This window comes from Bos indicus x Bos taurus, chromosome 16 (assembly GCF_003369695.1).
Source record: "Bos indicus x Bos taurus breed Angus x Brahman F1 hybrid chromosome 16, Bos_hybrid_MaternalHap_v2.0, whole genome shotgun sequence".
Taxonomy (NCBI): domain Eukaryota; kingdom Metazoa; phylum Chordata; class Mammalia; order Artiodactyla; family Bovidae; genus Bos; species Bos indicus x Bos taurus.
The window spans coordinates 39,521,721-39,810,078 of record NC_040091.1 but is presented as its reverse complement, the minus strand read 5'-3'; the positions used below and the strand labels follow the sequence as shown (position 1 = coordinate 39,810,078).

The 288,358-nt window shown below is 39.7% G+C and overlaps 1 long non-coding RNA gene, 1 other non-coding gene and 1 pseudogene across 2 annotated transcripts; 2 read left to right on the top strand and 1 right to left on the bottom strand.

Moving 5' to 3' along the window:
- Positions 1-67,533: 67,533 nt before the first annotated feature.
- On the bottom strand, positions 67,534-282,213 carry LOC113906546. Its single transcript, XR_003514914.1, has 3 exons — positions 281,908-282,213; positions 182,831-183,135; positions 67,534-67,671 (listed from the first exon to the last, which is right to left on the bottom strand). It is a non-coding gene; the product is annotated as an uncharacterized LOC113906546 (long non-coding RNA).
- On the top strand, positions 195,908-195,980 carry TRNAC-ACA. The gene has a single exon. It is a non-coding gene; the product is annotated as a tRNA-Cys (tRNA).
- On the top strand, positions 199,941-201,191 carry LOC113906545 (annotated as a pseudogene).
- Positions 282,214-288,358: the final 6,145 nt, after the last annotated feature.

Here is a 288,358-nt window from a genome sequence, read left to right as displayed (position 1 = left end):
TTTTTTTTCCTCTAATTTTATTTTTAAAACTTTACATAATTGTATTAGTTTTGCCAAATATCAAAATGAGTCCGCCACAGGTATACATGTGTTCCCCATCCCGAACCCTCCTCCCTCCTCCCTCCCCATACCATCCCTCTGGGCCGTCCCAGTGCACCAGCCCCAAGCATCCAGCATCATGCATCGAACCTGGACTGGCAACTCGTTTCTTACATGATATTTTACATGTTTCATTGCCATTCTCCCAAATCTTCCCACCCTCTCCCTCTCCCACAGAGTCCATAAGACTGTTCTATACATCAGTGTCTCTTTTGCTGTCTCGTACACCGGGTTATTGTTACCATCTTTCTAAATTCCATATATATGCGTTAGTATACTGTATTTATGTTTTTCCTTCTGGCTTACTTCACTCTGTATAATAGGCTCCAGTTTCATCCACCTCATTAGAACTGATTCAAATGTATTCTTTTTAATGGCTGAGTAATACTCCATTGTGTATATGTACCACAGCTTTCTTAACCATTCATCTGCTGATGGACATCTAGGTTGCTTCCATGTCTTGGCTATTATAAACAGTGCTGCGATGAACATTGGGGTACACGTGTCTCTTTCCCTTCTGGTTTTCTCAGTGTGTATGCCCAGCAGTGGGGTTGCTGGATCATAAGGCAGTTCTATTTCCAGTTTTTTAAGGAATCTCCACACTGTCCTCCATAGTGGCTGTACTAGTTTGTATTCCCACCAACAGTGTAAGAGGGTTCCCTTTTCTCCACACCCTCTCCAGCATTTATTATTTGTAGACTTTTGGATCGCAGCCATTCTGACTGGTGTGAAATGGTACCTCATAGTGGTTTTGATTTGCATTTCTCTGATAATGAGTGATGTTGAGCATCTTTTCATGTGTTTGTTAGCCATCTGTATGTCTTTTTTGGAGAAATGTCTATTTAGTTCTTTGGCCCATTTTTTGATTGGGTCGTTTATTTTTCTGGAGTTGAGCTGTAGGAGTTGCTTGTATATTTTTGAGATTAGTTGTTTGTCGGTTGCTTCACTTGCTATTATTTTCTCCCATTCTGAAGGCTGTCTTTTCACCTTGCTAATAGTTTCCTTTGATGTGCAGAAGCTTTTAAGGTTAATTAGGTCCCATTTGTTTATTTTTGCTTTTATTTCCAATATTCTGGGAGGTGGGTCATAGAGGATCCTGCTGTGATGTATGTCGGAGAGTGTTTTGCCTATGTTCTCCTCTAGGAGTTTTATAGTTTCTGGTCTTACGTTTAGATCTTTAATCCATTTTGAGTTTATTTTTGTGTATGGTGTTAGAAAGTGGTCCAGTTTCATTCTTTTACAAGTGGTTGACCAGATTTCCCAGCACCACTTGTTAAAGAGATTGTCTTTAATCCATTGTATATTCTTGCCTCCTTTGTCGAAGATAAGGTGTCCATATGTGCGTGGATTTATCTCTGGGCTTTCTATTTTATTCCATTGATCAATATTTCTGTCTTTGTGCCAGTACCATACTGTCTTGATAACTGTGGCTTTGTAGTAGAGCCTGAAGTCAGGTAGGTTGATTCCTCCAGTTCCATTCTTCTTTCTCAAGATCGCTTTGGCTATTCGAGGTTTTTTGTATTTCCATACAAATTGTGAAATTATTTGTTCTAGCTCTGTGAAGAATACTGTTGGTAGCTTGATAGGGATTGCGTTGAATCTATAAATTGCTTTGGGTAGTATACTCATTTTCACTATATTGATTCTTCCAATCCATGAACATGGTATATTTCTCCATCTATTAGTGTCCTCTTTGATTTCTTTCACCAGTGTTTTATAGTTTTCTATATACAGGTCTTTAGTTTCTTTAGGTAGATATATTCCTAAGTATTTTATTCTTTCCGTTGCAATGGTGAATGGAATTGTTTCCTTAATTTCTCTTTCTGTTTTCTCATTATTAGTGTATAGGAATGCAAGGGATTTCTGTGTGTTGATTTTATATCCTGCAATTTTACTGTAGTCATTGATTATTTCTAGTAATTTTCTGGTGGACTCTTTAGGGTTTTCTATGTAGAGGATCATGTCATCTGCAAATAGTGAGAGTTTTACTTCTTCTTTTCCAATTTGGATTCCTTTATTTCTTTTTCTGCTCTGATTGCTGTGGCCAAAACTTCCAAAACTATGTTGAATAGTAATGGTGAAAGTGGGCACCCTTGTCTTGTTCCTGACTTTAGAGGAAATGCTTTCAATTTTTCACCATTGAGGATAATTCAAGCCAACTTTTTCATACTCCTTTTTCAGTTTTATCAAGAGGCTGTTTAGTTCTTCACTTTCTGCCATAAGGGTGGTGTTATCTGCATATCTGAGGTTATTGATATTTCTCCCAGCAATCTTGATTCCAGCTTGTGCTTCATCCAGCCCAGCATTTCTCATGATATACTCTGCATATACATTAAATAAGCAGGGTGACAATATACAGACATACTCCTTTTCCTATTTGGAACCAGTCTGTTGTTCCATGTCCAGTTCTAACCTTTGCTTCCTGACCTGCATACAGATTTCTCAACAGGCAGGTCAGGTGGTCTGGTATTCCCAACTCTTTCAGAATTTTCCAGTTTATTGTGATCCACATAGTCAAAGGCTTTGGCATAGTCAATACAGCAAAAATAGATGTTTTTCTGGAACTCTCTTGCTTTTTTGATGATCCAGAAGATGTTGGCAATTTGATCTCTGGTTCCTCTGCCTTTCTTAAAACCAGCTTGAACATCTGGAAGTTCACGGTTCACGTACTGTCGAAGCCTGGCTTGGAGAATTTTGAGCGTTACTTTACTAGCGTGTGAGACAAGTGCAATTGTGTGGTAGTTTGAGGATTCTTTGGCATTTCCTTTCTTTGGAATTGGAATGAAAACTGACCTTTTCCAGTCCTGTGACCAATGGCTGCTGAGTTTTCCAAATTTGCTGGCATATTGAGTACAGCACTTTCACAGCATCATCTTTTAGGATTTGAAATAGCTCAACTGGAATTCCATCACCTCCACTAGCTTTGTTCATACTGATGCTTCCTAAGGCCAACTGGACTTCACATTACAGAATGTCTGGCTCTAGGTGAGTGATCACACCATTGGGATTATCTGGGTCATGAAGATCTTTTTTGCATAGTTCTTCTGTGTATTATTGCCACCTCTTCTTAATATCATCTGCTTATGTTATGTCCATACCATTTCTGACCTTTATTGAGCCCATCTTTGCATGAAATGTTCCCTTGGTATCTCTAATTTTCTTGAAGAGATCTCTAGTCTTTCCAATTCTGCTGTTTTCCTCTATTTCTTTGCATTGATCTCTGAGGAAGGCTTTTTATCTCTCCTTGCTATTCTTTGGAACTCTACATTCAGATGCTTACATCTTTCCTTTTCTCCTTTGCTTTTGGCTTCTTTTCTTTTCACAGCTATTTGTAAGGCCTCCTCAGATAGCCATTTTACTTCTTTGCATTTCTTTTTCTTGGGGATGGTCTTGATCCCTGTCTCCTGTACTATGTCACGAACCTCCGTCCATAGTTCATCAGGCACTCTGTCTATCAGATCTTGTCGCTTAAATCTATTTCTCACTCCCACTGTATAATTGTAAGGGATTTGATTTAGGTCATACTTGAATGGTCTAGTGGTTTTCCCTACTTTCTTCAATTTAAGTCTGAATTTGGCAATCACGAGTTCATGATCTGAGCCACAGTCAGCTCGCAGTCTTGTTTTTGCTAACTGTATAGAGCTTCTCCATCTTTGGCTGCAAAGGATATAATCAATCTATTTCGGTCTTGGCGATCTGGTGATGTTCATGTGTAGAGTCTTTTCTTGTGTTGTTGGAAGAGGGTGTTGGCTATGACCAGTGTGTTCTCTTGGCAAGCTCTTGTTAGCCTTTGCCCTGCTTCATTCTGTATTCCAAGGCCAAATTTGCCTGTTACTCCAGGTGTTTCTTGACTTCCTTTTTGCATTCCAGTCTCCTATAATAAAAAGGACATCTTTTTTGGGTGTTAGTTCTAAAAGGTACTGTAGGTCTTCATAGAAGCATTGAACTTCAGCTTCTTCAGCATTATTGGTTGGGGCATAGACTTGGATTACCGTGATATTGAATGGTTTGCCTTCGAAACGAACAGAGATCATTCTGTCCCTTTTGAGACTGCATCCTGGTACTGCATTTTGGACTTTTTTGTTGACTATAATGGCTACTCCATTTCTTCTAACGGATTCTTGCCCACAGTAGTAGATATAATGGTCATCTGAGTTAAATTCACCCATTCCAGTCCATTTCAGTTCACTGATTCCTAAAATGTCGACGTTTTCTCTTGTCATCTCCTGTTTGGCTACTTCCAATTTGCCTTGATTCATGGACCTAACATAACCTTGGACGTGGGGTATCTCCTCGTGGCTGCTGCTACTGACCTTGGACGTAGGGTATCTTCTCTCTGCCGCTCACCACTCCAGTGCTGCACAGCCGCCTGGTAATGTTCAGGGAAGGATAAGTAGATTTGCATGTCTTTTTTGAACAGATGGTTGTTTTTGTTTAGTTGCTAAGTTGTATCTGACTCTTTGCAACCCCATGGACTGAAGCCCACCAGGCTCCTCTGTCCATGGGATTTCCCAGAGAAGAATACTGGAGTGAGTTACCATTTCCTTCTCTAGGGAACCTTCCCAACCCAGGGATCAAACCTGGATTTCCTGCATTGGCAGGCGGATTCTCTACCACTGAACCACCAGGGAAGCCCTGAACAGATGGATCCAAAATTACAGAATACACAATTGAGCACAGAAATAGTTCGCGTTGATAGGGATGATGCTTCTGGTTGAGTCTCCATAACAGATACTGTTGGTGCTCTTCCCAGATTCCTTTCAGTCTTTTCTTGTGTTTCTATGCAGCCTTACCAGCTTTGTGTTCTCTTTCTTCTAGAGCCCATATATGAGATTCCCCTCAGTCCTCTAGCTACTAGAGCTGTTTTTCCTGTAAGGATAGAAAGCCAAAGTCCTGGGGAAGCAACCACTGTTAGCCCATGACTGCCCAGTGCAGGAGCAATGAAAGAACAACTCTCTTACATAACTCAGACCCCAGAGTTTCCCTTGGGATAAGACTAAGCTACTCTCTAGGGTACTTTGCCTAAAATTTTACCCTTGCTTGACTCCTTCCCCTCTCTCTATCCTATTTTCCCCAATCCCTTACTTAGAATGAAAAATCTAACCTAAGATAGCTTCTAATATGAGTAGATAAGAATCACCAGAAAAGGAGAAGTGCAGACAGTCATGCAACAGAGGCCAGTGTTAAAAATTATGTTGATACTTTGCTGTCCACCTGAAACTAACACAATATTGTTAATCAGCTATATTTCAATTTTAAAAGAAGGCATCTACATTTTAAAAACAATATGTTGCTGGGAGTTCAACATATGCAAAACTATATTGGAGTTTAAGAGATTAAAATAATATATAAGCTATACTAAATTTGGCAGCGAGTAGGTCATTGAAACACCTGAAGTGTGGTTTTCATGGATTAGAACAAATTGATGCTGGAGTATAGAGAGATCTGGAGAAAATTAGCCATTAGAAATGCATAATTTACAATCAGGAAAGCACACATTAATTTTGAGGGAAAGTATTTCATCCCTATATTTGTTCTTACATTTTAGTCACAAATATGCATTGAGCATCTGCAATATATACAAAGTACTCTACTAGGCAGTTGGAACTGGGTGGAATTAGCAAATCAGATAGAACTTTAGAGTTTATTGGGGAAGACATTAAAACTAATCACTTATACAAAAGAAATGGCCAAGTACTACTTGTGGTAAGGGCCTCAAGTAATGTTTGCAAAGATCTACAAGAGCATATAACAAGAATCAGGACTTAGGCTGAGGGGTCGTGAGTTAGCAACCTCAAGGTAGCAATATATAAGCTGAATCTTAAGTGTCAAAAAATTAATTGGGTGATGGAGGTGAAAGGTAGCATCATTCTACATCAAGGGGATAGCATAGGTAAAGCCCTCCAGGCAACAGAATAACTTTCTCCAATTTGAGAAAGATACCTAGTTTCTTCCAAACATCAGGAAAATTTCCAAAAGGACTCAATTTTTGGTGTTCTTTAAGGATTCCAAATTCTTTGATTTAAAGCATCCCTAAAGGAATATAGCTAATATTATATAATAACTATAAATGGAGTATAACCTTTAAAAATTGTGATTCACTATACTATATACCTGTAACTAATACAATATTGTACAATATTGTTACACCCGCCAAACCTCAATTTTAAAAATTAATTTTTCAAAAGTCCATAAAATACAAAATAATAAACAATCAAGTTTTCATCCTGGGTGATTGACATTTTAGGTTTGTGCAGTTCAGCATTTAGATAAATAACCATGAAAACACCATTTAATTTCAACTCAAAGTATTTTTGCTTTTTAGAAACACTGTGAGTACCAATTCCATTCAAGGAAGCAGAAATCCACCTCCCTTTGTTCCACTTTCCTGAGCAAAGTATCTCAGGAATGTTCTAAAATACTAGGTTGGCCGTTCAGCTTTCAAACCCTGTGGACTCAAATAATATCACTTTGAGTGTGGAGCACAGTAAGGATGTGAAAAAATGAAAACCTGCTTCCAGTTCATGAAGATTTTCAGAAAGAGAAGGAATAAATGTTCTTTATGGTAACAAAAAGGATATAGAGCCAGTCGTTCATTTAGATAGACTAAAATTGGAGTGGCATTTAAGAAGAACCCAATCCAGACTAACAATGTTAAATGAAGACATGTTATCGGATGGGTAAAAAGTCCTTAAGGGCAAGAATGGAATTCCCATGGGTATAAGAGTTATGACTTGACTAGTCTAAAAATTAATGGTGAATTTCCCTTCAGATTTTTCTCCATCAAAAGACTCATTGGTTGTGACTAAATTTCTTAATCCCTATTTCAGTTTTAATAAATAAATTTTCCCTAGCTGGAGATTAAATTATTCAAACTTGAAGGATTGGGAAGGAAAAGTAATGATCCTCAAGAATTCTTCTGAAAACCACAAAAAAGCATTTCAAAAATGAACTCAGAGAAACAATATTTATGTTTAACAATGGCCACAAAAGAATGCATTTCTTTTTAATTAGAGGGTTATATACTTTGGCCAATCTTTAACTTTCACTTCTTAAGAATATATGAAAAGATTTTTATAAGTTTAATTAAGTCTTAAAGGTTCACTAAAATAATTATATCAGCCCATAAAAATATTATCTCATTATATATTTTCTGGTTCAAGCTATTTTCTAGGGCTAGCATAATGTCACAGTTCAGCCAAAGTAGTCACCCTCCTTCCAAGAGGTAACCTATGACAAACATATGTATTAAATACGTTTGTACAACATATTACTTTCATAAAAGAACAATTTTCAATTCCATTTCAAATATTACTGCCCTTATCAGCCTTTTTTAGTTTGTGTTAATTTCTAAAACTCATATACTATCATACCACTGTCAGAATACTTGAGTGAAATATCTTTAGACAATTTTGTCTTCAGTGAATCACATGAAATTGAAATTGTCTCATATAATTGAGTCATTTTCTAAAGTGGCTGCCATCTCAAATACAATTGACAAAAAACCAATTCAGCTCCATTATCTAATTTAAAAAAAAGCTTAAACAGCAGAAAATGATTTGCTATTTGCACTGGGTTCAGTCTTCTGAAAAATTAGATGAATCATACAAAATATGAAATTACGAAAATCTTTGTCTCACAAACTATATTGCCACAGAATGAAAACATTGCCACATTTGGTTTTTAAAAAATTCTACAGCTGCTTTATGTATCTTGACACAATCAAAGACACAATGACTAACATTGTCACTGGAAGACACAAATTAATAAGTATTAGTCACTGGATCTTAAAACTGGCTAGTGTACATTCTGAAACCCATTTGAAACAAGAGAGGTTTATTTAATTTTACCACAGGAATTGTATTTAAACCTTTTGTAAGGTCAATGCTGCACCACAATTTCATCATGACATTTAATAGAAGAGAAACTAAATAACCTGATTTTGAGCTCAACACACTGGTGGTAGTGCATGGAATGTCCAGAAATTACTTCTTTCCTAATGTCAAACATATATTTTAGAGAAGACATCATTTGTTTGCTTTATAGTCCTACACGGCCAGTTCAAAATTTCAAAGCACTGTGAAAATACTTACTTGTATTTAAAAATTCATTTCAAATGACTTCTACATTCATGAATCTGAGGTGTGTGTGTGTTGGGGGGAGGGGGGTGGGTATGTGCACACTCAATTGTGTCAGACTTTTTGCGACTCCATGGACTGTAGCCTGGCAGGCTCCTCTGTCCATGGGATTTTTCAGACAAGAATACTGGAGTGGGTTGCCATTTCCTCCTTCAGGGGATCTTCCCGACCCAGGTATTGAACCTGAGTCTCCTGCCTTTGCCTCTTGCACTGGCAGGCAGATTCTTTATCACTAGAGCCACCTGGGAAGCTGTACATACCTTATAACACACACACACAATAAACAGATATAACTGAGTTGATAGTTCCAGATCTAGATATGAAATCTCATTCAAAATAAAATCCTTTCATTATTTTCTTTTCCCTAAGTTTATTGTGATCTAAGTTGATGCAATTGTGTAGAATGCTGTTACATGAGAATAGATAATTCAGAGTAAAAAAAAATGAACACTGAATTTTATTCAGATTCCATACTTAATTCATGTATTATTAAGTATTCAGGGTTTTTTTTTTACATCAGAAGTAGACTTTTAGAAAAATTCAGCACCACCAGAGCTTTGCTTTATCTATGAAAACTATGTTAAAGTAAAAAAACTAGAATCCCAACTGTCAACTTTCAGTCATTAACACAAATGAATCTACATATAATTAGCCTCTGCTTAAAATCTCAAGTCCTTTGATTTATGTATTGCACCCTCTTCTCAATACTGTGGTTCAATCAGAACTTCTAACAAATAGGAAAACTAAGTTTCATCTTTTTGATTCATATACCTTACTTTCTAAGGCTTTCTTGAGCAAGGATACAAATTTAAAAGTCTCCAAACCATGGAGAAGAGAACAAATATTTTAAAGACTTTCTAACAGAAACAATTCAAAAGAGTTAGCTCTTGATTGTCTAGTTTGTGGTGGGCAGGGTTCCCTTGCTTTTCCCCCACTCCTATAATAAATGACTGGGAAAATTCTGATGGAAGAGAGTACTGATAAATAGTCACAATAAGAAGTAAATATGACTTCAGAGTTTCATTGATTCATATTAAAGCATCCTCATTTTATATCTTATAGACCCTGAAAGAAAGTGAAAGTGAATTCACTCAGTCATGTCCAGCTCTTTGTGACCCCATGGACTGCAGACTACCAGGCTCCTCTGTCCATGGGATTTTCCAGGCAAGAGTACTGGAGTGGGTTGCCATTTCCTTCTCCAGGAGATCTTCCCAACCCAGGGATTGAACCCGGATCTCCCACACTGTAGGCAGACGCTTTACCATCTGAGCCACCAGGGAAGTCCATCTTATAGACACTAAAGCATCCTTAATGAACCCTACACTAATTTCAGAGATTCTGATATGCAAGTGTCATGTGCACACTAATAGCTCATTTAATTAGTAGAAGGGAATAACTTTTTATGTAGTTATAAACTCCTTGAAGAATCCAGTAACTGAGTGTTATTTGGGTAAGATAGTATAAAAATACAACTTGAGAGAAGGAAGGAGTAAGAGAGTTCTAGAGTGAAGAAAGCCAGGACTCATCAAGGCTACCTACAGGTAAGTTAAAGAGTCAGGGGTGCCTTGATGAAGAGGGTCCAAAGGGGAAGTAGAAAGTCACATCTGATTAAAAAAAAAAAAGAAAAAATGCTTCGAAGACAAAATGGAGATGATCTGACCTATTGACTTAATGGAATGAGGAAAGAAGAGGAGTGAGGGTGATTCCAGGGTTTTCAACTTAGATAATGGAGATAATGAGGAGACTAGAAACAGAGAAAGAGTGTAAGATGAGAAACAGGACTTTTAAGGTTTCTTTGGAGTGTAAGAATGGAGGAGAGTTTAGAAGAGTTCCAGTGAGACTAGAGGTATATCTGCAGGAGTAAGACAATGGACAGAGATTTCCAGTATGCCGTTAGAGGTGAGCTGTAGCTCAAAAGAAGGCGAGACAGGCTTTAAGGCAGTAGTCCCCAACCTTTTTGGCACCAATGACTAGTTTTGTGGAAGACAATTTTTCCATGGGCTGAAGCAGGGTAGGAGATGGTTTCAGGATGATTCAAGTGCATTACATTTATTGTACACTTTATTTCTATTATTATTACCTTAGTTCTACCTACGATCATAAAGATCCTGGAGGCTGGGGACTGCTGCTCTAAGGCATATAGGGGAGAGCTGAAAAGAGAATGTTTGGAAACACTCCATGAAAGAGTGAAGAGCAAGAAGAGAACAAAGTTGGAATTCTGATAAACAACAATCGAGAGGTGGAAAGAGAAGGTTGAGAGAGTGGATCAAGGAGACAGGAAGAGAATAAAAGGAAACAGAATCTATCTTAAAGCTGAAGGAGAACAGACTTTCAAGAAAGAAGAAGTGGTCAATATTGTTAAATACCATAACCAGATTCAAAGAATGAGGAAAGCAAAAAAAAAGGGCATTGGATTTGGGAAATAGGATTTTTCACTGTTGACCTTTGAGAAGGTTGGATCAAAAGAGGCAGAAGTCAAATTTGAGTGGGTAAAAATGTATGAAAGGTAAAGGAGCAGAAGAGGCAAGTAAGGCTTATTTTAATCAACTGGGTAGGAAAGAGAATAGTAGTGAAGAGGAGGAGAAAGTTGGGTGGTACAGAGTTTTTCAGAAAGGGGAAATAACAAACATCTTTGTGGGTTGAGTATTTGGAACTTACGTAAAGAGAGGGAAATAAATGGAGATGCAAGAATGAAGCTTACTGATAAAAGAAAAACTCTAAGGATGCAGGAGGAAATGGATCAAAAATATATGTAGAAGAATCACCTTAGTGATTCAGAAGAAATTTTTATTCCATTTCAGGAAAAGAAAAAGGTAGGTGAAGATCCAGGTTTGAACCAAGAACATTTTTACTTGATAGTGTTTCTTTTCTCAGTGAAATAGGAACCTGGGTCATTTGCTGAGGCTTTGTGTAGAGTGAAAACTTCCGGGTAGTCTCTAACGGGAATAGGAACAGAAGCTGCTGAGAAAGAATAAAGGAACTAAAATGATACACATGAACTTATTTACAAAACACACTCACATTGGTGGTGGTTGGGGGGAGTACAGGAAATAGATTGGGATTTGGGGATTGAAATGATACACTCTGCTATATTTGAAATAGATATCCAACAAAAACCTACTGTATAGCACAGGAAACTCTGTTCAATATTCTATAATAACTTAAATGGAGAAAGAATTAGAAAAAGAGTAGATACATGTATAACTGAATCACTTTGCTGTACACCTGAAGTTAACACAACATTATTAACTATAGTGAGTGTTAGTTGCTCAGCTGTGTCCAACTCTTTGTGACCCCGTGGACTATAGCCTGCTAAGCTCTTCATATCCATGGAATTCTCCAGGCAAGAATGCTGGAGAGGGTAGCCTTTCCCTTCTCCAGGAGGTCTTCTCCACCCAAGGATCAAACCCGTGTCTCCATGTCTCATGCATTGCAGGTGGATTCTTTACCACTGAGCCCCAGGGAAAGCCCAACCTTGAGCTGGGCCAATAACAAGTGGTGATAAAAGTGGGAAAACTCAGTTTCAAGTCATAATATATTATTTAAATTACATGGTGCGTGAAATTGCTTGTTGCATGCATTTTATGGTAAAAAGAGTGGTACAATTAGATGGCGTGGCTTTCAGTGGAGTAAAGGCTTTTGAACTAAGGGCACAGTCAAGAAGAATTTGTGAGTGAGCAAAGAAAGCAGACGGTTTCCCAGGCCCAAAAGAAGACACTATGATAGAATCTGTCCGAGATTCTAGATACTATGATAGTGCTTCTGTCCGAGGGGGTTTCAAAGGAAGTGGTATCATTGATAAGAGAGGTGAATAAATAAAGAATCTGGATTTTTAAAAAGTGGAAAAAGGGGAAATTTAAGTGTAGGTGTTACTGAAGAGATAAAAATATAGACTTACTGAGAGACTGGTGTTTGCACATAACATTAAAGCATAATACAAAAAAAAAACAACCTTCATACATAATTAAGTAGAAGCCTAGAAGATCAGAAACACATCGCACACTTTTCTTTTTTAATCATGGTATCTTCAAAGTCTGCACTGTAAGTACTTCAAAAGTATTTCATAAATGAATAAATAAAAACTGAAATATTCTGTCCATCTATAAAGGACATGAGGTTTAGCGTTATTTGACTACTTCTGGTTTGTACTGAGCCAACTGTACCTTCAGTGTCTCTTGTTACTTTTGGCTCAAATTTTATTCATAAAAGCCTGAGTTTAAGGGTGCAGCCTGAGACTACAGGTGTAAATAAAACCAATTAGATGTAAGGGGCTTGTATGCATGGCTTAGGCCTTTTCTTGAGCCAACCACACCCAGCTTAATAAAAATAGATTGAAGTGCTTTTTTTCCCCCCCTAAAATTCGATGGTTTTTAAAAAGATATTTAAAAGAGATGAATTCATTGGAGGTACTTTGGGAACCACCTTAGGAGACATGATAAGACTAAGAAGATGTAATTTCATGTCCCAGGCCCTACTGTCTAGTTTCAACCAGAGCACTGTTGCTTTTATCTATTTTATATTTGGGATTTTCACATTAAGGTTTACTTTTTTTTTTTTAAGTTGTTGTTGTGGAAGAACGCCATTTCTCTGGAAAGAGCACAGGGCTCACCAAGGGCATGGTTCCTACAAACTCGCTGATTGGGCAGGATGCCTCAGGAGTAAGGGTGAAGTAGGGGCAGAATGGTCCTTATACAGCAACCAACCCAGATTCAGATCAGATCAACACCTGATATTGGATTTCAGTGACGCCAGGTTTCAAATTTCTCAGGAACCTAACAGAAACAAACCTCTCTTGAGAATGACGACACTATCCTAGACCTCAAACAGGAAATTTGTCAAAGTCTAGCAGATAATAAAAATTAATCATACGTGTGGGGAGACGAGATAACACAGGTGAGAAACAACAGAAATAATGCTTCTAAATATGCTTCTAAATATGGTTGCCAAACACAACTTTAGAATAATTCTGCTTGTTATTTTCAGGGAGACAGAGGATGAGATGGCTGGATGGCATCACTGACTCGATGGACGTGAGTCTGAGTGAACTCCGGGAGTTGGTGATGGACAGGGAGGCCTGGTGTGCTGCGATACATGGGGTCGCAAAGAGTCAGACACGACTAAGCGACTGAACTGAACTGAATAGATACTATCAAAAATTTCAGCAGAGACTGGGGACTATTTTTTTAAGTAGCAAATTTAAAAAAGAGCTATTTAATTTGAGAACATTAATGACAACCCCCAAGTAAATCTCCCTGATGGTATCAGACAGCTAACAAGTAGAGAAGAATTATAAGACTAAGAGATGCTTATATGGACATTAGATTCATAACAAGTAGGGAAAAGTATTAATATATTGTTTTCAATAAATGATGTTGGAGCAATTAAACATCTATATGAAAAATGTGAAATGATCTTTATTTCACACAACATATTTCATTGATTCCATGTATATTCATGACCTGGGGGTGAAGAAAGAATTATTAAAGAGGTTACTGAAAGAACTGCTCAGAGAGAAAAAGCATAGTAGTAGAAAAAAGATGTAGAGAAGGAAAAGTTGAAGAAAAAGAGAAAAGGAAAGTTGATGGTATAAGTTTCCAGAAAGGATCGGAACAGATTATGAGGAGTTGACACTTGTAATTTTTCATACATCTTAAAAAATGACCTGATTAGTCCCAATGCTTCAGTGAAAGTGTTAGTCACTCAGTTATGTCCAATTCTTTGCAGACCCCCATGGACTGTAGCTCTCCAAGCTCCTCTGTAATGGGAGAGGAGAATCATGGGATTCTCCAGGCAAGAATAAGGGAGTGGGTAGCCATTCCCTTCTCCAGGGGATCTTCCCAACCCAAGGATGGAACCTGGGTCTCCTGCATTGCAGAAAGATTCTTTACTATCTAAGTCACCAAGGAAGCTTCAGTATATGAAGAGATTTGTATAGTACATAGTTTTAGCTGAGTCACATGGTTCTTTCTCTCTCTTGCCACTTACAAAAAAAAATCTTTTGACTATGTTTGGTAATCAATATCCTGACCCTAATCATGAATATCCTATTATGATTCTTTCTATTCTTGTATCACCTCTGTTGATAAGATGGAAAAGTATTCTATCTCTGGTTATATCCGGTTGAATCCTGAGGTAAAGAAAAGCAGTAAATACCTGCTCCTGAGAAGGTATATTTCTGAGAATGTATTAGAGATACACTGGTTGAGATGGAAGAGGTTGTATGTAAACTTTCAACTTTCAGATATTTCTGGCCTAAAATTCCACCATTATCAATTCAAGCTTTTGTAATAAACTCTGACTAGTCTCTCTTCAGGTTACCCACATCAGAAAGATAATCCTATAAATTCCTATCACAGTAGTATAAATTAACTTAGTAGAACACTCTCCTACATTATCCCTACAGAACAGAAGACTGAGCAACTATGGGAATGTCAGGAACTTGGGAGGAGAAAATGAGACTGAGAACAGAGTATAGAAAGGTGAGAGATGACAGCTATAATGCCTTTGTCTTTTCAGCTAGAGTAAAAGGATTAAAATCATTTTTAATAAAAGAGGGTCATGTATTCTCATACGTTTGCGCTCTTAAAAGTAAAAGCATGACAACTTTTTAAAAGGTAAAGCACAAAAGACTTAAACATTAGACATAATAGGAGAGAGCATAGACAAACAGTCTCTGACATAAACTGTACCAATGTTTTCTTAGGTCAGTCACCCAAAGCAATAGAAATAAAAGCAAAAATAAACAAATGAGACCTAATCAGACTTATAAGATTTTTCACAGCAAAGGAAAACAAAATGAAAAGACAGCCTACTGAAATGGAAGAAAACTTATGCAAATGATGCGACTGACAAGGGTTTAATTTCCAAAATATACAAACAGCTCAAACAACTCAACAGCAAAAAACAGAAAACTGAATTGAAAATGGAGGGAAGAACTAAATAGAGATTCCTCCAGAGAATACATACAGATGACCAACAGCCATATGAAAAGATGCCCAACATTGCTAATTATTAAAGAAATGCAAATCAAAACTACAATGAGGTACCACCTGACACCACTCAGAATGGCCATGAGTAAAAAGTCTATAGATAACAAATGGTAGAGAGGGTGTGGAGAAAAGAGAACCATCCTGCACTATTGGTGGGAATATAAGCTGCTGTAGCCACTATGGAAAACAATATGGAAATTCCTCAAAAAACTAAAAATAGAGTTACACGTGACCCAGCAATCCCACTCCTGGGCATCTATTCAGACAAAACCACAATTGAAAAGATACATGTCCCCCTATATTCATAGCAACACTATTCACAATACCCAAGACATAGAAATAACCTAAATGTCCACTGACTGACAGAGGGATGATCAAGAGATTTGGTACATGTTTATAGCGTACTACTCAGCCATAAAAAAGAATAAAATAATGCCATTTGCAACAACATGGATGCAACTAGAGATTATCATATACAGAAAAGCAAGTCAGAAAGAGAAAGCCAAATATCATATGCTATCACTTCTATGTGGAATATGACAAAAATGAAGTTACCTACAAAACAGAAGCAGACTCACAGACACAGAGAGCACACTTGGGGTTGCCGAGCGGGGAGGGACAGACTGGGAATTTGGGGTTAGGAGATGCAAACTATTACATATAGAATTAACAACAAGGTCCTACTGTATAGCACAGGAACCATATTCAACACCTGGTGATAAACCATATGGAAAAGAATATAGAAAATAATGTATATATGTGTATAACTGAATCATGTTGCTCTACAGCAGAAATTAACAAAACTTTGCAAATCAACTCTACTTCAGTTTGAAAAGTAAAGCATATATTTGCACAAAGAGATAAAGAAATTTAAGAGATTATACTGCATATAAATTCCCTAAGATCACACAACATGATAAAACACCCACCTCGTTAAGCAAAGACTTCAGAAATCCATTTTTTCTTCTTCTTTTTTTTTTTCATAAATCCTTTCTCTATGTACTGTTCTTGTTTCATAGTTTTGAGGAGCTCTATGCATAACTATACATGTGACAAAACTCATGTGGTGCTCAGAAAATTCCCAAAGGCAAAAGATTTCTGTCCTTTGATCTCCCAGTGTCTTGTCAGTCGTGCCCCAATGATCAAGGGAACTCACTCCTGGCAAGTCCAGCTTCAAGGGTGAAGAAGTGGACTTGACTTCTTAATGAGAGGAGCCACAAAGTCATACTGCAAAAAGGAGTGTATACAGGGATGAGAAGAATGTCACACCAGTTTTACAAAGTAATACATTTTATGGACATAAAGAAAGGCGTGGAAAGATACTGTTAAATTTGGCAGAGGACTGGCAAAGGAGACAGTGGTCTATTCACTTGTATTTGCTTGACTACTACATCAAGCATTCATTACCCTCATAAGTTATTTTTTTAAGTAGAAAATGTAATAAATATAAAAACCATGATGACTACATTCCTATCACCAAAAGTTTTATTTTATGGAAATCTTAATTCATGAGCAATCCAAAGAAGAGAAAATAAAGAAAACACCCAATAGAGTAATCTTGTAAATATTATAGCAGTACTGATGGAGACTGGATCAAGAAATGACTTGACCAAATGATCCACAACATTGTTTTGCAGTTTCACAGCTCACATATTGTTTTTCACTGGACACATCTAGGCTTCTAACAGAGTTTTACTTGCAAATGTCAAAGGCACCCTTCAGGAAATTTACATGCTCAGCCCGCTGCCTTTGCTTATAAAAATCTACTGCCTTTTCAGTTAGCACTGGCAGATGAAAGGACATTCTCTGATCTTTTTGCCAAGAACTAGTCATAAAACCTCTAATAGGCTCTAATTTAGTAATATGAAATGTACAGCCACAAGTATTTTTATGACTCAGAATTTGCCCAAGTGTCCTTTCTAGTTTTGCTGTTATTGAGCCTGAGAGAACTAAATAAAATAGTCTATAAAGATTTCTCAAGTCTCACTCTCTTTCTCTCTGCCTCTGTCTCTCACACTTTTCAAGTTAAGTATCCTTACATCCTGAATATTCATTGGAAGGATTGTGGCTGAAGCTGAAGCTTTAATACTTTAGTCACCTGATGTGAAGAGCCAGTTCATTGGAAAAGACTTTGATGCTGGGAAAGATTGAAGGCAAAAGGAAAAGGGAGAAACAAAGGATAAGACGGTTAGATAGCATCACTGACTCAGTGGACATGAATTTGCACAAACCCCAGGAGATAATGGAAGACAGAGGAGTCTGGCATGCTGTAGTCTATAGAGTGGCAAAGAGTCAGACATAACTTAGCAATTGAGCAACAACATCTCTACATCTCTGTCTCCACCAACGGAATCTGGAATATAAATAATACGATAGTATTTGACACACCCATATCTGTTCAGTTTTTGACACACCCATATCTGTTCTGCAGCTTGTGCAGACCCTATTTTGTTCACCTGAGTGCTTTATTGTGGTTGACCTTATTATTCTCCTTCAGGAAACAATCCACAGACCACAGCATCAAAATCTTTTATATAAAGCATGTAAGACAGTTTCCTCTGCATCACCCATTCAGGCCTGATTGGACCACTGCAGGAAATTGTGATGAAATTGTGATCAAGGAACATCTCTCCATACATGGATGTCCTCTTTGCCCAACAAGCAAGTAATCACATGATACAGGGACATCCAGAAGCCTAACACATCAGATAAGGGAATTAAGACTCCCATCATCACATCCAAGGTCTTTATGTCTACATTTCACTAGTCACTTTGGAAATCATAAATACATGAAAGTCACTTGACCTTGTATCAACATCTGGTAAAATGAGTGACTTCCCTGTATAGACTTTATGACTAAACTTTCTCCAAAAGACTTGCACTAAAACAAATTGGTTAAAATCACAAATTAGTTGAAAACAAAAACCTTTCCAGTCACTGTCTTAAAAAATATGTGACTTCTGCATATCATGAGACTGTTTTTCAATTTTTGAGGCTACAATTAATTTCAAGTCATTTCTTCAGAAAGTATTTGGTTAGAGAATCATTTTTCTTATACTTGTTTATGAATAATAGTTTATATTTTAGTATTTTTGTTTATTTTTCAAATCTCATAAAATTATCTTAAATTAATTGGTTAATATTTTCAGAAATTATAAAATAATATTTCTCTGTCTAAATAAAGTACCCAAAATAAATTGGTAAATATTTAAAGTGTCTAACCACTTGCTTGCATACAATTAATATTTAAGCAACCTACAATAATTTAAAAATTTTAAAAACACATTTAAAAAGCTATTTTGTCCACTTTCAGTGATATTTAACTACATTTTCCTGACTTTTTATAACATAAGGAACTGTGACAATTCTCTATAAAGAAAATTAAACTTCCAAAATGAACAAATGAATGCTTTTCTTTTCTTTTTGTCAAGTATTTTTAGAAAGAGCACTATGGTTTAGAATGTTGTTTTAAGAGTGGAATAAGAAATAAAGATACTGGAAATCTTTATAGATAATTTCTATTGATTTACATGCATGCATGGTCAGTTATGTCCAACTCTTTGTGGCCCTACGAACTACAGCCTGCTAGGTCCATGGAATTTTCCAGGCAAGAATATTGGAGTGCATTGCCATTTCCTCATCCAGTAGATCTTCCTGACCCAGGGATTGAACTGGATTTTCCTGCATTAGCAAGCAGATTCTGAGCCACCTGGGAAGCCCATTTTATTGATTTAATTTTCTAATAATTATAGACATTATTGTACTATTCACCCTAAATACTCAATACATGATGAGTGCTATCCCCATTTGTGAACAAATGATTTTTATAATGAAGTGGTAAGCATCACTGAATGAAAAGTTACCATGATTAGAAATATCAATTTTTGACCAATATCCTAATTTTAAATGCTGGGCTGGATGAGTTACAAGCTAGAATCAAGATTGCTGGGAGAAATATGAACAACCTCAGATGTGCAGATAGCACTCTAATGGCAGAAAGTGAAGAGGAACTACATAGCCTCTTGATGAGGGTGAAGGAGGAAAGTGTAAAAGCTGGCTTAAAACTCAATATTAAAAAAACTAAGATCATGGCATCTGGTTCCATCATTTCATGGCAAATAGAGAGAGGTTAAAAGTGGAAGCAGTGATGGGTTTTCTCTTCTTGGACTCTAGAATCACTGTGGATGGTGACTGCAGCCATGAAATTAGAAGACTCTTGCTTCTTGGAAGAAAGGCTATGGCAAACCTAGATAGTGTATTAAAAAGCAAAGACATCACTTTGCCAACAAAGGTCTGTCTAGTAAAAGCTATGGTCTTTCCAGTAGTCATGTATGGATGTGAGAGTTGAACCATAAAGAAGGCTGAGTGTCAAAGAATTGATGCTTTTGAATTGTGGTGCTGGAGAAGACTCTTGAGAGTCACTTGGACAGCAAGGAGATTAAACTAGTCAATCCTAAGGGAAATCAAACTGAATATTCATTGGAAGGACTGATGCTGAAGCTGAATCTCTAATACTTTGGTCACCTGATGTGAACAGCTGACTCTTCAAAAGATTGAAGGCAAAAGAAGAGGGTGACAGAGGATGAGATGGTTGGATGGCATCACCGATTCAATGGACATGAACTTGAATGAACTTCAGGAGATGGTGAGGGGCAGGGAGGCCAGACGTGCTGCAGTCTATGGAGTTGCAAAGAGTCGGACACAACTTAGCAACTGAACCACCACCACACGTTGATTTTAACAACTGTTCTCAACCAATTGATTTTCAGAAAAATCACCTACCTTCAATTTGCCCATATTTATACCTCCATTTAAAATTTTAAACACAGGTCATATTACAAACCTCAATGTGTTAGGAAACTATTTCTCACATTATTTGTGTAGTCTAGGTATTTACTGCATGAAAAAGACTTCATTGTCATCTAGACACAGGCCATATTAGCAATAATCTTTATGGATAGAGGAGCCTGGTGGGCTACAGTCCATGGGGTCACAAAGAGTCAGACATAACTGAGCAGCTACACATTTTTTCCCCTCAAAAGTCTAGTCATGATAACCCCTGAAACTTGAAGGTCTTTGTTTCCCTGGAATGTTAAAAGGCCATTTTGGGCACCAGTTGGTTTCATTCTCCTAGGGCTCTAGACTTTTAAAAGATATTTTTGTGGGTGTCTGCTAAAGATATTCCTCTTCCTTGCGCACAACAGACTCTCCTGGATTCTGCCTTGTAGCACAAAAAAGGATTATTTATTAGATGGATATGTGAAACTGGAGACACAGCCTTGCCCTGCTCAAGGCAGCACTCTGCTCAGTACAAGGGTAGGGATAGGCTGTAGAGTTCTCTGCTTTTGTGGGCAAATCTCATGCACTATCAGGGAAAAGTCTCCTCCTGGCCCAGACCCATCTCCACAGTTTCAGAAAACTCACTGTCATCTAGATAAGCAGGCAACTTCTCTGGGCTGCCTTCATCACCAGCACCACTACAGTAATTCTGAAAATGACAGTTATTGGTGTCTGTATATTGGGAATACCCTTGTTCCCAGAATCACAGTGCATGTTAGCACTAGTGGCCTCCACCTCCTCATTCTACCATCAAAAAGCCAAAGAGAGCAACAGCCTTGGGAAAGAAAGGTCAACCCAGATGCTGGGCCATTCAGGATTTCCCAGTAGACATTATAATGAGACTTCTGAGATTATGTTGTTTAGGTCTGGAATGTTAAGAAATGATGAGAGGATAGGATAACAGGTAACAGAGCTAGCTTGGCTGTCAGTAAACTGCCAGTTCTAACCCGAAAAATGTTCTTTTTCTTCCCTTGGACTAGGGGAAATCTATGCTTTTATTCCCATTTCTCCCTGATCTTCTAGGACCCAGTTCTACCATTTAAGATCCCATCCCATCTTGGTGTGGAATCCCCCCAAAGCATTCAAATAGTCATTAGCGGTAGTTTATTTGAAAGGTTGAAAGGGGAATGAAGAAGTGAGTCAGGGCAGCCATTAAAAAGAATGAAACAATGCCATCTGCAGCAACATGGATGAACTTAGAGAATGTCATACTGAGTAAAGTAAGTCAGAAGAGGTGAAATATCGTAAGACATCCCTTATGTGTGGGATCTAAAAGGAAATGATGCAAATGAACTTACAAAACAGAAACAGACTCATAGACTTTGAGAATGGGCTTATGGTTGCCAGGGGTGGGGGGAAGGTTGGGGTGAAGGGAGAGTTAGGGAGTTTGGGATGGACATGTGCACACGGCTATATTTAAAACAGATAACCCACGAGGACCTACTGTATAGCACACTCAACTCTGCTCAGTGTTATGTGACAGCCTGGATGGGAGAGGAGTTTGGGAGACAATGGATACATACATGTGTACGCCTGAGTTCCTTCACTGTTCACCTGAAACTATCACATTGTTTGTTAATCAGCTCTGTCCCAATACAAATAAAAAGTTAAAAAAAAGAAGTGAGTCAGGGAAGGGAAGGAAGCCAGTGAAGGGTGTGCTATCCCAGAGAGCACTGAAGTCAGTTCTGTGGGGAAACCCTGGGAAATGATATGGAACCTGTACCTCAGAGGAATCTTATCTGTGTGTCAAGGAAGAAGCTGATGAATTCCTTCAGCCAGATTCCTTCAGCCGTTGCTTTAGGGCTTCTCTGGTGGGGGCTGGGGTGGGGTCTGCAGGTGGGGAGGAGGGTTATGGGCATTCTTGCACTTCTGATCTGTCATGAGCTTGGGCGTAGCATGCTTCCAAGGCAACCTCCAGGCCAGGAGGTACAGATCCTAGATAGGAGCACACTGCAGGTGGGCATGGGGCTGGTCAGTGTCTGCCTTTCCCCACCTTTCTAACTGATAGAGAGAGAAAAAGAAGAGGGGGGAGGGAAAGAAAAGTTTAACAAAACAAAACAAGAAAAAAAAAAGAAGAAAGAAAAATAGAAAGAAGTGGAGGGTGGGGATTTTATTTATTTGGCAACTACTGTTACTTTGTGTGGGCTTTTCTGGCTGGTAAAGAATCCACCTGCCAATGCAGGAAACTCGTGTTTGATCCCTGGGCTGAAAGGTCCCCTGGAGAAGGAAATGGCAACCTTTCCTGCCTGGGAAATCACATGGACTGACAAGCCTTGTGGGCTACAGTCCATGGGGTTGCAAGAGTCAGACACGACTTAGCAACAATTTTATGTAAGGCACCTCATTCACTTCTCAAAGCAACCCCATGACAAAGGCATTTTATTATCCCCATTTTACAGATGAACCTACTGAATTTAAAGCAGTTAAGTAAAATCCTCCCAAATCACACAACTGGCAGGTTAAGGATGTGGAATTCAAAGTCAGGTCTTCCTTCCCTACTCAAAACCCTTTAGTAGTTTACTGTTACTTACATATAAAGTTTCTCCTTGATCTACTCCTGTAAGTTAATGGAATATGAAAACTTCTGGCCTGTAACACAGAACAGACGTCTGACCCTGGCTCTGCCAGTCATAGTACCACTGGGATGATGCTCCAGTCATTCTCTCTGGGTTTCACTTTCTTTGTCAGTAAATGAATGAACTAGACTAATTGATGGAAAGGAAATTAACCCTGAATATTCACTGGAAGAACTGATGCTGAAGCTGAAACTCCAATACTTTGGCCACCTGATGCAAAGAGCTGACTCAATGAAAAGACCCTAATGCTGGGAAAGATTGAGGGCAGGAGGAGAAGGGGGCAACAGAGAAAGAGATGATTGGGATGGCATCACCAACTTAATGGACATGGGTTTGAGCCAACTCTGGGAGAGAGTGAAGGACAGGGAAGCCTGGCATGCTGCAGCCCATGGGGTTGTGAAGAGTCAGACACGACTTAGGGACTGAGCAACAACAAAGGCACCGCCAGTCCTAACAGTTTAGGATTCTTTCCACTTTAACCTTTGGTTAATCTCCTATAACCAACTATATTCCAAACTACACTGAAAAAGCCTTCATTCCCTATAATACCTCATACTTTCCCAGGTTGTACCTGCCTAATCCTTCATGCCTAAATCCTCCACATCTTCCAAATGCTTTCTTTTCCAGAATGGCATATTTTATCCTTTGAATTAGAAACAATATCTCATTTATCTGGAGACTCCAAGTGTTTTCTTCATATCTTCCTTAAAATTTCAAATTGTATACCTTGTCCTGTCCTATATATGAAGTCTGTGAAGTTACTGCATGTAATTATGAAGCACCATGTACAGCATAGATTCTGGAGCCATATTGCCTGGCCTGTAGTCTTGACCCACCCCCCCCCCCCCACTTTCTAGCTATACAACATTGGGCAAAGTATTTCTGTGCCTCAGTTTCCTCCTCTGCGATATGGAAGAATAGTGCAGACTGTGAAGTTTAAATGAGTTAGTAGTAATGTATTTAAAACGCTTAGGGTAACTCCTGGCACATAATAACCCCTATGTGTGCATTTGCTATTTTATTAAAAATTATTGATTTTTTTTCCTTCTTAGTTTTTAGTACTTTAAGTATGCAGGTTATCTTTCTTGTGATCTTGTAAACCTTCTGAATGCAGAAATGTTTTCTTTTTCTTTGTATCTTTTTGACATAGGGTCTTATATATAGCAAAGACCCAATAAATAATTGATGAATGTATCTATGTGTATGTGCCATGTATTATTATGTTCATATCTGTATTTATCTTTCTTTGTTGCAACTCTTGTTGCAATAAAATTGTTATTGTTGCAATAAAATATTGTTCTAGTTGCAATAGACATTGTTTTCCTTCTGCATAAGTTCTATAGCAGGAACTGTCTTATCACTTGCTTCTTTGTATTATAACAATATGCTCATATTAAAGTCCTTTAAGTTTTTTCACTTTGTGGGGTTCATCATTTCCCACCAAAATGTAGAGCACATATTAGCTACTTAGCTGTGTAATTTGTGGAATGAATAAACAAAGAAATTTTGGACAAATAATACATGCTTCATAAATCTAGACACTGGCACTTCTTTCTCTAACCCACTACCAAGTATAAGACACTAAAATTTAAACCACATTCAACTGTATTCTCTACCCCAAACTATAGTGAAGAATAGACTTTCTTAGGTGTTCATTCAAAACAGAACTAAATCTCTATTATTCTTTTCTGCAAAACTTTCAAATGTCTACTTGACAGAATGTGTTACTCTGTGGGTAGAAACTTGGAAGGTCTGAGCCACTAGACAGACCCTGAGTGATTTCTTCAAAACAGTCTAGAATAACAATTGATGAGTCTTCAAATCAACATGAATTAGTTTCTTTACAGATAAAATAAACTAACTTTTCTAGGTATTAGTGATACTTTCCCATCACTGAGGGATAGTTTTCAAATTTCCCTTTATTGTTTTTAGCCAATTTGATTAATTGTATCTGCAATGCTGACTAAACAGAATGTCTTGGTCAGAATGAAGGAAATGAAATGAGTTTGAGAGTCAACAAGTTTATTTAATGTCTCATTTTCTTTTAAACCCATGACATTAAAGACATTGACAGGGCAATGTATCAGTTATCATGGGCAAAATAATCATGATACTATTTTTTTTCGTAATATTATTAATAAATATAATTTTCTTGAAGATAAACTATCTTATTGATCTCTAAGTCCCCTAATCCCTAGCACAGATGTAATAGATGTTATTATCTACTCAAATCCTTTCTCCTCTTCTCCCTTGCCCATAGAAACCCAATTATATTCAGGTACTACAATACAACCTGCTTTCAGAGATGTTAATCCTCTCCAGCAGCTGGGGAAGAGGGGTAAATCTTCATTAATCTTTGTAAACCTGTGGTGGTAATCGGAACCCTTTTATCAGTGATGTATTAATAATGGGTGTGTGCCAAAATTCTGGTTTATGAGAGCTGAGGGGAAGCTTTTTAACTTAGGGAGAGCTGTTTTTGTCCTTAAAAAGGAATGAAAGACAGATTCAATTTCTTTTCAGCCTGTGGCTCTCGCAACCTGCGTGTGAAACTTAGAACTATAATTGCCATCTTATGCCTTGAAAAGAATCAACCTAAGACAACAAGGAAAACTCTGAGGACTGAAGAACTAAAAGACTGCATAAATCTGCTTCCTGATGATACCTCTGGGTCATTAACTCAACCAACCATGAAATTTCCCTCCCTCTAGATTTCTTGTAAGAAAGAAATTTTTGAGCTGATTTTTCTGTTATTTGACCCAAAGCATCCTAACTGATAGAGTTGGGATATTTATATGATTTACTACCTAAAGGATTTATTATTCTTAATATTAGCATTGATTATACCTAATAATAATAAAATAATAATTCACAACCCTTATTTTATTCTGTAAAAAAACAGTATACCACGCACTTGTATAGAGGGTGACAGAGGATGAGATGGTTGGATGGCATCACCAGCTCAATGGACATGAACTTGAACAAACACCAGGAGACAGGGGAGGACAGGGAAGCCTGACGTGTTGCAGTCCATGGAGTCACAAAGAGTCCAACATGGCTTAGCGACTGAACAACAAGGCACTTGTATAAATTATTTTATCTAATACCAATATTTGATTGAAATAGTTGTTATTGCTCTCATTTTACATGTTAGAAAAGCAAAAGCAAAAAATATAGGAGGCTTAAAAAGGTTAAATAACTTGATATAATGTTCACAGCAAGTGAAAGCATATTCCAGGAAATATCTCACAGGAACTAGTGGCATAAACATAACCTCTGATCAAATACTGAATGAACAATAATCTATGAAGACCCAGAAGCAACTCCTAGGAAAATCATTCCCACCCTTGAATGTCTGGAAGACTGCACACATGCAAAAGGCCATGTCCTTTTAAGAGTAATTGGAGAGAAAAAAATCCAAGGTACTAGTTTCTGGTTGAATGTGGCGGCAAAAATGTAAACTTGAATCTTTATAGCAGCCTCCATACCTACACACATTCAATGGTAAAAAGAAAAAATCTAACTGGCCAAGTAGACTGAAGCACAATTTTTGACAAATAAGTGGTTTATGTTGAAGTAGGAGCAATCCTTAGGTATCTAAGCTAAAAGATTTTTTTTTAAATTAAGCAGGGATATGAGAGCTTTTTGACCACTGGGAAGGGAAGTAAACTGCAAAGACTTAATTCAGCTAAGTTGTTAAACAAATGACCAAACAAGCAATAACAAGATCAAGGCTCTGCGGATGGGGTAGAGTACAGTATTCAGAGTTGCTATATTATATTATTTCAAATGCATAGCTTTCAATTAAAAATTATAAGACATGGAAAGACACAGGGAACTGCAATCCATACACAGGAATAAAAGCAGGCAATAGAAATTGGCTTGAAGAGGCCCAGGTGGTAGACTCAGCAGATGATCACTTCAAAGCAGTCATCATAAATATCTTCAAAATTAAAAGAAACCACACCTAAGGAGTTGAAGAATGATAACAGTGTCTCATCAAATACAGGAAAACACACACACACACACACACACACACACAATAGAAACTATAAAAGAGATCGAATGAAAGTTCTGGAGTTAAAAAGTTTGATAAAATTAAAAACTCATTAGAAGGGATCAACAGTAAATATGAGCTGACCAAAGGAAGAGTTATCAAACTGAGAAGTAGATCAATAGAAATTATACATCCTGAATAACAAAGGTAAAGAAAAAAGAAAAAGTGAGGTCTCAGACAGATTTGGGACACCATTAAGGAAATTAACCATATGTATAATGAGAATATCAGAAAAGAAGAAAAAGGACAAAAAAAATGCTCAAAAAATAATGCCTCCCCCCACCATTTTTTTAATTTCTCAAATTTGAAAAAAAACAAAATGAAATATTCTACACATCCAAGAAGCACTATCAACTCCAAGTATCCTCAGTTCAGTTCAGTTCAGTTCTGTTCAGTCGCTCAGTCATGTCCAACTCTTTGCGATCCCATGAATCGCAGCACGCCAGGCCTCCCTGTCCATCACCAACTCCCAGAGTTCACTCAAACTCACGTCTATCGAGTCGGTGATGCCATCCAGCCATCTCATCCTCTGTCGTCCCCTTTTCCTCCTGCCCCCAATCCCTCCCAGCATCAGAGTCTTTTCCAATGAGTCAACTCTTCACATGAGGTGGCCAAAGTACTGGAGTTTCAGCTTTAGCATCATTCCTTCCAAAGAACACCCAGGGCTGATCTCCTGTGGAATAGACTGGTTGGATCTCCTTGCAGTCCAAGGCACTCTCAAGAGTCTTCTCCAACACCACAGTTCAAAACCATCAATTCTTTGGCGTTCAGATTTCTTCACAGTCCAACTCTCACATCCATACATGACCACTGGAAAAACCATAGCCTTGACTAGATGGACTTTTGTTGGCAAAGTAATGTCTCTGCTTTTAAATATGCTATCTAGGTTGGTCATATTTACATTCAATTGCATCACAATAGCATGTTAAAATCTAGAGATAAAGAGAAAGACTGGTAAGCAGTAAGAATAAAACAACTTCTTATGCAGACAGTAAAGAATCTGCCTATAATGTGGGAGACTTGGGTTCAATCCTTGGGTTGAGAAGATCCCCTGGAGAAGGGAATGGCTACCCACTCCAGTATTCTGGCCTGGAGAATTCCATGGACTGTTTAGTCCATAGAGTTGCAAAGAGTTGGACATGACTGAGTGACTTTCACTTCACTTATTACCCAGAAGAGAACTATAACATAGCATTGCTGACATCTCATCAGAAACAATAGAGGACAGATAGGCAGTAGGAAAGTGAAAGTGTTCAGTCATGTCCTTTGTGACCCCAGTGAGTAGCCTGCCATGCTCCTCTGTCCATAGGATTTCCCAGGCAAGAATATTAGAGTGGGTTGCCATTTCTTTCCCCAGGGATCTTCCCAACCCAGGAACTGAATCCAGATATTCTCAATTGTAGGCAAATTCTTTGTCATCTGAGCCACCAGGAAGGCCCAGGTAGTAGGAGAACATACAAAATTCTGAAAGCAAAAAATTCCTCAACTAAGAATTTCACATCATCAAGTAAAACTATCTTTCAAAAATAAAGGCAAAAACAAATAAATTCCTAGATTAAAGGAAAAAGTAAGATAATTTCAGCAATTTGCCAGCAAAACTGGTGAGAAATATTATAAAGAAATTCACAGGTCATACAGATGGCCAAAAAGCACATGAAAAGATGTTCAACATAGTTTTTCTAATTATTAGAAAACTCAGACTAAAACTACAGTGATGTATCATCTCACACTGGTCAGAAAGGCCATCATTAAAAAATCTGCAAATAATAAATGCTGGAGAGGGTGTAGACAAAAGGGAATCCTTCCACACTGTTGAGGGAATATAAATTGGTGCAGTCACTATGAAGAACAGTATGGAGGTTCCTTAAAAAACTAAAAACAGAGCTACAATATAATCCTACAATTCCACTCCCAGGCACATATCCAGAGAAAACTCTAACTTGAAAAGATACATGCACCAGCAATGTTCATTGCAGCTACTGAAAATAGCAAGACATGGAAGCAACCCAAGTGCCCATTGACACAAGAATAGATAAAGAAGATGTAGTATATACATACAATAAGATATTACTCAGCCATTAAAAAGAATGAAATAATGCCATCTGCAGCAACATGGATGAACCTAGAAATGATCATGCTAAGTGAAATAAGTCAGACGGAGAAAGATAAATCTCATCTAATATCACTTATTTGTGGAATCTAAAAAATAATGACACAAATTAACTTATATACAAAACAGAAACAGATCCACAGACATAGAATACAAACGTACAGCTGCCAGAGGGGATAGCAAGAGAGGGGAGAGGATAAGTTAGGAATTTGGGATTAGCCTATACATACTACTATATATAAAATAAACAACAAGGACCTACTAAATAGCACAGGAAACTATGCTCAGTATCTTGTAATAACCTATAATGGAAAGGGATATGAAAAAGCGCACGCACACACACACACACACACGTCACTTTGTTACACTTGAAACTAACACACATTGTAAATTAACTCTATTTAATTAAAAAATGAAGGAAAATAAAAATCGAAAGAAAAAAACCAACTATGTACTGCTACTAAGTCGCTTTAGTCGTGCCCAACTCTGTGTGACCCCATGACAGCAGCCCACAAGGCTCCGCCATACCTGGGATTCTCCAGGCAAGAACACTGGAGTGGGTTGCCATTTCCTTCTCCAATGCATGAAAGTGAACTCTCTCAGTTATGTCCGACTCTTAGTGACCCCATGGGCTGCAGCCCATGAGGCTCCTCTGTCCATGGGATTTTCCAGGCAAGAGTACTGGAGTGGGGTGCCATTGCCTTCTCTGATATACTATGTACAGGAAATACAATTTAGATCAAAGATACAGGTAGGTTGACAGTAAAAGGGTGGAAAGGTATCTAAAAAATGAACTTGAACAGTTTTACTAATTTCAGACTAAATAAATTTTAAAACAAAAAAATGTTACTAAAGATAATAAAGAAACTACAATGATGAAAAGGTCATTCCATCAGTAATATGTAACAACTATAAACATACATTGGAGAAAGAAATGGCAACCCACTCTAGTTTCCTTGCCTGGAGAATTCCATGCACAGAGGAGCCTGGAGGGCTACAGTTCATAGAGTTGGACATGACTTAGTGACTAAACAATAAACATACATTCTCCTAACAACTGAGGTCAGAAATACATGAAACAAATCTGAAAGAACTGATGGGAGAAACAGATAATTCAATAATAGGTGAAGAGTTCAAGACTCAGTTTAAATAACGGATATCACTAGGCAGAAGATCAATAGCAGAATAAGACTTGAACAAGACTATAAAACAAATAGCACTAACAGACATCTGTAAAACACTCCACCCAATGATAGCAGAAGACACATTCTTCTCCAGTACATATGGAACATTCTCCAGTATAGACCATAAAACAGATATCAATAAATTTAAAAGGACTGAAATTATACAAAGTATATTCTCAGACAAAAATTAAATTAAATTAGAAATTGATAACAAAGGGAAGTTGGGCAATTCACAAATATGTAAAAATAATTAAACCTCTTGAATAAATAAGTTAATACTAACAGATAAGATGAGAAAATATTTTCATGATTTAAACTGAAACATTGCATACCAAAACTTATGGAAGGCAGTTAAAGAAGGGCTCAGTGGGAAAATTAGAGCTGTAAATGTCTATTTTGAACACATAATAAAGATCTCAAAACTTTCGTGCTATACCTACTTTGAATACACCTACAATCTTTAACTTACTAGTAAGATTGAATTAGTAATTTTAAAACTTCTCATAAGGAAAACCCCAGGAGTTTGTAGTTTCATCAATAAATTTTACCATGTGAAAAGAAGGATTAATACCAATTCTTCCAGAAAACATAATTGGAGGGAACACCTCCCAACTTACTACATGAGACAATTATCTGATCCTTGAACAGGAAAAAAAATCACCATAAAAACAAAAACACCTCCTGCAGAAAAACTACAGGCCAGTATGCTCAGAAATACAGATGCAAAAAATCCTCAAAAGGTACAAGCAAACTTAATCCAACAATATTTTAAAAGGATCATGTTTCATAATTACATGAGAATTGTCTTTCTGGGATAATTAATAAATTCAAGGTTGGTTTAATGTAGAAAATCAATCAATGTAATATACCAGGCGTATCTATAGAGACGTAGACGTGCGCTTGCCTAGGCTCAGATCAGAGGATGGGGAGTGACTACTGAAAGGAAAAATATTTCCTTTGGGAAAGAGAAAAATACATTTAGACTGTGATGATCACATAACTCTCTGATTCTACCAAAAGAATTGTACATTTTAAACGGGTAAATGTTTTGATATGTGAATTATATTTTTATATAGATGTCAAAAAATAAGAAAAGAAAATGTAAATCATTAAATTGATCTTAAGAGTATATGTGTGCTCAGTTGTTCAGTTTTGTCTGACTCTGATGCCATGGACTATAGCCCACTAGGCTCCTCTGTCCATGGAATCTCCCAGGCAAGAATACTGAAGTGGGTTGCCATTTCCTACTCCAGGCAATCTTCTCAACGCAGGGATCAAGCCTGGGTCTCTTGCATCTCCTGTGTCAGCAGGTGGATTCTTTACTACTGCATCACCTGGGAAATCCTTGATCTTAAGTATTAGTTCATAAAAATCAATGCTAATTAGTTTCAAGCATATTTGTAAAATCTATTCTATACATTTATTTTCACTGCCACCTCTAAGGCCTAAAGTTAGTATCCAAAGACCTACAACTAAATAGTTTCTGCTAAGCTCTTCTGAATTTCACTTTAATTTACATAAATTCACCAAATATATGCTGAGCATGTATACTAGATATTCTGATAGGTACTGTAGTGGATAGACACATAAATGCTTAAAAATAATCATCAAAGCATCTATTCTGAAGTCAAATTATTTTGATTTAAAGTGCAAATTTCATTCAGGGTTAAAATGTTTTTAGAAGAGTATCTTGGAGTTTCAGATTAGATGATATTTTCATCTATAAGATGAACTTCATTTATTTATTTACATTTCTATATTGTAATTTACCTTTTTATTAAATTATGTCAGTTACCATATGCTTTATATTAACTAGGGATGGTAAGAAAATGTGAGATTGTTAGTTATTCAGAAGTCCTGGGCAATTTTTTTATTCTGCTATCATTTTTATTTTAGGAATTATTCAGTTCTTACTTGATCCTAGTCACTGAGGTATGTAGGAGTATGTTTATTTAATAGTCTCAAAATTATTTTTAGAGTGGAAATCATTCCTGCAACATAGCTAGTAAGTGATTTGGACCTCATTCTTCTGACTTCATTATTCTTTTAAACGCCTTCAGTACCAGAAAGCTGCCATTATATAGGAACCAGGCTCAGAGAAAGTCAGATGGAATTAAGTGTCTGAAGTTATTTCTGGGCCACTCTACCTAAGGAAGGAGAGTGGAAGAAGAGTTTACCATGGGGTAAAAATACCAATATCAAACTAAGGAAGAAAAGGACAAGCGGAGAGGCAGGGACCTATGCAACAAGAAATTTGGGCTGGAGCCAAGGGACCAGATTCTTATTTAGGGTCTGTCATTAAGTTCCTGTGTAATTTGAGTAAGCCATTCAAGCTCCCTAGGCCTCCATTGCCTCATCAATAAAATAAGAATATTGGTATAAATATCTCCAAGATATTTTCCAGCCCTTTTATTTTATGGCTCTTGGTTACCAACTGTCCAGACTGGCTGCCCTATTTTCTCCATGTGTTCAAGTAAACAGGTGAAACTCACTCAGCAGCTCAATTTTCTTGACGTGCTGTATGATCCTTAGACCATCTTAGATTTGCTACTTTAAATTTCATTATTTTAACACAGACTCATCAATTACTTTTTTAAAGTTGTCTTGCTTCTTTTTAACCAGCTCTTACTTTTAAAATGGCATTCTCTTTTATGTTTGAATGCTCTCTTTCTATGGTGCATGAGTATATTTTAAAATCTTTTCTCTCCAGGTTTCGGAGCAAAGGGAATATTACTTTACTCAGCCATAAAGAATAAAGAAACAACGTCATTTACAGCAACATAGATGGACCTAGAGATTATCACACTAAGCAAAGGAAGTCAAACAGAGGAAGACAATACCATATGACATCATTTATGTGGAATCTAAAATACAACATAAATGAACAGATTTATGAAACAGACTCACAACTCACTTGTGGTTGCCCCAAGACAATAGGCTTGTGGTTGCCAATATGGAGGGGTGTGGGAGGGGGAAGGACTGGGAGTTTGGCATTAGGAACTGCAAGCTATTATATATAGGATGAGCAACAAAGTTCTATTGCACAGAAGGGAACTAAATTGAATATTCTATGATAAATCATAATGGAAAAGAATATATATGTGTATAACTGAGTTGCTGTTGTACAGCAGAAATTAACACAACATTGTAAATCAACTATACTTCAATGAAATTAAAATCTTACTTCTCTGTCTTTGCATATTTGGAGTTTCATCAGTGATCACTTCAATTTTTATATTTTTCATAGACTACTTCAAAAGGTTAAACTTGGGTCAGTTTAAGAATGGTTCGTGGGCTGTTTATTGGATAAATTATCTACTTACACTGTCATGCAATGAAAAGATTGTGTAGTTTTTGCACAGGACCTTAGTTTAGTCTGGAAAATTCTTATTTGATGACTCTCTTGGGGGAGTGGTTATTGTCTATTGGATACATTCAACAGAAATGTATCCAATGTGACTGACTTGGTAATAGTTCTTCCTGAAATACAGTAGGAAAAATTGGAAGGAATTTAGGATGGTGAACATTTTTTGCCAAAACAAATACATAGAGGACTGAGAGTCACTCCTGTTAACTTTAGAGACATGAGTACAAGATAAAGGAGGTGGAGTTAGGAAGAAGCCAACTAGGGAGAAAATGAAATGCAGGCGAATCTAATCAGGCCGCTAGACAGGGCACCATGCCGAGAACAAATACTCTGAAAGAAATGCTCCTGACCTATTCCCTGAAGAATCTTTAGTATCTGGGCTTTACTGAGCCATATGCTGGTTAATTAAACTTAAAGTTCAGGAAGGTGGAATAGCTTTTATTTTTGCATTAATGATGTCATATGTACACATTAATTTCCTGAAAAAAAAATGTGGTACAAAATAAAATCAAAATATCACTAGGGCATTAACATGATACTACCAGGAAGACACTGAGTACTTAACTCAAAGCCTGGAAACTGTGTCGAATGGTCTCAATGCCTATTTTCAAATCTTTTCCTTGATCTTCTTCAATGGAAGAGCATCATGCTCAGTATCACTGACACAATGGTCTTGGACTTAATCATATATATATGTGTGTGTGTGTGTGTGTATCCCCTGGAGGAGGGCATGGCAACCCACTCCAGTATCTTGCCTGGAGAATCCCATGTACAGAGGAGCCTGGCAGGCTTTAGTAGGAAACGACTGAAGCGACTTAGCATGCACATAGCACACACACATGCACACATACACACTCTCACACATATATGTATATTAAACCTTTTCTAAGGAGATCAAGATTGCCAGGAGAAATATCAATAACCTCAGATATGCAGATGACACCACCCTTATGGCAGAAAGTGAAGAGGAACTAAAAAGCCTCTTGATGAAAGTGAAAGAGGAGAGTGAAAAAGTTGGCTTAAAGCTCAACATTCAGAAAACTAAGATCATGGCATCCGATCCCCTCACTTCATGGGAAATAGATGGGGAAACAGTGGAAACAGTGGCAGACTTTATTTTGTTGGGCTCCAAAATCACTGCAGATGGTGACTGCAGCCATGAAATTAAGACGCTTACTCCTTGGAAGGAAAGTTATGACCAACCTAGATAGCATATTCAAAAGTAGAGACATTACTTTGCCAACAAAGGTACGTCTAATCAAGGCTATGGTTTTTCCACTGGTCATGTATGGATGTGAGAGCTGGACTGTGAAGAAGGCTGAGCACCGAAGAATTGATGCTTTGGAACTGTGGTGTTGGAGAAGACTCTTGAGAGTCCCTTGGATTGCAAGGAGATCCAACCAGTCCATTCTGAAGGAGATCAGCCCTGGGATTTCTTTGGAAGGAATGATGCTTTTCAGGCCAAAGTACTGAAACTCCAGTACTTTGGCCACCTCATGCGAAGAGTTGACTCATTGGAAAAGACTCTGATGCTGGGAGGGATTGGGGGCAGGAGGAGAAGGGGACGACAGAGGATGAGATGGCTGGATGGCATCACTGACTCGATGGACATGAGTCTGAGTGAACTCCGGGAGTTGGTGATGGACAGGGAGGCCTGGCGTGCTGCGATGCAGGGGGTTGCAAAGAGTTGGACATGACTGAGTGACTGAACTGAACTGAAGGAGATCAAGACTGGTTTACAATCATTGAGGAGTGACTGACACACAAAAATAAATGGAAAGCAGACTAAGTGTGATCTTTCTGCTTAGCTAGAAAGGACTTTAAAAACATGTACGTATTAATGCATATATATGAAATCTAGAAAATGGTACTGATGAACTGATTTGCAGGGCAAGAATAGAGACACAGACAGAGAGAATGAGCTTGTGGACCCAGCAGTGGAAGGAGAGTGGGATGAACTAAAAGAGTAGAATTGAAATATATACATTCCTATGTGTAAAATAGCTAGCTAGCGGGAAGGTGCTGTATAGCACAGGCAGCTCAGCCAGGTGCTTTATGATGACCCAGAGGGGTGGGGTGAGGGGCGTGGGAGGGAGGCTCCAGAGGGAGGGGATATATGTATACTTACGGCTGACTAACGCTGTTGCGCAGCAGAAACCAACACAATATTGTAAAGCAATTATCCTCCAATTAAAATTTGGACTCTGTGGGAGAGGGAGAGGGTGGGGTGGTTTGGGAGAATGGCATTGAAATATGTATATTATCATATGTGAAACGAATCACCAGTCCAGGTTCGATGCATGATACAGGGTGCTCGGGGCTGGTGCACTGGGATGAACCCAGAGGGATGGCATGCGGAGGGAGGTGGGAGGGGGGTTCAGGATGGAGAACACATGTACACCCATGGCAGATTCATGTCAGTGTGTGGCAAAACCAATACAATATTGTAAAGTAATTAGCCTCCAATTAATATAAATAAATTTATATTAAAAAAGAAAAATATGAAAATAAATAAATAAAAATATGTAAAATTCTGAAATGGGTCAATTGTATATAATGGGAGCTTCTCTAGGATTCTTGGTTTCTATCTTATGGCCTCTTATTTTCCTGCCTGCTAGGGTCTATTTAATTATTTGAGTCATTCTGCCCTGTCTTCCCCCTCCTTGCTCTAAGACATTGAAGAAGATCAGATGACAGTTTGAAAAATCTGTGTGGGAGGAGGAAGGAATCTGACTTTGCTTTAGAAAGGCAGAAAATATTTTAACGTTAGCCCATTTTAAGTTAAAAACTCAGGGTGAAACTCCCTTCCCTTTAAAAAAAATTTTCACAACCACAGACAGCGTATGCCTCCACGGCCAGCTCATTAGGGCTTTCCTGGGAACAGTGTGAACCCCCACAGGAATATGTGTCCCTCTGAGAAGCTGCTCAGCATCTCTTCCCTTAGCACCTGGAGGCTTCCTACAAAGCTGAAAGGAAGCTAATGATTTTATGAGTGTAAGCCCACACCTCTGCTACCCTGGTTTTATTGATCTCCTCTGGGCTACACTGAAATCTCTTTTATTCCTGTACTTTTTACTTTGATTTTCTTAGATTCACAGTAGAAGTAACCACTCCCACTAAAGTCAATTCACCCTCTATTGACAGAAAATTGGTCAGTGGTGAGACAACAAAACAGAACTGAAAGTCGAAACTGTGGACAGACTCACTTTTCTGGAGATGAGTCTGCCTATTTGGGGTGACAGTGTGTTGTCAGTATTCTGTAACTGGCAAAGTCTCTTTCCTTCCCGGTATTTTGTCCCTGGGGGAGTGAAGAACAACTTGAAAACATGTAAAGACAACACGTGCTGGTGGAAAGGGTCAAGTGAAAAAGGGTTCAGGCAGAGAGCTAGTGAAGGAGAGATCTGACTTGATCCTGTCTCAAGAGCATTTAACACCAGAGATTTTTAAGGGCTGGCTCTGATGCTGAGAAATTCCTGCTGAGAAAGTATGAGAAGGGAAGGTTCAAAGTGTCTTTCTTTACCAGTTAGTCAGAGAAGACATCTTCCCCAAAAGGTGGCCCATTCTCACCACCCACTCCTCTCCCATGACCTGACCCTGTCTCAGCAATCTCCTTCATACATTCGGACATCTGACCATGGAGTGGTCACTGTCCCTTAGGTCCTCAGAGAGCTTGGGTCCTCTAAATCTCTGTTGTCTCAGCCCAAATGCCACCCTGGGGTAGAACCCTTCTTGACCACTCAGCTGAAGTTGCATCTCCCACCCTTGTCTGTGTCACTCTGTCCCATCACCCTGTTTTAGCATATTCATAGCACTTATCTTTTATGAAATGACCTTGTTCATTTTGTTTGTTCCCATGGATTTGTTTATTTGTCTCAATTTCCTGACCACAGTATAAGATCTAGAAAGGTAGGAACTGTATTTTTCTGATGCTCTGCTACATCCCCAGTGCCAGGGAAAGTACCTGGTACAAGATATTTGTGGAATAAATGAATTTGTGAGTGAATGAGAATCATCATAGGTAAGAAGATATTAACTATATTCAGAAGCAGGGAGTCTGTGCTCTCTGTTAGTTCTTTTATGTATCCTGCCCCCATGTTTCCATCAACACAGTAGGTAAAGATGCACATATCGAATCACACTTTTCAGGTCAGGGTGTGAAGTCAGGGTGACCAGGTGAAGACTTCACTATTTCACACATGCAGATACTTTTCTCTGAAACCAGTTTATCCAAGGAGGTAAGTACACAGACCCTGAAGTGCAATGCTGAGGTCACAGCCTGCCTACACAACTGGTTTAGTAGTGTGACCCCGGGCAAATTCACCTCCCTGTGCTTTATTTTCTTTGCTATAAGTGAAAATAGATAACTTCCCTAACTGGGTTGTTGTAAAGATTAAATGAGTTAATATAAGTAATGTACTTAGAATAGCATCTGGCTTGTCATAGCACCATAAGTATTTCTTATTAATTCTATTATAATTCTCACTTCATGTACTTGCCTCTAAGCCTTAGGAATTTGCAACACTTCTTGCGCCACAGTTTATGACAGTATGGAGAAGGCTGTGGACCATTTGTCATAAAAATGCTCGTAAAAACATAAAGTACACACTATTACAAAGGAAGTAAGTATATTGAAATATTTATCAATATTTTAAAACCTGTGATATTGAAATATACCTACTTTTTAAACGCATTAAATAATAAGATACACTGACAGGAATTAAAGCCACCTTAATTTCAAAGTAGTGAAAAAACAAATAATATTTCAAGATATTGACAGCAACAATGAATTCGATTAGTGAGAAAATCACAACTATTGGTAAAACTACTGTGGTTTGTTGTTATTACTAGCAATTGAAAGCTAAATTTCAGAGGTGAGAGAAAATGAAGATGCTAATTTTTTTCCCATTGTAGTTCAGACACTCTGATCATATCCATGGTTCACGTAATCCAAGATGAGAACCCCTGCTACTGATACTGTTTGCAACTTCTTTAACAGCTATCCCAGGGCAGTTTGGCAAAATATACATAATTTTTATAAATGCATTTTTAGAAATAGACATATATCCAATAGAAATGCTTATGCAGATCCATATGCAAGAACGCTTACTACAGTCTATCTGAAATGGTGAGAGACCAGAAACAACCCACATGTCTGTTGACAGGAATTTGTTAAAATAATTTCATTAATCTGTACACTACAGAATACAAGTTTTGTTTCTGTTGGTTTGTTAAGGAAGATGAAGCCTGAAAGTTGTTTCTGTGTATTGACAGAAAGGGCACTCATCACTGAAATCACAAAGTCACAAAACATATACAGTATTATCCATTCTTGTAAAAAAAAAAAAAACCCAGGTAATTGCATAGATATACCAATTAACAGTGGTTATGGGGGTGGGTGGTTGATTATGGGAAACTTTCACTTTCTACACATTTCGGTAATTAAACATTTCTGTTTTCCAATAAGCCTGTATCTTCAATTATCAAAACATGATGATGATTATTTTTGAAAAAAACAAACCCTGCTCTCCCAGATTTCCCGGCATCTAGAAGCTTATAATTTAGTAAATGGGTAAAGATCAAACATATTTATTATTATTTGCATGTCTGCAAGCAGGCAGCTCCATCTAACCCAAAGAGATAACCCCTTGGGGTTTTTCCCAGAATTCCTACATAAGAATGATGCTGTGGTTCTAAAGCCACGGCCTACAGGTTTTCTATTACTCAGACATGAACTAGCATTTAATCTCAAGAACTTTGAAATGTTTTGGGTCCACTGGGTCTTTTCTGCCAATGTTTCTGGTTTTGGGACCCCTCTGTCTACCCATTCTTAAGCTGCTCCTTGATGTAAACCAGATGCTTGTCCATTTCATGTTCTTTGTTCTATCTGCCACAAAACATTACTTTCACTGTCCTCAGCAAGTACCTAGTCCATTCTGGTGACTGGGTCTCATCCTTCTAGCTGTCCTCACCTGGCTGCACTGCATTCGAAGATCAGAGAAGAGAGCAAACGTCAGGTTAGGGAAGCTGTAGTGGGCACAGCAACTGTACAGCTCCATCAACATATACATATTTAAACATCACCCAGCAATGCCAAATCAATGGCAATGATTCGTTCTAAGAATCCATGCTTCTTTTAAAAGAGAAAGGGGAGGGGGCTTGCTGCTTCCTCTTCCTTTAATTTACAGATCTCATCATTTCTCAACTCATAGCAATCTAGCTCCTATCTCTACCATACTTCTAATGTCTCCAACAAGCTCCAAGCTTGTTTCTGCTCTTTCCTTCTTTGTTCTCGTGATATCTGATATTGCTGCTCACTGACACATCTGTGAAACTCTGTCTTCTTCATTTATAGGACACCATGCTTTTGATTTCCCTCCTTCTTCTTCATAGTTCCCTCTTTCCCACTCTTAAATACCAGGGCTACTCAGGGCTCTGTTAATGGCTACAGAACTATGGCCCATAAGTATCTTAAAACTCAACATGTCCAATCCTAACTTTAGCAGTTTTCTCCCCAAACCCTCTCTTCTTTATTCTCCAATATTTTTTCTTTTTTTTTAAATTTTATTTTATTTTTAAACTTTACAATATTGTATCGGTTTTGCCAAATATCGAAATGAATCTGCCACAGGTATACATGTGTTCCCCATCCTGAAACCTCCTCCCTCCTCCCTCCTCATACCATCCCTCTGGGTCATCCCAGTGCACCAGCCCCAAGCATCCAGTATCGTGCATCAAACCTGGACTGGCGACTCATGTCATACATGATATTATACATGTTTCAATGCCATTCTCCCAAATCTCCCCACCCTCTCCCTCTCCCACAGAGTCCATAAGACTGTTCTATACATCAGTGTCTCTTTTGCTGTCTTGTATCATTACCATCTTTCTAAATTCCATATATATGTGTTAGTATACTGTATTGGTATTTTTCTTTCTGGCTTACTTCACTCTGTGTAATAGGCTCCAGTTTCATCCACCTCATTAGAACTGATTCAAATATATTCTTTTTAATGGCTGAGTAATACTCCATTGTGTATATGTACCACAGCTTTCTTATCCATTCATCTGCTGATGGACATCTAGGTTGCTTCCATGTCCTGGCTATTATAAACAGTGCTGCGATGAACATTGGGGTACATGTGTCTCTCCCTCCTGGTTTCCTCGGTGTGTTTGCCCAGCAGTGGGATTGCTGGATCATAAGGCAGTTCTTTTTTTTTTTTTCTTTTTCTTTTTTTTCTAATTTTATTTTATTTTTAAACTTTACATAATTGTATTAGTTTTGCCAAATATCAAAATGAATCCGCCACAGGTATACATGTGTTCCCCATCCTGAACCCTCCTCCCTCCTCCCTCCCCACACCATCCCTCTGGGTTGTCCCAGTGCACTAGCCCCAAGCATCCAGTATCGTGCATCGCACCTGGACTGGCAACTCGTTTCTTACATGATATTTTACATGTTTCAATGCCATTCTCCCAAATCTTCCCACCCTCTCCCTCTCCCACAGAGTCCATAAGACTGTTCTATACATCAGTGTCTCTTTTGCTGTCTCGTACACCGGGTTATTGTTACCATCTTTCTAAATTCCATATATATGCGTTAGTATACTGTATTTATGTTTTTCCTTCTGGCTTACTTCACTCTGTATAATAGGCTCCAGTTTCATCCACCTCATTAGAACTGATTCAAATGTATTCTTTTTAATGGCTGAGTAATACTCCATTGTGTATATGTACCACGGCTTTCTGACCCATTCATCTGCTGATGGACATCTAGGTTGCTTCCATGTCCTGGCTATTATAAACAGTGCTACAATGAACATTGGGGTACACATGTCTCTTTCCCTTCTGGTTTCCTCAGTGTGTATGCCCAGCAGTGGGATTGCTGGGTCATAAGGCAGTTCTATTTCCAGTTTTTTAAGGACTCTCCACACTGTTCTCCATAGTGGCTGTACTAGTTTGCATTCCCACCAACAGTGTAAGAGGGTTCCCTTTTCTCCACACCCTCTCCAGCATTTATTATTTGTAGACTTTTGGATCACAGCCATTCTGACTGGCGTGAAATGGTACCTCATAGTGGTTTTGATTTGCATTTCTCTGATAATGAGTGATGTTGGGCATCTTTTCATGTGTTTGTTAGCCATCTGTATGTCTTCTTTGGAGAAATGTCTATTTAGTTCTTTGGCCCATTTTTTGATTGGGTCATCTATTTTTCTGGAATTGAGCTGCAGGAGTTGTTTGTATATTTTTGAGATTAGTTGTTTGTCAGTCGCTTCATTTGCTATTATTTTCTCCCATTCTGAAGGCTGCCTTTTCACCTTGCTAATAGTTTCCTTTGATGTGCAGAAGCTTTTAAGTTTAATTAGGTCCCATTTGTTTATTTTTGCTTTTATTTCCAATATTCTGGGAGGTGGGTCATAGAGGATCCTGCTGTGATGTATGTCAGAGAGTGTTTTGCCTATGTTCTCCTCTAGGAGTTTTATAGTTTCTGGTCTTACATTTAGATCTTTAATCCATTTTGAGTTTATTTTTGTGTATGGTGTTAGAAAGTGTTCTAGTTTCATTCTTTTACAAGTGGTTGACCAGTTTTCCCAGCACCACTTGTTAAAGAGATTGTCTTTTCTCCATTGTATATTCTTGCCTCCTTTGTCAAAGATAAGGTGTCCATAGATGCGTGGATTTATCTCTGGGCTTTCTATTTTGTTCCATTGATCAATATTTCTGTCTTTGTGCCAGTACCATACTGTCTTGATGATTGTGGCTTTGTAGTAGAGCCTGAGGTCAGGCAGGTTGATTCCTCCAGTTCCATTCTTCTTTCTCAAGATAGCTTTGGCTATTCGAGGTTTTAGAAAACCCTAAAGACTCCACCAGAAAATTGCTAGAACTAATCAATGATTATAGTAAAGTTGCAGGATATAAAATCAACACACAGAAATCCCTGCATTCTTATACACTAATAATGAGAAAACAGAAAGAGAAATTAAGGAAACAATTCCGTTTACCATTGCAATGGAAAGAATAAAATACTTAGGAATATATCTACCTAAAGAAACTAAAGACCTATATATAGAAAACTATAAAACACTGGTGAAAGAAATCAAAGAGGACACTAATAGATGGAGAAATATACCATGTTCATGGATTGGAAGAATCAATATAGTGAAAATGAGTATACTACCCAAAGCAATTTATAGACTCAATGCAATCCCTATCAAGCTACCAATGGTATTTTTCACAGAGCTAGAACAAATAATTTCACAATTTGTATTCTCCAATATTTTCTATTCCAATACATGACATCCTGCTTTTCTATGTGTTCACAGCCAAACACTAAGCATCCTAGTAGAATGCTCCCTCTCACTCAGCCTTACAAACCCAACCTCTCTTTTGACTCCATAGCTTTTACTGTCTTAAAAGTCTTCAATCCATCAATTTCACCCCATTTTAGCTTAATTCAGAGTCTCATTACTCTTCACCTGGGCAACTACAACACTCTCTCAACCAGACTTCTTACCTCTAATTTGGCTAGTGTCTATTTACAAATAACTACATGTGATCTTTCTCAAGTCCAAATATGATTATGCCACTTCCTACTTAAATTTTACAGATTCCCATTGCATTTATTGGATAGGCCAAAAAGTCCATTTGTGTTTTTCCATAAGATGGTATGGAAAACCTGAATGAACTTTTTTTTTTTTTAAGTAAATGCATGAATTTATGAAGAAATGCTTGATATCAAATATGTCCACATTATTTTATGTTTTTATTGCTGTATTTTCCAAAATAAAGATCATATTCTATCATGAAAAAAAAAGTTTTATTCTTAAAATGGAAGAGGACTTTTGGAAGAAGATAATGTATCGTCCTCTCCTGCCTTCACTTTTCATTAACCGACTTATTCATTTTCTAACAAATAAGGTATTTAGCATTCCAAGCACTAGAGATACACAAGAGAGGAAAAGAACTCTTTGACCCACCCAACAGTATTAAAGTAAAAAAAAAAATCTTCATGGACCAACTAAAGTCTTCCACAATTTAGTTTCTGCCTTCTTCTCTAGGCTCATTTCCTACCATACCCACTATAGACAGTCCAGTTCATTCACATGAAATAATTTGGTACATATCCCTTCTGAAAATGTGTCCCATGTCCACGAATTTATATATGAAAACCTCTCTACCTGAAGTACCCAATTTCTACACACCCCTCACCACCATTGTCACACAAATCCATACACACACCTCTAATACAAGTCTAGCTAATGTGGACCTATTTTTGCAAACCCATGTCATTGACCCATATAGCTTTCTTTTATCATTACCTCTACCTACCAGTCTCATTTAAATCTATCCTATGCTACCACTATCAAAGCACTGATTGTGCATGTGTGGTAAGTCACTTCATCATGTTCAACTCTTTGTGACCCTATGGACTGTACCAAGGCTCTTACATCTCCTGCATTTCCAGGCAGGTTCCTTACCACTAGTGCCAACTGGGAAGCCCCAAAGCACTGATTACTTGGCACTATATCTGTCATTAGGCCAGAAGCTTCTCAATCACAGAAATCTTGTCTTATCAGATTCAGTATCACCAGCAATCATTGGATACTCAACAAGTGTTTGTGGAATAAACAAATAGGTGATTTACTTTATGATACAAACTCCCATTCACTCCACTGCTCAGTCCCCACACTGAAAATCAGTTCATGTCACTCAGTTTCCTAGAAGCCTCTCCCATACCATTATGAGAATAAACTGCAAGTTCCTTAATGTAGAAACTAAGACTTCATAATCTAACTCCAAACTGCTTCTTCAGAATTATTTCCTACATATATTGCCTAGGGATCATTTGCTATAGCCCCAGTCTACTGCTTGTCTTTCCCTGAATTCTTACTTTCTCATGCTTTCAGACTTTGATCTATTAAAAGAGAATTCACAAATTTGTCTCATTTGGAAAATTTTTCTCAGGAAGAATTAATTTCAGGAGAATTAATTCACTCAATACAAAATATCTTTTTGTTATTTATCTATTTAATTTCCTCCCTTTAACTTATAATGCCCCCAGAGATGGAGAATTTGTCTCTTTTCTCTCTGCTTATCCTTTTCTATTCTTAACCCCAAGGCAGCAACTTGCACATAGTTGATAATCAATACACATTGGGTAAATCACATATATTCAACAGTAAAGTTTCATCTTATTTAAAAAATAAGTTTAAATTTTGAAGCCAATAATGCAAAATTGTGCCTAAAATCTGTGTTTTTCTTATTCTTGCAACTTCAGAAATAAAATCCTGGACACAGGCAACAAAAAAAGGACAAGAGGAATAGCATCAAACTAAAAAACTGCACAGCATAAGAAGCAATCACCAACATGAAAAGGCAAATTATAGAATGGGAGGAAATATTTGAAAACCATGTATCTGATAAAAGGTTAGTACTCAAAATATATAAGAAATTCTTACAACTGAAAGAAAAAAGCTGATTAAAAAATAGCCAAATGACTCGAATAGACCTTTCTTCAAAGAAGACATACAGTTGGCCAATAGGTAGATGAAAAGGTGCTCAGAATCACTAATTATCAGAGAAATGAAAATCAAAACCACAGTGAGACATTACCTTACAACTGTTACAATGGTTATTGTCAAAAATCAAAAGGTAACAAGTGTTGTTGAGAATGTGGGGAAAAGGGAACCCTTGTACACTGTTAGTGGGATTGTAAATTGATGCAGCTATCATGGAAAACAGTATGGAAGTTCCTTAATAAATTAAAAATAGAACTTCCAGAAGATCCAGCAATCTTGTTTCTGAGTGTATATCCAAAGAAATTGAAATCAGGATTTTGAAAAGATATCTGTGTTCTCATGTTCATTACATCATAATTCAAAATAGCAAAGATATGAAAGCAACTTAAGTATTCATCATTGAATAAATGGATAAGGAAAATTCTGGCATATACATACAATGGAATATTATTCAGCCTTTAAAACTGAAGGAAACCCTGCCATTTGGAACAGCATGGATGAATCTGGGAGATAGCATAATAAGTGAAATAAACCAGACACAGAATGACAAACAGTTACTAATGATCTCACCTTTATGAGGAATCTAAAATAGTCAAACTAAAAAATAAAAAGAAAAAAATATAGTCAAACTGATAAAAGCAGAGAGTTTCCAGGGGGGAAAAGGGAAGGGAGAATGGGGAGGATGAGTCAAAGGATACAGAGTTTCAGTTATGCAAGATAAATCCTAGAGACCTACTGTACAGCACAATGCCTACAGTAAACAATACCATATCATATTCTTAAAATTTTGCTAAGTAGATAGAACTTAGATTGAGTTCGTACCACAAATAAAAGATGGTGGATGGCAATAAACTTACAGAAGTAAGAGATACGTTTATGGCAATGGCTGAGGTGGTGGCTTCATTGCTGTATACTTATCTCCAAATTCACTAACTGCACAATTGATTATGTATAGCTTTTTGTACGTCAATCATACTTCAATAAAGTGGTTTTAAAAACTCTGAAAAATACAAATATCATTTATCCATTCACAGAAAAAAAAATCCTAAATATCATAACATTACTGCTAATTAAGAAACAGGTATATTAATAATTTAATAAAGAAGAATGAACATAATATGTGAAAGTAATAATAATATTCTATGAAGAAGCCATGCTTTCTGAGAAGGCAGTATCTGTTCAAGTAGATTGAGTATACATTCCCTTTACTTATTTTAAAAGAAATGGGGTATCCAAGGGATTATTCAAAGTTATTTCTAACAAAGCCTCCAGACTCTCAATGAGGTCAAGGTAGTCAGTAATATTAGACAAGACAAATCCCGATTTGAGGCATGCATGCATGCTAAGTTGCTTCAGTCATGTCCAACTCTTTGCCACCCATTAGACTGCAGCCCTTCAGGCTCCTCTGTCCGTGGGATTCTCCAGGAAAGAATACTGGAGTGGATTGTTATGCCCTAAGCCAGGGTATCTTCCCAATCCAGAGATTGAACCCACATGTCTTATGTCTCCTGCATTGGCAGGCAGTTTCTTTATTAGTAGTGTCACCTGGGGTGCCACCTGGTAAGCCCCCTATTTGAGGCAATCCCAGCGAATAATTTCTCTGTTAATACAAACAAAAGGGAAAACAAAGCTGGCATCTCTGGTTATCAGAACAACTTGGAGTTTGCACCCCTAAGAATGTACTTCTCTCCTCTCAGCCTGTCCTCAACTTCTTCCATTCCTCTCAGCAGCGCAGGGAAATTCCAATGTGTTCTTATGTCGTTGACCAAAGATGAACACATCAACTGTGGTAGAAGCTGCTGGTCCCTGGTGACTGTGTCAGAAACCCATGTATTTCTCCAAGTATTACTCAGCAAGCAATACCTTCAGTAAATAAATGGCTTCTGCCTCCCCTATGCCTCAGACAATAACAACACAAACGAATCTAGATGCAGCAGGAGGCTGGGGGTAGGTATGAGGTCAGGGTGGTTAAGGGGAGACAGAGAAAGAGTGATATCAAGGGAAGTCCCCTTTCTGACTCTGGGTGTGGTGTTTTTTTTTTTTTTTTTTTTTTTTTGTCTCTGAAGTATCAGTTACATCAAATCTAGCTTAGTGAGCTTAACCTTCTGTTAGACTCTGGGTGGAGGAGGGGCTACAAAAAATTTTCACAAACTTGTGGAGCAGTCTGTTACTACACATGGAAAACAATTGGAAAGTAAAAAAGGGCATTTTATAATCAAAGGTCAGTTATAATCAAATGATTCAGAATTCTTGTTTTGAGTAGTCAAGTTGAAGAGGTGCAAGAGCCAGAACTTATTTTTTTAATTTTAATTAATTTATTTTAATTGGAGGCTAATTACTTTACAATATTGTAGTGGTTTTTGCCATACACTGACATGAATCAGCCATGGGTGTACATGTGTTCCCCATCCTGAACCCCCTTCCCACCTCCCAAGAGCCAGAACTTATAAAGGAGGTTTTTCTGAACATGCAGCCTAAACTAATTTTGGAAATGTAAACTATTTTGACAGGCAGAGCATAGGCATCAACATATCATAAGGAGCTTGGAGAAATAAATTGGGACTTGCCCTTCTTACAAAAATCCTGGAAACTTGAAATCTCTTATTTAAGATTTTCAAAGGTCATTTTATTTTAGGCTTTAACTCAATTCTACTTCCCTTCACAATTATTTAAAAATCTTGGTACTAAATTTACTTTATGTTCAGTTGCTTTTCTATGTGGAGTCCAAGAATCTTGAAATAAGAAACAGTATTATCACGTGTAACATCAATAGCTGGTGGGAAGTTGCTGTATAACACAGGGAGCCCAGCCATGTGCTCTGTGATGACCTAGAGGGGTGGGATGGGGGGTGGAGTAGCAGGGAGGTTCCAGAGGGAGGGGACATAAATATACCTATGGCTGATTCATGTTATTGTATAGCAGAAACTAACACAACATTGTAAAGCAACCATCCTCCAATTAAAAATAAATTAAAATAAAAAGACAAATGCATAAAATAAGCCAAAAAAAGGAAAAGGAAAAAATCTCAGAAATGGTTCTCATCCCTTTTCCCCACCCCTCCTGAGCTGTACAGTTCGAAGGCAATAGGTAGGGCTGAGCAAGACAGGCACTGAAATGTGGGAGAGGAGAGGGAACATCTTGATCTAAGATGTGGGAGCCTATGAGTGATGGGTGGTGTCTGCATAAAAGCCATAGCCCAAGGAGGGTGAGGAGGGTGTCTGTGAAGAAGAGTGGCCTGGCATATGTTGGAGAGCCTAAAGGAAGTTAGTCAGGCTTCCAAAATGGTCCAATGAGAGTGAGAAGAGAACAAAGTATTCATCCTGGCAGGGGGCTGGCAGGAAGGTCATGATGTGGCAGAAGCACAGAAAGATGCAGAGAAGGTCAACAAAGAAAGGAGCATAGGGTGGGGGTATTAGAGCCCAAGAGGCAGATAAGGAGGATGTCTACACAGGAGGGCAGCTTGATATGGGTGGAAGAGTCTAAGTATGTGGATGAGAGTATCCATGTAGGTGCCCTGCATAAGTGTCTGTATCCAAGGGAGATGAAGGGGGCACCTCGTGTAAATATAACCTGAGCAAGATGAGGAGAGGAATCCTGTTGGAAACATTAGAGCCCATGAGGCACCAGGGAGCTTCAGCCTGAAGATGTAGTCAGCCCAGGATATCTGAACTCAGGTGATGTTAGACAGGGGTTCATGGCAGGATTAGGACAATGACAATAAGAGATTAGTTACAAACAAGGAGATTGATCAAATAAGAAGTATATGCTTTCTTGTTGTTGGAAAAGAGTTATAAATGTGGGAAGGAAGAAAACTAGAATGAACCATGTAGTGTTGGACTGTAACTGAAGGTACTGGCCAATTGGGCTTTTTTGTACATGTGTATATACATATACACACACAGAGATAAATATAGACAAAAATGGGTGTGCACACACAGATACATCTACATACATTCCTCACTAGGCTCTGTATATATGTGTGTATGTGTGTGTGTGTATGTATGTGTGTGTGTGTGTGTGTGTATATATATATATATATGTATGTATGTATTTTTTACTTCTGAAAAAAAAATATTCTCATTCCAGCTGAGCTATTTAAAATATTAAAAGATGACTGAAAACCAGAAGCAGGAGGCTTAAGTCCAAATCCTGAGAACACCAGAGAACTCCTGACTCCAGGGAACATTAATCGACAGGAGCTCATCAAACACCTCCATACCTACATTGAAACCAAGCACCAACCAAGGGCCAACAAGTTCCAGAGCAAGACATACCATGTAAATTCTCCAGCAACACAGGAACAGAGCCCTGAAATTCAATATACAGGCTGCCCAAAGTTACTCCAACCCACTGACATCTCATAACTCATTACTGGACACTTCATTGCACTCCAGAGAGAAAAAATCCAGCTCCACCCACCAGAACACCAACACAAGCTTCGCTAACCAAGAAACCTTGACAAGCTTCCCATACAACCTCACCCACAGCGAGGAAACTCCACAATAAAGAAAACTCCACAGACTGCCAGAATACAGAAAGGCCACCCCAAACTCAGCAATATAAACAAGATGAAGAGACAGAGGAATACCCAGCAGGTAAGCCTTTGACTGTGTGGATCACAATAAACTGTGGAAAATTCTGAAAGAAATGGGAATACCAGACCACCTGACCTGCCTCTTGAGAAATCTGTATGCAGGTCAGGAAGCAACAGTTAGAACTGGACATGGAACAACAGACTGGTTCCAAATAGGAAAAGGAGTACGTCAAGGCTGTATATTGTCACCCTACTTATTTAACTTATATGCAGAGTACATCATGAGAAACGCTGGACTGGAAGAAACACAAGCTGGAATCAAGATTGCCGAGAGAAATATCAATAACCTCAGATATGCAGATGACACCACCCTTATGGCAGAAAGTGAAGAGGAACTAAAAAGCCTCTTGATGAAAGTGAAAGAAGAGAGTGAAAAAGTTGGCTTAAAGCTCAACATTCAGAAAACGATCATGGCATCCGGTCCCATCACTTCATGGGAAATAGATGGGAAAACAGTGGAAACAGTGTCAGATTTTATTTTTCTGGGCTCCAAGTGCAGATGGTGACTGCAGCCATGAAATTAAAAGACACTTACTCCTTGGAAGGAAAGTTATGACCAACCTAGAGAGCATATTCAAAAGCAGAGACATTACTTTGCCAACAAAGGTCCATCTAGTCAAGGCTATGGTTTTTCCTGTGGTCATATATGCATGTGAGAGTTGGACTGTGAAGAAGGCTGAGCACTGAAGAATTGATGCTTTTGAACTGTGGTGTTGGAGAAGACTCTTGAGAGTCCCTTGGACTGCAAAGAGATCCAACCAGTCCATTCTGAAGGAGATCAGCCCTGGGATTTCTTTGGAGGGAATGATGCTGAAGCTGAAACTCCAATCCTTTGGCCACCTCATGCAAAGAGTTGACTCATTGGAAAAGACTCTGATGCTGGGAGGGGTTGGGGACAGGAGGAGAAGGGGACAACAGAGGATGAGATGGCTGGATGGTATCACTGACTCGATGGACGTGAGTCTGAGTGCACTCCGGGAGTTTGTGATGGACAAGGAGGCCTGGCGTGCTGCGATTCATGGGGTCACAAAGAGTCGGACACGACTGAGCAACTGAACTGAACTGAACTGAAAGGAACAGAATAAATGTCTACCAAACCAAACAAAAGAGGAAGAGATAGGGAATCTACCTGATAAAGAATTCTGAATAATGATATTGAAAATGATCCAAAAACTTGAAATCAAAATGGAATCACAGATAAATAGCCTGGAGACAAGGATTGAGAAGATGCAAGAAAGGTTTAACAAGGACCTAGAAGAAATAAAAAAGAGTCAATATATAATGAATAATGCAATAAATGAGATCAAAAACACTCTGGAGGCAACAAATAGAATAACAGAGGCAGAAGATAGGATTAGTGAAGTAGAAGATAGAATGGCAGAAATTAATGAATCAGAGAGGAAAAAAGAAAAATGAATTAAAAGAAATGAGGACAATCTCAGAGACCTCCAGGACAATTTTAAACGCCACAACATTCAAATCATAGGAATTCCAGAAGAAGAAGACAAAAAGAAAGATCATGAGAAAATACTTGAGGAGATAATAGTTGAAAACTTCCCTAAAATGGGGAAGGAAATAATCACCCAAGTCCAAGAAACCCAGAGAGTCTCAAACAGGATAAACCCAAGGCGAAACACCCCAAGACACATATTAATCAAATTAACAAAGATCAACCACAAAGACATGACTGAGCAACTGAACTAAACTGAACTGAAACACAAAGAACAAATATTAAAAGCATCAAGGGAAAACAACAAATAACACACAAGGGGATTTCCATAAGGATAACAGCTGATCTTTCAATAGAAACTCTTCAGGCCAGGAGGGAATGGCAAGACATACTTAAAGAGATGAAAGAAAATAACCTACAGCCCAGATTACTGTACTCAGCAAGGATCTCATTCAAATATGAAGGAGAAATCAAAAGCTTTACAGACAAGCAAAAGCTGAGAGAATTCAGCACCACCAAACCAGCTCTCCAACAAATGCTAAAGGATCTTCTCTAGAAAGGAAACACAAAAAAGGCATATAAACTCGAACCCAAAACAATAAAGTAAATGGCAACGGGATCATACTTATCAATAATTACCTTAAACATAAATGGGTTGAGTGCTTAAACCAAAAGACAAAGACTGGCTGAATGGTTATAAAAACAAGACCCCTATATATGTTGTCTACAAGAGATCCACCTCAAAACAGGGGACACATACAGACTGAAAGTGAAGGGCTGGAAAAAGATATTCCACGCAAATAGAGACCACAAGAAAGCAGGAGTAGCAATACTCATATCAGATAAAATAGACTTTAAAACAAAGGCTGTGAAAAGAGACAAAGAAGGACACTACATAATGATCAAAGGATCAATCCAAGAAGAAGATCTAACAATTATAAATATATATGCACCCAATACAGGAGCACTGCAATATGTAAGACAAATGCTAACAAGTATGAAAGGGGAAATTAACAATAACACAATAATAGTGGGAGACTTTAATACCCGACTCACACCTATGGATAGATCAACTAAACAGAAAATAAACAAGGAAACACAAACTTTAAATGATACAATAGACCAGTTAGACCTAATTGAGATCTATAGGACATTTCACCCCAAAATAATGAATTTCACTTTTTTCTCAAGAGCACACAGAAGCTTCTCCAGGATAGATCACACCCTAAGCCATAAATCTAGCCCTGGTAAATTCAAAAAAATTGAAATCATTCCAAGTATCTTTTCTGACCACAATGCAGTAAGATGAGATCTCAATTACAGGAGAAAAACTTAAAAATTCCAACATATGGAGGCTGAACAACACGCTACTGAATAACCCACAAATCACAGAAGAAATCAAAAAAGAAATTAAAATATGCATAGAAACAAATGAAAATGAAAACATAACAACCCCAAACCTGAGGGATACTGTAAAAGCAGTGCTAAGGGAAAGTTCATAGCAATACAGGCATACATCAAGAAACAAGAAAAATTCAAATAAATAATCTAACTCTACATCTAAAGCACAGAGAAGGCAATGGAACCTCACTCCAGTACTCTTGCCTGGGAAATCCCAGGGGCGGAGGAGCCTGGAAGGCTGCAGTCCATGGGGTCGCTAAGGGTCGGACACGACTGAGTGACTTCACTTTCACTTTCATGCATTGGAGAAGGAAATGGCAACCCACTCCAGTATTCTTGCCTGGAGAATCCCAGGGATGGGGAAAGCCTAGTGGGCTGCTGTCTATGGGGTCACACAGAGTCGGACACGACTGATGTGACTAGGCAGCAGCACACCTAAAGCAACTAGTAAAGGAAGAAATGAAGAACCCCGGGGTTAGCAGAAGGAAAGAAATCTTAAAAATTAGGGCAGAAATAAATGCAAAAGAAACAAAAGAGACCATAGCAAAAATCAACAAAGCCAAAAGTTGGTTCCTTGAAAGGATAAATAAAACTGACAAACCATTAGCAAGATTCATCAAGAAACAAAGGGAGAAAAATCAAATCAATAAAATTAGAAATGAAAATGGAGAGATCAGGACAACACAGAAACACAAAGGATCATAAGAGACTACTATCAGCAATTATATGCCAATAAAATGGACAACGTGGAAGAAATGGACAAATTCTTAGAAAAGTACAACTTTCCAAAACTGAACCAGGAAGAAATAAAATATCTTAATAGACCCATCTCAAGGACAGAAATTGAAACTGTAATCAGAAATCTTCCAGCAAACAAAAGCCCAGGTCCAGATGGCTTCACAGCTGAATTCTACCAAAAATTTAGAGAAGAGCTAACACCTATCCTACTCAAACTCTTCCAGAAAATTGCAGAGGAGGGTAAACTTCCAAACTCATTCTATGAGGCCACCATCACCCTAATACCAAAACCTGATAAAGATCCCCCACACGCAAAAAAGAAAACTACAGGCCAATATCACTGATGAACATAGATGCAAAAATCCTTAACAAAATTCTAGCAATTAGAATCCAACAACACATTAAAAAGATCATACACCATGACCAAGTTGGCTTTATCCCAGGGATGCAAGGATTCTTCAATATCCACAAATCAATCAATGTAATACACCACATTAACAAATTGAAAAATAAAAACCATATGATTATCTCAATAGATGCAGAGAAAGCCTTTGACAAAATTCAAATCCATTTATGATAAAAACTCTCCAGAAAGCAGGAATAGAAGGAACATACCTCAACATAATAAAAGCTATCTATGACAAACCCACAGCAAACATTATCCTCAATGGTGAAAAACTGAAAGCATTTCCCCTAAAGTCAGGAACAAGACAAGGGTGCCCACTCTCACCACTACTATTCAACATAGTTTTGGAAGTTTTGGCCACAGCAATCAGAGCAGAAAAAGAAATAAAAGGAATCCAAATTGGAAAAGAAGAAGTAAAACCCTCACTGTTTGCAGATGACATGATCCTTTACACAGAAAACCCTAAAGACTCCACCAGAAAATTACTAGAGCTAATCAATGAATATAGTAAAGTTGCAGGATATAAAATCAACACACAGAAATCCCTTGCATTCCTATACACTAATAATGAGAAAATAGAAAGAAACTAAGGAAACAATTCCATTCACCATTGCAACGAAAAGATTAAAATACTTAGGAATATATCTACCTAAAGAAACTAAAGACCTATATATAGAAAACTATAAAACACTGGTGAAAGAAATCAAAGAGGACACTAATAGATGGAGAAATATACCATGTTCATGGATGGGAAGAATCAATATAATGAAACTGAGTATACTACCCAAAGAAATCTATAGATTCAATGCAATCCCTATCAAGCTACCAATGGTATTTCTCACAGAGCTAGAACAAATAATTTCAAAATTTGTATGGAAATACAAAAAACCTGGAATAGCCAAAGCAATCCTGAGAAATAGAATGGAACTGGAGGAATCAACCTGCCTGACTTCAGGCTCTACTACAAAGCCACAGTCATCAAGACAGTATGGTACTGGCACAAAGACAGAAATATAGATCAATGGAACAAAATAGAAAGCCCAGAGATAAATCCATGCACCTATGGACATCTTATCTTTGACAAAGAAGGCAAGAATATACAATGGAGAAAAGACAATCTCTTTAACAAGTGGTGCTGGGAAAACTGGTCAACCACTTGCAAAAGAATGAACCTTGAACACGTTCTAACACCATACACCAAAATAAACCCAAAATGGATTAAAGATCTAAACATAAGACCAGAAACTATAAAACTGCTAGAGGAGAACATAGGCAAAACACTCTCTGACATAAATCACAGCAGAATCCTCTATGACCCACCTCCCAGAATATTGGAAACAAAAGCAAAAATAAACAAATGGGACCTAATTAAACTTAAAAGCTTCTGCACAACAAAAGAAACTATAAGCAAGGTGAAAAGACAGCCTTCAGAATGGGAGAAAATAATAACAAATGAAGCAACTGACAAACAACTAATCTCAAAAATATACAAGCAACTCCTGCAGCTCAATTCCAGAAAAATAAATGACCCAATCAAAAAAATGGGCCAAAGAACTAAATAGACATTTCTCCAAAGAAGACATACAGATGGCTAACAAACACATGAAAAGATGCTTAACATCACTCATTATCAGAGAAATGCAAATCAAAACCACTATGAAGTACCATTTCACGCCAGTCAGAATGGCTGCGATCCAAAAATCTACAAGCAATAAATGCTGGAGAGGGTGTGGAGAAAAAGGAACCCTGTTACACTGTTGGTGGGAATGCAAACTAGTATAGCCACTATGGAGAACAGTGTGGAGAGTCCTTAAAAAACTGGAAATAGAACTGCCTTATGACCCAGCAATCCCACTGCTGGGCATACACACCAAGGAAGCCAGAATTGAAAGAGACATGTGTACCCCAATGTTCCTCGTAGCAATGTTTATAATAGCCAGGACATGGAAGCAACCTAGATGTCCATCAGCAGATGAATGGATAAGAAAGCTGTGGTACATATACACAATGGAGTATTACTCAGCCATTAAAAAGAATACATTTGAATCAGTTCTAATGAGGTGGATGAAACTGGAGCCTATTATACAGAGTGAAGTAAGCCAGAAAGAAAAACACCAATACAGTATACTAACGCATATATATGGAATTTAGAAAGATGCTAACGACAACCCTGTATGTGAGACAGCAAAAGAGACACAGATGTATAGAACAGTCTTTTGGACTCTGTGGGAGAGGGAGAGGGTGGGGTGATTTGGGAGAATGGCATTGAAACATGTGTAATATCGTATAAGAAACGAATCGCCAGTCCAGGTTCAATGCAGGATACAGGATGCTTGGGGCTGGTGCACTGGGATGACCGAGAGGGATGGTATGGGGAGGGAGGTGGGAGTGGGGTTCAGGATGGGGAGCACGTGTACACCCATGGTGGATTCATGTTGATGTATGGCAAAACCAATACAATATTGTAAAGTAATTAACCTCCAATTAAAATAAATAAATGTAATAAAAAAATATTAAAAAGTGATGCTGTTTAAGTTCTGCTCTCAATATGTCAGCAAATTTGGAAAATTCACCAGTGGCCACAGGACTGGAAAAGATCAGTTTTCATTCCAATCCCAAAGAAAGGTAATGCCAAAGAATGTTCCAATTATCACACAATTGTGCTCATTTCACATGCTAGCAAGATTATGCTCAAAATACTTCAGGCTACACTTCAGCAGTATGTGAACTGAGAACTTCCAGATGTACAAGCTGGGTTTTGATGAGGCAGAAGAACCAGAGATCAAATTGCCAACATTCATTGGATCATGGAGAAAACAAGGGAATTCCAGGAAAACATCTACTTCTGCTTCATTGACTACACTAAAGCCTTTGACTTTGTGGATCACAACAAACTGTGAAAAATTCTTCAAGAGACAGGAATATCAGACCACATTACCTATCTCCTGAGAAATCTGTACATGGGTCAAGAAGCAACAGTTAAAACTGGACATGGAACAATGGACTGGTTCCAAACTGGTAAAGGAATATGTCAAAGCTGTATGTTGTCAGCCTGCTTATTTAACTTATATGCAGAGTTCCTCATGCAAGATGCTGGACTGGATTAATCAAAAGCTGGAATCAAGATTGCCAGGAGAAATGTCAACAACCCTACCCCAGCTATGGAATCAGTCATTTCTCTAAGGAGTTCTGGTCCCCTTTAGTAAAGAATGATATGGTTTTTCCAATAGTTATGTATGGATGTGAGAGTTGGACCATAAAGAAAATTGAACACCAAAGAATTGATGCTTTCCAAATTGTGGTGCTGGAGAGAACTCTTGACAGTCCCCTGGACTGCAAGGAGATCAAACCAGTCAATCCTAAAGGAAATCAACCAATTTTCATTGGAAGGAGTGTTGCTGAAGCTCCAATACTTTCATCACCTGATGCGAAGAGCCGACTCATTGGAAAAGATCCTGATGATGGGAAAGATTGATGGCAAAAAGATAAGGGGGCAGCAGAGGATAAGGTGGTTAGCTAGCATCACCAACTCAATGGACATGAATTCAAGCAAACTCCAGGAGATAGTGGAGAGAGAAGAGCCTGGCATGCTACAGTCAATGGAGTCAAAAAGAATCAGACATGACTTAACAACTGAACAAGCTTGGGGAATATCATCTTAATGAAATGATAAAACTAGAATCATTAGTAATGTGACAAATCAGTTACATGCTCTTTGACAAGATGCAATGAGAAGAATGCAGCATCACTTCTATGCTATGCCTGAGAGAAATAAAACTGGATACTCTCCAAAAAAAACACAAAAACAATTCTGTAATCCCTCAAAGTACCAAGATCCTGAAAGTCAAGAAAAGAAGACCAAAGATAGAGGCAAACTAAAGAGACACAACTAAACGCAGTGTGTAATTCTGAACTGGATCCTTTCCTTATAAAGACATCACTGGGACACTGACTGAAACCTCAGTGAAAGGATAAGATAGGATGGTATTAATAGCATATGTCAGTATTAGTTTCCTGATTTTGATGGTTGCTGTGGTTATACAGGGGAATATCCTCATTTGTTAAGAGTACAATCTAGCTTTAAAGTATGATAGGGGCATCCTGTCAAAACTTACTCTCAAATGTTTCAGAAAAAAATTGATTTGTTGTAACTTTTATGTAAGTTCAAGATAGAATCAACATTTTAAACTTCACACTACCATATATAAAATAGATTACTAATAAGGACCTACTGTATAGCACAGGAGGCTCTACTCAATATCCTGTAATGACCTATACAATGACCAAAGAATCTAGAGAAGAGTGAATATATGTATAACTGACTCACTTTGCTATACAGCAGAAACAAAGACTATATTGTAAACTAACTATAGTTCAATTAAAATTTTTACTAAAAGAAGGACATCAAAGAATTTTAATAATAAATGGTGAATTGGTTATACCACATGTTCTGGGCTGGTAAGGGTCCCCCTGAAAAAGGCAGATAGTGGAGTCTCTCCTGGGTGATGGAATAGGGAAGGGTACAGGACATGAGTGCAGCAAAGGTGGAGAGCTTGTCCCAGCACACCCTACCCAAGCCGGAGACTGAGGGAATGATGCATCTATGCATCCTCATAGCAGAGATGTCCTGATGAGTGTGCATGGCAGTGCTTTCTAGTTCTGAGTCATCAGGTAAAGTCAGCTTCCTCTGCTCTTCTCAGTATAAATGGTTTTTTAAGAATAAGCCCTTCCCCTCTAGAGTCCATTCCCATGTAGATGAGCCTCTAGAAGTTGGTAGGGGAAGGGAAACAACTCTGGGTTTGGAACGTTAAAACCTGGTTTGACCTTGGGCCCTTGGGGCATCCTCCTTTCCCACCTCACTGCTTGCTCTGAGCATCAGATGAGACAGTTATGAAAACTCCTTAGAAAGGGCTGTGGAAATGCTAGTATCACCATGGCTCCTCACTATCTGAGCTCACATGAGGAAAATTAAGAAGGTGAGGGGTTTTTTTTGTTTGTTTTTTGCCTCTGTTTTCCTTTTCTTTATTACTTGTCATCTTTTGAAACTACCTTTGATCCAGCATTCTCAGCAGCTCACTTATTACCCTGTTTTGACCCATTTGCATGTATCTTTTCTGTCTTTCTATCAAAATACTAATTGCTCAGCCAACACAGGAAATTGTGGATCTCAATCACACACATACTATGTGCTGAGCCAGTAGGAGCAATAAAAAAGATTACATGCACGCTCAGTTTCTAAGTTGAGTCCGACTCTTTGAGACCCCATGGATGTAGCCCACCAGGCTTTTCTGTCCATGGAATTGTCTAGGTAAGAATATTGGAGTGGGTTGCCATTTCCTACTTCAGAAATCTTCCTGACCCAGGGATCAAACCCATGTTTCTTGAGTCTCCTGCCTTGGCAAGCGGATTGTCTACCACTAGCAACACCTGGGAAGCCCAATGCTATGCTAAAATTATGAAGCTGTGGAGATGGGGTAGTTGCATGCAGCAAAAGACCTTATTCCTAGTAGAAAAGAAGGGTGAGGAAGAGAAGGGGGCACTGGAGAAAAAAAGCAGAAATCACTGAGTGTTTTATTACCCAAAAGACCTCAAATGTAAGACCTTAAATAATAATAATAAACTTTTAAAAGTAACCTTAAATAATTTAAAGCCTTAAATAATAATAAAAACTTAAATAAGCTGCCTGAGAGACAGCTTTGCCCATGGCAAAACCTATTCACATGTAAGGTGTGTGATATATTTACTGAAAGAACAGGCATCTGAGGTTTGGGTTAGCATGGAAGGAATAACATTGGTTTTATTGGTTTAACCAAGTGAACACTAATAACCACTCACTCATACACAAATATTCACAGAACTATCAAGCTGGGACTAACATGCAGGGTTTCAGGGACTATATCCAACTTCATCATGTTCATGATGTCAACTTGGTTTTGGATCAAAATGTTCAGGGTTAGTACTGTATGGCCTTGTTGCGTGTATCTGTGCTTAGTCGCTCAGTTGTGTCTGACTCTTACAACCCCATAGACTATAGCTGTAGCCTGCCAGGCTCCTCTGTCCATGGGATTCTCCAGGCAAGAATACTAGAGTGGGTTGCCATTTCCTTCCTCAGGGGATCTTCTCAACCCAGGAACTGAACCCTGGACTTTTGAATTGCAGGCAGATTCTTTACCAAATGAGCTATGAGGGAAGTCTTGTTACTCCTATATAAAAACACCTATTTAGAGCTATGTGAGTTTCCCACTGGGTGAAAGTGAAAAGAGCATTGAAGAGACTGATCAAGAATGCCCTTATGTGTTTGTTTTTCCCTTTCTCAGAGGAATAAATAGCAGTGTCTGGAAAGTCAGAGTGAAAAAGAGCATGACTAAGACCACCACCATAGCATGACTAGGAGGGAGGGAACACAGCTCCACCCATCATGACAAAATTGGATTAAAGATTTACTGAGCATGGTCCTGCCCTTCAGAACAAGACCCAGTTTTCCCCTCAGTCAGTCTCTCCTATCAGGAAGCTTCCATGAGCCTCTTATCCTTCTCAATCAGAGGGAAGACAGACTGAAATCCACAATCACAGATAACTAACCAATCTGATCATGTGGACCACAGCCTTGTCTAACTCAGTGAAACTATGAGCCATGCCCTGTAAGGCTACCCAAGATGGACGGGTCATGGTGGAGAGGTCTGACAAAATGTGGTCCACTGGAGAAGGGAATGGCAAACCACTTCAGTATTCTTGCCTTGAGAACCCCATGAACAGAATGAAAAGGCAAAAAGATAGGACACTGAAAGATGAACTCCCCAGGTTGGTAGGTGCCCAATATGCTACAGGAGATCAGTGGAGAAATAACTCCAGAAACAATGAAGAGATGGAGCCAAAGCAAAAACAATACCCTGTTCTGCCTGTGACTGGAGATGGAAGTAAAGTCCAATGCTGTAAGGAGCAATAATGCATAGGAACCTGGAATGTTAGGTCCATGAATCAAGGCATGTTGCTGCTGCTGCTAAGTTGCTTCAGTCGTGTCCAGCTCTGTTCGACCCCATAGACGGCAGCCCACCAGGCTCTGCCGTCCCTGGGACTCTCCAGGCAAGAACACTGGAGTGGGTTGCCATCAAGGCATGTTGGGAGTGGTCAAATAGGAGATGGCAAGAGTGAACGTTGACATTTTAGGAATCAGATAACTAAAATGGACTAGAATGGTTGAATTTAACTCAGATAACCATTATATCTACTACTGCAGGCAGGAATCCCTTAGAAGAAATGGAGTAGCCATCATGGTCAACAAAAGAGTCCAAAATGCATTACTTGGATGCAATCTCAAAAACGACAGAATGATCTCTGTTCGTTTCCAAGGCAAACCATTCAATATAACAGTAATCCAAGTCTATGCTCCAACCAGTAATGCTGAAGAAGCTGAAGTTGAATGGTTCTTTGAAGAGCTTTTAGAACTAACACCCAAAAAAGATGTCCTTTTCATTATAGGGGACTGGAATGCAAAAGTAGGAGTCAAAACACCTGGAGTAACAGGCAAATTTGGCCTTGGAATACAGAATGAAGCAGGGCAAAGGCTAATAGAATTTTGCCAAGAGAATGCACTGGTCATAGCGAACACCCTCTTCCAACAACACAAGAGAAGACTCTACACATGGACATCACCAGATGGTCAACACTGAAATCAGATTGATTATATTCTTTGCAGCCAAAGACGGAGAAGCTCTATACAGTCAGCAAAAACAAGACTGGGAGCTGACTGTGGCTCAGATCGTGAACTCCTTATTGCCAAATTCAGACTTAAATTGAAGAAAGTAGGGAAAACCACTAGACCATTCAGGCATGACCTAAATCAAATCCCTTATGATTATACAGTGGAAATGAGAAATAGATTTAAGGGACTAGATCTGATAGACAGAGTGCCTGATGAACTATGGATGGAGGTTTGTGACATTGTAGAGGAGACAGGGAGCAAGACCATCCCCAAGAAAAAGAAATGCAAAAAAGCAAAATGGCTGTCTGAGGAGGCCTTACAAATAGTTTTGAAAAGAAGAGAAGCTAAAAACAAAGGAGAAAAGGAAAGATATACCAATTTGAATGCAGAGTTCCAAAGAATAGCAAGGAGAAATAAGAAAGCCTATCTCAGTGATCAGTACAAAGACATAGAGGAAAACAATAGAATGGGAAAAACCAGGGATCTCTTCAAGGAAATTAGGAGAACCAAGGGAACATTTCATGCAAGGGTGGGCTCAATAAAGGACAGAAATGGTATGGACCTAACAGAAGCAGAAGATATTAAGAAGAGGTGGCAAGAATACACAAAAGAACTGTACAAAAAAGATCTTCACAACACAGATAGTCATAATGGTGTGATCACTCACCTAGAGCCAGACATCCTGGAATGTGAAGTAAAGAGGGCCTTAGGAAGCACCACTACAAACAAAGCTAGTAGAGGTGATGGAATTCCAGTTGAGCTATTTCAAATCCTGCAAGATCATGCTGTGAAAGCGCTGCACTCAATATGCCAGCAAATTTGGAAAACTCAGCAGTGGCCACAGGACTGGAAAAGGTCAATTTTCATTCCAATCCTAAAGAAAGGCAATGTCAAAGAATGCTCAAACTACCGCACAATTGTACTCATCTCACACGCTAAGAAAGTAATGCTCAAATTTCTCCAAGCCAGGCTTCAGCAACACGTGAACTGTGAACTTCCAGATGTTCAAGCTGGTTTTAGAAAAGGCAGGGGAACCAGAGATCAAATTGCAAACGTCTGCTGGATCATCGAAAAAGCAAGAGAGTTCCAGAAAAACATCTATTTTTGCTTTATTGACTATGCCAAAGCCTTTGACTGTGTGGATCACAATCAACTGTGGAAAATTCTGAAAGAGATGGGAATACCAGACTACCTGACCTGCCTCTTGAGAAACCTATATGCAGGTCAGAAAGCAACAGTTAGAACTGGACATGGAACAACAGACTGGTTCCAAATAGGAAAAGGAGTATGTCAAGGCTGTATATTGTCACCCTGCTTATTTAACTTATATGCAGAGTACATCATGAGAAACTCTGGGGTGGATGAAGCACAAACTGGAATCAAGATCGGCAGGAGAAAAATCAATAACCTCAGATATGCACATAACACCATCCTTAAGGCAGAAAGCGAAGAATTAAAGAGCCTCTTGATGAAAGTGAAAGTGGAGAGTGAAAAAGTTGGCTTAAAGCTCAACATTCAGAAAACTAAGATCATGGCATCTGGTCCCATCACTTCATGGAAAATAGATGTGGAAACAGTGGAAACAGTGTCAGACTTTATTTTTGGGGGCTCCAAAATCACTGAAGATGGTGACTGCAGCCATGAAATTAAGAGATGCTTACTCTTTGGCGGGAAAGTTATGACCAACCTAGACAGCATATTCAAAAGCAGAGACATTACTTTGCCAACAAAAGTCCATCTAGTCAAGGCCAAGGTTTTCCAGTAGTCATGTATAGATGTGAGAGTTGGACTACAAAGAAAGCTGAGCACTGAAAAATTGATTTTTCTGACCTGCGGTGTTGGAGAAGACTCTTGAGAGTCCCGTGGACTGCAAGGAGATCCAACCTGTTCATCCTAAAGGAGATCAGTCCTGAGTGTTCATTGGAAGGACTGATGTTGAAGCTGAAACTCCAATACTTTGGCCACCTGATGCAAAGAGCTGACTCAATTGAAAAGAACCTGATGCTGAGAAAGATTGAAGGTAGGAGGAGAAGGGAACAACAAAGGATGAGATGGTTGGATGGTATCACCAACTCAATGGACATGAGTTTGGGTAATCTCCGGGAGGTGGTGAGGGACAGGGAAGCCTGGCGTGCTGCAGTCCTTGGGGTTGCAAAGAGTGGGACACCACTGGGCAACTGAACTGACTGACTGACTGAAGATGACCACAGGACTTCTTTGGTGGTCCAGTGGATAAGAATCTGCCTGCCAATGCAGGGGACGTGGGTTTGATCCCTGGCCTGGGAAGATTTCACATGCTATGAACAGCTAAGCCTGTGTGCTGCAACTACGGACAACCGTATTATTATTAGAGACTGTGCTCTGCAACAAGAGAAGCATGTGCACTGCAAGTAGAAACCCCCCACCCACTGCAACTAGAGAAAACCCGTGCCCAGCAACAAAGACCCAGTGCAGCCAAAAATAAGTAAATAAAATACATTAAAAAAAAAAAAAAAAAAGACCAGCACAATATCTTCCTGGGACTTTCTTGCTCTTCATATTTGGCTAAGAATTTTACCATCTGAGCCATGATCCACCAACCCTTTCCTGGCAGCCCCCTGCCTCCCATAAAAGCCAGCTGTCTGCTCAGCTAAAAGCAGCCATGCTGAGGGCCTCTTTGCCAGTATCTGCGAAACCTTCACAATGTATTCTCTCCCTATTTGTAGGTTAAAGTGAAAAATCTCAGCACAGAGGATAGTCTTCATTTATATTTGGTTATTTAGACATAAGCAACGGTAGTAGTATTTTTTAATAACAATAATAAATATATTATGCAATTCTTATGTGCTAGATTCTATGCATTATCTTCTTTAATCCTTATAAAACCTAGAAGTTATCTAATATCATTCCCATTTTACAGATAAGAAACTGAGACTTGGAAGAATTATGCAACTTGCCCAAGTTACAGAGCTAATAAAAGGCAGAACTGAGTTTTATTTGGTTAAAATTAAAGCTCTCATTCTTAACCACTATTTTACTAAGCTAATTCTAACATATTTTATTCAAATATGCAATAATATTTGGAAGCAATAACTATTTTATTTCTATTTTTTAATTGGAGAAAAACTGCTTTACAATGCTGTACAACTGTAAATAATAAGTCTAAAATAATTTTGAAATCTAAAGTTAAAAAAAATCACAAAGTATCTTAAAATTATTGCAATGGAAGCAATAACTTTAAAATACTTTGTGATTTTTCTTAACTTTTGATTTCAAAATAATTTCAGATTTATTATTTTCCAGTTAAAAAGATAGCACAGAGAATTCTCATATACCCTTCATTCAGCTTCCCTTAATGTCATATTACATAAGCATATTACATTTATTGAAACCAGAAATTAGCATTGGTTCAAGACTGTTAACTAGAGACTTTATTCAGATTTCTCCAGTTGTTTTTTTTTTTAACTTGTTCCCATTTTTAGATCCAATTCATTTAGTCATTAGTCTATAACAGTTTTTCAGACTTTCCTCGTTTCTCATGACTGACACTGGTAGAGTATGCCTCAGGTATTTTGTAGAATATCCCTCTGTTGGAGTTTTTCTGAGGCTTTCTCATGACTATAATTTTTTTTTCTTATGAGGTTATGCATTTAGAAGATGAAGAATAGAACAAGGTGAAGTGACATTTTCATTGTATTATCAGCAATACACGATATCAAGGAGACTTTTTACTGGTGATGTTAACTTGACCACTTGGTAGGGTGGTATCTTCCAGGTTTCGTCATTGTAAAGTGATTATTTTTCTCAGCTCATATTCTATTCATTTGAAGCTTGTCACTAAGTTCAACCCATACTCAAACCTCCACTTCCTGGAGAAAAGGGTATCAAAAAATTTGTGGCCATATGTTAAAACCACCATGGCAATTCATATTTGGGGCAGTTACTTTGAAACTGCAAGTATTCTCTTTCTCCTTAAAGTTTTACCTGCTAATTTTAGTACCCATCAATAGACTCCGCCTGCACCAATAATTGCTCTGGTGTTGTAATGGTGATTTTGTATTTCTCTCATTATTTCTGCATTTATTTATTTATTTATTTTGTAACACATAACTTTATTTTTTTATTTTTTAAATTTTTATTTTATTTTTTAACTTTACAATATTGTATTGGTTTTGCCATATATCAACATGAATCTGCTATTTCTGCATTTATTATTTGCAATTCTTCTGTAAGGAAGATTTGTTCATTCTTCCTCAGTTATTTATTTATTCCATCATTTATATCAAGATACATAAATTAGATTTATATAAAATTAGTATACATAAACTGCATATTATAGGTTCTTAGGTATTTATTAATTCATTTAAACATGTTATCTAGAAATAATTTTAGATTTACAGAAAAGTTGCAAAAGAATTCCCATATATCCCTCACCCAGTTTCAATTTCCCCTAACACAACTAACTTAAATTACTATGGCATATTTACCAAAAGTAATAAACTAGTATTTGTATCACTATTAACTAAATTCCATACTCTATTTGGATTTTATCAGTTTTCTTGTTAATGTCTTTTGCTGTTCAAGGAGCCCATCTTGGATGCCATATTACATTTTATTGTCATTTTTCCTTTAGTCTTTCTTAGTCTGTGATGGTTCCTTTCTCCCTCATCCTTTTCAGGAAGATTATGTCATGTATCTGTATTTGTTTAACACAGTCTGTGTTCTATTCCAGGATCTCTTCAACATCCTACTTGATTTTTCAAAAATTTGCATAAAATGAAGTTTACTCTTTGTGATGCACACTACTAGAGGTTTTATCAAAAGCACAGAGTACCTTTATCTGCCACTGCAGTACCATACAGACTAGGTTCATCATCCTTAAAATTCCCTTCTGCTGTCCATCTGTAGTCATGCACGCATGCTAAGTTGCTTCAGTCATATCTGACTCTGTGCAACCCTGTGAACTCTAGCCTATCTGGTCACAGAAAACCTAAGAGCTTACTGCCAAATCTGGTGTCTTGTAGACTTTTTGCTTATGTTTTGTTTCTTAGACTTTTATAGTTTGATATCTTCTCTTTAGATTTATGATCCATTCCAAATTAAGTATTATGTATTGTGTGAGTTAAGGGTCAAGGTTACTTTTGCAGGAAAGTAAGAGTTGCTCAGTAGTGTCTAACACTTTGTGAGCCCATGGACTATATAGTCCATGGAATTCTCCAGGCCGGAATACTGGCGTGGGTAGCCTTTTTCTTCTCCAGGGGATCTTTCCAACCCAGGGATTGAACCCAAGTCTCCTGCATTGCAGGCAGATTCTTTACCAGCTGAACTCCCAGGAAAGCCCAATATTACTTTTGCATAAGGATAACCAATTGCTCTAGGACTGCTCGTTAAAAAGTTTATACTTTCCTTATTGAATGGGTTAATATCTTTTATTGAAAATCAGTTAACCCTATTAACCATCTGACTTCATTACTGTAGCTTTATGGTTATAGTTTTATAGCTATATAATTCTTAAAATCTGAGTACTGTAACTTTGTTCTTCATTTAAAAAATTGTCTTGGATATTCTGGGTCTCTTGCATTTACATGGAAATTTCAGAATCAGCTTTCAGTTTCAATTAAAAAAAAAACTTGATAAGATTTTGATTGTGATTACATTGAATCTACACATAGATTTTTGAGTAACTGATATCTTTAAAATATTGTATCTTTTGAATCATGAACATGATATATCTGTCTAGTCATTTATGTCTCTTTTAATTTCCCCAAGAACAAAATATTTCTTGAAGACAAAACAGTAAGAGTGATAAAGTCCACACAGCAAAGCTACAGGATTTAGTACTACCTAAGGCAGATTAATGTGGTGACAAGTAGCATTTTATATATTTCAGAATCCTCTCAGGAAAATGAAATTTAGTAACTGACATCATAATGATAACCTAAGGTTACCAAGTGAATATTAAATGCTATCCAGTATATTATTTAACACGGCAAAACAGTATATATTTTTAAAGAGATCTTTTAATTAATAGTGATAAAAATAAAGTGTGGTGCTTAAAGAAATAAGTTCCCATTAAATGGAAAATTTACTGAAAAAGAAATACTTCATTTCCAATAGCACCAAAAGACTGAAACATAAAGCATAAAGACTAAAACATAAAGGATAAATGACTCCCTTTATCTAGATATTTATAGAAGTAAAATAGGTAGGCCAGGTTTCTCCTTCTGCCTGGGTATCTCCCTGAGAGAGACACAAGGAGTTTTTCTTTCACTATATACTCAGGGCTTTGCAGGATGTTGTTTGATCTTGTTTGTGACTTCAAAAAGTGGCTGACAATGTGCGAGTGGCTCTAAGAATTTCCCACAAGAAATGCAATGTTTTCTCTTACCTAAAAATAAAGGAAGCCTTGGTTTTCTTGTAGATAGACTTCAGTTTCTTAGAGAAGAGATGAAAATTGTCAGGTTTATTTTCTTTTTCTCACAATACGAGGTAAACCTCCCTTGGCCTTACAGCTTTGGTAGTTGGAGACCTAATCAACACAGACAAGAGAGATTAAAGGAGAACAGTAAAAGAATTTTCATCATTTTACACAATTGCTTCATGAGTCATGCTTTTCTATGATTTGATGCTGAATACTCCCTCAGGATATTGGAGCCTAGTTAAATACTTGAAGTATTCCATTCAGTCAGGGATGAAAGGAACAAACATGGCCTCAAGACCTGTTTCACATTAAGTACTGCAGGTCCAGCCCCAGAAGAGTATTTGGAGAGAACTAGCAGTGGGAAAAAAGAAAATTGTTAATAATTCCTTCTAGCTCAAAAAATTATTATTTTTTCTGGAAGATTGTATTGGCTTATAATATTATCACTGAAAAGGCTGAATATGAGAAGAAGGAGAAATGTGGAAGATGAAAACTACCATTTAGTGTTGATAAAGACTTACTATTTTTTGAAAAACATCATTCTGAATCCTGGAAGTCACTGACCTTTCAATCAGTTCTCTATTCCTTGCTAGCACAGAAATAGTGTCTCTTGTGTCTCCTCCATTATAGGTAGATTCTTCACCTGCTGAGCCCTCAGGGAGGCCCAAAATCTCAATACAAGACATTTTTTTTCTGCCATGGTGATTTGGACCTATGCATATTTCTTATTACACTTTGCCCAGAAAAATGTAACAAACAGCTTTTTGTCAATATTAACAAAACATAACATTTTTCAATAATGAACATGATTCAGTCTTTTTGTAATTAATATATTTAATGTCGGATGGGGAGCAATTCATTTGGCATTATGTGAGGTGGGGATCTCTAAAATCAAGAGTACCTAAAATAAACTGTAGATCTTAAAAAGACTATCTTATTTAGTTACTGGGTGGGGGATAACCTCTTCCAATAACACAAGACACGACTCTACATATTGGCATTACCAAATGGTCAATACAAAATCAGACTGATTATATTCTTTGCAGCCAAAGATGGAGAAACTCTATACAATCAGCAAAAACAGGACCGGGAGCTGACTGTGGCTCAGATCATGAACTCCTTATTGCCAAATTCAGGTTTAAGTTGAAGAAAGTAGGAAAAATTAGTAGGCCATACAGGTATGACCTAAACCAAATCCTTATGATTATAAAGTGAAAATGACAAATAGATTGAAGGGATTAGGTTTGATAGACAGTGCCTGAAGAGCTATGGACACAGGTTTGTAATATTGTACAGGAGGTAGTGATCAAGACCACTCCAAGAAAAGAAATGCCGGAAGGTAAAAGTTGTCTGAGGAGGCCTTACAAATAGCTGAGAAAAGGAGAGAAGCAAGAGGCAAAGAAGAAAGGGAAAGATATACCCAAATGAATACAGAGTTCCAAAGAATAGCAAGGAGAAATAAGAAAGTCTTCAATGAAGGACAGAAATGTTAAGAAACTAACAGAAGCAGAGGAGATTAGGAGGAGGTGGCAAGAATACACAGAACTGTACAAAAAAAGGTTTAATGACCTGGATACCCATGATGGTGTGATCACTCATTTAGAGCCAGACATTCTGGAGTGTGAAGTCAAGTAGGTCTTGAAGTGAAGTCTCTCAGTCATGTCCAACTCTTTGCAACCCCATGGACTGTAATCTACCACGCTCCTCCATCCATGGGATTTTCTAGCCAAGAGTACTGGAGTGGGTTGCCATTTCCTTCTTCAGAGGATCTTCCTGACCCAGGGATCGAACCCAGGTCTCTCGCATTGTAGGCAAATGCTTTACCATCTGAGCCACCAGGGAAGTTCAAGTAGGTGTTAGGAAGCATTATTACCAACAAAGCTAGTGGAGGTGATGGAATTCCAGCTAAGCTACTCAAAATCCTTAAAGGTGATATTTTAAAGTGTTCCACTCAATATGGAACAAATTTGGAAATTTGGAAAATTTGGCAAATTTGGAAAATTCAGCTGTGGCCACAGGACTGGAAAAATGTCAGTTTTCATTCCAATCCCAAAGAAGAGCAATGCCAAAGAATGTTCAACATACAATTGCTTTCGTTTCATATGCTAGCAAGAGTATGCTCAAAATCCTTCAAGGTAGGCTTCAGCAGTACATGAACTGAGAACTTCCAGATGTACAAGCTGGATTTAGAAAAGGCAGAGGAACCAGAGATCAAATTGCCAATATCCCTTGGATCATAGAAAAAGCAAGGGAATTCCAGAAAAATATCTACTTTTGTGTTATTGACTATGCTAAAATCTTTGACTGTATGGATGACAAAAAACTGTGGAAAATTCTGAAAGAGATGGGAATACCAGACCACCTGACCTGCCTTCTGAGAAACCTGTATGTAGGTCAAGAAGAAATAGTTAGAACTGGACATGAAACAACAGACTGGTTCCAAATTGGGAAAGGAGTATGTCAAGGCTGTATATTGTTATCCTGCTTATCTAACTTATATGCACAGTATATCATGCAAAATGCCAGGCTGGATGAATCACAAGCTGGAATCAAGATTGCCAGGAGAAACATCAATAATTTCAGATATACAGATGACGCCACCCTTATGGCAGTAAGCAAAGAGGACCTAAAGTGCCTCTTGAGGAAGGTGAAAGAAGAGAGTGAGTAAACTGGCTTAAAACTCAATACTCAAAAACTAAGATTGTGGCATCTGGTCCCATAACTTCATGGCAAATAAATGGGGAAAAAATGGAAACAGTGACAGGTCTTCTTTTCTTGGGCTCCAAAAACAGAGCAGCCATGAAATTAAAAGATGCTTGCTTCATGGAATAAAGCTATTACAAACCTAGACATCATATTAAAAAGCAGAGACATCACTTTGTTGACAAAGGTCCCTGTAGTCAAAGCTATGGTTTTTCCAGTGGTCATGTACAGATATGAGAATAAAAAGGCTGAACACTAAAGAACTGATGTTTTCAAACCATGGTGCTGGAGAAGCTTTTGAGAGTCCCTTGGACTGCAAGGAAATCAAACCAATCAATCCTAAAGGAAATCAACCCTGAATATTCATAGGAAGGACTGATGATGAAGTTGAAGCTCCAATACTTTGGTCACTTGATGGGAAGAGCTGACTATTTGAAAAGACCCTAATGCTGGGAAAGGTTGACGGGCAGGAAAAGAAGGGGTGACAGAGGACGAGATGGTTGGATGGCATCTTTAACTCAATGACCATGAGTTTGAGCAAACTCTGGGATATAGTGAAGGACAAGGAACCCTGGCAGGCTGCAGTCCTTGGGGTTGCTAAGAGTCGGACTGAGCTAATGAACAACAGCAAAAATACCCAATAGATGCTATTTAAAGTTACTCTAATATATCACAATCATAAAAAGCCTATGACATTTGTTTTGGTTTGTTTGTTACAGTCATGTCTCTACCCCTACACAGCCATTACTTTATTCTATGATCATTGCAGGTAGAACTAGTGTCTCTGCCTTTCTTTTTTTTCTTGTAGCCATGGAGTTCTGTTTCTAAAATACATCTTTTATTATGTCATGTGCTGCAAAGGCACAGGAGGGCCAAGAGGAACTACTCCCCGAGGGCAGCGGTGAGGAGATACGCATATCAATAACCTCAGATATGTAGATGACACCACCCTTACGGCAGAAAGTGAAGAGGAACTAAAGAGCTTCTTGATGAAAGTGAAAGAGGAGAGTGAAAAAGTTGGCTTAAAGCTCAACATTCAGAAAACTAAGATTATGGCATCTAGTCCCATCATTTCATGGGAAATAGATGGGGAAACAGTGGAAACAGTGGCAGAGTTTATTTTTTTAGGCTCCAAAATCACTGTAGATGGCGACTGCAGCCATGAAATTAAAAGACGCTTCCTCCTTGGAAGGAAAATTATGACCAACCTAGATAGCATATTGAAAAGCAGAGACATTACTGAACTGTGGTATTGGAGAAGACTCTTGAGAGTCCCTTGGACTGCAAGGAGATCCAACCAATCCATTCTAAAGGAGATCAGCCCTGGGTGTTCTTTGGAAGGAATGATGCTAAAGCTGAAACTCCAGTCCTTTGGCCACCTCATGTGAAGAGTTGACTCATTGGAAAAGACTCTGATGCTGGGAGGGATTGAGAGCAGGAGGAGAAGGGGACAACAGAGGATGAGATGGCTGGATGGCATCACCGACTCGATGGACGTGAGTCTGAGTGAACTCCGGGAGTTGGTGATGGACAGGGAGGCCTGGCGTGCTGCGATTCATGGGGTCACAAAGAGTCAGACACGACTGAGCAACCGAACTGAACTGATGTCATGTTCTAAGTTACTTCAGTCATGTCCAACTCTGTGATCCCATGGACTATAGCCCACCAAGCTCGTCTCTCCATGGGATTCTCCATGCAAGAATACTGGAATGGGTTGCTATGCCCTCCTTTTATTATGTCATAGATCTGCTCAAAAACACATAGTGCGTCAAGGAAGAGGAATTGTTTAAGATGAGTCTCAAAGAATAATCCAGAGAATAGCAGACTGGCAGGTCAGGAAATGGGCATTCCTGAAAAGCACCCTACATTACGATACCAAATGGCTTGCTACTTTCAGGAGCTTCTAAGTAACTGGCTGTGTCTGAGGCACATGTGTTAGGAGGGATGGAAAGAAGGCTGTGCAGTTAACCAAGGATCAAATCACAATGAGTCTGGTGAATCATGGCAAGAATTTTTGACTTTATCATGTGGTATAGGGGTCGCAAAGAGTCGGACACGACTGAGTGACTGAACTGATATGGTAGTTTAAGCAGGAAATTAATATGATGTGGTTTTCCTTCTAGAATATATTTCTAGCACTTTCTGTTCCATATAATCATTTAAAGCATAGCCATTCCCTTCTCCAGGGGATCTTCCTGACCTGGGGATCAAACCTGGGTCTCCTGCATTGCAGGAAGATTTTTTACTGTCTGAGCTACCAGAGAAGCCCCTAAAGGCTTCCAGGTGACCTATATTACTTATTATGGAAAACCACATAAACAAAGCACCTGTGCCCCACCTTGCAACTCATCCATTATACCCACCACACACTTCAAAATTCTCCAAAAGATTTCCAGGATTCTTTGCCCCATTTGGTTCTATGGTCCATCCTCGGAGTCTCACCATTCATTTCTGCCTTACATTAATGACATTGATTTAGACTTTCTACCCTCTGGACATAATATTTATATTCATGAGTTAGCATGATATATTGCAATTTGGGGTAAGAAGCTATTCCTTACACACCACCACTCTGCTCCACCTTGGCTTCTTGAACATAGCTTTTCCCTTTGACTTATCTGACTGGAATAGGAACCAAATAACAGTAGTAGAAAGCTCGAGGTTAAAAGCAGGTTAGAAAGCAGACAAGAAAGACAATGGTGGAAATATTGCAATGACTATGGATAAGATGAACTAAGAGAAGGAATGTATGAAGGAGTGTGAAGAAAGTCAAATAAGAACAACTTTATGGGGATAAGGAGCAGAAGAATGACTTCCAGATGACTAAGTGCTCACATGCATGCAGATAAAACAGGAAGCAGATTTTATGAGAAAGACTATGATCCTGGTTATGATCTGTTGAGTCTATAGTGCCTAACAGAAATTTTGATGGAGAAATCCATGGGCAGCAGGACATTTAGATTTGGAACTCAGGAGCATCTACACCGGAGACAGTGATTTGGATGCAGTGAAGGAAATAGGCAGGAATGAGGTCACCCAGAGAAAGTGTTCACTGTGAGAAGAGGATGAAAGATGAAACCCTGTGGGACAAACGTATATAATGAACAAGTAAAAACAACAATATCTGGGGGAAAAACAAGTAGGAGTGTCCAGAGAGATAGAAATTAGACCCAGAGAGAGTTCCTTAGCTGTCTTCCAGTTAAATAGATTTGGTGTTTAGAAGTGTTTTGGTGACCTTGGAGACAGCAGTTTCAGGGAAGTGATTGTAATACATTATTTTTACTGGAAAAGAAAGAGCTGAGGAACTGTTTACAGAAAATATGGGTAACTTTAAAAAACTTGATAACCAATGAAAAGAATGAGATAAAACCTTAACTGGTTTCAGAGACTTTGTTCCTTTGTTTTGCCTTTTTTTTCAAGCTGGATTTAGAAAAGGCAGAGGAACCAGAGGTCAAATTGCCACATCTGTTGGGTTATAGAAAAAGCAAGAGAATTCCAGAAAAAACATCTACTTCTGCTTCACTGACTACACTAAAGCATTTGACTGTGTGGATCACACACTCTGTGCAAAATTCTTCAAGAGATGAGACTACCAGACCACCTTACTTGCCTCCTGAGACACCTGTATGCAGGTCAAGAAGCAACAGTTAGAACCAGACATGAAACAACAGACTGGTTCTAAATTGAGAAAGGAGTATGTCAAGGCTATATATTGTCACCTTGGTTATTTAACTTATATGGAGAAATGCCAGGCTGGACGAATCACAGCTGGAATCAAGATTGTCAGGAGAAATATCAATAACCTCAGATATGCAGATGACACCACCCTTATGGCAGAAAGTGAGAGGAACTAAAGATCCTCTTGATGAAGGTGAAAGAAGAGAGTGGAAAAAGCTGGCTTAAAATTCAACATTCAAAAAAAACAAAGATAACGGCATCCAGTCCCATTACTTCAAGGCAAATAGATGGAGAAACAATGGAAACAGTGACATATTTCATTTTCTTGGGCTCCAAAATCACTGCAGATAGTGACTTCAGCCATGAAATTAAAAGATGCTTGCTCCTTGGAAGAAAAGTTATTACCAACCTGCTGCTGCTAAGTCGCTTCAGTCGTGTACGACTCTGTGTGACACCATAGACAGCAGCCCACCAGGCTCCCCCGCCCCTGGGATTCTCCAGACAAGAACACTGGAGTGGGTTGCCATTTCCTTCTCCAATGCATGAAAGTGAAAAGTGAAAGTGAAGTCGCTCAGTCGTGTCCGACTCTTCGCAACCCCATGGACTGCAGCCTACCAGGCTCCTCCGTCCGTGGGATTTTCCAGGCAAGAGTACTGGAGTGGGGTGCCATTGCCTTCTCCGTTTACCAACCTAGACAGCATATTAAAAAGCAGAGACATTACTTAGCCAACAAAGGTCTGTATAGTCAAAACTATGGTTTTCCCAATAGTCATGTATAGATATGAGTTAGACCATAAAGAAAACTGAGCAATGAAGAACTGATGCTTTGAACTCTGGAGTTGGAGAAGACTCTTGAGAGTCCCTTGGACAGGAAGGAGAACAACCAGTCAATCCTAAAGGAAATCAGTCCTGAATATTCACTAGAAGGACTGATGCTAAAGCTGAAATTCCAATACTTTGGCCACCTGATATGAAGAACTGACTCATTTGAAAAGACCCTGATGCTGGGAGAGATTGAAGGCAGGAGGAAAAGGGGATGACAGAGGATGAGATGGTTGGATGGCATCACCAACTCGATGGACATGAGTTTGAGCAAGCTCCAGGAGCTGATGATGGACAGGGAAGCTGGGCATGCTGCAGTCCATGGGGTCAACAAAGAGTCAGACATGACTGAGTGACTGAACCAAACTGAACCTATGCATTAGCAGACGGATTCTCCACCACTGAGCCACCAGGGTAGACCAAGACTCCAAACGAGGCTAGAGAATATTGTATATGGATGGTACCACCATATCCTATGAAATAGAATGGAAATAGGGAAAGAATGCTACTGATAGTAAGCTTCTAGATATAGAAGTGAGAAACTGAGGAGATTAGTATTTGTGCACTTTGATTTTGCCTTTGATTTAGGGGACCTGTTCAGCTATGGAAAGTGAGAATAAATGTTTTAAGTGTGGTGAACAACTGGGATTGTGCTTAAGAATCATCTGGAGGGTTTATTCAAAAGCACATTGCTGAACCCTATTCCCAGAATTTCTGTTTTAATAGACCTAGAGTAAAGCCAAGAAATTTGCTTTTCTAGTCAATTTCCAGGTTTGGGGACCATTCTTTCAGAATCATTACTCTGGAAGCTCTGTAATGAGAATTTGATAGAGATGAATTTGTTGAATAAAGAGGAATATGCAGCCTCCATAAGACAGGATGGACAAGAAGGAAACAGAGGTTAAATAGAGAATTGCATTTTTCTGTTTGTTTGTTTCAATAAAGGGAATAAGGGAATTCATTAAAGTAACTGAGGGCTAGAAGAAACTAGTCTCATCACTTGGAGTTCCAGACATTCTAGGAATCAGAGAACTAAACTGGACTGGAATGGGTGAATTTAACTCAGATGACCATTATATCTACTACTGTGGGCAGGAATCCCTTAGAAGAAATGGAGTAGCCATCATGGTCAACAAAAGAGTCTGAAATGCAGTACTTGGATACAATCTCAAAAATGACAAAATGATCTCTGTTCATTTCCAAGGCAAACCATTCAGTATCACAGTAATCCAAGTCTATGCCCCAACGAGTAATGCTGAAAAAGCTGAAGTTGAATGGTTCTGTGAAGACCTACAAGAGCTTTTAGAACTAACACCCAAAAAAGATGTCCTTTTCATTATAGGGGACTGGAATGCAAAAATAGGAAGTCAAGAAACATTTGGGGTAACAGGCAAATTTTGCCTTTGAATATGGAATGAAGCAGGGCAAAGGCTAATAGAGTTTTGTCAAGAGAATGCACTGGTCATAGCCAACACCCTCTTCCAACAACACAAGAGAAGACTCTACACATGGACATCACCAGATGGCCAATACCGGAATCAGATTAATTATATTCTTTGCAACCAAAGATGGAGAAGCTCTATACAGTTAGCAAAAACAAGACTGGGAGCTGACTGTGGCTCAGATCATGAACTGCTTATTGCCAAATTCAGACTGAAATTGAAGAAAGTAGGGAAAACCACTAGACCATTCAGGTATGACCTAAATCAAATTCCTTATGATTACACAGTAGAAGTGAGAAATAGATTTAAGGGACTAGATCTGATAGACAGGGTGCCGGATAAACTAGGGATGGAGGTTCATGACATTGTACAAGGAGACAGGGATCAAGACCATCCCCATGGAAAAGAAATGCAAAAAAGCAAAATGGCTGTCTGGGGAGGGCTTACAAATAGCTGTGAAAACAAGAGAAGCAAAATGCAAAGGAGAAAAGAAAACATAAGCATCTGAATGCAGAGCTCCAAAGAATAGCAAGGAGAGATAAGAAAGCCTTCCTCAGCGATCAATCCAAAGAAACAGAGGAAAACAACAGAATGGGAAAGACTAGAGATCTCTTCAAGAAAATTAGAGATACCAAGGGAACATTTCATGCAAAGATGGGCTCGATAAAGGACAGAAATGGTATGGACCTAACAGAAGCAGAAGATATTAAGAAGAGGTGGCAAGAATACACAGAAGAACTGTACAAAAAAGATCTTCACGACCCAGATAATCACGATGATGTGATCACTGACCTAGAGCCAGACATCCTGGAATGTGAAGTCAACTGGGCCTTAGAAAGCATAACTATGAACAAAGCTAGTGGAGGTGATGGAATTCCAGTTGAACTATATCAAGTCCTGGAAGATGATGCTGTGAAAGTGCTGCACTCAATATGCTAGCAAATTTGGAAAACTAAGCAGTGGCCACCGTATTGGAAAAGGTCAGTTTTCATTCCAATCCCAAAGAAAGGCAATGCCAAAGAATGCTCAAACTACCACACAATTGCACTCATCTCACACGCTAACAAAGTAATGCTCAAAATTCTCCAAGCCAGGCTTCAACAATACATGAATCGTGAACTTCCATATGTTCAAGCTGGTTTTAGAAAAGGCAGAGGAACCAGAGATCAAATTGCCAACATCTGCTGGATCATGGAAAAAGGAAGAGAGTTCCAGAAAAACATCTATTTCTGCTTTATTGACTATGCCAAAGCCTTTGACTGTGTGGATCACAGTCAAAGGAAAACTGTGGAAAATTCTGAAAGAGATGGGAATACCAGACCACCTGACCTGCCTCTTGAGAAACCTGTATGCAGGTCAGGAAGCAACAGTTAGAACTGGACATGGAACAACAGATTGGTTCCAAATAGGAAACGGAGTATATCAAGGCTGTATATTGTCACCCTGCTTATTTAACTTACATGCAGAGTACATCATGAGAAACACTGGGCTGGAAGAAGCACAAGCTGGAATCAAGATTGGCAGGAGAAATATCAATAACCTCAGATATGCAGCTGACACCACCCTTATGGCAGAAAGTGAAGAGGAACTAAAAAGCCTCTTGATAAAAGTGAAAGAGGAGAGTGAACAAGTTGGCTTAAAGCTCAACATTCAGAAAACTAAGATCATGGCATCTGGTCCCCTCACTTCATGGGAAATAGATGGGGAAACAGTGGAAACAGTGTCAGACTTTATTTTTCTGGGCTCCAAAATCACTACAGATGGTGATTGCAGCCATGAAATTAAAAGACACTTACTCCTTGGAAGGAAAGTTATGACCAACCTAGAGAGCATATTCAAAAGCAGAGACATTACTTTGCCAACAAAGGTCTGTCTAGTCAAGGCTATGGTTTTTCCAGTGGTCATGTATAGATGTGAGAGTTGGACTGTGAAGAAAGCTGAGCACCGAAGAATTGATGCTTTTGAACTGTGGTGTTGGAGAAGACTCTTGAGAGTCCCTTGGACTGCAAGGAGATCCAACCAGTCCATTCTGAAGGACATCAGCCCTGGGATTTCTTTGGAAGGAATGATGCTAAAGCTGAAACTCCAGTACTTTGGCCACCTCGTGTGAAGAGTTGACTCATTGGAAAAGACTCTGATGTTAGGAGGGACTGGGGGCAGGAGGAGAAGGGGACGACAGAGGATGAGATGGCTGGATGGCATCACCGTTCTATGGACATGAGTCTGGGTGAAGTCCGGGAGTTGGTGATGGACAGGGAGTCCTGGTGTATTGCAATTCATGGAGTCGCAAAGAGTTTGGACACTACGGAGTGACTGAACTGAAAACTGAAAGGAAGTGGTGAAATAGTTTGGAGGAAAGTCAGGTAAGAGTTGGCTGAGGCTCTAGGGAAAATGCATAGGCCTTAAGAAAAATAAATCTGAGAAGCTTTAAGTTAAGGAAAAAAATGAAGGAATTGCATAGGTTGTGAAGCCCTGTGTTAGCAAAGGCTCAGATGCAAATAGTGCGAAGTAAACCTGCAGCTGGGCCACCACCTGTCAACTTTGTTGCTGTTGAAAGTCTAATGAAGTCTTTCCACAGTGAAACCACTGAGATATGGGGAGCGTCCTGAACTTCTCTGTCTATGTGGTTGATCAGCTCATAATCTCTTTATTGGAACATTAGGAAAGCAGAAGATGGGAACTCCTAGGGGAATTTTCTCCTGATTCAGCAATGGCCAAGGGTGTTGGCCTTTAGTGACATAGTCCCATGTGTAACATGAAGATTTGGGCAGATATCTAGAGATGGCCAGCTTGTCTGGAGAGTACCTGGGTTTTAGATATTAACTAACCTGCAGCCATGAAATTAAAAGACGCTTACTCCTTGGAAGGAAAGCTATGACCAACCTAGATAGCCTATTCAAAAGCAGAGACATTACTTTGCCAACAAAGGTCCATCTAGTCAAGGCTATGATTTTTCCTGTGGTCATGTATGTATGTGAGAGTTGGACTGTGAAGAAGGCTGAGCACTGAAGAACTGATGCTTTTGAACTGTGGTGTTGGAGAAGACTCTTGAGAGTCCCTTGGACTTCAAGGAGATCCAACCAGTCCATTCTGAAGGAGATCAGCCCTGGGATTTCTTTGGAAGGAATGATGCTAAAGCTGAAACTCCAGTACTTTGGGCACCTCATGGGAATAATTGACTCATTGGAAAAGACTCTGATGCTGGGAGGGATTGGGGGCAGGAGGAGAAGGGGACAACAGAGAATGAGATGGCTGGATGGCATCACTGACTTGATGGACGTGAGTCTGAGTGAACTCTGGGAGTTGGTGATGGACAGGGAGGCCTGGCGTGCTGCGATTTATGGGGTCGCGAAGAGTTGGACACTACTGAGTGACTGAACTGAACTGAACTGAACCTGTACAAAAATGCAAGTTCTTTAAAAATGTAAAATACTGTTGAATATTGATAGTTTCTCAATGCTGCCTGTGAAGTATACGAACATTTCAAGTTTTGTCACTGATAACATTGGAGATCTTATTTTTTTAATTTTTTCAAGCAGAACAAAAAATTTATTCAAAGTCACACAATAACTATATTAGGTAGGGATTAGTGTATCTTCATTTTATAGATATGGAAGTTGAGGGTTAGTCACACAGCTAGTAAATATTAGAGTCAAAATTTGGAAACAGACATTCTAGCTTCAGCTAGAGTGGTGGGCCACGCTTAGTCACTCAGTTGTGTCTGACTCTTTGCGACCCCATGGACTGTAGCTCGCCAGGCTCCTCTGTCCATGGGAATTCTCCAGGCAAGAATACTGGAGTGGGTAGCCATGTCCTCCTCCAGGGGAATCTTCCCAACCCAGGGATAGAACCCAGGTCTTCTGCATTTCAGGCAGATTCTTTATCGTCTGAACTACCAGGGAAACCCCAAAATTATCCCTCCTCCAGGGAATCTTCCCAACCCCGGAATCAAACCCGGGTCCTGCATTGCAGGCAATTTCTTTATCAGCTGAACTACCAGGGAAGCCCTCTAGCTTCAGAGCCCATGCTTTTAACCACTATTCCATGTATTGCCTCCACAGATGGATCATAATTTACTGAACCATCTCTCCTTTTACTGAATAATAAGTTTTTTCAACTTTCAGTGTCAGAATGAACATCGTGTACACATATCCTTGACACAGACAACTATATCCATATGATACATTCCTAAAAGTGAAAGGTCTGTTTTTTTAATATCCAATGCCATGCAAAATTAGAGAAACAACAAATCAGAAATTAATAAACCTATTTAACATGACCTAGAGCAAGGCATCCAGAGAAGGCAATGGCACCCCACTCCAGTACTCTTGCCTGGAAAATCCCATAGATGGGGGAACCTGGTAGGCTGCAGTCCATGGGGTCGCGAAGAGTCGAACACGACTGAGCGACTTCACTTTCACTTTTCACTTTCATGCACTGGAGGAGGAAATGGCAACCCACTCCAGTGTTCTTGCCTGGAGCATCCCATGGACGGGGGAGCCTGGTGGGCTGCTGTCTCTGGGGTCGCACAGAGTCGGACACGACTGAAGTGACTTAGCAGCAGCAGCAGAGCAAGGCATCAGGGCCAGAGAGGAGAGAGCTCCATATGTATTTTTTTTAAATGAACTTGGATATGCAAATTAGCAGTAGGTCTGTGTTCCCAGCTCCTACTTCTACCTCACAAATTTAGACTCTGTTTTTCTGGTATTACCTTGAGGTTAGAACAAGAGTATAAAAAAAAATTGGAGGAAACATGATAGAACCTCCCAGACCTCTGGGTGCTTGCCAGAGTTCTCCTCCAGCTCCTCTCACCCTAAGCAGCTTCTTCGTTCTTACAGAAGACAGAGCAGCTTCCTCCTCTAGTACCCCAAGAGAAATGAGAAGGGAGGTCCCAAGAAAACCCCCAGTTGGTTTGGAAGACTGTATTTAGGAAAGGGAAACAGGTGTATAAATCCCTGACTGGATGCTCACAGAATGGCAGAATTAATGATGCTGCAATCAAATTTTGAGGCAAGCTTGTCATAATCTCATGTTCCTAAAGATATGTGCCTTCATTTTGCCTTGAAATACCTGATTGTGAGAGGCTTGCCATGGTAACCTGAGCTAGTGAGGTAATAGGGAGCAATGGAAATGTGATGGTTAATTTTATGCCAATTTGCCTAGTCACAAGATGCCCAGATAATTGATTAAATGTTATTTCTAGGTGTGTGAGGGAGGGTGGGCTTCCAGAAGAGATTAGCATTAGAATAACTAGGCTGAGTAAAGTCCATTGTGTTTTCCAGTGTGAGTGGGCATCATTAGATCTGATGAGGGCCTGAAAAGAATAAAAAGGCAGAAAAAGGAGACTTTGTGCTCTCTGACTACTTGAGTTTTGGCATTGGTCATCTCCTGCCCTTATACTGGGACTTACATCATTGGTATGCCTGTTCTCAAGCCTTCAGACTTTCACTAGAACTATACACCAGCTTTCCTGGTGTATAGTTCAGCTTGCAAATGGCAGATTGTGGGATTTCTCAGTCTTTATAACTATATGAGTCAATTACTCACAATAAACCTCTTGAGATAGATAAGATGTATACTGTTAACTTTTTCCCCAGCCTTCCGCAAAGGGATATATGGCTTTTTACCAGAGTTACTGTGCACTGGAGAAAAGGAAATAGTCAGACCTTTCATGGAATACTGGACACTGACTCTGAACTAACACAAATTCCAGGAGACCCAAAACATCACTGTGGTCCACCAGGCAGAGCAGAGGCTTATAAAGTTTAGGTAAAGAGGTGGAGTTTTAGCTCAGATCCATCTCAGAGAGGGAGTGGTGGGACACCAAACCTATTCTGTGGCTATTTCTTCTTTTTTTTTCCATGTGGCACGTAGGATCTTAGTTCCCTGATCAAGGATTGAACCTGTACCCACTACATGGAAGCATGGAGTCTTAACCACTGAACTGCCAGGGAAGTCCCTTCTGTGGCTGTCTCTCTATTTCAAGAATACATGCTCAGCAGTTGGTAGAATCTCCTTAGTGCCCTGACTTGTAGAGTGAGGGCTATAATCATAGGAAAGGCAAAGTGGAAGCCACTAGAACTGCCTCTTGCTAGGAAAATAGTAAACCAAAGTTACTATCACACTGCTGGAGGGATTGCAAAGATTAGTGTCACCACGAAGGACTTGAGGGATGCAGAAGCAGTGTGTCCCAGTACATCCCCACTCAATTCTCCTGTGTGGCCCGTGCCCACCAGGCTCCTCTGTCCATGGGATTTCCCAGGCAAGAATACTGGAGTGGGTTGCCATTTCCTTCTTCAGGGGATCTCCCCAGCCCAGGGACTGAACCTGTGTATCCTGCATTGGCAGGAGGTTTCTTTATCACTGAGCCATCAGGGAAGACTTTCTTTTTAGTACAGTCATTTAATTTGAAAAGGATTATAATTTCTGTTTCCTCCATTACTACTTAAGATGTGGCTGAGTTTTATTTATTAAGATGGGCAAACAATACTGGGTTTCTGACCTAAAAGTAATCCTTAGTGGCTCATGGCTCCAACCACTGAGTTTGAGGCTTTTCCCTCTGACCTTGAGGCTCTGCCTTTGGGGTTTCCTTCCTTTTTCATGAAGTATATGTGTTTGAAGATAAATACTTTCATCAACCTACTTCTCTCCTGTAGAATTTTGGAAGGTCAACTATCATTTTATTCTCTATCTATTCATTTAAGTCCAAGTGGACAGTGTTTCTGTTGGTAGAAAACCTTCTAGAAACTTGTGGGTCTCCTTTGTATGTAAGGGGATTTACTCCATGAAACAACAGACCGCTCCATGGATCTTCCCTAGATAATGTTATTTTTAGTTTTGGCTTCTGCTGAGGTGGCTGAGGGGCTTCATGAGTCACGCATCTAATTTCTTCAGTGACCCCTGTATGACTGAATACAGTGGTATTTGATTCCTTTCAAGGCAATAACAAAAGATTGTCTAGCCACACCCTTCGCTTTCTCATCAGAGTGTTTTCCTGGCAGTGACTCTTCTAACTTTAGCATATTTGTAAGTTTGGACAGACTGAGGATTTCCCAAATCATCGAGCCTTATTCTCTTCTTAATTAACAGTTCTTCCCTTAATTTATCTCTATCCTCACCCATTTTACTGTAAAGAAGAAGAAGAAGAAAACATGCTGTACCTTCAACACTGCTTGGAAATCTCCTCAGCTAAATTTCCAAGTTCATCACTTACAAGTTCTGCTTCCCACATAACCAGAAGGACACAATTCAGCTAAGTTTTCTGTTAGTATATAACAAGGAGCCTTTTTTTTCACACTTTCAATAGCCTGTTCCTCATTTTCACCTGAGCCCTCACCAGTAGCTTTTGTAATATGCATATTTCTAAAAAGTCTGCTCATGATGATTAAGGTATTCTCCAAGACAATATGTTTTGTTTTGTTTTACCACATTCCTCACTTCTGAGTTCTCACTAGCAGTCATTAACATGAAATGGCAACCCACTCTAGTATTCTTGGCTGGGAAATTCTATGGACAGAGGAGCCTGGAAGGCTACAGCACATTGGGTCCCAAAAGAGTTGGATACAACTTAGCAACTAAACAACAAGTTTCTAGGAAGCCATCTATTATGTTTCTCAAAATTCTTCCAGCCTCTGCAATTGCCCAATATCAAAGCCACTTCCAGTTATAAAGGTTTACTACAACAGGATTTTGGTTTTGGCACCAAAATCTATATTAGTTTATTACTGCTATAACAACTTATCACAAATTTAATGACTTAAATTTATTTTCTTACTCTTGTGTAGGTCAGAAGTTTCATGGGGTAAAGTCAAAGTGTCAGTAGGTCTGCTTTCTTTCTGAAGGCTCTAGAGGAGACTATATTTCCTTGCCTTTTCCAGCTTCTAGAGGCTGCCTGTATTCTTTGCTCATGATTCCTTCTTCCATCTTCAAAGTCAATAGCAGTACCTTAAAGTCTCTCTCACTCTGACACTTCTGACTCTGTCTTTTAAGGAGCCTTGTGATTACATTTGGAGAAGGCACTGGCACCCCACTCCAGTACTCTTGCCTGGAGAATCCCATGGATGGAGGAGCCTGGTGGGCTGCAGTCCATGGGGTCGCTAAGAGTCGGACATGACTGAGCCACTTCACTTTCACTTTTCACTTTCCTACATTGGAGAAGGAAATGGTAACCCACTCCAGTGTTCTTGCCTGGAGAATCCCAGGGATGGGGGAGCCTGGTGGGCTGCCGTCTATGGTGTCACACAGAGTTGGACACGACTGAAGTGACTTAGCAGCAGTAGCAGCAGCAGTGATTACATTGGTACTATCAGGATAATTTCCCATCTCAATATCCTTAACTTAATCACATTTACAAAGTTACAGTTGCCATCTAAGATAACATGTTCACAGGTTCTCAGATCAGATCAGATCAGTAGCTCAGTCGTGTCTGACTCTTTGCAACCCCATGAATCGCAGCACGTCAGGCCTCCCTGTCCATCACAAACTCCCAGAGTTCACTCAGACTCACGTCCATAGAGTCTGTGATGCCATCCAGCCATCTCATTCTCTGTCGTCCCCTTCTCCTCCTGCCCTCAATCCCTCCCAGCATCAGTCTTTTCCAATGAGTCAACTCTTCGCATGAGGTGCCCAAAGTACTGGAGTTTCAGCTTTAGCATCATTCCTTCCAAAGAAATCCCAGGGCTGATCTCCTTTAAAATGGACTGGTTGGATCTCCCTACAGTCCAAAGGACTCTCAAGAGTCTTCTCCAACACCACAGTTCAAAAGCATCAATTCTTTGGTGCTCAGCTTTCTTCACAGTCCAACTCTCACAGGTTCTAGGGAGCCATTATTTTCCTTAACACAAGATGGAAGCTTAGATTATTTATTTGAGATTTTTTAGTATTTTTGGTGTATTTATTTAGTACTATAAATTTTTCTCTCAGAACTGTTTTAATTGTGTCCTAAAAATGTTAATATGGTGCTATTTATGTTTCAATCACATTAGTGTACTTTTTTAAAGTTTCTTTTGAGATTTGCTTTTGACCCATGGGTTATCTAGAAACGTGATGTTTATTTGACAAGTGTTTGAAGACTTTCCTTTTATCTCTCTGTAAGTGATTTCTTGTGATCAGAGAACATATTTTGTATGATTTAAATTTTTAAAAATTTATTGAGATTTGTTTTCTGGCTCATGATATGGTCTATCTTGGTATATATTTCTTGGGTAATTTGTACTGAATGTATGTTGAGTAAATTGTTCTACACATGCCAATTATAACTGCTTGTTGATGGTATTGAATTCTATACCTTTGCTGATTTTCTGCTTAGTTGTCATACAAATTTTTGAGAAAAGAATGTTAAAGTTTCCAACATGTTAGTCTGGATTTGTTATTTCTTCTTCCAGTTCTGTCAGTATTTGCTACACATATTTTGCAACTCTGTTATTTGGCACATATATATTTAGTGCCAATATTTTGGCAAGACACAAGATTTTATGTCTTACTGATGGATTGACTCTTTAATTACATACATTTTCTCTGGTAATTTTCTCTTCTTAGAGTCTAATGTATCCGATATTAACATAGCCACTCCTGCTTTCTTTTAATATGTGCAAGAAGTTTTTACTTTTAACTTGCTTATATCAATATATCTAAATTTCCTATATTTGAGTTTCTAATAGACAATATATAGTCAGATTATAATTTTTAATACACTCTGGGAATCACTTACTTTTAATCAATGCATGTAGATCATTTACATTTAAAATAATTGTGTATATTTAGGGCTTCACATCTGCCAGTTTGATTTTTCTGCTTTCCTCTCTGTTTTTCATTTCTCTGGTCTCCTTTTCTTATCTCCATGCAGTTTGCTTCAGAATTTTTTACATTTCCATTTTGATTGTCTATACAGTATTTTATTGTATCTTTATGTATAACTCTTTAGTAGTTGCTCTAGATATTACATTATATATGCATAATTTATTATAGCCCACTGGTGTGGTCATTTACTAGTTTGAATAAATGGCAGAAATGTTGTGTTAGAGTTCTCCAGAGAAATTAGACCAATAGGATATATAGATGTAGAGATAGACATATAAGAGGAGATTTATTATAGAAATTGGCTTACGCAGTTATGAAAGCCAAGAAGTTTTGCAATCTGCTGTGTGCAAGCTTGGGAACCAGGAAAGATGGTCAGTATTAATCTGAAGGTTTGAGAAACAGGGGGCTTACTGGTAAAAGACTTGGAGACCAAAAGCCCTAGACCCAGAGGCTCCAATGTCCACTGGTAGGCAAGGAGAGATGTTTCAGCTTAAAGAAGAAAATCTGCCCTTCCTTCACTCTTTTGTTCCATTCAAATCCTCAGACGTTTGGATACTTGACCACGTCGGTAAGAGTGGCTCTTTCTATTCAGTCTACTAAATCAAATGCTAATCTTTGCCAGAAATACCTCACATACCTCACAGGCATAGCCAGAAATAATGTTTTACCAGCTATCTGAGCATAACCCAGCCCAGGCAAATTGATACATGAAATTAACTCTCACAATTCTTATTTCCCTTTATCTTCCTTTATCCACTCTAGCTTATAGTCATAAACATTTTCTCTCCATACGTTTAAAACCAATTAAAACATGTTATATTTTGGCTTCAATTTTCAAATATAATTTACAAAACTCAAGAGAAGAATGAATGTCTAATGTATTACCCATTTTTTTTCTTACTGTGTTTTCTTTCTTTGTGATATTCCAAGATTCCTTTTTGTGTTGTTTCTTTTGTTTAGAAAACTTCATTTGGCCTTTCTTTTTTCTTTTCTTGAAGTTTATAAAATAATCTTAACAAATTTTTTTTCTAGCTATACTAAAGTACAATTGACAAATATAATTGGAACACAGTTAAAGTGTACAATGTAATAATCTGCTATATATTAACAGTCATGTCCAACTCTTTGTAACTCATGGACTGTAGCCTGCCAGGCTCCTCTGTCCATGGAATTTCCCAGGCAAGAATACTAGAGTGGGTTGCCATTTCCTTCTTCAGCAGATCTTCCTGACCCAGGGATCAAACCCATGTCTCCTGCAAGCTTCCTACATTGCAGGCAGTTTCTTTACTGCTGAGTTATCAGGAAGCCCATATATTAACAAATATATAACAAATTGTATATACTGTGAAATGTTTTCCTAGGCTTTCTTGTACAATAGATCTACTGGAAAGAAATTCTCTTAGTTTTCCTTCATCTAAGAATATATTAATTATCTTCTAATTCCTGAAGAATATTTTCACTAGATATAGGATAACAGGTTGATAGTAGTTTCCTATCACCATTTGAAAAATGTATCACTTCTAGCTTATATGGTTTCTGATGAGAACCTGTCATCATTCAAACTGTTCTTCCTCAAAAGCTAAGATGTTGCTTCTTTCTTCTTGCTTTAAAACTTTTTCTTTGTCTTTAGTTTTCATAAAACTTCCCATGTGGCTCAATTAATAAAGAATCTGCCTGCAATGTGGGAGGCCTGGGTTCTGTTCCTGGATTGAGAAGATTCCCTGGAGAAGGGAACAGCTACCCACTCCAGTTTTCTGGCATGAGAATTTCCATGGGAGTCATAGAGTCGGACATGACCGAGCAAGTTTAATTTAGTTTTCATAAGCTATACTATAATGTGTATTGATGTGAAGTTTTAGAGAGTTCATGCTGTTTGGTGCCCCCTTAAGTTCTTGAATCTATAATCTTTCTTCTCCTAGGACTCTAACGATAACATGAATGTTATATATTTTGTTATAGCCCTACACGTATGTAAGGTTTTGCTTGATTGTTTCTTTTTTGTTGTTTTTTTTTTTTTCAGCTTTTTTCTTTTTTTCCAGATTTGGGTGATTTCTACTGTTTTATCCTCAAATTCACTGATTCTTTCCTCTGTTCCTTACATTATGTTATTGAACTCATCCATTGAGTTTTCTTATTTTGGCTATTGCATTTTAAATTCTAAAGTTTCCATTTGGTTCTTATGTTTTCTAATTCTTTTTTGAACACTTTTTTCTTTTTTTTTTGCTAAAGCTCTTTTTTTTTTTTCATTTGGTTAAGCGTGTTTATAACTGCTCATTGAAGCATTTTTATGATGGTTGTTTTAAAATTTTTGTCAGATAATTCTAATATCTCTGTCATCTCAGTGTTTGTATCTATTGATTTTTTTTCATTCAGTTAGATGTCTTCCTGGTTCTTGATATAATGAGGGATTATTGATAAACATGGCCATTTGGGTACTTGCTGCTGCTAAGTCACTTCAGTCATGTCCGACTCTGTGCGACCCCATAGACGTCAGCCCACCAGGCTCTCCTGCCCCTGGGATTCTCCAGGCAAGAACACTGGAGTGGGTTGCCATTTCCTTCTCCAATGCATGAAAGTGAAAAAGTGAAAGTGAAGTTGCTCAGTCGTGTCCGACTCTTAGCAACCCCATGGACTGCAGCCCACCAGGCTCCTCCATCCATGGGATTTTCCAGCAAGAGTACTGGAGTGGGGTGCCATTGCCTTCTCCACAAATTGGGTACTTATAAGACTCCAAATTATATTTAAACTGGTGTAGCTTGCTTCCATTGATACTGGGAAGAGGAATATACCACCTTAACATTGCCAGGTGGGTATATTAATAAAAGTTCATGTGCTTCACATGGCCTCTGTTGACACCCAACCAGGGAACTCCTCATTACTGAAGGGAGGACTAGGAGTCCTGCTCTGTAGGGGCTTCCACGGATATTTCCCTGGCCAGAAGAGGTAAAGTACCTAATGACAGCTTTTCTTGTGGCCTCTACTGACACCATAGAGGAGAATGTAGCCTTACTTCTGCTTAGTAAAGACAAAAAGTCTTGGCTCCCTACTCAGTATTCCTACTATGCCTACTATTCAACCTCCCTACTGCACTTAAGGAATCCCTACTATACCTACTACTCAGTCTCCTTACCCCCATTCCCCAGGGAGAGGAAGGTGTGGGAGGATGATGTGATGATAGTGGTGATAAGGGAAACTTGTTACAGCCTGGTGAGGGTTTCAGTCTAATCTCCCCACTCAGCATTTTTGTTTTGTTTTTTTTTTTTTGCTTTGGGGAAGGCCACAGTTTTTTCCGTGATATTTGGCTAGAGTAGAGTAGTCATTATACCAAAGTTTTCTATATCACTAGGTGTCCCATTTTATTCCTTTGGCTAAAGATAGAAGGCTTTTTTTGGGTCTTTTTTTGTCTGTGCCCCTTTTTATTTCCAGTTTATTGCCTTCAATTTCAAATCTGGGATATATAAGATAAACAGAAACCTCTGGAAACTTACCACTGTGACCTTCCACAGTCCTGAAATTTCTACTAATCTGTCCTCATTTCTCTTTCAAATCTTTCTTATGTTTTATTTATATATACTCCCCATGGGTTTTAGTTATACTTATAGGAAAGATAAGGGGAAATTACATCTACTCCATCTTCTCAGAAATGGAATTGCTAATAAGTAATTTTAGAGTTATTAAAAGAAACACTCCCCCCTCCAGATTAAACTTTTACTACATGGAAAGTACTATAGATGTTCTTTCATTAGTACAATTTAAATTACTGAATTTTATCAAAATTTAAAAATTTTCTCTGTGAAGAGCACTTGATAAGTGAATGAAAAGATAATCCACAGTCTAGAACAGATCACTGCATGAAAAAATAATATATGAATGAAAATGTCTCCATAGAAAATTACTCCAGCTAAAAATGAAAACAATATGATATAACTAGAACATCAACATTTTACAACCTTCAGTATACTAGTGAATCTAAGTAGCTGACTATTAACAGCTGCTAACCCAGGAAGAGAGTAAAAACAAAGGTTAGTTTCCTCCTGATGAAAGAATATATAACATTATCTCTAATCTTGCGAAACTGAACAAACCTGAGTTTTATCAAACCTCTGGATCCAACTACCAAATTCAGAAAATACAAAACAAGAGAAAATGTTGAAATACATTAGTGTGTAATCAGCAAAATCTAGTCTATAGGAAACTCTGCAAGTCAATGGCCCAAATTCTCCAACAAATACACTTTAAGAAAAAGAGAAACAGAAGATAAATCTTTAGATTAAAAGAGATTTAAATGGCATGTGAACAAGTTTTTAATAGCAAAATTAAACTAGAATATCTAGGGATGCACACTTCCATGATAAAACTATAAACACACACATACACTTTTTAAAAGGCATATCAAAAGGACAAATATAGATGAGAGAAGAAGACCAAAATTTTGAAGCTGAAAATTAGATGAGTGAACCTTAATCTGTGGTAAACAAGAAGCTTAACCTTAAACCAGCAGTGGGCGTATACTTTGCTTTCTCTTCAGATTGTATAAATCTTTCGCCTTTTAAACCAAAACTGGTTCAGAAATTGGTGATTTTAGCTATCCCTAAAATGATGAATGAGGACAGGGCTGGAAGTAAGGGACTGGATGAAAAAAATCTGTTTAAGAAGCAACAAAGTCCAGGTACTCTCTGCACATAGATGGGAGCTAGCTCCTTACCTCTGCTTGAAGAAAAGTAGATGTTTATTCTCGATAAAAAGTTTTGCAGAAGAGATGGATGATGGATAATAGGCACCCCTGAGGGTTCTGTTTTAACTCAGATTGAGTAACGGTCTACATCTTAAATGGTGAATCCCCATCCTGGTTTCCCATTCATCTCCCAGATGCTAGCAACCAGGCTTATATGCTCTAGGCATAAGAGGAAAAGATTCTTAACTGAATATTCAACCCAATCCTATAAAAAAGACCTAGAAATACTGACAAGTTGGTGGGTCCCCCAAACACAACCAGGTCAAGTCATCATGAAATGAAGCCCAATGGTCAACAAATCCCACTAAACTCCATAAAGCTTCTGGTCAATTTTCTAGTTTACCATCCAAATGTAAGCAGACATGCAAGAATTATCAGATATTTAAGGAAAGCCTTCAACCTTCAGAACAGACATCAGACAATTTGGAAGAAATCCAGCTTGAATCATCACTAATATTCTCTGATATATAAAAGAAAATATTATAAACAAAAATATGAAAAATTTCTAATATGAAAGCATAATGGGGGAAGAGAGCTCTTGGATATTGAAAACAATAGCAGAATAAAAAGTACAATAGAAAGTTTACAGGATAAATTAAGAAAATAGGAGAGAAAAGTTTAGAGTTGGGAGAATTGTAAAAAAAAAAAAAAAAAAAAAAAGCCTGAAATCTGATTAGCTTGAATTCTCTTGCAGGTAAGATAAGAAAAGAGCAGGGAGTGAGTATTATCAAAGAAATAATTCAATAAAATTTCCCAGAAAGTTACATTTTCAATTTGACCGTTCCTACCAACTACTCATCAAATATTTCAGAGGAAACACTCTAAATTAAGATGGATCACCATGAAGTTTCAAACTCTGGCCATAGAAAGAATACTCTAAAACCATCCAAGGAAAAGAAAACCAAGGTCACATACAGTAATTAGACATTAAAACAACATTGCATTTCTCAACAACAAAGCTGAAAGCTAGAAGATAATGGATCAGTCATTCCAAGTTTTTGAGGGACGATGATTTGTGACCTGAAATTTTAAACCCAGTACAAATAAAATTTTTAAGAATAGTACTAGCTATTGTAACAAATAAACTTTCAAATTTCAGAGGTTTAATGCAATAAAAGTTTACTTCTTATTTACTTACAAAGCAGTATGTATTCCTGTATGGAAAAATGGCCTTCTGCTTATTGATTCAGAAAAGCATCTTCTAAAATTTTATGATTTTTCTGTCTTCATGGACTTTGCAGTCCTCTGCCTTCAGATTTGGAGAAGGCAATAGCAACCCCCTCCAGTTCTCTTGCCGGGAGAATCCCATGGACGGAGGAGCCTGGTAGGCTGCAGTCCATGGAGTCGCTAAGCGTCGGACATGACTGAGCGTCTTCACTTTCACTTTTCACTTTCATGCATTGGAGGAGGAAATGGCAACCCACTCCAGTGTTCTTGCCTGGAGAATCCCAGGGACGGGGGAGCCTGGTGGGCTGCCGTCTATGGGGTCGCACAGAGTTGGACACGACTGAAGCAACTTAGCAGCAGCAGCAGCCACCTTCAGATTAAGGATGAAAAGGAGAGTAAAGAAGGGGATGGAAGAGACAGACTTATTCAGCTCATTGACCTAGAAGTGATTCATACCCCTTTTCTTCACCTACTACAGGTGTAAACTAGTCATCTACCAACTCCTAGATGATGGGAGTCAAGAAAATCTAGTTTCTGGGTAGCCAAGAATTTCTACCAACAGCTCTTTACAATGAAAGGAAGAGCACAGATTTCTTGTGGACAGCCAGCCATTTTTCCCACACCTGTCAAAATATTAGTTGAACACAAAAGAATGAAAATAATTGCTTAGACACGTGAGGTTTCAAATAACTTTTTTTCTGTATACTCTTTATCAAGAAGCTCCTTGCAGATATACTCCACCAGAATAAGGAAATGAAGACACGAATGGCAATCAGGGATTTAATGCAGAAGAGAGGTGAGGAAAATCCCTGGGGTAATAGGAAAGGGAGATCCCAAGGTGGCAGGTGTGCAGTAGGCCTAGAAAAACAAGTGCAGATTTGGGCAGCCATTCAGAAATCTCCAGAAAGAGATTTCCAAGAAGATAAAAATATTAGAACATCTGGTGGTTTAAAATTGTGGGGAGGATTTATATTTATGGGGGAGAATCTAAGAAAACCAAACAAACACACCAGAGAAAGACAATTGTTAACTTCAGGGAAAACAGAAACCAAAAAGTTGTACAAGAAAAGAGATATATTTAATTGTAGTTTCCTACATGGAGTGGTGTAAGCAGAAATACATTTGATCTTTGTCCCTGGTTCCCGGTACAGAGCTTCCTGAGAATTTCCTCAGTGATAGGAGTATCCCTTGTTATTCATAATAATCCATTTTTAAATATACCTGAGTTTATCCTAATGAGGTGACTATTGGTGGGACTCTAGAAAGCTTCAGAATGGGGACTGGTAGCCAGAGGATCCAACCATTTGATTAGAAGGCTAGAATTTTCAGCTCAACCTCCCAACCTCCAGGAAGTGGGGAGGGGCTAGAGGTTGCATTGAATCACCAACGGCCAATGAATTAATCATTAGTGCGTAAATAATAAAACTTTCATAAAAATCCCTAAACAACAGGGTTTGGAAAGCTCTGGGTTGATGCACACATTGAGATGCCAGAAGGGTGGTGTTCCCAGAGTGGGCATGGAAGCTCTGCTCCTCCACCCTCCTGACAAGTGTTAGTTGCTCAGATGTGTCTGACTCTTTGTGACCCTGTGGACTGTAGCTCACCCACTTCCTCGGTCCATGGGATTCTCCAGACAATAAAACTGGAGTGGGTAGCCATTCCCTTCTCCAGGGGATTTTGCACTGTGTATTTCTGCCATTTGTTTGTTCCTAAGTGCTATCCTTTAAAATAATCTAGTAAGGGGAAGGAAACAACCATCCTAAGTTCTGTGAATTATGCTAGCAATTACTAAGTCTGAGGAGGACGCTGTTGAAACCCTGGATTTGTAGCCAAGTTGGACAGAAGTAGAGGTAACTTGAGGAACCTAATACTTGAGACTAATGTCTGAAGTGAGGTCTGTAGTCTGTGGAATCCACCCTAACTCCAGGAATTGGTGTCAAGTTTGGCTGATGTAAGGAAGGGGAGAACACCAGACACAGTCGGGCTTTGAATAGTGTTCAAACAATTATAATAACATAAACTGAACACTGATCTTACCAAAGTTACAATATAATTATAAAAATACAATTAGGATTCAAAAATAATTGAAAGAGAATTTGTGTGTGTGTGTTTGATGGTGTTGGAGTGGAGCCTCAGTAAGAAAGCAATAAATCCTTATCTTCCATGATGGAAAGTCAATAGATAATTCCTGAAACTGAAACAAATGAGATATAATCATATATTAATGCTTTTAGAATTGTGAAGGAAATGCAAAAGGAATAGCCTGCAAAATGCAGGAATGGGGTTAGATACAGGAGGCAGTGGCAGAACCTACTTTATTTTATAAGCAGCTTTCTAGAATGTTTAGTTCTTTTAAATCATGTATATGAGTAACTTTGATTAACATGAAAATAAATTTATTTTTGAAAACAGTAGCACCCTACAGATATCCAGAAAGGAGAATGGATTGAAATCATAGGAGATGGAAATCAGAGGGACTAGTTAAAAGCCTATAGCAGCAGTTCAGGAAAAGGGATAATCTGTACCAAATGAATGCAGTTTCAGTGGGAATAGAGGAATGAGGACAAATACAACATGGTCAGCAATCAATTAGGGAGGAAACAAAAGTAAGAGAGGAACATGTCATAACTGCAACATTTTTGTCTTTTATAATTGCATCTATGGAAGTGCCATTCTTAGAGAGAAGAAGTATGGGAGGAAGAACAAATTAAGAAGAAAGAAAATGAGATTAGTTTGGATGTCATGGATATGAGAAGCTGACTTCTAGGGCCCAGTAGAGAGATTATAGGTATGGATCTATGTTTGCCAAGAGCAGATTATCAGTGGTAAGTAATTAAAGCCAAGGTTGACACAGTAAAGATCAGCCAAGAGAGAGCTAACAGAGCAAAAAGAAAGTCAACAGCTCAACTCTGGTGAAAGCCAACATTCAAAAGCAAAGAAAGAAGAGACACTGCAAAAGAGAAGGAAAACAGACAGATGTGCAGATGCCAAAATACAGGGATGTCTCAGACTCCAGGAGAAGGAAGATTGCCAACCTGAGAGGAATCGGAAATGGCAGTGTGAAAGAGAAGTGGTCAAAACAAACATTAAAGAGTCTGTTATATTTGGCAGAAGTGGTTTAAAGATAACAGGAAGCTAAGAGTAACATTTTGTGGAAGAGAGCAACTGGGAAGAGAAGGCAAGAGAAGCAGTAGAACCCACATGGGGAAAAGGATCCAAGGAGGGTGGTTTGTGTGTTTACCTAATGTCTTTTTTTTTCTGATCACAAAAGTCAAATATGCTTTACAAAAAAAATTTGGAATATTATTCAGCCATGATAAATGAGGCTATCCTGCCATTTGCAACAACATGGATAGGCCTTAAGTTCATTATAAGTGAGATAAGGAAAACAGAGAAAGACAAGTGCCATATGATATCACTTTTATGTGGAATCTTACAAAACCCAGACTCATTAAAAACAGAAAGTAAATGGTGGTTACCAGGGAATGGGGGCAAGGGGACAAAATGTATGTTGTTTAAGGCTATAAACTTGCAACAAACAATACATAAGCCACAGAGATCTAATGCACAGTATAATCAATATAGACAACAACAGTATACTATAACTATGTAATGTGATGACGTCACTACAATGGTAATCATATCACAATGTACAAATGTATCAAAGCAACACATTGTACATCTTAAATTTATATGATGTTATATGTTAAATTTATTCAAAAAGAAAAAATTTGGAAATAAATGCAGAGATCATATTTTGATATACAAATTATCTATATATTTTTCACTTCCACTCCTTGTTAACAATGTTTTTTTTCTTCATTTATACTAAAAGGCAACATACACATTTTCTCAAGAGAAGGAAAATGCTTTGGAAATAGAGAAAATTACTTAGGGTTTTAAAACCAAAGTACCTAATATTTTGAGATTCAAAAACATTTTGCCTTACAGAATTCCATGCATCTACCTTGTGTCATAACTAAAAAGATTTGGGAAAATATGTGATATATAAGAATCAGTTTTTCCCAGCCCCATCACAAATCAGCCTCCAGACTTAGAAAAAGGGAAGGGAAAGTTGAAGAACTTCCGTATTGATGTATCCCTGGTGCCGGCTCTAGTTCAGAATTGAGGGAGGGGGTCATGCTTGAAAATCCAGGTGAGTGTGAGAGACTCCAGAGAAGAAGAAACGTGTGCCTGGTTTTCTACGTGTGATTTGAAAAAATGGCAGGATTTTTGGAGTTTTCTGAACCTAGCTTGCTTGGGAGCAGTGGCAGAGGACTAGCTACATGGACGACTGGGATTTACACAACTTATCAAATTTCTTATGCTCTGGATGGCATAGGAACACCCAAGAAGGCCATAGAGTTAGCCGAGAGAAAACCAAACTCAGAGAGGCCTTGCAGCAAGAGAGCAGAGCGCTGAGCTGTGTGAACTGACATCTGAAGCCAGATAGGAGTTGACTTCGACCTTCTGCCAGTACAGACAGATGATGGCAGAGAGCTAGCTCATTGGTTCCCAGAATCACAGCCTTGGCCTGCCAAATATACCCACAACTTAGTCATAGATCCGGAAACTCTGAATAAATTTCTACCTCCCCATTCAACTGAGGGTTTGAAATAGAACTTACACTTATTTGCAGAAAAACTAAAGAAAATTTTTTTTTCTTCCCTCTTATTATGGACCGAGACTTATGCCCATTAGCCATTAAAAAAAAAAAAAAAGAAAATGAAAATAAACGTCATAAATGTCAGCACTGAGAGATATCCATCATTAACATTTTGGTGTATTTCTATATTGTCTTTTATAAATTTATCTGTGTAAATATGTATTTGCAACTTGGGATTAAATCTGCTATATAGTTGTGCATACTGCTTCTGAAAATTGTTAAATATCATAAAGATATATTCTAACTTTTAAATATTTTAGAAAATGATTTTTAAGAGTGTTACAGATTTCATTATATGGTAAATATGTGATTTTTTTTCTAGGATCACTTTGTGATTTCTTGTTCTAGATGATAAAGCAAGAAGAATATGTGTTAAGTTCACTGATGAACTATGGGGAACTATGATAAGACCACAGTAGCAGTAACTGTGCCTGTTAGACTGCTAGAGTTTTACTGCCTATGCTATTAAGCAAGATAATTTTTAAAGTTTTTTTTTTTTTTTTATATGGACCCTTTTTAAAAGTCTATTGAATTTGTTACAATAGTACTTCCGATAATGGGGGGTTTGGGGACTTTCTTTTTTTTGGTCACAAGGCATGTGTAATCTTAGCTCCCTGACCAGTGATCAAGCCCACACTCCCTGCACTGGAAGGTAAAGTCTTAGACACTGGACCACCAGGCAAGTCCCCTTAAATGAGATAACGGAATGAATAATCATTAGATTCTTTATCATAATGAGTATGTAGATCAAGATAAAAAAATGATAAAAGCACCTCTTATTTTAATATAACAGTGTCTGGGGAGATGGGCGCAGGGAGAGGAGATGCTGCTGGTCATAAGGTTGGACTGCTAAGGTACATATCCTTCTTATTCTGCATGCAGATATGCATGAACTCTTTGATATTCTTGGGAATCTGATTTTTAATGGAGACTAAACAGGAAAGGTCACTAATACCAATGTGATATCAGTCATATCCACCCCAAAAGTTAATAACTCAAACCAGGAAACCCTCCTGCTTAGAACTAAGGAATGGGTATTTAAAAAGGTGGACTTTTGGGGCTATTTCTTCCTTCTCTGTTTTGCCACACCCATGTAGAACTCTTCCTTTTCTTACCAGCCTGTGTTCAATTTGAGATGGGCTCATGCAGATGGAAAGGGTAGACATTTGTTCATCTTTTCCTTCATGTCTCACAAAGAATATTCTCATTTTTCTTTGGAGAATTCAGCCCTCCCCATTCTTAGTCATACTACTTAGATAAGACTGACCTCAGTCTGGCTCCAGATGTGGGCCCTAAAATTAGCCTAAGCCAATCAGCACTCGTTGGAAAAGATCATGATGCTGGGAAAGATTGAGGACAGGAAGAGAAGGGGGCAACAGAGGATGAGATGGTTGGATGGCATCACCAACTCAATGGACATGGGTTTGAGTAAACTCTGGGAGATAATGAAGGACAGTAAACTTGGCATGCTGCAATCCATGGGCTCTCGGAGTCAGACATGACTGAGTGACCGAACAATAACAAAATCAGTATTTAATTTCCTTAAGCCAAGAAATTAATTTATAATTTATGAAGTAGTTACCAGAAATAGGTTCTCCGTTGGTCTCCGGTTGGGTAGTGTGAAGATGTGAAATTTGCACCATGGGTATGCAGGATGGGGAACCAGCATGATTTTTGAGAATAAAGCTGACACCACAGAGGGCAGAACAGGAAAACAGAAAGAAACAAATTCTGTGGAGACAAATTGAGCTACTGTGTCAGGCCTTAGCTGAAATTAATCTCAGTTTTAATGTTTTTCATTATGTGAACAATATCTTTAAATTTTTAAACATATTTAAGTTAGATTTTGTCCCAAAACAATGGAATAATACCTAACATCAACAATTTAGGAAGGATTTGAATGAGCCATTTTCATCTGACTTTACTTTTCTAGCTGACTGAGAATCTCCTTAAATATAGATGACTATCATTTATTAAATACATCACACAGTGGAATTTAGATTTGGAAAGAGACACAATTTTTTAAATAGTAAATTTTCCAATCCCCTCCACTAAGTTATATGTATAGGTAGAGAAAAGTTGGTAGCTAAAAGAATCAATATTTTATGAATGTTTACATATTATCAAATTACCTTCCAGGAAGGTGGCCCCCACAGCCATTTATGAGCAGGAGTTTCAATTCAGTGAGAGTGAGCTGGTTATGGTTTTAGCTGTAGTTGTTGCTAAATGCTGGAGAGATATGAACATGTTTGTAGGCTTTAAAGATTTAACTCACAGAGGAGAGGTTGAAAATGCATAATGGGGATGATGTGACTGTTGAATAAAAGATCCAAGTCCTAGAGGAGAAGAGGGAATTTAGAGTATAGCACCAAAATTACCATTAGGCAAATTTTTAGACAGATACCTCCTCCTCAGAGTAGGAGAAGTTAAAGATGTAGAAATGGAGGAAGAGTTAGTAGGAATGGAGTAAAGGATGTAATTTAATTCATTATATCTACTACTGTGTGCAAGAATCCCTTAGAGAAACGGAGTAGCCCTCACAGTCAACAAAAGAGTCTGAAATGCAATACTTGGGTGCAATCTCAAAAATGACAGAATGATCTCAATTTGTTTCCAAGGCAAATCATTTAACATCACAGTAATCCAAGTCTATGCCCCAACCACTTATGTTGAAGAAGCTGAAGTTGAATGGTTCTATGAAGAACTACAAGATCTTCTAGAACACCAAAAAAAAAAAGAGAGAGAGAGAGATCCTTTTTATCATAGGGGATTAGAACACCAAAGTAAAAAGTCAAGAGATACGTGGAGTAACAGGCAAGTTTGGCCTTGGAGTACAAAATGAAGCAGGGGGCAGGCTAACAGAGTTTTTCCAGGAAAACACACTGGTCATAGCAAACACCCTCTTCCAACCGGAGTTGGTGATGGACAGGGAGGCCTGGCGTGCTGCAATTCATGGGGTCGCAAAGAGTCGGACACGACTGAGGGACTGAACTGAACTGAACTGAATGAAGTTTCAAAGTGAAGGGATAAAAAAATTGAATAAATCTCAAATTATTACTTGACTGCAGCTACGAAATTAAAAGATGCTTGCTCCTTGGAAGAAAAGCTAGGACCAACCTAGACAGCATATTAAAAAGTAGAGACATTACTTTACCAACAGAGGTCTGTCTAGTCAAAGCTATGGTTTCTCCAGTAGTCATGTATGGATGCGACAGTTGGACTATAAAGAAAGCTGAGAATTGAAGAATTGATGCTTTTGAACTGTGGTGTTGGAAAAGACTCTTGAGAGTCCCTTGGACTGCAAGGAGATCCAACCAGTTCATCCTAAAGGAAATCAGTCCTGAATATTCATTGGAAGGACTGATGCTGAAGCTGAAACTCCAATACTTTGGCCACCTGATGTGAAGAACCAACTCATTGGAAAAGACCCTGATTATGGGAAACATTGAAGGCAGGAGAAGAAGGGGACAACAGAGGATGAGATGATTGGATGGCATCACCGACAAGATGGACATGAGTTTGAATAGGCTCCAGGAGTTGGTGATGGATGGGGAAGCCAGGCGTGCTGCAGTCCATGGGGTTGCAAAGAGCCAGACATGACTGAGCAACTGACTAAACTGATAGACAAGGATATCTGCTCTAAATAAGAATAATGAGTGAGGGTTAAGAAGTTTAAATGAAAAATATATGAAATAAAATCCTCTAGAGCAATACAAAGAAAGAGGGGATCAAGTGCACATAAAAGGATTGCTATGCCACACTCAGTTCAGTCCGAAGAGCAAGAGTTGTGATATTTCTCCAGCTTAATGAAATAGCCCAGAGGAAAGTGAGAAAAAGTGTGTTGGATAGACCCAATGTCAAGGAATTTGGGGAAATAATGGAAGAAGGACAGGGTAATTAGGATGATGAGTTTTCTGGCAAGAGAGCACTGAAGTGATGCATCCTGGTGTCTGGGTCAAGTAGACAGGAGATAGAATTTAAGAACAGGTATTCATAAGGGCCTGAATGCTGGAGTCTCTATAAGTTTAGAGACATGGAATGAAAGGGGAAGTGGTAAACAACAAAGGAAAGAAAATCCAGAGCTACAAAAAAGTGCAGGGAGCAGCCAGGGGCAGATCCAGAAAGAAACAAAGTCATAGAAAAAGAATCAAGGAGAAAGGAAGTGCCAGAAGTCAAAGGAAAAGAATGGTTAACAGTTTGAAGAGTGAAAATGGAACCCTGGATTTGGCAATATGGTTGTTAGTAATTGAAGGAACGGCACTTTCAGCAACACGAGCGAGTAGCAGTCAGATCAACAAGGGTTCAGTGAACAGGAACAATCAGTGGAACAAGTAGTTTAAGAATGTTCCTGGTGAAAAGTGAAAGAATGAAAGTGTCAAAATTGAAAGGTGAAATGGCAACCCACTCCAGTATTCTTCCCTGGAGAATCCCATGGACAGAGAAGCCTGGAGAGCTACAGTCCATGGGGTCACAATAGAGTCCGACATGACTTAGAGACTAAACAACAACACAGAGACTCTATCAAGGGCGGGGCAGAAACTGAGTCTGGTAGGAAGATTCTAGTGAAGATGAACAGACCAAAGATATAGGAGGCAATGGGGCTTGATGAATGAATAAGGTTTCAGCAGAAACAGGACATATGATGTGTACTCATACATGGGAGGTCAGCCTTAGAGAAGATACAACTTTTCCTGAGAGGAAAAAAGGACTCTTTACATAAGTTTGGAGGTAGAAGAAAAGGAAATTGAGGGAGTCCTGATTTCTTCCTCCAGGAAAATGACTCATAGGAGGTGCTAAATAAAACCCATATTGAATTTTTGAGTTAAGAGTTTCTAAGTATCTCTTTAAAATAATGGTCTATTACATTTATTAACATTCTTCTGGGAGCTGGCATTAATCTCAGAAACCTTGTATTAGAGTAAAACAAATGTGTCTTCTCTTTGGCTAATCACTACATAATTACTTTGATATCTCCTCTTAAATCATGTAAACATAAATGCTTTATTATAACTTACATGTCAAGCAGAATAACAAAATACATAAACTGATTTATTGCAAATGTCTCTCATTCAATCATACCTAGCAGTAACTATTAGTTTCCCAGTTTTTTACAGAAAACTTTAAAAAAATCCATACACTTGTGTGTGAGTGGTTTGCCAAAATAATCTCTCAAGTTTGCCACTTTATAGAAAAGGAAAAATATTACCATATATACTAAAAGAACAAATTCAAGACTTTCACAATAATTAAATTTCTCTCATCAAATATCTTAATAGAATCAAAATTAATTTTTCATATTTGTAGCTGGATTGCTGGGAGAAATATCAATAACCTCAGATATGCAGATGACACCACCCTTATGCCAGAAAGTGAAGAGGAACTAAAAAGCCTCTTGATGAAAGTGAATGAGGAGAGTCAAAAAGTTGGCTTAAAGCTCAACATTCAGAAAACTAAGATCATGGCATCTGGTCCCATCACTTCATGGGAAATAGATGGGTAAACAGTGGAAACAGTGTCAGACTTTATTTTGGGGGGCTCCAAAACCACTGCAGATGGTGATTGCAGCCATGAAATTAAAAGACACTTACTCCTTGGAAGGAAAGTTATGACCAACCTAGATAGCATATTCAAAAGCAGAGACATTATTTTGCCAACAAAGGTCCATCTAGTCAAGACTATGGTTTTTCCAGTGGTCATGTATGGATGTGAGAGTTGGACTGTGAAGAAAGCTGAGTGCCGAAGAATTGATGCTTTTGAAGTGTGATGTTGGAGGATTCTTGGAAATCCCTTGGACTGCAAGGAGATCCAACCAGTCCATTCTAAAGGAGATTAGTCCTGGGTGTTCTTTGGAAGGAATGATGCTGAGGCTGAAACTCCAATACTTTGGCCACCTCATGTGAAGAGTTGACTCATTGGAAAAGACCCTGATGCTGGGAGGGATTTGGGGCAGGAGAAGAGGACGACAGAGGATGAGATGGCTGGATGGCATCACTGACTCGATGGACGTGAGTCTGGGTGAACTCCGGGAGTTGGTGATGGACAGGGAGGCCTGGCGTGTTGCGATTCATGGGGTTGCAAAGAGTCGGACATGACTGAGCGACTGAACTGAACTGAACTGAAAGACATCATAACGGTAAGACTGAAAACTTTGAGCAACAGTTTTTGACCTTCTAAAGCCATCAGCAAGCGTTATCTATAAAGGTGCAGGTAGTAAATATTTTAGTCTTAAAGGGCAGTGGGAAGGCCGTAAAGTTTCTGTCTGACTGCTCAACTTCACTATTCTAAACAGCCAGAAATAATACTAAATAAGTGGGCTTGGCTATGTTCCATCAAATCTTTATTTACAAAATAGGAAGCATGCCAGACCAACCTCTGTTCTAAGCAAGAACATTTTCCACAATCACTTCACTTTTTTTTTTTTCATGCTGATGCAACCCTGGAGTCAAACAATGTGGAAATTAGCTTAAATGTACAGCCTTAATATTTGACATTATTGCATAATATCCTGTGCAACTAATGATTCCTTTGGCATATGCTCTATGATAACAGAGTCATTTTATAGTCTTTTACAGAAGAAATTTTAAAATAAGTTTCTTTATCGTAGCCCTGGGAGCTATACCTCTGACAACAAACTTGTGTCTCCTTAATTGAATATTGACATCATGTCAGATATCCTGCTTTAAATATAGTTTATCACATTGGATTTTTAAAGTTTTAAGTGGGTTTGTATTTTTTAAAGTGTGTTTTTCAATATTTGGTTATATTTTGTTTATACACTCATTTTGATAAATAAAATTATATAACTAGCTATTTCAAAATTAAAATAATCAAGTATAATAGAAACAGCATTATCATCAGCAACTGTGGCAATCCACCCAACTGTTGCAGTTGCCAGAACTCTTCTTTGGAGTCCAAGAATTAGAAAAGCAATATGTGGTACATAACAACAGACATAGCATTCAGGAATGGAAAAATTAGGTTTTGAAAGCTCTGTATATTCAGGTTGGCTTCCCTCAAGAGGTGTGCAGAGTTATTTTGGGGAAGAAAACTTCTTTTTTGTTTAGAAAAGCATCTTAATAAGCCCTTACTTACGTAAAAATAGACCCCATGTTTAGTCTGAAAGAGAAAGATGGCTCAAAGTTAAGCTGCATTTCTCCATTTAATAGACAAACAGAATTTTGGCATGCTCTCCTGGTTAGACATGGGAAAGGAAATTAAAACAGAACTTGGGGGAAGAAGGGGCTGGGCAGACCTGAAATTGCGGTGAGTACCTAAGGCCTAAACTAGAGGTAAAGAACCCGCCTGACAATGCAGAAGACATAAAAGACATGGGTTCTATCCCTGGGTCAGGAAGATCCCCTAGCGGGGGCCACAGCAACCCAACTCAGTACTCTTGTCTGGAGAATTCCATGGACAGAGGAGTCTGATGGGCTACAGTCCATAGGGTCGCAAAGAGTCAGACACAACTGAAGCAACTTAGCACAGCATAGCACAGCAAACAAGAAATAGGGCCAGTGAGAAGTCTGCTCTGCTGCAGATTGCTAAGAAATGTTAAGAAAAGAAAATATGGATAAACTGGGAATTTGAGATTAACAGATACACACTAGTATATATAAAACAGATAAACAAGGACCTATTATATAGCACAGGGAACTATATTCATTATCTTATAATAACCTATAATGGAAAATAATCTGAGAAAGAATAGATATATACACATACACATACGTATAACTGGATCACTTTGTTGTACACCTGAAATTAACACATTATGAATTAACTATTCTTCAATTTAAAAATGGTAAAAAAATAAGAATAAATTTTAAAACTGAATCACTTTGATGTACACCTGAAATACTGTAAATCAACTATATTTTAAAAAGAAAGAAAAAAAAATTAACACTGATTTATACCTCATTTCTGCATGGGCTGTAATCCCACTATGTTAGTCCCAAACACATGATCTATGTCAGTTAAACACACTAGTTTCTAGACAGCGAAGGGGATGCCTCCATGCCTATGGGGAGAGAGCAAATTAGCCAAGATTGCGTGTTCAGGCTCTCTTGCCCCACCTTTTGTAAATAATGACTATGTAACAGCTGAGATCACTTACAGCATTGTGCATCCACATCAGGAGGTACTTGCTTGGTCATGGGCTACTTTGTGCTATGCACATGTATCAGTTCAGTTCAGTTCAGTCGCTCAGTCATGTCCGACTCTTTGCAACCCCATGAATCGCAGCACACCAGTCCTCTCTGTCCATCACCAACTCCCAGAGTTCACTCAAACTCACGTCCATTGGGTCGGTAATGCCATCCAGCCAGCTCATCCTCTGTCGTCCCCTCTTCCTCCTGCCCCCAATCCCTCCCAGCATCAGAGTCTTTTCCAATGAGTCAACTATTCCCATGAGGTGCCCAAAGTACTGGAGTTTCAGCTTCAGCATCATTCCTTCCAAAGAACACCCAGGGCTGGTCTCCTTTAGAATGGACTGGTTGGATCTCCTTGCAGTCCAAGGGACTCTCAAGAGTCTTCTCCAACACATGTATAACCTCCACCTAAAAAGGGGAGGCATATTACTGTTGCATCATGGCTGTGTTTGTTGGGTCAGCCAGGAGAGGAGAGGATATAGTGTGTCTGCTGTTACAGGTACTGTACCATCCAGGAGAGAATAAACGCATGTGTAGTTCCTACAGCAACTTGAGTTTCATTCCAGTCTTCCAGCTCATGCATTGCCTACCCCAGGTTCAATGAATAGTACACACAGTGAGATGCAGCAAGACAATTGGCATCACGAATAGGATGATCAGAAATACAATGCCCATCCATGGAATGAAGTAGTGGAGAGGAGAGCGGCCAGAGGAGGGGACATGAGAGAGAGCCAGAACCAGGGGGGTTGGGAGCAGAGATACAGACCATGTGGTGTCCAAGAGGACTGGTTCTCCACTGACCACACCTTCTCAGGCTGTTGTGCTGGCCCCTCCTCATTTCCTAAACACCAAACTTTTCCCTGGGCACCATAACTCAATCCTCAAACCTCTTTTCTTCTCTGCTTTTATTCATATCTTAAGTCAAGGCTTTTCAAAATGTGGGCTGCCACCCATTAGTGGATGGTGAGGTTAAGTTGGAGGGCAATTACCAGTTATTTTTAATGAAATAAAAGAAATATCACTGAAAATGTCAGAGTACGACATCTGTGGTGAGGATCAGTTTTGTTTCATCCATTTTGAATCAGCATGCGTGTGCCTGTGTACCACATTGTAGCATGATACGCATTTCTCACTATAGCTGTGGTCCTAAAGTGAAAAGCACTGTTTTAGGTGATCTGATCTAGCGTCACAGTTTTAAATACCATCTCTATGCTAATACTTCAGAAATGCAAACTTGTATCTTCTATGGAACTTGACTGCTGAACTCCAGACTCATTTATTCAGTTACGTACTTGATATCTCAATTTGGATGTCTACCATCCAAACTTGCAAATCAATCTATTGAAAACTAATCTCATCAAATCCGAAAACCTGGTTCCACCCCAATGCTCTCCGTATGTACTGCCTGCTTCTCTTGTAGTCTTCCCATCTCAAAATAAGGCAATTTATTTTCTGGCTCCTCAGATCAAATTTTTTTCAGTCATCCTCAACTTCTCTTTCTCTCTCATACCCCCCATTTACTGCATCATCAAATTCTGTCAACTCACACTTCTATATCTATCAAGAATCTTACCACTTCTCACCACCTTCATGGCCTCCACCCTAGCCCAACTGCACCCTCATATTTTGTCCAGATTATTGGACTAGCTTCCTTCTTCTTCCCCTTCCCCTTCTCTTGTATATTCTCAAAAGAGAACCAAAGGGATCCTATACAAGTATAAAGGGGAACATATCCCTTCTCTAACTTAGAAGCCCTTAGGACTTCTCAATTTTATGAAAATAAAATCCAGTGTTACTAAAATGACTATAAGGCCATACATGAATATCTATAACTCACCACTCCTCCCTAATGTTATTTAATACTCTTCTTTTGACTGTTTTGCCCCTTCAGCCACTGTCTCCTTAAGTCTGAACTTATCAGACATGCTCCTACCTCAGGGCTTTGGTACATGCTATTCAAGTTATCTCAAAGGTTCTTATACCAAAAATATACAAGGCTGCATCTTTCATTGTATTCAGGCCACTATTTAAATGTCAGTTTGCAGATAGGCCCTCCCTCTACTCACAATCACTGTTTTCCTATTTTATTCTTCTCTGTAATACATATAACTATACATATCAGAAGGTTTAGATTTTTAAGGCTTGTATTTATCAAAAAGGGGCAAAAAATGAAATTTCAGTATACAATTTCCAGGAAATCAAAGATGTTCTACACCTTATAGAAAAGAGAAAATAAATGAATGAGAATAAAGGAAAGAAAAATAAAAACCTCAAAGTCTTACAAAAATGGTTAAAATTTAAGATGAGAACAAGTATTAAATTTTGAAAATAAAATTCTGAACCTGCAAACAAAATAAATGCAACAAAAATAGCTATAAGAATTAAATTTGAGAGATAGTACCAAAGAAACCTTCTTACTAAAGATCCTATGATTTGACTTAAAAAAATAAAATCTGGATCCTTTAAATAAATAAGAAGCCAAAGTTTAAATAGATAAGAAGCTTAAAATAATAAAGGAAAAGATAAAAGATTATGTCTAAAGATATTTCATCAATGATATAAAATATTTGAAATGTTAAAAAGTCAGACTTACAGATTAAACAAAATAAAAGATTAACAAATGAATTAAATATGAAAAACAGGTTAGAGAAAGAAATGGAAAATAAATAAGAACATAAAGTTTAAAGTTTAGGCAACTAGGTAAAGGAGGAAGAGGAAGCCAGATGAAAACTCTCAGGAATGAACGTCTGAGGAACATACTTGGGGCTCTTCTTCTGCTCGAGCAATGAGGGTGGGGACTGGGGTCTCCCTCTAACTTATCTCCTTTCTCCAATTTATAATTTATACCACCCCTAAATAAATACTCTGAGTAAACCAGTTCCAGTAAGCTTTAAATTATCTACACAGAGGATCCATAGCTCAATAGCTAGATATTCAAGACCCTTTGGAATCTGTCTTGAGATAGGATTGTATTTCTAATCTTATCTCCAGTCCTATCTTCCATGTCTTTCCAACATGAACCCACCTTTCTGTGAGGCCTTAATTCCTCATCACATTCCCACAGCTATGCCCTGCTCATATCAGCTTCCCTGCCTCGAACAGACTCTACACTCAATTTCCTGATGAACATGCTCCCTTTGCATCAAGGCATATTTTTACTAACTATACCACTGTCTTTTCTTGAGTATTCTAATGCTCTGATTTCACCATCTTTTCAACTTCTATAGTCTCAGCATCACCTGGGAACTCATTAGCATTTCAAATCCTCAGGCCCCATTTACACCTACTGAATCAATCTGTAGATGGGGCTCAGCAATATGTGCATTAACAAATCTTTGGGGGATTTTGATGCTAAAATTTAGGTTTTTTAAACGGAAGGGGAGGAAGTCAAGATGACAGAGTAGAAGGACTTGAATTCACTCCCTATAGCAAAAACATCAAAATTACACAAGTAACTGCTGAACAACCATCCACAAAGATTGGAACCTAACAAACAAGCTATTTTACATCAGAAGACAAAGAAGAAGCCACAGACAGTATGAGAGGCATATTTGCAATACCACTGGTTCCATACCCTCCAGGTGGGCAACCCACAAACTGGAAAACAATTCTATCACAGAGTTTCTCCCACAGGAGTGAGAATCCTGACCCCCACATCAGGCTCCCCAGTCTGGGGGTCTGGCATCAGGAAGAGAGGCCCCCAGAGCACCTGGCATTGAAGGCCAGCATGGCTTGATTGCAGAAATTCCACAGGATTGGAGGAATCCACTCTGCTGCTGCTGCTAAGTCGCTTCAGTCGTGTCCAACTCTGTGCAACCCCACAGATGGCAGCCTACCAGGGTCCCCCGTCCCTAGGATTCTCCAGGCAAGAACACTGGAGTAGGCTGCCATTTCCTTCTCCAATGCCTGAAAGTGAAAAGTGAAAGTGAAGTCGCTCAGTCATGTCCAACTCTTCGCGACCCCATAGACTCTAGCCTACCAGGCTCCTCCATCCATGGGAGTTTCCAGGCAAGAGTACTGGAGTGGGGTGCCATTGCCTTCTCTGTAATACACTCTAGGAAGGTGCAAACAAAGTCTTGTGCCCACTGGGACCCAGTGACTTCATAGGAGACTGGGCCAGACCTATCTGTTGATCTTGGAGGGATTACTGGAGAGGCAGAGGTAGCTGTGGCTCACTGTGGGGACAAGGACACTTGTGGTAGAAGTACTGGGGAGTACTCATTGGTGTGAGTTCTCCCAGAGGCTACCACTTTGATGCTAAGATAAAGTCCCACCCAACAGCCTGTAGATTCCAGTGCTGGGATGCCTCAGGTCAAACAATGAACAGGGTGGGAACACAGCCCAACCCACCAGCTGACAGGCTGTCTAAAGTCTTCCGTGGTCCACAGTCACCTCTAAACACAGTCATTGACATGGTCTGCCCAATAGAGGGACAAGACCCACCAGTGGGCAAGCACCAGTCCCTCCCAACAAGAAGTCTGCACAGGCCTCTAGAATAGTCTCACCTTCTAGGGGGCAGACACCAGAAGCAAAAGAGCTTCAATCCTATAGCCTGTGGAACAGATACAGACAGAAAAAATTAGACAAAATGAGGCAGCAGAGGAGTATGTCCCAGATGAAGGAACAAGATAAAACCCAAGAACAACTAAGTGACATGGAGATGGACAATCTACCAGGAAAAGAATTCAGAGTAATGACAGTAAAGATGATTCAAGATCTTGGAAAAAGAATGGAGGCACAGAGTGAGAAGATAGAAGAAATTTTTAACAAAGCTAGAAGATATAAAGAACAAACAATTGAATAATACAATAAATGAAATGAAAAATATACTAGAGGGAATTAATAGAATAAATGAGACAGGAAAATAGATAAGTGACCTGGAAGACTGAATGGTGGAAATTTCTGCTGTGGAACAGAATAAAGAAACAAGAATGAAAAGAAATAAGAACAGATTAAGATACCTCTGGAATAATATTAAACACACCAATATTCACATTACAGGGGTCCTAGATGGGGAAGAAAGTGAGAAATGGCCTGAGAAAATACTTAAAGACATAACAGCTGAAAGGTTCCCTAACAAGAAAAGAAACAGTCACCCAAGTCCTGCTGCTGCTAAGTCGCTTCAATCATGTTCGACTCTGTGCGATCCCATAGATGGTAGCCCACCAGGCTCCCCCATCCCTGGGATTCTCCAGGCAAGAACACTGGAGTGGGTTGCCATTTCCTTCTCCAATGCATGAAAGTGGAAAGTGAAAGTGAAGTCGCTCAGTTGTGTCCAACTCTTCGCGACCCCATGAACTGCAGCCTACCAGGCTCCTCCATCCATGGGATTTTCCAGGCAAGAGTCCAGGAAGTGCAAACAATCCTATACAAGATTAACCCAAGAAGGAACACAGAGAGACACACATTAACCAGATTGACAAAAATTAAAGACAAAGAGAAAACATTAAAAGCAACAAGGTAAAAAAGCAAATAACATGCAAGGGAATCCCCAAAAGATTATCAGAAAATTTGTCAACAGAAACTCTGCAGGTCAGAGGGTCAGTTCGGTTCAGTTCAGTTGCTCAGTCATGTCCGACTCTTTGCGACCCCATGAATCGCAGCATGCCAGGCCTCCCTGTTCATCACCAACTCCTGGAGTTCACTCAGACTCATGTCCATCGAGTCAGTGATGCCATCCAGCCATCTCATCCTCTGTCGTCCCCTTCTCCTCCCACCCCCAATCCTTCCCAGCATCAGAGTCTTTTCCAATGACTCAACTCTTCACATGAGGTGGCCAAAGTATTGGAGTTTCAGCTTCAGCATCAGTCCTTCCAAAGAACACCCAGGACTGATCTCCTTTAGGATGGACTGGTTATCTCCTTGCAATCCAAGGGACTCTCAAGAGTCTTCTCCAGCACCACAGTTCAAAAAGCAACAATTCTTTGGTGCTCAGCTTTCTTCACAGTCCAACTCTCACATCCATACATGGCCACTGGAAAAACCATAGCCTTGACTAGACGGACCTTTGTTGGCAAAGTAATGTCTCTGCTTTTCAATATGCTGTCTAGGTTGGTCATAACCTTACTTCCAAGGAGTAAGCATCTTTTAATTTCATGGTAGTGCCACAATATATTTAAAGTTATGAAAGGGAAAACTTACAACCAAGAATACTCTATCCAGCCAGGCTCTCATTCAGAGCTGACAGAGAAGTCAAAAGCTTTACAGACAAGCAAAAGCTAAAGAGAATTCAACACCACCAAACCAACATTACAAGAAATGCAAAAGGGAATTCTCTAGATGGAAAAGAAAAGGGCTTAACTAGAAACAAGAAAATTATGAATGGGAACGCTCACTGGTAAAGGTAACATACAAAAAATATAGGAAATCATCCACACACAAATGTAATCTCAAAACCAGCAATCATGAGAAGAGAATACAAATGCAGGATATTGGGTGCATTGGAAATTAAGAGACCAGCAACTTAAAGACAACTTGTGTGTGTGTGTAGACTCCTGTATGAAAACCTCATGGTAACTACAAACCAAAATTCTATACTAGATATACACATACACACAAAGAAAAAGAATTCAAGCATAATACTGAAGATAGGTATCAAATCGAAAAAGAAGAGAACAAAACAGGGAAGGAAAAAACAAAACAAAAACAAATCCAAAACAGTTAACAAAATGGCAGTAAGACACACATATTGATAATTACCTTAGATGTAAATGGATTAAATGCTCCAAAATATAGACTGGCTTGATAGATACAAAAATAAGACCCATATATATGCTGTCTACAAGAGACCCATTTTAGATCTAAGGACACAGAGAGACTGAAAGTGAGGGGATGGATAAAGCTATTCCATGCAAATAAAAATCAAAATAAACTTGGAGTAGCAATATTCATATCAGACAAAATAGTAACAGTCTTTACTTTAAAATAAAGTCTGTTACAAGAGACAAAGAAGGATACTAAATAACAATCAAGGGATCAATTCAAGAAGATATAACAATTGCAAATACGTATGCACCCAACATAAGAGGACCTTAATATATAAGACAAATGCTAACAGCCATAAAAGGAAAAATTGACAGTAACACAATAATAGTGGGGGGCTTTAACATGCCACTTATATCAATGGACAGATCTTCCAGACAGAAGATTAGTAAGGAAACACAGGCCTTAAATGACACATTAGACCAAACAGACTTAATTGATAATTATAGAGCATTCCATCTGAAAGCAGAATACACATTCTTTTCAAGTGCACTTAGAACATTCCCCAGAATAGTTCACATGTTGGGCCACAAATCAAGCATCAGTAAATTTAAGAAAGTTTAAATCATATTAAGCATCTTTTCCAACCACAACACTATGAGATAATAAATCAACTAAAAGAAAAATAAAAACCTGTAAAGCAAACAAACAAACATAAACACATGGAAGAGAAATGATACACTGCTAAACAATAAATAGATCATTGAAGAAGTCAAAGAGGAAATAAAAGAATACCTAGTGACAAATGACAATGAAAACACAATGACCCAAAACCTATGGGATGCAACAAAAGCAGTTCTAAGAAGGAAGTTTATGGCAATACAAGAAAAATCTCAAATAAACAACCTAAACTTACATCTAAAGCAACTAGGGAAAAAAGAATAAACAAAACTCAAAGTTAGTAGAAGGAAAGAAGTCATAAAGATCAGAGCAGAAATAAGTGATGGGAGAGGATTCAAATCAATGAAATTAGAAATTGAAAAGTTTCGACTAATACCACAAAAAGGCAAAGGATCATAAGAGAATACTACAAACAACTATATGCCAATAAAATGGACAACCAAGAAGAAATGAACAAATCCTTAGAAAGCTACAATCTCCCATGACAGAACCAGGAAGAAACAGAAAATATGAACAGACCAATCACAAGCAAAAGTCCAGCACCGGATGGCTTCATGGATAAATTCCATCAAACATTTGGAGACGAGTTAACACCTATCCGTCTGAAACTATTATAAAAAACTTAAGAGAAAGGAACACTTCGAAAATTTTTCTATGAGGCCACCATCGCTCTAATACCAAAACCAGAAAGACATACAACAAAGAAGGAAAATTATAGGCCAATATCACTAATAAACATAGATGCAGAAATCCTCAACAAAATCTTAGCAAACAGAATCCAGCAATTAAGGAATCACATGCTATGATCAAGTGGGATTTATCCCAAGGATGCAAGTATTATTTAATATTTGTAAATCAATCAATGTGATATACTACATTAACTAACTGAAGCATAAAAACCATATGATCACCTTAATAGATGCAGGAAAAGCTTTCGACATAATCCAACACCCATTGATGATAAAAACTCCCCAGAAAGTGAGCATAAAGGGTACATACTTCAACACAATAAAGGCCATATGTGACAAACCCACAGCTAACATCACACTCAACAGGGAAAACCTGAAAGCATTTCTTCTACAATCAGGAACAAGACAAGGATCTATTCTGGCCACTTTTATTCAAGATTGCTTTGAAAGTCCTAGACATGGCAATTAGAGAGCAAAAAGGGAATAAAAAAGAATACAAACTGGAAAAGAAGAAGTCAAACTGTCACTGTTTTCAGATGACATGATACTATACACAAGAAACCTTGAAGATGCTACCAGAAAACTATTAGTTAGTCAGAATTTGGTAAATTGCAGGATACAAAATTAATATGCAGAAATTGGTTGCATTTCTATATACTAACCATGAAACATGAGAAAAATAAATTAGGGAAACAATTTCATTTGCCATTACATCAAAAAGAATAAAATACCTAGAAATAAACCTATCTGAGGAGACAAAAGACCTATACTCCAAAAACTATAAGATACTGATGAAAGAAATTGAAGATGACACAGGTGGAAAAGTGTGCCATATTCTTGGATCAGAAAAATCAATATTATCAAAATCACTATACTACCCAAAGTAATCTACAAACTCAATGCAATCCCTATCAAATTACCAATACTATTTTCTGCAGATCTAGAACAAGAAATCTTAAAATTTGTGTGGAAAACAAAAGCCCCCAAATAGTACATGCAATCTTGAGAAAGAAAAATGGAGCTGGAGAAATAAGTCTCCCTGACTTCAGACTATATTATAAAGCTACAGAAATCAAAATAGTGTAGCACTGGCACAAAGACAGACTTATAGATCAATGAAACAGGAGAAATAAACCCACACACCTATGGTCAAATAATCTGACAAAAGGAAGCAAGAATATACAACAAAGACAGTCTCTACAATAAGTGGCACTTGAAAAACTGGACCGCTACATGTAGAAGAGTGAAATTAGAACATTCTCTAATACCATATACAAAAATAAATTCAGAATGGATTAAAGATCTAAATGAAAGACTGGACACTATAAAACCCTTAGAGGGAAAACATAGAACACTTTGTGACATAAATCACAGCAATAAAAATATAGTTTGGATCCACCTCCTAAGGTAATGAAAAATGAAAGCAAACAATTTGGACCTAATTAAATTTAAAGCTTTTGCACAGCAAAGGAAAGCATAAGCAAAATGAAAAGACAAGCCACAGAATGAGAAAAAAAAAAAATTATTTGCAAACAGTACAAATGACAAGGCAACAGGTCATGCAGCTCAATTAAAAAAAAAAAAATCCCAGTTGAAAAATGGGCAGACCTAAATGTCCTAAATGCACATTTCTCCAAAGCATATAGATGGTTAAAAAGCACATGAAAAGATGCTCAACATTGCTAATTATTAGAGAAACACAAATCAGAACTGCAATGAGGTCCCACCTCACACCAGTCAGAAATGGCCATCATTAAGAAGTCTACAAACATAAATGCTGGAGAGAGTTTGGAGAAAAGGCAACCCTACTACACTGTAGGAAATGTAAGCTGGAATGCAGGGACTATAAATTGGAACAGCCACCATGGACAACAATATGGAGGTTCCTGAAAAAACTGAATGTAGAACTACCATATGACCCAGAAATCCCACTCCTGGGCATATACCTGAAGAAATTCATAATTCAAAAAGATTCATGCACCCCAGTGTTCATTGCAGCCACTATTTACAACAGGACATGGAAGCAATCTAAATGTCCAACAGATGAATGTATTTAGATGTGGTACATATATACAATCGGATATTCAGTTCAGTCGCTCAGTCGTGTCCAACTCTTTGCAACCCCATGAATCGCAGCATGCCAGGCCTCCCTGTCCATCACCAACTCCCGGAGTTCACTCAGACTCACGTCCATTGGGTCGGTGATGCCATCCAGCCAGCTCATCCTCTGTCGTCCCCTTCTCCTCCTGCCCCCAATCCCTCCCAGCATCAGAGTCTTTTCCAATGAGTCAACTCTTCACATGAGGTGGCCAAAGTACAGGAGTTTCAGCTTTAGCATCATTCCTTCCAAAGAAATCCCAGGGCTGATCTCCTTCAGAATGGACTGGTTGGATCTCCTTGCAGTCCAAGGGACTCTCAAGAGTCTTCTCCAACACCACAGTTCAAAAGCATCAATTCTTCGGTGTTCGGCTTTCATCACAGTCCAACTCTCACATCTATACATGACCACAGGAAAAACCATAGCCTTGACTAGACGGACCTTTGTTCAGCCATAAAAAAAAAAATGAAATGCCATTTGCAGCAACATAGATGAACCTAGAAATTATCATATAAAGTCAGACAGAGAAAGACAAATATATGATATCACTTATATGTGGAACCTACAAAAATTGTACTCAGTGTAGAAAAGTGTTTGTACAAAAGAGAAACAGTCTCACAGACTTAGATAGCAAACTTATGATTAACAAAGGGGAAAGGTGGAGGGGGGTTGGAGGGATAAATTTGAAGTTTGTGATTACCATATATACACTACTATATACAAAATAATCAATAAGGATCTACTGTACAGCACAAAGAACTCTACTCAGTGTTCTGTAATAACCTATATGGGAAAGAATCTGAAAAAGAATAGATATATGTATATGTTGAACTGAATCACTTAACTGTACACCTGAAACTAACACAACATTGTAAAGCAACTATACTCCATGTCAGTTACAAATGAAAATAAATGAACTTTAAAAATTAAACATAAAGCTTATGAGTGACTAAAGTTTAAGGTTTACAATTATCTGTGTTATTTCATTTTCAGTTCATCAAACATGCTAGAATGTAGGCTCTAGAGTCAGGTTACCTAGGTCTGAATCCCATCTTGTCCCTTCTATGACCTTGAAAACTGCTCCTTTTCCTCTCCATACCTTAGTTTCCTCATTTGTTAGAGAGACACAGCATCCTAGTTCCTAGATCCCCTGCCTTCTGACTCTTCCCTATCTACCTGTTTAAAAAAATTTTTTTTAATTGAAGTATGGTTGACTTACAGTATTGTGCCAATTTCAGGTATACAGCACAGTGAGTCCAGTATTTATATATATCTATCCATCATCGCTCAGACAGTAAAGAATCTGCCTGCAAAGCAGGAGACCCAGATTCAGTCCTTGGGTTGTGAATCCTCTACTGAAAGGAATGGCTACACACTCCAGTATTCTTGCCCAGAGAATTCCTTGGATAGAGGAGCCTGGTGGGCTACAGTCAGTGGGTTCTCAAAGAGTTGGACATGACTGAGTGACTTACATTTTTTCCCCATTCTTTTTCAAGTTCCTTTCCTATATAAGTTTTACAGAATACTTAGTAGAGTCCCCTGTGCTATACAAGCCAGTAGATTTAGATTTCTTAAATGAATTTCTGTATGTACTTTACTGACTCTCCTGTGCTTCCGAAACACAAACTCTCAGTCATGGCATTCAAGTCAAGTCCCTCATGACTAATCAGCACATTTCCTACCATTCTCCACCTTGTTGCTTATACACCAGCAGAACTAAATTCCTTGCAGCACTCTCATTGCCCAGGAGAGCCATATGACTTCATATTGTTATCTTTCAGATATAGAGCTCGCTCTGGAACCCTACTCCACAACCCTGAACATGATCTGCAACCCCTCCCAGACTCACCTCTTCAGTGAAGCCCACCCCACCCTTCTCCTCTCTCTGATCCGCTCCATAAATGGTCACTTCTTTCTTTGAATTATCATTCTATCTGACACATAAAGCAGTTGCAAAGCTGCAGCTCCTCAAGGGGAAGTGGTACTCATGTGGGATTCTAACATGAAACACAGTATCTGACACATGGAAACATGTGCTCATGAAGAGTTTCCTAAGCGGGGGGCAGGGAGGATGATGAGCAGGATGCCAGTTTACTTGCCTGAGTCTCCCTCTAGACCATAAACTCTGAGAGCAGTGACATTGCCTAGCACATTTCATCAACGTATCTCCAATCCTACCCGTGCCTCCCCTGTACTCAGAGCTCAAGTGCTTGCTGGATAAATGAACGAATAGAAAGCTAACAATCATAGACAAACAGAGTAATTTCATCATAAAAAGGTAGAAAATAGAAATAGAAGAGAAATATTACCTGTTAGATATCAAGCACTCTCTGAAAGTAACTCGTTGAACCTTACAATATGTGAAATTTGAAATGTATCATCCCTCTTTGTGTGTGTGTGTGTGTGTGTGTATGTGTGTGTGTATAAAGTCACTCAGTTGTGCCTGACTCTTTGCAACCCCACAGACTGTAGCCTGTCAGGCTCCTCTGTCCATAGGATTTCCCAGGCAAGAATACTGAAGTGGGTTGCCATTTCCTTCTCCAGGGGATCTTCCTGACCCAGGGATCTAACTCATGTCTCTTATGTCTCCTGTATTGATAGGTGGGTTCTTTACCACTGCACCACCTAGGAAGCCCCATCATCCTTCTTTAAGAGAGGTTAAAGCTGAGACTCAAATCAGTTAAAGTAACTCACCCAAGGTCAAACAAATAGGGTCGAAAGTCAAATTTGAACTAAGATTGGTCTGGTATCAAATATTCCACTAAATTGTGGATTCTTTTTTCCTTAAGAAGCTTGTTACTTAAATAACATTAACGGAAGTAAGGGACAGTGACTGGATGCCAGAGGAAAGATATCACAGTGATTACAGAAGGAAGAAAGGCAGGGGAGATCAGGGTGTTTGGGGGAGGGTAGTATGGGGCAAAGGAGACAGAAATGGAATGTGGAAAGTCATAGCATGCTGATGAGAAACACTGAGAAAGAGAACTGTGAATAATCAAAATGAATAATAAGGAATAATGGGATGAAGCCCAGGAAGGACAGGCAATGACCACAAAAAAGAAAAAAAAAAAAAAAAAGAGTTCAAGGAGACTATTAACAAGGGCAGGAAATGCTAACAGTTTTGGAAACATTATCAAAAGCAAACCCACAGGGCCTTTCTGCATCTTCAGCACCTCTGGCTGCTAAGCAAGTTACAGTAAAATCCAGAAGTAGGGCAGAGAAGCTCTGCGTGGGAGTTCAAACCACGTCAGCTCCAGGCCCCGGGGGGATTGCCCCGGGGCATGGCCAGGGACCTCTCCAAGGTCTGAGAGTTTCATCAGAAGTGGGCAGGGACAGGGTCCCTGCCTGGTGATCTGCTGGAGCTACTGGCCATCTTTAACTGGAGAAGTCTGGAGGGGCTCACAGGAATCTTAAAACTTTTAAGAGGAAAAACAGAAAGTCAAGACAATATAGAGGCAGCAGCTTTACGATTCTTTGGCTTCAAATACAACTTATGCAAAGCTTTGAAGGGTAGGAAGGATGTAGGTGAGCAGAGAGGGAAGGATAGGGTATTTTAGGAGGGGAAATTCCCTGAGCAAAGATTCTCAGGCAGGAATTAGCCTGTGATCATGTGTGTGTGCGTGTGTGTGTGTGTGTGTGTGATCGTGTGTGTGTGCCCATTCGTGCAAGGGATGGGGAAAGTCCAAAAAAGGGACACTCCTGCTTGTACTGGATATGTAAATTTTTTTCTCTAGTGAAGTTTGGACTGAAGTTCTTCTTGGAATATATCTTTCAGATCACAGCATCATCTTAAGACCAAATGGAACCTCAGAGAATCTCCTCCCAGACCCGTCCAGTAAAATGGAGCCAGTCGGTTTATGTGACTTGATCAAGAAAATATGAAAAAAAAAATAATTACAGTACATTTTATGTTGTTAAATGCTAAATAAATTCAAGGATAATGTAATTACTAGGACATTTTTGAGAAGGACAAGGCCTCCCTCCATCCTCCCTTGTTTCCTTCTTCTTTCTCTCCATTACTATTTATTAAGTACCAACTACATGACAAGCACAGTGTAAATGAAAAGACTGACATGCTCCTTGCTTTCATGAAGCTTACATTCTCTGGGGAGAGAAGAGAGGGTGGGATGTGGGGAGAGGGAAGAGGTGAGGCTGCCTTCTTCTAGTTCAGTCAACTGGGCCTGATTTTTTAGTCCCATGTAAAAAAAAAAAAAAATCAAGTAGTTTGTATTCAGTTTCCATTTCTACTTCCTGAGTATATTTCTAACTTTTCACAAAGATAGCCAAGTTTAACAAGAATTAAGACAATGTGAGTAATTTATAGATTAGTAAACATGGTGACAAAACATGTGGGGAAGTTTCAACCTTTATAATAATTAAAGAATATAATTTAAAACAAGTGTAAGCCACTACTTTACATTCAGTGAATTAATGTAAAAATACATTTATATTTCATAAAATAATGAAGTTGTTCAATCACTTTGGAAGGTCATCTGGCAGTATATAATAAGTGCTATAGGATTTGTCCTATCTTATGATAGTCTCATTTTGACCAATATATTTCAAGAAAAGAGTCTAGAGAAATATGTATTGAAAATGTCATCAGATATAATATTCAAAGTCCTTTTAAATGATTGACAAGGTAAAGAGAAAACAGAATTTTAAGATCCTATAAAGGGGCTCCTCATCCTGTTATAACAGGAAAAACTCATGATGAGTCACCAAAGCCCATGGACATGGGTAAATAAACCCTGAACCCATATTTTCCCTGAGGCTGTTATGCAGATAATAGGTCTGGGAAATATTAACAGGTGTCCCTTGGGGAAAGAGTTTGGGGGTCAAGTGTGTCTTAAGAAAGCTGAAAAGTACAAACCAAAAAAAAAAAAAAGGATTTATCCTTAGGACTTTATGTTCTGTGTATTTCTGAGGGGGATTTCTACAGAAGTCATTCGTACACTAATTTGGTAAAAAGATCCTGATTGCTAGAAGCATCTGGAGAGTTAATTTTGTATAGAAGATCTGTCATGGAATACTGAGGTTTATATTTACCCAATTTTGAAAGAAAAGGATCCAATAAAATTTAAACAAAAGCCAATTGCATTATTCAGTTGCATTATTCAGTTCTGTAAAATATCCTGAATATTTTACATAAATAAAGTCTTTGTATTCATATTATTTTATATGAGTATATCCTACTTACTTCACATTATCTCACATTTCCAATAATTGACATAGTTGACATAATCTTATAATTATATATATCTATAACTTTGAAATACCATGAAGCACATGACCATTCTCAATTGAATTAAACAAATATGCAATATTATTGTTTAGGATCTGGGTTCTCATCATTTTTCTTATGCAAAAACATCTCAGGAATAACATAGGTTCTCATCAGTAATCATGGCTCATTTTGATGATTGTCTCAGAATCTTCCAGGAGAGGGAGGTTGAGGTGGGAAAGGTTGTACTTGCAAGGAAACTCATAGATGACTTTTGTTGGCCCTTCCCACCTCTGTCCTGGTTGGAAATCACTGTCTTAGACCCTGTAAATTAGGCAAAGTTCTAACCCTTAAGAGGCTTACAAAAAATCATCAGTTACATGTTCACACCCATACATACGTCCCTTCTCCTCCTGCCTTCAGTCTTTTCTAGCATCAGGGTCTTTTCCAATGAGTTGGCTCTCATTAGGTGGCAAAGTATTGGAGCTTCAGCTTCAGCATCAATCCTTCCAATGAATATTCAGGGTTGGTTTCCTTTAGGATTGACTGGTTTGGTCTCTTTCTGTCCAAGAGACTCTCAAGAGTCTTCTCCAAGATGGCAGAGGAGTAAGTGGATGTGGAATACATCTCTCTCCATGGATACATCAGGAATACACCTTCAGACACAGAAGTGCATGCAGAACACCAGCTCAGAGGGGACAGGAGTACCTGACCAGAGGAAAAGAATATACAGAACCACGCAAGACTCAGTAGGATGAAGGAACTAGGGGGAAAAACAGGAGTGTTAGTAGGACTGGACATGCCCTTGGCAGGTGGGGGAACTGAAGCAGGGGTCCGATCCCCACATCTGGGCAATTGTCTGAGTCAGAGGAGAAACATTTAAGATTGAGAGTGAAACAGCTGCTTGTGGCACCCTAAATGGAATGAGAATCAGACAGGCCTTGCCACAGCCATACATACCCTGGACAGGGAATGCAGGTCCCCTAGAAGGCACAGCAGCTTGGAGCTGGAGTTTAGGGATTGTGGAGAAATCCCAGTACGAGGGCTGCTGTTGACTGCAGAGAGATGGGATAGAGGGGATGTGAGGGAAGAGACTGTAGTGGGAAATGTCTGTGGAGGAAAGACAGGCATCCATGGAATAAGGTGATACTGCTGAGTAACACGTAGTTGGTGGAGCCGTCACCATAGCCTCTCTCTCCCCACACTCCAGCATCCAGAGGTGAACAACAGAGAGGCTGGCCCATCATACGCCTGATACACTGAACTACAGAGTAGGACCCTACCCAGGGTGCCCCTTTAAGTGCCTGACATGCCGATCTACAGTAGGACTGCAGCCAGGGGGTCCCCTCTATATGCCTGATGTGCCGAACAACAGAGAAGGATCCCAGGTAAGGGAGCCCTCTAAGTGTCTGAATAGGGAGAGCTATGGAGAAAAACTGGCCAAAGAGGCCTTCTGATAAGCTGCTACAAGAGGCTCAAAAAAAAAAAAAAAAAGACTCTGATAGGGCCATAACTCCTGTGGCAGAGACAGTCCATGTCCCTGCACACTTGGTGCTGCCAGGGTCCCTGTAAGCCAAGCAGCTGTGCTACCTTCATGCTCAACCTCACTGGGGCAGAACTGTCACAGGCAAAAAAGTTTTGAATCCATGCATTCAGGGTCACTTCAATCATATCCAGCTCTTTATGACCCTGTGGACTGTGGCATGCCAGGCTTCTCTGTCAAGGGGCTTCTCCAGGCAAGAATGTTGGAGCGTATTGGCCAATACTGGTTGCCATACCCTTCTAAAGCACTGTATTTCCTGCAGCCCTAGCTACCAACTCCCCTTAGTGGCTGGTGCTGCCAGAATCCCTGTAACCCAAGCAACTGCGCAACCTCCACACCTGGCACTCATTGTGGCAGACCCAAATCCTCCAAGGCAGCCTCAGGAGCAAACCCCAGTGGATGACCCACATGCAAAGGTGTAAATAAAACCACTCTTGAAACCCAGAGGCAGTGTGGCTAAGGAAGAAGACTCAAAACCTTCCCACAAGCTGTACAAGCTGAAGATTAAATCCAAATGACCAGCTAGGCAGACTCTGTGTCTATGGCATACATAAAAGGACATTGAGAGTTCCCACAAAACAAAACGCACTAGTTCTGATAGCTGTGGACATTGGAGGCAAGAACACACAGGAGTAGGACTAGATTAGCATCTGAGCTGCCCCCACAGCAGGTGCAGAGATCAGCACAGTGTTGGAGGGCATCCTAGGGAGGTGAGGTGGACTGTGACTCCCAGTGAGGGAAAGGACACTGATAGCAGTGACCCAAGAAAAACATTTATTATTTTTTTGTTTTTACTTGTTCTGTAGATACTTTCAGATTTTTCCCCTCCCCCACCCTGCCCCATTGCAGTTATTGATTTTATTGGCACTGTGAAATCTAATTAAGCTTTTGAGGTTTTTTTTTTTTTTTCCCAGTTACATTTTTTATTGTTGTTATAAACCTCTGCCTCTACACTGGGCTTCTGCTGTTCTGTGGAGTTTTCCTTTTTCTTTTCTTCTTCTTCTTCCTTTTTTTTTTTTTTTTTTTTGTCTCTTTTTTAATTTTATTTTTTTAAACCTGTTATTATTTTTTCTACATTTATTTCTTTGTTGCTTCTCTTACTGCTCTTTTCCCCTTGAACCTAATTTTTAATGTATATAAATCCTCTTTATCTACATCTATTTAACTTTGGGTGTCTGTTCTTTCTTTCTTTTTTCTTTCTTTTCCTCTCAATATATTTGTTAGTTTTGTTTTGATTGCTTTATTCCCCAGTTGGCACCTTGCTTTAGTTTTGTTTTCCAGTTTGTGCTTTAGTTAGTTTTGTTCTTAACTGGTAGGTATAATTTTTTATTTCCTTTCTTTGCCAGGTCAATCTATTGTACTTTATATTTGCTGGATTGCTTTGATTTTACGTATGGGTATATATGTATATGTGTGCATTCCATTATTTAGTATTTGCCTGATTTTGTAACTGCCATCTGGGGTTCATCTTTGGTTACTTGTTTTTGGGTATTTGTTTTAATCTCACTTAATGCCATAATAAACCACCTGTGGGATCTTCATTCCTGACCAGAGATCAAACCGTGAGCCTGTGGAGTGGGAGTGCTGACTCCAAGACCCTAGACTACCAGAGAACTAACCTTAGGGAGTATCAAATAGTGAAAATTCACACAAAGGAAACCACTTGAATACAAGACCCACCATCACCCGACCACCAGTAGCACCCTGTGCATGATATCTCATCTAAACAACAAAACAAAAATACAAACCTACTCATCAGCAGACAGGATTACCACCTCACTCAATCTTGCCCATCAGAGGAAAAACAAACAAACAGACAAACAAAACTCAGCAAAAATCTCACCCAATACAAAGCTTACACAACCCACTGGACCAACCTTAGGAGGGCAGAAACCAAAAGGAAGAAAGAATTCAACCTTGAAGCCTGGGAAAAGGAGACCTCAAACACAATAAGTTAAAAAAAAAAAAATGAAAAGGCAGAGAAATACTACACAAATGAAGGAAAAAACTAGAAACACAGAAGTTCAAATAAATGAAGAGGAAATAGGCAAACTACCTGAAAATGAATTCAGAATAATGATAGTAAAGATGATCAAAAACCTCAAAAACAGAATGGAGAAAATGCAAGAATCAATTGACAAAGACCTAGAAGAATTAAAGGATAAACATACAGAGACAAACAACACAATTACTGAAATTAAAAATACTCTAGAAGGAATCAGTAGCAGACTCTCTGAAGCAGAAGAACGAATCAGTGAGTTGGAAGATAAAATGCTCTGAAGAGAAGAATAAAGTAAAAAGAATGAAAAGAACTAAGGATAGTCTCAGAGATCTCTGGGACAGTATCAAACGCATGACCATTCAAATTATAGGGGTCCCAGAAGAAGAAGAGAAAAATAAAGGATATGAGAAAATTTTTGAAGAGATTATAGTTGTAAATTTACCCAACATGGAAAAAGAAACAGTCAATCAAGTTCAAGAGGTACAAAAAGTTCCATACAGGATAAACCCAAGGAGAAACATGGCAAGACACATACTAATCAAACTAACAAAGACTAAACACAAAGAAAGAATATTAAAAGCAGCAAGGGAAAAGCAACAAGTAACATAAAAGGGAAACCCCATAAGTTTAACAGCTGATCTTTCAGAAGAAACTCTGCAGGTCAGAAGGGAATGGCAGAATATATTTAAAGTACTGAAAGGGAAATATTTACAATCAATATTACTGCACCCAGCAAAAATCTCATTCAAAATTGACAGAGAAATAAAAAGCTTTTCAGACAAGCGAAAGTTGAGAGAATTCAGTACTACCAAACCAGCTTTACAACAAATGTTAAAGGGACTTATATAGTCAAGAAATACAAGAGAAGAAAACAGATCCAGAAAATCAACCCCAAACAGTTAAGAAAATGGCAATAGCAACGTATATATCAATGATTACTTTACATGTAAATGGACTAAATACTCCAAACAAAAGACACAAACTGGCTGGATAGATACAAAAACAAGACCCATACATACACTGTCTACAAGAAAACCACTTTAGACCTAAAGACACATATGACTGAAAGTGAGAGGATGGAAAAATATATTCCATGCAAATGAGAAGCAAAAGAAAGCTGGAGTAGCAATCCTCACATCAGACAAAATAGACCTTAAAATAAAGAAGATTACAAGAGATAAGGAAGGACACTACGTAATGATCAAGGAATCAATCCAAGAAGAAGATATAATAATTGTAAACATCTATGCACCCAACATAGGAGCACCTCAATACATAAGACAAACACTAACAGACATAAAAGGAGAAACTGACAATAACACAATAATAGTAAGAGACTTTAACACCCCACTCACACCAATGGACACGTCATCAAAACAGAAAATTAATAAAGAAACACAAGTCTTAAATGATACATTAGATGAGATGGATCTCATTGATATCTTCAGGACATTCCATCCAAATGCAGAATACATCATCTTCTCAAGTGCACATGGAATATTCTCCAGGGTAGACCAGGCTTGATTTGGGTCACAAACCAAACCTCAGTACATTTAAGAAAATTGTATCAAGCATCTTCTCCACTACAGCTCTATGAGACTAGATATCAATTATAAGAAAAAAAAACAACTGTAAAAAACAAAAGCACATAGAGATTAAACAACATGTTTTGAAATAACCAATGGTTTACTGAAGAAATCAAAAGGGAAATAAAAAAATTTCTAGAAACAAATGACAATGGAAACATGACAACTCAAAACCTATGGGATGCAGCAAAACAGTTCTAAGAGGGAAGTTCATAACAATACAATCCTACCTCAAGAAACAAGAGAAATATCGAATAGACAACCACACTTTACAACTAAAACAACTGGAAAAAGAAGAACCAAAAAAAGCCCCCAAAATTGAAGGAAATAAATCATAAATATCAGAGTAGAAATAAATGAAAAGGAAATGAAAGAACCAATAGTAAAGATTAATAAAACTAAAAGCTGGTTCTTTGAGAAGATAAACAAAATTGACAAACCTTTAGCCAGACTCAGAAGGAAAAAGAGAGAAAAGTCAAATCAACAAATTAAAAATAGAAAAGAAGAGGTTAAAACAGACAATGAAGAAATACAAAGGATTATAAGAGACTATCATGAACAACTGTATGGCAATAAAATGGATAACCTGGAAGAAATGGATAGGATCTTAGAAAAGTTCAATCTTCCAAGACTGAACTAGGAAGAAATAGAAATTATGAACAACCCAATTGCAAGCATTGAAATTGAAGCTGTGATCAAAAATCTTCCAGAAAACAAAAGCCCAGAACCAGATGGCTTCACAGGAGAATTCTATCAAACATGTAGAGAAGAGCTAATGCCTAGCCTTCTAAAAATCTTTCCAAAATTTGCAGAGGAACAAACACTTCCAAACTCATTCTGTGAGGCCACCATCACCCTGATACCAAAACCAGACAACAACATCAGACAAGAAAGAAAACTACAGGCCAATATCACTGATGAACATAGATTCAAAAATCCTCAACAAAATTTTAGCAAAGAGAATTCAGCAACACATCAAAAAGCTCATACACCTTGATCAAGCTGGGTTTATTCCAGGAATGCAAACATTCTTCAATATATGCAAATCAAGCAATGTGATACACCATATTAACAAATTGAAAGATAAAACCATACGATAGTCTCAATAGATGCAGAAAAAGCCTTTGACAAAATTCAGCACCCATTTATGATTAAAACTCTTTAAAATATGGGCATAGAAGGAACCTACCTTAACATAGTAAAAGCCATATATGATAAGCCTACAGCAAACATTATTCTCAATGGTGAAAAACTGAAAGCATTCTCCCTAAGACCTGGAACAAGACAAGGGTGTCCACTTTCACCACTATTATTCAACATAGTTCTGGAAGTCCTAGCTACAGCAATCAGAGAAGAAAAAGAAATAAAAGAAATCCAGATTGTAAAAGAACAAGTAAAGCTCTCACTCTTTGCAGATGACATGATAGTGTACATTGAAATCCCTAAAGACAGTATCAGAAAATTGCTAGAGCTAATCAGTGAATTTAGCCAAGCTGCAGGAAACAAAATCGATACACAGAAATCACTTGCATTTCTATATACTAACAATGAAAAATCAGAAGGAGAAATTAAGAAATCAATCCCATTCACCACTGTAACAAAAAGAAATAAATATTTAGGAGTAAACTTACTTATGAGATGGCTGAATGGCATCACTGACTTGATGGACGTGAGTCTGAGTGAACTCCTGGAGTTGGTGATGGACAGGGAGGCCTGGCATGCTGCGATTCATGGGGTCGCAAAGAGTCAGACACAACTGAGCGACTGCACTGAACTGAACTGAACTGACCACTCCAGTACTTTGGCCACCTCATGCGAAGCGTTGACTCATTGGAAAAGACTCTGATGCTGGGAGGGATTGGGGGCAGGAAGAGAAGGGGATGACAGAGGATGAAATGGCTGGATGGCATCACTGACTCGATGGACGTGAGTCTGAGTGAACTCCGGGTGTTGGTGATGGACAGGGAGGCCTGGCATGCTGCAATTCATGGGGTTGCAAAGAGTCAGACACAACTGAGTGACTGAACTGAACTGAAGGCAACAAAAGAACTGTACACAGAAAATTATAAGACACTAATGAAAGAAATCAAAGATTACATAAACAAATGGAGAGATATTCCATGTTCCTGGGTAGGAAGAATCAATACTGTGAAAATGACTATACTACCAAATGCAATCTACAGATTCAATGTGATCCCTATCAAATTACCAATGGCATCTTTCACAGAACTAGAACAAAAAAATTAACAATTGATATGGAAACACAAAATACCCCAAATAGCCAAAGCAGTCTTGAGAAAGAAGCATCGAACTGGAGGAATCAACATTCCTGACTTCAGATTATACTACAAAGCTACCGTCATAAAGACAGTATGGTACTGGCACAAAAACAGAAATATAGACCAATGGAACAAGGTAGGAAACCCAAAAGTAAATCCATGCACCTATGGGTACCTTGTTTTTGACAAAGGAGGCAATAATACATAATGGGGGAAAGACAGCCTCTTCAATAAGTTGTGCTGGGAAAACTGGACAGCTACATGTAAAAGAATGAAATTAGAACACTTCTTAACACTATCAGTTCAGTTTAGTTCAGTTGCTAACTCATGTCTGATTCTTTGCGACCCCATGAATTGCAGCACACCAGGCCTCCCTGTCCATCACCAACTCCCGGAGTCTACCCAAATTCATGTCCATTGAGTCGGTGATGCCATTCAAGCATCTCATCCTCTGTCATCCCTTTCTCCTCCTGCCCTTAATCTTTCCCAGCGTCAGGATCCTTAACACTATACACAAAGATAAACTCAAAATGGATTAAAGACCTAAATGTAAGGCCAGAAATTGTAAAATTCTTAGAGGAAAAATAGGCAGAAAACTCGATGACATAAATCAAAGCAAGATCCTCTATGACCCACGGTTCCTACAGTAATGGAAATAAAAACAAAAGTAAACAAGTGAGACCTGATTAAGCTTAAAAGCTTTTGCACAGCAAAGGAAACTATAAGCAAGATGAAAAGACAATCCTCAGAATGGGAAAAAATAATAGCAAATGAAACAACTGACAAAGGATTAATTTCCAATATATACAAGTAACTCATACAACTCAATGCCAGAAAAACAAAGAATCCAATCAAGAAGTGGGAAAAGACCTAAACAGACATTTCTCCAGCGAAGACATACACATGGCTAACAAACACATGAAAAGATGCTCAACACTGCTCATTATTAGAGAAATGCACATCAAAACTACAATGAGATATCACCTCACACTGGTCAGAATGGCCATCAACAGGTCTGAAAATGAAAGTAAAATTGTTAGTTGCTCAGTTGTGTCCAACTCTTTGCCATCCCATGGACTATACCCCACCATGATCCTCTGTCCATGGGATTCTCTAGGCAAGAATATAGGAGTGGGTTGCCATTTCCTTCTCCAGGGGATCTTCCCAACCCTGGGATTGAACCTGGGTCTCCTGCATTGCAGACGGATTCTTTACCATCTGGGCCACCAAGAAAGCCCATAATCAGGTCTACAAACAATAAATGCTGGAGAGGGTGTGGAGAAAAGGGAACGCTCTTGCACTATTGGTGGGAATGTAAATTGATACAGCCACTATGGAAGGTGGTATGGAGATTCCTTTAAAAACTAGGAATAAAACCACCATGCTGCTGCTGCTAAGTTGCTTCAGTCATGTTTGACTGTGCGACCCCATAGACTGTAGCCCACCAGGCTCTTCTGTCCCTGGGATTCTCTAGGCAAGATTACTGGAATGAGTTGTCATTTCCTTCTCCAATACATGTGTACATGCATGCTAAGTCGTTCAGTTGTGTCCGACTGTGTGCAACCCTGTGGACAGCAGCCCACCAGGCTCCTCTGTTCATAGGATTCTCTTGACAAGAACACTGGAGTGGGTTGCCACCATATGATCCAGCATTCCCACTCCTAGGCATATACCCCGAGGAAACAAAAATTGGAAAAGACACATGTACCCCATTGTTCATTCCAGCACTATTTACAATAGCTAAAACATGGAAGCAGCCTAGATGTCCATCAACAGATGAATGTTTAAGGAACGTTCATTGTGGTATATACACACAATGGAATACTACTCAGCCATAAAAAGGAATGCATTTGAGTCAGTTCTAGTGAAGTGGATGAACCTAGAACCTATTATACAGAGTGAAGTAAGTCAGAAAGAGAAAGGTCAATATCATATTCTAACACATATATATGGAATCTAGAAAAATGGTACTGAAAAATTTATTTACAGGGCAGCAAGGGAGAAACAGACATAGAGAATAGACTTATGGACATGGCAAGAGGGGAGGAGAGGGTGAGATGTATGGAAAGAGTAACATAGAAACTTACATTACCATATGTAAAATAGATAACCAACAGGAATTTGCTGTATGGCTCAGGAAACTCTAACAGGGCTCTGTATCAAGCTAGAGGGGTGGGATGGGGAGGAAGATGGAAGGGAGGTTCAAACAGGAGGGGATATATGTATACCTATGGCTGATTCATGTTGAGGTTTGACAGAAAACAACAAAATTCTGTAAAGCAATTATCCTTCCACTAAAATATAAATAAATTTTAAAAAATAATTTAAAAAGTCTTCTCCAACACCACAGTTTGAAAACATCAATTCTTCGGCATTCAGCCTTCTTTATGGTACAACTCTCATTAATTCTACACATGACTACTGGAAAAACCATAGCTTTGACTAGACATATCTTTGTCAGCAAAGTGATGTCTCTGCTTTTTAACACACTCTCTAGGTTTGTCATAGCTTTTCTTCCAAGGGGAAAGTGTCTTTTAATTTCATGACTGCAGTCACCATCCATAATGATTTTGGAGCCCAAGAAAATAAAATTTATCACTGTTTCCATTTTTTTCCTTTTCCTATCTATTTGCTATGAAGTGATGGGACCAGATGCCATGATCCTAGTTTTCTAAATGCTGTTTTAAGCCAGCTATTTCACTCTCCTCTTTCACCTTCTTCAAGAGGCTCTTTAGTTCTTTGCTTTCTGGAATTAAAGTGGTATTATCTACATATCTGAGGTTGTTGATATTTCTCCTGGCAATCTTGAGTCCAGCTTGTAAGTCATCCAGCCCAGCATCTCTGTTTTTCCTCGAATCTGTTCCCTTTTCTCTGAGGACTTCCACAGTGGCCTCCTAAATGCTCTTCTCTCATTTTCACTTTCTCTGTTTATAAATCCATTCTCTCTACATCATTCTGAAAAATCTTTCTCAAATATAAACCAGGCCTGTCTCTCATTATTGTTTAGTCGTTAAGTCATGTCTGACTCTTGCAATCCCATGGATGGTAGCCCACCAGGCTGTCCATGGGATTTCCCAGGCAAGAATATTGGAGCAGGTAGCCATTTCCTTCCCCAGGGGATCTTCCTGATCCAGGGATCATACCTGTGTCTTCTGTATTAGAGGGGAATTCTTTACCACCAAGCCACCAGGGAAGCCTTGCTTCCTTCTCACTTAGAGTAAAACCCAAAGTTCCTGTTAAGATGGAGTAAACAAAGCCCTGAATCATAAGGTCCCTACTCAGCTTCCCCCACCCCGCCCCACCCTCATCTCACAGTAGGATGCAGGCACTCTGTCTCCCTTTCTTTTCTAGAACTTTCCTCCCTCAGGAACTTTGCACTTGCTCCTCTTTGCTTGGAGTAACATCCCCAGACAAAACAGTTAGGCTGAGGCCTGGAGGACAAAAGGGAGCCTATTTCTAATATTAGAGATACCAAGGGAACATTTCATGCAACGATGGGCACAATAAAGGACAGAAATGGTAGGGACCTAATAGAAGCAGAAGATATTAAGAAGAGATGGCAACAATACACAGAAGAACTGTACAAAAAAATATCTTCAGGACCCAGATAACCATGGTGGTGTGATCACTCACCTTCAGCCAGACATCCTGGAACGCATAGTCAAGTGGGCCTTAGAAAGCATTAGTATGAACAAAGCTAGTGGAGGTGATAGAATTCCAGTTGAGCTCTTTCAAATCATTAAAGATGATGCTATGAAAGTGCTGCACTCAATATGCCAGCAAATTTGGAAAACTCAGCAGTGGCCACAGAACTGGAAAAGGTTAATTTTCATTCTAATCCCAAAGAAAGACAATGCCAAAGAATGTTCAAACTATTATGCACTTGCACTCATCTCACACGCTAGTAAAGTAATGCCCCAAATCCTCCAAGCCAGGCTTCAACAGTATGAACTGAGAACTTCCAGGTGTTCAACTTGGATTTAGAAAAAGCAGAGGAACCAGAGATCAAATTGCCAACATCTGTTGGATCACCAAAAAAGCAAGAGAGTTCCAGAAAAACATCTACTTCTACTTCATTGACTACACCAAAGCTTTTAACTGGGTGGATCATGACAATCTGTGGGAAATTCTTTAACAGATGGGAATACCAGACCATCTTACTTGCCTCCTGAGAAATCTGTATGCAGATCAAGAAGCAACAATTAGAACCAGACGCAGAACAATGGACTGGTTCCAAATTGGAAAAGGAGTACATCAAGGCTGTATACTGTCACCCTGCTTATTTAACTTCTGTGCAGACTACATCATATGAAATGTCAGGCTGGATGAAGCACAAGCTGGAATCAGGTTGCAGGGAGATATATTAATAACCTCAGATACGCAGATGACACCACCCTTATGGCAGAAAGTGAAAAAGAACTAAAGAACCTCTTGATGAAAGTGAAAGAGGAGAGTGAAAAAGTTGGCTTAAAACCCATCATTCAAAAAACTAAGATCATGGCATCCAGTCCCATCACTTCATGGCAAATAGATGGGGACACAATGGAAACCGTGACAGACTTTATTTTCTTGGGCTCGAAAATCACTGTGGATGGTGACTGCAGCCATGAAATTAAAAGATGCTTGCTCCTTGGAAGAAAGGCTATGACTAACCTAGACAGCATATTATAAAGCAGAGACATTACTTTGCCGACAAAGGTCCATCTAGTCAAAGCTATGGTTTTTCCAGTAGTTATGTATGGATGTGAGAGTTCGACCATAAAGAAAGCTGAGTGCTGAAGATTGATGCTTTTGAATTGTGGCATTGGAGAAGGCTCTTGAGAGTCTCTTGGACTGCAAGGTGATCAAACCAATCAATCCTAAAGGATATCAGTCCTGAATATTCATTGAAAGGACTGATGCTTAAGCTGAAACTCCAATGCTTTGGCTACCTGAGATGAAGAACTGACCCTGATGCTGGGAAATATTGAAGGCAGGAGGAGAAGAGGATGACAGAGGATGAGATGGTTGGATGACATCACCAATTTGATGAATATGAGTATGTGCAAGCTCTGGTAGTTAGTGATGGACAGGGAAGCCTGGCATGCTACAGTCCATGGGGTCGTAAAAAAGTCAGATGCAACTGAATTGAACTTATCGCCAATATAGTTGCTCCCTGACCTCCCTGTCTGCCATGCTTCTCTCTGTGTTTCAGTCTCACAATAACATTTATTTCCTGCATAACACTTTTCTTTGAAAGATAATTATCTGTTCACTTATTAATAAATTGCTCCCACAAAACTAAGCACCCTGATAGCAAGATGCTTGTCTGCTAATTCATTCCTGTTTTCCCAGGAACTCACACAGCTCCTGCCACAGTTTTCATGTTCAAAAAACATTTGTTAAGTGAATTAATGAATGAAGAGTATAAACCCATAAGTAATATACCAATTGAAATCTCATGGCTCAATCTCATATCTCAAGTTAATATACTGTGTTGAAGTTAATGTTCATCACTGTCGTGTCTGATTGTTTGTGACCCCATGGACTGTAGCCCACCAGGCTCCTCTGTCCATGGAATTCTCCAAGCAAGAATATTGGAGTGGGTAGTCATTCCCTTCTCTAGGGGATCTTCCTTACTCAGGGATTGAACCCAGGTCTCCTGTATTGCAGGCAGATTCTTTACCATCTGAGCCACCAATATGCTAAATTGAAATCTCATGGTCCCAAGAGGCCTGTGACTATCTCTGATTAATATTATATACTATACTATAACATATGACACTATAGTATACTATACTATAATGCATAATGGGCTTCCCTAGTGGCTCAGCTGGTAAAGCACCTGCATGCCAATGCAGGAGATGCTAGAGACATAGAAGCTCAGGCTCTAGAAAGTTGGAAGAAGCTTTCTGTTGTCTTAAAGGCTAGGGCTGAGTTGACATGGCATCACTTCCAAACTACTCTGTTGGTTAAAGCAGTCACAGCCCAGCCCAGATTCAAGGGAAGGAGAAATAGTCACCAGATGTTGATGGGGAAAGTAGCCAAGAATTTGTAGTCATCTTCTATCTGATGCACTAATCCTATCAGGAAAGGGTACAGTCATCTCCAAACTTTAGTTAAGACTATTGAGGCACAGAGAGTTGGTAGAGCCAGACAGGCCTTTGCCTTAATTTCTACAATGGTTAGGCTGAAATAGTTAATACATTTTCTAACAATATTTTACAGAGTAAAATAGTAAATGAAAATTGAGTAGCAATCATGTACAAAACACTGTACTCACCATAATAGAGGAAAAAAGAGGAATAAAAGCTTCCTGTTTTTTGTTTCTTGTTCTACATGTGAAAATCATTTGAAGATAAAAATCTATAAAATACATTGATGAATGAATGAAGAAAATGTATGTGTGTATATATACACATATATAATTGAATATTAGTCCTCCTTAAAAAGGAGGAAATCCTGCCATATACAGACACATGGATGAACCTGGGGAACACCATGCTGAGTTAAATAGGGCAAATACTGCATGAACCCACTTATCTGAAGGATCTAAAATAGTCAAACTCATAGAAGCAGAGAGTAGAATGGTAGTTGCCAGGTGCTGGGGGAAGAGGGAAATGAAGAGTTGCTGTTCAACGGGTAGAAAGTTTCAGTTCTATAATATGAAGAAGTTCTAGAGATCTGCTGTTCCTCACAGTGACTATATTTAGCCATAGCGTACTATGTACTTATACATTTGTTAATGAGGTAGATCTCATTTTAAGTGTTCTTACCATAATAAAAAGAGACATTTCCAAAAAAAAGGGAAGAAGAAAAAGAGCTAAATAGGTAATAACAAATAGGTACTGTATAATACTGCTGCTGCTGCTGCTAAGTTGCTTCAGTCGTGTCTGACTCTGTGTGACCCCATAGACGGCAGCCCACCAGGCTACCCCGTCCCTGGGATTCTCCAGGCAAGAACACTGGAGTAGGTTGGATTGTCTTCTCCAATGCATGAAAGTGAAAAGTGAAAGCAAAGCCGCTCAGTCGTGTCCGACTCGCAGCGACCCCAAGGACTGCAGCCTAAGGGGCTCCTCTGTCCATGGGATTTTTCAGGCAAGAGTACTGGAGTGGGGTGCCATTGCCTTCTCCACTGTATAATACTAAGTGTCTTTAAAATATTATATGATGATGGTGGAAGTAGCACAACAACATGAATGCACTTAGTGCCACTGAACCGTACAGTTAAATATGGTTAAAATAGTATGTTTTATATTATGTGACTTTTACCAGAATAAAAAAATTTTTTAAGATATTATAAGTTCGTGTAAGTATATACCATACATGGTATTTCAAATTCTTCTTGTTGTTGTTGTTTAGTTGCTAAGTCATGTCTGACTCTTTCAGACCCCATTGCCTATAGCCTGCCAGGCTCCTCTGTCCATGGAATTATCCCAGCAAGAATACTGAAATTCTATCTCCAGGGAATTGAACCCACGTCTCTTGTATTGGCAGGTCGATTCTTTGCTGCTGAGCCATCAGGGAAGCCCTATTTCAAATTCTTAAATAAAAGCAAACATATTCTAGATAGATAGACAGACAGATATTAATAGATAGAGATATGAGGAATTGTTATCTGATGTATTCTAAGTAACCCCACGGGAGCAACACCAGATTTAGCTGCAGGAGATCAAGGTGCTAAAAGTGATGGTTAATGACTATGGAACCAGGAGAAATCACCAACTTTCCTGGGTCTCTTCATCTATTACACTAGATGACTGCTAGGTCTCCTCCTCAATTTGACTATCTATGATTCAAGATTTAAAAAGTACTTTGGTGATACTATATACCAGTGCTACAGGATAGCTCCCTTTACCTAAAATAGCTACTTGATCGGGTTCTAGCAAAGAAGTCTTATTGGCTATTTTAGGATGGAGCCACCCTTATGGGAGGAAAAGTACTCTGATTTCCCCTTTGTAACAGGTACACTTCATTCAATACAAGGTGTATGTCTTGGTCAGCTCAGCTGGTGGTAGGTTATCTCAGCATAGGAGGTGTGAGGTGAGAAGAGGGATAATATGGTTATACCAGTACCAGAGTCAGAAAGTAATACTGTTTGTTGTTGTTCAGTTGGTAAGTCATGTCCGACTCTGCAACCCCATGGACTGAAGCACACCAAGCTTCCCTATCCTGTATTTCCCAGAGTTTGCTCAAACTCGTGTCCATTAATTTAGTGATGCCAACCAACCATCTCATCTTCTATCACCCCTTTTCCTATTGTCCTCAATCTTTCCCAGCATCAAAATCTTTTCCAATGAGTTGGCTCTTTACATTCTGTTTACTAGGAATCTATATATCCTGGGGAATTTAAATGCCAAAGCAGTTTATTCACAAATAGTAAACATCATCTTCAGCATCTGCTGTAAGAAAGTATCATAGGCTGCGAGGCTTACACTGCAGACATTTATTTCTCACAGTTTCAGAGGTTGAAAAGTCCAAGGTCAAGGTGATAGTGGTGAAAGCCCTCAGTTCTTGGTGAAGGCCCTCTTCCTGGCTTGCAGACAACCTCCTTCTCACTCTGTGCTCACATAGCCCGTCCTGGGTACGTAGAGAGTGCTCTCTTCCTCTTCTTAAAAAGACAGTAATCCTATAATGAGGATCCCACCCTCACAACTTCATCTAAACCTTATTCTGTTCCAAAGGCCCGCCTTCTAATAACATCACATCAGGGCTTAGAGCTTCAGATATGAATTTTGGAGGGACACGAACATTTAACCCGTAGCAGTGTTTTTGTTCAGTGACACCAAATGTCAAAACATTCACAAGAGCTATGGAATCCCCATTCTTTCAGGAAACGTGCACTACACCAAATTCTGTTTCCTGCTTTTTCTCCTCTCTCAGGAGTATAACATTGGAAGATCAAAATAATTATCACAGAAAAACAACATCAAACTTTCATTTTCCAAGCTAGTCACCACAACAAACACACATTCTTGGCTTGGGCTTTGAAGAGCTCCCTTCATTTCCTCTGTTACTGGCTATCAGTGGGTTTGGGTATGACACACCTTCTTTCTCACTTGCAGCCATAAAGGTAAAGGGTACAGAGAGAGAGAGTAAGACTCACGAAGCCATGACTCATTTTTGCATCTTTTGGTTTTTGATCAAATGCCAACAGATGGCAAGAGATAAATAAATGAGTCTTCAATAATGGGCTATATGGAAACCAGTAACATTATGGGTGATTATTCAAGTTTCATTATTAATTTTCTTCCTCCTTAAATTGTAAATAAATGTCATACAATAGACAAAGGATACATTCCTAACACTTTCTGGGAGGAGAGAGAAGTTGCAGTTTTCAGCTACATGTGTGACTTACTCACAGACATGCGAGTAAGAGATGAGGTAATAACTGTTCACCATAAGCCTGTGGTGTTTCAGATCACCATGGAAAATGTGTGTTATTTATGCAACAAACTATAAAATATATTTTTATTTCAAAACACATTCATTTTCTTGCCTCAATAGCAGTACAAAGGGGGAAATGCTTTCTAAGATGACCCAGATCAATATCCTACACAACGTAACTAGGATACAGAGGTAGAAAGAACCTAAGAAAATCAGCCTCCTCATAATTATACAAGAAGAAAACAATAGCCCCCAAATAAATGACTTGCCCTTGACAACGGAGCCAATGAATGCTGTTTAGTCGCTGAGTCGTGTCTGACTCTTTGCAACCCCATGGATTGTAGCTCCGCACCCGCCCCCCACCCAGGCTCCTCTGTCTATGGGATTTCCCAGGCAAGAATACTAAAGTAGGTTGCCATTTCCTTCTCCAGCCAATGAATAGTTATGCCCAATAAGTAAAGGTCTCCAGAGTCCCATTACAAAGCCCTTTTCAGCATCCCTCATGCCTCTGGAAATGATGGTCTCAGCACTGTAAACTTTATACCCCTGGATCATGACATTTTGAAAAAAGATGAAACAGCAGTCCTCCTTTATAAGTATAGCATCTAGAATGCAGCAGGTATATATATATATACATGCATACACCAATATATATATATCTGTGAAGTATATTAAAAAACTACATCACATTGGACAAAAAAATTCTGACTTACCAACAGGCCCCCCCCCCTCAAAAAAAATCAAGTTAGTTGATATTTACGACTTGATCAGTAGGACAACCTTCACTCCCCCAAAGTGTAATATTATTTGCCAAAATAAGATCCAGTTTATGTGCTTTTTGACATAATTTCCAGGAACTCATTGTGGTGAAAACTGGGGACTTTCTGTACCCGTGTGTTGGACAGTACCCTCCTTGACCTCATCAGCAGCAATGTCGAAGCAATGATAACACTCTCCCCAGCAGTGTTATCTAGGTACCACTGACAAGAATGTGGTATGGTGACCCCAAGAATGGTGGCCAGACTCTCAGCAATCTACTTCACCAAAAAGTACCTGCTAGTGATAAGACTATGCTCTTCATCTCTCTCTCTTCAGAGAAAAATTGAAGGTCTTTAACTGTTATTTACCAGGCTCATTTAAGCCTCCAACTATTGATCTTCCAAATTTGATAATGCAACTGAAAAACTAGACAATTTTCTTTGTATTTAATGATCTGAATGGGACTAAGACCCAGGTGGTTTCTAAACTCTTCATTCAATTATTTTATGAATTTTACACTTATTAATTATAACCCCTGTACCTAGATAAGCAACAAGTACTTACTATGTAGCACAGGGAACTATATTCAATATCTTGTAATAACCTATAATGGAAAAGAACCTGAAAAAAGATAGATATACACATATATAGGTATAACTGAATCACTTTGCTGTACACCTGAAACTAACACAACATTGTAAATTAACTCTGTGTGTGTGTGTGTGTGTGCGTGTATGTTAGTTGCTCAGTTGTGTCCAGCTCTTTGCAATCTCGTGGACTGGGGCCTGCCAGGCAAGAATACAGGAGTGAGTTGCCGTTCCCTTCTTCTGGGGATCTTCCAATCCAGGGATTGAACCTTGGTCTCCTGCCTTGCAAATGGATTCTTTACCATCTGAGCCACCAGGGAAATTGTAAATTAATTACTTCAATTCTAAAAATGGTTAAAAAATTAAAATAAATTAAACTCCCCCTAAGTGCCTTCTCAATTACACGTTTGTGAAATATGATCAGTCAGCCCATTTTATCTATCATGCTCAGGATTATCATATTCAGTTCAGAGGTCATGTGATACAGGGAAAGGTGAGGACTTTGGAAAGTCTAGACTCAATCCCTGGCTTTTCTATTTGCAAGATGAGTAGTTTGAATAAACCACAATCTACCAGAACTTTAGTTTGCTCTTTTATAAATTGGAGATAATTGTAGTATGGCAGAGCCAACACATGTGTTCACCAAACCCTTGTTTTTCTTTTTCTAATCAATACAAAGATTGCATTTCTCAGCTTTCCAAGGAGTGAGCTAAGGCCATTAGAAGTAGGATATGGAAAGGGAGATTTGATCTTTAAAAATATCCCATGGACACATTCAGGTCTCTCTTCTCATGCTATGGTAAACTCAGAGGCCATGTGTCAAGATGTGCTCTGTGCTTTCTTAGCTTCTGTAGTTGTCTACATGAAGTGAAAGTGAAAGTTACTCAGTCGTTTCTGACTCTTTGTGACCCCATGGACTATACAGTCCATGGGAATTCTCCAGGCCAGAATACTGGAGTGGGTATCCTTTCCCTTCTCCAGGGGACCTTCCCAACCCAGGGATCAAACCCAGGTCTCCCGCATTGCAGGCAGATTCTTTAGCAGCTGAGCCACAAGGGAAGCCCATTAATCAGAACCAAATGGCCAAAGTTGTTTACATCTCCCCTGTGACCCAGCTTTCTTGAGTGCACAAAAATTACATTACAAACCCTCCAACCAAATCCCAAGTCCTTATATTCAGCTGCCTTCTTTATCTAACTCTCATATACCAGGCCAGCATTTCTCCTGCCCTAAATCACTCAGGGCCAGGTACCAGAGAACTAGAGACCAACCCTATTGCCCAGAGCCTACCAACATAATTCAAACCAGTCCTAAGCAGTTTCCCTGCCCTGCTTTGCCTTTCCCACAGAAAACACAATAAAGATTCTGGACCTATGTGTTTTCCCTTATTCCTGCTTCTGCCTCTTAACTAACTTTGGTGCTTCCCCCAGTATCCCTGCATGGTAAGTCAAGGTGCTATTTCTAGGGGAACAGGGAATAATGACAAACTTTTCTTTCAATGCCATTGATCTCCTATGTTGTCACTCAGTCATCTTTATAAATTAAGAGCCAGGCAGAAATCAAGATGATGGTCTTATAGGATTAAGAATCCTTCCTGACCAGCATTGAACTTTACATGACTGGATGATAAATGTTTGTTTTGCTAAAGCACTGAAATTTTAGGGGCGATTTGTTACCACAGCTTAGTTGAACCTGTCCTGACCAATACAAAATCCTCGCATTCCAAGTACGTTTCAATGATTAGGAAAAAATAAATGTACGTACATTATATACAGTTAATGGTATAAAGTAGGAACTCCAAAAATGGTAGTTGTTATGATGATAATTCAACAATGTCTAAAAATATCTAAAATGTATCAACAATATCTAAAAATAAATCTAAATCTACATATATCAATAATGCCTAAAAGTATCAACAATGTCTCAGTTCAGCTCAGTCGCTCAGTCGTGTCTGACTCTTTGCGACCCCATGAATTGCAGCACGCCAGGCCTCTCTGTCCATCACCAACTCCCGGAGTTCACTCAGACTCACGTCCATTGAGTCAGTGATGCCATCCAGCCATCTCATCCTCTGTCGTCCCCTTCTCCTCCTGCCCCCAATCTCTCCCAGCATCCGAGTCTTTCCCAATGAGTCAACTCTTTGCATGAGGTGGCCAAAGTGTCTAAAAGCAAGTATGATGTTTATTACTCCATCAAGTGAAAATAGCAAAACAAATTTTCATCAAATATGGAGCATATGTTTGAAATATCAACTTACAACAGAGATTGTGGTGTACCAAAAAATACACTTTGGCAATTTGTTCAAAGAAATGTTCACAGAAAGTGTAAACAAAAGACTCATTCCTTGGAAGGAGCACTCCCTGTGCTAGACTTCACAAAACACAACAATGAATTCAAACAAAAACCCATGTCAAAATACAAGGACAGATGCTATGAATAACAGGCATTGCTTTGCTAAGGAAATGGCAACCCACTCCAGTGTTCTTGCCTGGAGAATCCCAGGGACGGGGGAGCCTGGTGGGCTGCCGTCTATGGGGTCGCACAGAGTTGGACACGACTGAAGCGACTTAGCAGCAGCAGCAGGTACACGGACAACCTACATGGCCAGGATGATTTATTTATTATGAGATGGTTAATGATGCAGGCAGGCCACTTAGTTTGTATAACTCTTCACAGTTTACAAAACACTCTCATAAACATTCTAATAAGAGCCATATGAAATGATCAGAGAAGTGATATGCTGTCGGAAACAAAAGAGAATCCCCTGTGTGCAGCTACTCACTTCATATGCCATTTCCGGAACTTAAAAATTGTATTTTTTTTCTAACAGGAAAAAGTTAGAGGCAATAGGGGACATTAGGATGCACAAGTCACCTACAAACTTGCTACTTACAGTACATCTTTGGACCAATATCACTGATAGCACCTGGAGCTGTTAGAAGCTCAGAGACTCAGGTCCCATTCCAGACTTCTTGAGCCACATTCTGCTTTTCAACGAGATGTCCAGGTACTTCCTGTGCTCATTAACATTTGACAAGCGATACTCTAAAACGGTATCTCTAAAACTATGTGCCTGAGATTTGCAAACCTCGAATTGAATCAGGGAAAACAGCATGTAAACTCAGAAAAATAAGACTACAATATGACTGCAATTAATGAACCTGAAAATTCAACCATGTTAGTGTTTTCTACCTGAAATTGAAAACTATTAATGGCACTGGAGACAGATTACTTGGAGTCTAGAAATAAGAAGCCTAAAAAGCACAGTTTTGCCTAATGTTTTCTATGGCATTTGATAAAGATAGTTCTAACCTACCAACATACATGTTTGTTCTAAGAGAGATGATGAGTTCATTTGATCAAAGTTGAACACCTTACATAATATCTTCATAATCTATGAAGACATAATTTTGTCTTTCTTTCAACTTTCTGATTATAATTTTACAACCCAATTTATACATAATTTTTATTTTTTTTATTTTTATTTTTTTCTTTAAGGTCAGCCGCTCGCTCTCCGCGGCCCCCGCGTCGCCTCCCCGACGCCATCGCTGCGATGGCTGCCCATGATTTTTAATATTTATATATAATACTACCCAATTTTTTTACAATTTTACTCTCCCCAATTTTTTTTTCACATAAAGAGAACTGACCAATCAGACCAAAACATTCTACGTTACCAACAACTGTACTTGCCATTACAACTTAGTATATATTGTCTGCCTATTTTTAAAATCAGTCAATTTGAGCAGTTAAGGCAAACAAGGGTACCTGTGTCCACTGTAAAGTCAATATTAAAATTTTCTGGACATTGATGACCACTTCCTAGAAACATGACTGTGGTCATGGAGGAATGATATGCCTGAATAATGATAAACACGTGAAGCACCTAGAGCATATAAACGTTTGCCTCTTTAATTCTTACAGTTATTATTATCTTCATTTCACAGATGTGGAAACAGGAGAGCAAAATCATTAAGCACTTGGCTAAATTATGAGGTGACAGAAATAGCGTTTTAATCTAGGCAATCTGGCAACAAAGCCTCTCTTGACCACTTTGATATATTTCTTCCATCCTGTCTCTCTATAATTATTACTTATTGATGTCTTCCTCTCTACTTCCCCTAACCATCATTTTTGGGTTAAATTCAAAAACATTAACAGAACTAAAGAACTAGGAAATAGAGCTTTTTATAAAACAAACATTAAAACTCCAAGCCTCAGTAAGTAACTTTCACTTATGTGACTGAGTATGCTCCCCTGAGGCATACAGGTTAAACCACAGATATGCTAGATCCTAAAAAAATACTCTCTATTTTGCACCTCCTTGGATTTGCTTCCTCTGGTATTGAGAACTGAATGGTATAGAAGCCAACACTGGACAGGGCCAGGAAGGGCAAGGAGACAGAATTACTTCAGTAGGGACTTAGGTAAAGAGGAGTCTCTAACTCCATAACAAGTAACCATATTGGTCTTTGAATCGAGGATTCCATAGAAATACTAAATGTGCTTTGCCTTACTTGAACCTCATTGATTTCTCTTGGGAGGAATGTCTGGGTCAGGAGCTTCAGCCTCAAAGAACTCTAGGATTTGCAACCCTAGATCTCTGGCCAAATACCAGAATTATCCACATGACAAACACAACAGAAATAGTAAATCATTTACAGATTTTTTAAAAACACTGGTAAGCTGAAGCATAAACATATTTAACTCCATTCCTGTGAGATGGGCAGCATGAACCTGGAACAAGTTCTCTAAGGTGTCTCCTAGAATCTTTATAGCCCTCCACCACAGATGACTAGAATTGTCCAGTGACTTGTCCTTGGGACATCAGATCTTTATTGATGATCAACATTTGTGATCTTTTCTCTGCACAGCACACCTATGAGAAATAATATGTTTCCATAGTTACGGTAATACTTCAAATGAGATTTGTATAAAGCTACACATCCTCCTCAACTTCAATGGGGTAATATCCCCATAAACCCACCATAAGTTGAAAATATCCTGGGTCAAAAATGCATTTAATACCCCTAACCTCCCAAACATCATGGTTTAGTCAATCCTGTCTTAAATGTCCTCAGAATGCTTTCATTAGCCTACAGTTGGCAAAATCATCTAACACAAACCTATTTTATAAGTGCTGGATATCTCATATTATTGGATACTGAACTTAAAATGAAAAACAGAATGGCTGGCTGGGGGCAGCTGGTTGTAAGTTTATCAGCTGTTGACTCTTGTGATAGCGTAGCTGACAGGAGCTGTGGCTCATTCCCACTGGCCAACATCATGAGAGTGTATCTTACTGCATATCGCTAGCTGAAGAAAAGATCAAAAATCAAAGTAAAGTTTCTACTGAATTCATACTGCTTTTGCACCATTGTAAAGTCGAAAAATTCTAAATCGAACCATCGTAAATTAAAAACCACCTGTGCATGTTCTGACTCCCTTCAGTACAAAATAATGAAATCATGCTGCTGAGCATTTATAAATATGCCAAATATATGTCATTGCCTCAGGGAGAAAAAAACCAGTTCAGTAAAAATGAGCAGCAGTGTAAAACTTCAGTATAAACTTAAACTGAACTTGAACATGTAACCCATTCTGACATGCCTAATGACTAATAACTGGGCTTCTTTTCTCCTCCTGGTTCTTGGCAATATCAAAGAAACAAAGACTGAACAAGCAGTAACGAACAACTGCAGTCACTTACCTCATTCTGTGTTTGTTAGAAAAGTAAAATAGTTTAGTTTGTTGTGTATTTATAATTTTTTAACCAATTTCCCAGTGTATCCAAATATTCGTCATCTATCTATCATTATCTAGAAAGCATTAGGATAACTTCCCAAGAGTCAGGAGGAAGTTGTTTATATATTATCCCCCTGGCAAATAAAACTAGTAACATTTAGGGTTAACTAAATTCTTTATACGTATTGATCATGGCAATTGATGAGTTTATTCACTTTAATGGCAACCCACTCCAGTATTCTTGCCTGGGAAATCCCATGGACAGAGGAGCCTGGCAGGCTTCAATCCATGGGGTTTAAAAGAGTTGGACACAACTTCCCAATTAAACAATAAGCAAATAAGCCTCCAAGTTTGTATTTACTCAATATTTTTTAGAAAGTAGGTTTAGAATTTAAAGCATGCAAAGTTAAACAAATCATCTATTTTTATCTTGATCTGGAATATAAATATATCTGAAAAATGTATTTCTGACAGCTTATTTTCTGCATTTATGAACCACCGCTTCACTTTTTCAAAGATTTAATAGTTTAAGAAGCATAAAAATTACTGATTTCTATGCAGTAAATCAGAGCACAAGACATTGTGATAAACTGCAAAAGATATGTCCCTGAAACATTAAGAGGAGACCAGAAAATTTACAGTATCCAACACATGAGAGCAACCTAAGTGTCCATTAACAGATGAATGGATAAAGAAAATGTGGTGTATATATATATATATATTCCTATATATAATGGAATCTTACTCAGTCATAAAAAAGAATGAAATAATGCCATTTGTAGCAACATGGATGGGCCTCGAGTTTATCATACTAAGTGAAGTCAATCAGGGAAAGACAGATATCATATGATATCCCTTACTCATGGAATCTAAAAAAATGATACAAATGAACTTATTTACAAAACAGATTCACCGACATAGAAAACAAACTTATGCTTACCAAACAGGGAAGGAGGAGAGAGATAAATTGAAAGTATGAGATTAATAGATATATACTGCTGCTGCTGCTGCTAAGTCATTTCAGTCGTGTCCGACTCTGGGTGACCCCATGGACAGTAGCCCAGCAGGCTCCCCCGTCCCTGGGTAAAATAAACAAGGACTGTAATACAGAGTGGAGAAGGAAATGGCAAGCCATTCCAGTACTCTTGCCTAGAGAATCCCATGGACAGAGGAGGCTGGTGGGCTGCTGTCCATGGGGTCGCACAGAGTCGGACACAACTGAAGTGACTTAGCATGCATGCATGCATTGGAGAAGGAAATGGCAACCCACTCCAGTATTCTTGCCTGGAAAATCCCAGGGACAGAGGATCCTGGTCAGCTGCCATCTATGGGGTCACACAGAGTCAGACACAACTGAAGCGACCTAGCAGCAGCAGCAGTAATACTGAGAATTATATTTGATATCTTGTAGTAAACTGTAATGGAAATAAATCTGAAATAGATAACTGAATCATTTTGCTGTATATCTGAAACTAACACAATATCATAGACTATATTTCAATTAAGAAGAGAAAAGAGGAGACTAGATAGTTCACCACATCAAAATGAGATTCAACAAGAATGAAGCTGATAGAGAATTTTGAAGGAGAGGAAGTGCAAGTGTAAATGAGGAAAGCTAAGTGTCATTAATAAATCAAATTAAATACCAGATGAAAATAATCAGTGTGTCTGAGCATAACATAAGAAATAGTTACAATTATGAGAGTTGCAATGCCAGATATTCAGAATGATAGTTAAAAACAATTCAATGTACAGATTCACCTTAATAACTACTAAGATCAGCAAGATGTTTATATTATACCTTGTATAACTGTAAACAAAGTTGAAATAAACACACATTTATATCAGTGCGAAGCAATTATTATTTCAAATTTCAAGAACTCACAGAACTAAATCAATGCATTAAATATAATCGTTATCACCACACTGGCATCCAGAAGGTTTTCATGAGTTTACTTTTTCACAAAGTGTCTGATTCCCACACCATTGCTAACTCTGGGTGCATGTGTATGTGCCCGGTTGCTTCAGTGATGTTCGACTCTTTGTGACCCTATGGACTGTAGCCCACCAGACTCCTCTGTCCATAGGATTCTCTAGGCAAGAATACTAGAGTGGGTTTCCTCCTCTAGAAGATCTTCCTGACCCAGGGATCGAGCCCACATCTTTTACATCTCCTGTCTTGGCAGGCAGGTTCTTTACTACTAGAGCCACCTGCGAAGCACTAAAACCATGGGTATTGCTTTTAACTAAAAATTTTCCTGCTTGCTAAGAGCAAGATCGTATTATCTTATTTTTATTTCCAGTGCGCTTGAACACACTTTTGCATATTTCTTATACTTTTATATTTATCTTCAAAATTTCCTGCTTATACCTCTTGCCCATTTTTCTGTTGGAATATTCATTTTTCTCTTATTAATCTACAAAAACTTTCTTATATTCTGACTACTTATATGCCACGTATGTTGAAAAGTAGCTTTCATGACTGCAAATTTGTTTTCTGATAGATTCCAACAACTCTGTTATATTTGAGAGCTGTGTAACTGTATTATAGACTATTCAGGCTCAGAGCAACAGATCTGTATCTAGCTAACCTAACACACTCATTGGCTTTCAATGGATCTTCTGTTTACTTCAGAGAAAGAAAGCACCCCAGGCTCACACCTGAGTCCTCTGCCTTTCTCTCCCCCGCTAAATCTTCCTCCAGAAGTTCATGTACTCCAGTAGTTCTCACAACTCTAAGTTGATAATTTATAAATCTAAGTCACAGTTCCAGACATGGTCTATCCGACAAGAGATTTCAGTCAGAGATTCCATATGCCTGATGAACTCTTTCATTAAGATTCCATTCATTTATTCACCCACTCAAATGCATACAGCATCTCTTAAGCATACCTAGTATCTATGACGGAGAAGGCAATGGCACCCCACTCCAGTACTCTTGCCTGGAAAATCCCATGGATGGAGGAGCCTGGTAGGCTCCAGTCCATGGGGTCGCTAAGAGTCGAACATGACTGAGCGACTTCGCTTCCACTTTTCACTTTTATGCACTGGAGAAGGAAATGGCAACCCACTCCAGTATTCTTGCCTGGAGAATCCCAGGGACAGAGGAGCCTAGTGAGCTGCTGTCTATGGGGTCACACAGAGTCGAACACGACTGAAGCAACTTAGCAGCAGCAGTAGCAGCAGTACCTATGAAGTATTGCAATGTTTCATCATCTCAAATTAAAAGATTTGAAACTAAAGTCACCTGCTAACCCATAAACCATCCTTCCTCTCCAAATTCCTTTTTTGTTCATTATATCCCTAACTTTCTGCTGCTGTATCTGAAAATGTCATGACTCTTTGCTTTCTGTTGTTATGACATGCAATCAGTCTTTGTTTATTTTTCCTCTAATGGCTCAAACTCTTTTTTTTTTTTCACTCAACTGCCACTCTGATCCATGCCCTCAGCATCTGGCCCCTGTTGAACAGCCTTGATATCTCCTTGGCCTCACTGATTCCCACCTGTTTCCCACGTAGTTGGTTTTGTATCTTGTGCTGGATTGTTCTTCTTGCAGGATGGCTCTGAAAATATCACTCCTCTGTTCAAGAATCTCAAGTGCTTCTTCTGCCTGTGTAGATAAGCCCAAATCCACCTGCCCCTCAGCAGAAGTTTCTAATAAGCCAATTCTACCAACCCAAACTCATCTCCCCCTACTCTGTGTCAGAAACACAATGTTAGTGTTCCGTCTGATTATCATTCAAACACCATCCACCCAATTCTTCACAGCACAGCTCAAGTCTTCTCTCTTCCAGGAAGTTGGCCCCAACTAAAACCATATTTAATTTTCTAAGAACTAGAGCAGACTTCAGAGAGCACCCTCAAGGACTCTGAGGCTCAAGAAATCTTAAATCTTGTTCAATAAAAATTTATCAAACACTCATTATGCACAAAACCCTGTGCTAGGAACTGGTGGTGAGAAAAATAAGTAGATGTGACCCCTCCTCTCAAGGAGCTCATGCCCATTGAAGTGGACAAGTACTTATCAAAATATATCATTTTATTAAAACCTGGGAAGTTCTAGATTGTAGGTAAACACAGTACTATGAGAGTGAGAAAGGGGGGCATTTAGTTCAACTAGGATTTCCAGGAAAACATCCCAGAGAGATATCATGTGACAAGAATGTTAAAAGATGAGTAAGAGCTATTAAGACAAAGTAAAATGGGAGGAGAGTTTGAGACAAAAGGAACAAAATAAATAAATCCAGAGACACAGACAATGGGGAAGGAGTGAGGAACTAGAGGCGGTATTATTAGGTTGTAATGTTGAGAACAAGAACTGGTGAGAGAGAATTCAGGAATCAACCAGAGGGAGTAAGCCAGGCCTGTAGGGCTATGTAAACTATAGTAAGAGCTTTGTACTCTGATCTGTAAATGAGGAGGAGCCACTAAAATTGTTTAAAGAAGGAGGTTAAATGATGTGGTTTTGTAGAGTATTCTCTCTACATTGTAGAGGCTAAATTGAAGGGAAGCAAGACAGAAGAAAGGAGACTGACTACATATTACAGTGCACCAAGAAAGAGAGGCTAAGGGCCTGCACGACATCACTGATACAAGGGACAGGGCTAAAAAGACAGATTTGAAAAAATATTTAAGAGCTAAAGTTGCTGATTGTCTAGACATAGGAGGTTTAGGGAAATGAGAAATCTCACATGACTCTTTAAGTCTCTGGTTTGGGCAACTAGATGGTAGTACCAGTAAACTAGCAACAAAGAAGCCACGCAGCATTGTAAGGCGTGGGGGTGGGGGTTGATGGCGAGGCCTGAAGGTGGCCAGTAGAGAATGACAGTCAAAGCTAAAGATAAAAATTTGGCATTGATCATTATTCCACTGATGGATAAAATAATGATAGTGATGAGATTGCCCAAGCAAAGTGTGTAGAGACAGAAATAAATTTTTTTATTTTTTAAATATTTATTTTAATTGGAGAATAATTACAATATTGTGATGGTTCTTGCCATACATCAACATGAGTCAACCACAGGTTTACATGTGTCCCCCCCACATCCTGAACTCCCCTCCCAACTCCCACCCCCTATCCCTATGGGTTGTCCCAGAGCACTGGCTTTGAGTGCCCTGCTTCATGCATTAAACTTGCACTGGTTATCTATTTTACATATGACAATGTATATGTTTCAATGCTATTCTCTCACATTGTCCCACCCTCATCTTCTCTCACTGAATCCAAAAGTTTGTTCCCTACATTCGCGTCTCCCTTGCTGCCCTGCATGTAGGATCATTGTTACCGTCTTTCTAAATTCCATATATATGCACTAATATATAGCATTTGTTTTTTTCTGACTTACTTCACTCCGTATAATAGCCTCCAGCTTTGTAACCCTGGGATACACTAATGGTCAATGGATATGCACAATAGGAAGAGTTCATGAAGACCAAAAAGGAATAACCAAGGAATTAGGAGGACTGCCAGGACAAATTGGAGTTAAGGAAGTAAAGGCCAGAGAGTTTTAGGATGGGGTGTATGGATAAGGACTGCAGAAGCATCCTCTGGCATGGCAATGTAAAGTTCATTGATGACCTGTAAAAGCGAATGTGGACTCCAAACTGAGATGAGTTGAAGAGTAGATGAAGTACAGACATGGTAGTGTTAACTTAGCCGAGAAGGAAAGGAGAAGAATTAGAACACAACTAGTGGGAAATGGCACCCCACTCAGTGTTCTTGCCTGGAGAATCCCAGGGACAGAGGAGCCTAGTGGGCTGCCGTCTATGGGATCGCAGAGTCGGACACGACTGAAGTGACTTAGCAGCAGCAGCAGCAGCAGCAGCAGTAGTTGGGAGGCAGGGCCAAGAGACAGCTGACTAAGGCTAAAGGAAAAATTATTATAGAGGCAGATAGTAAACTAGTCATTATTTAATTCATTGCTTTAAGGAGAACAAGAGAAAACAGTCTATAGACAATTCAATACCCAAATATCTTTTTCAGTCACAAAACCAGAAGATAATAAAGTCACATGCACCAGTACTGACTTTGCCAGGATTCTAACCACATCTTTGTGTACAGGAAGATGATGAAGTTTCTGCTCCTGCCAGGAACCTGACACTTGTCAAAGTGGTCAGGCATCTTCTGGAATAACTTAACTTTGGGGTGTAATGATTTGCTTTCTGGAAGCTGGGCAACACTATTTCTATGAGGAGTCACTGCACCACCATGTGGCCAGTTGTGAGTTTTTCTCAACTTTCTCCCATGAGTAGTCCTGGTTTGAATCATGGAAAAAGAGAAATCTGCAGCTGGTGGAGACCTTCGGTTCAGCCGCTCAGTCGTGTCTGATTCTTCGTGACCCCATGGACTGCAGCACACCAGGCTTCCCTGTCCATCACCAACTCCCGGAGCTTGCTCAAACTCATGGCCATTGAGTCAGTGATGCCATCCTCTGTTGTCCCCTTCTCCTCCTGCCTTCAATATTTCCCAGCATAAGGGTCTTTTCTAATGAGTCAGTTCTTCCCAACAGGTGGCCAAAGTATTAGAGCTTCAGCTTCAGCATCAGTCCTTCCAATGAATACTGATGCTATATAGTTCTGGTTTGAATCACAGAAAAAGAGAATTCTGTAGTTGGCGGAGACCTTAGGGGCACTCTTCTTATCATACAGAGAAAGACTTGCTTCATTTTTCAAAATATCTTTTTATTTTTACTTGCATATTATATCTTGTGCATATGTGAATGATTGCATGCATACACACATATATACACAAATATATGTTTTATATACACATACAAAATCTTTAAATATTCATTTAAACCCAGGAATAACATTCTTATCAGATTCCCTTGTTTTAAGTTTTAACATTAACATTGATGAGAGGCAGCAACTTGCGCTGATCTTTGTTTCTAAACTAATCTTTAGCAACAATCACATTGCTAGGAGATTAGTATGATACTTTGTATAAACTGAGCTATTTCAAATTATATTTTAAAAATGTATGTAGGCTCACATGGAATGGTAAAATAGGAAACAAGCCTTAGGATCAATTATCTTAAGATATAAAACTCAGGGACTTCCCTGGTGGACCAGTTTTAAGACTCTGCTCATGGTGGAGAAGGAAATGGCAGCCCACTCCAGTACTCTTGCCTGGAAAATCCCATGGACGGAGGAGCCTGGAAGACTGTATGTAGTCCATGGGGTCGCTGAGGGTCGGACACGACTGAGTGACTTCAGTTTCACTTTTCACTTTCATGCATTGGAGAAGGAAATAGCAACCCACTCCAGTGTTCTTGCCTGGAGAATCCCAGAGACGGGGGAGCCTGGTGGGCTGCCGTCTATGGGGTCGCACAGAGTCGGACGTGACTGAAGTGACTTAGAAGCAGCAGCATGGTGCAGGGGGCCTGGGATTGATCTCTGGTCAGGGAACTAGATCTCACACACTCCAACTAAGAATTTGCCTGCCGCAACTAGAAGATTCCGCATGCAGCAATGAAGACCCTCCATTCTATAACTAAGACCTGGCACAGCCAAATATAAATAAAAATACATTTTTTTTAAAGATATAAAACTCAGTTCTATGTTATCTTTTTGCTTTTCCATATATCATTTTCTCTGATGATCTGAGTAACAGTTATCATAAAGAAAGCTTGGAGATTTCATAGGGGAAAGAAAAGTATTAAAAATCACTCAAAATTCCATAGCCTAATAATAACCTTTAAGATTTTGGCACATTCAATGTTTTCTAAATGTTTTAAGTTAAACATATCAAACTAGTCATTTTAACATAGCACAGGGGACAATAGTCAATATTTTATAATAACCTATAAGGGAAAATAGTCTGAAAAAGTAAATATATACACACACGCATGCATACACACATATATATATCTGAATCATTGTGTAGTACACGTGAAACTAACATTGTAATCCATTATACTTCAAATTAATATATGTGTGTGGGTATATATGTGTATATATATACAAAAAAGTTAGTCATTTTATTTATTCCATGGAATTAGTTAAGAGTTAAATTGTTTTTTTCATATGTATAGAAGTTCTTTCACCCTTTAAGTCCACCTGACCAAAATATTCACCAATTTGGAGACTTCAAACAAATGTCAAAGAACAAAAGTAGACCAAGGTTGACAAAGTTTGGGCAAGCTTTGTCCAAGGTGACCTCTCCAGCCAAACCACTCATTTGTTCATCAGTGTGTTACCATTAATTATTTCTGAAATTCCTTACTGTGTTGGCTTCTCTCTACAACTATTTTTCTCCCAGTTCAAAGATGTTTCCACTGATTCTAGGTCATTTGGAAAAGGAGCACCCTAAGTTAGCAAGACTACAACATTTGAAATGTTTCAAATCAAAACAATAGACTTCTGCTGAATGCAGCATTAATAGAAGTAGTGCTAGTAATGGCTTCCAAGGTGGCTCAGTGGGTAAAGAATTTGCCTGCAATGCAGGAGAAAGAAGAGATGTGGGTTTGATTTCTGGGTTGGGAAGATCCCCTGGAGGAGGGCATGGCAACCCACTCCAGTATTCTTGCCTAGAGAATCCCAAGGACAGATGAACCGGGTGGGCTACAGTCCATATGGTTGCAAAGAGTCGGACATAACTGAAGCGACTAAGCATGCATGTATGTATTCGTAATGATGAGAACAATAGATGAAGCTCTTATAAGTGCTTTGCAAAGTTCTCATTTAATCACCCCGATTTTACAATGAAAGATGTTTAGAAATGGTCTCACCTCATAAGCTAATATTCATATGGTCAGCTTCTGCCCGAAACTCTGTTCCAGGAACCAGAAGCCCACAGCTCAAGACCTTTTCAGGAACTTAATGCTTAACCAATCCCAGGCTTTCTGATTCTTTTCAACCTACAGTAATGTAATTATATCACAAGTTCTGTGTGTAATATTTTGAAAAAAATACCTGCTTCTCTCTTTTCCCTTTTTTGACTACGTCAGTCCAAGGAGTCCATTTCTCTGGGAAAATACTAGAATACTTTACAAAAGAAATGCAAAGGGGAAAAATTAGCAAATATTCATTTTCTGATATACAAAATAGATTTATTCAGAAGACAATTTTTATTTTCCTGAGGACGGCATGGCAACTCACTCCAGTATTCTTGCCTAGAGAATCCCATGGACAGAGGAACCTGGTGGGCTACAGAGTCCGTACAGTCAGAATAGAGTCCATATGGAGGAAATAAAGCCCCTTAACCCAACATTTATATAGATCACCTGTAGTGTGGGAATGATAGAAGCTTGGACCAATGATGGGCAAGTCCCTGGGGAGGCTTGATGCTCAAAGATAAAAGGAATAAATTACTCAGGAGGTAAAAGAAAAAGTCATCCTCACTTCATTTTTTAATAAAAGAAAGTTGGGGGAGGCAGAAGAGGAAGATTGTTAACCACATGTGTCCCAATTGCCCCCCTTGCAGGCTTTGGCCCCTAGAAGGGGAGCTACAGTCAGGTAACATTGTGGTCAGGAGGAGTTTCTCCTCCCCACTCGACCTGGAAAATAATTACCTCCTGCACCAGCCTGGCACATGACCACATCAATTAGGAGGCCCAGGGAGGAAGAAATCTCAAAAGTTTAGCTTTCCAAAGTTTTGGTTCTCATGGTCTGTTGGGGGTGAGGCAAGATCGACAGATCAACCACTGATTCCCCAGTGACAGTGGCCCTATTTCTGATTCTGAGGTGGACCTGTGGGCCAGTGGATCAGCAGTAGCACATGGCGGAGATTCAGGCCTGCAGCCAGTGGGAACCAGGTATAAGCCATCCCAGCCCAAGGGGCACAGCCAGGTTATGAGAAGCCAGGAGAGAAATGGGGCAGCAAGATGAGAGTTACCAACTGCACAAGAAAATGCCAGCAAAGCCAATAGCAGCCAGGTAAACAGGAACCTCACTTGGATTCCAGAGAACATGGGACCCAAAGACACAAAGTCCTCTTCCTAGAACCTCCTTCCCCACATGTGTAGATACATGGGAGAAACACAGGAGGAAAAGGGAGCAACCAGAGAGAATGCATTTTTCCCGTAGGGAGACTGAGCATTATATAAAGGAACTGATTACATTATCAAACTATTTTTTTTTTTACCTTGATAGCCAGCAGATGAGTCCCCCTGAAGATCAAATGAGTTCCTGGCAAAAGAAAGAAGTTGTATTTGGGGAGAATCTAGGTTAAGGGCTCAGAGAAGGTGATGGCACCCCACTCCAGTACTCTTGCCCGGAAAATCCCATGGACAGAGGAGCCTGGTGGGCTGCAGTCCGTGGGGTCGTGAAGAGTTGGACACGAATGAGTGACTTCACTTTCACTTTTCACTTTCATGCATTAGAGAAGGAAATGGCAACCCACTCCAGTGTTCTTGCCTGGAGAATCCCAGGGATGGGGGAGCCTGGTGGGCTGCCATCTATGGGGTCGCACAGAGTCGGACACGACTGAAGCGACTTAGCAGCAGCAGCAGCAGCAGCAACAGCAGGTTAAAGGCTAAGGTGGATGACTTAATACACCCATCTACCTTCAACCCTTCCTGAAACCAGAACTGCAGTAAAGGGAGCTTTAACAAGACCCAACTCCATAACAATGGGAGAACTGAAGAGACCCCAGCTCCACAGTCTGGAAGCTAGCAAGAGATGGGCAAGTGTCCCATCATGTCCCATCCTAACAGTAGACAAAGATGGGGAGAACCAACCCAGTTAACATCACAGAACCTGCAGAGTTCTCAGGAACCAGAAGCCCCAGGGTCTCTGGAACTTGGGGTCAAAGGGATGTCTGAAATAAGGAAGCCTGAGTGGAATACTATCTCAGAAGCTGTTAAGAGTCCCTAGGTTCCCTCATCTTCTCTATTTCCTTTTTCCTAGTTTTGCAGAAATCTGAAGATTTGTTCTCTGAAAAGAAAACAGAGAGACTCTAGATCTGGAAGACACAGATACAGTTGGGGGTGTTGGCACCTATTCCAAAATGCTGAATAATTGTCCATCCCAAACTCCCTAACTCTTTTTCCCATCCTTCCCCCCAGCAACTGTAAGTTACACACTGCTATATTTAAGATGAATAACCAACAAGGACCTACTGTGTAACACAGGGAACTCTGCTCAAAGTTATGTGGCAGCCTGGATGGGAGGGGAGTTTGGGGGAGAGTGGATATGTATATGTATGGCTGAGTCCCTTCAGTTTACCTGAATGCATCACAACACTGTTGATCAGCTATACCCCAATACAAAATAAACAGTTTAACCAAGAAGAACATTGAGTGAGAGGCGGTCCATAGTGAATGTTGAATGTGACAAACTCTTGCCATCTTCCCCTACTTTGAGAACTCTAGCAAAAAGACCCTTACACTTCTGGTAGGAATCCAGCCAACTGGTCTAACTTAAGCAATGTGATATAAGACACAGATATGATGAGGACTATCTTCAGTGTCTCTCACCTCAATCAGATCATCTTTTTTAACTTTAATACAGAATATGTTAGGAAGCCAGGTCCACATTCGTATGTTTTGGCTTGTCATGCCCTTGTGCTGATTGAAGCTCCTATGAACTCCTCTACCTCTTCACCTTCAGCCAGCTGAGGATGCTCTTTTCACACCAGAGAATGCCCCTGCTTTGCCCTGCTCCTGAGGGCTGCATGTGGTGGTGAGATGAGAAGCAGAAAATACAGGGCAGCCACTCCATTTGATGACATTTCTATCAGATGCCCAAAGCATGGTCCCATACAACAGCCCTGCAAGATGAGGATGACTATGGGGTCACCTATGTGGTGACTCCTGTTTCTCAATCATCATCTTGCCCACTGACTTTCCCAAGGGGATCTTATAAACTCTCAGAAAAACTAAAGCCAAACCATGATTCAGAGATGCTATTCAGCACTTCACCTCCTGGGAACAGCCACAACATTGCTAATAGAGCTCTTTCTATATACAAATAGATCTATGCTTATTGATCAGATTTTTTTAATTTATTTTTTAACTGAAAGATAATTGCTTTACAGAGTTTTGTTGCTTTCTGTCAAACAGCAACAAGAATCAGCCATAGGTTCACCCATGTCCCCTCCCTCCCATTTGCCTCTCTATCCCACCCCTCTAGGTTGTTACAGAGCCCCCTTTTGAGTTCCCTGACGCATGCAGCAAATTCCCATTGGCTATCTATTTTACATTTGGTAATGTAAGTTTCCATGTTATTCTTTCCATACATCTCACCCTCTCCCTCCTCCCCTCCCCCTGTGTCCATAGGTCTGTACTCTTATGTTTGTTTCTCCATTGCTGCCCTGCAAATAAATTCATCAGTACCATCTTTCCAGATTCCACATATGTGCGTCAGTATACAATATTTATATTTCTCTTTCTGACTTACTTCACTCTGTGTAATAGGTTCTAGGTTCGTCCACCTCATTAGAACTAACTCAAATGCATTCCTCCTTTTTGTGGCTGAGTATTATTCAGTTGTATACATGCACCACAACTTTTTTATCCATTCATCTGTTGATGGTCAATGGACATCTAGATTGCTTCCATGTTTTGACTATTGTAAATAGTGCTGCAATGAACACTGGGAGATGAGTCTTTTTCAATTATGGTTTCCTCAGGATATATGCCAGTTGTGGGATTGCTGGGTCATATGTTAGTTTTATTCCTAGTTTTTAAGGAATCTCCATACTGTCTTCCATAGTGGCTGTATCAATTTACACTCCCACCAGCAATGCGAAGAGGGTTCCCTTTTCTCCACACCTGTTCCAGCATTTATTGTTTGTAGATGTTTTGATGATGGCCATTCTGACAGGTGTGAGTTGGTATCTCATTGTAGTTTTGATTTGTATTTCTCTAGTAATGAGCAAGGTTGAGCATCTTTTCATGTGTTTGTTTATCACTCAGATTTTTCAAAAATCACACGACACTGTTTATAGATTCATACACCAGCATGAACTACAAACATCAGTTGTCAGAGGAAAGTGAAGATATGAATGAGTGCAGCATGGCAGCTGTTACTTCAGTCACACCTAGTCCAGCCCATGTACTCATGGCTGTAAGTCACATTGAAGACTTAGCCACCCTCTGGGAAGCATGAGTCTACAGGAAACACTTCTCTGGGGGTGCTTCTAAAAGGGAGGAACACCAAGAAAACAGAGATCTTCTCCTCCACATTGACACAGACCACCTAGCTCTGCCACCTAAGGGCTTCAAGCCCCTAGCTGTGCTGCTACCTGGCAAGTGTGAGCATATAGGAAACATTCCTTAAAAATTCCCAAGTGTTCTTAAGTGACAAGAGTGGAAGAGGAAAATGATAAAGAGATTGGGCTTTGAGATTAACTTAAACCCAGACTCCAAAACCTACTAGCTCTCACCTTAGTCAGTTTACATAACTTACCAGAATTCATTCTCTTTATCTGTAAAATGAGGATTGTTATGGTCACACTTTTTTTTTTTGCCCAATCAATACCATTCACGCATTAGATGAAGAAATACTTGTGCATTTATTTGTGTCAGCCATTCTATTGGTACTTAAGATGCACCTGTTAAAGACAGAGTGAGATTTCTTTAAAAAAAAAAAAAAATCCATGCCCTTATGGTAACTCACATTTTTTTTTTAATTATTATTTATTTTGGCTGTGCTAGGACTTTACTGTGCTGTGCAGGCTTTCTCTAGTTCTCGTGCACCTGTTCTTGCCACTTTTGGGCTAAGTTGCTCAGTAGCATGTAGGATCTTAGCTCCCTGACCAGGGATGGAACGGGCATTCCATGCATTGGAAGGCAGATTCTTAACCACTGGGCCACCAGGGAAGTCTCCTGTACTTACATTCTCAAGGAGGATATAAACAAAAAATAAACACTAAGGAAATGTAGTAAGCATGCAGTATATTAGAAGGTAAGTCCAAGAGGGAGAAAAAGCAGGAAACTGGAAGTGTGGGGGTCAGGTTTGCAATCTTAAATAAAAGGGTGAAAGTCAGCTTCAATGAAAAGAAAAAAATTGAGCCAAGACTGAAAGGAGTGATGTAGGGACTACATGACACAGTGCAATTAAATGCTCTCACTGCCCACCTCACCTGGCATAGCCGGAGCTTGGCAAATTATGATGGTGATGGTGGGGAGGAGCAAGGACAGGAGAAAGATGAATGACAGGAGATCAAGGTCCCAAGTGGGCAGATGAGTGAGATAGGCTGTAACATTCTTGTGACAGTGACACTCTTTAACAATAGTTAAGGTGACGCTCCTTAATAAAAGTAACTGTTATTTATCAAATTTTTGCTATGTGCTAAGCATAATGCTAAATTTGAAAATATTTTATTTCATCTAATATTTGTCAATAGCCCTAAACCTGAGGCTGACAGAGATAAGTCATTGACTCGAGGTCACACAGCCAGCTGGCAATAAATTAGAGATCATGAGAGCCTTGGCCAGAGGCTTAGCCATTGTCACCGGTGGTTCCCTTAATGCTCTGGCTCTCAGGTTTGTTTTCGGACACCAATGAGACTAGTGGAAGCATGGGTCACCAGGAGGAAACGGAGGCACGTACACAGCGGCTGGGTCAGGATGACGTTGCTCTCCTCCCCTGCACTGGGTGAACTGCCTGGCTGAGCACCAACACCATATAACTTGGACAGAAAGTCTACCAGACAACAATCCTCCCCGAACATAACAGGGAGAGTCACTGTGGAATCATCTTTTGGGGGGATTTTAAAATAATAGATGAGAGCTTCTTCAAGCTGGATGTGTGCTTTTTAGCAGCCCAGGCCCCAAAGATGGTATACAATATAAAAAGAATAGATGTTCCAGGAGGCATGAGGCCCCTTGTCTGTAGCGTCCACTCAGGGTCTGATCATGGGAAGACTCAGTGACATACATGTGTTGACTGACTCCAGAGGACCCTGCAACCTGGATTGATCCAGTGCTGCTCAGACTGATTACAGCAGCTGACCTATGGGAACACGGGCCTGAGGCTCTGAGGCATGCCCTGCACACACAGAGGAAACCCAGGGTGTTTTTAATATTCCTCTCAAGCTAAGGAGAAAATAGAGTTTAAACATAAATTCAAATTGATGCTCAGAAAGCAAGCCCTCTCGTGCATTAAAATGTTGGAGGGAAGAAAGAAAGACCTCGGAACACGAGAAAACAAAACTGAGAAATTTTACCCCATGCCTTGGTTTCACAGAGTCAAGAGCAGAAACTGAAACCAACAGACATTTCTGTTAAAGGGTTCACCTTCTGGAGCCCGACAACCCATCAACGATCTCAGACTAGCTAACATAAGCAAGAGGCTTCCCACCACAAAGCCCCGAAGGGCAAACCAAGCCAGCTGAAGGGGCAGCAGACTCGGCAGCCGAACGGGCACTCTTCAGCACAGAAACATCTGAACAGAGAAGGAGAGACGAGGTGAGCCACCTCCTCCCCCACTTTCTCTGAGGCTGTGAAGTCTGCCACTTGCCGCCTGAGTGACAACACGAACTTGGGCAGCTCCAATACACCAAAAAAAAAAAAAATGGGGGAAGTGACATTGGTGACATTCTCCATGAGAGAAATGAGTAATAGTGTCAAAAAGTGCATGGTCTACTGCCCCTAGAAACTTTAGCATGACACCTCCCCCACCGAAACAGTGAGCCAGCAACAAATAGCAAATGTCACAGAAAACAAATCTCTTGCTGTTGGGTGACCCCCTCAGCTGAGGCTTAGAAGGGAGGAGGCCAGTAAGAACTGAGAGGTGGTGAAAAGTCACACAGTGAGGCCCCTATAGGGCTTTTATTCACAGGCTACATAACTGAGCATCCCCAGGTGCCAAGGTCATGCTAAGTTTTCTTTTTTTAATATTTTATTGCATTTAAATGAACATTCAGGGCAGCCACAATCCATTTTGTTAATAATGTAAGCATCAGAAACTACACACTCACATATACCTCCCTTCCCAATCTACTGTATTATAAATAAAGAGGAAATTTAGACTGGGTAGCCAGTTCAAGCCAGCCTGTCATGCCTGAATATCGCTAGAAGCAGAAGGATGTGCTAAAAATAGATAAGCAAGTAAGTCTCTTCTAACGTTCGGCTGCATCCCCTCATGAAGAGTACCACATTCTCGTTTCCCCTTCTGATCCTGCTCCTGCTCCGAGTCACTGCACAGCTCTCATCTCATGCACCCTGAATGTGGCAACACCAAACGTGGGGCCCTATGGGCAGCAAAGTTGTACCTACCACTAAGGAGATTTTCAAGTCAGTGCTTCGTTATAAGATGGGATTAATAAGGCTATCCCTGTGATAATCCTTCCATGTTTACCATTAACAACATTGCCAGAATTCCCGCCTTGTCCCCAAACTGAGTGCACAAAGAGACCCAAGTTAGAAGAAAAAGAGAAACTCTATTCTATTGTTGGCTGACTAGATCCGCATTGCCTAGAGGACATATCTGACATACAGTAAATTATTGATGAAGATCTGTTGAATGAATTTTCTGCTGAATGAAAATAGTTACCTTTCTCTAGTAGGTAAAATAGTTAACAAACCACTTGAAGACTTGGTCGACTTTTTTACATTTATGTAAATAAATGAGATGAAGAGATGGGTCCTATAAATGTGCTTCAGGATGGGTCTGTACGTTTCCTTGTTTCGTTATTTTTTGGTGTGTTTTTAACTAACCCTTACATGCTATGAACTAGGAATCTATACGTTGTGTATGTTATTCTTACCAGGTATTCATTCCCCCAAGGTTCTCGGATAGAACAGGATTCTTGGAAGAGTTGTAATAGGAACGGATACTAGGTGCCCTTAGTCTGTCTCCCTTGATAACCCTTTATGTCACTTCATAAGCTAACAAGTCTGTGCTTTTGGCTTTACTTCACACAGATCAGGATTCAAAGGCATAGCCTTATTTTCACTTTCATGTCAACATAATCCGATGACCATTTTTCTCCCAATCTTCACCCTTGTCCATCATTGACTTTTGATCATTTCCTCAACCATTACTGAATACTATTACATTATTCTCTTTTCATTTTTTTCAAGGTCCCCATTTTTTGCTCCTACCCTGGGCATTCCCCAGTCCCCTGTTGGTTCATTCCATCTTTATTTCACACACTCATTCTTACTCACTCAGTTTGACTTCTGTGTTTATTTTCCTTGTGGGATTACTCGTATTTTTTTTCCTTCTTACTTTCTTTTTTGCATCCTCTTCCAACCTACCTCCCTTTTTGTAAAATTCTCTTTTTTCCCTAAAGTTCCATTTCATTGCTCTTCTGCCTACATTACTTTTACCCTTCTGCCTCTCTCAGATTATATAAAGTTTGGCTTCTGCAATTTTATTTAGAAGAAAAATTTTATAATTCTTAAATGTCTTTTACTTGTATCCTCATATTTTATTTCAGACCCTTTTGGTATCTTTTAGAATTTTACAGACCAGCACTGGTGTATAGCTAAATGTCCTTGTTTCAAGCTTCTTCCCTTCACCTGTAAACTTTATTCACTCACTGTAACAAAGGAAGACACATAAGCCTTAACAGGTTAGAAGGGATAAGGTTGACAAAATTATAAAGAATCACCCTTTTATTCCTCTTCTATATCTCCCTTCTTTACAGTTTCTCTTGGCAAATTGTGCCCACATTTTATCTACTTAAATTCTGACAACTGGTGAGGAAGCTATAGAATAAAACAGCAAAAATTTTCTTGGGAATCCAGAGAAGATATGAAGCAAACTGAGCAAGTTTCCAGAACAAGATACTTACCATTTTTTTATTCCATGTTTGGGGAGCCCAATATTTGTCTCTTAAATTGACCAAAGGTGAACAGCTCACCTAACTTGTAAAATTTTTATATAGTCTCATAGATCTTGACACCTATGGTTAATTAGGTTGAGTATATTGTATAGGCTGGCACATGAAAAACATTTTAATCAAAAGAAAGGGAAGTACAGCAAATGAAGGATCACTTATGTTTTCATTCTCTATACCATTCTTTCTCCTATTATCTGACCACATCACTTCATACTTTAGTACACGTGGTCTCCAATTATTGAATTCCCTCTTCTCTTGCCTTGATATTAACTATACTGGTTTCTTGGGGCTGGTGCACTGGGACGACCCAGAGGGATGGTACGGGGAGGGAGGAGGGAGGGAAGTTCGGGATGGGGAACATGTGTATACCTGTGGTGGATTCACGTTGACGTATGGCAAAACCAATACAATATTGTAAAGCAATTAACCTCCAATTAAAACAAATAAATTTATATTTAAAAAAATAATAAATACAATCTTGAGTAATCAGGGGAAAAAAAGACGTTAACTATAAATTCATTGAGAAAAGAGTCTGTATCCTGTGAGAGGAAAAAAGGAATAATATTTGTTTATTACGTGTTCACCGCATTTCAGGCACTATGCTGCATGCTCTAAATTTGAGTTGGCTCATTTTACACTGACAGTCATCCTGTGAGGTACACATTTCTATTCTTGCTTTACAAAAGAGGAACTTGTGTTGCAGAAAATTTGAGTATCTTGTCCCAGATCACCTGGATAGAAAGTAGAGACACTGAAATTCAGCCCCAGATTAACCTCTCTAAGATCCTACTATCCCACCTGCATAGGGCCCATCTCAGTTCTAGGAACATAGTAAGCTTTCAGAGAGTGAGCCTCAACTTTTAAGGTAAGAGACATAAAGTCAAGCAAAAAGCGTCTCTCTTCATCTCACACTATGGGACTGCCCCAAAGCTCACTTGTTATTACCACTGTACTGTCTCCTCTCACAACACACCTGTCTGGGTACTCCCTTGCTTCCCTTGATTAACACTCCTCACTTGAAAATTCTCTCCCCAGCATCCTTGACCTTAGGATAGCTGGACCTCTTTAAGGGATATACAACTAGTAATATATGCATGTGCACATAAAAGGACAATCTCTCTGTGTCTCTCGTTTCTCCCACGATTCCTGGCACAGTGCTGTACCACATTCTCATCACTACTGCTGTCATCACTACTGTCGCCTTGATATGGATGATGGGCACACTGGTGTGTTCACTTTGGTCTGTGTACTTTTCTGTACCTTTCTATTTTTTAAAAATTACTTAACATAGTAGGAATAGAAGAAGTCTTTGACGCCCTTGTTCCACCCAGTGTTCACCCTTGTGTAAAACTGAAAACATGTACTACAGGTTTTACTAAAAATTATAAAGGGACACTTTTAGGAATTTATATTAATGAACTAACCAGAAATTCAGGTTAGGAGTACACAAGGAAATTTGAGGTAATATTTTTAAAAATACTGCAAAACTGGAAACTGTGTGGCTGCCCAATATGATAGAACTGTGTTTTACTAAAATATATCTACTTAATGGAAAAACGGGCTTCCAAATTAAAGACTTCCAGCAAATGTTGATTATATAAGGGAAAAGCATAAAACCATATGATTGCAATTTGTTTAAAAATACACTCACACACAGACACATATGTTTATGTGTGTCCATATAAGTATATATGTGAACATGTAGCTATAACGTGTATATTTTATACATGTATTCATAGACACAACAGAAAATTAGACACCCCAATATACCACCAGTATTTGTTGCTGGAAGGTGGAATTCTATTTTTTTCCCTTACATTATTCTGCATTTTTCAACTTGAACTTCTTTCTTCCTCAACTCTACCTTCTCTCCAGGCTCCAGGTACAATATCCTCCTCTCCTCAAATCTCTTTTCTACTCCTCACCTTCATGACTACTTCAGTCAGGGAAAATAATTAATTAAGTAATTAATAAACTTAAGGAAATGCATAAAACAAAATCCAGAAAGAGAGATACTTAAAGTGATGATGAACTTATATTCAAAGGTGACTTTTTAAATGTCTGCATGCTTTTATGCACTTTCTAAATTTTATTCTATAATCAGGAGAGAAAAAGTTTGAAATATTAGGGAAAAGGAATATTTCTAGGATGGCATTGTAAGGCACCCAAAAATCTGTTCCTCCATAAAAGCAGGAAAATTTGGGAAGGATGTGTCAAAATCAACTTTTTTTGAACTTTGGAAATTAACCAAGGTCATACAAAAATCAGAGGGGTATTTATTAAAGAAAAACAGCTTAATCTCAGTAAGAACAGTAAGCTCTGTGACATTTTAACTTACTCTATTCCCATGGTCCTCTCCTTAGCTCCAAGCTAGCCTTGAAATCCAGCAACCCTAGAAGCATGGTAGCTGTGAAAACCAGCAGCCCAGCAATGAATGGAGGGAAGAGAATGGATGTGAAGTTCCCCAGTTCAGTTCAGTCCAGTTGCTCAGTCGTGTCCGACTCTTTGAGACCCCATGAATTGCAGCACACCAGACCTCTCTGTCCATCACCAACTCCCGGAGTTTCCCCAAACTCATGTCCATCGAGTCAGTGATGCCATCCAGTCATCTCATCCTCTGTCGTCCCCTTCTCCTCCTGCCCCCAATCTCTCCCAGCATCAGGGTCTTTTCCAATGAGTCAACTCTTCGCATGAGGTGGCCAAAGTACTGGAGTTTCAGCTTTAGCATCAGTCCTTCCAATGAACACCCAGGACTGATCTCCTTTAGAATGGACTGGTTGGATCTCCTTGCAGTCCAAGGGACTTTCAAGAGTCTTGAACACCACAGTTCAAAAGCATCAATTCTTTGGCACTCAGCTTTCTTCACAGTCCAACTCTTACATCGATACATGACCACTGGAAAAACCATAGCCTTGACCAAACAGACCTTTGTTGGCAAAGTAATGTCTCTGCTTTTGAATATGCTACCTAGGTTGGTCATAACTTTCCTTCCAAGGAGAAAGCGTATTTTAATTTCATGACTTAAATCACCATTTGCAGTGATTTTATAGCCCCCCAGAATAAAGTCTGACACTGTTTCCACTGTTTCCCCATCTATTTCCCATGAAGTGATGGGACCAGATGCCATGATTTTAGTTTTCTGAATGTTGAACTTTAAGCCAACTTTTTCACTCTCCCCTTTCACTTTCATCAAGAGGCTTTTTAGTTCCTCTTCACGTTCTGCCCTAAGGGTGGTGTCATCTGCATATCTGAGGTTATTGATATTTCTCCTGCCGATCTTGATTCCAGCTTGTGCTTCTTCCAGCCCAGAGTAGAGGAAAACAACAGAACGGGAAAGACTAGAAATCTCTTCAAGAAAATTAGAGATACCAAGGGAACATTTTATGCAAAGATGGGCTCAATAAAGGACAGAAATGGTATGGACCTAACAGAAGCAGAGGATATTAAGATGAGGTGGCAAGAATACACAGAAGAACTTTTCAAAAAAGATCTTCACAACCCAGATAATCACGATGGTGTGATCACTCACCTAGAGCCAGACATCCTGGAATGTGAAGTCAAGTGGGCCTTAGAAAGCATCACTACGAACAAAGCTAGTGGAGGTGATGGAATTCCAGTGGAGTTATTTCAAATCCTGAAAGATGATGCTGTGAAAGTGCTGCACTCAATATGCCAGCAAATTTGGAAAACTCAGCAGTGGCCACAGGACTGGAAAAAGTCAGTTTTCATTCCAATGCCAAAGAATGCTCAAATTACCGCACAATCGCAGTCATCTCACACACTAGTAAAGTAATGCTCAAAATTCTCCAAGCCAGGCTTCAGCAATACGTGAACTGTGAACTTCCTGATGTTCAAGCTGGTTTTAGAAAAGGCAGAGGAACCAGAGACCAAATTGCCAACATCTGCTGGATCATCAAAAAAGCAAGAGAGTTCCAGAAAAACATCTATTTCTGCTTTATTGACTATGCCAAAGCCTTTGACTGTGTGGATCACAATAAACTGTGGAAAATTCTTCAAGAGATGGGAATACCAGACCACCTGACCTGCCTTTTGAGAAACCTGTATGCAGGTCAGGAAGCAACAGTTAGAACTGGACATAGAACAACAGACTGGTTCCAAATAGGAAAAGGAGTACGTCAAGGCTGTATATTGTCACCCTGCTGATTTAACTTATATGCAGAATACATCAAGAGAAACGCTGGGCCGGAAGAAGCACAAGCTGAAATAAAGTCTGATACTGTTTCCCCATCTATCTGCCATGAAGTGATGGGACAAGATGCCATGATTTTAGTTTTCTGAATGTTGAGCTTTAAGCCAACTTTCTCACTCTCCTCTTTCACTTCCATCAAGAGGCTTTTTAGTTCCTCTTCACTTTCTGCCATAAGGGTGGTGTCATCTGCATATCTGAGGTTATTGATATTTCTCCCAGCAATCTTGATTCCGGCTTGTGCTTCCTCCAGCCCAGCATTTCTCATAATGTACTCTGCATATAAGTTAAATAAGCAGGGTACCTGCTTTAGGTAAGTTTATTCCTAGGTACTTTATTGTTTTTGTTGTAATGATATGTAAGATTGTTTCTGTTTCTTTCTGATAGTTTGTTGCTAGTGTGTAGAAGTGCAACAGATTTCTGTATATTAATTTTTCATCCTGCAACCATACCAAATTCATAGATAAGCTGTAGTAGTTTTCTGTGAGTTTCCCAGATGCTGCCGGTGATATCCCTCTTGATACCCCTCTAGATTGTCACAGAGTCCCTGTTTGAGTTCCCTGAGACATACAACAAATTCCCATTGGCTATTCAACATTTAGTACTGTAACTTTCCATGTAACTCTCTCCATACATCTCACCCTCTCCCTCCTCCCTTCCACCCCCTCATGTCCATAAGTCTGTTCTTTATGTCTGTTTCTCCATTGCTGCTCTGCAAATAAATTCATCAATGCTAACTTTATAGATTCTACATATATGCATTAGTACATGATACTTATTTTTCTCTTTCTGACTTACTTCACTCTGTATAATAGACTCTAGGTTCATCCACCTCATTAGAACACATTTAGTGTGTCCCTTTTAATGGCTGAGTAATATTCCATTGTATATATGTAGCACATCTTCTTTATCCATTCATCTGTCTATGGACATCCAGGTTGTTTCCAAGTTCTAGCTATTATACATAGTGCTGCAGTGAATAGTTGGGTACATGTGTCTTTCTCAATTTTGGTTTCCTCAGGGTATAGGCTGAATAATGGGATTCCTGGATCATATGGTGGTTTTATTCCTAGATTTTAGGGAGAGAGTTTTCTTGTTTCTTGGGTTATGCCTCTATTGCTATGAACTTCCTTCTTAGAACCACATTTGCTGCATCCTATAGATTTTGTAAAGTTATATTTTCATTTATTTATCTCTAGGTATTTTCTGACTTATTCTTTGATTTCATTATTGACTCCTTTGTTGTTGTTTTTAGTATGTTCTTTGTTCTTTCTGTGTTTGTTCTTCCCTCGTTTTTCTCTCTGTGGTTTATTTTTACTTTTATACCATTGTGGTCAGAAAAGATGTTTGAAACAATGTCCCCTTAAATTTGCTGAGACTTGTTTTGTGACCTAATATATGGTCTATCTTAGACAATATTCCACGAGGGCTTGAAAAGAATGTATGGTCTGTTTTGTTGGATATAGTTGACTGTAGATATCAGTTAAGTCCAACTGGTATATCGGGTTATTTAGGACTTCTGCATTACTGATTTTCTGTCTGAATGAGCTGTCCATTGATTTCAGTGGAGTGTTAGTCCTCTACTACTATTGTATTCCTGTCAGTTTCTCCCTTCATGTCTATTAGTATTTGTTTTATATATTTAGGTGCTCCTGTACTGCGCATATGTATGTTAACGAGTATAATATCTTTTTGTACTGATACCTTTACTGTTATATAATATCTTTGCTTTTATAGCCTTTGTTTTAAAGTCTATCTATTTTGTCTGATATGCATATGGCTTACCCCTGCTCTCTTGCTATTTATGTTTACACAAACTCTATTTTTCTATCCCCTTACTTTCAGTCTGCATGTCTTTCACCCTAAAGTGAGTCTCTTGTAGGCAGCGTACTGTAGGTCCTCTTTTTTTTTTAATGCAGCCTGCCACTTTATACATTTTGATTAGAGCATTTGGTTCATTGGCATTTAGAGTAATTATCCATAGGGATCACAAAGAGTCAGACACAACTGAGCAACTAACATAAACAAATACTGTCATTGTAAACTTTGTTTCCAGTTGTTTTTGTAGTTCTTTATTTCTTTTTGTTTTTCCTTTTGTGGTTTGATGATTTTCTTTTGTAGTATGCTTGAGTTACTTTCTCTTTTTTATGAATCTATTTTATATTTTTGATTTGTGGCTACCCTGGAGTTCAAGTATGGTTGACCCATCACTATAGCTTCTTGCATTAAACTGATAGTTGTACAAGTTCAAACACAAAACAAATTTATATTTTTCTACTTCTCTCCCTCACATTTTGTAATTTTATGCCCTATTTACATTTTCATGCTTATCTTTTTGCTATTAATTTTAGCACTAAAATTTAATTATAGTGTTATAATAACTCTTACAAAAATTTTTTATTGTTTTTAAATCTACGTACTTGCATATTTAAGTGATCTTCAATACTTTTGTATGTTTGCCATTCCTATTATGATTTAGAGAAGAGCTTTCAATATTTCTTTTAGAATAGATTTAGTATCACTGAATTCTTTTATAGTTTTGTTGTTGATGCTGGTGGTAGTGATGGTGGGTTTTTATTTTTGCTTAAGAAATTCTTTATCTCTCCTTTTCTAAATGATAAACTTACTTGGTAAAGTTGCAGGTTTTTCACTTTTAGGACTTTGTAGTCGGCACCCCACTCCAGTACTCTTGCCTGGAAAATCCCATGAACAGAGGAGCCTGGTGGGCTGCAGTCCATGAAGTCGCTACCAGTCGGACACGACTAAGCGACTTCACTTTCACTTTTCCCTTTCATACACTGGAGGAGGAAATGGCAACCCACTCCAGTGTTCTTGCCTGGAGAATCCCAGAGACGGGGGAGCCTGGTGGGCTGCCTTCTATGGGGTCGCACAGAGTCGGACACGACTGAAGTGACTTAGCAGCAGCAGCAGCAGTCCTTTTCAGACTGTCATACATTCAAAGTTTCTGACGAGAAATCAGCTAATAGCCTTATGGGGTTTCACGTGTAACTGACTTTTCGTTTCTCTCTTGCTGCTTTTAGAATTCTCTCTATCTTTAACATCTGCTGTTTTAATCGTATGTCTTATTGTAGGTCTGTTTGGATTCATCTTGTGTGGGACCCTCTGTGCTTCCTGTACCTGGATATCTGTTTCCTTCATTAGATTTGAGAAATTTTCAATCATAATTTTTTCAAATACATGATTGATATTTTTCCTTCTCTCTTCTCTCCCTGGAACCCCTGTTATCCTAATGCCAGTGCACTGGTTTTGTTACTGTAGCATTATAGTAAGCTTTGAAATCATTAAACATGAATCCTCAAACTTTCTTCTTCTTTGTGTCTTTTTTTGATAATTGTTTTTTTGGTATTTGGCTATTCGTATTTATTTGTATTTCTACATTAATTTCTTGAATCAATTTGCTAGTTTATACCCTCAAAAGCTGTCCTTGATATGATAGGCATTATGTTGAATCTGTTAAGTAATATGGGGACTATTGTCATCTCAAAAATGCTGTCTTTCAATCCATTAAAGTTGGTTGTTTTACCACTTTTTTTATGTCTTTTAAAAATATTTTTCAACAATGTTTTATAGTATCAATGTAAAAGTCTTTCATTTCTTTTGTTAAACATCAGGGGATTTTCCCAACCCAGGGATTGAACCCAGATCTCCTGCATTGCAGGCAAATTCTTTACTATCTGAGACACCAGGGGAGCTCCTTTTTAAATATATTCCTAATATTTTGGATTTAGAAAAGGCAGAGGAACCAGAGATCAAACTGCCAACATCCATTAGATCATAGAAATAGCAAGAGAGTTTCAGAAAAACATCTACTTCTGCTTTATTGACCACATCAAAACCTTTGACTGTGTGGATCACAACAAACTGTGGAAAATTCTGAAAGAGATGGGAATACCAGACCACCTGACCTGCCTCCTGAGAAATCTGTATGGAAGTCAAGAAGGAACAATTAGAACCAGACATGGAGCAGCAGACTAGTTCTAAATTGGGAAAGGAGTACGTCAAGGCTGTATATTGTCACCCTGCTTATTTAACTTATAAGCAGAGTACATCATGTGAAATGCTGGGCTTGATGAAGCACAGCTGGAATTAGGATTGCTGGGAGAAATATCAATAACCTCGGATATGCAGATGACACCACCTTTATTGCAGAAAGTGAAGAGGAACAAAAAAGCCTCTTGATGAAAGTGAAAGAGGAGAGTGAAAAAGCTGGCTTAACAATCAACATTCAGAAAACGAAGATCATGGCATCTGGTCCCATCACTTCATGGGAAATAGATGGGGAAACAGTGGAAACAGTGTCAGATTTTATTTTGGGGGCTCCAAAATCACTGTAGATGGTGACTGCAGCCGTGAAACTAAAAGACGCTTACTCCTTGGAAGAAAAGCTATGACAAACCTAGATAGCATATTAAAAAGCAGAGACATTACTTTGCCAACAAAGGTCTGTCTAGTCAAAGCTATGGTTTTTCCAGTAGTCATGTATGGATGTGAGAGTTGGACTATAAAGAAAGCTGAGTGCCGAAGAATTGATGCTTTTGAACTGTGGTGTTGGAGAAGATTCTTGAGAGTCCCTTGGACTGCAAGGAGAACCAACCATCCATCCTAAAGGAAATCAGTCCTGAATATTCATTGGAAGGACTAATGCTGAAGCTGAAACTCCAATACTTTGGCCAACTGATGTGAAAATCTGACTCTTTGGAAAAGATCCTGACGTTGGAAAAGATTGAAGGCAGGAGGAGAAGGGGATGACAGAGGATGAGATGGTTGGACGGTATCACCAACTCAGTGGACATGAGTTTGAGTAAACTCCAGGAGCTGGAGATGGACAGGGAAGCCTGGTGTGCTGCAACCCATGGGGTTGCAAAGAGTCAGACACGACTGAGCGACTGAACTGACTGACTGACCATATACAAAAATAAAGTCAAAATGGACCTAAGTGTTAGACAAGAAACCATAAGACTCCTAGAGGAAAACTTAGGCAGAACAGTCTTTGACATCAATTGAAATAATATATTTGTTTTGGATCTGTCTCCTAAAGCAAAGGAAATGAAAGCAAAAATAAACAAATGGGAACTAATTAAGCTTAAAAGTTTTGGTACAGCAAAGGGAGTCATCAAAACAAAAAGACTACCCACTGAATGAGAGAACATATTTGATAATAATAGGACCAGTAAGAGTTTAATATCAAAAATATATAAACAGCTTATTGAATTCAACATTAACGTACGTGTATGGGGGACACGTGTGCACCATGGCTGATTCATGTGAACGTATGGCAAAAACAACTACAATATTGTAAAGTAATTAGCCTCCAATTAAAATAAATTAATTTACAAAAAAATAATTCAACTTTTTTTTTAAAAGATTTAAAAATGGAAAGAAGAACTAAATAGACATGTTTTCCAAAGAGGACATGCAGATGGCCAAAACACAAAAAATGTTGGTGAGGATGTGAAGAAAAGGGAAGTCTCACACACTATTGGTGGGAATGTAAATTGGTGCAGTCACTGTGAAAAGCAGTAGGGAGGCTTCTCAAAAAACTGAAAGTAGAACTTTCATATAACTCAGCAATTCTACTCCTGAGTATACATCTTAAAAAAAAAAACCCACTAAATTTGAAAATATACATGCACCCTAATGTTCATAGCAGCGTTATTTATATTTCTATCAACAAAGGAAGGATAAAGAAGATATGAGAGATTTGCAACAACATGGATGGACTTGAAGGGTATTATGCTAAGTGAAATAAGACAGAGAAAGACAATCACTTATATGTAGAATCTAAAAAACCACTGTATGGTTTATATATAACAAAAAGGATACAGATTCACAGATATAGAGGACAAACTAGTGATTACCAGTGAGGAGAAGGGAAGGGAGAGAATCATGGTATAGGATGTGTATGCTGCTGCTGCTAAGTCACTTCAGTCGTGTCCGACTCTGTGCGACCCCAGAGACAGTAGCCCACCAGGCTCCCCTGTCCCTGGGATTCTCCAGGCAAGCACACTGGAGTGGGTTGCCATTTCCTCCTCCAATGCATGAAAGTGAAAATGGAAAGTGAAGTCGCTCAGTCGTGTCTGACTCTTAGTGACCCCACGGACTGCAGCCTACCAGGCTCCTCCGTCCATGGGATTTTCCAGGCAAGAGTACTGGAGTGGGGTGCCGTTGCCTTCTCCAGAGATGTGTACAAAGAGGTACAAATTACTGTGTATAAGATAAATAAACTACAACACAGGGAATATACCTAATATTATATAGTGACTATAAATGGAATATAAACCTTTAAAAATTGTGAATCTTTATGTTATACACCTATAACTTATGCAATATTGCATATCAACTATACTTCAATTTTAAAAATTAAAACTAAAATTAAATCAAATAGAAAAACGTAGCAATTTTTGAGAATTAAAAACAGAATTAAAAACAGTTTTACTAATTGTTTATTATTTGTAAAAGTAATTATTTTAAGTGGCTTAAGAACACAATATTTTAAATGTAAATCCATATGAAGCTTTCTTAAAAATTAAAAATAGACCTACCAGGTAATTCAGCAATCCCACTCCTGAGTATATGTCCAGAAGAGACAAAACTCCAATTCATAATGATACATGTAGCCCAATGTCCATAGCATCACTATGCATTAATACAATAGCCAGGCATGGAAACAACCCAAGTGTCCACCAGGTGATGACTGGCTTAAAAGCATGTAGCATATGTACGCGTGTTGTATGTGTATATGTTTGCGTGTGTGTGTGTGTCTGTGTGTGTGTGTACACATAGGGCTTCCCTGGTGGTTCAGTGGTAAAGAATCCACCTTCAAGTGCAGGAGATGTGGGTTCAATCCCTGAGTTGGGAACATCTCCTGGAGAAGGAAATGGCAACCAACTCCAGTATTCTTGCTGGGAAATCCCATGGACAGAGAAGCCAGGCACACTACACTCCATGGGATCACAAAAGAGTTGAACATGACTTAGAGACTAAATAGCAATATGTATACATACATACACACAATGGAATAGTACTCCATCATAAAATAGAATGAAATATTGCTATTTGCAGCAACACAGATGAACCTAGAGAGTATTATATTTAGTCAAGTCAGAGAAAGATAAAAGTCACTTATATATGGAATCAAAAAATATATAAATTAATCTATGTACAAAACAGAAACAGATTCACAGAGCAAAAAATCCTATGGTTACAAGAGGGGAAAGGGAGAATAAATTATGTGTATGGGATTAACAAACTACTATATATAAAATAGATAAGCAGCAAGCATTTACTGTATAGCACAGGGAACTATATTCACTATCTTGTAATAACCTATAATGGAAAATAGTCTGTATATGTGCTGTGTATATATATCTGAATCACTTTTCTGTATACCTATAACTAACATAATATTGTTAACCAACTATACTTTAATTAAAAAAACAATGAGATAACATTTCATTCCCACTGCTGCTGCTGCTGCTAAGTCGCTTCAGTTGTGTCCAACTCTGTGCGACCCCATAGCAGCAGCCCACCAGGCTCCCCCGTCCCTGGGATTCTCCAGGCAAGAACACTGGAGTGGGTTGCCATTTCCTTCTCCAATGCATGGAAGTGAAAAGTCAAAGTGAAGTCATTCAGTCGTGTCCGACTCTTCGAGACCCCATGGACTGCAGCCTACCAGGCCCCTCCGTCCACGGGATTTTCCAGGCAAGAGTACTGGAGTGGGGTGCCATTGTCTTCTCCCACTAGGATGATTAAAAGCAAAAAGACAGAAAATAACAAGTGCTGGCAAGGATGTGAAAAAATTAGAACTCTCACTCATGGCTGGTGAAGTTCTAAAATGGTTCAGCCATTTTGGAGAAGGAAATTGCAACCCACTCCAGTATCCTTGCCTGGGAAATCCCACGGACAGAGGAACCTGGTGGGCTACAGTCCATGCGGTAGACTGGAGAAACTTGGCACAGCATTTTGGAAAAGTGTATGGCAGTTCCTCACAGAATTATACATGGCCCAACAATTCTACTTCTAGTTACATACCCAAGAGAAATGTAAGCATATGTTCACACAAAAACTTGTATATATAAAACAGATAGATAGTGGGAATCTGCTGTATAGCACAGAGAGCTCAGCTTGGTGCTCTATGGTGAACTAGAGGGATGGATAGGGCAGGGTACAAGGTCCAAGAGAAAGGGAAATATGTATGGATGGATGTATACATAGCTGCTCATGCTGTTGTACAGCAGAAATTAACACAACATTGCAATGGCAGCCCACTCCAGTATTCTTGCCTGGAAAATCCCATGGGCGGAGGAGCCTTGTGGGCTGCAGTCCATGGGGTCTCGAAGAGTCGGACACGACTGAGCGACTTCACTTCCACTTTTCACTTTCATGCATTGGAGAAGGAAATGGCAACCCACTCCAGTGTTCTTGCCTGGAGAATCCCAGGGACGGCAGAGCCTGGTGGGCTGCCATCTATGGGGTTGCACAGAGTCGGACACGACTGATGCGACTTAGCAGTAGCAGCAGTAAAGAAACTATACCCCAATTTAAAAAAAAAAAAAAATGGTTCTTAGCACCATTATTTATTATACCCAAAAAGTGAAAACAAAACTGATACATGCTATAACCTGGATGAACCTTAAGAACTTAATGCTAAGTGAAAGGAGCCAGTTTCAAAAGACTGCATATTGTATGATTCCACTTACATGAACTGTCTAGAACAGGCTAATTTACAGGAACTGAAAACAGATGTGTGGTTTCCAGGGACTAGGGGCAAGGGGAGAATGCAGAGTGACTGCTAACGGGTAATTTTTTTTACAGGGGTGATAAAAATGTTCTTGAATTCTAGTTGTGATTGTTGCACAAGTTTATAACTTTACTAAAAAAACACTGAATTATATACTTTTAAAAGATGAGATATATGGTGTTCAAATATCACTTTAAAATTGTTATTTAAAAAAGTAGGAAAGACATAACAGACAAAAATGCCCATGCTTCACTCTACCCCAGCCAGTCCCCTCCATTCTCCTTCCTTCTTTACCCATCATTGATCTCCTCGTGTGCTTTCCTTCTCTCTCTTTGACCTATTCCCTCCATCTCAATCACTCGCTCCCCTGGAATCTGTGGTCTGGCTCAGACTGGGATTAGAAATCCCCTGTTGCACACCCTGGCTTTGCATTTAAAGGACTGAATTGCTGGGGCGGGGGATGAGGGGGGAGTCTTAGTCACTCTTTGTGACCCCATGGACTGTAGCCCACCAGGCACCTCTATCCATGGAATCCTCCAGGTAAGAACTCTGAATTGCTGGGAGAAGTAGAGAACCACCCAAAGAGTTAAGGGGTGGTAGTGCCAGTGGATCTACAATGAACAGAGTTCTCTCCGTGGCCCCTCGGGGCTTTCAGTTTGTCTAAGAAAGGAAAGGGCCTGCTATTCCCCTCCTCCTGGGACTTCCTAACCTACAAGTTAACTTCAGAACCTTTCAACCTAGACTTCCTTATTCCAGGGCTCTCTCTCCCTCTCTCCAGCCCCCCATTGCAGTACCTCCTTCTCCCCAAAACTCTCTCCTCCTCACCACCTTTCTCCTTCCTCTAACTCTAGCAGCTTTCCTTGAAACCCCCTTCTCTACCCTATTTATCCCCACATTCATTCCCAGGATCTCTGCTGCTGCATCTCCAGGGCCCACCCTCCCAAACTTGGTCACAGAGCAAGAACATATAGGCCTTTTGAGCCACATGGTAGTCTCTCAAAGAATTAAAGAGCCAAAGCATCTGACTCTTGGCAACCTTATGGACTGCAGCCCGCCAGGCTCCTCTGTCCATGGCCTATATGTTCTTGTTAGTCTCTCAAAGAATTCAAGTTCATCACCAAATTTACCCTGCAAGGTACAAAATAGATAAAAGGATATGGATAATATGGATATAAAGGATGATATGCATTTCTAGCTCCTGAAAACTGAAATGGGCTTCCAGGTGGCGCTAGTGGTAAAGAAACCTCCTGTCAGTGCAAGAGACATAAGAGACTCGGGTTCCATCCCTGGTTCCGGAAGATCCCCTAGAGGAGGAAATGGCAAACCACTCCAGTGTTCTTGCCTGGAGAATCCCCATGGACAGAAGAGCCTGGTGGGCTATAGTCCATAGTGTTGCATAGAGTTGGACAAGACTGAAGTGACTTAGCATGCATGCAGGCACGAAGACTGAAATGTGTTTACTGCCTATCTTCCTCCTAATGCCCTCAAGCTAGTACAGTAGTCTCTAACAAGGTTAGAAGGAAGGTCAAGCTTTCACTTCTCTAATAAGTGAATAAAAGAGGTAGATAAATCCTCTTAAGAGTTTAAAATTTTGTTAAGCAGAAGAAATTAACTGAACTGATTCTAAGACCATGAAAGTGACCATTTTACATCATTATAGACCACAGCCACACCCACAAATATTCTCTAATGACTGATATTACTATACTTTTCACCCCTGTGTATGACAATCCCTCCTACAGTTATGAGGATTTCCTATGAACTGATCAAATTGATTGATTAATTGATTGGGTTAGACAGTTCTAACCCAATTTCTCTTCACCTCCCCTCAGAGGTAGGGGTATCTGATACTTTATATTCCCAGTCTCCAGGCTCCCAGACCCCTGGAAGTAAGCCCACATGGCTCATTTAGACTCAGATAGAAAGAACAGACAAGTTAGCTTCAAACCAACAACAAAAGGGGCTTCAGTGCCTCCCCTCTCCAGCTGCCCTAGAACTGAGAGCAGGGCCAGCATTACAGATCCGTGGCTGTGTGTGCCATGTGCTTGGTTTAATGCCCTGATGTCACTGTCCTGAAATTCTTAATTACTTTTGAACATGGGGCCATGCATTTTCATTTTGCTCTGAGCCCTACAAATTATGTATCCAGTCCTGAAAGTCAGTTATTCATGAGAAAAGCAGACACATGCTAAATCAGCTTTGGTCCTCTTCTGTTCCCCACCCCCCTCCCCCGTTTTGTCATCAATTTCCCTGGTCTTCTGCTCCTGACGTAGCAGATAGAAAGGGAAAATGTAAGGGAGAATTGAAAAGGATATATTTTTCTCAGTGCATGGGTGCTAAGTCATGTCAGTCGTGTCCGACTGTGCAACACTACGGACTGGAGCCCATCAGGCTCCTCTCTCCATGGGATTCTCCAGGCAATAATACTGGAGTGGGTTGCCATTACCTCCTCCAGGGGATCTTCCTGACCCAGGGATGGAACCCATGTCTCTTACATCTCCTGCATTGGCAGGCTGGTTCTTTACCTCTAGTGTGACCTAGGCATAAGTAATCAGTTCAGGGTCATTATTCTGCACTGCCTTAGGAAAGATGACGTTTCTTCAGGTTTTCTTTTCAAGGAAGGGAGAGACAATCTTGTAAGATGAAAAATCATTTTGTATGTGCAAATGTGGTCTGTGTGTGTGATATGTGTGCATGTATTAGAGAAGTGGCATCTACTGTGTGCCAGATCTTGCAAGAGGAACTTGCATTCATTCATTCCTCAGAACAAACTATGAGGTAAATATCACTATTATCCCAACGTACAGATGGAGTAAACAAAGCTTAGAAAGATTAAATAACTTGTCCCATATCCCACTGCAGGCCAGGGGCACAACTGGGCTGACTCCAGACCCAATCTAACCATAAATCTCATGCATTCCACCACTAGGCTATGCGGCCTGGGCTTGGCAGGGAGAGGGCAGGGGACGGTTAGCAGGTGATTTCCATGGGAAATAATTATTAAGTGCTGATGATGTGCCAAGCAGTTTATGTCTATGTACCCATTTAATCCTTGTAATTCTCTGTGAGATGATGCTTTTTCATTTCCATTGTACAAGTGAGAGGAAACTGAGGCATAGAGAGGTTACATAAATTGTCAGAGATCACACATTTCCAATCGTGTTGGAAATCGATTTTTAAATCACACTTTAAAGTGATTTAAAAAGATTCTGAACTTTTAACCAATACCTTATTCTGCCTCAAGGGAGGAGAAATTACCTAATAGACTATAACCCAAGATCTCTTCTGATGATAAAGAAGCATGGAAAGATTTACCCTGTTCTTGACTTAAAATCAGCCCTTTTCCTGAATTGACACGAGAATGCCCTGATGTATTTCCCACGACCCACCACCCAGACACTGAAAAACAGAATACCTCCCCGCCCCCGCCCCCCATAACCAGTTACCATGTCTTTATCTCCCCCTGTCTCCTCCAGTATTCCACTATTTCATGAACACATGCCTTTTTCCCTTCTCCCTCAGTCTTCAAGGGTCTTTTAGCAGCAATACTTGACTGTTGATGTAAGAGACACAAGAAAGTGGGTATTCAGCCCACATATGTTGATGGCCATCTCCTCACTTTGCCCACCAAGCCACACTGCCCTTCCTCAGCATGGGACCTGCTCAACTAGAGCAAAACCAGTTTACACAAAACAAGAGCAATGGCCTGAGAGGAACAGTGGCCAGTGGGAGAATTTCCAGATGAATAAAATGACCTTCAGGTCCTCCTGTGTTTTTTTCAGCCCACGATCTCCCCCTTAGTCTTTGCTACATCGAGCACCTTTTTTAAACAAGAAAACTGTTGCTTTCTCTTCCCAGAGTAGCCACAGCGGAGGAAACCACACACTGACCTATATGTAGAGAAGACCTTGACATATGTGGTTTTGAAATGTGCTAGTTAAGCAGGGGTTGGGTCACTAATCTTAGTATCGCCGGATTATTTCACTGGTTTTTCGTGCAAGTTCTAGAGATAGGAGGGGTTTTTCCCTGATGGGGTGTTGAGGAAAAAGAAGAATGAAGAAGGGGAATTACTCGTGACATTCACCTTCCCACTCTATCAGTGGTTTGGTAAAATAATTTCAAAGGACAATGCTCAATAATATTAAGAGTTTTGACCTCCAAAATGGACTGAACTGCTATAATGTAGCATTCAGAAACAAGGTTGAAATACTTTCCCTGCAAAACCCCTGCTGCTGCTGCTAAGTCACTTCAGTCGTGTCCGACTCTGTGCGACCCCATAGACAGCAGCCCACCAGGCTCCCCTGTCCCTGGGATTCTCCAGGCAAGAACACTGGAGTGGGTTGCCATTTCCTTCTCCAATGCATGAAAGTGAAAAGTGAAAGTGAAGTCGCTCAGTCGTGTCCAACTCTTCGAGACCCCATGGACTGTAGCCCACCAGGCTCCTCCATCCATGGGATTTTCCAGGCAAAACCCCTAGAGTGAGCCTAAAGCAGCTTTTCAGTAAGTATCTGAATTAGTAATAACTTGTATTTGTTTCTTAATTTCATGGATGGACTTTTTCTTCCTACTTCCTTAGTCACACTATAAGCTACGTAAGGGAAGGAACACTTTCATAATTCTGTTGCACAATTAGTTACACATTTCACAATTCTGAGCATATTATAGAAATCTACAATCAAAGATATCCAAGAAAAATCTGGGAGAAATAGATTTCACCAAGAGATTGTGGCAGTTTTCCTTGAAGCACTTGGGACATCAGAACTTTTCCAGGTTTTCAGGGGTACAAACTGTTAGTCTGCTTAGCCATCTTGAGATGGAACAATGCTGTGTTTGGGGTTTATGATAAGAAAAGGAAATTACACATTGGGTTCTTCAAATCAGACATTTAACTGCATAAGGATTATAAGTGAACAAAGAAACTAGGTATGAGTACAATTTAAAAGGGAAATACCAACCAGAGAAGTTTAGATTGGACAAAGTTCTACTCTCTTGAGGTGTGCTCTTCATCTTTGGGGCCCAAATGAATTTAAGAGAAGTAAATGTTAACTCTCACATCCTACTTTTTAAAATAATAAGCTTTCACATTTGCATGCAATTTTATATTTTTCAAAGTATTTTCATATCCATTATAAAATTAGAGTTCATGGGGACTTCCCTAACTTTATAATGGATATGAAAAGACTTTGAAAAATAAAGAACTGAATGCAATGTGAGTTTCCCTGGTGGGTCCAATGGTTAGGACTCCACCCTTCCACTGCAGAGGGTACAGGTTCAACCCCTATTGGAGGAACTAAGGTCTTACATGCCTCATGGTATGGCTAAATAAATACAATTAAAATTGAATAAAATTTTTAAATAAAACTTGAGTTCATGTTGATCTAAAAATCTTGCTGTTCAGTCGTTCAGTAGTGTCCGACTCTTTGCGACCCCATGGACTAAAGCATAGGCTTTCCTGTCCTTTACCATCTCCCAGAGTTTGCTCAAACTCATGACCACTGAGTCGGTGATATCATCCAACCATCTCATCCTCTGTTGTCCCCTTTGCCTCCTGCCTTCAATCTTTCCCAGCATCAGGATCTTTTCCAATGAGTCTATGGGGTCGCACAGAGTCAGACATGACTGAAACAACTTAGCAGCAGCAGCAGCAGCAGAGCTCGCACCTGACCAATAGAAGCACCATCTGACTTAATGACCTTGATCTTTTTCCTGACATCTGAGATCCTGAGGAATGAAATGGAGTGATAAATTTAGTTGTTTCTAATATCTTCTGCAGTGTATAATCTTGGGAAATATTGCTTTGTTAGGTCTTTCAGTAGTTTTAAGTTTTATTCTGCACCACCTATAGATCCTTATGTGAAGCCTCTTCTATTAGAGAGCCTACTGTTTCTAAGACAGGACCAGCCAAAAATCTCGGTTTTCTTTTCTAGCACATATGCTGGTTTCTATTTGAAAAGTGACATTTATTTACACCCTGTGGAGCTCTTATCTTGCTGTAATATTCATTCCACATTAACCTAAAGGTCAGAACTTAGGGGGAAATGTATCTCACAGATATCTGACAAAAAGCACCAAAATAAAAGAAAAATGCTGCCAGGACAGAAACTATTCCCCTCTCATAATTAATCAGAAAATAGTAACAATGTAACCAAATACTAACAAGTGATTACACCCACAGGTAGCATTTACACAAAAAGGAACTTTGCCACGTGATATAATCCAAGGCCTTTCAGGAAAATGTGTAAGTGTGAGTTCTGCCTTAGAAGACCCTCAGATGAATTACCACATATCTGTTTCAGGTTCTAAATTTGATTAATTCTTTAACTACAAACTGAGTAGCAATCTACTGGGTAAAGTATTATTCATAAACACCTTATATAATCCTCATAAGAACTTCATGGAATAAGTTTTATTGCCTTGATTTTTCAAATGATAAAATGAAGTTCAAAAAGTTAGATGATTCACCTAAAGTCACACAACCTGTAAAAGGAAAATCCAGAACTTCCTCTGGGGTCTTGAGATCCAAATTGAATTCCCTTCCCGCTGAACTGGGACTGGTTTCCACACATGTGGGCACAATTTCTTTGTGTCCAGACAATATAAGCAGGCTACTGGTCAAGTTGTGACTGAATAATTTCATGTACAGGCACAAGAAAAGGAAGAGAGAAAGTAGAAGAGGGAGTGATGTAGCAGAAGGAATTTCTCAAAGTTTAAAAACAGCAATGGTTTCTAAAAAGTTGAATTAAAGATAAGAAGCAGTTTTCTTTAAAACTTTCTTTTAATAGTTCTTCATGCTTCATTGTCTTTATCTGTCTTATTTATTCAAATTTAAGATCTTTTAATTTCTAACCCAGTGTACCAATCAGGAAGTAACTGGTATCAATTCTTAAGAGAAAAAAAATTGTTTATACAGCATGAAATTTAGATCATATATTTCTAGAATTGTATAAATTTGTCTGGAATTAAATAATTTTCCTGCTCTCAGGGGGGTCATGTGCAAGTTAAATTAAGCTCTCTGAAGGCTTTTTTTAATAATGTCAAATTTGGCTGAGAATCATTTCTTGTTTAATTGTCCCTAATTTCTTCCATGTTTAATGATATCCAGATGAAAAAAAAAATTCTTCTGGTTGTTTTAATGAAGGAAATCATCACTGAATATTAATAATTTACTAAATGTGGTGCTGATTAGAAGGAAAATAGGAAAAATTAGAAGATAGCCAGATTATGAAAGATCCAACTCAAACTACACCCTAAAAAATATGTTCTCTTAAAGAAATATCAATGCATTTTTCAAGGCTGTTATGCCCACATCACATCTTTTTCCTAATTTCTTTACCCCTGTAGATTATAGTCACCTATGGGTATTTCACCCCCATTTCCAATTAAAATCACAAAAGAATCACAGAATCTAATAACCTGGAGTCAAAAGGAATCTCTCAGATGTTACTTGCTTCCAGGGTGTATTTAAAGGTAGCATTGATAGCTATTTGTTGCAACATTTATGAAGTTGGGATTCAAATTTTCTTTTTAAAAATAAGTTATGATTTGGAGATGGCAAATTCGGGTGAACCAAGAATCCCTCTGATAAACTTCACATCCAAATTCAGCTTGTTAGAAGGAAGGGGATGAGATAAAGGGATGAGAAGAGAGAAAATCCTTAATCTCCTTATAGGGAGTGAGTTACTATCAAGTACTGAAGTGGGGAAGGGATGTGTATGTCATATAGAGAAAAATCTATTGTGAAATCGGCATTAAGAGACATCATGGCCATAAGTAAAGTTTTAAGTTTCCCTATGACTCTGCTCCCCTTCCTGTAGGATATTGTTGCTGTAATAAGCCAGTCAGTGAAAAACAGCAGCTTGTTGACACTTTTTAAATGTGTGGTAATAGAGGAATGAGAAGAAAATAGTTTGTGTAGTCCAAGCCAACTCTCATATTTCAAAAGAAAAACAAAAAATATATAACTTCCAACACCTCATCCAAATCCTCTCAGCTCAGCTTCTCAACTAAAGGTACATGGTCCTTTCAAAGACTAATTTGGAAAACTTCACTTTGATTGGCCTGTTTCCATCAAGAAATGTTCACAGCATACATCTTCTGACTATGCAATGTCCACATGAGATAAATTAGAATGCTTATGAAACTCACCATTTTGAAGGAGTTGGACACCATATGGTTTGTTATTCCTGGATCCAGATGTACCTGTCTAGTAATCAGTTGAATTCTTCCCCTCTGCCACCCTTAACATGAAGAAAAGTCAATTCCTTCTCAGCTCTATGACCTTCTCTCTTCCCTGGATCTCACCCCATTGTCATCTTGTATCTTCACTCTTTACTTTCTTTCCGGCTTCCTCCATTCTCCAAAGCAGCCACTACACTCTTTTCCCTGCCAGTGTGATTAAGGCATGAAATCCAATTGACACACGATATTTCAATGAAGTCCATATTGATTGCCTGGTAACAAACAACAAAATATAAACAATACAGTCATCTTATCTTCTAGAGAAGTTAGGTCATTCATTAAATTTCAGTAGGCTATGAGCTATGCCTCTCCAAATGTCTGCAGTTACTTCAGTTCTAAATGTTAGAAAGAAAACAAATCTTTAAGGCTGGCCTTGCATGAAAGCCACTGACCCCTTCAATGTGATATGGGACCCTTGAAGGGGTTGGGGGAAGATGGCAGGGGTCTGAAAGATGAAAGAATAAATGCTGTAGAATCACAGAGCTACTAGAAACTTCAAGAGATCACTTGATCCAACTGCTTACATTTTACAGATGAAAACACACAGTGCCATAGACTTTTAAGAGGTTGTTCAAGATCACCATGCTAGCTAGAAGTTGCCAAGAGTTAATTCTCTGATGCAACAATATTTTGGCTTATTTTTTATTTATACTATTTCTATTTTTCTCCATTTTATTTATTTATTTTTTTGAATGTTGAATTTTATTTTTTTTTAATTTAAGTTTATTTATTTTAACTGGAGGCTAATTACTTTACAATATTGTATTGGTTTTGCCATACATCCACATGAATCCACCACGGGTGTACACGTACTCCCCATCCTGAACCCCCCTCCCACCTTCCTCCCTGTACCATCCCTCTGGCTCATCCCACTGCACCACCCTGTATCCTGCATCGAACCTGGACTGGTGATTTATTTCTTATATGATATTATACATGTTTCAATGCCATTTTCCCAAATCATCCCACCCTCTCCCTCTCCCACGGAGTCCAAAAGACTGTTCTATACATCTGTGTCTCTTTTGCTGTCTCGAATACAGGGTTATCGTTACCATCTTTCTAAATTCCATATATATGCATTAGTATATTGTATTGGTGTTCTTCTTTCTGGCTTACTTCACTCTGTATAATAGGCTCCAGTTTCATCCACCTCATTAGAACTGATTCAAATGTATTCTTTTTAATGGCTGAGTAATACTCCATTGTGTATATGTACCACAGCTTTCTGATCCATTCATCTGCTGATGGACACCTAGGTTGCTTCCATGTCCTGGCTATTATAAACAGTGCTGCGATGAACATTGGGGTACACGTGTCTCTTTCAATTCTGGTTTCCTCAGTGTGTATGCCCAGCAGTGGGATTGCTGGGTCACAAGGCAGTTCTATTTCCAGTTTTTTAAGGACTCTCCACACTGTTCTCCATAGTGGCTGTACTAGTTTGCATTCCCAACAGTGTAAGAAGGTTCCCTTTTCTCCACACCCTCTCCAGCATTTATTGCTCGTAGACGTTTGGATTGCAGCCATTCTGACTGGCGTGAAATGGTACCTCATGGTGGTTTTGATTTGCATTTCTCTAATAATGAGTGATGTTGAGCATCTTTTCATGTGTTTGTTAGCCATCTGTATGTCTTCTTTGGAGAAATGTCTATTTAGTTCTTTGGCCCATTTTTTGATTGGGTCATTTATTTTTCTGGAGTTGAGCTGCAGGAGTTGCTTGTATATTTTTGAGATTAGTTGTTTGTCAGTTGCTTCATTTGCTGTTATCTTCTCCCATTCTGAAGGCTGTATTTTCACCTTGCTTATAGTTTCTATTTTTAAAAGGGGAGTCATACTATTAATACCACACCAATCATATGCTATATGGCACATAACCAAATTCCTTTTTCTTCTACCCTGATATTAATAACTAGACCTCATTTTTTACCCACTTCATATCTTACCATTCTCTATTTTTCTGGAATACATGTGACCTACTAACCTCATTTCATCTCCTTGGTTTGGTGAATTTGGAAGTGACTTCTGGCCCCACATTGGGCTCTGACCTTGTACCTGATATTCATTCAGTCTCTACTTAAACTTTTATCTCAACATACAATGCTCCAAAGTGCTTCCATTCTCTATCTTCTCAACTTTGTTCCTCCAGTCACTTCCTAGTTCAGTTCAGTTGCTCAATCGTGTCCAACTCTTTGTGACCCCATGAACCACAGCATGCTAGGACTCCCTGTCTGTCACCAACTCCCGGAGTCCACTCAAACCCATGGCCATTGTGATGGTGATGCAATCCAACCATCTCATCCTCTGTCGTCCCCTTCTCCTCCCACCCTCAATCTTTTCCAGCATCGGGGTCTTTTCAAATGAGTCAGGTCTCCACATCAGGTGGCCAAAGTATTGGAGTTTCAGCTTCAACATCAGTCCCTCCAATGAACACCCAGGACTAATCTCCTTTAGGATGGACTGGTTGGATCTCCTTGCAGTCCAAGGGACTCTCAAGAGTCTTCTCCAACACCGCAGTTCAAAAGTATCAATTCTTCAGCCCTCAGCCTTCTTTATAGTCCAACTCTCACATCCATACATGACTATTGGAAAAACCATAGTCTTCACTAGATGGACCTTTGTTGGCAAAGCAATGTCTCTGCTTTTTAATATGCTATCTAGGTTGGTCATAACTTTCCTTCCAAGGAGCAAGCATCTTTTAATTTCATGGCTGAAGTCACCATCCACAGTGATTTTAGGGTACTCAGAAATAAGTTAGATAGAGCCCTGTTTCTCTCCCAATCCCTGTCTGAGCTTGCATAAATCCCATAGGATGGATGCTACATTTGAAGGGATTCAGGGGACAAATGATCAGTACGGATTCCTTGTACTGGGTACAACTCCTGGATTACAGATCCCTCATAACAAGGACCTCTACCCAGAAGCCCTAGTGTAAGTCTGCACATCAACAACTCTGACCCCTGAACCAATGCAATGGAGAGTCACAAAAATCTGAGTTGCCAAACCCTCAACAACCAATATTCCCTCAAAAATGTAACCCAGATTTTCCTGGTGGTACAGAGGATAAGAATTTGCCTGCCAATACAGGGGACACAGGTTCGATGCCTGGTCCAGGAAGATTCCACATGCCCCTGAGCGACAAAATCTTGTGTGCCACAGCCGTCCGCCTACAGCCTATGCTCTGCAACAAGACAAGCCACCACAACACGTAGCCTGCACACTGCAGCTAGAGAGTAGCCCTCACTTGCTGCAACTAGAGAAAGCCCAGGTGCAGCAACAAAGACCCAGCACAACCAAAAGTAAGTATATAAATAATCTTCATTTATATATGTATATAAATCTCCATAAGCTATCTCAAGCTATGACTGACTCTAAAAGAACTGAAGTGTGTTTACTTACAGGATCTCTCCAGAAGGCATCTGGGACCAGGTGTCTCCACCATACTGGAGCCCACTATACTTCACCTTTCTAATGTCCCTCCTCCTGTGTTTGAAGCCCCTTTGTGGTCTAATCTCTCCTATGCGTCCACCATTAGAGCTACTCTGTGCTGCCCCTCCTTCATGCCCTCCCTAACAATCCTTTTCTACCGGACCTCTCCTCATTGTCAATCACTCCTCAGACACATCTACAACTGTGTCCCTCAGAATTTCTCTAGATTCAAAAGACTAAAGTCAGTCACCCAGTCTCTTTTACTCTTCCATTTCTCTCACTCAGCTACCCTCCCTATACCTGCTTTTCATCTTAACCAGATCCACCAATCTAATAACCCAATCAAGTTTCTCCCAGTTAGCCCTTTCAGACTCACTTCCTTCCCTATCTGGCATATTGCTCTAAATAATAAAAAGCACAGTACACCATTCCTGGGCAGTCTTGTCCATTTCTATTGGAGAAGACAATACCAGATATTTTGTCTCCAACCCAGATCTCCTTCTTAAACTCTAGGTTGAGGCATTAAAGTAACTGGCCTTTTCATAGACACCAAAAACTCAACATCTTCATAACTGACACAAGACTATTTTTCCTAATAGTCTTGTTTTCCTGAAATAGAGAGAGCCTCTTGCATCCAGTAGGGAGAGAACTACTTCCATCAATACAATGACAACTGCCTGGCTGTTGAACAACCTAAACAGAAAATCCAAATCATAAAGTATGCTTCCTGACTGCTTTCCCCTGCTACTGATAACTTAAGAATGCATAGACTTAGACCTTTGGGCAGTTATTTAACAAAAACTTTTAAGTAGGGCTGCTTTCAGAAAACAGGGATAAAGTTAACCCAAAAGATTGCAGCTCTAAAAGCTACCCACTGTCTTAAACATGTTGTTTGGTTACCCACATGTTGGTCTTTCCACTGTGAATCATGATAGATTTGCTCTCTCATATGATCTGATAAACTGCCTTCAACTCTTTAGTCTGGTATTTCAGATACAGCTTGCCTATCATCTTTGCTCTTTGAATAGTTTTTGTTCAATTATCCAGTCCAAGCCACACCTTCCTTCTAAGTAATTTTCCTCTTGTCTGGTGACCAACCTAAGAAATCAATTTGTTGTTATTCGGTTGCTCAGTCATGTCTGACTCTTTGCGACCCCATGGACTGCAGCACACCATGCATCCCTGTCCATCATCATCTCCCGGAGCTTGCTCAAACTCATGTCCATCAAGTCGGTGATGCCATCCAACCATCTTGTCCTCTGTCATCCCCTTCTCCTTCTGCCTTCAATCTTTCCCAGCATCAGGGTCTTTTCTAATGAGTCAGCTCTTTGCATCACATGGCCAAAGTATTGGAGCTTCAGTTTCAGCATCAGTCCTTCCAATGAATATTCAGGATTTGTTTCCTTAGGATTGACTGGTTTGATCTCCTTGCAGTCCAAGGGACTCTCAAGAGTCTTCAAAAGCATTAATTCTTTGGTGCTAAGCCTTCCTTGTAGTTCAACTCTCACATCCATACATGACTACTGGAAAAACCATAGCTTTAACTATATGGATCTTTGTCAGCAAGGTAATGGTTGCAAGTTTGTAACTAATTTAATCTTTACTTCTTCTTTGCCTGAGTCCTTCACTAGAATGGAAGTTCTGTAAAGTCAATAATATTTTTATTTACCATGTTTTTATCTTCAGTGCTTGTAACAATAGTTGGTGCATAGTATGTGGCCAAAATAAATATTTGTTGAGCACATGGAAAGAAGTGAGATGGCTTTCAGGCTTGTAGATGGTGACTAATAGTTGAAGAAGAAAAATAGGATGGGACTTAAGACCTTTAGCAGCTTAAAACTAAGAAAAATTAAAATAATACTAGGAAGGAAAAAGTCAAAGTATAGATATCTGTGGGGTTGCACAGAGTTGGACATGACTGAAATGCATAGGACAAGTTTCTGCCCAGAGGCAGAGACCTAAAGGAAACTAGATGATTAAAAGGCTCAGGAAAACCATGCCTACCTAGGACTTCAAAGCAGAAGTAACTCTCTGACCATAGCAATAATAAGATTTGGAAAGGACTTTCACATGAACAAGATCAGACATGAGCTTTTTCGGGAAGGGGGATTTGGAGGAGAGCACCTTTTTGTTTCAGCACCAAAGATAAACTCCGAGACGTGTTCTTGTCTGAGGAACTGAGATTATCATGGACTTTTTCAACCTCTTATCCTGTATGGACAATTGCATCTCCTTTCCTTTCTGGAGAACTTTTTTCTGATCTCAGTTTCCCCCTATTTCCTTATAGATCTGGTTCTGCTGATAATTCAGTTTCTCTTGCTACCTCTTTCTCAATGTCTCTGTTATCTATAAACTTGGCCATTTCCTTCTCTCCTAAATGTATTAACCTAATATTACACAGCATCCACACAGAAGAAGGACATGGCAACCCACTCCAGTATTCTTGCCTGGAGAATCCCATGGACAGATGAACCTGGCAGGTTACAGTCCATAGGGTTGCAAGAGTTGGATACAATTTAGCAACTTCACCACCACCACACAGCATCCATGCAAGACTCTTTCCTAATTCTTATCCTCCTCTTTGAGGTCAAGCTTATAGAAGGAGATTATGCCTCCTGTATAATTTTTTTTCCTTCAGGTCCCATCACTCAATAGAAACCCACTCTAGCAATACCAACAAAACCCCTTAACTTGTCAAATGCAAAGGGCTATTTTCAATGCTTACCTAATTGATTATGCTATCACATTGTTTCCCAAAGAGAATTCCTTGGGTTCTAGTTCTTTGTGCTATTATTCAGACTAGTTATGTGAGAAAAACAGGGAGAGATTTAAGGTCAAATAAGCTTTGGAAACATTACATTAGAAATTAAAATGTATAGGTTTCTTAACATCAACACTTTTCAAAGACATTAATATGCTAAATTGTTGTGTGATTCTGCAAGAAAAGTAAGTAGACTTCAGCATTTCTCTCACTTAGTTGCCCACAGAATCTTTTTCCAAATAGTATTTCATGGGAGGATTATTCCTTGGAATAGCCTTTGAGAAACACTTCTTATCCTTTGACATAGGTGACCACTACTTTCAATATTTTTTCCTCCTCGGATTCTATGATATGCTGTTTCTACTCTCTTCTTTCTGTTCTCAAACTTTGCTTCCTCTACTCAACCCCTAAACTTTAGTTTTTTCCTTGCTTTTGTCCTAGGTCTCTTTCTATGTTCTTTTTGAAAGTGAAAATGTTAGTCGATCAGTCGTGTTCAACTCTTTCCAACTCCACGGACTGTAGCCAGGCTTCTCTAGCTACAGGCTTCTCTGTCTGTGGGATTTTATGGGCAAGAATACTGGAGTGGATAGCCATTCCCTTTTTCAGGGGATCTTCACAATGAATCCGGGTCTCCTGCATTGCAGGCAGCTTCTTTACCATGGGTGATCTCATTTGCCATCTTGATTTTAGTATTTACTATGAAGTGATGATCCCCAAATCTATATTTTTAACCAAGATCTCTCCACTGCATTCTCCACATGCCATACAAGGTCTCCTTAACATTTCCACTTGAATATATTCCAAATTATCTCTAACTCAGCATGTGCAAAGTTTTCCCCCAAACCCCAATCCTTTTCTTGTGTTTCCTATTGCATTGAGAAGCACCACTAGTCATTAAATCATCTAAGTTAGAAATCATCTAAGATTTTCCTGCCTTGCTCTTCACATATTCAGTTCAGTTCAGTCACTCAGTCGTGTCCGACTCTTTGAGACCCCATGAATCACAGCACACCAGGCCTCCCTGTCCCTCACCAACTCCCAGAGTTCACTCAAACTCATGTCCATCGAGTCAGTGATGCCATCCAGTCATCTCATCCTCTGTCGTCCCTTTCTCCTCCTGCCCTCAATCCCTCCCAGCATCAGAGTCTTTTCCAATTAGTCAACTCTTCACATGAGGTGGCCAAAGTACTGGAGTTTCAGCTTTAGCATCAGTCCTTCCAATGAACACCCAGGACTGATCTCCTTCAGAATGGACTGGTTGGATCTCCTTGCAGTCCAAGGGACTCTCAAGAGTCTTCTCCAACACCACAGTTCAAAAGCATCAATTCTTTGGCACTCAGCTTTCTTCACAGTCCAACTCTCACACCCATACATGACCACTGGAAAAACCATAGCCTTGACTAGATGGACCTTTATTGGCAAAGTAATGTCTCTGCTTTTGAATATGCTATCTAGGTTGGTCATAACTTTCCTGCCAAGGAGTAAGCGCCTTTTAATTTCATGGCTGCAATCACCATCTGCAGTGATTTTGGAGCCCCAAAAAATAAAGTCTGACACTGTTTCCACTGTTTCCCCATCTATTTCCCATGAAATGATGTTATCAACCATCAAATCCTGTAAATATTCAAGCTGTCTTAATTGTACAGATATCTAACCTATTCAAATTCCTCCATTTATTGAGCAAATATTTACACACTAAGAACTAACTCTATGGGCTTCCCAGGTGGTGCAATGGTAAAGAATCTACTTGCCAAGGCAGAAGGCATGAGTTTGATCCCTGGGTCAGGAAGATTCTCTGGAGAAGGCAACACATTCCAGCATTCTTGCCTGGGAAAATCCCATGGGCAGAGGAGCTGATGGGCTACAGTCCATGAGATCTCAAGAGTTGGACATGACTAAGCAACTGAGCATGCATGCACTAACTACACTCCAGTCACAAGTCTAAGTACTTTGGACACAGCATCTAATGAAATAGATACCTTATACCAAAGGACCTATATTTTGGTAGTGAAAAAATAAACCGTATATAGGTGTTAAAGGCTGAATGTGACTCCCCCAAATTCACAAATTGAAGGCTAAACCTCCCAGTATCTCAGAATGTGACTCTATTTGGAGATAGGATCTTAATAGAGGTAGTTTAGTTAAAATAAAGTCATTGATGTGGGCCCTAATTGACTGGTGTCCTTATAAGAGGAGGAGTTTAGTGCACAGACATATACAGAGGGAAGACCATGTGAAGAAACATGGAAAAGATGGCCATCAGCAAGTCAAGGAATATAAGAAATCAACCGTACTGACACCTTGATCTTGGACTTCTAGTCTACAAAATTGTGAGAAAATAACTTTGTTGTTTAAGCTGCCAATCTCTAATGCTTTGTTTTGGCAGCCCTGGCAAATTAACCCACCATGTAAACAAATTTTTATAAAGAAAAATATCAATGATTAAAATTGTTGTGAAGGAAATAAAATAGAGATTTGATAGCAAAGTCAGATGCTCAGAGACAGGGACCAACCAGCCTAGCACATTCTGGGGTGAGCAGGATGAGGGAGAAAAATCTGAGCTAGAAGGTCAAGGTGACAAAGATGACACAGAGAGAGGCAGGACCAGATCCCAAAATGGACCTTTTACCTATTTTTGTACTTAAGGTTTTCATCTTTTTTGCATTGTTTTTTAGGATAATTTGAATATTAACTGTACTCATTGTCTAACTATAACAATACCCAGTTGTGGATGTGACTGGTGATAGAAGCAAGGTCCGATGCTGTAAAGAGCAATATTGCATAGGAACCTGGAATGTCAGGTCCACGAATCAAGGCAAATTGGAAGTGGTCAAACAAGAAATGGCAAGAGTGAACGTCGACATTCTAGCAATCAGCGAACTAAAATGGACTGGAACAGGTGAATTTAACTCAGATGACCATTAGATCTACTACTGCGGGCAGGAATCCCTCAGAAGAAATGGAGTAGCCATCATGGTCAACAAAAGAGTTTGAAATGCAGTACTTGGATGCAATCTCAAAAATGACAGAATGATCTCTGTTCATTTCCAAGGCAAACCATTCAATATCACAGTAATCCAAGTCTATGCCCCAACCAGTAATGCTGAAGAAGCTGAAGTTGAACAGTTCTATGAAGACCTACAAGACCTTTTAGAACTAACACCGAAAAAAAAAGATGTCCTTTTCATTATAGGGAACTGGAATGCAAAAATAGGAAGTCAAGAAACACCTGGAATAACAGGCAAATTTGGTCTTGAAGTACAGAATGAAGCAGGGCAAAGACTAATGGAGTTTTGCCAAGAAACTGCACTGGTCATAACAAACACCCTCTTCCAGCAACACAAGAGAAGACTCTATACATGGACATCACCAGATGGTCAACACCGAAATCAGCTTGATTATATTCTTTGCAGCCAAAGATGGAGAAGCTCTATACAGTCAGCAAAAACAAGACCAGGAGCTGACTGTAGCTCAGATCACGAACTCCTTATTGCCAAATTCAGACTTAAATTGAAGAAAGTAAGGAAAACCACTAGACCATTCAGGTATGACCTAAATCAAATCCCTTATGATTATACAGTGGAAGTGAGAAATAGATGTAAGGGACTAGATCTGTTAGATACAGTGCCTGAAGAACTATGGACTGAAGTTCGTGACATTGTACAGGAGACAGGGATCAAGACCATCCCCATGGAAAAGAAATGCAAAAAACCAAAATGGCTGTCTGAGGAGGCCTTACAAATAGCTGTGAAAAGAAGAGAAGTGAAAAGCAAAGGAGAAAAGGAAAGATATAAGCATCTGAATGCAGAGTTTCAAAGAATAGCAAGAAGAGATAAGAAAGCCTTCCTCGGTGATTAATGCAAAGAAATAGAGGAAAACAACAGAATGGGAAAGACTAGAGATCTCTTCAAGAAAATTAGAGATACCAAGGTAACATTTCATACAAAGATGGGCTCGATAAAGGACAGAAATGGTATGGACCTAACAGAAGCAGAGGATATTAAGAAGAAGTGGCAGGAATACACAGAAGAACTGTACAAAAAAGATCTCCACGACCCAGATAATCACGATGGTGTGATCACTCACCTAGAGCCAGACTCCTGGAATGTGAAGTCAAGCTGGCCTTAGAAAGCATCACTACAAACAAAACTAGTGGAGGTGATGGAATTCCAGTGGAGCTATTTCAAATCCTGAAAGATGGTGCTGTGAAAGTGCTGCACTCAATATGCCAGCAAATTTGGAAAACTCAGCAGTGGCCACAGGACTGGAAAAGATCAGTTTTCATTCCAATCCCAAAGAAAGGCAATGCCAAAGAATGCTCAAACTACCACACAATTGCACTCATCTCATACGCTAGTAAATTAATGCTCAAAATTCTCCAATCAGGCTTCAGCAATATGTGAACCATGAACTTCCAGTTGTTCAAGCTGGTTTTAGAAAAGGCAGAGGAACCAGAGATCAAATTGCCAACATCTGCTGGATCATCAAAAAAGCAAGAGAGTTCCAGAAAAACATCTATTTCTGCCTTATTGACTATGCCAAAGCCTTTGACTATGTGGATCACAATCAACTGTGGAAAATTCTGAAAGAGATGGGAATACCAGACCACCTGATCGGCCTCTTGAGAAATCTGTATGCAGGTCAGGAAGCAACAGTTAGAACTGGACATGGAACAACAGACTGGTTCCAAATAGGAAAAGGAGTATGTCAAGGCGGTATATTGTCACCCTGCTTATTTAACTTATATGCAGAGTACATCACGAGAAATACTGGGCTGGAAGAAGCACAAGCTGGAATCAAGATTGCCGGGAGAAATCTCAATAACCTCGGATATGCAGAGGACACCACCCTTATGACAGAAAGTGAAGAGGAACTAAAAAGCCTCTTGAAGGTGAAAGAGGAGAGTGAAAAAGTTGGCTTAAAACTCAACATTCAGAAAACAAAGATCATGGCATCTGGTCCCATCACTTCATGGGAAATAGACGGGGAAACAGTGGAAACAGTGTCAGACTTTATTTTTCTGGGCTCCAAAATCACTGCAGATGGTGACTGCAGCCATGAAATTAAAAGATGCTTACTCCTTGGAAGAAAAGTTATGACCAACCTAGACAGCATATTCAAAAGCAGAGACATTACTTTGCCAACAAAGGTCCATCTAGTCAAGGCTATGGTTTTTCCAGTGGTCATGTATGGATGTGAGAGTTGGACTGTGAAGAAGGCTGAGCACTGAAGAATTGATGCTTTTGAAGTGTGGTGTTAGAGAAGGTTCTTGAGAGTCCCTTGGACTGCAAGGAGATCCAACCAGTCCATTCTGAAGGAGATCAGCCCTGGGTGTTCTTTGGAAGGACTGATGCTGAAGCTGAAACTCCAGTACTTTGGCCTCCTCATGCGAAGAGTTGACTAATTGGAAAAGACTCTGATGCTGGGAGGGATTGGGGGCAGGAGGAGAAAGGGACGACAGAGGATGAGATGGCTGGATGGCATCACTGACTCAATTGACGTGAGTCTGAGTGAACTCCAGGAGTTGGTGATGGACAGGGAGGCCTGGCGTGCTGCAATTCATGGATTCGCAAAGAGTCGGACACAACTGAGCGACTGAACTGAACTGTACTAGCCTTTTAAGAAATACTCTTTGTTACTTTAGGATGATAGAAATATCTATAATGATGAAGACCAGGATGGGCTAATCTGGTCTCCAACTCTTCTCTGGGTTGTCATCATTGAGTAAATTCAGGGTGTGCCAAATCAGAAGTAAATGTTTATTCATGAAGCCCAATAACTCTCATAGTAATGAACTCCCTGCTAAAACACTCACCGTGGACCTGAGGTCAAAATGAGACTTTCTTAAGTCCAGAGCTTGGGAGAATCAATCAAGTCTGTTAAGAAGATGATATAAATTGTTACCCAGCTACTTCACAGGCACATCAACAGTAGGACAGAGAAACCAAGAAAGCCCAGGAGAGTAAAGTTCTGTCTGTGCCTGCTTCCAGAGGGCAAACTCCAGCACTGACCCTGGTACAGCTCTCATACAGAAGGAGGAAGAGGAAGGAGCACACTGTTCTTACCTACCCACGTTGTAGTCACTGCAGGGGAAAGCAGAAAGTCCATTCCTCTACTCTCTAAGACACAGGACCCAGGCCAGAGGACATCAGACTCTGCCCCATAAGACTAGCTATTCCTTCTCCCTTGGAGACAAGCATGTAAGAGGTGGAAAGAAACACAGAAACCCCCTTGCATGTACTTCCCAGAAAGGATGGAAGGGTTGATGGAACTTCCTTTCCATGGGGACCACAGAAGAATATGAAGTGGGGAGTAAAAGAGTCTTCCGCTAGAATCCACCTAAGTTTTCCGTTAATAATTTCAGAAATCATCACACTTTCAGGTTTCATATTAATAAATAAACATGCACGCATATTCACCCTACTCCTCCATAAACTGAGGTTACATTGTAGGCTGAGGCTGATGGGTGGAAAAAGGTTGTGAGCCATCCTGAAGGACCATTTTCTGAGCTAGAAATTTAGCTATTTTAAAAGACTGTGTTTCACGTAATACATCACAGGCCCTCTGAATTTGCTTGAAACTTATGTAGAGGTAGGTCTATTTCATTCTTTAGCAGCCAAGGCAAAAATAGCAACAGCAGCAGAAACAGCGAGTTCCTATAGACCCTCTACTGGGCACAAGTTGTAGGGTGCTGGGTAGGAAAGAGTGTAAAGTTCTGTTCCTAACTTCAAGGTCTAGTCAGGGAAGTCACTGTGCTTAGGACTTGCCTTGTTTATAGAGTTTTCTCTCCTAGATTGACTTCCCTGGTGGCTCAGATGGTAAAGTGTCTGCCTACAATGCAGAAGACCCAGGTTCAATCCCTGGGTCAGGAAGATCTCCTGGAGAAGGAAATGGCAACCCACTCCAGTACTCTTGCCTGGAAAATCCCATGGATGGAAGAGCCTGGTAGGCTACAGTCCATGGGGTCGCAAAAAGTCCGGATACGACTGAGCGACTTGCCTTGTTTATAGTTTTCTCTCCTAGATTTTTATACCAGCAAACCTACTAGACTTGAGGACAAGATGAAAGGATGCAGGGAAAATTTCCAATTATCTGGTGCACAGATATAACTAAAACTCATGGTAGGCATAATTCTAAGGAAGTGCCCCACCCTTCTCTGAGATTCACCTCCTGGCCATTAAACTCTAATCTAGGCACTGCTGTGAAGAGATTTTGTAGATGGAATTAAGTTCACTCATTAGCTGAGCTTCCCCTGGAGGAGGAAATGGCCACCCACTCCAGTATTCTGGCCTGGAGAATCCCATGGACAGAGGAGCCTGGAGGGCTTCAGTCCATAGGGTCACAACGAGTCAGACATGGCTGAAGCGACTTAGCATAGCACATCAGCTGAGCTTAAAATAGGAAGATGACCCTGGATTATCTGGGTAGGCCCAACATAGTCACATGAGCCCTTAAAAGCAGAAGTGGAGGCAGAGGATTCAGAGAGGTGTGGCTAAAGAGGTGAGTGGAGGCCAGATGAGGCAGAAGGGGAAGGTCAGAGGGGTTAGAAGCTTGAGGACTCAACCCACATGGTTGCTGGCTTTGAAGATGGAGGAACGGGGCCATAAGTCAGGGAATATTGGTAGCCTCTAGAAACTAGTAACATATCCTGACCAATTGCAAACAAGGAAACAGATCCCTCAGGCCAACATGCAACTGGACCTGGCCAAATTCTGAATGAACCTGGAAGCAAGCTCCAGACCCTTGTTGATGCCTCATCTCAGTCCTACGAGACTCAGAGTCTTGGATGCTGTGACTGGATCTCTGTGCTTCAGAACTACAAGATAATAAATGGGTGCTAAACTGCTAAATTTGTGATAACTTGTAATAGCAACACTAAAAAACTGATATAGCCCAAGAAAGTTATTCTGTTATGAGGCTAACAAAAAGAGAAGCTGACCAGAAAAGGGAGCAAAGGAGATTGTGTATCCCTTTGCAAAATTTTATTTAAATAGCACTGAGTAATGCTGGGAAAGACTGAAGGCAGGAGGAGAAGAAGACAACAGAGAACAAGATGTTTGGATGGCATCACCAACTCGATGGACATGAGTCTGAGCAAATTCTGGGAGTCGGTGATGGACAGGAAAGCCTGGCATGCTGCAGTCCATGGGGTTGCAAAGAGTCGGACACGACTGAGTGAATGAACTGAACTTAACTGAATTAATTATGATTTCTCTTCGCATTCTAAAGAAATGCTCACTTTTGTACCTAATTGTATTTTCCTCATTTTGTATACTATTTTATATAAGTTTCTTGTTGTCCACACTTGGATCTTCTCCAGCAAGGATGAATGTTCATGTAACAGACTTCTTTCTCCCATATTCTTGGATCCAAGGACAGTTTTGGTAGAGGGGTGGGATGCAGAGGAGGTGGGAGGGAGGTCCAAGAGGGAGGAGATATTTGTATACATATAGCTGATACACTTCATTGTGCAGCAGAAACACAACACTGTGAAGCAATTATACTCCAATAAAAATAAAGAGCACTGAGTTTCTTAGTTGATACTCTTGTCTTTCTTTTAAGAAGTAAGCCTTATGGCAAAACCAATACAATATTGTAAAATAATTAGCCTTCCATTAAAATAAATAAATTAAAAAAAAAAAGAAGTAAGCCTCTTTCTGGACTCAACACTAGGGAAGGATGTATTTTCAAAATATTTAAGTTAAGCAAATGCCCACTAGCATCCTATCCTACACCTTTTAAAAAATAACAGGATGCCTGTCAAGACCAAAAATAAGAAGGGTGTACCTTGAGGATTTTGATAGATAATGTTATTATTCTTTCAAACATTCCAGTTCTCCTTTCTGTAGTATTCTTCCCTGCAGGATTATATGTCACCCTCCATGACATCAGGCTTAACCATGTAAGCTTTGTTCCATCAAATGCAAGCAGAAGTTATGCTTGCCACTTACAAGCAGAAGTTTAAGAGCTAGCATGAAGTTCACTGGGGACCACTTCCCTCTTCCATGAGCCTAGCAACGCCCCAGATAGAGGCTGCATCGTCATTCTGGATCTCACAATGAAGATATGGAGCAAGAGCCTCAACTGACCAGTGATGGAAATGTAAATTGAGCAAGAAATAAACCTTTGTTGATAGGAGCCACTTGGATTTGGAGGTCATTTTTTATCATAGTATAATTGAGCCAAGCTGACTGATGTAGGTGTAATCCTAGAAATGTCAACCCCTTTAAAGTCTAGGAGTCAGTAAGCAAGTCTGTCTGAAGCAAACCTTTCTGTTCACTGTGGGTAAATATAAAAGGCTCCTCTTGCTTATGCAAAAATAAGCTGGATGACATTGTCTGGGTTAGGGGTGTGACAAATTGCCTTGAGTAATAAGTGTACTGGTTAAAGAAGGATAGACTCTTCTATGATAACAATTAGACCCCTAAATCTCAAGACTTCACAAAATAAAGACATATTTCTCATGCTCCCAAGAGATCGTGCAGACTGACTACTTTCTTATTAATAGGTGACTTTCCTCTAAGCAGTGACTCAGGGCTCAGGCTATTCCCTACTCATGGCTTTACCATCTTGGAATCCTTTACTTTCAGCCATGCAGATAAAGCAAAGGGCACGTGGAAAGGTTTTACGGCAAAACCTGGGGACAATAGGGCACGTGGGCCCATATTTTCTGTGTGTTTCTCATCACAGTTTCCACCTTGAAGCAAGGAAGGCTGGAAAATGAAGTCTTCCTATGTGAACGGGAGGAAAGTGGATTTATGAATGATTATATTCTGTCCACCACAATGAAGCACTCTTTTCATAGGAGAAAAGTATTAAAGAGATGTTGAATTTTCTGTGGCTTTAAAAGAGTGCTACCATTTGGGTGATAATGGTCACCAGAAAAGGTGGAGAATATTGACTCTCTTTTCACTGTAGTTGGAGAAGGAAATAGCAACCCACTCCAGTACTCTTGCCTGGAAAGTTCCATGGATGGAGGAGGAGCCTAGTAGGCTACAGTACATGGGGTCGCAAAGAGTCAGACACGACTGAGTGACTTCACTTTCTTTCGCTGTAGTTATTAGAACCCAACTAAACCTCTCAGTGTTGGTCAGTTTCTGCCCCTAGTTGTCTGTGTGTGTGAACAAAAAGAACCTTCTGCTAGAGCCATATGAAAGCCAACAGAGGCCAAGTGTAGATGAAGAACTGCTGCATTAAATGGAGGTGTCAGGGCCACCATGGGTACCACCGCTGCTGTGGACAAGCCCTGCTGCAGAGAGGTGCAAGACTGGTCTTCACAGTCCCCAGTGGTGGTAAGCAAGGAACTGACCAGACCCCTATTCTGTTTTTACATAGCGTTAACCCTGACGTTACTAGGCAATTTAAGTAGGAGAACCTCAAGAGAAATTTTGGCTTCCTTGCTGAGAAAATGTGTAGCAGGCAAACAAATAGTTAAAGAGCAAAAAGATGTCTCATGTTTGAATAACAAGTTTGTTGAGCAATTCATTCCAATTAACTGAAGAGAAAGATGATAGGAAAATACTAGAGAGAGGAAGGAGAGCTTCAGAATGGAAGAAAGTGAACATGAAAAAGTAAGTGATTCATTTATATTAATTTTGGTTTTTCTGGGATTTCCCCAGAGGTCCAATGGTTAAGACTTCACCTTTCAATGCAGGGGGTGCAAGTTTGATTCCTGGTCACAGAGCTAAGAGCCCACACGCCTGGCAGCCAAAAAACAAAAAATCAGAACATAAACAATGGAAGCAATATTGTAACTAATTAAATAAAGATTTTAAAAATAGTCCATTAACCCTGGTGTGATTTCGTCCTACACGGCTGCTGGTTCCAATAGGAGTCTTTCAATTCCATCCGGCTTCTCTTCCACATAAGTGCGTGCAGCCAACCCATGGAGGATTCAATGGACATGGACATGAGCCCCTTGAGGCCCCAGAACTATCTTTTCGGTTGTGAACTAAAGGCTGACAGAGATTATCACTTCAAGGTGGATAATGATGAAAATGAGCACCAGTTATCTTTAAGAACGGTCAGTTTAGGGGCTGGAGCAAAGGATGAGTTACACGTTGTTGAAGCAGAGGTGATGAATTATGAAGGCAGTCCAATTAAAGTAACACTGGCAACTTTGGAAATGTCTGTACAGCCAACGGTTTCTCTTGGGGGCTTTGAAATTACACCACCTGTGGTCTTACAGCTGAAGTGTGGTTCAGGGCCTGTGCATATCAGTGGACAGCATTTAGTAGCCGTGGAGGAAGATGCAGAGTCAGAAGAAGAAGAGGAGGAGGAGGTGAAACTCCTAAGTATATCTGGAAAGCGTTCTGCCCCTGGAAGTGGCAGCAAGGTTCCCCAGAAGAAAGTGAAGCTTGCTGCTGATGAAGATGAAGATGATGACGACGATGACGATGATGATGAAGATGATGACGATTTTGATGAGGAAGTTGAAGAAAAAGCTCCAGTAAAGAAATCTGTACAAGATACTCCAGCCAAAAATGCACAAAAATCGAACCAAAATGGAAAAGACTCAAAACCATCAACACCAAGATCAAAAGGTCAAGAATCCTTCAAAAAACAGGAAAAAACACCTAAAACACCGAAAGGACCTAGCTCTGTAGAAGACATTAAAGCAAAAATGCAAGCAAGTATAGAAAAACGTGGTTCCCTTCCCAAAGTGGAAGCCAAGTTTATCAATTATGTGAAGAATTGTTTCCGGATGACTGACCAGGAGGCTATTCAAGATCTCTGGCAGTGGAGGAAGTCTCTTTAAGAAAATAGTTTAAATAGTTTGTTAAAAATTTTCTGTCTTATTTCATTTCTGTAACAGTTGATATCTGGCTGTCCTTTTTATAACGCAGAGTGAGAACTTTCCCTACCGTGTCTGATAAATGTTGTCCACGTTCCATTGCCAAGAACGTGTTGTCCAAAATGCCTGTTTAGTTTTTAAAGATGGAACTCCACCCTTTGCTTGGTTTTAAGTATGTATGGAATGTTATGATAGGAATAGTAGTAGTGGTGGTCAGACAGATGGAAATGGTGGGGAGACAAAAATATACATGTGAAATAAACTCAGTATTTTAATAAAGTAAAAAAAAAATTGTCCATTAAAAAAAAATCTTTAAAAAAATTGTTTTTTTTTTTCCTTTAATCAATAACCCCCAACCCTGCAGCAGTGCAAGCCATGGAGGTTAGCTGGCCAGGACAGCACTTATTGAGAGAGAGATGGTTTTCTGTGATTCTCAAGTGATTCTACTTTGGAAATTCAGAGTCTAGAGAACAGAGCAGCGTTTCTGCTCTGTGTATTGAGTCACGGCAGGGCTAAGAGGATACCCATCCAGTGTGTACTTAAAGCACTGTGGGGGTGTTTGATCTAACTTCTTACATAAACAGGATCTACATGTGAGAACACTTTCAAAGTGTGCACGCAGAGCTGTGCTAGAGACACAGCAGCAGGTGTGCAGCCAGCGAACCACTCACATGGGACTGGAACTGACAACGTTCTGAAGCCTGTGGGGCTCCTCGCAACCTCCCCACTTGCTCAGCCCACTCAGACACAAACTTAATGAGGTGCCTCTCACCTGTGGGCTGCCCCTACGCAAACCCCAACTGCACATCTGATCTAATCTCCAGAGGCCTTTCATATAGAGAACACACTTGCTCAAACACCCCTCCCTCATGGGAAAATGGCATCTCTGCTCAACAGCACAATTTTCTCTTGGGAACTCACAAATCATCTGCTCTCACTAAAACGATGGAATCATGGACTTGTTAAGAAAGCCAGCTGCCATCTCTGTCTGTTCATCAAATCAACTGTTTGACTCAATGGATCTATGAGTATTGTGACTACCCTGTTCTACCCCCAGGCCCTCATCTGCCCATGATGGACAGCAATTTGAGTGTCTTTGACCTCCTCAATCCCTGACCTTTGTTGGTATGGTCTCCAAACTCCCAACTCTTACCTTTCCCTGGTATCCCAGGGTTTCCTGTTGCGCTGAATAGATGCCAACCTCTCTCACTGCAGCCTCTATCCTTACAATCGTTACTCTGCTCAGAACACATTGACCACTTGGCAGTGGGTCCTTGCTCCCACCAGAGTTAAGAGACCAGCCACTGGCAGCTGCAAATCTCGTCACTGTGACTTCTACTTCTGAATTCCTGTTATTAACAATTTATTATCCCAGCAGCTCAGAGTCAATCCCCAAAGAAGGCCTGGTATTTTAATTCACAGAGTTCTTTACCAAAGAACCAGGAACATGTTTCCCAACGTGCGGCCAGGATGCAGAGAGCTGCACCATTTTGAGATCAATCCCGAAGTGATCTTCCTCAACACCCTTGGTAAATAGTGTCCCTTTGGGCTTCCCTGTTGGCTCAATGGTAAAGAATCTGCCTACAATGCAGGAGACCCAGCTTTAATCCCTGGGTTGGGAAGATCCCCTGGAGAAGGGAATGGCTAATCACTTCTGTATTCTTGCCTACAGAATTCAGTGGATAGAGGAGCCTGGTGGGCTATAGTCCATGAGGTCGCAGAGTTGGACATGACTGAGCGATTAACACTTAACACTTTACATTGTCCCAGGCATTGTTCTAAGCCCTAGGGATGAACAGATGAATAAGACACTGTCTTTGTCCTAAAAGAGTTCTCTGCTTCAAGTTGCTCTTGCCTAAACATGGTAGGCATTCACGCCAAAAGCAGGCAACTTCTTGAGCAAGCATGGTGTTATAGATGCCGTAGATTACAGCACAAAGTAAGGACAGTTCTTGGTAAACCATAATTGTTGGAAAGAACCAAGGAATTCCCCAGCTGGGATTAGGGGTAGCACCTTCTGAAGACTTACTGTGGATTCTTTTGATTGAGTCTAAAGGAAAGGGAAAAACAGACGGTTCATTTGGTTATTTGGTTTTCCCTTCTAACAAGCTGCCAGATCATTACTTTCATGAAGCATTTGGTGTCCCAAGGTAACTATGCTTTCTGTGGAGTACCCTAGAAAGTGATAAATCTAACTGCAAACAAAATAAGAATCTCATGAAAAAAAAAGCAAAAAAAAGCTGAAATAATCACTTTCTTGTGATTAGCAAGCAAGTATATAACCTAGAACAACAAAAGTTGAAAGCAAAATCATTTATTAAGTTAATAACATGCAAAAGATTTAAAGTAGTTTGGTCCTGACAATGCCCTGGGGTTCTTTGTTACAAAAAACACCTAGGTTCTTTAGAAATTTCCCAAGATCAACAACAGAACCAAGAATAAAACCTCACTTTTATCATTTATGCATATTATAAATCTGGGAAATACTAAAGGGTGAACTGGATCTAAAACCTTTCACATCTCTTCCTTCCTCCCATCTTCTAAAGATATAGGTCTTATGGAAATAAGCATGTTTGGAAGGATGTGGCTGTGGGTGGATTTGAGTAACCCTGAAGATTTTGTTTGTTTTTCTGAAGGCATCTGAATATGCCAGTGTTTTCCTAAACATCATGAGAATCAAGAAGAGCTGATTCATGTGAATGCACGGCAAAACCCACAATGTTGTAAAGTAATTAGCCTCCAATTAAAATAAATAAGCTAATTAAAAAAAATAAAAAAAGAAGACCTATGAATATAGCTAGGGGGAAAGAGGGTGGTATTGATCAATACTGGCAAGACAAATAGATTTCTGAAGCCTATGAAATGTCCTTGAACTACTGATCTTTGGAATTCAGCTACAGGTCACCCCATTGTCCTACTTAGAACTTATCTACTGCTACTAAATGATTCTCCCTAGACAATATGGGCTCTCTGTTAGGTTATATCTAAGCTTCCCCTATTACGGTTTCTTTGTTCCCTCACCACAGGTTTCTTCCATTTAATACAGAACACCCTACCTTCTATTATAAGATAAAGGTCAGAGTCAAAACCAAAAAGTTTCACAAAAACAATAACTGCCTTGTTCTCCACAACCTCTATCTACCCCATAACCTCCCCAAAGGGAAAAAAATGCAAGAGGGGAGCTTGGTTTGAATGGAAATTGATTAAACTTTTTTTTCCAGTTTCAACACTATTAAAAAAAAAAAAACAAAAAAAACTCTTGGTTTCTAGTGACCTTTCAAATACAGAATAATTAAATGCTGAAGTTGAAAAACTTCAACTTATAGGTGAAAAACCTAAATTTAAAAGTCACCTAACAATGCTGCCAACTCTTATTTATGGGGCCATCCAAGACCCTGAAAATGCAAAGATTTCTTGCCCACTACTGCTTTTGTCATACCTTGCCAGGGATGTTGATGCATTTTAAATAATGAAAGAACTATAGCCAGATACCTGGATCTACACTGAACACAGTTCATATGTTACACACACTCACACACACACAATCAAATTCTGCTGCCCACCCTTAGGGATAAAATATTTTTTAACTACTTAAATAAAATGGTACAAGTACCTAAGTCCCTAAATTCAAACTGAGGGAATTTTTCATCCGTAGAACAGAGATAAGAAATCATGTCTATTTCCTATCTACTCTGCAGCCTGATTCTCCTTACTCTCAACTACCTGACTCTCACTACCTGTGGCAATCCGTCACAAGACTGCCAAGACTGCCTTGCTCATGCTAAATACCAATTTCCTATTTTTATTTAGCTTTAAGCTAAATCACCACTAGAAACTGTCATGTGTAACAGAAGTTTAATGAAAATTTAGGAGGGAGTCCAGCAAAGCTGAGAACCATGTAGAAATAAGAGTCACTCCTGTTCCAAAGTTCCTTGATCACATCCACTACATACCAAGGATTTCCTCAGCTCCCTACTGGATAGCCCCTCCATCTGTGTCCCCTCTCCCTCCATCTTTCATTTTCAGAAACTCTCTCCCAGGCTACCCACAGATCAGGTTATCCCCTCACTTGGTTTTTCAGAGTAATTCACCTTTCACTTTGTTTTCCCCTCTCTCCCCAGGACACTCACCAAAAAGGCCTCCAAGGTAATTTTTCTAAGTAAGATACTGTTTACATACGATAGACTTCTGCTATGCCAGAGAGGTTAGAGGTGGCTATAGCTGGTTTTTGCTTTGAATGACATTCTTTTTCCATTTTTACCACACACATATACCCACAAGCATTAAAAATATGTGTGTGTGTGTGTGTGTGTGTGTGTGTGTGTGTGTGTGTATGTATATGTGTTAAACATATATTTGCCAGGGTCCAGCCCCGGTGGATCCAGGGAATTCAAAGCGGGGACGGTATCAGCGAGGATCAGGAAACAACTGTTTAATTAAACGTTAATTAAGGATATAAAGAGTGGTGAAATAAGGATATCTCAGCGAAGAAATTCAGTGAAGAAAAGAGGCTGAATAAAATTCCAAAGCAGGGAATTTACGTCACCTACGAAGGCCGCAGGCGTCCTCCCGTTCTCCCGAAGGAGAGGAGACACTAAGGCCTCCCCGGGTCAGATCTTAGAAGCCCAGGCAAAATTAGTAGGCTTGACGAGCTTCCCCGCCTCAGAGGAAAAATTCAGCCAGAAGGTGAAATAAAGAATGACATGGGGAGACCAAATTTCGGTGAAAAAAAGGACGTACTTTATTTTCCAAAGTAGTTTTATACCTTAAGTTGTGCATAGAGGATAATGGGGGAAGGGGTAGAGTCATGCAAGGACAGCAGTTCCTGATCCTAATCGAAGCCAGGCTTTCAAACTTATCATATGCAAAAGTTTAGGTGATTTACATCATCTTATGGCCAGGAGGCCTGTTAACATTTTAAGAAACTTATTTTTCTCTAAAGGTGATTATTCTAAAGTCAGGCACCAGCCTCCAAAAAGCATTAGATAAAGTTGCATTCCTTTGGGCAAAGGTGAGGTGGGCTCAATCAAAAAAAGAATTAACTCAAGGGTCCAAGGTTACAAACATTGAGGCTACTACTTACATTTCTATACACCCATTATATCAATCAATACACTGCCAAGGACACAGTAGGTAAGGGATATGGAGACTTAGCAGTAAACATTGGCCCAACAAGTGAAAAACCCTTCACCAATACAATTTCTAATCAATCTTTTAATTACTCAAAGGAATCTGTATTTAGACAGTTTAGAACATCTCCTGCCTCTCACAGTTGGGAGGCTCTGAACAATCACATGTGGCCGGAAAAACCTATTCAGGCAGGCTAGAGGATTTCCAAAGGAGTTTGTAGGTTGAAACACTGTCACACCCAGGAATTATTAACTGGAGCTGTAAGCTAACTCTTTTTTCAGAGAGAGGTAGTAGGGGACAGACCCCCGTAAAGTCAGAGGTGTAGGTGAGAGCACAAAGCAGAAAGTAGGCAGACTCTGGTTTTGGGGGTAGATGCTCGAGAATTTCCAGGGGGACTCCTGAGGCTCGACCCCGCCTTTGCGTATGCCGAGCCTCCTCCCTCATGACTTTTGCCACAGGTGGAGCTCCTCAGGCCAGCTCCCAGCATATATTCAACTATTAAAGCTATTGTCCTTGACAAGTAGAATTTAACAAATGAAAGTGAAAGTTGCTCAGTCATGTCTGACTCTTTGCAACTCCATGGATAGTCCATGAAATTCTCCAGGCCAGAATACTGGATTTGGTAGCCTTTCCCTTCTCCAAAGGATCTTCCCAACCCAGGTCTCCTGCATGGTAGGCAGATTCTTTACCAGCCAAGCCACAAGGGAAGCCCAAGAATACTGGAGTAGATAGCCTATCCCTTCTCCAATGGATCTTCCTGACCCAGGAATCAAACCGGGGTCTCCTGCATTGCAGGTGGATTCCTTACCAACTGAGCTATTAGGGAAGCATAATTTAACAAAGTTGGGAGCCTTTATTTTCCTATAGTGTGTGTATGTGTATATTGTGTAAGACTATTTTTAATCATTAGGTCCTATTTTACAATTAAATAAGGAAAAACATCGCTAATAGAAACCGAAATCTTGGAGTAATCCTTCTTCTTCAGTTTCCCCACATCCTATCCATCTGTAAGGCCACCTCCAAAATGTTACACCTCATCCACTTCTTTCTCCACTGCCACCCTAGTTTGCAACCCACCACTTCTAACCTGGATACCACAATAGTCTCCTAATATGTCTCCATGTTTTCACTCTTACAATTTATTCTCTGCATAGCAGAGAGATTTTTAAAGCATTCCATGACACCTGCCTGCTTAAAATTCTTTGAAGGCTTCCTAAGAAAACCCAAACCCCTTCCCAAGGCATTGCAGGACCTAGTGGTCACCTCCTCTCTGCCCTCACCTCCAGCCACACTCCCTCTTGTTCACTGTGCTCTAAGCATGTTAGTTGGAGCACAAAATTCATTCCTTGCTTAACCTGCTTCTTGGGGCTGGTTTCTTCCCTACCTGTCTTAGCTTCAATGGCACCTCCTTAGCAGGCCCTCCCAAAGCACACTATCTGAGATAAGTCATGACATTATTCTCTATCAAGGTGCTAACAACAACCTCTAACCTACTTGATTACTCATTTATCTGCATCTCCAATGGGAGGTAAGTCCCCTGGGGCAAAGACCACATTTGTTTTGTTCTCTGTTGTATCCTCTACAGACTAATATAACACGTGGCTAAGAGCAATGTACGGATGAATAAATGAATGAATCACCTTTTCTTTGGAAGTTGTGCTAGGAACTTTACATATAGGCATAAAAATGTGACTTGAACTTTTCAGGATCTTACCCTCAAACAGGAGGAATAAGACTTGTGAATAAATAATGACAAAATGTTGTAAGAACTCAGAAGAGGAAAAAATGCTTTTAATAATTAAGATAAAGGCTTTATAGATGAGTGGGAAGTTGAGATGATGGATACTGAGGGATGGGTAAGATCTCAAAGGATGGAAATTTCAATATTCCACATAGAATGAGGAAAGATACAAAGCACACCTGGGAGATGATATGGAGCTGTTTTACTAGAGGAGGTTTGTGTAGTATGGATTAAGTTGGGGAAAGGCAGATTGGGGTCAGATTTTTGAAAATCATAAATACGAGAATAGGAAGTTTAAACTTTCAGTTTTTCAAAAGAATACTGACATGATCAAAGTAAATTTGAGCCAAGGGAATCTTGCAGTGGCATATAAGACCAATTAGAAGGTATGTCATTTATTAGGGCTTCCCAGGTGGCGCTAGTGGTAAAGAACCTGCCTGCCAATGCAGGAGAAGCTAGAGAAACAGGTTTGATCCCTGGGTCAGAAAGATCCTCTGGAGAAGGGAAAGGCTACCCACCCCAGTATTCTAGCCTGGAGAATTCCATGGACAGAGGAGCCTGATGGGTTATGTTTCATGGAATTGCAAAAAGTCGGACATGACTGAAGTGACTACACACGCATGCCATAAAAGGGTATCACATACTGGATGGATTTCACAACAGAAATTTGTTTCTTCAGAGTCGTAGAGGCTCAGAGTCCAAGGTCAAGGTTTCGGCCGGTTTGGCTGCCTTCCTGCTGTGTCCTCTTATGGTTGCCTCTCTGTGCATACCAGGGATGGGCCGCTGTCTGTGTGTCCTAATCTCTTCTTATTAGGACATCAGTCCCACTAGATTGGGGCCCACCCTAATGAAATCATTTTAACTTAGTCACTTCCTTAAAGGCCTTGTTTCCAAATGCAGTCACATTCTTAGGTGCTGGGTATTAGGACCTCAACATACAAATTTTAAGGGGAAAATAATTATCCATGAAGTGAAGTGAAAGTCACTCAATTGTGTCCCACTCTTTGTACAGTCCATGGAAAATTCTCCAGGCTAGAATACTGGAGTGGGCTGCGTTCCCTTTTCCAGGGGATCTTCCCAACCCAGGGATTGAACCCAGGTCTCCCACATTGCAGGCAGATTCTTTACCAGCTGAGCCACAAGGAATTGTCCATAGCAGAAAGTAAGGGAGAGGAAATAATATGGGGGATTCAATGTCAAGATGTCTCATCTTTCCTTTCTTAATGTCATGAGGATCCCTCCCCCTCTTCCCTTGTTGATCATGAGGAAATTTTGGAGAGGTCTTGGGTATATTCAAGTAGAAAAGAAAGCCTATACATTTTTTTATATAAAAGCAAAGTTTTTTTTAAATTTACCCTTTAATTTTTTTTTAATTGGAAGATAGTTGCTTTATAATGTTGTGTTGATTTCTGCCATACAACAATGTTAATCAGCCTTAAGTATGGTTGTCACAGAGCACCTATAATTTTGATGTAAAGAAATCAAAGATGATGGTTTCTGATTAGTAAACATTCTCCTCCTTCCCTCATACAATGAAATTCTTACAAAAGTTGAAGTCAAATTTTTAAATTCTAAATCCTTATATGAAGGCCCTGAGGGAAAAAACTTTCCATGGCCTAGTATCAGGAATGGTTACTTTCCTCTTACATTCCTACACGGATTGACTGTTACCTAGGGAATCCTATAAATTTTGTAAACAATCATGTTCACTTTTCTGGTTAGTTCCTAGACAGGCCCAACTCCAACAAATGTAGGGAACTTTATAGCATAAATGTTACATTCTAAGTTCACTCCTGGATTCATCTAGTATCCCCCACATTTTTTTTCCCAATGTCTCATTTGTCTTATGCATTTACTTTTTTTTCATTCTGTAAGATTTCTAAAGTAGTCTTTGTACCCAGGTTGGTTATTAAAAAATAATAATAATAATAAGCATTGAATTTTTTTAAGACAAAATCTGACATTAAATTTAGTAATTTTATTTCATAATGGAAGTCTTGCAAATTTTGGTTCTCACTAGATGTTTGTCCATAGCCATAAAACTAACAGTAAATTGGTAGGAACAAAGTGGGAGAGAGGAAAAAGTGAAGATTCTCCTATTCTAGGAACCTGTGTCTAATAGTCAGATTCTTTCCCACTCCTCAGAGCAGCTGGTTTCTATAGTCTCCAATGATCCCCAGCTACTGACTCCAATCATGCTATAAACCTCTCTTCATTGTCCCTCACTATCAAGGCTGTGTTCATTTCTCTGGATTCCTTTAGCCAACAGGTATCTCTCTTGGTCAGAGTCCGGGGCCCAAACCTGGGTAGTGGTCACTTGGGTGACATACCAGTGAATACTACAAAAGCACCAGCTCACGTGACTGTACCTAACCTCTAGGCACACCCTGTCTAATATTGGGGTCGGTTTTACCATTATATCTTGTCTCTCCAAGTAGATCATCAATCTGAAGGAAAGACATTCTCTTCCTTTTTGTGAGCCCCTCAACTGCATCACAATGCTAAGTACATAGTAGTTCATCACTAAACACTTGTTAGTATAAATGAATTCAGTGCCTCTAAAAAGGGTAGAAATAGCAACAGCTAAAGGAGAAAGGGAAGCTGCAGGTCCAAGACTCAGTTAACTATGTCTGTTTGGGGGCTTTACCAAGAGACCAGAACAGACCACGTGAGGCTGACCACAGGACACTTATAAGAGAGGAATTGCTTGGGAGGAAGGAAGGGAGTTATCACTTTCAATGTTATTTGGAGAAATATTCAGCCTCAAACAAGGAAAACTGAAAGTCAAAAAGAGTTATAGGCTATAAAGGTAGGGAGAATATACAGCAAAAATAAAAAGGATGGGGAGAAGATACACATTAACTGAGCACCAGAGCCAGGCACAATGCTAAATGTTTTACACATTCTAGTTAATCTTCTCAACTAACTCTTGGGCAGGCACAGAAGGAAACAGGCTATAAGAAGATAACAACTTCCCTAAAGTCACATAGCTTGTGATTTACAGATCAGAGAGCTGAGCTCAACCTACCTGATGAGAAAGCCCAAGCTCTTGATTCAATACCACACATTGGACAATAAACATGAGGGGTTCAGACTGAGATGTAAATGGTGGGTGATCAGTAAGTCAAGAGAGAAGGAAATTAAAAGAATGGAGTGAGCGCAAGACAGAAGTTTCAGGATAAAAGGTCACGAGCACCAAGCCTGTGCGAGAACATACATGTCCCACTAGTATGGGTTTACTTCTTAAAGGACACCAATTACCCCTACAGTGTATTCTACGAAATTTGACATTTACATGTTCCTCTGAGTCCCTGTGATAATTCATTTTACGATATCATAGTTAAGAGACCTTTTCTTACTAAAATAAAATCTCCCTGTCTTCCTCTTTCATAACATTGTAACTGGACACTCCCAGAAAACCAAGAAAACTGCTTATTTGTGTAACACACCTAGTTTTAAAAAGACAATCCCTTAAGAAATTGCATAGACAAGCCACAGATGGGAAGAAAATGTTTTCAAAACAAGTATCTGGCAAATTATATCCATAATTTACAAAGAACTCTTAAAACTCAACAAAAGGAAAATAAACTTTTCAATTAATTAATTACTAAACACTTTGGGATTCCATTTGAAAATGGGCAGAAGCTGTGAACAAACATTTTACTAAAGGAGATATATGGATGGCAAATAAGTATATGGAAATTTGTTCAGCATCACATGTCATTAGAAAATCGCAAATCAAAGCAACAGTGAGGTACCATGACACAATAATTCGAATGGTGAAAATCCAAATTCAACATCAAATGCCAATTAGGATGTGGAGCAACAAGAACTCTCATTCATTGCTGAAGGGAATACAGCTTGGCAATTTCCTGCAAAACTAAACAGTCTTACCATACGATCAGAAATGTGCCCCTTGGTATTTATTCAAGTGAGTTGAAAAATTATGTCCACCCAAAAACCTACACATGAACATTTATAGAAGTTTTACTCATAAGTGCCAAATATTAGAAACAGCCAAGATGTCCATCAATAAGTGAATAGATTAAGGTATGGTACATTCATAAAATAAATGGAAATGAGCTACTAAGTCATGGAAAGATCTTAAGTGCATACTGCTAAGTGAAAGAAGCCAGTCTGAAAAGACTACATACTATATCATTCCAACTACATGACATTTGAGAAAAATGCAAAACTATAGAGACAGCAAAAACACAGTCTCTACTGTGTTGTCCATTCTCCCTAAATTCCAAGCTGCCAGGAATTCAGGGAGAAGGAAGGAGGGATGACTAGGCAGAACACAGGGAAATTTTAAGATGATAGAACTATTCAATACAATACCATTAGGTGGATATAGGACATTATGCATTTGTCAAAAGCCATAGAACTGGACAACACAAATAGGGAACCCTAACATGAACTATTGACTTTAATTAATAGTGATATATCAATATGGGTTTACAAGGCTTCCCTTGTGGCTCAGACGGTAAAGTGTCTGCCTACACTGTGGGAGACCTGGGTTCGATCCCTGGGTCAGGAAGTTCCCCTGAAGAAGGAAATGGCAACCCACTCCAGTATTCTTGCCTGGAAAATCCCATGGACGGAAAGGCCCGGTAGGCTACAGTCCATGGGGTCGCAAAAAGTCGGACACGACTGAGCGACTTCACTTCACTTCAATAGTGATATATCAGTATGGGTTTACCAGTTGTAGCAAATCCACCACAGCAAAGCAAGATGTGAAGAATAAGGGAAATTCTGCATGTGAGTGCATGTGAGAAGAGGGAGCAGTATGGCAACTCTCCATTTTTCTGTAAACCTCTTTAATTATACTAAAAATAAAGTCTATTAACTTAAAAAGGAAAATAAAAAATGATACCTAAATATGTTTGTCTACTAGGCTCAATAGCTAATGGCATGAAAATTGAACCTGTAAATTTGTATATATACACATTCTGGTAAACTTTGGCAAATTTCAATTTTCCTTTGTCTTTTGAGGTTGTGTTTTACATTTGAAACAACCCTTAATGCTATTTATTGCTTTAAAATGCTGCTTATGATGAATGCATCCTTTTTTATACACAGTGAATCTACCAAAATTAACTTTTGTCTTATTCCAGATTAGTAGAAATTTCAGTGCTTCAAGTAGTTTTATGGGTCCTTTGGTAGCTCAGGTGGTAAAGAATCTGCCTGCAATGCAGGAGACCCAGGTTCGATCCCGGGGTCAGGAAGTTCCCCTGAAGAAGGGAATAGCAACCCACTCCAGTATTTTTGCTTGGAGAATTCCATGGACAAAGGAGTCTGGCAGGCTACAGTCTGTGGGGTCACAAAGAGTCAGACACAGCTGAGCAACAGTCACTTCACTTCAATTCACTTCAGTCGCTCAGTCGTGTCCGACTCTTTGCGACCCCATGAATCAAAGCACGCCAGGCCTCCCTGTCCATCACCAACTCCCGGAGTTCACTCAAACTCATGTCCATCGGGTCGGTGATGGCATCCAGCCATCTCATCCTCTGTCGTCCCCTTCTCCTCCTGCCCCCAATCCCTCCCAGCATCAGAGTCTTTTCCAACGAGTCAACTCTTCGCATGAGGTGGCCAAAGGACTGGAGTTTCAGCTTTAGCATCATTCCTTCCAAAGACTTCAAGTAGTTTTAAGACAGAAATCATATTGTTTCACAATCATGTGAATTGTTCTTCTCTGAAGAGAATTCATTTTGTTCTTAAGAGAGAAATACCATTTTTGAAAATCATCTCACTTCATCCTTATCCATCAAATGTGTCACTAAGGTTCAGGAACTAATTACCTTTGTAGTACCAAGACAAAGAAAAATGAAAAAAATGAACAGTGATCACATATCTCCATTAGAAATAAAGTAAATTTGAGACAAATTTCATACACCCTTTCCCAAGACACATAGAAAGAATAAAACTCTAATATACCCTGTTGGAGAATTATCATTGGCTTGTTATGACTTTATGTGGTTTCATAAAAGGCAAGGAAGAGTCATTGTGCTGCAGTGTTTGTGAAAACGGGGAAGAAAGAAGAGGAAGCAACAGAACTCCTGGAAAGCTACGACTCAAGTGGGGAGTGAAACTCAAGGGGTGCTGGGATGCTGGGGAAATTCCTGCAAGGTTGGAAAGCAAAAAACTGAGAGGACATCAGATTTCAAATCCATGGGTGACAGCGCACTCAAGTCAGAAGCTTAAGTTAGAAGTAGAGAAGAGTGCTGGTATAGGACCAAAATATTTGTGTTCAAGAGTCCTGTCCTTTACAAGTCACTTCTTTGGACAGTTTTCCACTAATGGTAGATGCTTACTTCCTGGTTCACGGTGATGTTCTCAGCTGTATGTAGTTACATGATAAAAATGGAGAGATTGCAAGTCAACATTCCATTGAGAGTTAAAGCTCTGTGGAACCATTTGAATGGAGACTGTCAATCCCTTTGATAGCTTGAATCCATTCTAGCAGGTCCCAGTGAGATGATCAATTCCTCTCTGAAACCAAGAATCCAACTAAGCAAAAGATCAAGAGCTCCATCCTAAGATTCACAATCCTCTGCATCATTCCTGTGAACAGGAAGAGCTAGATAACAACTGGCTCTCCTCAGCCTTATACCAGTGCCCTTGACTCAGCTCCTGGGCTTCCCAGGTGGCACAGTGGAAAAGAACCCACCTGCCAATGCAGAAGATGCATGAGACTCGGGTTCGATCTCTGGGTCAGGAAGATCCCCTGGAGGAGGAAATGGCAACCCACTCCAGAATTTTGCCTGGAAAAATTCCATGGACAGAGGAGCCTGAGAGGCTACAGTCAATGGGGTCGCAAAGAGTTGGACACGAGTGAGCAGGCCCACACACACTGACTCCGCTCCTACATCCCCATCAGGTAGCCAGTCTGTCCGCCTCCCACTTGGATCTCTGGGTACTCAAGTTTCTCCACTTTCTCCTCCTCAAACCTCTCTCTCCTCTACAGGACTCTATGCTACATTCGAACCAGCTGGATCTACTAGACGTTCTAGGTACTGCCAGGGATCGCCTCCAAATTCTTTGTATTCGTTTTGAAATAAGGAGATGTGAAATAATCAAGGGCAAAGAAAAGTTAGTCAATACATACATACATTTTAAAGATATTTATTTTTATTCATTTATTTGGCTGTGCCAGGTCCCAGCCGTAGCACATGGGGTCTTTTAGTTGTAGCCCGTGAACTCCTAGCACGCAGAATCCAGTTCCCTGGCCAGGGATCAAACCTTGGCCCCAAGCACTGGGAGTGCAGAGTCTTAGCCACTGGATCACCAGGGAAGTCTCCTCAATAAATATTAAGCAGCAAACTGGGAAGAGGTAAAATGGGGAATACAAGGGCTACAAAATAATCTAAACGGGTAGTTCTCAAAATGGAAAAACATCAGAATCACTTTGAAAACATCTCTCAATATTTTCAGACATCATCCCAGACTTGGTGAATAAAAATGGCAGAGAGTGGAGAGAGGAGCGTAATTTTAAAAAAGTTCCACAAGTGATTGATTTGCAACTGTGTTTAAATGCAGATAGAATTTGTAGCTGAGCCAAAGCATTTATTTTTGCACCTATTTTCTTTATGTTCATTTGGAAATAAGGCGTGAAACAATCAGGTACAAAGAAATAAAAGCTATTAAATGCATATGATGTAATTAAGTATCATTTCTGTGCACACATTTTCTTTTTGAACACATTTTCTTTTTGTCTCAGAAAAACAGTGCTTCTAAAACTTTCTTTAAAAAAAAAATATAAGAATACATTAAGAAATACATACATTAAGAAATCAATTCACCCAAGCACACAGAAAACTTCCAAGTTAATTCTATAGTTAATCTACCATTAACTCTTCTTTGTTTAAAATTTTATTGCTCTAATATTTCTGGCATTCAGAAGTACAAAATAGCCAACAATCAATTTTTTTCAGGGTATTAGTCTGAGTATTAATTGTCTCATACAATGAACACACACGTTAGAATAGAAGGCTTGGAAATTGAACTAAATCTGGATTGATCCCCCGGAAGTTTAGTTTTGTCAGTAGGCTTTTTCCTCCTAAAAATGAAACGTCTCCAGAAATGAGTTAATTGATAATTCTTTTTAAGTTGTATACTTTTTCATAAGAATTTACTGCCAATGAACTTCAGAATAAAGCTGCCATATATGTGACGTATGAGGGTGGGTAGAAGTCAGTTGGCACAGGGTCTCTAGGGGCCGTCCCCCATAGATGTTTTGACACCCTATTAAACATTCTGAAAATCCCATAGGGCTTTAAGCCTCCTATATGGTCTGATCCTAGTCAGAGGTGGGTTTACTGGCATCACCCAGACAAAAAAGGCAGGTTCTGTGTGGGCGTAGGGGTAATTGACAAGTATGACTGAAGACTTGGGGGGCTGAGTAGTTAAAGCTGTGGTTTAACTAACAATTTCAGTTTTGAGTTGTTGGGGGCCCCCATAAGAGCTAGAAAAGACTATATTTGGGGGAGAGAATCTGCCAGGCATCAGTTCTAAAGACCTTCCACCAGAACCCTCAGATCACCTACAAGCAGGAAATGCTCTAATAGAAATGGGTAGTGTTTCAGTCACTGGCCAATTTCTTAAAGGCCACATTTTATGAGTTGGAGTCAGGCTTCTCGAATATTTTCTAATTCTCAATCTAAGTTTTCTTTTCCCTCACGACTAATAAAGGTAACCAGAAAAATAGTCTGTGTGACTTCTAACACTTATTTTTTGGAGTACATTGAGTTTTTACTTTATAAGCACAAATAATCTATCTGTCAGACTTTTATTCAATTCTCTAAGACCCTACTTAGGTTTCACCCACGTCTAAAGCTTCCTCTGGCTAACCCCAATAGCTAGGCGGTTGAATTATTTATGTATAGCTTCATTACTGAAAAACACATTGCATTACACTGGAACATATATCTATCTCCTTGAGGCAAACATCATGTTTTATTCATACAATATCTCTCTTCCTTTGTTGGTTCTAAACTCAGTATTTCTTGGGAAAAATAAAATGAGATAGAAAAAGAGAACAAAGAGGGAAGGAAGAAAAATGAAGCAAAAAGAAATTATTTCTTTATCTTATATTCAAATAATTATTTCTACATAACAAAAGTTCAGTTCATTTCATGCTCACACAAATAGTTACTGGAATGGATCAAAATACAGTTTCACACAGTATAGGAGAAAGAGTAGGTCAACTGTTCTTCCCTTGAGGCCATACCTCAGTAGTAGTTTATGTCTTAGAAACACCTCAGATCACCATATCTGATAACTCTGTAATTCTCTCCTTAGGTCTTTTCAGCCTAAAAGTCCCAAGGACTGGGCATCTGAGTGAATAGGAGTACAAAACTCTACATACAGCACCTGCTCAATGAATACTTACTAAAGTCACATAGGAATGCCCTGAAGAAAGAGACAATTATGCTGAAGGGAATTCTATTTTCTCCTGAGTTTAATAAAAAAAAAGTACAGTCAACTGGTCTAGAATGACTGAAGGTAAGCCTGGACTCAAGCTCCTCAAATCAGAGCTTTTGGCTGGTGCTTAAGGAGAAATGAACTCACAGTGAATAAACAGCTGGTTTTAGAAGAACTGAATAAAAATAGTTTTGGAAGAGAGTGATCTTCAAAAGTTACTTTACTTTACGAACTTGTGTCTGTGCTTCTGAAGGACAACTAGATACAAATTCAGAATCTCAGAACTCTAGCTCTGTTGTTGACAGAAAATAGATGGCCAACTTTAATCAAGTCATTTCCATTTTCTGTGCTCTATTTCCTCATCTCTTCAAGAAGGATAATAATCTCTGCTGTATCTCAGCATTGTTGTGATTCCAAACCAGTATATGATCTAATTCACAACAGTGTCTTCTAAAAGTTCTCTAACCACAGTTCTTGGTACACAGACAATCCCCCCAAAAATGTTTATGGAATAAATGGAGTGGAGTGGGTCAGAATGAATTTCTTCATTCATTTTCTGAGTTCAAAACATCTTTGTTATTCTTGGAGGTAGATGCTTTGATCAATGAGATGAAAAATATTCAGCAATACCTATTAGTTTTTCAAAGCTCAGGTCACTGGGAAAACTTATTTGCTGTTGTTATTGTTACTATTTTTACCCACCAGATATTTCAAAGAGTTTTTCCCTATGCCACGTTTTCACACTTGACATTGTTTTTATTTCCATATTTCGTGATGAAATAAAGGCGGCAGGAAGGAGACAAACATAACCGTGTCCAGTCTGTAAGTCATTTCCAGTTCTAATTTTTTCCTTTCAGAGGGTCATTGAACTGTAACATGGGGCATTGGAGCAAAAGCATCACAGATGTAGATATAAAGATCCAAGTAAGTAATAGATAATTGGGTCACTAACAGGACAAACAACACAATTAATATGGTCATAATAGACTCCTACTGGACACATACAAAGTACCAGTTCATTTAACACAATTGTAAAACAAGAAATAATAGGCAACTGGAAGGCAGAGAAGCTGAAGGTAGGGCAATGGGAGATAGAAAGAAATCCTCTGATAAATCAAGACGATGATAGTAGTATGATGATGACAGAAAATCATCGTGACTGTCAAGAAAGAAGTTAATTTCCTTTCCTCAGAGAGGGTTAGGTGGACAACCACTACTGTAAAACCCATGTCCTCTCAGAGGAAATATTAGGGTATCACTACCCATTCAACCCAAAATAGCATCCAGCTCCCATAGTGGAACCATAGGAGACTGCACCATAGCGTTTGGCTGATATGACTGGGAAAACAAGGAGTACCACGACAGCAGAGGAGCTGAGCGGGAGTTCTTCCAGACAGAAGCAAGCCAAGAACCACCAGTACTGAATGATGATCTGTACTGTGGTTGGGATCTGTTGCTTCATGTTTCAGTTATTTCCATGAGTGCTTGTGGGGGAGAATAATGTTCCACTCATTACAGACAAAAAAGCTATCCACCTAGACGGTTAGGGTTAGGGTTAGGGTTATACATACATAGAGGAATACATACAGATGTTTCACAAAAGGGGATCACATACACACAAAGCTGAATTAGGAGTTCACAGTCTAAAATAGGAATTCTTAACCTGGAATCTATAAACAGAATAAAGGGAAATCCATGAAATTGAATTGAAAAAATATATACACTATTATTTCCTCTAATTTCTAACTACAATTTTTCATGTCCTTCAATTAAGAATGTAGGCAATAAACTAACCCCAGTAGTATTAGCAGTAATTGTGACCTTGTCTCCTATTGAAATTAAGTATTTTCATCTTCTTTATAATCCTTACAGATATTGTAAACTACTAACAGATACCCAAGATACACTTATGCTCATCATTCCTGAAGCTGCAATATTAGAGTCACCAGTTAAGTTTATCTAATGCATTAATAAAGAAGCATATATGTTGCTATATATCCCACACATGGGATTTTTTAATATTTTGATAACCATATTTCAGTATAACTGGTTTCTTTTATAAGCCTGCATACTTTATCTGACAGATTTTAAAATATTCTGAGAAGTGGTTCATAGACTTCATTTGATGGCCAAATGGGTTCATGTTACAAAAGATTAAGGACTCCAGGTATGAAGAGAAGTCAGACAAGCACAGAGCTCCTGTGTCAGCCTGACATAAGTGTAGCAAATGTCTTTTGATGGAAGTCTGTTTTCTAACCTTCTTGCTGCTTCTCTGAAGCAGTTGCCTTCCAATAAGTCCCTTTCCTGATGATATAATCTAGAGCTTATATCTATTAAGTGCAACCAAGACTCAGATGGCACTGTATTTAATAATATATTATGATTTTAAAAGTACATTTTATAGAAGATGCATAAATAGCTATCACATGCTAAATCTTCTAAAATGTTAACAGTTTAATAAGTCTCCTTATTGAATCTAATCTGCCCTAATAGATGCTACCCCCTACCTCATAGCAACTACCAAATGACAGGCCTAATACCTAAAAAGAATTGAATGTCATATTGCCTTGAAAATTCAGCCCCATGAAGTGGCCGCCGTATTTGCATACTTATAGATACAAACTGTTTAGAATGCCTCATCTTTCTCCACAATAGGCCTTTTCTCATAACTCTCTTAATCTCACCCAAATAACTTAACAAGGCAATAGGTAATAGTTGATGGATCAGTGATGCAGAATTCAAGAATAATTCCCTTTGCTCTTTTCTTCAACTAAAAAGGATTTACTTATTGAGGAAAGAAATGCAACCTCCTCAATGTGGCACTCCCATAACCTGGATACTCAAGAGCAAAGTTAAACTGAGAATCTAGAACAGACGTTGGGATGTTCTAGATGCCCACTGGGATCTGGTGTAGTGGCTGTCTGGAGCACAGAGATAAGAAATGTCTTGAGGCTACATCCTGGCTCAGTGTGAAAGAACGCTACAATTAAAGAACAATGCTTATCAAGGGCCCAGAAGCAGTGACATGACTGCTTCATAGCTTCCTCCTGGCTTTACATTCTTTCATGAAAGATTAACCAAATGGACCCACAAAGAAGAAAGTCCTTCTTTTGTCTATTGGCTCTTTACAAGTTCAACTTCAATTCTCAACAGGTATGCCATGATTTCTTAGGACCTTTATGAGTGGGCCAGTATCATGAGCTTGTTAGTAGACACAAGGATTAAAGATGTAATAATAGCAAATAATCCTCTTGGAAACCCTCCCCATCATATACCAGCTGATCGAATATAAATTTATTTGAGTCCATCTATAGATCCTTATGACCAACCTAGATAGCATATTCAAAAGCAGAGACATTACTTTGCCAACAAAGGTTCGTCTAGTCAAGGCTATGGTTTTTCCTGTGGTCATGTATGGATGTGAGAGTTGGACTGTGAAGAAGGCTGAGCACCGAAGAATTGATGCTTTTGAGCTGTGGTGTTGGAGAAGGCTCTTGAGAGTCCCTTGGACTGCAAGGAGATCCAACCAGTCCATTCTGAAGGAGATCAGTGCTGGGTTTTCTTTGGAAGGACTGGTGCTGAAGCTGAAACTCCAGTACTTTGGCCACCTCATGTGAAGAGTTGACTCATTGGAAAAGACTCTGATGCTGGGAGGGATTGGGGGCAGGAGGAGAAGGGGATGACAGAGGATGACATGGCTGGATGGCATCACTGACTCGATGGACGTGAGTCTCAGTGAACTCCGGGAGTTGGTGACGGACAGGGAGGCCTGGCGTGCTGCGATTCATGGGGTCGCAAAGAGTCGGACATGACTAAGCAACTGATCTGATCTAATCTGATAGATCCTGAGCTCTTTTGCCATTGGCATCACTCCAATGGATGAGTGAGAATAAAAACTTCAAACATTGGCAAATACTTGAAGATTCAAAACCAAATTCCTCTTCCTAGTTCACCTTGCTTACAGCGATGACACATACCACTCCCAGAAACTAGTGACTACCTGCAGTGGTAAACACTCTGGCACTGGTGGCCTTGGTGTTTCTTCTTTCTAGTCATATAGTCCTTCTCAGCAAGGGTCACTCTTACTCCCAAGAGGAAAGTCAACATGACTCACTTTCAGAAACTGAAAGCACACCATGTCCATATGAGCCGTGCTGCTTACTGTCTAACCACAAAACCACATCAGAAGAAGGAGTCAGCTGCTTAGGAAGGAGAAGAGGCAGTGGGCTGAATGAACTCACTCCCCATCCCAGACGCCAGGCTTCTGCAGGACCACAGGCTCCTTTGCTCAGATATGGAACAGAGGATGAATGTCAGCAACACATGCAGCCAGGGTCCTTGGCTTCTGGTCGCTGAACACAGAGAAATGAGGGCCTTCCCAAGGCCCCATTGTGAAGCAGAGAGGTTTTTGGCCTCATCCTTCTTTCCATTTCCTGGGGCATGTTCTTCTCCAATTCTATCCTCTTCCCAAACATCCAGCACTCTCTTACTGAACCTTGTGTTAGGGGATTTGGAGGGAGGATTTAAGGAAACAAGGCCTTGGTCTGGGCGGGATACTGCCAGGATTCTATGACTGCGTATCCTGATCATTCTTACCTAGAAGGTGTGAGGAGTGTGTGCTGTGCGTCAGTCACTCAGTTGTGTCCGACACTGCGACCCCGTGAGTGTAGCCCGCCAAGCTCTTCTGTCCATGCGATTTTTCCCAGTAACAATACTGGAGTGGGTTGCCATTTCCTTCCCCAGGGGATCTTCCTGATCCAGGGATCGAACAGAGATCTCCTGCATTGCAGGCAGATTTTTACTGTCTGAGCCACCAGAGAAGAAGGTATGAGGAGTGAAACATGGCCAAACTTTAATCAGCAAAGAAATATAACTCACTCACTCATATTCATCAGATTATTAGCATGTTTGGTCATTTTTTTGCTCACTTTTGACAGTGCTCTCATTTGTATCTGTGTTCAGACCTGAGTAACAATTTTTTTTTTTTTTTGCCTTGCCCACTGTGGTTGCAGACTGGCCTTGTCAGATATTGGGGTTGAGTGAAATTGTTTCTGTTCAACCGGAGAACACCACAGCCTAGCCAAGAGTACAGGGCCAGCTCCAGCAATATCCTACCTGATAGGGCCAGGCCAGCTCCTAGCTGTCAGCCAAAATGAGGAGTGGGAATTCACCCTAAATTCTGATCCTGTAGTATGACTTTAACCTTTCCCTCCACTTCTGGCTTAAAACTATTGGTTTCCACTCCCTTCCTTGAGACAATTCACTCTTTCAAAGTGGCATAAACTAATCAAAGAATTGATCTCAGTTAATAAGAGTTAAACTTTTGTCCCAAAGGGGTTGGAGGGATGTCCTGTACTTACATTATAACAGTGATCTTCCAGAGACAAAAGCTGACCCAGATGAGCCATAATGGTGAGCCTGGGCTAAACTGTGGAACAGAACACCTTCAGGACTTCACCAGGCAAACTAGACAGACAACTGGTTCTCCTTCCAACATACAGATCAGGCCCTGAATTTCATACCCACTAGTGAACTTCCACACACACTGACTCAGTGAGGTACTCTCTTGTCACTCCCATGTTGATTTCTCCAAGCATCTCTCCCCTCATCCACCTGACATTTCTCTGCTAGTTTTTATATGGAGATGGTATTTTTGAACTCATATTGGAGCTTGACTTGCCAGATCTAATGAGCTGCTTTCAGAATGAGGACTGCCCTGAATAAGCCAACCCCTCTCTTTTCTCACTTACTCTTTTTTATTCAAGTATGGTTGATTTATAATGTTGTATTAATTTCTGCTGTACATCAAAGTGACTTAATTATGTGTGTGCACACATACACACACACACACACACATATATATATATTTATATTCTTTTTCATTTTCTTTTCCATCATATGGAAAGGATACTTAATATAGTTCCTTATGTTATACAGTAGGACTTTATTATTTATCAATTCTATATGTGATAATTTGCATCTGCTAACTCTGTTGCAACATTCATATCAGATGAAATAGACTTTAAAACAAAGCGCATAAAGGTAAAGAAGGACACTATATAATGAGGAAAAAATCAACACAAGGGACTTCCCTCGTGGTCCAGTGGTTAAGACTCCATGCTTCCAATGCAGGGGGCCCAGGGTTTGATCCCTGGTCAAGGAACTAGGTCCCACATGCCACAACTAAGAGTTTACATGCCAAAACTGAAGATCCTACATACTTCAACAAAGATCCCACGTGCTGCAACTTAGATCCAGGGCAGACAAATAAATCAATACTTTTAATTAAAAAAAAAAAAAAGATCAATGCAAGAAGAGGATTTTACACTCATCAACATACAGGCACCCAAATACATAAATAGAAATAGACACAAAGGGAGAAACTGACAGGAATACAATAATAGCAGGAAACTTAAACACCCAACCGACATCAGTGGACAGATATTCAAGCCACCATCGCTTGCTGGTCTCTACTCTGTGGTCTGAGTAGCACACTGAATTCTGTGACGTCTCATAATACTCTGCTGCCACCTGGTGAAAATTCATAATCAAATAGGACACAAGTCACCACTGACTTTCAACCTCTATGCATGCTCACATAGACACACAAAGGAAGTATTTACTCCTGCGGGATAAGTGAAGCTGGAATTCCTTGTTGATTGGAATCATCAACAACAAGCTGGAATCATCTTGTTAATTCTTCAATTTTATCTGTAATTGGTCTTTAAAAGTAAATGCTACAGCAGCATTCATATTAAAACACACCCACAAATACCTCTCTGCTTACCTTCTACATGTACATTGGGCCATTTTAATCTTCAAGATAGCTCTATGAGATAATTTATTAATATCACCACTTCACAGATAAGAACACTAAAGCACAGAGAAGCTAAGTGATGGCCCCAAAGTCACCTTATTAGGGGAAGAACTGAAATAGAACCTCAGAGAGTATGGCTTCAGAATCCATTCTTTTCTGCTGTGACTTTCTGACTCTTACTACGCTACCTGGAGCTCTGATCACTGGAAAAGAAAAAGAGGGAAAGAATCTTTCTATCTCCTTTCTGAACCTGAATCCTTTGCTTCTCCATTTTCCATTTCTCAGGCACCCTAGAGTCCTTGAACCAGATTCCCAGCTTCTATGGACTCAGGGAACAAAGAATACTGATTACCCTTTGGGGTTCACAGAGCTATAATAAGGCAACAGCAAGAGAAACACAAATCCCCAATTCTCCCCCAGTTCTAATTAATAAGAAATAGTAAGTGATTAAAATCTATGTATAGATATGTAAGTAGACTATCCTATTTTAAATGCAACCTAGAAGCTTAAAGAACCAATAGATTTAAAATGAAAATTTTGAAGACCACAGTAACTTCTGAATGAGCACCAAAGAACCATCAGGGTCACTGTTAAAACCTGCACTGATGTACCTAAGGAAAACATAAGGAAAGGAAACACCACGACATAAGGAAACACCAGGAATACAGTGCTTTGCGTGCCAGCCACCACCCTGAGTGGCCAGCCTGGTGGCTTTTACATAGAGGGGAAGGCAGAGGGCTGGGCATAGGGGGTAGCTCATAGGAAGGGCTGGGGGGAGTCGCTCTGAGACACACCATTAGGAAACCTTTCCACACACGGACAGAAAAATCAGCAAAGAGGAACTCCCTCCATGGACACTTAGGTCTGGACCTCAGCCATGACAGAGATCAGGAAAGGAGCCTACAGACGACTCTCAGGAAGGAGTGGCTGCCCAAGGGCCCACTCCAGCCCACAGATAGTTTTGATTGGCTCACTCTGTGCTTCCTAAACTATGAATTAGTGCCAGCATTAAAAAAAAAAAAAAAAAAACAGGAAATTTCATATAAATTTGCATTTCCGAACTCTCTTGAAAAACTAGAAGACTTAGTAATACGGGGTCCAGGTCACCACATGATAACAAGCTTTCACCCAGGACCTTCAGACTGACCACATCTGGCAAGGAGCCCACCCAGCCAAGGCACTTATGTAACTTCCCTCCGGGACCCTAGAGGATGTTGCGTCTTGAGCTTCTGATCCAGCAGGAGCTGTCCAAGGCTCTGGGACAAGCTGCTCCACCACAGAGGACTGTTGCTAAAAACTGCGAGCACTCCCAGCACCCTGGCCAGAGACGGGAGCATGTACACAGGACTCAGAAACAACACCCTTCCCCCATGTAAGAACTCCCATAACGTGATGCCAACTCAGCTTCCCAACATCGACTTCCATGATTTCCTTCACATATGCTATGCTGCAGCCACATTTCAGGATTTATTGTTCTCCAGGTATTCTTCCCAGATCTGTACTCTCTATTTGGAATACCTCCTCCCTCTTCCGACCTGGTATGTTCAACCTTTACCCAACTGTCAAAGCCAACCACAAAAGTTTTCAGTGAAGACTTCTTCAGTTTTTGTAAATCAGAATTAATACCCCTTCCTGTCTTACGTTAATATTAGTTTACACTTCTACTGTAGGATTACCATAGTCTGATTTATGTTATGGTTAGTCTTTCTTTCTGTTAATTTGTGAAATCCTGAAAGGTAGAAATTGACTCTTATTAATTTTCATGGCCACCCCCTCTCCACAACCACTCCTCTCATTTCCTAATCTATAAATATATTGTTATATAATCATTGTTGAGTATGTTTTTAAAAGACTGTGAAGTAGACCTTGGTTTCTACTGCCATCTAGTGACCATAATGTAGAATTATGCCTGAAACCATTGCAATCTTTTAGGAACCTAATATTCTAAATTCATCCCTCTGTTTCTCTTCCCAATATTTCCTATTCCTTCCTTTTTCTCCTTTCCTCCTTTTCTCCTTCACTTTTTCTTCATTTATCCTTTCAATCAATACATACTCATTGATCATCTTCTAGGTGTCAGACACTGTGAGCAATTAACAATCATCACAAATATGAGTAAAAATGAAGGACCCCTATTGCCAGCCAAGGTGGAGCAAACCCACTGCAGCCTGTATCTCCTATCGATTACAGAAAAACTGTGGACAAACACACAAAATCAACTACCTCGAAGAAGATTAGGGAGGAGAACCTAAACTTGAGAAATTAATATAGAGACGAGTTTCTTTGGTATTTTTCCTCTTTTGCCTTTCCACTTTGACCCAAGTGATTCCCACTGTTTGTTTGTTTGTTTGTTTGTTTTTGTTTTTTTCTCCTATTTTTCCTTCCAGTCCTGTATCAAGGGCAACCCGAATCATGAATCTGAAATGTAATCACCGTTACTCCAGCATCAAAATCCCTGGGAGAAAATCCATGTTTCTGGCCAAAGTAACTCAAATAAAGGGAACCTTTTGATACAAAAAGAGTGAAGAAATGACTTTTATGTTTTTGCCTCTCTCTCTCCCCCTTTATTCTCACCACTTGGTACTGACGGTTGCCCCAGTCATGCATAATTATGGGTAATAAGATCACTAGAACTTCAAATAAACTTTTTTCTAGTCAGATGATCGGGAAAGGGAGCTCCTGGAAGCCAGAGAGTTTAGGGGATACACTGGAGAGAAAGAGTCAGAGAGGGAGATCTCTGAATTTTGTGGATAAAGCCACATGTCCGGAATTCATCTCTGAGTGCCCATGTGCAGGACAGAGTAAAAGCAGAAGAGCAAAGACCTTGAAAGGCCATGCAGAGAAAATGAAAGAAAACTCTCAATCTAAATTTAAAGATTAACTACCAAAAAAAAAAAAAAAAAGAAAAGAAAAACCTTATCCAGAGGAGTTTAATAGGACCAACTCTCAATATAAAATCCAAAATGTCTGGATACAATTGAAAAAAAAAAAAAAAAAAAAAAAAACTATGGACAAGCAAGGAACCAGGGAAATTTGACAACTCACAGGAAAATAAGAATCAATGAAAGTCAATTGTAAGATGACACAGATATTGGAATCAGACAAAATTTAGACCAGCTATAGTAACCAGACTCCAAGAAGCAAACACTCCTGAAATAAATGTAGCGATAGAAGCTCTCAATAAAGAAAGGGAAACTGGAAAAAAAGAAAAAAAAAAGAGGAAATTTTAGAACCAAAAAATATCTGAAATACAAAACTCACTAGGTGGTCTCAAGGGAGATTAAAAAAAAAAAGGAAAGAGTCAGAAAATTAGTACAGATCAACAGAAACTATTCAAACCTGAAGAACAGAAAGGGAAAATACTGGCTGGGGGTGGGGGTGGGGGGAACGAGCCTATAGGAAAATATCAAAAGGTTTACATTTAAGTTATTGGAATCACAGAAAAATGTGAAAAGGGTGAAAAGGATGGCTGAAAACTTTCCAGACTTTGTGAAAGAAATAAATTCAAAAGGCTCAGAAAACCCCAGATAGGTTAAATTCAAAGAAAATTATACCTCCATACATTATAATAAATTTGCAGGAAATCAAGGATTTTTTTTTAAGTTTTGAAAATAACCAGAGGAAAATGACACATTACAAAAAGAGGCAAAATTATTCAAATTACTGTGGATTTCTTATCAGAAAACATGGAGACCAGAAGATAGTGACACAATTTTCTTTTAAAGTAACTATAATGTAATAACTAGCAAACCAGAATTCTGTGTTTAACTAATGAAATACCTAGCAAGGAAAAATATAGTGAAATTAAGGCATTTTAAGATGAAGGAAAACTGAGACAATTCATATTTAGCAAAATTGCTCTAAGAAAAACGCTAAAGGAAATTTTCAGGCTAACTGAAAGTGATACAACACGGAGATTAAAGATATCTAGATAAAAGCTTATTTCTTCCTCTTAGATTCATTAAAGTAGGTGTGACTATTAAAAGCAAAAATTATAATATTGTCTGATGGGATTTGCAATGCATATATAAATGTAATACATTGGTGTGTGTGCTCAGTTGCTCAGTTATGTCTGACTCTTTGAGGCCCCAGGGACTATAACCCACCAGGTTCCTCTGTCCATGAGAGTCTCTAGGCAAGAATACTGGAGTGATTTGCCATTTCTTTCTCCAAGGGCTCTTCTCAACCCATGGATCAAATCTGCATCTCTTATGTTTCCTGCATTGACAGGTGGGTTCTTTAATCACTAGTGCCACCTGGGACCCCAAATGTAATATGCATGAAAAGTTTTAATACAAAGGGAGATGGGAAAATAAAGAAAACTACATGATTAAAACTTCAACCTTTACTTGAAGTGGTAAAATACTAACTCTAAGTAGACTGTGAAAGGTTAGATATGTATATTGGAAAGACCTAAAACAGCAACTAAAAAAAAATACAAAGACATGAAGCCAAGAGATAAAATATTTTTTAAAAAAACTGAAATAATCTAAAACATGGCAGAAAATGGTGAATAGACAAAAACCAGAGAAATGGTGAAAAGGTGAAAAACAGAGAAAAGGAAAATCTAAAATAAATAGAGAGTACACCTAAATCCAACCATATCAATAATTCCATTCAAAGGAAGTGGTCTCGACATGCCAATTAAAAGACAAAGACTGTCAGATAGGAAAAACAAAAAAGGCTCAGTTACATGTTGTCTACAAGAAACTCTATAAATATGATATACAGGTTAAAGTAGAAGGATGGAGAATGATAAAACATGCCATCACACAACTAAAGAAAGTGAGAATGACTATATTAACATCCAGGCAGATGTCAAAACAAGGATCACCAGGGAGAAAAAGGGGTCAATATATCTAGAACCCAAAACAATCCAGATATGTATACAGCAAACAACAGAGCTTCAAAATACATGAATCAAAAATGGAGAACTAAAAGGAAAAATATACAAATCCACAATTATTCTTGGGGACCTCAAAATACCTCCATAATCAGCAGAACAGTAGAAAATCAAGGATTAAGAAGACCTGAATATTATTGCTGTTTTGCCTAATTAATATTCATAAAGTATTCCATCCAACAACAGAATATACATTTTTAAGTGTGCATGGAACATTCACCAAGGTAGATCAGGGGTCAGCAAATTATGACCTGCAGGCCAAATTCAATCTACCATCTGTTTTTATAAATAAAGTCTAATTGGAACACAGCTATGCCTATTTGTTTGCATTTCTTCTGTGGCTATTTCTGTGCCACAAAAGCAGAAATGAGTAGTTGAGGGATAAATTATATGGTCTTAAATGTCAAAAATATTTGCTATCTGACACGTTACAAAAAAATTATTTACCTCTGTTCTAGACAATGCCCAAATAATAGTCAACTGAGAAGACTACTAGAGAGCACATCTGACCATAATGGAATTAGATTTAAAACTAAAGATATTTGAAAATTACCCAATTTTTGGAAGTTAAACCACATCCTTATAACTCACTCATTGTCAAAGTGGAAGTCTAGGAGAAGGTATAAAATATTTTAAACTACACAAATATGAAAATACCACATATCAAATATTTCTGGGAGGGGGATACAACATAGTAAACTGAATATTCTACTAAAGAAATGGAATATGAAGTTTAAAAAGTCTCAACAGAGAATAATAGAGGCCAGAAGAAATGCACTACTAAACTCAACCAAGCATATGAGGGAGAAATACCAAATCTATACATTTTTTTCAGAAAATAGAATAGGAAGGAACAACTTTCTAATTCATTTTATGAGCCCAGCATTAGCCTGATACAAAAACTAGACAAAGACATTACAAGAGAGTAAAATTACAAAACAGTATCCCTCCTGAATATGGACACCAAAGTTCAACAGATTTTATCAATTCCAGGAGCATATAATTATATACTATGAGCAAGAGAGGTTTATTACAGGAATGCAAAGATGTTTCAACTTTTGAAAATCACTCCGGTATAATTCATAACAGACTTAAAAGAAAAACTGTACAATCATCTCAATGCAGGTAGGAAAATATTTGACCGAACTCAATGTCCAGCGTGTTAAAAGCTCTCAACATCACTATCAAAAGCAAAAGAAAGCTTCATTAATCTGAAAAGGCAGCTACAAAAAATATACCACTAATGCTACTTTATGGAGAAATAATGACTGTTTACTCCTTGGAAGGAAAGTTATGAGCAACCTAGACAGTATATTAAAAAGCAGAGACATTACTTTGCCAACAAAGGTCCGTCTAGTCAAGGCTATGGTTTTTCCAGTGGTCATGTATGGATGTGAGAATTGGACTATAAAGAAAGCTGAGTGCTGAAGAATTGATGCTTTTGAACTGTGGTGTTGGAGAAGACTCTTGAGAGTCCCTTGGACTGTAAGGAGATCCAACCAGTCCATCCTAAAGGAGATCACTCCTGGGTGTTCATTGGAAGGACTGATGTTGAAGCTGAAACTCCCAATACTTTGGCCACCTGATGCAAAGAGCTGACTCATTTGAAAAGACCCTGATGCTGGGAAAGATTGAGGGCAGGAGAAGGGGACGACAGAGGATGAGATGGTTGGATGGCATCACCGACTCAATGGACATGGGTTTGGGTGGACTTCGGGAGTTGGTGATGGACAGGGAGGCCTGGCGTGCTGCGGTTCATGGGGTCTCAGGGAGGCCTGGCATGCTGTGGTTCATGGGGTCTCAAAGAGTTGGACATGACTGAGCGATTGAACTGAACTGAATGACTGTTTCCCTAGTATTGACACCAAGACAACAATAACTGCTGTTGCCCCACCTAACTAGCACAACAAAACGAGAAGAAAAGGAAAAACCACAGAGATTGGAAAGGAAGAAATAAAATTGTTTGTATTTGGAGAAAATCCCAGCGAACCTATGAGAAAAACTCTTAGAACTAACAAGTTTAGCAAGGTTACAGAATATAAGATTAATATATAAAGTCAACTGTATTTCTTAATAATAGCAAAGAGTAACTAGAATTAAAAAAAATTATAATAGCATAAAAATGAAATACTTAGGAAATGTATATTTGATACAAACGCATATATCTACATACACCAATATACTCTGTGCTGAAAACAACTCAGCATTAATGAAAACAAAATCAAAGGAGACCTAAATAAATGTGGAGATATACTGTGTTTATGGATTGGAAGACTCAGTAGTGTTATGATGTCCCTTCTTCCTAGACTGATGCACAGATGCAATATAATCCCAATCAGAATTCTAGCAGAATTTCCTATGGAAATCAACTAACTAACCCCCAAATTTATGTTAGAAAGCAAAGGAACTAGAATAGCCAACACAGTTTAGAAAAAAGAAGAAAACAGTATGATTGTCAAGATTTACTGTATAAATCAGTGGTTCTCAACCAGAGATGATTTTTTTCCCTTAGTTCATTTCAGCTATGTCTGGAGATTTTTTTTTTTTTTTTGATTGTCATGATTCAGGGGATGTCTGGAAAAGAGAAGCCAACCATGCTGCTAAATCGCCTATGATAATCTCTACAGCAAAATTACCTGGACCAAAATATCAATAGTGATGAGACTGAGAAATCCTGCTACAAAACTACGATGAGAAAGATAGTGTTTTACTGACAGAAGAGCAGACACTTAGATGAATGGAAGAGAAGAAAAGGTTCAGATATAGACCCATACATATAAAGTCAACTGACTTTGACAAAGGCAAAAGTCAATTCACTGAAGAAACAATAGTCTTTTAGTCAAATAGTGCTAGGAAAATTATACTTTCATATCCAGATAAACAAACTCACCTAGAGCCAAACATTCTGGAATGTGAAGTCAGGTGGGCCTTAGGAAGCATCACTATGATCAAAGCTAGTGGAGGTGATGGAATCCCAGTTGAGCTATTCCAAATCCTGAAAGATGATGCTGTGAAAGTGCTGCACTCAATATGCCAGCAAATTTGGAGAACTCAGAAGTGGCCACAGGACTGGAAAAGGTCAGTTTTCATTCCAATCCCAAAGAAAGGCAATGTAAAAGAATGCTGAAACTACAGCACAATTGCACTCATCTCACACACTAATAAAGTAATGCTCAAAATTCTCCAAGCCAGGATTCAGCAATATGTGAACCGTAAACTTCCAGATGTTCAAGTTGGTTTTAGAAAAGGCAGAGGAACCAGAGATCAAATTGCCAACATCTGCTGGATCATGGAAAAAGGAAGAGAGTTCCAGAAAAATATCTATTTCTGCTTTATTGACTATGCCAAAGCCTTTGACTGTGTGGATCACAACAAACTGTGGAATATTCTGAAAGAGATGGGCATACCAGACCACCTGACCTGCCTCTTGAGAAACCTGTATACAGGTCAGGAAGCAACAGTTAGAACTGGACACGGAACAACAGACTGGTTCCAAATAGGAAAAGGAGTATGTCAAGGCTGTATATCATCACCCTGCTTATTTAACTTATATGCAGAGTACATCATGAGAAATGCTGGGCTGGAAGACGCACAAGCTGGAATCAAGATTGCAGGGAAAAATACCAATAATTTCAGATATGCAGATGACATCACCCTTATGCCAGAAAGTGAAGAACTAAAGAGCCTCTTGATGAGAGTGAAAGAGGAGAGTGAAAATGTTGGCTTAAAGCTGAACATTCAGAAAACTGAGATCATGGCACCCAGTCCCATCACTTCATGGCAAATAGATGGAGAAACAGTGGAAACAGTGGCTGACTTTATTTTTCTGGGCTCCAAAATCACTGCGGATGGTGATTGCAGCCATGAAATTAAAAGATGATTGCTCCTTGGAAGGAAAGTTATGACCAACCTAGACAGCATATTTGGAGAAGGCAATGGCACCCCACTCCAGTACTCTTGCCTGGAAAATCCCATGGACGGAGGAGCCTGGTAGGCTGCAGTCCATGGGGTCGCTAGGAGTCAGACACGACTGAGCAACTTCACTTTCACTTTTCACTTTCATGCATTGGAGAAGGAAATGGCAACCCACTCCAGTGTTCTTACCTGGAGAATCCCAGGGATGGGGGAGCCTGGTGGGCTGCCGTCTCTGGGGTCGCACAGAGTCAGACACGACTGAAGCGACTTAGCAGCAGCAGCAGCAGACAGCATATTAAAAAGCAGAGACATTACTTTGCCAACAAAGGTCCATCTAGTCAAGGCTATGGTTTTTCCAGTAGTCATGTATTGATGTGAGAGTTGGACTGTGAAGAAAGCTGAGTGCCGAAGAATTGATGCTTTTGAACTGTGGTGTTGGAGAAGACTCTTGAGAGTCCCTTGGACTGTAAGGAGATCCAACCAGTCCATCCTAAAGGAGATCAGTCCTGGGTGTTCATTGGAGGGCCTGATGTTGAAGCTGGAACTCCAGTACTTTGGCCACCTGATGCGAAGAGCTGACTCATTTGAAAAGACCCTGATGCTGGGAAAGATTGAGGGCAGGAGAAGAAGGGGATGACAGAGGATGAGATGGTTGGATGACATCACCAACACAATGGACATGGGTTTAGGTGGACTCCAGGAATTGGTGATGGACAGGGAGGCCTGGCATGCTGCGCTTCATGGGATCGCAGAGCCAGACATGACTGAGCAACCAAACTGACTGACTGAACTGATTCAGAAAAATGAAACAGCATAACCATATATTAAAAATTTAACTCAAGAAAGATTAAAGACTTAAACGCATAACATAAAACCATAAAGTTCCTGAAATTGAAAGTGTTCGTCCCCCAGTCATGTCTGACTCTTTGTGATCCCATGGACTGTAACCCACTAGGCTCCTCTGTCCATAGAATTCTCCAGGCAAGAATACTGGAGTGGGTTGCTATTTCCTTCTCTAGGGGATCTTCCCAAGCTGGGATTGAACTCGAGTCTCCCACATTGCAGGCAGACTCTTACTGACTGAGCCACCAGGGAAGACCATAAATAAAAGTGAAAGTTGTTCAGTTGTGTCTGACTCTTTGGACCCCATGGACTGTATAGTCCATGGAATTCTTTAGGTCAGAATACTAGAGTGGGTAGTCTTTCCCTTCTCCAGGGGAATCTTCCAAACCCAGGGATCAAACCCAGGTCTCCTGGTTTACAAGCAGATTCTTTACCAGCTGAGCAAACAGGGAAGCCCAAAAAAGCTCCTAGAAGAAAATTAAGGAGAAAGTCTTTGTGACCTTAGGTTAGGTAAAGACTTCCTAGATATGGCAACAAAAGCGTGACCAAAAAAGAAGAAAATTGGTAAACTGAATTTCACCATAATTAAAAACTTGTGCTCTGCAAAAGACACTTCAGCAAATAAAAAGACAATCTAATTAAATCATTGTGATACACCATATAACAAAGAATAAAAACTGTATGACCATCTCAATAGACACACAAAAAAGCTGAGTTCAAATTCAATACCCATTTAAGATTAAAAACAAAAAGAGAGAGAGAGAGAGACCCTCCTGAAAGTGGGCATAGAGGGAACCTGTGCTGTGCTGTGCTTAGTTGCTCAGTCATGTCCAACTCTTTTCGACCTCATGAATTGTAGCCCTCCAGGCTCCTCGGTCCATGGGATTCTCCAGGCAAGAATACTGGAGCGGGTTGCCATGTCCTCCTCCAGGGGATCTTCCAAACCCAGGGATCAAACCCAGGCCTCCCACATTGCAGGTGGATTCTTTACTGTCTGAGCCACCAGGGAAGCCCATAGATGGGCTTCAACATATCTACTTCAACATAATAAAGGCCATATATGACAAACCCACAGCTAACATCATACTCCACCATCAAAAGCTTATTCCCCTAAGATTAGGAATAAGACAAGGATGTCTTATTACTCTTAGCACTTTTATTCAACATAGTTTTAGAATTCTATGGCAAAACAGAGAAAAAAAGGAATACAAACTGGAAAAGAAGTTAAACTGTCACTGTTTGCAGATGTGGTTTAGTCACTAAGTCATGTCTGACACTTGCAACCCCATGGACTGTAGCCTGCCAGGCTCCTCTGTCCATGGATTCTCCAGGCAAGAATACTGGAGTGGGTTGCCATTTCCTTCTCCAGGACATCTTCCTGACCCAGGAATAGAACTTGGGTCGCCTGCATTGCAGGCAGATTCATTACTAACTGAGCTACAAGGGAAGATTATTTGCAGATGACATGATACTATACATAGAAAATCCTAAAGATGCTACCAGATAACTTAAGAGTTCATCAATGAATTTGGTAAAGTTGCAGGATATGAAATTAATACACAGAAATCTCTTGCATTTCTCTATACTAACAATGAAATATCAGAATGAGAAATTAAATAAACAATCCCATTTTCCATCACATGAAAAAAAATAAAATACCTATGAATAAATCTACCTAAGGAGGCAAAACACTCATACACCAAAAACTATGAGGCTGATGAAAGAAACTGAAGATGACACAGTTGGAAAGATATACCATGTTCTAGGATTGGAAGAATCAGTATTGTCAGAATCACTATACTACCCAATGATCTACAGATTCAGTGCAATCCTTATCAAATTGCCAGTGACATTTTTCACAAATCTAGGAAAAAAATCTTAAAATTTGTGTGGAAACACAAAAGACCCTGAGTAGCCAAAGCAATCTTGAGAAAGAAAAATGGAGCTTGAGGAAATCAGACTCCCTAACTTCAGTCTGTACTACAGTCATCAAGACAGTATGTTACTGACACAAAAGCAGAAATATAGATCAATGGAATAGGATTGAAATTCCAGAGATAAACTCACCCACCTATGACAAAGGAGGCAAGAATACACAATGGAGAAAAGACAGTCTCTTCAATAAGTGGGGAAAACTAGATAGTTACATGTGAAAGAATGAAATTAGAATACTTCCTAATACCATACACAAAAATAAACTCAAAAATTGATTAAAGACCTATATGTAACACTTGATACTATAAATCTCTTAGAGGAAAACATAGGCAGAATCCTCTGACATAAGTGGCAGCAAGATTTTTTGAGCCACCAGAGAGTAATGAAAATAAAAACAAAAACAAACAACTGGGGCCAAACTAAACTTAGAGGTTTTGTACAGCAAATAAAACCATAATCAGAAATAATAACACCCAGAATGAGAGAAAATATTTGCAGACAAAGTGACCAACAAGGAATTAACCTCCAAAATATACAAACAGCTCATTCAGCTCAATTAAAAAAGCAATCCCAAAATAGGCAGATCTTAATAGACATTTCTCCAAAGAAGACATGGCTGGATGGCCATGAAGCACATGAAAAGATGCTCAACATCACTGATTGTTAGAGAAATACAAATCAAAAGTACAACGAGGTATCATCTCACATCAGTTAAAATGGCCATTATCACAAAATCTGCAAACAATGAATGCTGGCGAGGGTGTGGAAAAAAAGGAATCCTCCTACACTGTTAGTGGGAATGTAAATTGGTAAAGCCACTATGGAGAACAGTATGGAGGTTCCTTAAAAAACTAAAAATAGAGCTATCATATGACCTAGCAATCCCATCCCTGGGCTGATACCCAGAGAAAACCATAATTTGAAAAGATACACACACCTCAATGTTCATTGCAGCACTATTTACAATAGCCAGGACATGAAAGTAACTTAAATGTCCATCGACAGCAGAATGGATAAAGAAGATGTGGTCCATACATACAATGGAATATTATTCAGCCATAAAAAAGAATGAAATGTCATTTGCAGCATCGTAGATGGACCTAGAGATTGTTATAGTGAGTGAAGTAAGTCAGACAGATAAATACAAGTATCAAGATATCATTTTTGTGTGGAATCTTAAAAAAATGATGCAAATGAACCTATTCACAAAACAGAAATAGAGTCACAGGTGTAGAAAACAAACATGGTTCCCAGGAGGAAATGGGGAGGATAAATAGGGAGATTGGGATTGACATAAACACACCACTAAATATAAAATAGATAATAAGGACCTACTGCATAGCACAGGGAACTCTATTCAGCCCTCTCTAATGACCTATATGGGAAAAGAAGCTAAAAAAGAGTGGATATATGTATAACTGATTCACTTAGCTATGCGCCTGAAACACAATAGTGTAAAACAACTATACTCCAATAAAATCTTTTTAAAAAATAGCCTACTGACTTTACTCACTCACTGACTTTACCTCCCCCTCCCAAAATAAAAACATGTTCACACTAAAACCTATTTGCAAATGTTTATAACAGCTTTACTACAATCACTAAAAACTAGGAAAAAGCACATGTCTTTCAACAGGTGACTGGATAAACAGACCGTGATACATCAATAAAATAGAATACAATTCTGCAACAAAAAGTATGTATTTTACTGATACACACAACAACATAAATAAATCTCCAAAAAATGATTGATGCTAAATGGGGGGAAAAAAGCCAGACTGAAAAGGCTACATATTGTCTGATTCCATTTCTCTGATTTTCTGGAAAAGTTGAAACTATAGGAACAGAGAACACAGTGGTTGCTAGGGGTTGATGATGGAGGAAGAATTTAATACATGAGCTGTATAAGGAATTGTTGGATGATGAAACCATTCTGTATCTTGGTTGTATTGGTAATGATATGACTGCATACATTTGTGAAAACTCAGAAATATATACTAAATAGAATGAATATTAATATATGCACTGCTGCTGCTAAGTCACTTCAGTCGTGTCCGACTCTGTTCGACCTCAGAGACGGCAGCCCACCAGGGTCCCCCGTCCCTGGGATTCTCCAGGTAAGAACACTGGAGCGGGTTGCCATTTCCTTCTCCAACGCATGAAAGTGAAAAGTGAAAGTGAAGTTGCTCAGTTGTGTCCGACTCTTAGTGACCCCATGGACTGCAGCCTACCAGGCTCCTCCACCCTTGGGATTTTCCAGGCAAGAGTAATATATGCACATATAAATAAAATAGGAGAAAAGTAAGTGGATACAAGTATCTTTGAGTGTCTTCAATATTAGAAAGAAACATCACTGGGATTTGAACGAGCTTTATGAAATGAAATGAGCTGGTTTGAATACATTGTCTTTAAAGTCCATTTTAGTTCTGAAATTCAATTATTCTATAATTTGATATTGTATAGATACCTCCTCACCACATAGGAGGACAAATAAAGGAGATCAATTTTATTTTTAGTGATAATGATAATGGAGGTGACATATTCTCTCTTAGGTCCAAGTCTTTATTATTCAGAGCAGCATAGAACCTGCACAGTCATATGCTAAATATGGAATAGAGCAAGACACTCCTCCACATTTTTAAGTCTTTCTATAGAGTTTTTCCAATAGTTTTTATTTAAGAATTTGATTCTTTTATCTAGATAAATATAATTTAGAAAAGCTATCTTTTTTCTGGGTAAGCATTATGTTAGTCTTAGATTCCTATATAATATTTTTGAAATACTGGTGTAGAGATAAATTAGACCAAACATAGCTTTTACTAGTCCTTGACAAGTTAACTTCAATAAGAACTCAGTAATAAAGTACAAGAAAGCATTTAATCTACTTATAAGCCACTTTATTATTTTATTTAAGATATTTACGCAGTTTTGACATTAATATTCAGAGGATATGCTGAAGAGTTCTCAGAAGTAAATTTACCTAATTATGTAAGTGAGCTGTGAACCAAAGAGAACTTTCAGAGACTCAGAATAATGCCAATCTTGATGATTATCTAGTTCAAACACTTCAATTTACAGACCAGAAAACTAGATACCAGGGAAGGAAAATGACTGGTTTGTCAAGCTTATATGCCTTACACACTGATGGAGCCAGAACTTTAGAAATCAAATCAGACAGACCAGCACTTGTAAATTTTAACAGCTCAACATAGAAATCTCAAGATAGCTTCAATTAAATTGACCAAGGCAGTTTGAAATTATTAGTCTTAAATTTTTGATTTTAGAGTCAAATCACCAACAGTATTTAATAACTGCCCTTTTTCATAGTCATAAAAATAAATCAGACAAAAAGCACTCAGAACTTTAATGATCACATTAAAATGATCAAAAATAAGATTTTTTGTGAACTTATTTCACTTTAACTCTTGTTTCATCCACTTACCACAAATTTTCATCTGGTAATCTAGCAGGTAATTAAAGTCATATACGCAATTTTGTACTCTTTAATTTCAGTGCCCCTTCAACTTCTCTGAACTGCCTCAGTCATATGATGGAGATAATAATTCCTACATATGGAGGTCAGAGATTAATAGCCTCAGTTGTATTCATGCTGAAGGTGAGTTCTTGTCTGAATACATCTGTAGAATCTACCAAATAACCTCAAATACAAAGGAAGGAAGTTTTTCAAACACAGAATGACTCCTTGTGCCTGGTCTAAGGACAGGGTTGAAGAGACAGCACCGAGCGTCTGCTAGTAGGCTGACAGGTCACGCCAGCATCTTTGAGGCAAAGCTCTAATAAAGAGAAGGTTAAAAAGTGAGTGATTTCCCCCAATCTCTGCTATTACATTGAGAGTTTAGATGATTCCGATTTGAAACCCAATAGAACAAAACAAGGATAAAAGGGACTTTCATAATCCTTTTTAAAAGCTGCTTATAATTTCATCATGTGAAAATTACACAATATAAATAAAAGATGTGTTGTAGTTCCTCTCATTTCCAACACCCTTTTAGCCTGCCTCTATCCCTACTTGTTCCAAGTTCATTTCTTGAGGAAACCGTGATTAACAGTTTGTTGTATAACTTTAGACACACACACACAGTTTTATATCGAGGTCATGCTATGCTATTGAACTGAAATTGCTAAAAACATACCATAGTCATGTTTTCAGGTCAGTATTTATTCTTAATAGTTCCTAGTATTTCATAATTTTTTCCACCATTTATCTATTGATAGACACATGGGTCATTTCCAATTTCTTAATGAAAGGTTCTGGCTAAGGAGAAAGTTCCTAAAGTTTCCTAACAAGGTTCCAGCTCAGGAAGAAGAATTAGAGAAGCCCCTTCCACTCCAGTACTCTTGCCTGGAAAATCCCATGGACGGAGGAGCCTGGTAGGCTGCAGTTCATGGGGTCGCTAAGAGTCAGACACGACTGAGCGACTTCACTTTCACGCATTAGAGGAGGAAATGGTAACCCACTCCAGTGTTCTTGCCTGGAGAATCCCAGGGACAGGGGAGCCTGGTGGGCTGCTGTCTCTGGGGTCGCACAGAGTCGGACATGACTGAAGCGACTTAGCAGCTTCCTGAAAGAGGGTTTTTGAAATCACACACAAAATACTCATGAAATGAACAAATGGTAAGGAGGGATTCAAGGAAGGCTGAAATTATAGTCAAACCAAATCTAACTCTACCTCAAGCTTTGTTGTGAGTAATAAGATTACACATATAAAGCATCTAATGCTACGTTTGGCCACATTAGAAGTTCAGTAAACATCAGTTTCCTTCCTACAGTTCTTTAAGTGCCTGTGTATGACAGCCCACTGTGTGGATAAATTCCTGAGTTTGAGGCTGGAGGGGATTGAAACATCCCGGTACCATCCTGGAAACCAGTGATCACCAACAGATAACAAGTGTCCCAAGGCAAGTGCCTTCTTTCCACACAACCTCAGGGTGGTGATCTTGCCGTCCTGCGGAGTGCTCCAACACGCCCAACAGAGATGGACAAACGTAGCCTTTGTCTCAAGTCTGTTTCTCAAGATTGCCATTTTTTTTTAAAGTATATTTCAAAAACAGCTTTTATTTATACTTTAATTTTAATTAGAGTATAGCTGATTTACAATGTTGTGTTGTTTTCAGGTGTACAGCAAAGTCAATCAGTTTTATATATATAGAGAGAGAGATATATATATACACACACACATCCGCCCTTTGAAAAGATTCTCCTATAGGCCATTGTTGGTCAGTCACTAAGTCATTTCCAACTTTTGCAACCCCATGGACGATAGCCTGCCAGGCTCCTCTGCCCTGGGATTTCCCAGGCAAGAATACTGGAGTGGGTTTCTATTTCCCTCTCCAGGGGATCTTCCCAGCCCAGGAATTGAACCCATGTCTCCTGCATTGGCAGGGGGAATCTTTACCCCTGAGCCACCAGGAAAGCCCTATAGGCTATTACAGAGTATTGAGTAGAGTTCCTTATGCTCTACAGCAGATTCTTCTTAGCTATCTACTTTATATATAGTATTAATAGTGTGTATATGTCAAGGATTTCCATTTTGATGCCCCAAGCACCACCGTCTCTTTATATTTGTTACCCAAGGGACCTTGGGCCACCATACCAGGAGGATTCCTAGGAACTTTGCCTGTTATTTTAGAGCTCTGAAAACAATCGTTGCTGTATATATATAGACTTGAGAAGTTTTTCTATAGAGAATAAATTGTCTCTAAATGTTTCCCCAAAAATGTATTGATATGTTGCTTATATGTTTATGATATCTCTCATCTCACTTAGTATAATTGGTTTCTTTCCTGCTTCCTGCATTAGACTATAAAATCCTTACTGGCAGAGACCTTCTGTACTCTTCACCCCTGAACTGCAAGGGACTTTAATCAAACCTACCGAACCATGTATCTGAAAGAACATGGGGTAGAGAATCAGAACTGGGTGTTACTCCTAACTCTGTTAATAACTTGAATCTGATCTCAGAAAAGTCTCACCCCCTGTCTGGATCTCAGTTTTCCTCATCTTTAAAACATCTTTACAGTAAAGGAACGGAATGGATCAAATGTCCTTTACAGTCCCTTCAAGCTCTAACATTTGATACTCACAACTGATATCTGTCACCAGGAATCATGATAGCAAAACAGAAAGATGCTTACTACCTTAATATAGATTGTCACTACAATGTACATTTTAATTAGTAAAAATGAGTTTCATTTAACTTATCTTATTTGTACCTGTATATTTCCTAAATTCACATCAGCTACACAGAAATTATTCCTCAGAGCGGGCTTTGACAAATGGCTTTGCAAAGGGTACCACTTATCAGTTGACTTTCATTATTTTCTTTTTCAAATGGTGCCTTTTCTTGACCTTCCCCTTAATGCTAGCTGTTTCTCTACTCTTACCTTGGCTAGTTATTCTACGATCACTTCAGAGTATTACAACTATCACTAAGATTAAGTACACTAAGAACTACTAGCAGTACTTTTTAATAATAATTGAGATAATACATATGTATATAATGCTTTAAACTTAATCACAGTCTTTCACACATATCTCATTTGAATCTTAGAAGAAGTATGTTAGAGGGATATAGTAGATAATACTACTTTCTTGATTTTACTGCCTAAAACCCTCAGCTAGAGACACTGGATAAATCACCCAAGTTGCAAAGCTAATAACAAGTGTCACTGCAGCAAGTAGCAGTAGTGTTAGTTGCTCAGTCGTGTCTGACTCTTTGAGACCCCAGCCCACCAGGCTCCTCCATCCATGAAATTGTCCAGGCAAGAATACTGGAGTGGGTTGCCATTTCCTTCTCCAGGGGATCTTCCCAACCCAGGGATTGAACCTGGGTCTCCCGCATTGCAGGCAGACGCTTTACTGTCTGAGCCACCAGGGAAGCCAACAATGAGTTACTCCTTCCCTATCAGTGGCAGTTAAACAGAGTTGGATCGTTAAAGAAAATTCACAGGATCCAAATGACAAAGCTTAAGCAGGCGAAAGACACAGTAGTAGCACAGGATCAACAGTACAACCACAGGATCTCACAGAAAGGGGCCTGGGGAGGCCAGGTGCAGGCTCTCAGTGTCCTCGCTCAGGCTGCGGCCGGATGAACTTTCCCTCTCTAGTGACAAATGCACACAGCAACTTTGAAAAACCTCAGTTGAGACTATTGTCATGTTGCTAATCACTTGGACATAATCCTGCTATGTACTAGCTCAACACCAGAGCCAGAATTCTGAAGAGCTCAGTAAAACTAGGCACAAATACACATACACACACACACACTTTTCTCCAGATTCAGATTACATACATTAAATGTGTACAGTTTTTAATGTCAATCATATCTCAATAAAATGGCTTAAAAATTTTTTTAAAAGACTAATGCCACTATCAAGCTTAAGCAGTACCTACAGCTGCCACTAGTCAGTACCAGCAAGCCAAACATGTATGCAGGGGTGGAAACAAAATGAAAAGAAACAAGAAAAGAAAAGGATGAATGGATACAAACAAAAGTAGTTCAATATTTCCTAATTATTTATAAGAGCCATATATGAGAGAATCAGTCTGGTAGGGGAGGAGGAAATATGTGTCCTCTGATTTCACATTATGCTATATCCCCACACATCCTCCTAATTTAAACTTTTAAAGCTCTCAATTCAATGTCTCAGTATCCCTGAAGGAGAAATATCACATATGCAGTCACCAGGCAAATGAGAGACATTAAAAATGAGAGCAGATGAAATCACCAATATACATTTCTAAATACAAGTCACTGTTCTATTGATTCTACCACTGTACAAACTTTAACTTGGGTCTCACTCCAACTCTATCGCATTTGTGTAAGTCAAGCTTGAAAAGCAGATATTATTTACCACTCCTTCCCTTGTTCAGTGAAGGAGGTTGAGGCTCAGAGAATGAAGTTGCCCACAGTCATAGCACTAGCAGAGCTGGAATTCAAATCCTGATCTAACTTCAAAGCCTTTTCTCTTTAAACCATAAAACTGGGAGATAGGGTTCCTGAATCGTTACTAAATTTATGTAAGATTTCCTTGGAGAAGGAGGAAAAGGAAATTATAAATATAAACAGTGATTATTATGTTTATCTATTCCTTTGCACAGTCAGGAACCCTGCTAACACATTTACAACCACCATCTAGGGAACTGCTTTTGGTTGCCTTCTGGCATCATTTTTCTCCGCCTTTTCCTGGAACAAGATTCACATTTTTCTTTGAGGAATTGCCTCTCCTAGAGTCTTCACTTGGTGGTTAATGTGGATTTGACACCACCCTCAGCTCTGGAAGTGACCCTTATGTCTATCATCCCACCCCTTTTGCCCAGTGATTGTTCAGAGTGTACTCATGAGCTAATTCTGGCCTTTGAGACATAGGAGACTTTTGCTGAGGGCTTCTTGGAAAGAAGGTTCTTCCTCCTTCCATGGAAATTACCAGAAGAGAACTCTCTTCTTTTAGATAGTGGGATATGAGGGTGTAAGGTCTAAAACTGCCATGACCATTGTTGCTTCCCTGAAGTGGGACAGTCTGAGGGCATAACTGATGCAAGAAAGAAGACGCAGCAAGAGACTTGTAAAGAAATCCAGCTAGAGGCCCAATGAAATTGTGAGTAGCTGGATCAAACCACACCTGAAGCTAGGCCTACTTCAAAACTTTATTTCCCTTAAACTATCTTGAGTTTTCTACTATTCATAATCAAAGGCATCTTAACTGATTCATATAATCACTAGCATTTATCCCTGTTTTAAGAAAAAGAAAATGAGGACTTAAAAATATTGCCCAATATTATACCATTTGTAAGAAAAATTTGAGCTTTCTGGCCCCCAAGCCCTGGGGGGTGGGGGCAGGTGGGGGGGCCATGCAGGGAGTTCCCCAATGGCTCAGCAGGTAAAGAATCCTCCTGCAACACAAGAGACATGGGTTCAATCCCTGGGCCGGGAAGATCCCCTGGAGAAGGAAATAGCAACCCACTCTAGGATTCTTGCCTGGAAAACCCCATGGACAGAGGATTTTGGTGGGCTGCAGCCCAAGGGTCACAAAGGGTCAAATACAACTAAGCATGCAGGCATGGCATGGCCCCCAAGCCTTAGCTGTGGATTACAAATTACAACTTTCACATGCCAACATCCCAAAGAAGGGAAATGCCTCCTTCCCTTTGGCTTTAGCTAGGAGCTGCTGTTTAGCCCTTCTCTTTTATATTCACATTTTCTATGGAACTCTTAAAGAGCCTCTTCTGATCACATATTCACCGGACTAAGATGTTACTATATTGATGATGTGAACTCCCAGATGCAAATAAGATTGTTCTATTTGATTTCAAAAGTGAACTATTAGCATGACTTCGAGTCCAGAAATCAATTATGCATCTTTACTATGGATTTCTGATTGTTTTCTATGCTTAGACCCAGTCCTTTCTGGATCTCTGGTGATAAAACAGAGTATTTGTCTAGTCATTGACATTGCCAGGCAAAGTAGAGCCAAAGGCAACGTTGTGACAGTGGCCGTGTAAACATATGGCTCATAGCAAACTTCCCAAGAGGGTAAGAGGGTGATCACAAACAAACCCACAGTATTATTGAAACACCTGCATGATACCAGTTTAGAATTCCTGTCTCCACTCACATTCTACTTAGAAAAGATTCCCAAATGTCCCTACCCCCAACTATGCTCCAATTGTTTTCTGTCCACTTAACCAAACCTATAAAATTACCCTTTGTGACAGTACAAAACAAGAAAAGCCTACGGCAGGGAAGTTCATCAAAACACCTTCCAGTGGCATCCACCAGAAAGACTTTGCAAGTATCTTCTCACAAAGTGAAACAACGGTAAGGGGTCACATACACCTCTTGGAAGCTAAAGTCTTTATTCTCTGTGGTGGAAATATTCTGTCTCACTTTTTCAAACTTGTTATTCAATTTTTTTTTCACTATCAATCTGACATTTTCTTTCTTTAAACATCTCCACCTCTATAGCTCCCTCCCTGTACATGGCCTCTGCAGTTAATAGAATTTGAAAGGTATACCCCAACAACTGGCCTTTTGATGTGGGTTTTGCTGCATGGTTTTCTTATTGACTGTTCAAAATAATTTCAGCAATTTTTTTCTATCATGATATTCGGTTTTCTGTTTGTACTTTAGATCGGTCTCCCCAGAGAGTGGCAAAACAAGATGAGTCTCTGCACTTTTCCACCCACATGACAGCCAGTCACAAGGAGAGAGAAGAGGGGGCGAGGATAGGAAAGCCTGCAGAGGCATGAGTGGAGGAAGATGCAAGATAAGGCTCTAGATGACACCAACACAGCTTCTCCAGGAGGGAGAGAAATAATACCTGTTAGGGGTTTTCATATGTCTCTAAAGAGCAAATCCAAAAGTCTACAGATGAGTAACTGAACCCTCGCTTGTCGTTCAATCACTAACTGGCGTCTGACTCTTTGCAGCCCCATGGACTGCGGCATGCCATGCTTCCTTGTCCTTCACTATCTCCTAGAGCTTGCTCAAACTCCTGTCCTTCAAGTCAATGATGCTATCCCACCATCTCATCCTCTGTTGCCCCTTCTCCTCCTGCCCTCAATCTTTCCCATCACCAGGGTCTTTCCCAGTGAGTCGACTCTTTGCATCAGGTGGCCAAAGTATTGGAGCTTCAGCTTCAATATCAGTCCTTCCAATGAATATTCAGAGTTGATTCCCTTTAGAATTGACTGGTTTGATCTCCTTACTGTCCAAGGGAGTCTCAAGTCTTCTCCAGCACCACAGTTTAAAAGCATCAACTTTCACATCCATACATGACTACTGGAAAAACCATAGCTTTCCTACTGAGTGATACTCTATAAGAATAGTTATTACAGTCTACTAAGTTCAACTGTTGAATTACGGACAAGTCAGTTGACTTTGTTACTTTCATGACAAACACTGGATTGAGAACATGTCTGCCATATGACCATCAGGACTGTTCTGATTCCACCTCTTTCCAGAGCCCTACTCTGCTGAAGGAACAACTGGATTACATTTTAGACCCACTGGCCAGGTGTCTCACTGGAGACACATAGAAGAGTCCTTAAGGAGAGGTCACTGCTGAGCCCCTAAGCCCCTAGATGAGCTGTGGTTCATGGACACAGACCTCAAGTAGAAGAGCAAGATAAGTGTAGACTCCTTCTTAGAATCAGTGTCAATGCTATGAGCAACTTTGAAAGTCACTTAGTACAAAGCCCTTATTTTCAAGTTAAAGAAATGAAGACCCAGAGGTTAAAGTTACATGCCTAAAATAAAATCTGAAGGTTTGGAAGAGAACTTAAGGTCAACTGATCAAACCTTCCTTGTTGAAGTCTATTCTATAGTATAACTTAATTGCTGTCCTGTCTGTGCTTGTATACCCTCAGTGTTGAGATCTTACTATACCTCAAAGCAAAATGTTCTGTGTATGGAGAATTGGTTAAAAAAAATTCTTCCTTGGACTTTGCTGGTGGTACAGTGGATGAGAATCTGCCTGCCAATGCAGGGGACACAGATTTGGTCCCTGATCTGGGAAGATTCCACATGCTGTGGGGCAACTAAACCCATGTGCCATGGCTGCTGAGCCTGTGCTCTTAGAGCCCGTGAACCACGACTACTGAGCCTGTGTGCTGTAACTACTGAAGCTTGTGTACCCTAGAGCCTGTGCTCAGTGACAAAAGATGCCACCACAATGAGAAGCCCTCACACCCCAACGAAGAGTAGACCCCCGGTCACAATTAGAGAAAGCCCATGCAAAGCAATGAAGACCCAGCACAGCCAAAAATAAATAAACCTTTAAAAAAAAAAAACACACACACACACAAAACCTCTTCCTTACACTGAAAAGAAATCTGACTCCTTGCAACTCCTCCCCACCTCTCCACCCATAGCAAGGCCCCATGGGCCTTAGTTTTTTGTCTGGATTCACATAAGGAGCAAAATTAAACCTTCTTACATTACAGTCCTTTAGTTACTTGAAGATGCCTATGATGTCTATTACTCTATTCTTCTCCAGGATATACACCTTAGTTCTTTTAAACTCTCTAATAAGGGTTCCAAATCTCATATGTCCTGATCATTTTACATTGGATGTGCCAGTTTGTCCAGGACACTCCTACAGGGGACTTACTGAAATAAACGTAAGCTCCAAGTACAATCTAGTGCAGAAAGGAGAAGATCACTTCCCTTGTTCTGGTCAACAGAGCAGTCCCTGGGACCACATTTAGGTCAGCAATATACAAATGCTCTTTCTAACTTCCCTCTACAGCCTTCTCCCTAAAAAGGATAAAATATCTAAATGTTATTATCCACTGAACTAAAATCCAGCTGTCCTTAGTAAGCTTTCAATTCTAGACCAACCAAATCCAGATCAGCAGAGCAGAAATGGCAGTCTACGATGATTGTAAGAAAAAAGGGGGAGCCAGTCAACAGCCAGTTAAGACAGACTCTTGTCAGCTTTGCATGGTTAAAAGTTTCTCCTATTAGGCAATTGATAAATGAAGGAATTTATCAAAGAAACCTTGGGCATCATGAAATAAAAACAGCAACTAGGAGTGATATTAGCAACTTCTAGGATTTATTAAAATATGAACCCATACCATCTATGCTGCATTATTGAGGCAAAAGTCTGTGTAAGAGGATGGGTGTTGATAGGCTTCTCAAAGTCTCTTCCAGCCAGTTTACAAATGTTAAATCACTAAGTCACACTTCAAGACACTATACTTTGAAGTGATGCTATAACATTAAGTCCCCCAAATGACAAAAATTTACAGGATAATGTGAAATTGACTAATTCTTAGGACAAAGAGTCTAACCTATAAAAATATGAAAGCAAACCATTCAGATGATTGACAGAAAGACAGTATCATTCCGAAATAGATGATTTCTCCAGGACTTAGGCTACTTAGGCCTCATCCCCTTAAATCCCAATGGTCCTAAGAAAACGGTCAGTGTCTGAGTTAAATGCTCTATTGGGAGTTTTTAAATTGTTGAAATGTCAAATGAAATGATCTTCATGTGACAAATTCATACCATGTGTCTAAAAGATAACCTGAATGGTGGTGAAAAAATTCAGCCCTGTGTGTTTTTAAATGCTCACTTTGTAGGTAAAAGGAAGACCAAAGAGGAACTCTAAAGTCATCATTATTTTCACTTCAAAAATAAAAGTTTCAAAGTCTACCCTTGTGTTTTTAAATTTTTTATTTCATTTATTTCTAGGGGAAGGTTTATAGTTTACTTCTAGCCCATGAATTTCATTGTATGTTCAAGTAGAGTCATATCTATTATGTTTTACTTTCATATTTATATTTAAGAAGTTTCATTTCTGATCATGGTGTATAGAATACGACTAGAGAGACGACTGAATAGGGAAGGATCTTCATGTGTAATTTGGTGTGACCTGGGAATTAATGGAAGTATCATGAACTAAAAAATAGTATGGAAAACTGCACTAGAAAATATCTAGGTAAGTGAGACTGCTTTGGACTGCCTAACTCCAGCTTTACAGTATGTCCTCATAAGATGGAAAAAATGGATTTTTACAATGGCCAAAGTAATTTTTGCTCACAAAAAAAAGTGATACCATAGAGAACTTGCTTTTGAAAGTCAATATAACTTATTTGGGAATTGCTTTTATAATTCTTTTTCTCTGGATAATATAAATGTATTTGAATATATAGATTCTACATCTACTTCCTGTCATCTAAGAATGATCAGCATATACTCATGGGTAAAAATCTCTCCCCCAGCCCAACACACTTCCATACTCAGGACCAGCAGGAGAACTTGCTTCTACCCCTTCTCTATTTTATTTGCTAAAAAGAAGGGCATGAGGTTTCTGCAAATTAACTTGAGAGTGCTGCCTATCATACTTCCTTGCTAATAATTGCCTGAAAGGAAGAAAACAGCTGTTGCTTGGCCAAATTTCTGAATTCTAGTGCAATAAGTGTACCTGTGAGTGAAAGAGCATATTTTCTTTCCTGCCTAACAAGTTGGGGAGGGGGGCGGAGGGGGATAGAATTAGATTTACTTTGCCTTAGCAAGAGTCAAGCAAATTTTGCTCTCTCATCATAGTAGTTCTCCAAATTTAAGGGCTCTGGAACCACTTGGAAAGCTAGTGAAAACGCACAGGGATATTTGACTGAGTAGGCTGTGAGATAGGCCTAGAAGACTGTACTTGAAACAAACTTCTACAGGTGGTCCTTGGTCCACACTTTAAGATATCCCATTCTAGAAATCCCACCACTCAATAGGTATACACTAAAGAGCTCCAACTGGTCCATGAATGATGGCTTGTTAGTGAAATATTTGGCACAAATAGAGATTACTTTCCTTTATGTCCTCCCACTCCTCCTTCTCACCACCCTTTCTGCTTTCCCCTTGGTTTCCTTCTGCTCTGTCTTTGCATTCTCAGCTGTGAATCATGGAAAAGCAGAAGAGAAGAGAAGAAAGGATAAGCAGAAGGGAAGGCCTCACTCCTCTTGACTTTCTGAGCACCAGACTGGCATTTGTTGGTGTCCTTCTTAAATTCAAGAATTTCCCTACGTCTGGTACTGATACAATTTTCTTATCTTTCAGTTCCATGATTTCTCCTTTCTTTTTCTTTGGCTAAAAGCTCTCTAATATCCACAAGCCAATAAATTGAGAGGTGAAATGAAATTCCATCTGACACATTTATTACTTGTTAGCAGCTTGGAGAAAGATTTACTGAAAGAACTGAAGCTTGAGAATAAAAATATCAAGAAAAAGATTTATTCACTCATTCTTTCACTTATTCTTAACATCCGTATTTTTTTTTTTTTTTTTTTGGCCAGGGCATAAGAAAATTAAATAGTTTTCATTATTGTTAAAGGATTGTTCAAGAAATAATTAAAAATAAATAAATCAAATCAAATAGAAGACTAAGAAATGTTTTTATAACATCAACTTTGTTTCTCATAATCTAAAGCTGATGGATCTCCCTTTATTTATAAAGAACATCTTTCCTTAATTCACTCAAGCAATCTTGGATCAACTCATTAAGCTCCTGACCAAAACAAAGGAAGATGAGTTACTTTCAGTTCAGTTCAGTTCATTTCAGTCGCTCAGTTGTGTCCAACTCTTTGCAACCCCATGAATCGCAGCACGCCAGGCCTCCCTGTCCATCACCAACTCCCGGAGTTCACTGAGACTCCCGTCCATTGAGTCAGTGATGCCATCCAGCCATCTCATCCTCTGTCATCTTCAATTCCTCTAAATCAGCAATTCCCAACCTTTCTTGACACCAGGCACTGGTTTTACGGATGACCATTTTTCCATGGATAGAGGGGGATGGTTTCAGGATGATTTGAATGCATTACATTTGTTATGCACTTTATTTCTAACCTAATGCCACTGCTGATTTGACAGGAGATACCTGTCCACAGCTTCAAGGTTAGGGACCCCAGCTCCAAATCATTGGTCATTAACATCATATTCATAGATCCCAAGGAGCCCATTGATAGAATAGAGAGGAATTCCTGAATCTGAATGGGGAAAACAAAAACGCATCTTGATTTTTCATTAACTTTAAACTGGTATTTAACACATCTTCTTTTATGATTGTAGGAAATAAATCACAGTAATATCAGCCATATCTGTAGCTATCAGAGATCACTGATATTTTCCTTAACACATTAACAGTTGTACAAACATTAAAACAGTGTTTACATTTATCCCTATGTTAACCTACAATACTTTGCAGACATGCTGATATCTTAATATGTTAACATATTAATATATCACAAATTTTCAAATATATCAATATCCATACTTCAATACAACTAATTTCATTGTAATTCTGTGTTGTTTCATATCTATAAAATGGTGTTTTAAAGAGAGGTCCATAGTGTAAGAAAGTTAAAGAACTCCAGCAATAAATTCTCAGTATTCTAATTCTGTGTCAAATAATGTTTAAATAAGACATATTAGCTTAGGACTCCATACAAACTCCTTAAGTTTGTATAATTCAAAGGCATAATATTATGCCTTTGAATTTTGAAGGATCATGAATGTGAGAGAAAATTACTCATAGGATATTTCTGCAGACATGTCCATTTCTTTATTAGCCTTTACAAGACTAAGTTAATTTCTCTTGGGAATTCAATACCAAAAAAAAAAAACCCCTCTAAATGGATTTTTATGATTCCCATTATCAAATAACAAGGACCATGTCTGTTTTTTTAGTTATTGTTTTCCTAAGGCTACTAAGATCAGAGCTAAATCTAGTACCTGATTTTCCAACAATATCATATCAGTTTTGATGTAAAATTGTCTGTCTTCCCTTAAAATAGTTTGTTAAACCATTTTAGCTGGCCTATGCTATAATTTGGAAAAGATCCTGATGCTGGGAAAGACTGAAGGCAGGAGAAGGGGACGACAGAGGATAAGATGATTCGATGGCATCACCGACTCAATAGACATGAGTTTGAGCAAGCTCCGGAAGTTGGTGATGGACAGGGAAGCCTGGCATGCTGCAGTCCATGGGGTCGCAGAGAGTAGGACACGACTTGGCGACTGAACAACAACAAATGCTATAACTTTTAACAACTTAGAGTTGTTAAAACTTTAATTATAAGTTGACATAAAACATTTTTTGAAGTAGGAAAAGTGAGAAAGATGAACAAGTTTTTCTTAACAGTTTTGAAGAAATATTTTAAGTCCTTCCATCTAGATATTTTCTGAGTTCTTTCCTATCCTGGAGAAAAGAAATATATATTTTTTAATATGGTATTTACTTCCCCCATTTACTTTCTAGACACTTTCTGAGTCAGTGCTCATGAGCTCTGCAACCCCTAATCATCTGCCAGAAACAAAGGAGCTTCTGCATGGGATGATATAAGTTGTTATGTTACAGGGCCTCAGCAGGCCATGCCCACCACAGAAAAATTCCACCAGTCTTGATAGAAATAAACTGCCCCCAAGACATTCCAGTGATTCAATTCTCCCACTTTAATGAGCTGTTATGCAAATATTCATGAACTGCAGAAGGACTTTGCCTTATACAGAGTTACACAGGAAACCAGCATCTGATTTTTTAAATCCATGTAATTGCCACCCACCCACTACAGTATTTCTCCTTCTCCCAGCCTCACTCCCATCCTCCCCACAGCCCAGGTTCACTCACCTGTTCATGGAACACCCTCAGGACTTTACAAGTTTCCAGGAAACAAAATATATATCAAAGAAATAAAGGTTCTGAGACAGAAGTGTGAACCCATGTGGGTCATTTCAAATTAGGAATGAGACTCCTTGAGACTTCACTCTAAATTAGGCACCCATTGTCTCCACCCACTAAATGTCGACTTTGGCCTGACTCACTGAATTGAGAGGAAGTAATGAGTTTTCTTAGTGAGTTCCTGGTAAGGAATAAAGACAGCTCCAGCCGGGAGGTAGATGGGTCCCCCCAGGGAAAGCACTCCCTGTGGACAGAAACTCCAAAACATACACAGCAAGACAAGAAAGGCCAGATAAAAGATAAGAGACTGTATAATTCTCAGAGTCAAGGAAACTTCTAGGCTAGAAAGCTCTTTGGAGGTCAGAAAGGAAGTGATGCTGAGTCTTCCCATAGGCCTCTTTGCCAGAACCCATCTTGGCTGAGAGAGGTGCACACGCACACACACGGGAGGACCCTGAGATAAACCAAATACGGACTCAGAACCAAGCAATGCAAGACAACTGGCCAAAGAAAATCTGGAGCAAATACCCCATAAAAGTGATTTAAACTGCCATGAGGCCATGACCCCAAGTTTGCTCGTGTATCTAGCCACACATACTGTACTATTTTTCCTCCTAATAAACAGTTTACTTATTTCATTACTTTCTGTCTTTGTGGGAATTCTTTTCAGCAAAGCTGAAGGGCCAAGGGCTTGCCACTGACCACTGGCCTAGTGGTTAGGACCAGGTGCTCACACTGCCATGACCCGACCTTGAACCCTGGCCAGGAACCAAATCCCTGCTTCAAGCCACTGCAAGCCAAGGCCACCAAAACCAAGCTGAGCACTATAACTTCAGTTCTGCCCTTGACCCTCTGAAGACCCTAGACATTAACTCTAGCCATCAGTTTCCCCACATGACTGAGCTCTCCTTAGAGAGTAGTCTTGACCTCTTCAGAGTAAAACCCATAACCATAACCCACAGTAGAGCTTGACATATGGAAGTAAAGGGCAGGAATGGTTTTCTGCTTATGGAGTAGTGGTCAATTGTAAAAAAAAAAAAAAAAAAGAGGAAAAAGGGCAAAACAAATCAAAATACTAAGGCTGAAGCTTAATTTCAAAATTGTCCTTGCATAGTATCCTTAAAGTCTACCACAATGATTTCAGTTGTACCTTAGAGTTGTAATTTTCTATAAAAATGCCATCCTTAAATAACTGACAGATGCCTCTCAAGGCATTCAGAACACTGAGAAGGACATTAAATCCTTCAGCAAAGAGATAGTAAATAGCTACTGCGTTGTCAGGCCCTGAAATAGAAATCAGGTATATTTTAATTCAATAAAACAAATGTGGACAACGTACTGGTCATTTTTTAGAAGTTTAAATATACATCTACCCTGCTGCTGCTAAGTCGCTTCAGTCGTGTCCAACTCTGTGCAACCCCAGAGACGGCAGCCCACCAGGCTCCTCTGTCCATGGGATTCTCCAGGCAATAACACTGGAGTGGGTTGCCATTTCCTCCTCCAATGTATGAAAGTGATAAGTCAAAGTGAAATCACTCAGTCGTGTCTGACTCCTAGCGACCCCATGGACTGCAGCCTACCAGGCTCCTCCGTCCATGGGATTTTCCAGGCAAGAGTACTGGAGTGGGGTGCCATTGCCTTCTCCATACATCTACCCTATGACTCAGTAATTCCACTTTTAGGTGCTTGTCCAAGAGAAACAAACACATATGAGCGTAAAAATACTTGGACAAGAATGTTCATACCAGCCTTATTCCAAAACCTGGGAACCACCCAAGTGCCATCAACAAGACAATGGAGAATCAACTTTAGGGTATTCATACAATGGAATGTTAGTCAGCAATAAAAGGAATAAACTGATATCTACAGCAACTTGAACGAATCTCATAGGGATTGTGTTGAAAGAAAGCCAAAAATAGGTAAAAGTGAAGTAATGTAAATCAGTAAATGGTTACTTTTGGTGAAGAACTAAGGAGAAGACCATGAGGAAAACTTTCACGGATAATGAAAAAAACACCGTATCATTATGAGTGGTGGTTACATGGGTATACATAATTGTCAAAATCATACTAAACATTTAAAATCTTTCCTCCTTGTTTTATGTAATTAAATTTACAGAGAATTATTTCTTCTAGATCATCTGTCCATCTCAAAAAGAAAAGGAAATGAAAAAAAGCAGGCATAATCTTTGTGGTGCAACAGGGAAAGACTGATGCTGCCTAAGAAAATAAACAAATTGATAATTACACGAACAGAATGCAGTAATAGAAAATAATAGAGGAACCCCATTAGCATGGTTGTGGAAGGCCTTTCTGAGAGGATAGCCTAAGAGCCAAAGGATGAAAAGAAACAGCCTTGTAAAGAGCCACAGAGGAGCATTTCAAGTAGAAGAAATGGTGTGTGCAAAGGCCCGGAGGTAAGAGAGGGTGGTGGTTCAGCAACTGAAGGGGCCAGTGTGGCTGGCACTTAGTGGACATCAGGGAAGCTAGCATGAGATGAGGCTGGGGAGTAGGCAGGCACCAGAAAATATTGGTTAGAAAGGCCACGAACAAGAGTTTGGATTTTAAATTTCAGAGTACTGGGAAGTTACTGAAGGATTTAATACAGGTGAACATTGCTGAGTCATGTCCGATTCTTGCCACCCCATGGACTGTAGCCTGCCAGTCTCCTCTTGAAAAGGAAAAGTTAAGATTTTACATAAGCTCCTGCTCATTCTGCCTCTGTAATTCAGCTTGTTTCTTGCAAAGTCTGGATCACCTATGTCATGTAGTCTCAGAAAGTGGGGACTCACGATACTATGAACTGGAGCTTATCTCACTCATCCTTGTCCTGCTTTTTGCAATCACCCAGCTCCTGCAAACCCGCTTAATCATGCCTGTCCATGTATAAAAACTCTGTAACCCCTTTGTTCAGGGCTCACAGATTGGCGTGTTAACTCCTCTGGGCCCGCCAGCATAATAAACCTGAGTTCTCCAACTCTCCGAGTGTGGTGCTTGGTTTCTCAAGTACTGGTTTCTGTAACACTCTCTCCAAGGGATTTCCCAGGCAAGAATACTGGAGTGGGTTGCCATTTCCTTCTCCAAGGAATTGTCCCAACTCAGGGATCGAACCTGGGCCTTCTGCATTGCCAGGTGAATTCTTTACCACTGGATCATCAGGGAAGCCCAATACAGGTAGAAAGGGTGATTTATTTTTTTAACTATCACTCTGGTTGCTGGACTGAAAATGGAGAAACACACGAACTATGTAAACCAATTTCTCTTAAAAGCTATTAAGCTTTTTCAGAATGAATTTAGTTTTTCAATTACATAAAGCTATTTTATTCTATCATATTCACCTTCAGGGCTTGGGTGTCAAGTGTAAAAGAAGCATAGTTCTCTACTCTGTGAAACCGATTTGCCTTTTTCTGATTATTCCATTTTATCCTTCAGCCCGAAGAGAAAAGTATTTAAATACTCTTGACTACAGAATGAAGCTTGTCTGGTAGGAAAATGCAGCCTCAACTGTTGCTGGTTGAAACTTCAGGAGAGGGAGCAACAAAGAGCAAATTCACATGAAGAAGTTATCCCAATCAGCCAGTCCCAGCTGCTAAATCAATGAGTGTGCATGTGGGGAGAGGCATGAACTTACTTTAAAGCCAGGTTACACTCTCAAGTATTCTGCAGCTATCTTTTTTTTTAAAGCCTAGGTTAGCAGAAAAGAAAAAAGCAGTGCTCTTATCTCTTCTCACCTGTACCTCATCCTCCAACCTCATCAAGAGGACACAGCCCAACCTACAAAACTAACATGGAAAACAGCCATCAGACCTGCAGCTAAGAAGCCCGAGACACGGTTACTTTATTCACCAAGGACTCTGCAAACACACTCAGGTTTTCTGACGATGCACTGCTTGGAACAATGAATAAGATTCCACCCCTGGGGGGTTGCCTGACTAAACAAAAAGTAAAAGTTGACAAATAGAGGGAAAGAGTGACGCGCTCAGGTAGCTTCTATCTTGAGTGGAAATCAATGCTCAGCAAACCGTGAGGTGGGAAAATACTACCTAATGGGAGCGATCAAAAGAAAAAGCTTCAGCTGTTCAGCTTGTTTTCAGCCTGTCAGCTGAAGCAGGTGTCTTCTCTCAAAAATCCGCAGAGCAGGGAATACCCATGGTGACCCCCGCCTCTTCCTCCCACTCGGAGAGAGAATTCTGACTTGAGAAGAAACAGATTTCTCCAGTATCTTTAAAGCACTGAAATTTAAAACAAAAAAATGAAACACACACAGGTGAAAAGAACAATGAGGCAGTCTAATCGCGTTACAAGCAGGAAAAAAAAAAAAAAAAAACAACAGGCAAGTCAGGGAAAATGAGCTCTAATTATTAAAGCACATTTGGAACCTGATGCCAGCACCTGATTCTGGCCAGGAATACTTTTCCAGTAAGCCACCAACCAAAGATCTTCATTTTCTCAATTATGACATTGTCCAAGAATAAGTCATTCGAGTGAATTAAGTCCTAGACACAGTACACGCCAGTTGTTTTACCCCTAAAACCAACTGCTGATTTATTTACTCTTGAAATCTGTGGTCTCCCCTCCCTGCTTTCTTGCTTCATATGCAACTCTTTTTAAATTTAAATATTGTATCTCTGTTAACTCTGGGTTCCAACAGACTCTTGGAAAAGCCTTAAGGCTCTTCTAACTTAAAACGTGATGTTTAAAGTCAGTATGTCGCTGTTGGGATGGCTAAGTGGTAAAGAACCTGCTTGCCGATGCAGGATACTCGGGTTAGATCCCTGAGTCAAGAAGCTCCCTAGAGAAGGAAATGGCAACCCACTCCAGGATTCTTGCCTGGAGAACACTACAGTCTATAGTTTGCAAAGAGTCAGACAGGGCTTAGCAACTAAACAACAATAAACTTAAAACATGATGTTTAAACCCAGTATACTGACATTCAAGTATTTTGAATTTACCTTAGGAAAAAACATGTTAAATACTGCTTGTTTTGATTTAGAACCCAAGCACCTCCATAAGATTCTAAAATGAACACAAGATAATATTTTAGAAGTTACTAGAGCAGCCAAGCCGGAGAAGGCAATGGCACCCCGTTCCAGCACTCTTGCCTGGAAAATCCCATGGACGGAGGAGCCTGGTAGGCTGCAGTCCATGGGGTCGCTAGGAGTCAGACACGACTGAGCGACTTCACTTTCCGTTTTCACTTTCATGCATTGGAGAAGGAAATGGCAACCCACTCCAGTGTTCTTGCCTGGAGAATCCCAGAGACGGGGAACCCTGGTGGGCTGCCATCTCTGGGGTCGCGCAGAGTCGGACACGACTGAAGCAACTTAGCAGCAGAGCAGCCAAGCATTCGGGAAGCCTCCATACCTCTTTTCAGGAAAGGTGAAGCCAGCGGTGTTGGAGGAGGTCACGGAGAGGACAGGGCCATCATCTGATCCAGGAGCTAGATCCAGACAATCTGAACCTTCTCACCCCCTTCTCTGATCCTGGGATCCCACAGCTGGAACCATTTTCAAGGATGCAGCCTTGGGAGGGTTAAGTGTTATTGAGACCATCTGGATTAAATATGTGACTGAACGTCATTGAGACCTCAAAAAACTTTTTAAAAAATATATTCTTAAATACATATACTCTTGTATTTGTGACAGTTTTGTTAATTTGCTTTGTTCTTTTTTAATTGGAGGATAGTTGCTTTACAATGTTGTGTTGGTTTCTGCCATACAACAACACAAATCAACCATAAAATATATATGGGGTTTCCTAAGTGGCGCAGTGGTAAAGAATCCGCCTGCCAATGCAGGAGACGCAGGTTTGATCCCTGTATCAGCAAGATTCCCTGGAGGAGGAAATGGCAACCCACTCCAGTATTCTTGCCTGGAGAATCCCGAGAACAGAGGCGCCTGGCGATGTCAGTGCTGCTCTCTCAATTCGTCCCACCCTCTCAGCGTGGCTGAGCAGGAAGGCAGGCTCTAGGAAGTAACTGACACCACACAGGAAAAACAAGCCAAGAGGGAGCCAGCATGGTAGGAAGCAGAAGGAAAGGTCCCATCTGGGCTGTAAAATCATGAGTCAGGGTGCTCAGGGCTGGTGCACTGGGATGACTTCAAGGGATGGGATGGGGAGGGAGGTGGGAGAGAGGATCAGGATGGGGAACACATGTACACCCACGGCTGATTCATATGAATGTATGGCAAAAACTACCACAATATTGTAAAGTAAATAGCCTCCAATTAAAAACAAAAAAATCAATACAAACCCTGAAGTCTACCCTCACTGTGAACTTACCAATATGTGAAAGAATCACACTGTATATTCTAAGGACATCTGAGTCTGGGAATGCTGCAAACTTGCTGGACCATCCTGATACAGACAGTCAGCATTAAGCAGAAGATTTTTGGGGGTTCCTCCTATGTGTCAGACACCACCGCAGGCCCTGGGTCCACAGTGGTGAAAAGAAAAGGAACTCCCTCTTACGGAGTATACAGTCCAGTGGGGAAGACACTTTACCTTCACAAATACTATTCAGAAAATTCTACTGTGCAAATACTGGGGACCAGAGTCACTGATAACTAGGAGGTCTAACAGAGTCTGAGAAATCAGAGAAGGTTTTACTGAAGAAAGTGATGTTTAAGCTGAGACCTGAAGAGCAAATGGGAATTGTTCCAAGTCAAGACTGTATGTGTGGGAAGCTGATGGGGAGGGAGTAATGGTAATTTCCAGGTAAAGGGATGGCCTGGAGGCAGCAAGAAACTCATCTGTCATATTTAGGGAACAGGATCCGCCTGCCAAAGCAGGAGATGCAGGTTCCATCTCTGGGTCGGGAAGATCCCCTGGGAAAAGAAATGGCAACCCACTCCAATATTTTTACCTGGGAAATCCCATTGACAGAGGAGCCTGGTAGGCTACACTCCATGGGGTTGCAAAAGAGTCAGTAGGAACTTAGCAACTAAATAACAGCAACTGCTTGGAGCAGAGAACCTGGGAGATTCACTTGGGGCTGGAGGATAATAGTCAGTGTAGCTACATGGGTAGCTTGAGGCCAGAGCAGTAGGTAAGCCGTGTTACAAATCTGAAGCTAGGGCTTCCGTGGTGACTCAGTGGTAAGGAGTCTGCCTGCCAGTTCAGGAGACAGGGTTTGATCGCTGGTCTGGGAGGATCCCACGTGCTGTGGAGCAATTAGGCCCATGTACCACAACTACTGAGCCTGTGCTCCAGAGCCAGGGAGGTGCAACTACCGAGACTGTACACCCTAGAACCTGTGATCTGCAATAAGAGAAGCCACTGCAATGAGAAGCTCGTGTACCACAAATAGAAAGTAGCCCCCACTTGCTGCAACTAGAGAAAAATCCGTGCAGCAACAAAGACCAAGCACAGCCAAAAATAAAAAGTAAATAAAATTAAATATATAAAAAAAGAATTTGAAGCGAAGTTCTTAAGTTAGTAAAAATCCATGGTAAAGGAATGAGTGGTACAGTCAGGTATATGATTTTAAAAGAATGTTTTATTAAGAGGGTGATGCATGTATGGATGGAGTTCAAGAGTGCAGCAGAAAGGCAGGCCAAAAAGGACCAGGAGCGGAAAGTATATAAAGGGATGGAAAGCATATAAATGGTGGACTTGATAACGGGTTGGATGGGGTGAAGAACTAGTCATCAGCAATACCCCAACACTCTGGTCTGGGCAAGAAGGGAGAAGGCAAGGCTGTTTACTGAAATTCAGGACAGGGAAAGTAGAGGAGGTGACAAGCAGGGGGAGGAGGTACATGAGAGACCGAAAAATTGACTCTCTCTGTGGAAAACTACGCTGGTCAATGATTCAAGCGGGCTCTGGGGACCTAATTTACAGCAGTGAATCTGGGTAGTTAGAAGAGTCAGACACAGAACTGAGCCCCCGAGATCAACACACACACCTGACCCTTGTGGTTTTCCAGCTGACTCAGCGACTCAGCTGCGTGTGGGGACTCACCGTGTGCTGCACACCCTCTTTCCTGAAGATCATCAAGATGACCACAGCACAGGGGCTCTGCACTGCTGAGATGACTGGAAGTGATCTTCAGTGAGGTCAAAAACTAACGAACCTAAAAAAGGCTTCTGTCCTGCTGCCTGGGTTTCTCACGCTCAGTACAGGTTATGTCTCTCGATGAAAAGTCACGTCATCCGGACAATCATAGTTCATTCTGTTTCAAGGGGCGTCACTGGCCTTTCCAGCACGTGATTGTTCATTGGCCCTGCTGTTCAGGTCCACACAGGAAAACAGGGCAGCCCTAGAAAACGCCTTGGGGGTATCTACTGGCGATGATTAAATAACATGTGTATACTGTCAGCTGGGAAAAATCTATGTCACTTATATTTGCTGCTGTATATAGTTAATAACTGCTGCGGCTAAGTCGCTTCAGTCGTGTCTGACTCTGTGCAACCCCATAGACGGCAGCCCACCAGGCTCCCCCGTCCCTGGGATTCTCCAGGCAAGAACACTGGAGTGGGTTGCCATTTCCTTCTCCAATACATGAAAGGGAAAAGGGAAAGTGAAGTCGTTCAGTCGTGTCCAACTCTTAGCGACCCTATGGACTGCAGCCTACCAGGCTCCTCCACCCTTGGGATTTTCCAGGCAAGAGTACTGGAGTGGGGTGCCAGCGCCTTCTCTACTGATCACTATATAGAAGGTACAGGACATGCAAGTGACCTGAATTATATTTTCCTTGAGAAGGAAAAGATTAAAAACAACCATCAACTGTGTTAAAGTGTTACAAAATTCCTCTAACCAAGCCACCTAAAAGGAGTGCCCTTATTTATTGTATATGTTATTTGGTCTCTAATTGGATTTTTAATTTGGTAGTGGCTAGGGAGGAAACTCGGAGAAGGCAATGGCACCCCACTCCAGTACTCTTGCCTGGAGAATCCCATGGACGGAGGAGCCTGGTAGGCTGCAGTCCATGGGGTCGCTAGGAGTCAGACACGACTGAGCAACTTCACTTTCACTTTTCACTTTCATGCATTGGAGAAGGAAATGGCAACCCACTCCAGTGTTCTTGCCTGGAGAATCACAGGGACGGGGGAGCCTGTGGCCTGCCGTCTCTGGGGCCGCACAGTGTCGGACACGACTGAAGCGACTTAGCAGCAGCAGCAGCAGGGAGGAAACTGCTGCAGTAGCAGCAGGGAGGGAAACAGGTTCTGGGTTTGGGCTTTTCTTATGTCCTTTTTTTTCTTTCTTTTGAAGTGCATGAGAGGCACACAAATGAGTAGCTGTCTTCCTGGGAGAAGATATCTATCAAACGAAAAACAAACAAACATAAAAACCTCTGTTCACACTACTACATATAAAATAGATAAACAACAAGAATTTGCTGTATAGCACAGGGAACTAAACTCAGTATCTTGTAATAGCCTATAATGGAAAAGAATCTGAGAAAGAATATATATGTATGTATACATATGTGTATATACATATATACATACATGCATATATGTATATATAACCAAATCACTTTGCCTCACACCTGAAACTAATACAATATTGTAAGTCAATTATTCTTCAATTTAAAGAAAAGATTCATTTAAAAAAATCTTTTATTGTCCAATAGCTATAACCATAGCATTATAAGACAGAGGAAGATGTCTGACTGATTGATTTCTCAAACAATACTCACTATTTTCCTCTTTCTGAATAATCTGTATAATCTCTGGCAATTATGGTAAAAAACAGCACCAAAGCTGTCAAGATGAATCATCAATCCCCCTAATTGTCTAGCAGTTGACAGAAGTTACCAAAATCAACTCTGATCTAAGCCAATCTACCTAGAGCCCTTGTTCGTTACAAGGATTTTTGAAACCTCAACCAAAACCTATCTTCAGACCAGACCACAGTACAACGCCAGGAAATGCATTTTCACTGGGGGTGGGGGGAGGGTGGAAGGGTTCACACAAAAGCACTTTCCTTTGTTCTGGAAGAAAAGGATCATTTGTTCACTCAGAATGAGAACTCAGACAGGTAGGCCAGCAGAAGCAACAGTTAGGAACAGGAAGGTTGGTTTTTGACAACTGGCTCATCGTATATTAGAGAAGCAGAGGTTAGTTTCCTGCAGTGAAGTCCTGGAGGGTCACTGAAAGTGCACTTGGAAAGGGCATGAAGAAATCACAAAGAGCGCCATCCAGGCAGGGAAAGTGGCGGTGGAAGGGGCAGAGCCAAGGTCTTCTCTTGGCATGTTTTCCTTTGGACATTGTGCCCATGTTCCCTTCCTTTGATACCCACACACACTCACACTTGTTCCTCAGACCCTCCCAGGGCACAAGCACTTTCCCTGTGAATTCCCTGCGTGGCTCTGAGCTGGGTGAGCCAGCAAGCTCCTCCTATGTCCCTTCTCCTAACACAAGGGATCAAAGTTACAGAAGAGAGAAGGTACATATATTGCTTACGCCACGGCTACCTTAATGAAGAGGGACATTTATACATTGGATTGACCTACAAGAACCTTTCTCTCCACACACAAGGAAGGCTGCAAGAAACAGCCCAGGTCCAAGGAGTGTTCTCTTAAAAGTCCAGACAGGCTCTGACCCTGACTACCAGCCCAGGGCACCACCCTCTCTTTCTCTCTGCCCATCTCGGGTCTGTTCTCTCTACAAGTTCCACTTACAGCAAGGAGGAGATGGGGGATGGTTGGCTTTGACAGGATGAATAATTTCTGAGTTATGTTTCTTCTTAGTGACGCCATTAAAGTTTCATTAAGGGGAAATATCACAACCACTGACTAAAAGGAGATCTTAAAAGGATTTGTTGGCCCCATCCATTAATTTGTGCTCAAACCTTCCCCTAACCATGAAGCATCTGCTCAGCCTTAGCCAGAGAGGGGTCAACTTATCACTTCTTGCACACCAAGAATGTTACTGCCCCTTGCCTTTGGCCAAGTCTCTCCACCAGGTCCACTCCTGTCCATCCTTCAAGGAATGTAAGTCCAACTCTTAACTCATACCTTCTTTGGAAATGGCTGTTTACTTTTCATCCCATAATGATGTCCCCTTCCTGTAATTCAGAGCAAGGGTGATCTAAAACTTTTACTTTTTCTTGGCCTTTAGCAAGCCTGGGACTGCCTTGGTTCCAATCCTTTTGTGGTCATCTAACCTTTTATATGTAAATTCTGTCTTACCAACTTGGCTATAAGCTAAAGACTTAAAATGCAGCATCTAGCACAGTGGTAATATGTAAAAGTAAATGTTAACTATGGTAATATTTAAAAGTAATATTTGGTAATATTTAAAAGTAAATGTTAACTATGAGGAGATGATCAAATCCAGTCATCTCATTTTACAAATAAAATATAAAATGAGGTAATTCTCCCAAAGTCACTGTAACAACCAGAAATCAATCTGAAGCCTACCCCCCTTTACCAATCCATGTCTCTAAATTGCTGATTTCTACCCATGTACTCCATTACAAAGAATAAAGAATCTAGAGTGCAGATAATAAAGAAAGCTGTCATTCAATCCGGTTGGAATCCTGTATCTATAAAAGGTTACTAGTTGAACATCCAGAGAAGGCAATGGCACCCCACTCCAGTACTTTTGCCTAGAAAATCCCATGGGCGGAGGAGCCTGGTAGGCTGCAGTTCATGGGGTCACTACAGTCGGACACGACTGAGCAACTTCACTTTCACTTTTCACTTTCATGCATTGGAGAAGGAAATGGCAACCCACTCCAGTGTTCTTGCCTGGAGAATCCCAGGGAGGGGAAGCCTGGTTGGCTGCCATCTATGGGGTTGCACAGAGTCGGACACGACTGAAGCGACGCAGCCGCAGCAGCAGCAGTTGAACATCAGTTCCAAATGAATGCAGAGAAGAACAAGGTGCCATCGTCCTGAATAAACAAGACAGTTTAAGGAAAGAGGCTGAGGAGCTGACCTCCACCAGTCAGAATCAGCCCTCTTGGGTTGGCTGTGTCTTCTCATATACTTACTCCATTTACAAGACTAAGAAACAACTTTCCTCCAATACCATTTCTGTCACGTTTGATCAAATGTAAAATTTTAAAGTGTTTTAACACTCCTTAGAGATATGCAGAGGCGTGGGTAGAAAATTTTATTTTGGTGTTTGAAATGACACACAGAAAGCTCAGTAAAATGAGGTGAACATCACCTTGACTACCTATTATTTTTATGCCAATAAAAAACTTTCAGTTTCCATACTATTCTTCATCTTGCCTTATGGCATTGATTTATACTCCTTTCTCAAATTTTCTCACATGATTCTGTCTTTTGATAATATGCTATACTTTATTATCAACATCTTCAAGGGAGTCCCTGTATTAGTCTCTAATTGTTCTTCTCTTACTCTTTTCTTAAACTCATTCCAACCAGACATTAGTCCTCATAACCCTACCATACCCGCTCTCATCAAAGTCCTCAGTGACCCCCACTTTGCTGGCTCCCTTGATCAGTTCTCAGCAATTTACATCTCTCACCATAATTGACCTATCAGAAGCATTTGACATCGTAGGTCATTCCTACTCCTTAATATATTTTTTGTCACCTGCTTTCTAGGACCCCAAACTCTAGTTTCCTCCTACATCATGGGTCATTCCTTCTCCATCTCCTTTATTGGTTCCTTCTCTTCTTCCCAACCTCTTAATGCTGGAGTATCTATCTCAAGATTGAGCCCTTTGGTCCTCTGTTCTTCTCTGTCAACAGTCACTTACCCAGTGTCATAATTTTAAACAGCTCCTAAATGCCAGGCCTCCCAGATTTCTATACCCAGAGCAGACCTCTCTCCTGAACTCTAGAATCACAATTCCACAACTGCCCACTTCATATTTACACTTGGAATTCAACAGAAACAGAATCCTTCATCACCTCTCAAACCTGAACCCTTAATCTTTCCCTTGAGATATTTCCACCTTAGTTTACTGTTACTCTCTCCCTCTGGCTGTTCAGATCAAACATTTTGAGGCCCTGTATTCCCAATGCCCTGATTCCTGGTCACGTGGATATTGCCATACTCCTTTTTTTCAATTAATTTATCTATTTTAATTGGAGGCTAATTACTTTACAATATTGTAGTGGTTTTTGCCATACATTGACATGAATCAGCCATGGGTATACATGTGTCCCCCATCCTGAACCCCCCTCCCACTTCCCTCCACATCCCATCCCTCAGGGTTGTCCCAGTGTACCGGCTTTGAGTGTCCTGTCTCATGCATCAAACTTGGACTGGTGATCTATTTCACATATGGTAATATACATGTTTCAACGCTATTCTCTCAAATCATCCTACCCTCACCTTCTCCCACAGACTCCAATATCCTTATCTGTGTCTCTTTTGCCATCTCGCATATAGGATCATCGTTACCATCTTTCTAAATTCCATATATATGTGTTCAGTTCAGTCACTCAGTCATGTCTGACTCTTTGCAACCCCATGAATCGCAGCACACCAGGCCTTCCTGTCCATCACCAACTCCCAGAGTTTATGCAAACTCATGTCCATTGAGTCAGTGATGCCATCCAACCATCTCATCCTCTGTTGTCCCCTTCTCCTCCTGCCCTCAATACCTCCCAGCATCAGGGTCTTTTCCAATGAGTCAACTCTTCGCATGAGGTGGCCAAAGTACTGGAGTTTTAGCTTTAGCATCAGTCCTTCCAATGAACACCCAGGACTGATTTCCTTTAGAATGGACTGGTTGGATCTTCTTGCAGTCCAAGGGACTTGCAAGAGTCTTCAACACTACAGTTCAAAAGCACCAATTCTTCAGTGCTCAGCTTTCTTCACAGTCCAACTCTCATATCCATACATGACCACTGGAAAAACCATAGCCTTGACTAGATGGACCTTTGTTGGCAAAGTAATGTCTCTGCTTTTCAATATGCTATCTAGGTTGGTCATAACTTTCCTTCCAAGGAGTAAGCGTCTTTTAATTTCATGGCTGCAGTCACCATCTGCAGTGATTTTGGAGCCCAGAAAAATAAAGTCTGACACTGTTTCCACTGTTTCCCCATCTATTTCCCTTGAAGAGGTGGGACCAGATGCCATGATCTTTGTTTTCTGAATGTTGAGTTTTAAGCCAACTTTTTCACTCTCCTCTTTCACTTTCATCAAGAGGCTTTTTAGTTCCTCTTCACTTTCTGCCATAAGGGTGGTGTCATCTGCATATCTGAGGTTATTGATATTTCTCCCGGCAATCTTGATACCAGCTTGTGCTTCTTCCAGCCCAGCATTTCTCATGATGTACTCTGCATATAAGTTAAATAGCAGGGTGACAATATACAGCCTTGACATACTCCTTTTCCTATTTGGAACCAGTCTGTTGTTCCATGTCCAGTTCTAACTGTTGCTTCCTGACCTGCATATAGGTTTCTCAAGAGGCAGGTCAGGTGGTCTGGTATGCCCATCTCTTTAAGAATTTTCCACAGTTTATTGTGATCCACACAGTCAAAGGTTTTGGCATAGTCAATAAAGCAGAAATAGATGTTTTTCTGGAACTCTCTTGCTTTCTCAATGATCCAGAGAATGTTAGCAATTTGATCTCTGGTTCCTCTGCCTTTTCTAATACCAGCTTGAAATCTGGAAGTTCATGGTCCATGTATTGCTGAAGCCTGGCTTGGAGAATTTTGAGCATTACTTTACTAGCGTATGAGATGAGTACAGTTGTGCGGTAGTTTGAGCATTCTTTGGCATTGCCTTTCTTTGGGATTGGAATGAAAACTGACCTTTTCCAGTCCTGTGGCCACTGCTGAGTTTTCCAAATTTGCTGGCATATTGAGTGCAGCACTTTCACAGCATCATCCTTCAGGATTTGAAATAGCGAAACTAGAATTCCATCACCTCCACTAGCTTTGTTCGTAGTGATGCTTTCTAAGGCCCACTTGACTTCACATTCCAGGATGTCTGGCTCTAGGTGAGTGATCACACCACCATGATTATCTTGGTCATGAAGATATTTTTTATACAGTTCTTCTGTGTATTCTTGCCACCTCTTCTTCATATCTTCTGCTTCTGTTTGGTCCATGCCATTTCTGTCCTTTTTTGAGCCCATCTTTGCATGAAATATTCCCTTGGTATCTCTAATTTTCTTGAAGAGATCTCTAGTCTTTCCCATTCTGTTGTTTTCCTCTATTTCTTTGCATTGATCACTGAGGAAGGCTTTCTTATCTGTCCTTGCTATTCTTCGGAACTCTGCATTCAGATGCTTATATCTTTCCTTTTCTCCTTTGCCTTTCGCTTCTCTTCTTTTCACAGCTATTTGTAAGGCCTCCCCAGACAGTCATTTTGCTTTTTTGCATTTCTTTTCCATGGGGATGGTCTTGATCCCTGTCTCCTGTACAATGTCACAAACATCCGTCCATAGTTCATCAGGCACTCTATCTATCAGATCTAGGCCCTTAAATCTATTTCTCACTCCCACTGTATAATCATAAGGGATTTGATTTAGCTCATACCTGAATGATCTAGTGGTTTTCCCTACTTTCTTCAATTTCAGTCTGAATTTGGCAATAAGGAGTTCATGATCTGAGCCATAGTCAGCTCCCTGTCTTGTTTTTGCTGACTGTATAGAGCTTCTCCATCTATGGCTGCAAAGAATATAATCAATCTCATTTCGGTGTTGACCATCTGGTGATGTCCATGTGTAGAGTCTTCTCTTGTGTTGTTGGAAGCAGGTGTTTACTATGACCAGTGTGTTCTTTTGGCAAAACTCCATTAGTCTTTGCCCTGCTTCATTCTGTACTCCAAGGCCAAATTTGCCTGTTACCCCAGGTGTTTCTTGAGTTCCTACTTTTACATTCCAGTCCCCTATAATGAAAAGGACATCTTTTTTGGGTGTTAGTTCTAAAAGGTCTTGTAGGTATTCATAGATATGTGTTAATATACTGTATTGGTGTTTTTCTTTCTGACTTACTTCACTCTGTAATAGGCTCCAGTTTCATTCACCTCATTAGAACTGATTCAAATTCTTTCTTTTTAATAGCTGAGTAATACTCCATTGTGTATATGTACCACAGCTTTCTTATCCATTTGTCTGCCAATGGACATCTAGGTTGCTTCCATGTCCTGGCTATTTTGAACAGTGCTGCGATGAACATTGGGGTACACGTGTCTCTTTCACTTCTGGTTTCCTCAGTGTGTATGCCCAGCAGTGGGATTGCTAGATTGTATGGCAGTTCTATTTCCAGTTTTTTGAGGAATATCCACACTGTTTTCCATAGTGGTTGTACAAATATGTGTTTCCACCAACAGTGTAAGAGGGTTCCCTTTTCTCCACACCCTCTCCAGCATTTATTGTTTGTAGACTTTTTGATAGCAGTCATTCTGACCAGTATGAGATGGTTCCGCACTTTGGTTTTGATTTGCATTTCTCTGATAATGAGTGATATTGAGCATCTTCTCATGTGTTTGTTAGCCATTTGTATGTCTTCTTTGGAGAAATGCCTGTTTAGTTCTTTGGCCCAATTTTTGATTAGGTTGTTTATTTTTCTGGTATTGAGCTGCATGAGCTGCTTGTATATTTTTGAGATTAATTCTTTGTCAGTTGCTTTGTTTGCTATTATTTTCTCCCATTCTGAAGGCTGTCTTTTCACCTTTCTTATAGTTTCCTTCATTGTGGATTATCGCCATACTTCTTTATAGGTCTCTCTGGTTTTGCCCTTGTCCACCCACAGCCTTTTTTGAACTGTGGTGTTGGAGAAGACTCTTAAGAGTCCCTTGGACTGCAAGAAAATCCAACCAGTCCATTCTAAAGGAAATCAGTCCTGAATATTCATTGGAAGGACTGATGCTGAAGCTGAAACTCCAATACTTTGGCCACCTAATGCAAAGAACTGACTCATTTGAAAAGACCCTGATGCTGAGAAAGATTGAGGGTGGTAGGAGAAGGGGACAACAGAAGATGAGATGGTTGGATGGCTTCACCGACTCAATAGACATGAGTCTGAGCAAGCTTTGGGAGATAGTAAAGGACAAGGAGGCCTGGCATGCTGCAGTCCATGGGGTCACAAAGAGTTGGACATGACTAACTGAACTGAACCCACAGCCTATTCACAACACTGAAGCCAGAGAGATACTTTTAAAATGCAAATCAGGTCATATCACCATAAGTGTTAAAAGTCTGTAACACTCCCTATTTGACTCAGAACATAAACCAAAGTGTTTACAGAGTCCCACAAGGACCTACCTGAATAATTCTTCATCTACTTTCTTACCTCTCTGACCTCACTTCTTATGACTTTCCTCATCCTTTAATTCACTCAGTATACAAAACAAGACAGGAGGCTGACTGTGGCTCAGATCATGAGCTCCTTATTGCCAAATTCAGACTGAAATTGAAGAAAGTAGGGAAAACCACTAGACCATTCAAGTATGACCTAAATCAAATCCCTTATGATTATACAGTGGGAGTGACCAATAGATTCAAGGGATTAGATCTGATAGACAGAGTGCCTGAAGAACTATGGATAGTGGTTCATAACATTGTACAGGAGGTGGTGATCAAAACCATCCCAAAGAAAAAGAAATGCCAAAAGGCAAAATGATTGTCTGAGGAGGCCTTACAAATAGCTGAGAAAAGAAGAGAAGCAAAAAGCAAAGGAAAAAAGGAAAGGTACACCCATCTGAATACAGAGTTCCAAAGAATAGCAAGGAGAGATGAGAAAGCCTTCCTCAGTGATGAATGCAAAGAAATAGAGGAAAACAACAGAATGGGAAAGACTAGAGATCTCTTCAAGAAAATTAGAGATACCAAGGGAACATTTCATGCAAAGATGGGCTCAATAAAGGACAGAAATGGTATGGACTTAACAGAAGCAGAAGGTATTAAGAAGAAGTGGCAACAATACACAGAAGAACTGTGCAAAAAAGATCTTCATGACCCGGATAACCATGATGTGTGATCACTCACCTAGAGCCAGACATCCTGGAATGCAAAGTCAAGTGGGCCTTAGGAAGCATCACTACAAACAAAGCTAGTGGAGGTGATGGAATTCCAGCCGAGTTATTTCAAATCCTAGAAGATGATGCTGAGAAAGTGCTAAACTAAATATGCCAGCAAATTTGGAAAACTGAGCAGTGGTCACAGGACTAGAAAAGATCAATTTTCATTACAATCCAAAAGAAAGACAATGCCAAAGAATGTTCAAACTACTGCACAATTGTTCATCTCACACACTAGCAAAGTAATGATCAATATTCTCCACACCAGTCTTCAACAGTACGTGAACCATGAACTTCCAGATGTTCAAGCTGGATTTAGAAAAGGTAGTGCAATGAGAGATCATATTGCTAACATCCATTGGATCATAGAAAAAGCAAGAGAGGTCCAGAAAAACACCTAATTTTGCTTTATTGACTACGCCAAAGCCTTTGAGTATGTGGATCACAACAAACTGTGGAAAATTCTTAAAGAGATGGGAATACCAGACCACCTGACCAGCCCCCTGAGAAATATGTATGCAGGTCAATAAACAGCAGTTAGAACCGGACATGAAACAGCAGACTGGCTCCAAATCAGGAAAGGAGTACGTCAAGGCTGTATTTTGTCACCCTGCTTATTTAGCTTATATGCAGAGTACATCACGTGAAATGCCAGGCTGGATGAAGCACAAGCTGGAATCAAGATTGCAGGGAGAAATAGCAATAACCTCAGATATGCAGATGACACAATCCTTACAGCAGAAAGCAAAGAAGAACTGAACAGCTTCTTGATGAAAGTGAAAGAGGAGAGTGGAAAAGTTGGCTTAAAACTCAACATTCAGAAAACTAAGATCATGGCATCCTGTCCCATCACTTCATGGCAAATAAATGAGAAAACAATGGAAACAGTGACAGACTTTATTTTTGGAGGGCTCCAAAATTACTGCAAATGGTGACTGCAGTCTTGAAGTTAAAAAACACTTGTCCCTTGGAAGAAAAGCTATGACCAACCTAGACAGTCTATTAAAAAGCAGAGACATTACTTTACCAACAAAGGTCCATCTAGTCAAAGCTATGATTTTTCCTGCAGTCATGTATGGATGTGAGAGTTGGACTATAAAGAAAGCTGAGCACTGAAGAACTGATGCTTTTTAACTGTGGTTTTGGTGAAGACTCTTGAGAGTCCCTTGGACTCCAAGGAGATCCAACCAGTCCATCCTAAAGGAAATCAGTCCTAAATATTCATTGGAAGGACTGATGCTGAAGCTGAAATGCCAATACTTCGGCCCCCTGATGTGAAGAACTGACTCACTGGAAAAGATCTTGATGCTGGGAAAGATTGAAGGCGGAGAAGAAGGGGATGACAGGGGATGAGATGTTTGGATGGCATCACTGACACGATGGATATGAGTTTGAGTGAGTAGGCTCCAGGAGTTGGTGATAGAGAAGCCTGGCGTGCTGCAGTGCATGGGTTGCAAAGAGTTAGATATAACTGAGTGACTGAACTGAACTGAACTGAACTGAGACACACTGACCTCATTGCTCTCCTTGGAATATTGCAGCCACTCTACTGGCCCAGGTCCTGTACACCAGTTGTCACCTCTGCCTGGCAACATGCTTGCCCTGGAAATCTGCCTGTTTTCCTCCCTTACTCCTGTCAAGTCTCTCCCCAAATATCACTTTTCCAATAAGACTTACTGTGACCATGTTATTTAATATTATAACATGCTTCCACTCATACTCCATAGTTCCCCTACCTCGTTATACATCTCATTTTTCCTGAGCTATTATAACCTTATAGCATATAATATTGGAGAAGGCAATGGCACCCCACTCCAGTACTCTTGCCTGGGAAATCCCATGGAGGGAGGACCCTGGTGGGCTGCAGTCCATAGGGTCGCTAAGAGTTGGACACGACTGGCTGACTTCACTTTCATTTTTCACTTTCACACATTGAAGAGGGAAATGGCAAACAACTCCAGTGTTCTTGCCTGGAGAATCCCAGGGATGGGGGAGCCTGGTAGGCTGCTGTGTATGGGGTCGCACAGTCAGACACAACTGACGCGACTTAGCAGCAGCTACAGCAGCAGCATATAATATTTATTTAATTTACTATTTGTCTCCACCAACTGCAGTAAAAGCTCTGTGAGGATACAGGTCTTCTTTGTTCACCAATATATCTCAAGTCCCTGGAATTTTGCTTCCACATATATGCTGAATGAGTGGATGAACGTGTTCAGCAGCCCCCTCCACTGCAGAGCAATAGGGAACTGTCTACTGCATACTGCCTGGAATGAGGAACATCAAACCCAAAAAGGACTTGACTGTTAATCAAAGTAGAAGTTCAAGTCTTAGGATTTCATTTTCTCTTTCCTTCTCTCACGTAGGTCACCTGTCACTTTTTATGTGGACTACTGTACAGGAAAGAACTTTCACTTTCCTGCAGTATGGGTTCTACTCACTCACCTCAGAACAGGAAAGAAATGGAAGATTGAGATGATGAATTCTTACCGACACCCAAGCAAGGAAAAATTCTCTACCTTCAATAATCATCGAGCTCTAATTCTGTGCCAGGAATGGAAAACATGCTAAAGAAGGAAGGAAAGGACGCTGATCTCCTGGAGATTAAATTCCAGTGTGATTACCTATCCCACCAAGGTCTGTGTCTGGGTGCCAGTTACTAGAACTCATTTGCCTTGTTGGGGACAGAAGAAAAACCCAGATATTCTATGTTACATTCACCCCTAGAACGTGTGGCTCATGGTGTGACCCCCAGCTAGCTGCATGGGCCCACCTGGAAGCCTGTTAGAATGCAGACTCACCGCCCCTACCTCAAGCCTATGAATCAGAGACTGTATTTAAATAAGATTCCCAGGCAATTTTTATGCACAGAAATATTCCTATGCACTGCCTTGGAGCCCCCCACTCACAGTAAACCCATTGGTATCACGTGACTTGTGGCCAACAGAAATTTGAGGAAGAGAAATGAGAGAATCCAGCTCATATTCCCTTTTTCTAATAAACAAGGGTGATCATTTGATGCCATAGATGATAATAGGAATTGTAGTAGAAGGCTCTAGATTAATGTCCTTGATCATTTAAAAATTCATAGAACACAAAACTGTTCTGAAATAGATACATGATAATCATTGGCTAAACACTTTGAGCTTTCAAACACATTCAAGAGGCAGTATTTAAAGGCCTTAATACATTTGAGTCTGAAGCAAACATCCTGATTTCTAAGATGTCACTCTGTCATTACTTGTGGTTCCTGGGTCAGTTTGTTCGGTCTCTCTAAGCTTCCGTTTCCTCTTCTATAAATTAGAAATAATAATAGTACTTACCTTATATGATTTTTATGAGGACTAGATAAGGTAATTGTGTATAAAGAAGTAAGCATCCAACATACACACAAACTTTCTATTAGAAAATAATTTCTAGAGATCTAATGTGAAGCATGATAACTGTACTTAATAATGTATCTACCTCTGGAATGAGTAGATTTAGTGTTCGCAGCACAAAAAAAGGTAAAGAAAGGAAAAAAGAAAGAAACACAATGCTAAACATAGAATAAGAATTCAATAAATTTTAGCTTATATTATTATTATCATTTTGTTTCCATCAACATTTCATTTATTTGAAAAATATTTTAGGAATATAATGTAATGTGTCAGTCATGTCTGACTCTTTGTGGGCTATAGCCTGCCAGGCTCCTCTGTCAAGAATACTAGAGTGGTTTGTCATTTCCTTCTCCAGGGCTCTTCTCAACCCAGGGACTGAATCTGTGTCTCTTGCATTGGCAGGTTGATTCTTCACCACTGAGCCACCTGGGAAGCCGTATTTTAGGAATAGGGTACAAAAACGGAGACAATCAGGATAAAGTATGAGGCACCTACTTAGATTAGCTGATAAAGCAAGACCTCTCTGGGGAAAAAAGGTTGACATGGAAAGCTGGAGGATAAGAAATAGCCAGTCATGATGAGTCATGGAGTCATGCTGGGGAACGGAAGAGGAGTTCAAGACAGATACAGATCACACAGGGCTTCAGAGTCTAGAAGAGGGGAATGGAATTCATCCATCATCATGGAAAGCTACTGAATCCTTTCAGACAGAGGAGTGAATTGGACAAACACAAATGTATATTGGGTGCCACTGGGGACAAAGGTCTGGGAAAAGTCCCTGGGACATATGAAGATGAATCAAACATGGGGTCAGCTTCTAAGGAACTGTTATTCTAATAGTCTGGCTTGAGACTTAATGCCAAAGTGGCAAAGTTCTCCTCCCATGTCCTCCCACCCTTCCTCTGCACCTCCTCACTGAACATGTCCAGGAACCAGCTCACCCATCAGCTCCTTTCCAGAACTTGTACTGACCTCTGTCCCCTGGATCCCTAGCTCCTTCATCTGATCTCTCAGAGAACCTGGCACACGCCTGTGTAATAGAGCCTCGATCTCCTGTGGCTGTAATTAGTTGCATCCTTTCTATACTTGTTTATGGCTAAATCTATGCTTTCCATTTTTGTAATCTCACTACTGATTATAATGCTGGCAGATTGGCGCATGGTCAGTTCTCAATAAATGTTATTGTGAATAAAAGAACTAACATTTGTTTGCCATTTCTTTCTTTATGGCCAAAAATGTGTGTGCCAAATTCAGTTTCTGTGTTTCAGTGACAAACCAGAGACCCCCTGACTAGGGGTTTTCTCGAAGAGAATTATCTCTTTTAGTGACTGCCCCCTGGAAGAGGAAAATCAATTTGAAACGCATTTTACTACTAAGTGAATGTGTATTTTACACAACTTGTGGTTTCTCTTTTTAAATTCAGCCTAGAATTATTACCGTAGAAACCATAGAAGAACATATCCACCACCAGCATCTTGGTCTATTTTTTTAGCTTTTCCTCCCCATGGCCTTTTGTTGTGCTTCTCATCTCACAGAAGGGGAAACTGCAGCACAGGAAGGGCAGGCCACACAATGAGTCAGTGATCAAACAAGCTCTTCCTGTGAGCAGGGTGCTCTGGAGGTGTCTCTGAGGTGGCCACACTCATCTCTGACCTTGCCCTCCCCTCTCAGCACTGCTTTCTCTGCTAGGTCTCCTCCAGGCATAACTTCCACTCTTCCCTGGTCCTATTAGTCCCGCCCTGCATCCCCGGTCAGCCCCGGCAAACCCAGCCACGCCCACCGCAGACTCCTCACCCAGACAATCCCTCCTATGCTGGCCCCCTACCCTGCCTCAGAGTGGCTCATCACCTCCCTCATGCCATTCCCTCTCTGCCACCCCTTCTCCTATGGGTCACAAATGCTAGTTGAATCTTCAAGTTCTGCCCTTCTTTCCCTTGAAGTCCTGCTATTTGAAACAAATATAGAACCTCAAGTTGACAAAGAACTCAAAGAGTCATCCAATCCCACCTATGAAGGTACCTTACAAAGTAATAGCAGCTAGTCTGGTCTTCCAGTACAGTGGATGGGAGCCCACCTGCCAACGCAGGAGACAAGGGTCTGATCCATGGTCTGGGATGATTCCACATGCCACCAAGCCTGAGAGCCCCGACTACGGAAGCCCGTGTGCCCTAGAGCCCGCACGCCACTGAGGCCACGTGCTGCAACTGCTGAAGACTGCGCCTAGAGCCTGCGCTCCACAAAAGCCACCACAAGGAGAAGCCCAAAGTGGAGAGTAGCCCCTACTCACTGCAGCTGCAGAAAGACTGTCCAGAGCAATGAAGACCCAGGGCCGTCAAAAATAAATAAATAATATATTTTTTAAAAATAGCAGCTAATCTGAAAAGCAGTTTGTTTTCCTGGGTAGTTAATGGAAAAGAAAGAAAGGTCAGCACTGAGAGGAGCCCAAATTAAGAACCAATTCAAGAATCAGGGTAAGCTAATTGCCACATCTGCTTGGTCATTCACTGGAAGAGTTAGAACTCAGGTCTACCAAAACTGTTCTTGGATCCAAGAAGATGGGAGCAAAGAAGTCTGTTACATGAACATTCATCCTTGCTGGAGAAGATCCAAGTGTGGACAACAAGAAACTTATATAAAGTAGTATACAAAACAAGGAAAATACAATTAGGTATCAAAGTGAGCATTTCTTTAAAATTCGAAGAGAAATTGTAATGAATTCAGTTAAGTTCAATTCAGTCACTCAGTCGTGTCCAACTCTTTGCAACCCCATAGACTGCAGCACACCAGGATTCCCTGTCCATCACCAACTTCTAGAGCATGCTCAAACTCATGTCCATTGAGTCAGTGATGCCATCCAACCATCTCATCTGTTGTCCCCTTCTGCTCCTGCCTTCAATCTTTCCCAGCATCAGGGTCTTTTCAAATGAGCCAGTTCTTCACATCAGGTGGCCTAAGTATTGGAACTTCAGGTTCAGCATCAGTCTTTCCAATGAATATTCAGGACTGATTTCCTTTAGGATGGACTGGTTGGATCTCCTTGCAATCCAAGAGACTCTCAAGAGTCTTCTCCAACAGCACAGGTCAAAAGCATCAACTCTTCAGTGCTTAGCTTTTTTTATAGTCCAACTCTCACACCCATACATGACTACTGGAAAAACCATAGCTTTGACTAGATGGACCTTTGTTGGTAAAATAATGTCTCTGCTTTTTAATACACTATCTAGGTTGGTCATAGCTTTTCTTCCAAGGAGCAAGCATCTTTTAACTTCATGGCTGCAGTCACCATCTGCAGTGATGTTGGAGCCCAAGAATATAAAGTCTGTCACTGTTTCCATTGTTTCCCCAACTATTTGCCATTAAGTGATGGGACCGGATGCCATGATTTTCATTTTTTGAATGTTGAGTTTTAAGCTAGCTTTTTCATTCTCTTCTTTCACCTTCATCAAAAGGGTCTTTAGTTCCTCTTTGCTTTCTGCTGTAAGGGTGGGTCATCTGCATATCTGAGGTTATTGCTATTTCTCCCTGCAATCTTGATTCCAGCTTGTGCTTCATCCAGTCTAGCATTTTGCTTAATGTACTCTGCATATAAGTTAAACAAGCAAGGTGACAATATACAGTCTTGATGTACTCCTTCCTTTCCCAATTTGGAACCAGTCCATTGTTCCCTGTCCAATTCTCACTGTTGCTTCTTGACCTGCATACAGATTTCTCAGGAGGGAGGTAAGATGGTCTGATATTTCCATCTCTTTAGAGTTTTCCACAGTTTGTTGTGATCCACACAGTCAAAGGTTTTAGCATAGTCAATGAAGCAGAAGTAGGTGTTCTTCTGGAATTTTCTTGCCTTTTCAATGACCCAACGGATGTTGGCAATTTGATCTCTGGTTCCTCTGCCTTTTCTAAATCCAGCTTGAACATCTGGAAGTTCTTGGTTCATGTACTGTTGAAGCCTGACTTGGAGAATCTTGAGCAGTACTTTGCTAGCATGTGAGATGAGTGCAGTTGTGCGGTAATTTGAATATTCTTTGGCCTTGCCTGTCTTTGAGATTGGAATGAAACTGATCTTTTCCAGTCCTGTGGCCACTGCTGAGTTTTCCAGATTTGCTGGCATAATGAATGTAGCACTTTAACAGCATCATTTTTTAGGATTTGAAATAACTCAGCTGGAATTCCATCACTTCCACTAGCTTTGTTTGTAGTGATGGCCCACTTGACTTTGCACTCCAGGATGTCTGGGTCTAGGTGAGTGATCACACTATTGTGGTTATCTGGGTTATTAAGATCTTTTTTATATAGTTTTTCTGTGTATTGTTGCCACCTCTTCTTGATATTTTCTGCTTCTGTTAAGTCCATAACATTTTGTCCTTTATTGTGCTCATCTTTGCATGAAATGTTCCCTTGGTATCTCTAATTTTCTTGAAGAGATCTCTAGTCTTTCACATTCTATTGTTTCCATCTATTTCTTTGCATTGATCACTGAGGAAGGCTTTCTCACCTCTCCTTGCTATTCTTTGGAACTCTGTATTCAGATGGGTGTATCTTTCCTTTTTCCTTTGCTTTTTGCTTCTCTTCTTTTCTCAGCTATTTGTAAGGCCTCCTCAGACAATCATTTTGCCTTTTGGCATTTCTTTTTCTTTGGGATGGTTTTGATCACCACCTCCTGTACAATGTTATGAACCACTATCCATAGTTCTTCAGGCACCCTGTCTATCAGATCTAATCCCTTGAATCTATTTGTCACTGCCACTGTATAATCATAAGGATTTGATTTAGGTCATACCTGAATGGTCTAGTGGTTTTCCCTACTTTCTTCAATTTAATTCTGAATTTGGCAATAAGGAGTTCATGATCTGAGCCACAGTCAGCTCCTGGTCTTGTTTTTGCTGACTGTATAGAGCTCCTTCATATTCGGCTGCAAAGAATAAAATCAATCTGATTTTGATATTGACCATCTGGTGATGTACATGTGTAGAATCTTCTCTTGTGTTGTTGGAAGAGGGTGTTTTCTATGGCCAGTGCATTCTTTTGGCAAAACTCTATTAGCCTTTGCCCTGCTTCATTTTGTACTCCAAGGCCAAACTTGCCTGTTACTCCAGGTATCTCTTGACTTCCTACTTTTGCATTCCAGTCCCCTATGATGAAAAGGACATCTTTTTTTGGTGTTAGTTCTAGGAGTTCTTGTAGGTCTTCATAGAACAAATTGCACATTTTTAAAAAGGTGATAAATATCACAAAATCCTAAGTAGTCCAATGTCAGAGCAGTGAGGATCCCTGGAGTTTTTTCTACCAGGGTAGGTACATCTGACTTTAATCCTGGAGTTCTTTTTCTTTTTTGTTTCCTGCCTATATTTTTTTGAAAAGTTGTCTGTCTTCCTCTCCTCCATTTCCTCATCAATGAATCTCCCCCTAATTGCTGACACTGTTTTCTAGTCTACACAACTCCACTGAATCATCTCTCAAAGGTTCCCAGTGCCTCCTCATCACCTAATCAGATGGCTTTTACTCAGCCTTTGTGCTACTGGTCTCTTTCTCGTGGCAGACAATCATAACTGAAAACAAGTCCTCCTGAAAACAAGTTCTCTTACTGAGTTGTGATTCATCTTTCTATCCAGAACTTTTTTCCCTTTCTTATCCCCTGACCTCAATTCTGTGCTGACCACTAATCAACCAGAATCAGATGATTAAGATTGCAGTTGTCCGTAAATATTGTCAATGGTCTAAAGTTGCTATTGTTATATTTCAATATTAATATACAAACTAAAGTTGCTTTTCCAGGACAAGATGAGCTCAGAGACCCCTAAGCCTTGGGCCACCTGGCTAGAGAATCATAAACTGGACACTTCTTGACTCCTAAAAACATGATTAAGAAATGTCACAGGATGATGATTTATCCCAGTTTTTCTGTTCTTCCCCTTAACAATATCCCTAACTGAAAGACCAAGGTTGAATGGCTCTGAGTCCTGTCTCCCACTCCTTTGCTTGACTCCCTGCAAATAAATCCTTGCTTTGCTGCAAATAATTGGTACCAGAGTTTGGCTTTCTGCCTTGTGGGCACACAAGCCCTTGCTTAGTTACATAAGCACACATGCCTTCTCAGAATTCTATCGGTGTTTGCATGCACAAGGCTATATTGTCACAATCTCCCTACCATATCTATTCATCTTTTTTTTTCTTGGTTTCACTTTCTCCTTCCATGTACCAAATTGGGTATAACCCAAGGCTCAATCCTCAATCCCTGCTTTGGCAGTCCAGGAGTTTCCCCATCACCTCACAAAGCTTCAAACATACAAGTAATGACCAAATCTGTAACTCTGGCCCTGATACCTCTTCTATGTCAGCTCTGACAGTTGGACACCTCCATAGGAAAATCTCGCTGAACCTTAAACTCCATGTGTTCAAAGCCTAATGATACGCACTTCAAAACTGGATTCTGTGTTCCAAAAACTCACTAGATTCTGAAATTCAATGTTTCTAAAATTAAATGCATCATCTTCCCTCATAACTAGCTTTTTATCAGAACTTCCCCTTTCTGTTAAAGATCTGAACTAAGTAGATGAGTATCAAGTCATAATCTCAGATGAGAAAATGACACTATCTTTCTCCTATCCTGTCTACATAAAGCAATTCATTCTGGTTTGTTCCTCATGAGAACAGGAAGTTGCTCTGAAGAGTTGGCTGGAGGAGAGCATCTGCAATGCACTTCATGAACTTTTGTTTACATGCAATTCTGTGTCTGTCTCCACCTAGACTTAGAGCAGAGGCTCCAGGCCCCATTAGAATGAAAGCATGTTTTGTGGTCAACGATGCTATTGTGATTCTGGTAGCTAACAGGAACATTTAAAAGCATTTAAAAGATGAACATTGTGTTATCAACAGTATTTTTAAAAACAAACAAACAAAACTAAGAAGCAAAAAAACTTTCCTTTATACTTGTAGAATTTGAGGTGCAAGAGCAAAAACAGCTCTTAACCCTCTTCTTAGTACCTCAAGGAACTAGAAAATGTCCCTACAAAAAGGAGCAGAATGGCGGAGTTCAGGGGGGAGCGTTCATTGAGGAGAGAGAGGAAGAAGAAAAGGGGAGGAGAGGGAGTGAGGAGGAGAAAGAAGAAGAAAAGAGAGAGCACTAAAGTAAAACAGGAGCCTCCAACCTTTGCAGAAGAAAATAGATTCTTCAGTGCCCTAAGCAAAAAACAAAATTTTCTCAACTGAATATTGAGGAAAGAGAAATTGACTAATCAGTTTCAAAGATTGACACACTGAGTGGCTTCTAATGGAAACTGACCTGGAAGTCTGGAGAGAAGTTTTGTTAAGGAGGCAAAATTCAGGCAACCAAAGAAGCTGGGATGTAAAATGAATAGAAGCAAGAGCAATTTCCTTTTTAAAATCATAATATGATGACCAACCCTGGGACTTCCCTGGTGGTCCAGTGGTTAAGAATCTGCCTGCTGATGCAGGGGACATACGTTTGTTTCCTGATTCAGGAAGATCCCACATGCTGTGTCACAACTACTGAGCCCACGTTCTACAGCCTGTGCTCTGCAACAAAAGAAGCCACTGCACTAAGAAGCCCACACACCACAGCTAGAGAGTAGCCCCCGCTCACTGCAACTAGAGAAAAGCCCATGCACAGCAATGAAAAATACAGACTTTGTGGCGAAAAATACAGATCGGTATTTAATCATATATGAATAATCCAGAGTCTGTGTATATATCACAGCTGTAACTGGCTGGGCAGAATATACAGGTAATTCTTACAGTAATACATAATACATATATATCCACATTTATACCTAAAGTATATAATACAATCACAGCAGAAAATACCTTCAGTACTCAGAACTGAGCATGTCCAAATGACAAATGGCCAATTTGTCAATGTTCCCCAGGGTTCTGACTTTGGTTCTTCTCTTACACCATTCTTTTTCCTTTGTGATCCTCTCTTAATTTTGAGACCTGCGTATCCAGATCCATACTGTGCATTTTCACGTGTGTCCTTCAGGGTTTTTGTTTCTGTCTTATTGCCACGTAACAAACTACCACACATTCAATAGTAAAGAAACATTGATTCTCACGCTCATGAATCTGCAGATTGATTGTAGTTCGTTCAGCTCATCTAGAATGAGCTTGGCTAGGAAGTTCTGCTCCAAAGTGTGGGTTAAGCTCAGATCTGCTCTGTATGTGTTTTGTTCTGGGACCCAGAATGAAAGAGCTTTTTATTTTCATGGTAGATGGTAGAAGTGCCTTCCCTGAGCACAAATACACAATGCTGCTATGGCTTAGGCTTTGAAAGGGCAGCTGTCCTTTTCATCTGCATTCTATCAGTTGCAAGCCACGCACCCAAGAACACCATCAAAGGCTCAAAGAAGAGCAGTTTTCTCATAGAGGCTGAGAAAAGGAAGTGAATGATATTCAATCTGCTAAACTTCTCAAACTCAATAACTCCAAATCTTTCATGCTTGTTGTTCTCTTTTATTTAATGTCTGGCACCACTATACACTCAGTTAGAAAACCAAGAGTCGTTATAACTTCTTCCTACCTTCAGGAACTGTTTATCAAATCTTATTGATTCTCATTTTTACATTTTATCTGTATTTAATTTAGGCCTAAAGTGAAAACTATAACGATTTTCTGACTATTGCAACTGTATTATTCCAGAGCTGGTTGTTCCTAAAATTAGAGAAAGCAAGTAAACCTAGGTAATCATTAAAAGCTCTTTTTTTTTACAGTACTCCATTTAATAAATGTGGAAGAAATTGAGAGGGTAACAGGCAGGAAGGCCAGGGGTCTCCAAATGGAGGAAATAGCCTGCAAGTGTCAGACATTTTTATCTCTCTTAAGCGGCAGGAGGAAACAAACTAGCAATATTTTTTCCTTCTCTATACAAATTTAAAGGGAGGTTTCTCTTAAAATACTGTGTTGCCATAACGACACCTGGTTTTGCCTGAAGTTAGCTATTCTTGAGCCTAGAGATAACCAATGCCTTTTTCTTATGGAAATGTTTGTCTTAAGCTATGCTAATGTACTATGCCTTTACCCCGAACTCTGTCTCCAAGTCGGTTCCGCCTCTTGGCCCAGAACCTACTTGACAAACCAGTATGGATATTGTTCCCCTAATCTATGTAAATGAAACTATTTGTATGGTGGTCTGCCCTTCTTCAAGATTCAAGTTAATCATTTTATGGCCCAGGATAAACCATTTGGTGCCAAGATTATCCCAAAATGCATCTTACGGGTGAGGGGCCTGGTGCCATTCTGAATTTTAAGACATTCCTTTCTTTCATTAACAGACTGCTAGTGACTATATAACATCCAGCTAAAGACTAGCAGGGGGGTACTCTTTCTGCCCCCTTCTGATGCCTATGTCAGAAGCTTTCTCTATCTCCTTTATACTTTAATAAAACTTTATTACACAAAAGCTCTGAGCGATCAAGCCTCGTCTCTGGCCCCGGATTGAATTCTTCTCCTCCGGGGGCCAAGAATCCCGGTGTATTCGCGTGATTCAACAACAACCTTTCAAAATGACCGAATTTGTAAACCCTAATCAACTATTGATGGCTTCCCTGGTGGCTCAGAGGGTAAAGCAGCTGCCTGCAATGTGGGAGACCTAGGTTTGATCACCGGGTTGGGAAGATCCTCTGGCGAAGGAAATGGCAAATCAACTATTGACTCAAGGAAAAATCATCTGCAGCTGAAACCATTAGATCAGGCATTCTCAACCTCAGCACTACTAACTTTTCTCATCATCAGAATTCTTACTGTCTTTTTCTAATTTCACATCCTTGGACGGCAAGGAGATCCAACCAGTCCATCCTAAAGGAAATCAGTCCTGAATATTCATTGGAAGGACTGATGTTGAAGCTGAAACTCCAATACTTTGGTCACCTGATGCAAAGAGCTGACTCATTTGAAAAGACCCTGATGCTGGGAAAGATTAAAGGTGTGAGGAGAAGGGGCTGACAGAGGATGAGATGTTTGGATGGCATCACCAACTCAATGGACATGAGTTTGGGTAAACTCCGGGAATTGGTGATGGACAGGGAGGCCTGGCATGCTGCAGTCCATGGGGTCACAAAGAGTCGGACACGAATGAGTGACTGAACTGACTGAACTTCTCAAATGCTTGGGATACTGCACCTGTCAGTATGTTCTCTTCACTTGTATCCCATCTCAGTTCCCAACAAAAGTTTTGTTTTTTTTTTAAACTGGAGTATAGTTGCTTTACAATGCTGTGTTAGTTTCTGCTGTACAATGAAGTGAATCAGCTGTGTGTGTGTGTGTGTGTATTTCCTTCCTTTGGGACCTCCCTCCCAACCCACCCCATCCCACCCGTCTAGGTCACCACAGAGCACTGAGCTGAGCTCCCGGTACTATACAGCAGCTTCCCACTAACTTTCTGTTTTACATGTGGCAGTGCACATACGTCAGTCCCAACCTCCCAATTCATCCCATCCACCCCCACGTTCACACATCCACTCCCTACATCAGCATCTCTATTTCTGCCCTGCAAATAGTTTCATCTGTACCGATTTTTCCTAGATTCCACATACATGTGTTAATATACAATGTTTGCTTTTCTCTTTCTTTCTTCACTCTGTACGAAAAGTTTAAGCAATTTTGTATTACTCACCACATGTCTCATCACTTCCCTGGTAGCTCAGATGGTAAAGAATCTGCCTGCAATGAGGGAGACCCAGGTTTGATCCCTCAGTCAGGAAAATCCCCTGGAGAAGGGAGTGGCAACCCACTCCAGTATTCTTGCTTGGAGAATCCTATGGACAGAGGAACCTGGTGGGCTACAGTTCATGGGGTCGTGAAGAGTTGGACATGACTGAGCGGCTTTCACTTTCACCACATGCCAGCGTCTATTAGAACAGTAGTGACAGGATTCTTATTGCCAGCTAGCTGATGGGCTCTCCAACTCTAAAATCCTATTTTGTCTGCCTTCTCAGACAGACTTTCTTAAGTTGGGTTCCTTGGGAATAGACACCAAGAGAGAGATTTGTGGAAGATCTCATTTGTGTTTGTTCTCAGGAATACCACATTTCTGGGAGAGAAAGAAGCAGGACTAGACAAAGGGAGAAATTGAACTGCAAAGAAGTTGTGACAAAGGCCACTACTTATCCCATGGGTAGCTCTGGGAATAGAATGGCCCTTCAAAATTGTTTTGTTTTGTTTTTTTTAATATTTTTTCCAAATTAAGTTTATCAAGTAAATTTACATTCAGTTAAATTCTCTCTTTTTAGTGTACAGTTCTATGAATTTTGACACACACACACACACACACACACACACTCATATAACTGCCTCCACAATAAAGATATAAAATGCTTCTATCATCCCCAAAAGTTCTCTCACATGACTTTGTGATCAATCCCCACTCCCTTTTTGCCATGGCGACCACTGATTTGATTTTTGCCATTGTGGTTTTAGTCTCTTCTGAAATATCGTATGAATGGAATCATGCAGAATGTCACCTTCCGAATCTGGTTGTTTTAGACTGTGGCAGTGACACTGTGCCATCATGTCGGCCTGACCCTGATGCACACACCTACAGGAAGGGTGTGAAACCTTGCAGAAGGCAGCTGCTTTCAGCTGAGGGCAATTTCCATCAGCTGTGAACCTTCCACGGTCAACATTCTCCTTGCTTGAAAATGCGTGCCTTGGTCTTGAAGCGATGTGGGCAGGGCACCGTGCTACCCACTGTGGTGTAAGTGTGCTCTAAGGTTTGGACAGAGTCAGGTTCAACATGTTTTGGGGGTGGGGGTGAAGGGCATATTACATCAGAGTAGTTGAGGCACATAATATCCGCTTGCCCCACCCTGTCCTTTTATCTCAGGCAGTGGTTCCCTACACAGTCAGTTTTGCCCCAACAAGGGAACATTTGACACTGTCTGAAGACGTGTTTGGTTGCCACAACTGGGAGGGTAGGGGGTGGAGGTTGCTACTGGCCTCTCGTACGATGCTGCTAACCACCCATTAGCACACAATACAATATCATCCCCAACAAAGATTTATTCTCATGCTCAAAATGTCGATAGTGCTAAGGAATGAGAAAGTCAAAGGGCCTCCTGGGCAACATCAAAGACTAACCCTTGAAGCTGGAGGTTAGAGCTCTAAAAAAATCTGAGAATTGGGTCCCAGTCTTAACCTTGGTGGCTCAGACGGTAATGCGTCTGTCTACAATGCGGGAGACCCAGGTTCGATCCCTGGGTCAGGAAGATCCCCTGGAGAAGGAAATGGCAATCCACTCCAGTACTATTGCCTGGAAAATCCCATGGACAGAGGAGCCTGGTAGGCTACAGTCCATGGGGTTGCAAAGAGTCAGACACGACTGAGCAATTTCACTTAACCTCAGTGTGCTCCAGACAAGTTTAAAATCTCAACTCTGACAAGTCCAGGATGCCAGAGGAAGGACCCTGCTTCAAAAAGCATGGTACCTTGAGACTGGAAAATAGGACATTTAGGTCAGTACTCTAAAAATCCTTGAAACATCAGATTCCCTTGACCTTTCTGGGCCTGCAGAAGAGGCCCACTCCTCCATATTAAAAATTAACATTCCCCCTTGCTTGAAGATGACACAGAGGCCTCTGCCTTACAAGAAAAAAAAAAAAAACTTGCAAAGATTAAAATTTGCTTCCACCTCCTCCTCTTAGCCATCAGAGCAAACTAGAGTCATTCACAAAGTGGCATATTATGGTGGGAAGACCAAACTCTACCACCGTTACCTTTCAGCTGAGATAGTCAATCAAAACAATCTTGCATGCTAGGCAGGGGGACGACAGGAGTGGTAGTCCTCACCGTATTTCCATTTAATTCATGTCTGATTCATAAGGAAACCATGTGGATCCTAGAGGATGACACTGGGCCACAACAAACTCCATCCATACTACCTCTACATGCAGCTGCGGTGACAGACATGCCATTTTTAGTTAGAGCACACTGGCACTGTCTCGACAACAAAGAGTTTATCACTGATCTGGTCAAAGAATTCTTTTCCATATTATCAAAACAGGGCAGAAACAGTTCATGTTCCCATGGAAGGGACAATATATTGTAGTTATGGCTTTGCTCTAAGGTGATACTCTCTCCCTCTGTCATAATCTAGTTTAAAGGGACTTGGACCATCTGAACATATATTAGTATATTCCGCAGGTGGCACCATGTTAGTCAGTTGAGATAAGCAAGAAATGGCAGGTATTTTGAAGGCCTTGGTAAGACACAAACACTCTAGACAATGGGAGCTGCATCCCATGAAGATTCAGAGGCCTGACTCACCAGTGAAAAACTGTAGGGGTCTAGTGGCCTGGGGGATGATTTAAACAACTCCTTTACTAGGATCTTCATCTCTCCTTGTCCTTATCCTTCCACTACAATTCATGCAGACCTCCAATCACCTCTGAATGACACCAAAAGCTACATGTCCAAAACGAAACTCACAACTTTCCCCAGAGACCCTGCTCCTCTCCTATGTTGTATCTCTTGGTGAGTGTCTCTACCACCCAACCCATTAATCCTATATGCCCCAGCTTTATCTCTCTCTTTACCCCAAATCCAGTAAATCACTGAATCCTAAGCATCTCTCAAATCAGGCTTCTTATTTTTTCCACTGCTATTACTCTAATTCAGGCCTTCCCCATTTCTTTCCTCGTCCGACACTGGAGACAAATACACGAGTGGAAGGGATATCAGTTTTGGAAACCTGCTGGTCTGCTGACCTGGGTTTTAATTTTCATTTTACCCATTCTCTGCTATATGAACTTGAACAATTAAACTAACCTAAGACTTAGTTTCTTCCTCTGTAAAAAGAGATAATAAATATCCAAATAATAATGTTAGTATGAGGATACAATGAAACTAATGTGTAAATTGCCTGACGTAGAGGTCAGCATATTTTCCTAGAAGGGTAGACTTCATAGTGTAAAGCAGTCAAATTCCCTCCAAATTAAATTATAATAAATTTTATATAATTCCAATCAAAAGTTCAATAGGAGTTGGCACGTAAGTGAATGAGGGGAGAGGCACTGGAGGAGTTGATTATAAACTCCACATGAAGAGTAAATATATAAAAATTGCCAGCAACAAAAAGTCATAAAGATGCAGTTATCAAAATAGAACGACTAGCCCAATAACAGACAAAAGGACCAAAGGAACAAAAGAGAGAGTTTGGAACAGTTAAAATATAAAATTCAACTGAGAAATTTTGCTTTCTATTTAGCTTTATCCAACAACTCATGAATTGAGCTGCACACCATCTAGTAAACAGGAGAGTTCTCCA